The sequence below is a fragment of the Oryzias latipes genome, chromosome 21, assembly GCF_053564925.1.
Source record: "Oryzias latipes strain Hd-rR chromosome 21, Olatipes_Hd-rR_3.1".
Classification (NCBI taxonomy): domain Eukaryota; kingdom Metazoa; phylum Chordata; class Actinopteri; order Beloniformes; family Adrianichthyidae; genus Oryzias; species Oryzias latipes.
Window position 1 is genome coordinate 813,970 of NC_136257.1, and position 231,031 is coordinate 1,045,000.

The window sequence follows — 231,031 nt, forward strand, 5'->3', positions numbered from 1 at the left end:
CCTATGACTCAATGCCACACACATGGATCACTGAATGCTTGGAGCTGTACAACATCAACAGGACTCTAAGAGCCTTCATAGGAAACTCGATGAAGCTGTGGAAAACCACCCTTGAAGCCAATGGCAAGCCACTTGCACAAGTGTCCATCAAATGTGGGATATACCAAGGTGATGCTCTGTCCCCACTGCTGTTCTGCATAGGTCTGAACCCCCTCAGCCAAATAATCAACAAGACTGGCTATGGATACAGACTCAGAAATGGGGCCAACATCAGTCACCTCCTCTACATGGATGACATCAAGCTATATGCTAAGAGCGAGCGTGACATTGACTCCCTGATCCACACCACCAGGATCTACAGTACTGACATTGGGATGTCATTCGGGCTCGAGAAATGCAGCCGGATGGTGACAAAGAGAGGCAAGGTAGTCCACACAGGAGGGGTCTCACTCCCAGAAGGAACAATAGCAGACATCGAGGACAGTTACAAGTACCTTGGAATTCCACAGGCAAATGGCAACCTGGAGCAGGCAACAAGGAAAGCTGCAACAGCTAAATACCTCCAACGAGTAAGGCAAGTCCTGAGAAGCCAGCTCAATGGCAAAAATAAGACCCGGGCAATAAACAGCTACGCACTGCCAGTTATCAGATACCCTGCAGGAATAATAAGATGGCCAAAGGAAGAGATACAGACCACGGATGTTAAAACACGAAAGCTCCTCACCATGCATGGAGGGTTCCATCCCAAATCCAGCACACTGAGACTGTATGCTAGCCGCAAGGAAGGAGGCCGAGGACTAGTGAGTGTAGAAGCCACTATCCAGGATGAAACATCCAAGATGCATGAGTACATCAAGCTCAAGGCCCTAAATGACAGTGTGCTCAGTGAATGTCTCAGGCAATGGAGAGCAGAGGATACAGTGCTGGAGGACAGATCCTCATGGGAGGACAAACCCCTGCATGGGATGTACCACCGGACCATAACTGAAGTGGCTGATATCAAGAAGTCCTACCAATGGCTAGAAAGGGCTGGCCTACAGGACAGTACTGAAGCGCTCATCCTGGCAGCTCAGGAACAAGCCCTGAGCACCAGAGCGATAGAGGCTCAGATCTATCACACCAGACAAGACCCAAGGTGTAGGCTGTGCAAAGAGGCACCTGAAACAATCCAGCACATAACTGCAGGATGTAAGATGCTGGCAGGTAAAGCATACATGGAGCGCCACAATCAAGTGGCTGGAATAATATACAGGAACATGTGTGCAGAATATGAACTGGAAACCCCAAGGTCAAAATGGGAAACACCTCTGAAGGTGGTAGAGAATGAGAGGGTAAAGATCCTGTGGGACTTCCAGATCCAGACTGATAGGATGGTAATGGCGAACCAACCAGACATTGTAGTGGTGGATAAAGAACAGAGGAAAGCCGTTGTGGTGGATGTGGCAGTGCCAAGTGATGGAAACATCAGGAAGAAGGAACATGAGAAACTGGAGAAATACCAGGGACTCAGAGAAGAACTGGAGAAAGCCTGGGAAGTGAAGGTGACAGTGGTGCCTGTGGTAATTGGAGCACTCGGGGCAGTAACCCCCAAGCTGGAGGAGTGGCTACAACAGATACCTGGAAAGACCTCAGACCTCTCAGTCCAGAAAAGCGCAGTGCTAGGAACAGCTAAGATACTGCGCAGGACCCTCAAGCTCCCAGGCCTCTGGTAGAGGACCCGAGCTTGGAGGAGAAACCACCCGCGGAGGGTGAGAGGGGCGTTTTTTTTTTTTTATAGTTATATATATATATATATATTTATATATATATATATATATATATATATATATATATATATATATATATATATATATATATATGGTGCAGGACTGTCATGTAGGAAACCCAGGTTCGATTCCCAGGAATGAACAATTAATGGCAATGGAAATGGGACAATTACCATAACAATGACGGGCAATTAACATCACCCAGTGACGGTCCTTGGGCAAGTCCCTTAACTCCGCCGCCTACCTCACAACATGAGAGACAATGAACCACATGTCATGCCGGCTCAGACGTCGCCCGGCCAAACAAGATCTGCGTCAGCTGCTGGGGGACCAGAGCACCCTGATGGAAAGTGAGCTACTGTAACAAGACGGAAATGGACTAGATGTGACAACAAGGTTCTGTTAGAATGCTACTACTCAAGTAATCCCACCCAGAGGGGTTACATGCAGAGAATGTGGAATGAATAGATGCTTCAAAACCCACAATCAAGGCTTACTGCCAAACAACTGGTAGCCCAGTGCTCTAACATCCACAAACGGCAACTCCTATCACAACTTGAGATTGAAGCGATACAATACAATGCCACGGGAGAGCCAGAACAACAGGTCAGAGAGGAGGTTAAGCCACACTCCCACCCTGAGATTGGGTACACAGCCCCAACAACCACAATTACGCTGAGCGAGGCAGCAAGTGACCTGAAAGACAAGATCATGTCTACAATGAACACTAGGCAACCCCGACACCAGCTACAACGCTTAAGTGATGTTCCGCCTGAAAGTCTACTGGAAACTGTGAATGAAGCATTGAGGGCAATTCCTACCACAACCATCACAGAAACTAATGAACTGGTTTACACTTCAGCACCAGTGATGCTTGAGATGCTTGGCTAGATGGAAGAACCATGAAAGAAAACAGTACCCACCATGGAAGCAACGGTTAGAGGCCAAAATCAAGGCAACTCGGAAGGATGTGAGTAAGCTGACAGAGGCTCAAAGAGGTACAATGAGAAAGCAAGTACCAAAGAGATACAGCCCAGTGGCTGGTCTCTCTGAAAAAAGAACATAGCAACCTCCCTGAACAGAATCCAGTAACCATCACAGTGGCAGACATCCAAGAAAGAGTCTCAGGTATGAAGAACTGGACAGCACCGGGCCCTGACATGATACATGCCTACTGGCTAAAGAAGCTTACCGCACTCCACGAGCGCCTGGCAGCACAAATGAACCAGCTGCTAAGAGATGGGACTCACCCCGAATAGCTAACGGAAGGGCGAACGATCCTGATCCAGAAGGATCCCTCAAAGGGTGCAGTCCCATCCAACTACCGGCCAATAACCTGTCTCTCCACAACATGGAAGCTCATGTCAGGCATCATTGCAACCAAGATAAATAGGCACATGGATCAATTCATGAGTAACACACAGAAGGGCATTGGTAGAGACTCCAGAGGAGCCAATCACCACCTCCTGGTCGACAGAACAGTCGCTCAAGACTGCAAGTCACGACACACCAACCTGTGCACAGCCTGGATTGATTACAAGAAGGCCTATGACTCAATGCCACACACATGGATCACTGAATGTTTGTAGCTGTACAACATCAACAGGACTCTAAGAGCCTTCATAGGAAACTCAATGAAGCTGTGGAAAACCACCCTTGAAGCCAATGGCAAGCCACTTGCACAAGTGTCCATCAAATGTGGGATATACCAAGGTGATGCTCTGTCCCCACTGCTGTTCTGCATAGGTCTCAACCCCCTCAGTCAAATAATCACCAAGACTGGCTATGGATACTGACTCAGAAATGGGGCCAACATCAGTCACCTCCTCTACTTGGATGATATCAAGCTATATGCTAAGAACCAGCATGACATTGACTACCTGATCCACACCACCAGGATCTACAGTACTGACATTGGGATGTCATTCAGGCTCGAGAAATGCAGCCGGATGGTGACAAACAGAGGCAAGGTAGTCCACACAGGAGGGGTCTCACTCCCAGAAGGAACAATAGCAGACATCGAGGACAGTTACAAGTACCTTGGAATTCCACAGGCAAATGGCAACCTGGAGCAGGCAACAAGGAAAGCCGCAACAGCTAAATACCTCCAACGAGTAAGGCAAGTCCTGAGAAGCCAGCTCAATGGCAAAAATAAGACCCGGGCAATAAACAGCTACGCACTGCCAGTTATCAGATACCCTGCAGGAATAATAAGATGGCCAAAGGAAGAGATACAGACCACGGATGTTAAAACACGAAAGCTCCTCACCATGCATGGAGGGTTCCATCCCAAATCCAGCTCCCTGAGACTGTATGCTAGCCGCAAGGAAGGAGGCCGAGGACTAGTGAGCGTAGAAGCCACTATCCAGGATGAAACATCCAAGATGCATGAGTACATCAAGCTCAGGCCCCAACTGACAGTGTGCTCAGTGAAGGTCTCAGACAATGGAGAGCAGAGGATACAGTGCTGGAGGACAGATCCTCATGGGAGGACAAACCCCTGCATGGGATGTACCACCGGACCATAACTGAAGTGGCTGATATCAAGAAGTCCTACCAATGGTTAGAAAGGGCTGGCCTACAGGACAGCACTGAAGCGCTCATCCTGGCAGCCCAGGAACAAGCCCTGAGCACCAGAGCGATAGAGGCTCAGATCTACCACACCAGACAAGACCCAAGGTGTAGATCTACCACACCGGACAAGACCCAAGGTGTAGATCTACCACACCAGACAAGACCCAAGGTGTAGATCTACCACACCAGACAAGACCCAAGGTGTAGATCTACCACGCCAGACAAGACCCAAGGTGTAGGCTTTGTAAAGAGGCGCCTGAAACAATCCAGCACATTACTGCAGGGTGTAAGATCCTGGCAGGTAAAGCATACATGGAGGGCCACAATCAAGTGGCTGGAATAATATACAGGAACATGTGTGCAGAAAAGATCCTGTGGGACTTCCAGATCCAGACTGATAGGATGGTAATGGAGAACCAACCAGACATTGAAGTGGTGGATAAAGAACAGGGAAAGCCGTTGTGGTGGATGTGGCAGTGCCAAGCGATGGGAACATCAGGAAGAAGGAACATGAGAAACTGGAGAAATACCAGGGACTCAGAGAAGAACTGGAGAAAGCCTGGAAAGTGAAGGTGACGGTGGTAATTGGAGCACTGGGGGCAGTAACCCCCAAGCTGGAGGAGTGGCTACAACAGATACCTGGAAAGACCTCAGACCTCTCAGTCCAGAAAAGAACAGGAACAGCTAAGATACTACAAGACCCTCAAGCTCCCAGGCCTCTGATAGAGGACCCGAGCTTGGAGGAGAAACCACCCGCGGAGGGTGAGAGGGCCGATTTTGATTTATATATATGCGGTGCCGATCTAACAGGAGCACCAAAGTTACACCTACTTAATTGAAATTAATGTAAATGAAAGTGAAATAACTGTCTGATAACTACGTGTTATTTTTAAGCTGACTTAACTAAAAAAATTATTTTTACTGAGGCAAATAATTAAGTAAGATCAAAGTATAAAGTTTATCTTTCCAACATCCATATGTGGTCTTATCACCCTCTCATGGTGGAAATAGTATTATCTGAGCTTCTTCATCCACTAAATCATCTTCAAATGGACACGCCATGCTGCTTCACCTCTCTGAAAACAAACTAACCTTCAACTAAACCTGCTCCAGATCAGGTTATGTTCAGAGCATGAGTTGCCATGGCAACTTGACATATCCTGAAACATACCTCCATTTCTGGAACTGAAAGCTGAGGTTATCCACTTCCTTAGCCTCAAACTTACCGTGGTAACTAGCATAATCTGCTTTCTGGAATACCCCCCAGGTGTGCTGTGGAAAAGGACCCATTCACTGATGTAAAAAAGTTTTCCATCTCCAGGATATCAGCTCTGTGTTCATCCAAACAGGCCCTGATAAAACACTGAGTAGTTAGGAACATAGAAGACCATAAAATACTTTTTTCTTTCTGTTTATTTGATTCTATTAAAGACATTTTGATAAGAATGACGGTACCGCGATTTAGCTGCAACTAAAGTCGTTTTCTGAAAAGTCCCGCCCCTTTAACTGTCTCCGCCAATCATTCTTGGAGGCTTAATCACACGTCACCAGTCTGACCAATCAGAAGTGGTTAAAGTCTTCACTTCCTTGTTCTGATTCTGCTCATAAAGTCTCTCAGTTCCAACAGAAATACCAGCTAAAGCTCGTCTTTAGCGGTGCAGCTTTCCACAGAATCCGGTGTCAGACCGTGGAACAAGAGAACAGAACAATGAAGCTCAGAGAAGAGAGTCTGTCTCCCATCACTACATCTCCCATGATGTAGTGATGATGTTGATGATGATGATGTTGTTTTTCAATTTTGGGTTGTTTTTTGTTCCTGAACAGTTGTTTGTTTTTGTTCTTGGTGTGAACTTCGTTGGTTGTTTCTGTGTTTTGAAGAAGTTTGTAATGTTTTTTTGCAGTTTGCATGTTTTGCAGACCGCATGTTTTTTGCACTTTTGCAGCTGTATTTATTTGATATTTATTTCTTTATTTAATGGGAGTCTCATTTTTGATAATAATTTTTCATGATAATTTTAGTAATGTTTTTAATTATCTAATATAAATGTAATTTGTGATGTCCTTTGTTGATGTTATATTATATAGATTGTTTCTGAATGTCGTGTTGCTGCCACAGATAAATGAAATTTCCCCATTGTGGGATTAATAAAGTCATCTATCTATCTATCTATCTATCTATCTATCTATCTATCTATCTATCTATCTATCTATCTATCTATCTATCTATCTATCTATCTATCTATCTATTGGGTTAAAGTGACAGCATCTCTGTGCTACTATGAGTCTTCCCTGTTAAACGTCTTAAACCACAACGAACACACATCCAACAGTTTTTCAATCTTCTTGATGAAATCAGAGGTCAGAGGTCAACAGTTTAGTTCTCCTTCCAGGTTTGTGTTTCTTAACAGCCAAACATCCCAGAGTTTGGTCCAAGTCATCTTTCTACCTGAAACACTTTTCTAATAACGTCTGGATTATTTTACATGTTAAACTTAAGAAGAAGCAATAACAACATTTAAGAAACAGGATGAAGGTGAAACAGACACAATTAAACTAAATTGAAACAATTGAATCATCTAAAAAGAAATAAAACATTTTTGTTAAAGTTTTCAAAGACTTCATCTTCGATTAAGACAAAAGAAAAAACGAATAAAACTTTAACAAAAGGGGGGTTCACATTACACCTGAGCCGGGGGTGTCCGTATCCCTGAGGGGCGGGTTCTGGCCCTTGTCCCTGAGTGCTGGGCCCCGCCAAATTTCCAACTGTGCCCGAGCCTGGTCGGGCACAGCCCTTGTGGGCCCCCTTCCTGGGTGGGGACGGCTGGCCCCTGCCTTGCTCCTTGCTGGACCAACCGTGGGCCGGGTGGGTGGCTGCCTGGAGTGCAGAGCAGGTCTCACTTGGGGGGTCCTGGCTCGTACCTGGGGTTGGGGCGGGGGGATGCCCAGAACTCCTGGGTGGTGATGGGGTGCTCGTCTGGGGCTGTGGGCACCATTCTCAGGTGGGGCCCTGCGTTGGGCTCTCCGGGCGTGGGGGCTGCTCTCCTGGTTGGGCTGGGGCGGCACTCTCTTTCCCCCCATGCCTCCCTGCTCTCTGGCTCTGGGGGCCTCGCGGCAGTCCTGCTGGTCCTGGCCTGGGTGGCGGATGTGATCGCCCGGGTGGTGGTTGTTCTATGCCTGCTGCCGTGTGGCGTTGGGGAGTTCCGGCTGCCGCTGCTGCTGTGGCGGGGGTCTTGGTGTGGAGATGGCTGGGCACTCTCCCTCCTTCTTTTCACGTTCCACCATCCATTTTAGAAGAATATAAACACTCACCTGAGCACAGGTGTTAGCTCACCTTTGCACTAATAGTTTACCTGATTGAATAAAATATTTCACACTAGTTGGTTCAAAGGCATAAGTATGCGTGTGTGAACACTATCTGTTTTGTGTGCATGTTGACATGTGGACATTTTTTTCAGCCAGCAGGTGTGTTGATAACATTTGAGTGCCCCGCCCTTTTTGTACTGCATTTGAACCTTACCGTTATGATAAACATCCAGTAAACTTGTTGCTTTATGCTGCTTCATGGTTTTACCCCCCCCCCCTCCTATTATCCCCCTCTTACCCCCCCCTCTTTAACGTCCCTCTCTCTTCTTCCCTTCTTTCCTTTTCCGTCCGGTCCAACACAAAAGATTTTCAAATATGATTGAAATCAATAAAGTTTGGCCTCAATTCCAAAAGGGGTTTATTCAGACATACCTTTGGTTTGTCTGAAGATTAATAACCCCTCTTGTTAAAGTAAAATATGTCCAACCCAAGAGGCCCTCAGCTCTCATCTGTCTGCCCAGCTGTTGGACAGGACAAGTTAATAAAAATAAAATAAAATAAAATGACATGTTAATAAACTGGAGGGAAAACAACTACCAGGGTAAAATGTCAAATAATTTGGTTGAAAATTATTACTCAAAACTAACTTAACTGTTATTACAACTTTTAGAAAAACATTGCAGAGGGACTGTACATCAATACAGACTATAGAGTTTCTCCTTTTTGATTTTTTGGATGCTGGTATGCTGCAAGATTTTTGTCAAGGATAAAATGTGCCTTTGCTCAACAAAGGTTGAAAAACACTGATCTAGGGCATAGTTTCTGCAGAGCAGCAGGAGTTCATCAGAAATTCACCTGAGTTGTGGGCGGGATCAGTGACATGGAAGTAAGCCAGAGCAGGTAGCCTATTCTCCCTGACACTGTCTCATGCTAGCTTACAGCCCCTTAGATTAGCAGTGAAGACAGACTGATGAACAATATCCATCCATCTAGTTCTGATCCAGATTCCAGCTCAGACCAGGAAAACAAAGATGTTAATGGATTTATTTGTCTTACAGTGGATGATCAGAAAGGGCCGGAGCATGGATGCTTTGGCCCATGCTCCGGCCCATGCTTTGGCCCAAGTTGTGTTTGTGTTGGATTCATCTTCCTGTCTTATTTTGAAGGTTCCTGCCTGTCTTGGTTGGAGTTTGCCTTCCCTTGTGTCTGGTCAGTCCTGTGAGTCTGTGTGTCTAGTCACTGCCTTCCTCTATGCTGGTCCACACCGTCTGCTACCCTGGTCCTCTGTGTAACCCGTCAGTTGGTTTTCTAGTTTCACCTTTTGTTATATTAAAATCCCTCGGTTTTTTTGGAACACCCTGTCTCAAGAGGCGGGATCGCGGTACTCACCGCACAAAGCCGTGGAAGAGGCAGGTTTAAGCGCCGCAGCTGCTGGAGCTCAGCACACCTGACGCTGCTGACACCAGCGGGAGACTGATCCTTGCACCTGTGCAGGTACGCATCAGGGGGGGCGCGGGGATCAGGTGTGCAGCTGCAGGTAAATAATTCACAGCTGACCTCCTGTCCTGTTACTTTACCCAGAGACCACTAGCGTACAAACAGGAAGCTGCGGTTTACGTGCTCAAATGACGTTTATTCTCAAACACGATAAAAAAAGACTTCAGTTCTGAACCAAAAAGAAAAAACTACTTTGTACAAAGAGGAGCTTTAGAGAGAAACCAACAGGGATCAGTCCGCTTTCCTCCTCTGCTTCTTCTGCCTTTTGTCCTTGAACAGTGGAGAATTCAGGAAGGTGCTGTCGGTGAATTTGTCTCCACGCCTGATTTTGCTGCAAAAAGGGAGAAAATCAGAGAGAGGCAGATACCAAACACTCAGCAGCAAGACATGTGCATGCGTGTGAACGTCTGTTCACGCATGTGAGCATCTGTTCACGCGTGTGAGCGTCTGTACACGCGTGTGAGCGTCTGTGCATGTCTGTGAGCGTCTGTTCATGCGTGTGAGCGACGGTCCATGCGTGTGAGCGTCTGTTCGTGCGTGTAAGCGTCTTTGCATCTGTTCATGCCTGTGAGCGTCTCTTCATGCGTGTGAGCGTCTGTCCATGCACGTGAGCGTCTGTTGATTCGTGTGAGCGTTTGTTCATGCGTGTGAGCGTCTGTACACGCGTGTGAGCGTCTGCGCATGCGTGTGAGCGTCTGTTCATGCATGTGAGCGTCTGTCCATCTGTTCATGCGTGTGAGCGACGGTCCATGCGTGTGAGCGTCTGTTCATGCGTGTGAGCGTCTTTGCATCTGTTCATGCCTGTGAGCGTATGTTCATGCGTGTGAGCGTCTGTCCATGCACGTGAGCGTCTGTTCATTCGTGTGAGCGTCTGTTCATGCGTGTGAGCGTCTGTTCATGCGTGTGAGCGTCTGTCCATGCGTGTGAGCATCTGTCCATGCGTGTGAGCGTCTGTCCATGCGTGTGAGCGTCTGTTCACGCGTGTGAGCGTCTGTTCATGCGTGTGAGCGTCTGTACACGCGTGTTGAGCGTCTGTACACGCGTGTGAGCGTCTGTGCATGTCTGTGAGCGTCTGTTCATGCGTGTGAGCGACGGTCCATGCGTGTGAGCGTCTGTTCATGCGTGTGAGCGTCTTTGCATCTGTTCATGCCTGTGAGCGTCTGTTCATGCGTGTGAGCGTCTGTCCATGCACGTGAGCGTCTGTTCATTCGTGTGAGCGTCTGTTCATGCGTGTGAGCGTCTGTTCATGCGTGTGAGCGTCTGTCCATGCGTGTGAGCGTCTGTCCATGCGTGTGAGCGTCTGTTTACGCGTGTGAGCGTCTGTTTATGCGTGTGACCGTCTGTTCATGCGTGTGACCGTCTGTTCACGCGTCTGAGTATGCGTGTGAGCGTTTCTCCATCTGTTCATGCGTGTGAGTGTCTGCGCATGCGTGTAAGCGTCTGTTCATGCGTGTGACCGTCTGTTCACGCGTGTAAGCGTCTGTCCATCTGTTCACGCGTGTGAGCGTCTATTCACGCGTGTGAGCACTGTCCATGCGTGTGACCGTCTGTACATGCGTGTGAGCGTCTGTCCATGCGTGTGACCGTCTGTTCACGCGTGTAAGCGTCTGTTCATGCATGTAAGCGTCTGTCAATCTGTTCACGCGTGTGAGCGTCTGTTCACGCGTGTGAGCACTGTTCATGCGTGTGAGCGTCTGTTCATGCGTGTGACCGTCTGTTCACGCGTGTGAGCGTCTGTTCATGCGTGTGAGCGTCTGTACACGCGTGTTGAGCGTCTGTTCACGCGTGTGAGCGTCTGTGCATGTCTGTGAGCGTCTGTTCATGCGTGTGAGCGACGGTCCATGCGTGTGAGCGTCTGTTCATGCGTGTGAGCGTCTTTGCATCTGTTCATGCCTGTGAGCGTCTGTTCATGCGTGTGAGCGTCTGTCCATGCACGTGAGCGTCTGTTCATTCGTGTGAGCGTCTGTTCATGCGTGTGAGCGTCTGTTCATGCGTGTGAGCGTCTGTCCATGCGTGTGAGCGTCTGTCCATGCGTGTGAGCGTCTGTTCACGCGTGTGAGCGTCTGTTTATGCGTGTGACCGTCTGTTCATGCGTGTGACCGTCTGTTCACGCGTCTGAGTATGCGTGTGAGCGTTTCTCCATCTGTTCATGCGTGTGACCGTCTGTTCACGCGTGTAAGCGTCTGTCCATCTGTTCACGCGTGTGAGCGTCTGTTCACGCGTGTGAGCACTGTCCATGCGTGTGACCGTCTGTACATGCGTGTGAGCGTCTGTCCATGCGTGTGACCGTCTGTTCACGCGTGTAAGCGTCTGTTCATGCATGTAAGCGTCTGTCCATCTGTTCACGCGTGTGAGCGTCTGTTCACGCGTGTGAGCACTGTTCATGCGTGTGAGCGTCTGTTCATGCGTGTGACCGTCTGTTCATGCGTGTAAGCGTCTGTTCATGCATGTAAGCGTCTGTCCATCTGTTCACGCGTGTGAGCGTCTGTTCACGCGTGTGAGCACTGTTCATGCGTGTGAGCGTCTGTGCATGCGTGTGAGTGTCTGTCCATCTGTTCATGCGTGTGAGTGTCTGCACATGCGTGTGAGCATCTGCGCATGGGTGTGAGCGTCTGCGCATGCGTGTGAGCGTCTGTTCATGCATGTGAGCGTCTGTCCATCTGTTCATGCGTGTGAGCGTCTGTTCATTCGTGTAAGCGTCTGTCCATCTGTTCACGCGTGTGAGCGTCTGTTCATACGTGTGAGCATGCGTGTGAGCGTTTGTCCATCTGTTCATGCGTGTGAGTGTCTGTTCACGCGTGTGAGTGTCTGTTCATGCGTGTGACCGTCTGTTCACGCGTGTAAGCGTCTGTTCATGCATGTAAGCGTCTGTCCATCTGTTCACGCGTGTGAGTGTCTGTTCACGCGTGTGAGCACTGCTCATGCGTGTGAGCGTCTGTGCATGCGTGTGAGCGTCTGTCCATCTGTTCATGCGTGTGAGTGTCTGCACATGCGTGTGAGCATCTGCGCAGGGGTGTGAGCGTCTGCGCATGCGTGTGAGCGTCTGTTCATGCATGTAAGCGTCTGTCCATCTGTTCACGCGTGTGAGCGTCTGTCCATGCACGTGAGCGTCTGTTCATGCGTGTGAGCGTCTGTTCATGCGTGTGAGCGTCTGTTCATGCGTGTGAGCGTCTGTTCATGCGTGTGAGCGTCTGTTCATACGTGTGAGCGCCTGTCCATGCACGTGAGCGTCTGTTCATTCGTGTGAGCGTCTGTTCATGCGTGTGAGCGTCTTTGAATCTGTTCATGCCTGTGAGCGTCTGTCCATGCACGTGAGCGTCTGTTCATGCGTGTGAGCGTCTGTTCATGTGTGTGAGCATCTGTTCATGCGTGTGAGCGTCTGTTCATGCGTGTGAGCGTCTGTTCATGCGTATGAGCGTCTGTTCATGCGTGTGAGCGTCTGTTCATACGTGTGAGCGTCTGTCCATGCGTGTAAGCGTCTGTTCATGCGTGTGAGCGTCTGTTCATGCGTGTGAGCGTCTGTTCATGCGTGTGACCGTCTGTTCATGCGTGTGACCGTCTGTTCACGCGTCTGAGCATGCGTGTGAGCATTTGTCCATCTGTTCATGCGTGTGAGTGTTTGCACATGCGTGTGAGCATCTGCGCATGGGTGTGAGCGTCTGCGCATGCGTGTGAGCGTCTGTTCATGCATGTGAGCGTCTGTCCATCTGTTCACGCGTGTGAGCGTCTGTTCACGCGTGTAAACGTCTGTTCATACGTGTAAGCGTCTGTCCATCTGTTCACGCGTGTGAGCGTCTGTTCATACGTGTGAGCATCTGTCCATGCACGTGAGCGTCTGTTCATTCGTGTATGCGTCTGTTCATGCGTGTGAGCGTCTTTGCATTTGTTCATGCCTGTGAGCGTCTGTCCATGCACGTGAGCGTCTGTTCATGCGTGTGAGCGTCTGTTCATGCGTGTGAGCGTCTGTTCATGCGTGTGAGCGTCTGTTCATGTGTGTGAGCGTCTTTGCATCTGTTCATGCGTGTGAGCGCCTGTCCATGCACGTGAGCGTCTGTTCATTCGTGTGAGCGTCTGTCCATGCACGGGAGCGTCTGTTCATTCGTGTGAGCGTCTGTCCATGCACGTGAGCGTCTGTTCATTCGTGTGAGCGTCTGTTCATGCGTGTGAGCGTCTCTGCATCTGTTCATGCGTGTGAGCGCCTGTCCATGCACGTGAGCGTCTGTTCATTCGTGTGAGCGTCTGTCCATGCACGTGAGAGTCTGTTCATTCGTGTGAGCGTCTGTTCATGCGTGTGAGCGTCTTTGCATTTGTTCATGCGTGTGAGCGTCTGTCCATGCACGTGAGCGTCTGTTCATTCGTGTGAGCGTCTGTTCATGCGTGTGAGCGTCTGTCCATGCGTGTGAGCGTCTGTTTATGCGTGTGACCGTCTGTTCATGCGTGTGACCGTCTGTTCACGCGTCTGAGTATGCGTGTGAGCGTTTCTCCATCTGTTCATGCGTGTGAGTGTCTGCGCATGCGTGTAAGCGTCTGTTCATGCGTGTGACCGTTTGTTCACGCGTGTAAGCGTCTGTCCATCTGTTCACGCGTGTGAGCGTTTGTTCACGCGTGTGAGCACTGTCCATGCGTGTGACCGTCTGTACATGCGTGTGAGCATCTCTCCATGCGTGTGACCATCTGTTCACGCGTGTAAGCGTCTGTTCATGCATGTAAGCGTCTGTCCATCTGTTCACGCGTGTGAGCACTGTTCATGCGTGTGAGCGTCTGTTCATGCGTGTGACCGTCTGTTCATGCGTGTAAGCGTCTGTTCATGCATGTAAGCGTCTGTCCATCTGTTCACGCGTGTGAGCGTCTGTTCACGCGTGTGAGCACTGTTCATGCGTGTGAGCGTCTGTGCATGCGTGTGAGTGTCTGTCCATCTGTTCATGCGTGTGAGTGTCTGCACATGCGTGTGAGCATCTGCGCATGGGTGTGAGCGTCTGCGCATGCGTGTGAGCGTCTGTTCATGCATGTGAGCGTCTGTCCATCTGTTCATGCGTGTGAGCGTCTGTCCATCTGTTCACGCGTGTGAGCGTCTGTTCATACGTGTGAGCATGCGTGTGAGCGTTTGTCCATCTGTTCATGCGTGTGAGTGTCTGTTCACGCGTGTGAGTGTCTGTTCATGCGTGTGACCGTCTGTTCACGCGTGTAAGCGTCTGTTCATGCATGTAAGCGTCTGTCCATCTGTTCACGCGTGTGAGTGTCTGTTCACGCGTGTGAGCACTGCTCATGCGTGTGAGCGTCTGTGCATGCGTGTGAGCGTCTGTCCATCTGTTCATGCGTGTGAGTGTCTGCACATGCGTGTGAGCATCTGCGCAGGGGTGTGAGTGTCTGCGCATGCGTGTGAGCGTCTGTTCATGCATGTAAGCGTCTGTCCATCTGTTCACGCGTGTGAGCGTCTGTCCATGCACGTGAGCGTCTGTTCATGCGTGTGAGCGTCTGTTCATGCGTGTGAGCGTCTGTTCATGCGTGTGAGCGTCTGTTCATGCGTGTGAGCGTCTGTTCATACGTGTGAGCGCCTGTCCATGCACGTGAGCGTCTGTTCATTCGTGTGAGCGTCTGTTCATGCGTGTGAGCGTCTTTGAATCTGTTCATGCCTGTTAGCGTCTGTCCATGCACGTGAGCGTCTGTTCATGCGTGTGAGCGTCTGTTCATGTGTGTGAGCATCTGTTCATGCGTGTGAGCGTCTGTTCATGCGTGTGAGCGTCTGTTCATGCGTATGAGCGTCTGTTCATGCGTGTGAGCGTCTGTTCATACGTGTGAGCGTCTGTCCATGCGTGTAAGCGTCTGTTCATGCGTGTGAGCGTCTGTTCATGCGTGTGAGCGTCTGTTCATGCTTGTAACCGTCTGTTCATGCGTGTGACCGTCTGTTCACGCGTCTGAGCATGCGTGTGAGCATTTGTCCATCTGTTCATGCGTGTGAGTGTTTGCACATGCGTGTGAGCATCTGCGCATGGGTGTGAGCGTCTGCGCATGCGTGTGAGCGTCTGTTCATGCATGTGAGCGTCTGTCCATCTGTTCACGCGTGTGAGCGTCTGTTCACGCGTGTAAGCGTCTGTTCATACGTGTAAGCGTCTGTCCATCTGTTCACGCGTGTGAGCGTCTGTTCATACGTGTGAGCATCTGTCCATGCACGTGAGCGTCTGTTCATTCGTGTATGCGTCTGTTCATGCGTGTGAGCGTCTTTGCATTTGTTCATGCCTGTGAGCGTCTGTCCATGCACGTGAGCGTCTGTTCATGCGTGTGAGCGTCTGTTCATGCGTGTGAGCGTCTGTTCATGCGTGTGAGCGTCTGTTCATGTGTGTGAGCGTCTTTGCATCTGTTCATGTGTGTGAGCGCCTGTCCATGCACGTGAGCGTCTGTTCATTCGTGTGAGCGTCTGTCCATGCACGTGAGCGTCTGTTCATTCGTGTGAGCGTCTGTTCATGCGTGTGAGCGTCTCTGCATCTGTTCATGCGTGTGAGCGCCTGTCCATGCACGTGAGCGTCTGTTCATTCGTGTGAGCATCTGTCCATGCACGTGAGAGTCTGTTCATTCGTGTGAGCGTCTGTTCATGCGTGTGAGCGTCTTTGCATCTGTTCATGCGTGTGAGCGCCTGTCCATGCACGTGAGCGTCTGTTCATTCGTGTGAGCGTCTGTTCATACGTGTGACCGTCTGTTCATGCGTGTGAGCGTCTGTTCATGCGTGTGACCGTCTGTTCATGCGTGTGAGCGTCTGTTCATGCGTGTGACCGTCTGTTCATGCGTGTGACCGTCTGTTCATGCACGTGAGCGTCTGTTCATTCGTGTGAGCATCTGTCCATGCACGTGAGCGTCTGTTCATTCGTGTGAGCGTCTGTTCATGCGTGTGAGCGTCTTTGCATCTGTTCTTGCGTGTGAGCGCCTGTCCATGCACGTGAGCGTCTGTTCATTCGTGTGAGCGTCTGTTCATTCGTGTGAGCGTCTGTTCATTCGTGTGAGCGTCTGTTCATGCATGTGAGCGTCTGTTCACGCGTGTAAGCGTCTGTTCATGCATGTGAGCGTCTGTTCATGCGTGTGAGCGTCTGTTCATGCGTGTGACCGTCTGTTCATGCGTGTGACCGTCTGTTCACGCGTCTGAGCATGCGTGTGAGCATTTGTGCATCTGTCCATGCGTGTGACCGTCTGTACATGTGTGTGAGCGTCTGTACACGCGTGTAAGCGTCTGTTCATGCATGTGAGCGTCTGTACACGCGTGTAAGCGTCTGTTCATGCATGTAAGCGTCTGTCCATCTGTTCACGCGTGTGAGCGTCTGTGCATGCGTCTGAGCGTCTGTCCATCTGTTCATGCGTGTGAGCGTCTGTTCATGCGTGTGAGCGTCTGTTCATGCGTGTGAGCGTCTGTTCATGCATGTAAGCGTCTGTCCATCTGTTCACGCGTGTGAGCGTCTGTGCATGCGTCTGAGCGTCTGTCCATCTGTTCATGCGTGTGAGCGTCTGTTCATGCGTGTGAGCGTCTGTTCATGCGTGTGAGCGTCTGTTCATGCATGTAAGCGTCTGTCCATCTGTTCACGCGAGTGAGCGTCTGTGCATGCGTCTGAGCGTCTGTCCATCTGTTCATGCGTGTGAGCGTCTGTTCACGCGTGTAAGCGTCTGTTCATGCGTGTGAGCGTCTGTGCATGCGTGTGAGCGTCTGTTCATGCGTGTGACCGTCTGTTCATGCGTGTGACCGTCTGTTCACGCGTCTGAGCATGCGTGTGAGCATTTGTGCATCTGTCCATGCGTGTGACCGTCTGTACATGTGTGTGAGCGTCTGTACACGCGTGTAAGCGTCTGTTCATGCATGTAAGCGTCTGTCCATCTGTTAACGCGTGTGAGCGTCTGTGCATGCGTCTGAGCGTCTGTCCATCTGTTCATGCGTGTGAGCGTCTGTTCATGCGTGTGAGCGTCTGTTCATGCGTGTGAGCGTCTGTTCATGCATGTAAGCGTCTGTCCATCTGTTCACGCGTGTGAGCGTCTGTGCATGCGTCTGAGCGTCTGTCCATCTGTTCATGCATGTGAGCGTCTGTTCAGGCGTGTAAGCGTCTGTTCATGCATGTAAGCGTCTGTCCATCTGTTCACGCGTGTGAGCGTCTGTGCATGCGTCTGAGCGTCTGTCCATCTGTTCATGCGTGTGAGCGTCTGTTCATACGTGTGAGCATCTGTCCATGCACGTGAGCGTCTGTTCATTCGTGTATGCGTCTGTTCATGCGTGTGAGCGTCTTTGCATTTGTTCATGCCTGTGAGCGTCTGTCCATGCACGTGAGCGTCTGTTCATGCGTGTGAGCGTCTGTTCATGCGTGTGAGCGTCTGTTCATGCGTGTGAGCGTCTGTTCATGTGTGTGAGCGTCTTTGCATCTGTTCATGCGTGTGAGCGCCTGTCCATGCACGTGAGCGTCTGTTCATTCGTGTGAGCGTCTGTCCATGCACGGGAGCGTCTGTTCATTCGTGTGAGCGTCTGTCCATGCACGTGAGCGTCTGTTCATTCGTGTGAGCGTCTGTTCATGCGTGTGAGCGTCTCTGCATCTGTTCATGCGTGTGAGCGCCTGTCCATGCACGTGAGCGTCTGGTCATTCGTGTGAGCGTCTGTCCATGCACGTGAGAGTCTGTTCATTCGTGTGAGCGTCTGTTCATGCGTGTGAGCGTCTTTGCATCTGTTCATGCGTGTGAGCGTCTGTCCATGCACGTGAGCGTCTGTTTATTCGTGTGAGCGTCTGTTCATGCGTGTGAGCGTCTGTCCATGCGTGTGAGCGTCTGTTTATGCGTGTGACCGTCTGTTCATGCGTGTGACCGTCTGTTCACGCGTCTGAGTATGCGTGTGAGCGTTTCTCCATCTGTTCATGCGTGTGAGTGTCTGCGCATGCGTGTAAGCGTCTGTTCATGCGTGTGACCGTTTGTTCACGCGTGTAAGCGTCTGTCCATCTGTTCACGCGTGTGAGCGTTTGTTCAAGCGTGTGAGCACTGTCCATGCGTGTGACCGTCTGTACATGCGTGTGAGCATCTCTCCATGCGTGTGACCGTCTGTTCACGCGTGTAAGCGTCTGTTCATGCATGTAAGCGTCTGTCCATCTGTTCACGCGTGTGAGCACTGTTCATGCGTGTGAGCGTCTGTTCATGCGTGTGACCGTCTGTTCATGCGTGTAAGCGTCTGTTCATGCATGTAAGCGTCTGTCCATCTGTTCACGCGTGTGAGCGTCTGTTCACGCGTGTGAGCACTGTTCATGCGTGTGAGCGTCTGTGCATGCGTGTGAGTCTCTGTCCATCTGTTCATGCGTGTGAGTGTCTGCACATGCGTGTGAGCATCTGCGCATGGGTGTGAGCGTCTGCGCATGCGTGTGAGCGTCTGTTCATGCATGTGAGCGTCTGTCCATCTGTTCATGCGTGTGAGCGTCTGTCCATCTGTTCACGCGTGTGAGCGTCTGTTCATACGTGTGAGCATGCGTGTGAGCGTTTGTCCATCTGTTCATGCGTGTGAGTGTCTGTTCACGCGTGTGAGTGTCTGTTCATGCGTGTGACCGTCTGTTCACGCGTGTAAGCGTCTGTTCATGCATGTAAGCGTCTGTCCATCTGTTCACGCGTGTGAGTGTCTGTTCACGCGTGTGAGCACTGCTCATGCGTGTGAGCGTCTGTGCTTGCGTGTGAGCGTCTGTCCATCTGTTCATGCGTGTGAGTGTCTGCACATGCGTGTGAGCATCTGCGCAGGGGTGTGAGTGTCTGCGCATGCGTGTGAGCGTCTGTTCATGCATGTAAGCGTCTGTCCATCTGTTCACGCGTGTGAGCGTCTGTCCATGCACGTGAGCGTCTGTTCATGCGTGTGAGCGTCTGTTCATGCGTGTGAGCGTCTGTTCATGCGTGTGAGCGTCTGTTCATGCGTGTGAGCGTCTGTTCATACGTGTGAGCGCCTGTCCATGCACGTGATCGTCTGTTCATTCGTGTGAGCGTCTGTTCATGCGTGTGAGCGTCTTTGAATCTGTTCATGCCTGTTAGCGTCTGTCCATGCACGTGAGCGTCTGTTCATGCGTGTGAGCGTCTGTTCATGTGTGTGAGCATCTGTTCATGCGTGTGAGCGTCTGTTCATGCGTGTGAGCGTCTGTTCATGCGTATGAGCGTCTGTTCATGCGTGTGAGCGTCTGTTCATACGTGTGAGCGTCTGTCCATGCGTGTAAGCGTCTGTTCATGCGTGTGAGCGTCTGTTCATGCGTGTGAGCGTCTGTTCATGCGTGTGACCGTCTGTTCATGCGTGTGACCGTCTGTTCATGCGTGTGACCGTCTGTTCATGCGTGTGACCGTCTGTTCACGCGTCTGAGCATGCGTGTGAGCATTTGTCCATCTGTTCATGCGTGTGAGTGTTTGCACATGCGTGTGAGCATCTGCGCATGGGTGTGAGCGTCTGCGCATGCGTGTGAGCGTCTGTTCATGCATGTGAGCGTCTGTCCATCTGTTCACGCGTGTGAGCGTCTGTTCACGCGTGTAAGCGTCTGTTCATACGTGTAAGCGTCTGTCCATCTGTTCACGCGTGTGAGCGTCTGTTCATACGTGTGAGCATCTGTCCATGCACGTGAGCGTCTGTTCATTCGTGTGAGCATCTGTCCATGCACGTGAGAGTCTGTTCATTCGTGTGAGCGTCTGTTCATGCGTGTGAGCGTCTTTGCATCTGTTCATGCGTGTGAGCGCCTGTCCATGCACGTGAGCGTCTGTTCATTCGTGTGAGCGTCTGTTCATACGTGTGACCGTCTGTTCATGCGTGTGAGCGTCTGTTCATGCGTGTGACCGTCTGTTCATGCGTGTGAGCGTCTGTTCATGCGTGTGAGCGTCTGTTCATGCGTGTGACCGTCTGTTCATGCACGTGAGCGTCTGTTCATTCGTGTGAGCGTCTGTCCATGCACGTGAGCGTCTGTTCATTCGTGTGAGCGTCTGTTCATGCGTGTGAGCGTCTTTGCATCTGTTCTTGCGTGTGAGCGCCTGTCCATGCACGTGAGCGTCTGTTCATTCGTGTGAGCGTCTGTTCATTCGTGTGAGCGTCTGTTCATTCGTGTGAGCGTCTGTTCATGCATGTGAGCGTCTGTTCACGCGTGTAAGCGTCTGTTCATGCATGTGAGCGTCTGTTCATGCGTGTGAGCGTCTGTTCATGCGTGTGACCGTCTGTTCATGCGTGTGACCGTCTGTTCACGCGTCTGAGCATGCGTGTGAGCATTTGTGCATCTGTCCATGCGTGTGACCGTCTGTACATGTGTGTGAGCGTCTGTACACGCGTGTAAGCGTCTGTTCATGCATGTGAGCGTCTGTACACGCGTGTAAGCGTCTGTTCATGCATGTAAGCGTCTGTCCATCTGTTCACGCGTGTGAGCGTCTGTGCATGCGTCTGAGCGTCTGTCCATCTGTTCATGCGTGTGAGCGTCTGTTCATGCGTGTGAGCGTCTGTTCATGCGTGTGAGCGTCTGTTCATGCATGTAAGCGTCTGTCCATCTGTTCACGCGTGTGAGCGTCTGTGCATGCGTCTGAGCGTCTGTCCATCTGTTCATGCGTGTGAGCGTCTGTTCATGCGTGTGAGCGTCTGTTCATGCGTGTGAGCGTCTGTTCATGCATGTAAGCGTCTGTCCATCTGTTCACGCGAGTGAGCGTCTGTGCATGCGTCTGAGCGTCTGTCCATCTGTTCATGCGTGTGAGCGTCTGTTCACGCGTGTAAGCGTCTGTTCATGCGTGTGAGCGTCTGTGCATGCGTGTGAGCGTCTGTTCATGCGTGTGACCGTCTGTTCACGCGTCTGAGCATGCGTGTGAGCATTTGTGCATCTGTCCATGCGTGTGACCGTCTGTACATGTGTGTGAGCGTCTGTACACGCGTGTAAGCGTCTGTTCATGCATGTAAGCGTCTGTCCATCTGTTAACGCGTGTGAGCGTCTGTGCATGCGTCTGAGCGTCTGTCCATCTGTTCATGCGTGTGAGCGTCTGTTCATGCGTGTGAGCGTCTGTTCATGCGTGTGAGCGTCTGTTCATGCATGTAAGCGTCTGTCCATCTGTTCACGCGTGTGAGCGTCTGTGCATGCGTCTGAGCGTCTGTCCATCTGTTCATGCATGTGAGCGTCTGTTCAGGCGTGTAAGCGTCTGTTCATGCATGTAAGCGTCTGTCCATCTGTTCACGCGTGTGAGCGTCTGTGCATGCGTCTGAGCGTCTGTCCATCTGTTCATGCGTGTGAGCGTCTGTTCATGCGTGTGAGCGTCTGTTCATGCGTGTGAGCGTCTGTTCATGCGTGTGACTGTCTGTTCACGCGTGTGAGCGTCTTTCATGCGTGTGAGCATCTGTTCATCTGTTCATGCGTGTGAGTGTCTGTGCATGCGTGTGAGCGTCTGCGCATGAGTGTGAGCGTCTGCGCATGGGTGTAAGCGTCTGTTCATGCATGTAAGCGTCTGTTCACGCGTGTGAGCGTCTGTTCATGCATGTGAGCGTCTGTGCATGCGTGTGAGCGTCTGTCCATCTGTTCATGCGTGTGAGCGTCCGGCATGCGTGTGTGCGTCTGTGCATGCGTGTGAGCGTCTGTTCACGCGTGTGAGCGTCTGTTCACGCATGTGAGCGTCTGTGCATGCATGTGAGCGTCTGTGCATGCATGTGAGCGTCTGTCCATCCGTTCACGCGTGTGAGCGTCGGCATGCGTGTGAGCGTCTGTGCATGCGTGTGAGCGTCTGTGCATGCGTGTGAGCGTCTGTGCATGCGTGTGAGCGTCTGCGCATGGGTGTGAGCATCTGCGCATGCGTGTGAGCGTCTGCGCATGCGTGTGAGCGTCTGCGCTTGCGTGTGAGCGTCTGCGCTTGCGTGTGAGCGCCTGCGCATGCGTCTGAGCGTCTGCGCATGCGTGTGAGTGCCTGCGCTTGCGTGTGAGCGTATTTGCATGCGTGTGAGCGTCTGTGCATGCGTGTGAGCATCTGTGCATGCGTGTGAGCGTTTATGCATCTGTTCACACCGTCCGGCCTTCCCGGGAGCACATTCACCTGTTCAGAGCGGGCTCCTTGTAGCTGACCGCACTGCGCCTCCTCCTGCCTCTGCCTGCGGGGGAGCAGGCCGGGCTGCTGGCAGAATTGGTCACTGTCGTCAAGACTCTTCCTGCTGAAACATAAAGAAAAGTCTGTCTGTAAAAAGCACAGTGCTGCGTTTCTCAGAGGTCAGACCCTTTGACAGACAGGTTCCTGCACCTGGGGAAGCGTCCTTCACGCTGACAGCAGACTCCTCTGTCAGGTCCAGTCTGCTCTGCGTCAGGGTGCAGGGCGTGGCGAGCGGCGAAGCAGACTTTAGCTCCACCTCACTGGTATTCAGCAGCCACGGCGGCAGCTCATCCATCAGCAAATCCTCAGCAGTTGGGGCGCCCAACGCTGCAGAGCTGCTGAGGGTGGCGCTCTCTCTTGTGTCCCTCGTTCTCCGCCTGCAGACCACAAACGTCTCCCGCAGATGTCTGGTCTGCGTTTGGGCCTTGGCCTTTGCCGCAGTGAGGTTCACAGCGGCCGAGCCCCCACCACGGGTGCTGCAGGGAGGACATTCATCCAGAGAACCAGTGCATGCTGCATGCTCAGGGCTCCCGCTCTTGTTGCTATGGTGACCGGCCTTCCTCTGCTGGTGGCTCAGAACCCTGGCTTTGGGTCCTTCTGCTTCTTCTCTTTGGGTCTTCTTGCTTTTTTGAGCCTTGGGGCCTGAGGCAGAAGGTTCCACCAGCAAGCGCTTCCCTGAGCTGCAGGGTTGCTTGTAAGCCTTCGGTTCTGACCCGCGAGCTCTGACAGCGTCATCTGGGAATGCCAGCAGCTCCTCAGCCTCACATTGGGGTTCTGCAGGTACCGCCGGACCCAGGTCTGACGCCATAGAAGCGCCTCTCCCAGAAACAGAGATGACATTTGTTCTCCTGCGTCTCGGTTTGTGATGAGTCTTCCTCGACTCCACAAGATTGTGTTCCTGAGACGTTCCCTGCTCCTCGCAGAACTGAAGCTCTGCCGGTTCCTTCTGGACCAGACCTCGTTCTTCCTCCTCAGGTTTCTGTTCCAGCCTGAGGGCCTTGTCTTCCTGGGTTGGTGCAGACGCTGCTTGGTGTCGGGGTGTCCTTGAGAGCACCCTTGGTCTGCTTTTGGACTTCTGGCGGTGAACTTTAGCGCGGGTTTCTGCTTCTTCAGCATCTCCTCTGCCGGACCTCGAGATCCAAACCGTAGGATCGCTGAAGTAATCTTCCACATCCGACGAGGCCGTTTCCCAGGCCTTGGATTTGCTCTTGGAAGCTTTCTTGGGAATGCGAGAAACGGTTGTGTTCCTGCAGAAGGCTGTGGACAGTGGAGGCTCAGGAGCTCTTGGACCTGATGGGTTCTGGTGCTGGTGGGTTTGTGGAACCTCAGGAGGCTTTGAGCCCACAGGGCCCTGTGAGGCAGCACTGGAAGCGCAGACTGGATCCGGCTCTCCCGTGGCTTTCCTCTTCCAGACACGGCTGTTTTTGTTGGGTTTGCTTTCCACGCTGATGATCTCAGCCGTGTCACTTTGTGTCAGTTCCATGGTGCTGTTGAGAAGCAGAGTTTTCTCCTGATGGTGACGCTCAGGTTCCACACCAACACTGTTGGGAGCACTGGCTTCACCAGAGACAGACGGCTTGGGCCCGGCCTGAAGGTTCTGCGGACAGAGCACCGACTGACCGCTCACACACACCGAGCAGCCTGTCTGTGAGAGTATGAGTGACAGACGCTCCACCTTGTCCCTGAGGCTGCTGCAGAGCGGCCCGGCGGCTGCAGGGGGGGCAGCACGAGCATCCTGGCTGGAGAGGCTCTTCCCAGCGACTGCGCTACCTGAGGAAAAGACGGCTGTCACAGAAGCCACTTCCAAGAGGGGCAGTAATGCACAGACATGCAGATCTTACTGCTGCACACATCCGGGTTGGAGCTGCTCACGACGGCGAGGCCATCCATGCTGGTTTGGGGAAGATTCAGGGTTTTGTTGGCATTGGCTGCTGCAGGTCTACCAAGAACATCAAGAACAGGTCGTTACTGCTTGGATCCAAGTCCACATCTGCATCGATGCAGACAATTCTGACCTTCCTGATGTGGGACTCTCCTCAATCTGCTCCTCCCATAATCCCACGGGGTCCTCAGGCTGTGCCGGAGGGTCCTGAGGAGACAGAAGCGGAGCGGCGTCATTCTGTATCTTACAGCTCATGTGAAACACGTTCAGCCGTCTCAACACACGACGTGGGGATCAGCATCAGTTCGTCTTTGGGAGCTGAGGACTCTGCTGTCAAACACTCACAGCAAAGAACTGGAGGCTGAGGCTGCAGGGAAAAATCACGCAGTTCCTATAGCTGCTCACTTGGAGGCGCTATTGTCCACAACCAGCTCTGACCAGGACAGGATAAAGCAGAAGAAGAAAAGAGGCTGATCCCACTTGTCCTCTGACCATCTTCTTTGAAGACGTTCCTGTAGCTCCCCCTTTACCCAGACGACCCAGAAACGTCCTGATGGTTCCTGCCGCTTCACTTCCTACTGGGCTGGTTTATATCATTTCCTCCCTTTTGGTCCATAAAATTCTGTCTGCATTCACACCAGAGTTCATGTGCAACTGAACAGAGACCCGGTTCTCTGGAGGACCAGAGTCTGCCTGTTTAGTCCACATAAAAGTTCTGGTGAGAGAGAAACCAGCAGAGGAAACCAGCTCTAGATCAGCACAGAACCAGGCCTGGATCAGAACAGGACCAGGCCTGGATCAGAACATAACCTGACCTGGATCAGACCAGGACCAGACCTGGATCAGAACAGAACCAGACCTGGATCAGACCAGGACCAGACCTGGATCAGAACAGAACCAGACCTGGATCAGACCAGGACCAGACCTGGATCAGAACAGAACCAGACCTGGATCAGACAAGAAACAGATCTGGATCAGAACAGAACCAGACCTGTATCAGACCAGAACCAGACCTGGATCAGAACAGAACAAGACCTGGATCGAAGGACCTGGATCAGACCAGGACCAGAACTGGATCAGACCAAAACCAGACCTGGATCAGACCAGAACCAGACCTGGATCAGACCAGAACAGGACCTGGATCAAACCAGGACCAGACCTGGATCAGAACAGAACAAGACCTGGATCAGAACAGAACCAAACCTGGATCAGACCAGAACAAAACCTGGATCAGAAGAGAACCAGAACTGGATCAGACCAGGGCATGATCTGGATCAGAACAGAACCAGGCCTGGATCAGAACAGAACCTGACCTGGATCAGAACAGAACAAGACCTGGATCACAACAGAACCAGACCTGGATCAAACTAGAACAAGACCTGGATCAGACCAGAACATGTCCTGGATCAGAACAGAAAAAGACGTGGATCAGAACAGGACCAGACCTGGATCAGGAGAGAACCAGACCTGAATCAGACCTGGATCAGAACAGATCCAGACCAGGATAAGAACAGAACCAGACCTGGATCAGACCAGGACCAGAACCAGACCTGGATCAGACCAAGACCAGACCTGGATCAGAAGAGAACAACACCTGGATCAGCCCAGATCAAGACCTGTATCAGACCAGGACCAGACCAGGACCAGACCTGGATCAGAACAGGACGAGATCAGGATCAGACCAGAACCAGACCTAGATCTGACAAGGACCAGACCTGGATCAGAACAGAACCAGACCTGGATCAGAGCAGAACAAGACCTGGATCAGACCAGGACCAGAACTGGATCAGACCAGAACAGGACCTGGATCAAACCAGGACCAGACCTGGATCAGACCAGAACAAGACCTGGATCAGAACAGAACAAGACCTGTATCAGACCAGAACAAGACCTGGATCTGAACAGAACCAGACCTGGATCAGACCAGGACCAGACCTGGATCAGAACAGAACCAGACCTGGATCAGACCAGGACCAGACCTGGATCAGACCAGAACAGGACCTGGATCAGAAATGAACAAGACCTGGATCAGAAGACCTGGATCAGACCAGGACCAAACCTGGATCAGACCAGAACAAAACCTGGATCAGAAGAGAACCAGAACTGGATCAGACCAGGGCATGATCTGGATCAGAACAGAACCAGGCCTGGATCAGAACAGAACCTGACCTGGATCAGAAATGAACAAGACCTGGATCAGAAGACCTGGATCAGACCAGGACCAAACCTGGATCAGACCAGAACAAAACCTGGATCAGAAGAGAACCAGAACTGGATCAGACCAGGGCATGATCTGGATCAGAACAGAACCAGGCCTGGATCAGAACAGAACCTGACCTGGATCAGAACAGAACAAGACCTGGATCAGACCAGGACCAGACCTGGATCACAACAGAACCAGACCTGGATCAAACTAGAACAAGACCTGGATCAGACCAGAACATGTCCTGGATCAGAACAGAAAAAGACGTGGATCAGACCAGGACCAGACCTGGATCAGAAGAGAACCAGACCTGAATCAGACCTGGATCAGAACAGAACCAGACCTGGATAAGAACAGAACCAGACCTGGATCAGACCAAGACCAGAACCAGACCTGGATCAGACCAAAATCAGACCTGGATCAGCCAAGATCAAGACCTGTATCAGACCAGGACCAGACCTAGATCAGAACAGGACGAGATCAGGATCAGACCAGAACCAGACCTAGATCTGACAAGGACCAGACATGGATCAGAACAGAACAAGACCTGGATCAGACCAGAAACAAATCTGGATCAGACCAGGACCAGACCTGGATCAGAACAGAACCAGACCTGGATCAGAGCAGAACAAGACCTGGATCAGAAGACCTGGATCAGACCAGGACCAGAACTGGATCAGACCAGTACAAGACCTGGATCAGACCAGAACAGGACCTGGATCAAACCAGGACCAGACCTGGATCAGACCAGAACAAGACCTGGATCAGAACAGAACCAGACCTGGATCAGACCAGAAAAAGACCTGGATCTGAACAGAACCAGACCTGGATCAGACCAGAATAAGACCTGGATGAGACCAAGACCCGACCTGGATCAGACCAGGACCAGAACTGGATCAGAACACGACGAGATCAGGATCAGACCAGAACCAGACCTAGATCTGACAAGGACCAGACATGGATCAGATCAGAACAAGACCTAGATCAGACCAGAAACAGATCTGGATCAGACCAGGACCAGACCTGGATCAGAACAGAACCAGACCTGGATCAGACCAGGACCAGACCTGGATTGGAACAGAACAAGACCTGGATCAGAACAAGACCTGGATCAGAAGACCTGGATCAGACCAGGACCAGACCTGGATCAGACCAGAACAAGACCTGGATCAGACCAGAACAGGACCTGGATCAGACCAGGACCAGACCTGGATCAGACCAGAACAAGACCTGGATCATACCAGGACCAGACCTGGATCAGACCAGAACCAGACCTGGATCTGAACAGAACCAGACCTGGATCAGACCAGAATAAGACCTGGATGAGACCAAGACCCGACCTGGATCAGACCAGGACCAGACCTGGATCAGAACAGAACAAGACCTGGATCAGACCAGGACCAGACCTGGATCAAAACAGAACCTGACCTGGATCAGACCAGAACAAGACCTGGATCAGACCAGAAACAGATCTGGATCAGACCAGGACCAGACCTGGATCAGAAAAGAACCAGACCTGTATCAGACCAGAACACTACCTGGATTGGAACAGAACCAGACCTGGATCAGAACAGAACAAGACCTGGATCAGAAGACCTGGATCAGACCAGGACCAGAACTGGATCAGACCAGAACAAGACCTGGATCAAACTAGAACAAGTTTGTGAACGGCAAGCTGTTCCGGGACCCAGAGGTAACACCCTGGCTGTGCTGAAGGCTTTCAGAGGCGCACTGACATCTGCGCTGCCTAGAAGAAACCAGCAAACTTATTTAATTGAATAGGAAATAATCGGATCATCAATAATCCACACCTCTCAGGAAAAGTGTTTTTTCTTTCTCTCACATTCATGTTTCTGTTGTTGTTTCGTTGTTTTTTGTTCTTTCTCTTTCCCTCTCTCTTTTCTCTTGTCCCCCCCCCCCCCCTTCCCATGTCCTCATATGTGAATCAGGTAAAGTCAACGCAACCACGGTGAGTATTTATTTAGGCACGGAACGGGCGCGCGCGCATACTAGCGCGCATAAGAGCATGCACACGCGATCCCGCACACACACGTTGATAAACTGCAAAAACCTCACTTAGGCTCACACAGGACGCACGCAACATGCAGCTCACAGTTAAGACACGTTCACCCACAACGCACAGCGCTTGTCAGTGTAGCAGGTACGCACAGCGGGCACGCGCACACGGACGGGCACACGCACTATTTAGCCTTGCACTCTCCCGGTTAGAACAGCTATGAACAGTCTTAACATCGTTAGCTGGAATGTGCGTGGACTTGGTTCTGGGCCAAAGAGATTGAAAGTGTTAAATCACCTGAATGATCTTAAAGCAGATATAGCTCTACTGCAGGAGACCCATTTATCTTTATCAGCTGGTCATCTCCTGTGCTGTTCCCAGTATCCAGCTATGTATTCTGCCAGTTTCAACTCCAAACAAAGAGGGGTTGCAGTTTTGATTAATAAAAATGTTACATTTACTCATAAGGATACAGTTACTGACCCAGAAGGCAGATTTGTAATCATTAATATATCCATTCAGAATAAGGACTTTTGTATAGCGAGTGTATACGGTCCTAATGTTGACGACTCTTCCTTCTTTCACAGATTCTTCACCTCACTCTCAGTTCACTCTGACTCCACAATCATTATAGGAGGAGACGTCAACCTTGTTTTGGACCCTGAACTTGACAGACTCAGCACAGCAGCAAACCAGCGTACATGGCAGTCTGCAAGTATTCTAAGCAGTACATGAATGATCTGGGTCTCTGCGACGCTTGGCGCTCATGTCATCCAAGCACTAAGGGGTTCACCTTTTTTTCTCCAGTTCACCATTCACAATCTCGTTTAGATTATTTATTAGTCAGTAACTCCCTTTTGAAAGAAATTAAAAGTTCCAACATTCATCCAATTATTATCAGTGACCATGCACCAGTTTCTGTTACTATTTCAAGGGAAGTACCCAGACCCTCGGGTTCAACCTGGAGGTTTAATACATCTCTGTTAAAAGACCAGGAATTTATTGAATTCTTTAAAAAAGAGTGGGCAACCTTCTTAGAATTCAACGATACTTCTGAAATATCACCAAGTATTCTTTGGGAAGCAGCAAAAGCAGTCATGAGAGGGAAAATCATCTCTTATTCAACGCATAAAAAACGCAAGGAGAAAGCAGATTTATTAGAATTAGGAAATAAAATAAAAACTCTGAAGACTGCTTATGCTGCTTCTGCCCAGGAACACATACTGGGGGAGCTGAAAAATTTAAAGCTGCAGTTAAATGACATCATCAATAAACAAACACAATTCCAGATACAAAGGCTTCGACTGGAAAGATATGAAAACTCAAATAAATCTGGCAAATTTCTAGCTAATCAGCTTAAAATGAATAAAGAAAAATCAACAATCACTTCGATTATGGACCAAACAGGGAATGTCACCCATGACCCGGTAAAAATTAATAATGCGTTTAAAGACTTTTATCAAAACTTATACACTCCACAGATCAATCCATCAGAACAAAGCATCAACTCATTTCTCAACAATATAAACCTGCCCAAGTTAAACGAAGATCAAATCACAAATTTAGACTCTCCGCTCTCGTTGTCTGAGCTTCATGAAGCTCTGTTACTTATGCCTAATGGTAAAGCACCAGGGCCTGACGGCTTTCCTGCAGAGTTTTATAAGGAATTCTGGGAACAACTGGCACCAACGTTTTATAAAACGGTAAAATTTATCAATGAAAGCCAATCTCTACCACCTAACATGAACTCTGCCAACATTATCCTTCTTCTAAAACCAGACAAAGACCCCACGAGTCCTTCAAGCTATCGCCCCATTTCTTTAATTAATGCAGATGTAAAAATTATCTGCAAAGCACTAGCACAGAGAATAGAAAAAATCACTCCTCACATAATTGACTTTGATCAAACTGGGTTCATCAAAGGCAGACACTCGGATGACAATGTCCGCAGACTCGTTAACATAATAGACTTTGCCACCATCAAAAAACAGGAAATGACGGTACTATCGCTGGATGCTGAAAAAGCCTTTGATAGAGTAAATTGGAAGTTCCTCATTGCTGCCCTCCATAAGTTTGGGTTTGGATCAATTCATCAATTGGATCAAAATATTATATCACAACCCCAATGCATCAGTTAGAACTAATAAACAGACTTCCAACAGGTTTTTTCTTGGAAGAGGAACCAGACAGGGTTGCCCACTCTCCCCCTCTTTTTGCAATATTTATCGAGCCTCTAGCTGCAGCAATAAGACAGAATGAGAGTATTAAAGGAATTAAAACCAAACACAGCCATCATAAAATTAGTCTCTATGCAGATGACATATTACTGTTTTTAAGGAATATACATTCTGTAAATGAAACGGCAACAATCATTAATGAATTCTCTTCTATATCAGACTATTCCATTAATTGGAATAAATCTGTATTATTACCACTGAACAGTAATGCGGAGTGAGGACTCACAATACCAGTTAAATCAGGCAATATAAAATATCTAGGTATTTATTTTTCCCCCAAAATATCAGAACTGGTGCAGCTAAACTACACCCCATTACTGAAAAACATACAGGACGATCTAACACGCTGGACCAACCTGCCTTTGTCCCTTAAGGGCAAGGTAGCCACGGTTAAAATGAAAATCTTACCCAAAGTTAATTATCTCTTCTCAATGATTCCCACACAACCGCCATTAAAATGGTTCAAAACATTAGACTCATCCATATCAAGCTTTCTATGGAACAATAAACCTGCAAGAATTAGTCTAAAAACTTTAAAATCTGCAAAAAGCTGTGGAGGATTAGAATTACCTAACTTCCACAATTACTTTCTTGCAAATAGATTACAATACATCTTAAAATGGTTAAAAAATAATCCAGAAACCAACTCATGGTTAGACTTGGAACAGGCGTTATGCGGAAAGATCAACCTGTCAGATCTTCCATTTATTAGTCAAATAGTTAAAAAACAGGATTGTTTCAAAAGTATAATATAATATAAATGCCACTTTAACAGCCTGGTGGGAATTTCTCAAAATATCAAAATCATCAATTCAACCGTGCAAAATGACACCCATCTGGAACAACCCAGACATCCTCATAAACAAAAAAATTATCCACTTCCCAGCTTGGCAAGCAGGGGGCATAAAACAACTAGAGCACATAATTATTGATAGAAGATTCATAACTCCCCAGGAACTTCAAGACAAACATGGAATATATAACTTCTTGGAATATCAGCAACTTAAATCAATTATTACTAAAAAGTTTAAATACAGAGACAACGATTTAAAGCTACCAGATGTAGTTACCACTCTGATCAATTTCTCAATGAATAAAACTCTCTCCAAAATATACAAACTTTTATGTAATTTAGATAACAATATTTCACTTCCGACAACAAAATGGGATGCGGATTTGAGCATCAGCACAGATGAAAGTTTTTGGTCAGAACTTTGTCTAAACACCTTTAAAATGACAAAAAGTCCAAATCTGCAGCTAATCCATTTCAAAACTCTTCACAGAATTTACTACACTGGACAGAGGATGTTCAAGATGGGTCTCAGTAACTCAGACATTTGTCAGCACTGTGACGGTAATCTACCCGACAATTACATGCATGCACTATGGTTCTGCACGCCTGTCCAGGCTCTCTGGCAGCAGGTATGTGCCGATTTATCAGTCTGGCTTAAGGTTTCAATCACAGCTTCACCGTCACTTTGTGTGCTTGGTGACATGAGTGCCATCGATGTAGGAGGGGGATTAGGCTCTATCATTTTCATAACTCTTTGCATTGCTAAAAAAACTATTTTAATAAATTGGAAAAGCAAAAAAAATATAAATATAAGTCAACACAGAAATCTGCTGCTTGATCATATCAGCTTGGAAAAAATGTCAGCCCAAAGTTCAAGTGACTTTGAAAGAATTCGGTCTCTCTGGTCTCCCATAGCTGACTCCATGACTTAGGGGGTGGGGGGGGCATGGTCGTCGCTGCTCCTTGCCCTTCAGCCGTGGGCCGGGGTGGGGGTCGGGGCCTCCGGTGCCTGGCCGGGGGTGGTGGGGGCTCCGTTGGTCGGGGGGTCGGGTCCGGCGCCTGGGTGGGGCGGCCTGGGGCGCTGCGTGGTCCTCTGGGCTTGGGTGTGGGGGTGCGTGGTGACCTGGATCAGACCAGAACAAGACCTGGATCAGAACAGGACCAGACCTGGATCAGACCAGAACAAGACCTGGATCAGACCAGAACAAGACCTGGATCAGAACAGAACCAGAAGAAGACCTGGATCAGACCAGAACAAGTCCTGGATCAGAAAAGAAAAAGACCTGGATCAGACCAGGACCAGACCTGGATCAGAACAGGACGAGATCAGGATCAGACCAGAACCAGACCTAGATCTGACAAGGACCAGACATGGATCAGAATAGAACCAGACCTGGATCAGACCAGAACCAGATCTGGATCAGACCAGAACCAGACCTGAATCAGACCAGAACAAGACCTGGATCAGAACAGACCAGATCTGGGTCAGAAGACCTGGATCAGACCAGGACCAGAACTGGATCAGACCAGAACCTGACCTGGATCAGAACAGAACCTGACCTGGATCAGAACAGAACAAGACCTGGATCAGAACAGAACCAGACCTGGATCAGACCAGGACCAGAACAAGACCAGGATCAGAACACAACCAAACCTGGATCAAACCAGAACAAGACCTGGATCAGACCAGGACCAGACCTGGATCAGAACAGGACAAGATCAGGATCAGACCAGAACCAGATCTAGATCAGACCGGGACCAGACCTGGATCAGACCAGAACCAGACCTGGATCAGACCAGAACAAGACCTGGATAAGACCAGGACCAGACCTGGATCAGAACAGAACCAGACCTGGATCAGACCAGAACAAGACCTGGATCTGAACAGAACCAGACCTGGATCAGACCAGAACAAGACCTGGATCAGACCACGACCATACCTGGATCACAACAGAACCAGACCTGGATCAAACTAGAACAAGACCTGGATCAGACCAGGACCAGACCTTGATCAGACCAGAACAAGACCTGGATCAGAACAGAACAAGACCTGGATCAGACCAGAACAAGTCCTGGATCAGAACAGAACAAGACCTGGATCAGACCAAGACCAGACCTGGATCAGAACAAGACGGGATCAGGATCAGACCAGAACCAGACCTAGATCTGACAAGGATGAGACATGGATCATAATAGAACCAGACCTGGATCAGACCAGAACCAGATCTGGATCAGACCAGAACCAGACCTGGATCAGACCAGAACAAGACCTGGATCGGACCAAAACAAGACCTGGATCGGAACAGAACCATACCTGGATCAGAAGACCTGGATCAGACCAGAAGCTGACCTCGATCAGAACAGAACCAGACCTGGATCAGACCAAAACAAGACCTGGATCAGTACAGGACCAGACCTGGACCAGACCAGAATAAGACCTGGATCAGACCAGGACCAGACCTGGTCCAGACTTGGGCCAGACCTGGATCAGAACAGAACAAGACCTGGATCAGACCAGGACCAGACCTGGATCAGACTTGGGCCAGACCAGGATCAGACCAGGACCAGACCTGGATCAGACTTGGGCCAGACCTGGATCAGAACACAACAAGACCTGGATCAGACCAGGACCAAACCTGGTTCAGACTTGGGCCAGACCTGGATCAGAACAGAACAAAACCTGGATCAGACCAGGACCAGACCTGGATCAGACTTGGGCCAGACCTGGATCAGAACACAACAAAACCTGGATCAGACCAGGACCAGACCTGGTTTAGAACAGAATCAGGCCTGGATCAGAACACAACCAAACCTGGATCAAACCAGAACAAGACCTGGATCAGACCAGGACCAGACCTGGATCAGAACAGGACGAGATCAGGATCAGACCAGAACCAGACCTAGATGGGACCGGGACCAGACCTGGATCAGACCAGAACCAGACCTGGATCAGACCAGAACAAGACCTGGATAAGACCAGGACCAGACCTGGATCAGACCAGAACCAGACCTGGATCAGACCAGAACAGGACCTGGATTAAACCAGGACCAGACCTGGATCAGACCAGAACAAGACCTGGATCAGAACAGAACCAGACCTGGATCAGACCAGAACAAGACCTGGATCTGAACAGAACCAGACCTGGATCAGACCAGAAAAAGACATGGATGAGACCAAGACCCGACCTGGATCAGAACAGAACCAGATCAGGATCAGACCAGAACAGAACCTGACCTGGATTAGACCAGAACAAGACCTGAATGAGACCAGGACCAGACCTGGATCAGAACAGAAACAGACCTAGGTGAGACCAGGAACAGACCTGGATCAGAACAGAACCAAACCTGGATCAGACCAGGACCAGACCTAGATCAGACCAGGACAAGACCAGGATCAGAACAGGACGAGACCTGGATCAGACCAGGACCAGACGTGGATCAGAACAGAACCAGATCCGGATCAGACCAGAACAAGACCTGGATCAGACCAGGACCAGACCTGGTCCAAACTTGGGCCAGACCTGGATCAGAACAGAACAAGACCTGGATCAGACCAGGACCAGACCTGGATCAGACTTGTGCCAGACCTGGATCAGAACACAACAAGACCTGGATCAGACCAGGACAAGACCTGGTTCAGACTTGGGCCAGACCTGGATCAGAACAGAACAAGACCTGGATCAGACCAGGACCAGACCTGGATCAGAATTGGGCCAGACCTGGATCAGAACACAACAAGACCTGGATCAGACCAGGACCAGACCTGGATCAGAACAGAATCAGGCCTGGATCAGAACAGAACCAAACCTGGATCAAACCAGAAGAAGACCTGGATCAGACCAGGACCAGACCTGGATCAGAACAGGACGAGATCAGGATCAGACCAGAAGCAGACCTAGATCAGACCAGGACCAGACCTGGATCAGACCAGAACAAGACCTGGATCAGACCAGAACACCTGTATCGGAAGACCTGGATCAGACCAGGACCAAAACTGGATCAGACCAGAACCAGACCTGGATCAGACCAGAACAGGACCTGGATTAAACCAGGACCAGACCTGGATCAGACCAGAACAAGACCTGGATCAGAACAGAACCAGACCTGGATCAGACCAGAACAAGACCTGGATCTGAATAGAACCAGACCACGATCAGACCAGAATAAGACCTGGATCAGACAAGAACAAGACCTGGATCAGAAGAGAACCAGACCTGGATCAGACCAGGGCATGATCTGGATCAGAACAGAACAAGACCTGGATCAGACCAGGACCAAACCTGGATCAGAACAGAACCAGACCTGGATCAGACCAGAACAAGACCTGGATCAGAAGAGAACCAGACCTGGATCAGACCAGGGCATGATCTGGATCAGAACAGAACAAGACCTGGATCACACCAGGACCAGACCTGGATCAGAACAGAACCTGACCTGGATCAGAACAGAACAAGACCTGGATCAGACCACGACCATACCTGGATCACAACAGAACCAGACCTGGATCAAACTAGAACAAGACCTGGATCAGACCAGGACCAGACCTTGATCAGACCAGAACAAGACCTGGATCAGAACAGAAAAAGACGTGGATCAGACCAAGACCAGACCTGGTTCAGAACAGAACCAGATCAGGATCAGACCAGAACCAGACCTAGATCTGACAAGGACCAGACATGGATCATAATAGAACCAGACCTGGATAAGACCAGGACCAGATCTGGATCAGACCAGAACCAGACCTGGATCAGACCAGAACAAGACCTGGATCGGAACAGAACCATACCTGGATCAGAAGACCTGGATCAGACCAGGACCAGAACTGGATCAGACCAGAAGCAGGCCTGGATCAGAACAGAACCTGACCTCGATCAGAACAGAACCTGGCCTGGATCAGACCAGAACAAGACCTGAATGAGACCAGGACCAGACCTGGATCAGAACAGAACCAGACCTAGGTGAGACCAGGACCAGACCTGGATCAGAACAGAACCAAACCTGGATCAGACCAGGACCAGACCTAGATCAGACCAGGACAAGACCAGGATCAGAACAGGACGAGACCTGGATCAGACCAGAACCTGACGTGGATCAGAACAGAACCAGATCTGGATTAGACCAGAACAAGACCTGGATCAGACCAGGACCAGACCTGGTCCAGACTTGGGCCAGACCTGGATCAGACCAGGACCAGACCTGGATCAGAACAGAACCTGACCTGGATCAGAACAGAAAAAGACCTGGATCAGACCACGACCATACCTGGATCACAACAGAACCAGACCTGGATCAAACTAGAACAAGACCTGGATCAGACCAGGACCAGACCTTGATCAGACCAGAACAAGACCTGGATCAGAACAGAACAAGACCTGGATCAGACCAGAACAAGTCCTGGATCAGAACAGAAAAAGACGTGGATCAGACCAAGACCTGACCTGGATCAGAACAGAACCTGACCTGGATCAGAACAGAACAAGACCTAGATCTGACAAGGACCAGACATGGATCATAATAGAACCAGACCTGGATAACACCAGAACCAGATCTGGATCAGACCAGAACCAGACCTGGATCAGACCAGAACAAGACCTGGATCGGACCAGAACAAGACCTGGATCGGAACAGAACCATACCTGGATCAGAAGACCTGGATCAGACCAGGACCATACCTGGATCAGACCATAACCAGGCCTGGATCAGACCATAACCAGGCCTGGATCAGACCAGAACCAGGCCTGGATCAGAACAGAACCTGACCTCGATCAGAACAGAACCTGACCTGGATTAGACCAGGATAAGACCTGAATGAGACCAGGACCAGACCTGGATCAGAACAGAACGAGACCTAGGTGAGACCAGGACCAGACCTGGATCAGAACCGAACCAAACCTGGATCAGACAGGGACCAGACCAAGATCAGACCAGGACAAGACCAGGATCAGAACAGGACGAGACCTGGATCAGACCAGGACCAGACGTGGATCAGAACAGAACCAGATCTGGATCAGACCAGAACAAGACCTGGATCAGACCAGGACCAGACCTGGTCCAGACTTGGGCCAGACCTGGATCAGAACACAACAAGACCTGGATCAGACCAGGACCAGACCTGGATCAGACTTGGGCCAGACCTGGATCAGAACACAACAAGACCTGGATCAGACCAGGACCAGACCTGGATCAGAATTGGGCCAGACCTGGATCAGAACACAACAAGACCTGGATCAGACCAGGACCAGACCTGGATCAGAACAGAATCAGGCCTGGATAAGAACAGAACCAAACCTGGATCAAACCAGAAACAAGACCTGGATCAGACCAGGACCAGACCTGGATCAGAACAGGACGAGATCAGGATCAGACCAGAACCAGACCTAGATCAGACCAGGACCAGACCTGGATCAGACCAAAACAAGACCTGGATCAGACAAGAAACAGATCTGGATCAGACCAGGACCAGACTTGGATCAGAACAAGACCAGACCTGGATCAGACCAGAACAAGACCTGGATCTGAACAGAACCAGACATGGATCAGACCAGAACAACACCTTGATCGGAAGACCTGGATCAGACCAGGACCAGAACTGGATCAGACCAGAACCAGACCTGGATCAGACCAGAACAGGACCTGGATTAAACCAGGACCAGACCTGGATCAGACCAGAACAAGACCTGGATCAGAACAGAACCAGACCTGGATCAGACCAGAACAAGACCTGGATCTGAACAGAACCAGACCTGTATCAGACCAGAATAAGACCTGGATCAGACCAGGACTAGACCTGTATATGAAGAGAACCAGACCTGGATCAGACCAGGGCATGATCTGGATCAGAACAGAACAAGACCTGGATCAGACCAGGACCAAACCTGGATCAGAACCAAACCAGACCTGGATCAGACCAGAACAAGACCTGGATCAGAAGAGAACCAGACCTGGATCAGACCAGGGCATGATCTGGATCAGAACAAAACAAGACCTGGATCACACCAGGACCAGACCTGGAACAGAACAAAACCTGACCTGGATCAGAACAGAACAAGACCTGGATCAGACCACGACCATACCTGGATCACAACAGAACCAGACCTGGATCAAACTAAAACAAGACCTGGATCAGACCAGGACCAGACCTTGATCAGACCAGAACAAGACCTGGATCAGAACAGAACAAGACCTGGATCAGACCAAAACCAGACCTGGATCAGAACAGAACCAGATCAGGATCAGACTAGGGCATGATCTGGATCAGAACAGAACAAGACCTGGATCAGACCAGAACAAGACCTGGATCAGAAGAGAACCAGACCTGGATCAGACCAGGGCATGATCTGGATCAGAACAGAACAAGACCTGGATCACACCAGGACCAGGCCTGGATCAGAACAGAACCTGACCTGGATCAGAACAGAACAAGACCTGGATCAGACCACGACCATACCTGGATCACAACAGAACCAGACCTGGATCAAACTAGAACAAGACCTGGATCAGACCAGGACCAGACCTTGATCAGACCAGAACAATACCTGGATCAGAACAGAACAAGACCTGGATCAGACCAGAACAAGTCCTGGATCAAAACAGAAAAAGACGTGGATCAGACCAAGACCTGACCTGGATCAGAACAGAACCTGACCTGGATCAGAACAGAACAAGACCTAGATCTGACAAGGACCAGACATGGATCATAATAGAACCAGACCTGGATAAGACCAGAACCAGATCTGGATCAGACCAGAACCAGACCTGGATCAGACCAGAACAAGACCTGGATCGGACCAGAACAAGACCTGGATCGGAACAGAACCATACCTGGATCAGAAGACCTGGATCAGACCAGGACCAGAACTGGATCAGACCAGAACCAGGCCTGGATCAGAACAGAACCTGACCTCGATCAGAACAGAACCTGACCTGGATTAGACCAGAACAAGACCTGAATGAGACCAGGACCACCCCTGGATCAGAAAAAAAACAGACCTAGGTGAGACCAGGAACAGACCTGGATCAGAACAGAACCAAACCTGGATCAGACCAGGACCAGACCTAGATCAGACCAGGACAAGACCAGGATCAGAACAGGACGAGACCTGGATCAGACCAGGACCAAACGTGGATCAGAACAGAACCAGATCCGGATCAGACCAGAACAAGACCTGGATCAGACCAGGACCAGACCTGGTCCAGACCAGGACCAGACGTGGATCAGAACAGAACAAGATCCGGATCAGACCAGAACAAGACCTGGATCAGACCAGGACCAGACCTGTTCCAGACTTGGGCCAGACCTGGATCAGAACAGAACAAGACCTGGATCAGATTAGGACCAGACCTGGATCAGACTTGGGCCAGACCTGGATCAGAACAGAACAAGACCTGGATCAGACCAGGACCAGACCTGGATCAGAATTGGGCCAGACCTGGATCAGAACACAACAAGACCTGGATCAGACAAGGACCAGACCTGGATCAGAACAGAACCAAACCTGGATCAAACCAGAACAAGACCTGGATCAGACCAGGACCACACCTGGATCAGAACAGGACGAGATCAGGATCAGACCAGAAGCAGACCTAGATCAGACCAGGACCAGACCTGGATCAGACCAGAACAAGACCTGGATCAGACAAGAAACAGATCTGGATCAGACCAGGACCAAACCTGGATCAGAACAGAACCAGACCTGGATCAGACCAGAACAAGACCTGGATCTGAACAGAACCAGACATGGATAAGACCAGAAAAACACCTGGATCGGAAGACCTGGATCAGACCAGGACCAGAACTGGATCAGACCAGAACCAGACCTGGATCAGACCAGAACAGGACCTGGATTAAACCCGGACCAGACCTGGATCAGACCAGAACAAGACCTGGATCAGAACAGAACCAGACCTGGATCAGACCAGAACAAGACCTGGATCAGAACAGAACCAGACCTGGATCAGACCAGAACAAGACCTGGATCAGAAGAGAACCAGACCTGGATCAGACCAGGGCATGATCTGGATCAGAACAGAACAAGACCTGGATCACACCAGGACCAGACCTGGATCAGAACAGAACCTGACCTGGATCAGAACAGAACAAGACCTGGATCAGAACAGAACCAGACCTAGGTGAGACCAAGACCAGACCTGGATCAGAACAGGACCAGACCTAGATCAGACCAGGACAAGACCAGGAACAGAACAGGACGAGACCTGGATCAGACCAGGACCAGACCTGGTCGAGACTTGGGCCAGACCTGGATAAGACCAGGACCAGACCTGGATCACACCAGGACCAGACCTGGATCAGAACAGAACCTGACCTGGATCAGAACAGAACAAGACCTGGATCAGACCACGACCATACCTGGATCACAACAGAACCAGACCTGGATCAAACTAGAACAAGACCTGGATCAGACCAGGACCAGACCTTGATCAGACCAGAACAAGACGTGGATCAGAACAGAACAAGACCTGGATCAGACCAGAACAAGTCCTGGATCAGAACAGAAAAAGACGTGGATCAGATCAAGACCTGACCTGGATCAGAACAGAACCTGACCTGGATCAGAACAGAACAAGACCTGGATCTGACAAGGACCAGACATGGATCATAATAGAACCAGACCTGGATAAGACCAGAACCAGATCTGGATCAGACCAGAACCAGACCTGGATCAGACTAGAACAAAACCTGGATCGGACCAGAACAAGACCTGGATCGGAACAGAACCATACCTGGATCAGAAGACCTGGATCAGACCAGGACCATACCTGGATCAGACCAGAACCAGGCCTGGATCAGACCAGAACCAGGCCTGGATCAGAACAGAACCTGACCTCGATCAGAACAGAACCTGACCTGGATTAGACCAGAACAAGACCTGGATGATACCAGGACCAGACCTGGATCAGAACTAAACCTGACCTGGATTAGACCAGAACAAGACCTGAATGAGACCAGGACCAGACCTGGATCAGAACAGAACCAGACCTGGGTGAGACCAGGACCAGACCTGGATCAGAACAGAACCAAACCTGGATCAGACCAGGACCAGACCTAGATCAGACCAGGATAGGAACAGGACGAGACCTGGATCAGACCAGGACCAGACGTGGATCAGAACAGAACCAGATCTGGATCAGACCAGAACAAGACCTGGATCAGACCAGGACCAGACCTGGTCCAGACTTGGGCCAGACCTGGATCAGAACAGAACAAGACCTGGATCAGAACAGAACCAGACCTGGATCAGACCAGAACAAGACCTGGATCAGAACAGAACCAGACCTGGATCAGACCAGAACAAGACCTGGATCAGAAGAGAACCAGACCTGGATCAGACCAGGGCATGATCTGGATCAGAACAGAACAAGACCTGGATCACACCAGGACCAGACCTGGATCAGAACAGAACCTGACCTGGATCAGAACAGAACAAGACCTGGATCAGAACAGAACCAGACCTAGGTGAGACCAGGACCAGACCTGGATCAGAACAGGACCAGACCTAGATCAGACCAGGACAAGACCAGGAACAGAACAGGACGAGACCTGGATCAGACCAGGACCAGACCTGGTCCAGACTTGGGCCAGACCTGGATCAGACCAGGACCAGACCTGGATCACACCAGGACCAGACCTGGATCAGAACAGAACCTGACCTGGATCAGAACAGAACAAGACCAGGATCAGACCACGACCATACCTGGATCACAACAGAACCAGACCTGGATCAAACTAGAACAAGACCTGGATCAGACCAGGACCAGACCTTGATCAGACCAGAACAAGACCTGGATCAGAACAGAACAAGACCTGGATCAGACCAGAACAAGTCCTGGATCAGAACAGAAAAAGACGTGGATCAGATCAAGACCTGACCTGGATCAGAACAGAACCTGACCTGGATCAGAACAGAACAAGACCTGGATCTGACAAGGACCAGACATGGATCATAATAGAACCAGACCTGGATAAGACCAGAACCAGATCTGGATCAGACCAGAACCAGACCTGGATCAGACTAGAACAAAACCTGGATCGGACCAGAACAAGACCTGGATCGGAACAGAACCATACCTGGATCAGAAGACCTGGATCAGACCAGGACCATACCTGGATCAGACCAGAACCAGGCCTGGATCAGACCAGAACCAGGCCTGGATCAGAACAGAACCTGACCTCGATCAGAACAGAACCTGACCTGGATTAGACCAGAACAAGACCTGAATGATACCAGGACCAGACCTGGATCAGAACTAAACCTGACCTGGATTAGACCAGAACAAGACCTGAATGAGACCAGGACCAGACCTGGATCAGAACAGAACCAGACCTGGGTGAGACCAGGACCAGACCTGGATCAGAACAGAACCAAACCTGGATCAGACCAGGACCAGACCTAGATCAGACCAGGATAGGAACAGGACGAGACCTGGATCAGACCAGGACCAGACGTGGATCAGAACAGAACCAGATCTGGATCAGACCAGAACAAGACCTGGATCAGACCAGGACCAGACCTGGTCCAGACTTGGGCCAGACCTGGATCAGAACAGAACAAGACCTGGATCAGACCAGGACCAGACCTGGATCAGACTTGGGCCAGACCTGGATCAGAACACAACAAGACCTGGATCAGACCAGGACCAGACCTGGTTCAGACTTGGGCCAGACCTGGATCAGAAAACAACAAGACCTGGATCAGACCAGGACCAGACCTGGTTCAGACTTGGGCCAGACCTTGATCAGAACAGAACAAGACCTGGATCAGACCAGGACCAGACCTGGATCAGAATTGGGCCAGACCTGGATCAGAACACAACAAGACCTGGATCAGACCAGGACCAGACCTGGATCAGAACAGAATCAGGCCTGGATCAGAACAGAACCAAACCTGGATCAAACCAGAACAAGACCTGGATCAGACCAGGACCAGACCTGGATCAGAACAGGACGAGATCAGGATCAGACCAGAACCAGACCTAGATCAGACCAGGACCAGACCTGGATCAGACCAGAACAAGACCTGGATCAGACAAGAAACAGATCTGGATCAGACCAGGACCAGACTTGGATCAGAACAAGACCAGACCAGAACAAGACCTGGATCTGAACAGAACCAGACATGGATCAGACCAGAACAACACCTGGATCGGAAGACCTGGATCAGACCAGGACCAGAACTGGATCAGACCAGAACCAGACCTGGATCAGACCAGAACAGAACCTGGATTAAACCAGGACCAGACCTGGATCAGACCAGAACAAGACCTGGATCAGAACAGAACCAGACCTGGATCAGACCAGAACCAGACCTGGATCAGACCAGAATAAGACCTGGATCAGACCAGAACAAGACCTGGATCAGAAGAGAACCAGACCTGGATCAGACCAGGGCATGATCTGGATCAGAACAGAACAAGACCTGGATCAGACCAGGACCAAACCTGGATCAGAACAGAACCAGACCTGGATCAGACTAGAACAAGACCTGGATCAGAAGAGAACCAGACCTGGATCAGACCAGGGCATGATCTGGATCAGAACAGAACCTGACCTGGATCAGAAAAGAACAAGACCTGGATCAGACCACGACCATACCTGGATCACAACAGAACCAGACCTGGATCAAACTAGAACAAAACCTGGATCAGACCAGGACCAGACCTTGATCAGACCAGGACCAGACCTGGATCAGAACAGAACCTGACCTGGATCAGAACAGAACAAGACCTGGATCAGACCACGACCATACCTGGATCACAACAGAACCAGACCTGGATCAAACTAGAACAAGACCTGGATCAGACCAGGACCAGACCTTGATCAGACCAGAACAAGACCTGGATCAGAACAGAACAAGACCTGGATCAGACCACGACCATACCTGGATCACAACAGAACCAGACCTGGATCAAACTAGAACAAGACCTGGATCAGACCAGGACCAGACCTTGATCAGACCAGAACAAGACCTGGATCAGAACAGAACAAGACCTGGATCAGACCAAGACCAGACCTGGATCAGAACAGAACCAGATCAGGATCAGACCAGAACCAGACCTAGCTCTGACAGGGACCAGACATGGATCATAATAGAACCAGACCTGGATAAGACCAGAACCAGATCTGGATCAAACCAGAACCAGACCAGAACAAGACCTGGATCGGAACAGAACCATACCTGGATCAGAAGACCTGGATCAGACCAGGACCAGAACTGGATCAGACCAGAAGCAGGCCTGGATCAGAACAGAACTTGACCTCGATCAGAACAGAACCTGACCTGGATCAGACCAGAACAAGACCTGAATGAGACCAGGACCAGACCTGGATCAGAACAGAACCAGACCTAGGTGAGACCAGGACCAGACCTGGATCAGAACAGAACCAAACTTGGATCAGACCAGGACCAGACCTAGATCAGACCAGGACAAGACCAGGATCAGAACAGGACGAGACCTGGATCAGACCAGGACCAGACGTGGATCAGAACAGAACCAGATCTGGATTAGACCAGAACAAGACCTGGATCAGACCAGAACCAGACCTGGTCCAGACTTGGGCCAGACCTGGTTTAGAACAGAACAAGACCTGGATCAGACCAGGACCAGACCTGGATCAGACTTGGGCCAGACCTGGATCAGAACACAACAAGACCTGGATCAGACCAGGACCAGACCTGGTTCAGACTTGGGCCAGACCTGGATCGAACAGAACCAGACCTGGATCACACCAGGACCAGACCTGGATCAGACTTGGGCCAGACCTGGATCAGAACACAACAAGACCTGTATCAGACCAGGACCAGACCTGGATCAGAACAGAATCAGGCCTGGATCAGAAGAAAACCAAACCTGGATCAAACCAGAACAAGACCTGGATCAGACCAGGACCAGACCTGGATCAGAACAGGACGAGATCAGGATCAGACCAGGACCAGACCTAGATCAGACCAGAACCAGACCTGGATCAGACCAGAACAAGACCTGGATCAGACAAGAAACAGATCTGGATCAGACCAGGACCAGACTTGGATCAGAACAAGACCAGACCTGGATCAGACCAGAACAAGACCTGGATCTGAACAGAACCAGACATGGATCAGACCAGAACAACACCTGGATCGGAAGACCTGGATCAGACCAGGACCAGAACTGGATCAGACCAGAACCAGACCTGGATCAGACCAGAACAGAACCTGGATTAAACCAGGACCAGACCTGGATCTGACCAGAACAAGACCTGGATCAGAACAGAACCAGACCTGGATCAGACCAGAACAAGACCTGGATCTGAACAGAACCAGACCTGGATCAGACCAGAATAAGACCTGGATCAGACCAGAACAAGACCTGGATCAGAAGAGAACCAGACCTGGATCAGACCAGGGCATGATCTGGATCAGAACAGAACAAGACCTGGATCAGACCAGGACCAAACCTGGATCAGAACAGAACCAGACCTGGATCAGACCAGAACAAGACCTGGATCAGAAGAAAACCAGACCTGGATCAGACCAGGGCATGAACTGGATCAGAACAGAACCTGACCTGGATCAGAACAGAACAAGACCTGGATCAGACCACGACCATACCTGGATCACAACAGAACCAGACCTGGATCAAACTAGAACAAGACCTGGATCAGACCAGGACCAGACCTTGATCAGACCAGGACCAGACCTGGATCAGAACAGAACCTGACCTGGATCAGAACAGAACAAGACCTGGATCAGACCACGACCATACCTGGATCACAACAGAACCAGACCTGGATCAAACTAGAACAAGACCTGGATCAGACCAGGACCAAACCTTGATCAGACCAGAACAAGACCTGGATCAGAACAGAACAAGACCTGGATCAGACCACGACCATACCTGGATCACAACAGAACCAGACCTGGATCAAACTAGAACAAGACCTGGATCAGACCAGGACCAGACCTTGATCAGACCAGAACAAGACCTGGATCAGAACAGAATCAGGCCTGGATCAGAAGACAACCAAACCTGGATCAAACCAGAACAAGACCTGGATCAGACCAGGACCAGACCTGGATCAGAACAGGACGAGATCAGGATCAGACCAGGACCAGACCTAGATCAGACCAGGACCAGACCTGGATCAGACCAGAACAAGACCTGGATCAGACAAGAACAAGACCTGGATCAGACAAGAAACAGATCTGGATCAGACCAGGACCAGACCTGGATCAGAACAGAACCAGACCTGGATCAGACCAGAACAAGACCTGGATCAGACAAGAAACAGATCTGGATCAGACCAGGACCAGACCTGGATCAGAACAGAACCAGACCTGGATCAGACCAGAACAAGACCTGGATCTGAACAGAACCAGACCTGGATCAGACCAGAACAAGACCTGGATCAGACCAGGACCAGACCTGGATCAGACCAGAACCAGACCTGGATCAGATCAGAACAGGACCTGGATTAAACCAGGACCAGACCTGGATCAGACCAGAACAAGACCTGGATCAGAACAGAACCAGACCTAAATCAGACCAGAACAAGACCTGGATCTGAACAGAACCAGACCTGGACCAGACCAGAATAAGACCTGGATCAGACCAGAACAAGACCTGGATCAGAAGAGAACCAGACCTGGATCAGACCAGGGCATGATCTGGATCAGAACAGAACATGACCTGGATCAGACCAGGACCATACCTGGATCACAACAGAACCAGACCTGGATCAAACTAGAACAAGACCTGGATCAGACCAGGACCAGACCTTGATCAGACCAGAACAAGACCTGGATCAGAACAGAAAAAGACGTGGATCAGACCAGGACCAGACCTGGATCAGAAAAAGACGAGATCAGGATCAGACCAGAACCAGACCTAGATCTGACAAGGACCAGACATGGATCAGAATAGAACCAGACCTGGATCAGACCAGAACCAGATCTGGATCAGACCAGAACCAGACCTGGATCAGACCAGAACAAGACCTGTATCGGAACAGAACCTGAAACAGAACCTGACCTGGATCAGAACACAACAAGACCTGTATCAGACCAGGACCAGACCTGGATCAGAACAGAATCAGGCCTGGATCAGAAGACAACCAAACCTGGATCAAACCAGAACAAGACCTGGATCAGACCAGGACCAGACCTGGATCAGAACAGGACGAGATCAGGATCAGACCAGAACCAGACCTAGATCAGACCAGGACCAGACCTGGATCACACCAGGACCAGACCTGGATCAGACTTGGGCCAGACCTGGATCAGTACACAACAAGACCTGTATCAGACCAGGACCAGACCTGGATCAGAACAGAATCAGGCCTGGATCAGAAGACAACCAAACCTGGATCAAACCAGAACAAGACCTGGATCAGACCAGGACCAGACCTGGATCAGAACAGGACGAGATCAGGATCAGACCAGGACCAGACCTAGATCAGACCAGGACCAGACCTGGATCAGACCAGAACAAGACCTGGATCAGACCAGAACAAGACCTGGATCAGACAAGAAACAGATCTGGATCAGACCAGGACCAGACCTGGATCAGAACAGAACCAGACCTGGATCAGACCAGAACAAGACCTGGATCTGAACAGAACCAGACCTGGATCAGACCAAAACAAGACCTGGATCAGGCCAGGACCAGACCTGGATCAGACCAGAACCAGACCTGGATCAGATCAGAACAGGACCTGGATTAAACCAGGACCAGACCTGGATCAGACCAGAACAAGACCTGGATCAGAACAGAACCAGACCTAAATCAGACCAGAACAAGACCTGGATCTGAACAGAACCAGACCTGGACCAGACCAGAATAAGACCTGGATCAGACCAGAACAAGACCTGGATCAGAAGAGAACCAGACCTGGATCAGACCAGGGCATGATCTGGATCAGAACAGAACATGACCTGGATCAGACCAGGACCATACCTGGATCACAACAGAACCAGACCTGGATCAAACTAGAACAAGACCTGGATCAGACCAGGACCAGACCTTGATCAGACCAGAACAATACCTGGATCAGAACAGAAAAAGACGTGGATCAGACCAGGACCAGACCTGGATCAGAACAAGACGAGATCAGGATCAGACCAGAACCAGACCTAGATCTGACAAGGACCAGACATGGATCAGAATAGAACCAGACCTGGATCAGACCAGAACCAGATCTGGATCAGACCAGAACCAGACCTGGATCAGACCAGAACAAGACCTGGATCAGACCAGAACAAGACCTGGATCGGAACAGAACCTGAAACAGAACCTGACCTGGATCAGAACACAACAAGACCTGTATCAGACCAGGACCAGACCTGGATCAGAACAGAATCAGGCCTGGATCAGAAGACAACCAAACCTGGATCAAACCAGAACAAGACCTGGATCAAACCAGGACCAGACTTGGATCAGAACAGGACGAGATCAGGATCAGACCAGAACCAGACCTAGATCAGACCAGGACCAGACCTGGATCAGACCAGAACAAGACCTGGATCAGACCAGGACAAGACCTGGATCAGACAAGAAACAGATCTGGATCAGACCAGGACCAGACCTGGATCAGAACAGAACCAAACCTGGATCAGACCAGAACAAGACCTGGATCTGAACAAAACCAGACCTGGATCAGACCAGAACAAGACCTGGATCAGACCAGGACCAGACCTGGATCAGACCAGAACCAGACCTGGATCAGATCAGAACAGGACCTGGATTAAACCAGGACCAGACCTGGATCAGAACAGAACCAGACCTAAATCAGACCAGAACAAGACCTGGATTTGAACAGAACCAGACCTGGACCAGACCAGAATAAGAGCTGGATCAGACCAGAACAATACCTGGATCAGAAGAGAACCAGACCTGGATCAGACCAGGGCATGATCTGGATCAGAACAGAACATGACCTGGATCAGACCAGGACCATACCTGGATCACAACAGAACCAGACCTGGATCAAACTAGAACAAGACCTGGATCAGACCAGGACCAGACCTTGATCAGACCAGAACAAGACCTGGATCAGAACAGAACAAGACCTGGATCAGACCAGAACAAGTCCTGGATCAGAACAGAAAAAGACGTGGATCAGACCAGGACCAGACCTGGATCAGAACAAGACGAGATCAGGATCAGACCAGAACCAGACCTAGATCTGACAAGGACCAGACATGGATCAGAATAGAACCAGACCTGGATCAGACCAGAACCAGATCTGGATCAGACCAGAACCAGACCTGGATCAGACCAGAACAAGACCTGGATCAGACCAGAACAAGACCTGGATCGGAACAGAACCTGAAACAGAACCTGACCTCGATCAGAACAGAACCTGACCTGGATCAGACCAGAACAAGACCTGAATGAGACCAGGACCAGACCTGGATCAGACAAGAAACAGATCTGGATCAGACCAGGACCAGACCTGGATCAGAACAGAACCAAACCTGGATCAGACCAGAACAAGACCTGGATCTGAACAGAACCAGACCTGGATCAGACCAGAACAAGACCTGGATCAGACCAGGACCAGACCTGGATCAGACCAGAACCAGACCTGGATCAGATCAGAACAGGACCTGGATTAAACCAGGACCAGACCTGGATCAGAACAGAACCAGACCTAAATCAGACCAGAACAAGACCTGGATTTGAACAGAACCAGACCTGGACCAGACCAGAATAAGAGCTGGATCAGACCAGAACAATACCTGGATCAGAAGAGAACCAGACCTGGATCAGACCAGGGCATGATCTGGATCAGATCAGAACATGACCTGGATCAGACCAGGACCATACCTGGATCACAACAGAACCAGACCTGGATCAAACTAGAACAAGACCTGGATCAGACCAGGACCAGACCTTGATCAGACCAGAACAAGACCTGGATCAGAACAGAACAAGACCTGGATCAGACCAGAACAAGTCCTGGATCAGAACAGAAAAAGACGTGGATCAGACCAGGACCAGACCTGGATCAGAACAAGACGAGATCAGGATCAGACCAGAACCAGACCTAGATCTGACAAGGACCAGACATGGATCAGAATAGAACCAGACCTGGATCAGACCAGAACCAGATCTGGATCAGACCAGAACCAGACCTGGATCAGACCAGAACCAGACCTGGATCAGACCAGAACAAGACCTGGATCAGACCAGAACAAGACCTGGATCGGAACAGAACCTGAAACAGAACCTGACCTCGATCAGAACAGAACCTGACCTGGATCAGACCAGAACAAGACCTGAATGAGACCAGGACCAGACCTGGATCAGAACAGAACCAGACCTAGGTGAGACCAGGACCAGACCTGGATCAGAACAGAACCAAACTTGGATCAGACCAGGACCAGACCTAGATCAGACCAGGACAAGACCAGGATCAGAACAGGACGAGACCAGGATCAGACCAGAACCAGACCCGGATCTTTGTATGAATGTAAAACTGCTGATTGGGTTGTTTTGTGCATTTCTCTTGCTTTGATTGCTTGAAAAAAAACTATCAAATCAAATTGACCTCGTTATTGGACTGAATGTACTCTTACTGTTACAATATTCCAAATATGCAATGTTACGACGATTCATACTAAGCAGGAACATGAAGGAGAACCTCCATGAGCCTGGACCACGACTGGGTCAGACATCAGCGTCCTTACGCCGTCAAAGATCAGGTCCTTCGCCATCCCTAGGTGCAGCAGAGTGCTGCTGTGCAGGTTCTGCAGGAGGAGCATCTGAAACGGAACCACACGACCCGATGAGGACCACAGCCAGAACCTCTGGGAGATCTCAAACCAACAACCTGCTCACCAGTTTTCTGTGCTTGTAATTTTTAGTGGCCAGTTCAAAGGTCAGAGCTTCCAGCTGCTTCTGCAGGTACACCACCTGCATCTCCAGCTGCCTGCTCTTCTCCTTCTGAGCCTGCAGAGCCAGAGCCAAAGCCTTGTTGTTGGTCTTCAGAGAGACCTTGAAGAAGGAGGAGTTATCTGGTGGGACAGGGAGTTTCATTAGTTGAGAGCCCGTCTTCTCATCCTTCAGAAAACTCTGGGGAGCACAAAGACAAACTGACTGAGGATCTTGTTCTTGATCTTGGATGCTGCTGCTGAAGTCTGTGTGGATTTCAGCAGCAGCTTGGCCTTCACAGGAAACCTCTCCATCTCCTCCCGTATCTCAGCAGAGCCTGAAAAAGGACCAAACATGTTTTGTGTGAATCCTCATTTTTGGTAGAACCTGCTGAGGTCCTTTATCATAAGATGGTGTGGAGCTAAATGTAGTTAGAGTCCGTGTCAGGACCAGACTGGCTGTGGAGCAGCGTCTGCAGAGGAAGCCTGGCCTGAGATCAGAGGAGCGGCACATAAATGAGAAGTGATTTCAGCACCAATTCTTCCTCTGAGCAAAGCAAACTGAGCTTTCTGGACAGCCGGACCAGCAGAGCGGGTGGACGGTTTCAGGAACCAGACCTCACCGGGTCAGAACAGCTAAGGTGGGAAAGCCCAGCAAAGATCCCTGTGGTGGACCGCCGTTCCAAACCCATGGTGTCAGGTTCTCCCAGAACCACTGGTGCACAGACAGGAAGACCGGATGAAGGACCAGAACACACGAGCCACTCAGAAAGTTCATGCGTGGATTTGCCTTTTGACGTCATTTTATGCATTTTGGGGCCAAAGCTGCATTTTTTATAGTTGTTCATCTAAAGTCCCACTCCCATCATCTTTTCAGCAATCGTCAAAGTGTTTCCGGAGGTCTTTTACTTATAATTAAGCTCTTTTATGTCAAACCCAAAAGCCTGAGTCGTTTTCTAGGACATCGTTTCTGCAGAGCGGCAGGAGTTCATTAGAAACTGAGTTGTGGGCGGTCTGTTGGCATGGCGCTGATATCCCATCATCCCTTTGTTTACCCGCTCTCCCACTAGCATACGGCCCCCTAACCCCCCGACCTAACGTTAGCGGTGCAACAGAAATGGCAGCAACACCAGATCCATCCATCCGTCCAGTTCTGATCCAGAATCCAGCTCAGACCAGGAAAACAAAGACGTTCAGGGATCTATTGGTATGACGGTGGATGATCAGAAAGGGGCGGAGCAGGGAGACTTGGGTCCCGCCCATTTCCGTTTTTACGTCACAACTGAGAGCTTTCTCACGATTTAAATAAATAAATAGTCAGAAAAAGTTGACCAGCACAGGAAACTGGAAACTCATGAAGGCCACATGTCAGACGTGCAGTCAAGATGCACATGCACGTCTTTAAGCTCGTCCACGGCTGAAGGTTGACAGTCCAGTTAACCGTCACGCGCCTCGATGTGTCACGTGTTCTATGATCCATCCCCCGGAGGAGCGGCGCGCTGCAGAAACACCGTTTGGTGCAATGATTAACCGGAACCGGAACTTTCCTCCGGGTCTGAGCGGAAAACCGTTCAGCACTGATCGATATTCAGAAAACAACATTTACATCCTCTGCCACATCACGTGTTCTGTTTACCCTGAAATCTATCCACGTTCAGCTGCAGTGGAGATGATTGAAGGACAGACAGAGTCAGAGAAGATGCGAAACGTTCTGCTGAATGAATGCTGGGAGAACCGGAAGGAACCATCCAGACCTTCATGTGGATCCACCAAACCACAAACCCGGTCAAGCTAGCCACAGCCTCAGTAACATGATCTGAATCATTGACTTTATGCCGCCAATGATCCAAAAACACTCTTTGTAATGGATAACATTGTTAATGATGTCACGACACATGTTTAAATATTCAAAATTCCGAAATGGTTTATTCCACGGCGGTTATTGAACGTTACCTTCCTTTACACACGAAACGCGACTCAGATTGGTTACTAAAGAAAATCACAGACATGTAAACGCGTCAAATAATGGTGAACTTTGACCCCGCCTCCGGAGAGCTGGTCGCATTACCTTCAGTTAGCTGCTTTGATCGTTCGGTCCCGTTCGGTCCTCCCGTGCAGTCAAAACAAACCGAAAACTCCGCGCCGAACTGCCGCGCATGCGCATTGAGCTGCGTCCGAAAGGTTGGGAACAAAAAACCCCAGCGTTTGTCTTCTCAGGCAAAATTTAAGGATCAAACTGAAATTAAAGATGCACTTTCTGGTATTCCAAAGAGATGACAGTGGACTATGAAGTTAAACACTTTAGTTCTGTCTTCGAGGTGGGCAGTTTGTTTACAGATGTGACTTGTTGAAAAGCACATGTCATGTTTTAAACATCACAGTTTTGAATGACATCAATGAGGATAGGGATACCCGACGAGACGAGATGTCCATTAACAGAAGTTAATTGACGATAAGGCGTGAACCATTTGAAGCAGAGGAAGACTGCTTCTGCAAAGTCCATTAATATGTGATGATGCACACCTCACAGGGCATTATCCCGTTTGTCCCATGAACAAACAACTATTTAAAATTAAAGGCAACATTGCCGATGTAATAAAGATCCTGGCATGTCCATCAGAGTCATTTGACAGACAGAGATGTTTTCTACTGTCTTGCTGTTGTGATAAAGAGTGGAATAATGTGTGTCCAACTTCAATCCAAGTTTCTATTTTTTCGATTACCAACCAGTGTTTAGACCAGCGCAATAATGTAGAACATTCGGCTGTATGACCAGACAGTGGCTGGATACCTCAGTTAGATAGGTGTAGGACTGGTAACCCAGGAAACCTGGCTTCAATCCTGTCTATTTGGACCTCCTTGTGCCTCAAAAATACAGGGTTGTTTCAGGACAGGCACCCAGCATAAAACTCTCTGCGAAAAACACCCGTGCGAAGCAGTGAGAGCTGTTTTACTCTGACGACCCCCCAGGATTCTTGTCTAGTTTATATCTTTCCTTTTCCTGTATCTCTGCAGGGGTGTCGTTTATTTTACTGTGAAGTAAGTTTTTTTTATGTGACTTTAAAATAAAAGACTGTAAATGTTAAAATATCTAGCTATCTATCGATCGATCGATCATCTGTTTGTTAGGTCTGGCCTGGTCTCAGTCAATCTGTTGCTAATGCCGTGACGTCACTCTGATCGGACTTCGATTCGTCAGGACTGGCTGTCGCGTCACGTGAGCTCTTCCGTTTTTAGCTCTCCCAGATGTTTTCCAGCTGCCTCCCCTTCCAGAGTGCGCTCAGTCCGCAGAGATGTAGACACCAGAACCCACAGTGACCAGGTACCGCTTCATGTTCCAACCGTTCTAAAGAATGTCATATTTGTGGTTCCGGTCCAATCCAAAGGTTGCTGCGTTACCGGCTTGTTAGCATCTTTAGCTTCCTCCAGGCAAAACAGTCACAACCTAAGTGTCCTCCGCGAATCTTTGGGTTTATCAATCAACGCATAGGAACCCCTGCCGCCCCTCCCGCTGTATCTTTTAAACAAATATTGTGTGACGTGGCGGGACAGGAATCTTTGTGATTCAGCAGTTAGCCCCTGAACCGCTACGACTCGAGTTAGCGGGAGTTGACAGACAGACGCCGAGGGGGAGGGGGGGGGGCTGCTCAAACCGGATTTCTTCCGGCCTGTGTAGGTCACGTGACTTAAACCAAGCGCATGATGTGCAGCTTCTGCTTTCTGCCCCAGACGCTGTCATGGCGGGCATCGCTAACTCCAGCTCCGCGGCCTTCTTTAAAGGGTAAAGGCTGCTCCTGATGTCTCCTCCTGGTGCCTCTCCATTCTCCTCCTGGTGCCTCTCCATTCTCCTCCTGCTGCCTCCTCCTGCTGCCTCTCTATTCTCCTCCTGCTGTCTCCTCCTGGTGCCTCTCCATTCTCCTCCTGGTGCCTCTCCATTCTCCTCCTGGTGCCTCCTCCTGCTGCCTCTCTATTCTCCTCCTGCTGTCTCCTCCTGGTGCCTCTCCATTCTCCTCCTGGTGCCTCTCCATTCTCCTCCTGCTGCCGCTCCATTCTCCTCCTGGTGCCTCTCTATTCTCCTCCTGCTGCCTCCTCCTGCTGCCTCTCTATTCTCCTCCTGCTGTCTCCTCCTGGTGCCTCTCCATTCTCCTCCTGGTGCCTCTCCATTCTCCTCCTGCTGCCTCCTCCTGCTGCCTCTCTATTCTCCTCCTGCTGTCTCCTCCTGGTGCCTCTCCATTCTCCTCCTGGTGCCTCTCCATTCTCCTCCTGCTGCCTCCTCCTGCTGCCTTTCTATTCTCCTCCTGCTGCCTCTCCATTCTCCTCCTGCTGTCTCCTCCTGCTGCCTCTCTATTCTCCTCCTGCTGTCTCCTCCTGCTGTCTCCCCCTATTGCCCCTCTATTCTCCTCTTGCTGTCTCCTCCTGCTGTGTCCTCCTATTGCCTCTCTATTCTCCTCCTGCTGTCTCTTTATTCTCCTCCTGCTGCCCATCTATTCTCCTTCTGCTGTCTCCTCCTATTGCCTCTCTATTCTCCTCTTGCTGTCTCTTTATTCTCCTCCTGCTGTCCCTCTATTCTCCTTCTGCTGTCTCCTCCTGCTGTCTCCTCCTATTGCCTCTCTATTCTCCTCCTGCTGTCTCCTCCTGCTGTCTCCTCCTATTGCCTCTCTATTCTCCTCCTGCTGTCTCCTCCTGCTGCCTCTTTATTCTCCTCCTGCTGTCTCCTCCTGCTGTCTCCTCCTGCTGCCTCCTTCTGCTGTCTCCTCCTGCTGTCTCCTCCTGCTGCCTCTCTATTCTCCTCCTGCTGTCTCCTCCTGCTGCTTCTCTATTCTCCTCCTGCTCTCTCCTCCTGCTGCCCCTCTATTCTCCTCCTGCTGTCTCCTCCTGCCGTCTCCTCCTATTGCCTCTCTATTCTCCTCCTGCTGTCTCCCCCTGCTGCCTCCTTCTGCTGTCTCCTCCTGCTGCCTCTCCATTCTCCTCCTGCTGCCTCTCCATTCTCCTCCTGCTGTCTCCTCCTGCTGCCTCTCTATTCTCCTCCTGCTGTCTCCTCCTGCTGCCTCTCTATTCTCTTCTTGCTGTCTCCTCCTGCTGCCTCTCTATTCTCCTCCTGCTGTCTCTCTATTCTCCTCTTGCTGTCTCCTCCTGCTGTCTCCTCCTATTGCCTCTCTATTCTCCTCCTGCTGTCTCTTTATTCTCCTCCTGCTGCCCATCTATTCTCCTGCTGCCCATCTATTTTCCTTCTGCTGTCTCCTCCTGCTGCCTCTTTATTCTCCTCCTGCTGTCTCCTCCTGCTGCCTCCTTCTGCTGTCTCCTCCTGCTGTCTCCTCCTGCTGCCTCTCTATTCTCCTCCTGCTGTCTCCTCCTGCTGCTTCTCTATTCTCCTCCTGCTTCCTCTCCATTCTCCTCCTGCTGTCTCCTCCTGCTGTCTCTCTATTCTCCTCTTGCTGTCTCCTCCTGCTGTCTCCTCCTATTGCCTCTCGATTCTCCTCCTGCTGTCTCTTTATTCTCCTCCTGCTGCCCATCTGTTCTCCTTCTGCTGTCTCCTCCTGCTGTCTCCTCCTATTGCCTCTCTATTCTCCTCCTGCTGTCTCCTCCTGCTCTCTCTTTATTCTCCTTCTGCTGTCTCCTCCTGCTGTCTCCTCCTGCTGCCTCTCTATTCTCCTCCTGCTGTCTCCTCCTATTGCCTCTCTATTCTCCTCCTGCTGTCTCCTCCTGCTGCCTCTCTATTCTCCTCCTGCTGTCTCCTCCTGCTGCCTCTCTATTCTCTTCTTGCTGTCTCCTCCTGCTGCCTCTCTATTCTCCTCCTGCTGTCTCCTCCTGCTGTCTCTCTATTCTCCTCTTGCTGTCTCCTCCTGCTGTCTCCTCCTATTGTCTCTCTATTCTCCTCTTGCTGTCTCCTACTGCTGTCTCCTCCTATTGCCTCTCTATTCTCCTCCTGCTGTCTCCTCCTGCTGTCTCGTTATTCTCCTCCTGCTGTCTCCTCCTGCTGCCTCCTTCTGCTGCCTCCTTCTGCTGCCTCCTTCTGCTGTCTCCTCCTGCTGTCTCCTCCTATTGCCTCTCTATTCTCCTCCTGCTGTCTCCCCCTTCTGCCTCCTTCTGCTGTCTCATCTTGCTGCCTCTCCATTCTCCTCCTGCTGTCTCCTCCTGCTGCCTCTCTATTCTCTTCTTGCTGTCTCCTCCTGCTGTCTCCTCCTATTGCCTCTTTATTCTCCTCCTGCTGCCCATCTATTCTCCTCCTGCTGTTTCCTCCTGCTGCCTCCTTCTGCTGTCTCCTCCTGCTGTCTCCTCCTGCTGCCTCTCTATTCTCCTCCTGCTGTCTCCTCCTGCTCTCTCTATTCTCCTCCTGCTGTCTCTGTTCTCCTCCTGCTGTCTCCTCCTGCTCTCTCTATTCTCCTCCTGCTTTTTTATTCTTCTCCTGCTGTCTCTTCCTGCTGTCTCTATTCTCCTCCTGCTGTCTCCTCCTGCTCTCTCTTTTATCCTCCTGCTGTCTCTATTCTCCTCCTGCTGTCTCCTCCTGGTGCCTCTCCATTCTCCTCCTGCTGCCTCTCCATTCTCCTCCTGCTGCCCTCCTCATGCTGCCTCTCTATTCTCCTCCTGCTGTTTCTATTCTCCTCCTGCTGCCTCTCCATTCTCCTCCTGCTGCCTCTCTATTATCCTCCTGCTGTCTCCTCCTGCTGCCTTTCTATTCTCCTCCTGCTGTCTCTTTTCTCCTCCTGCTGCCTCTCTATTCTCCTCCTGCTGTCTCCTCCTGCTGTTTATATTCTCCTCCTGCTCTCTCTATTCTCCTCCTGCTGTCTCTATTCTCCTCCTGATGTCTCCTCCTGCTGTCTCTATTTTCCTCCTGCTGTCTCCTCCTGCTGTCTCTATTCTCCTCCTGCTGTCTCCTCCTGCTCTCTCTATTCTCCTCCTGCTGCCTCTCTATTCTCCTCATGCTGTCTCCTCCTGCTGTCTCTATTCTCCTCCTGCTGCCTCTCTATTCTCCTCCTGCTGTCTCCTCCTGCTGTCTCTATTCTCCTCCTGCTGTCTCCTCCTGCTGTCTCTATTTTCCTCCTGCTGTCACCTCCTCCTGTCTCTATTCTCCTCCTGCTGTCTCTTCCTGCTGTCTCTATTCTCCTCCTGCTGTCTCCTCCTGCTGCCTCTATTGTCCTCCTGCTGTCTCTATTCTCCTCCTGTTGTCTCCTCCTGCTGTTTCCTCCTGCTGCCTCTCTATTTTCCTCCTGCTGTTTCTATTCTCCTCCTGCTGTCTCTATTCTCCTCCTGCTGCCTCTCTATTCTCCTCCTGTTGTTTCTATTCTCCTCCTGCTGTCTCTATTCTCCTCCTGCTGTCTCTATTCTCCTCCTGCTGTCTCTATTTTCCTCCTGCTGTCTCTATTTACCTCCTGCTGCCTCTCCATTGTCCTCCTGCTGCCTCTCTATTCTCCTCCTGCTGTCTCCTCCTGCTGCCTCTCTATTCTCCTCCTGCTTTCTCTATTCTCCTCCTGCTTTCTCTATTCTCCTCCTGCTGTCTCCTCCTGCTGTCTCCTCCTGCTGCCTCTCTATTCTCCTCCTGTTGTCTCTATTTTCCTCCTGCTGTCTCTATTTACCTCCTGCTGCCTCTCCATTCTCCTCCTGCTGCCTCTCTATTCTCCTCCTGCTGTCTCCTCCTGCTGCCTCTCTATTTTCCTCCTGCTTTTTCTATTCTCCTCCTGCTGTCTCTATTCTCCTCCTGCTGTCTCTTCCTGCTGTCTCCTCCTGCTGTCTCCTCCTGCTGCCTCTCTATTCTCTTCCTGCTGTCTCTATTCTCCTCCTGCTGTCTCTCTATTCTCCTCCTGCTGCCTCTCCATTCTCCTCCTGCTGCCTCTCCATTCTCCTCCTGCTGCCTCTCCATTCTCCTCCTGCTGCCTCTCCATTCTCCTCCTGCTGCCTCTCTATTCTCCTCCTGCTGTCTCCTCCTGCTGCCTCTCTATTTTCCTCCTGCTGTCTATATTCTCCTCTTCCTGCTCTCTCTATTCTCCTCCTGCTGTCTTTATTCTCCTCCTGCTGTCTCCTCCTGCTGTCTCTATTCTCCTCACGCTGTCTCCTCCTGCTGTCTCTATTCTCCTCACGCTGTCTCCTCCTGCTGTCTCTATTCTCCTCACGCTGTCTCCTCCTGCTGTCTCTATTCTCCTCACGCTGTCTCCTCCTGCTGTCTCTATTCTCCTCATGCTGTCTCCTCCTGCTGTCTCTATTCTCCTCATGCTGTCTCCTCCTGCTGTCTCTATTCTCCTCCTGCTGCCTCTATATTCTCCTCCTGCTGTCTCCTCCTGCTGTCTTTATTCTCCTCCTGCTGTCTCCTCCTGCTGTCTCTATTGTCTTCCTGTTGTCTCTATTCTCCTCCTGCTGTCTCCTCCTGCTGTCTTTATTCTCCTCCTGCAGTCTCCTCCTGCTGTTTTCTATTCTCCTCATGCTGTCTCCTCCTGCTGTCTCTATTCTCCTCACGCTGTCTCCTCCTGCTGCCTTTCTATTCTCCTCCTGCTGTCTCTTTTCTCCTCCTGCTGCCTCTCTATTCTCATCCTGCTGTCTCCTCCTGCTGTCTCTATTCTCCTCCTGCTCTCTCTATTCTCCTCCTGCTGTCTCTATTCTCATCCTGCTGTCTCCTCCTGCTGTCTCTATTTTCCTCCTGCTGTCTCCTCCTGCTGTCTCTATTCTCCTCCTGCTGTCTCCTCCTGCTCTCTCTATTCTCCTCCTGCTGCCTCTCTATTCTCCTCATGCTGTCTCCTCCTGCTGTCTCTATTCTCCTCCTGCTGCCTCTCTATTCTCCTCCTGCTGTCTCCTCCTGCTGTCTCTATTTTCCTCCTGCTGTCACCTCCTCCTGTCTCTATTCTCCTCCTGCTGTCTCTTCCTGCTGTCTCTATTCTCCTCCTGCTGTCTCCTCCTGCTGCCTCTATTGTCCTCCTGCTGTCTCTATTCTCCTCCTGCTGTCTCCTCCTGCTGTCTCCTCCTGCTGCCTCTCTATTTTCCTCCTGCTGTTTCTATTCTCCTCCTGCTGTCTCTATTCTCCTCCTGCTGCCTCTCTATTCTCCTCCTGTTTTTTCTATTCTCCTCCTGCTGTCTCTATTCTCCTCCTGCTGTCTCTATTTTCCTCCTGCTGTCTCTATTTACCTCCTGCTGCCTCTCTATTCTCCTCCTGCTGCCTCTCTATTCTCCTCCTGCTGTCTCCTCCTGCTGCCTCTCTATTCTCCTCCTGCTTTCTCTATTCTCCTCCTGCTGTCTCTATTCTCCTCCTGCTGTCTCCTCCTGCTGTCTCCTCCTGCTGCCTCTCTATTCTCCTCCTGTTGTCTCTATTCTCCTCCTGCTGTCTCTTTTCTCCTCCTGCTGTCTCTATTTACCTCCTGCTGCCTCTCCATTCTCCTCCTGCTGCCTCTCTATTCTCCTCCTGCTGTCTCCTCCTGCTGCCTCTCTATTTTCCTCCTGCTTTTTCTATTCTCCTCTTGCTGTCTCTATTCTCCTCCTGCTGTCTCCTCCTGCTGTCTCCTCCTGCTGTCTCCTCCTGCTGTCTCCTCCTGCTGCCTCTCTATTCTCCTCCTGCTGTCTCTATTCTCCTCCTGCTGTCTCTATTTACCTCCTGCTGCCTCTCCATTCTCCTCCTGCTGCCTCTCTATTCTCCTCCTGCTTTCTCTCAATTCTCCTCCTGCTGCCTCTCCATTCTCCTCCTGCTGCCTCTCCATTCTCCTCCTGCTGCCTCTCTATTCTCCTCCTGCTGTCTCTTCCTACTGTCTCTCTATTTTCCTCCTGCTGTCTATATTCTCCTCTTCCTGCTCTCTCTATTCTCCTCCTGCTGTCTTTATTCTCCTCCTGCTGTCTCCTCCTGCTGTCTCTATTCTCCTCACGCTGTCTCCTCCTGCTGTCTCTATTCTCCTCACGCTGTCTCCTCCTGCTGTCTCTATTCTCCTCACGCTGTCTCCTCCTGCTGTCTCTATTCTCCTCACGCTGTCTCCTCCTGCTGTCTCTATTCTCCTCACGCTGTCTCCTCCTGCTGTCTCTATTCTCCTCACGCTGTCTCCTCCTGCTGTCTCTATTCTCCTCATGCTGTCTCCTCCTGCTGTCTCTATTCTCCTCCTGCTGCCTCTATATTCTCCTCCTGCTGTCTCCTCCTGCTGCCTCTCTATTCTCCTCCTGCTGTCTCTATTTACCTCCTGCTGCCTCTCCATTCTCCTCCTGCTGCCTCTCTATTCTCCTCCTGCTGTCTCCTCCTGCTGCCTCTCTATTTTCCTCCTGCTTTTTCTATTCTCCTCTTGCTGTCTCTATTCTCCTCCTGCTGTCTCCTCCTGCTGTCTCTATTTTCCTCCTGCTGTCTCCTCCTGCTGTCTCTATTCTCCTCCTGCTGTCTCCTCCTGCTCTCTCTATTCTCCTCCTGCTGCCTCTCTATTCTCCTCATGCTGTCTCCTCCTGCTGTCTCTATTCTCCTCCTGCTGCCTCTCTATTCTCCTCCTGCTGTCTCCTCCTGCTGTCTCTATTCTCCTCCTGCTGTCTCTTCCTGCTGTCTCTATTTTCCTCCTGCTGTCACCTCCTCCTGTCTCTATTCTCCTCCTGCTGTCTCTTCCTGCTGTCTCTATTCTCCTCCTGCTGTCTCCTCCTGCTGCCTCTATTGTCCTCCTGCTGTCTCTATTCTCCTCCTGTTGTCTCCTCCTGCTGTTTCCTCCTGCTGCCTCTCTATTTTCCTCCTGCTGTTTCTATTCTCCTCCTGCTGTCTCTATTCTCCTCCTGCTGCCTCTCTATTCTCCTCCTGTTGTTTCTATTCTCCTCCTGCTGTCTCTATTCTCCTCCTGCTGTCTCTATTTTCCTCCTGCTGTCTCTATTTACCTCCTGCTGCCTCTCCATTCTCCTCCTGCTGCCTCTCTATTCTCCTCCTGCTGTCTCCTCCTGCTGCCTCTCTATTCTCCTCCTGCTTTCTCTATTCTCCTCCTGCTTTCTCTATTCTCCTCCTGCTGTCTCCTCCTGCTGTCTCCTCCTGCTGCCTCTCTATTCTCCTCCTGTTGTCTATATTCTCCTCCTGCTGTCTCTATTCTCCTCCTGCTGTCTCTATTTTCCTCCTGCTGTCTCTATTTACCTCCTGCTGCCTCTCCATTCTCCTCCTGCTGCCTCTCTATTCTCCTCCTGCTGTCTCCTCCTGCTGCCTCTCTATTTTCCTCCTGCTTTTTCTATTCTCCTCCTGCTGTCTCTATTCTCCTCCTGCTGTCTCCTCCTGCTGTCTCCTCCTGCTGCCTCTCTATTCTCTTCCTGCTGTCTCTATTCTCCTCTTGCTGTCTCTCTATTCTCCTCCTGCTGCCTCTCCATTCTCCTCCTGCTGCCTCTCCATTCTCCTCCTGCTGCCTCTCCATTCTCCTCCTGCTGCCTCTCTATTCTCCTCCTGCTGTCTCCTCCTGCTGCCTCTCTATTTTCCTCCTGCTGTCTATATTCTCCTCTTCCTGCTCTCTCTATTCTCCTCCTGCTGTCTTTATTCTCCTCCTGCTGTCTCCTCCTGCTGTCTCTATTCTCCTCACGCTGTCTCCTCCTGCTGTCTCTATTCTCCTCACGCTGTCTCCTCCTGCTGTCTCTATTCTCCTCACGCTGTCTCCTCCTGCTGTCTCTATTCTCCTCACGCTGTCTCCTCCTGCTGTCTCTATTCTCCTCATGCTGTCTCCTCCTGCTGTCTCTATTCTCCTCATGCTGTCTCCTCCTGCTGTCTCTATTCTCCTCCTGCTGCCTCTATATTCTCCTCCTGCTGTCTCCTCCTGCTGTCTTTATTCTCCTCCTGCTGTCTCCTCCTGCTGTCTCTATTGTCCTCCTGTTGTCTCTATTCTCCTGCTGTCTCCTCCTGCTGTCTTTATTCTCCTCCTGCAGTCTCCTCCTGCTGTTTTCTATTCTCCTCATGCTGTCTCCTCCTGCTGTCTCTATTCTCCTCACGCTGTCTCCTCCTGCTGCCTTTCTATTCTCCTCCTGCTGTCTCTTTTCTCCTCCTGCTGCCTCTCTATTCTCATCCTGCTGTCTCCTCCTGCTGTCTCTATTCTCCTCCTGCTCTCTCTATTCTCCTCCTGCTGTCTCTATTCTCATCCTGCTGTCTCCTCCTGCTGTCTCTATTTTCCTCCTGCTGTCTCCTCCTGCTGTCTCTATTCTCCTCCTGCTGTCTCCTCCTGCTCTCTCTATTCTCCTCCTGCTGCCTCTCTATTCTCCTCATGCTGTCTCCTCCTGCTGTCTCTATTCTCCTCCTGCTGCCTCTCTATTCTCCTCCTGCTGTCTCCTCCTGCTGTCTCTATTTTCCTCCTGCTGTCACCTCCTCCTGTCTCTATTCTCCTCCTGCTGTCTCTTCCTGCTGTCTCTATTCTCCTCCTGCTGTCTCCTCCTGCTGCCTCTATTGTCCTCCTGCTGTCTCTATTCTCTTCCTGCTGTCTCCTCCTGCTGTCTCCTCCTGCTGCCTCTCTATTTTCCTCCTGCTGTTTCTATTCTCCTCCTGCTGTCTCTATTCTCCTCCTGCTGCCTCTCTATTCTCCTCCTGTTTTTTCTATTCTCCTCCTGCTGTCTCTATTCTCCTCCTGCTGTCTCTATTTTCCTCCTGCTGTCTCTATTTACCTCCTGCTGCCTCTCTATTCTCCTCCTGCTGCCTCTCTATTCTCCTCCTGCTGTCTCCTCCTGCTGCCTCTCTATTCTCCTCCTGCTTTCTTTATTCTCCTCCTGCTGTCTCTATTCTCCTCCTGCTGTCTCCTCCTGCTGTCTCCTCCTGCTGCCTCTCTATTCTCCTCCTGTTGTCTCTATTCTCCTCCTGCTGTCTCTTTTCTCCTCCTGCTGTCTCTATTAACCTCCTGCTGCCTCTCGATTCTCCTCCTGCCTCCTCTCTATTCTCCTCCTGCTGTCTCCTCCTGCTGCCTCTCTATTTTCCTCCTGCTTTTTCTATTCTCCTCTTGCTGTCTCTATTCTCCTCCTGCTGTCTCCTCCTGCTGTCTCCTCCTGCTGTCTCCTCCTGCTGTCTCCTCCTGCTGTCTCCTCCTGCTGCCTCTATATTCTCCTCCTGCTGTCTCTATTCTCCTCCTGCTGTCTCTATTTACCTCCTGCTGCCTCTCCATTCTCCTCCTGCTGCCTCTCTATTCTCCTCCTGCTTTCTCTCAATTCTCCTCCTGCTGCCTCTCCATTCTCCTCCTGCTGCCTCTCCATTCTCCTCCTGCTGCCTCTCCATTCTCCTCCTGCTGCCTCTCTATTCTCCTCCTGCTGTCTCTTCCTACTGTCTCTCTATTTTCCTCCTGCTGTCTATATTCTCCTCTTCCTGCTCTCTCTATTCTCCTCCTGCTGTCTTTATTCTCCTCCTGCTGTCTCCTCATTCTCCTCCTGCTGTCTCTATTCTCCTCACGCTGTCTCCTCCTGCTGTCTCTATTCTCCTCACGCTGTCTCCTCCTGCTGTCTCTATTCTCTTCACGCTGTCTCCTCCTGCTGTCTCTATTCTCCTCACGCTGTCTCCTCCTGCTGTCTCTATTCTCCTCACGCTGTCTCCTCCTGCTGTCTCTATTCTCCTCATGCTGTCTCCTCCTGCTGTCTCTATTCTCTTCCTGCTGCCTCTATATTCTCCTCCTGCTGTCTCCTCCTGCTGCCTCTCTATTCTCCTCCTGTTGTCTCTATTCTCCTCCTGCTGTCTCTTTTCTCCTCCTGCTGTCTCTATTTACCTCCTGCTGCCTCTCCATTCTCCTCCTGCTGCCTCTCTATTCTCCTCCTGCTGTCTCCTCCTGCTGCCTCTCTATTTTCCTCCTGCTTTTTCTATTCTCCTCTTGCTGTCTCTATTCTCCTCCTGCTGTCTCCTCCTGCTGCCTCTCTATTTTCCTCCTGCTTTTTCTATTCTCCTCTTGCTGTCTCTATTCTCCTCCTGCTGTCTCCTCCTGCTGTCTCCTCCTGCTGTCTCCTCCTGCTGTCTCCTCCTGCTGCCTCTCTATTCTCCTCCTGCTGTCTCTATTCTCCTCCTGCTGTCTCTATTTACCTCCTGCTGCCTCTCCATTCTCCTCCTGCTGCCTCTCTATTCTCCTCCTGCTTTCTCTCAATTCTCCTCCTGCTGCCTCTCCATTCTCCTCCTGCTGCCTCTCCATTCTCCTCCTGCTGCCTCTCTATTCTCCTCCTGCTGTCTCTTCCTACTGCCTCTCTATTTTCCTCCTGCTGTCTATATTCTCCTCTTCCTGCTCTCTCTATTCTCCTCCTGCTGTCTTTATTCTCCTCCTGCTGTCTCCTCCTGCTGTCTCTATTCTCCTCACGCTGTCTCCTCCTGCTGTCTCTATTCTCCTCACGCTGTCTCCTCCTGCTGTCTCTATTCTCCTCACGCTGTCTCCTCCTGCTGTCTCTATTCTCCTCATGCTGTCTCCTCCTGCTGTCTCTATTCTCCTCCTGCTGCCTCTATATTCTCCTCCTGCTGTCTCCTCCTGCTGTCTTTATTCTCCTCCTGCTGTCTCCTCCTGCTGCCTCTATTGTCCTCCTGCTGTCTCTATTGTCCTCCTGCTGTCTCTATTCTCCTCCTGCTGTCTCCTCCTGCTGCCTCTATTGTCCTCCTGCTGTCTCTATTCTCCTCCTGCTGTCTCCTCCTGCTGTCTCTAATCTCCTCCTGCTGCCTCCTCCTGCTGTCTCTATTCTCCTCCTGTTGTCTCCTCCTGCTGTCTTTATTCTCCTCCTGCTGTCTCCTCCTGTTGTCTCTATTGTCCTCCTGCTGTCTCTATTCTCCTCCTGCTGTCTCCTCCTGCTGTCTCTATTCTCCTCCTGCTGTCTCTATTCTCCTCCTGCTGTCTCCTCCTGCTGTCTCTATTCTCCTCCTGCTACCTCTCTATTCTCTTCCTGCTGTTTTTATTCTCCTGCTGTCTCTATTCTCCTCCTGCTGTCTCTATTCACCTCCTGCTGCCTCTCCATTCTCCTCCCGCTGCCTCTCTATTCTCCTCCTGCTGTCTCCTCCTGCTGCTTCTCTATTTTCCTCCTGCTGCCTCTCTATTCTCCTCCTGTTGTCTTTATTCTCCTCCTGCTGTCTCCTCCTGCTGTCTCTATTCTCCTCCTGCTGCCTCTCTATTCTCCTCCTGCTGTCTCTATTCTCCTCATGCTGTCTCCTCCTGCTGTCTCTATTCTCCTCCTGCTGCCTCTATATTCTCCTCCTGCTGTCTCCTCCTGCTGTCTATATTGTCCTCCTGCTGTCTCTATTCTCCTCCTGCTGTCTCTATTCTCCTCCTGCTGTCTCCTCCTGCTGTCTCTATTCTCCTCCTGCTGCCTCTCTATTCTCCTCCTGCTGTCTCTATTCTCCTCATGCTGTCTCCTCCTGCTGTCTCTATTCTCCTCCTGCTGCCTCTATATTCTCCTCCTGCTGTCTCCTCCTGCTGCCTCTATTTTCATCCTGCTGTCTCTATTGTCCTCCTGCTGTCTCTATTCTCCTCCTGCTGTCTCATCCTGCTGTCTCTATTCTCCTCCTGCTGTCTCTATTGTCCTCCTGCTGTCTCTATTCTCCTCCTGCTGTCTCCTCCTGCTGCCTCTATTCTCATCCTGCTGTCTCTATTCTCATCCTGCTGTCTCTATTGTCCTCCTGCTGTCTCTATTCTCCTCTTGCTGTCTCATCCTGCTGTCTCTATTCTCCTCCTGCTGTCTCTATTGTCCTCCTGCTGTCTCTATTCTCCTCCTGCTGTCTCCTCCTGCTGCCTCTCTATTCTCCTCCTGGTGTCTCTATTCTCCTCCTGCTGTCTCTATTCTCCTCCTGTTGTCTCTATTCTCCTCCTGCTGTCTCTATTCTCCCCCTGCTGTCTCTATTCTCCTCCTGCTGTCTCTATTCTCCTCCTGCTTTCTCCTCCTTTTGTCTTACCATCTTTTTGACTGATGCAGACCTCAGGATTGTGGGATGAAGGTCTTTCTCCGGTGTTCAGAGCAGAGAACATGCTAAACCTCTTTTATGCTGTGACTTTCTTTTCCAAAGTTACTTTCGGGTCGTCTCACTTCCTTTTTAAGTGGAGAACTCAGAAGGTCTTTAGGCGGTTCCTTCCAGCTGATGGTTCAGATTAGACCGGCTCACAGCAGGAAGGGAACTGGGGCTGCTGGGACTTCAGGAAGTTCTATTGGTTACTCCGTCCCTTGTCTGAAAAGTGTGCAGATCTTCCCGCCTCTTAAGCTTGGCTGATGTTCAAAGGGATGGACCTGAAGGAAGTCTGCATTTCTGCACGTCTCTGCATGAACACCTGGATGCCGTGTTGACTGATTGAGTCCTGATTTCGGTTCCTGGAGGGGATGGATGCTCGCTGACCGGCTCCCCTGCTCTGGTGTTTGTCCTCACAGGCGCCGCAGTGACATGGCTGCTGATGACAAGTCCTCTTCATCGACAGAGTTCAGCACAGAGGCGGCTGTCATCTCACCTGCCAGCCCCTCCCACCTGACCCACTTCAAACCCCTGACTCCGGAGCAGGATGAGCCCCCGCTGCGCTCCGCCTACAGCTCCTTCGTCAACCTGTTTCGCTTCAACAACAGAGGTGAGGGTGTTGGTGGTCTGCTGGTGGATCTCTGCTTTCTGTCGGCCAATGTTGCCGTGGAGACAGAGGAGTTGGTGCTTCCATCGCCTCCTGCTGGGTTTCTGCCTGACAGTGAGACGGCGGGTCTCTGTGTTCTGGTTAAAAACCAGTGTCTTCTGGTTCTGGTAAAGTCTCAGATGAGCTCCGGTCCTTAGCCGCCCACATACTGACGGTACCGACACAGGAGATGGAAGGAAAAAAAACTCTTAGCTGGTAACAAATACGATTATTAAAGGAAAAAGTATTTTTAAGGAATGTCTGTCTGAATTCCTGCCCTGACCCCTAACTACTAAAAAAGTACTGAGTGATTTTTAAAAGCATTTGGGACGCCATGCTCACTGCTTTTTTTCACTTTTTTATTTTTAAACGGCGGTTTCACAAAGTTAGAATCTAATTGAAGCATTTTGTGGCGATTATTTATGATCCACTTTCTTCTAAAGATAAAAACTTGGATGGTTTATCAAAAAAAATACACTTAAATACATTCTCTTTGCAAAAAATTGTCCCGACGCAATGCATTGTGGTCTATATCCGCCAATCTAGTGAGCATGGATGCACACTGGTTTTTGGCAGAGACTCCTGGGAAATTTCTAGGGCTCTGGAGAGCTAGCAGTGAAGGAATTCAGACACAACCTACATGAAGAGACGGATAAGGCATGTGGTCATGTGACCTGTGGGTGCAATTCTAACATTTTGAAAGTTCAGCTGTCAGCCGACAGGCCACGCCCCCAGCCAGATGATGAGTCGTTGTGTCCCAGGCTGAATTTACTGGTGGGGGTGTGTGTGGACAGGCCGTTGCCTGCAGTAATGTTCTAACCTGGATGAAGAGAGCCTCCCATGACCATCTTCTCTGGCACGCCGTTCCGTGCACAGAACGCTGCACGTCTCCAGATGGATTTGTACGGTTCCTGCTCACAGAGACCTCTGAAGACCCCTTCCAGCCTGTCTTTGTTGGGTCCATTTGGCGTTTGCGTGTTCCTGCCGATTCTCCCACGCGTGTTTTTGGATTGTAAAGGTTTTTTTGCCGTTGAAAGTAAAAAGGAAAAGCTTTCTCTAAAAGCGTTGTGGCCCTGACACCAAAGTGTCATCCACAAAGATCCCCATCAGACTCTGAACATATTTCCAACTATTGCTCCATCACTGTTGTTCATTCCAACACGTTGAACTAGCTTAGCATTAACACCAGCACTTTTACCCGATCCTATGGCACTTTTGGCTGCTTATGGAGCAGTTTTTACTTGATTTGTTTTCTGCAAATGTTCCATAAAGTCAGGACCGTGACAGTTTGATGAATTCCCTCTGTTTCTGAAATAGTTTTGATTCTCTTCAACTGGTATCATTCCCAAAGGCTTCCACAGCCAAACTTGGAGAAATGCTGCGTTCAGGTGGGGTTGGAATGATCAGAAAAACGACTGTCCAACTTGGAAAACGCACATGAACGTCACACACAGACAAAATAGAGTTGCACTTATTGACAAAGGTCACTTTCCATGTAGGACGCCATCTATGGGGATCAGATGATGGGATCAGGTGGCGTCAGTGGGAGGGGCTGATCAGATGGCGTCAGTGGGAGGGGCTGATGAGATGGCGTCAGTGGGAGGGGCTGATGAGATGGCGTCAGTGGGAGGGGCTGATCAGGTGGCGTCAGTGGGAGGGGCTGATCAGGTGGCGTCAGTGGGAGGGGCTGATCAGGTGGCGTCAGTGGGAGGGACTGATCAGGTGGCGTCAGTGGGAGGGGCTGATCAGGTGGCGTCAGTGGGAGGGGCTGATCAGGTGGCGTCAGTGGGAGGGGCTGATCAGGTGGCGTCAGTGGGAGGGGCTGATGAGATGGCGTCAGTGGGAGGGGCTGATGAGATGGCGTCAGTGGGAGGGGCTGATCAGGTGGCGTCAGTGGGAGGGGCTGATCAGGTGGCGTCAGTGGGAGGGGCTGATCAGGTGGCGTCAGTGGGAGGGACTGATCAGGTGGCGTCAGTGGGAGGGGCTGATCAGGTGGCGTCAGTGGGAGGGGCTGATCAGGTGGCGTCAGTGGGAGGGGCTGATCAGGTGGCGTCAGTGGGAGGGGCTGATCAGGTGGCGTCAGTGGGAGGGGCTGATCAGGTGGCGTCAGTGGGAGGGGCTGATCAGATGGCGTCAGTGGGAGGGGCTCCCATATTCACAGGAAGCTGCTTTGTCAGGATAGTTGGTAGAAAATATCTTACAGATGGTTTTCTTCAAGCTTGCCTCTTGTATTCTCTGCCCCCCCGTGTCTCACAGCAGTGCAGGGTCATGTGACAGGTATTTGTAACGTGAGGTCCGTGAGCGCCATGAGTCACATGACTGGTGTACTTCTGCAGAATGACCACGAGTTGCTAATCCTACAGTTACAGATGAGTGGAAAGAGCACAAAAGTCTGGTTTAAATGTAAATCAGTTTACTGTGACTTCCTGTAAAAATGCTCGTGTGAGTGCTGACGGCCACACCTGGTTCCTGAGGAAGACACGATGAAGAACGTTTGTCCCTCTGATACTGATGGTGGTTCCTGGCTTGTCCCTCAGAAATGTCCCACAGGTGTCAGATATTTGGATAGTTGGGGTCGCGGGCTGTCAGCAGAGTAAAGAGGTTCAGATGAAAACCTGAGAGCGCCGCTTCCGTCCTCACAGTGACGCCTCCCTCCCTCCCTCCAACCGAACAGCAGCTCCTGCTGCTGACCTTCTCAGGGTGGGGGTTGCTCCATCATTTCTGTCTCTACCAGAGTTTGAGCAAAGCTCATATGCTGCAGTTCTGAGCAGCAGAACAGCAATAATGACTCAGCAATAATGACTCAGCAATAATTCAACACTGAACATTTGATGTTATGGACGGATGTATGTCTGGTGGACGCTCTCTTCAAAAGCCCAACTTTACTCTTACATACATCTAAGGTTAAGAAATGTTATTGATCTATTTGATGATTGATTAATTATTGTAAGTCATTATTATAAAAACTGTTTTCACTTGATTAGAGCTCAGAGGTGAATGTAAAACCTGCAGCCACATCCAGGAGTTAAGGGCAGATCAGCTTTTGTTTTAAAGTGTGTGCGTTTGTGTGCGTGTTTAGATGAGGGCCGTCGTCCCTCTACAGTTTCAGAGAAGTCCGAAGCTCCGCCCCCTTCTAATCAGCCAGAAAGGCGGAGCTCTTCCTCCAGCCCCTCCCTCCCGCTCCATGGCTCCAGAGCACATGGGAAGCAGCAGCGTGAACACCTCCGCCGCTCCTCCACAGCTTCTGGTGAGACGCACACACACACGTTTTCAGGAAGGAGCGACCATATTTGGAAGAGCAGCCAACATGCTCAGAGTAGAATTTTAGGATCTTTGCTGGATTTGATCCAGAAATGTGTCGGCGTTTGAGGTTATCTGCCGTCAGTGGCGTGAAGCAGAGTCTGAGAATGAACTCTGGGCTTTCCTGCCACACTTACATGTTGATTATCTGATGTTGGCTTGAGTGTCTGTCTTCAATGATCTAATCACAGACAGCTGACATGGAGCTGCAAAAGCTCTGCTGCAGCTCCATCCCCTTAGGAAGAGATGTTCTGGACTGAAAGCAGACCTGCAGCTCGTTCTGCACGATCCGATGGTTTCAGAAACATTTGGACGGATCAACGTCAGATCTAAACGACACTGAAACTGAAAAACACAATGTGTTGAAGTCATGCTAGTCCTTGTCTGTTCTGCTGTGTGGGGGGGTCAGACGGCAACAGGAAGCCTGATGCTGCTCTGAGTGGTCACGACCCCCGCACCGCTGTCCAACTGCGCACCGCCCTGAAGAGACTGAAGGAGATCATGGAGGGGAAGAGCCAGGTACGTTCCTCTTTACCAAGTCCTTTGTGGCTTTTTAGTTTGCTGCAAAGATGTTTGTATTGTTTCTATGCTCTTCAGAAGTCTGGTTTACCGGCTTCAGTCCGTAATCCGGTTCTGCTCATCCCGGCATCAAATTAGTCTCTTTCAACTTCTGCTCTCATCTTATCGAGTACAAAAAGTGCTGAGTTTGTGAAAAGGCTGGTTTCCAAACATCCGTCCAGGTTTTTGCTCTTCCACTGATGCTGCAGTGCTTCCACTTGTAGCTCAGGACATCAGATGAAGCAGAGCTTTACTGACCAGCATGAGGACTCTGCTCCTCACAGCCATCCCTGAAGGCCTCTGAACCTCTTTGACATGTGATGAGGCTTCAGCGCCGCTCTCCCCCCCCCTTGGCCTCTGCAGGACAGTGATCTGAAGCAGTACTGGATGCCAGACAGCCAGTGTAAGGAGTGTTATGACTGCAATGAGAAGTTCACCACCTTCCGCCGCAGACACCACTGCAGGCTGTGCGGGCAGATCTTCTGCAGCCGCTGCTGCAACCAGGAGATCCCTGGGAAGTTCATGGGATACACGGGTGGGTATTCCCCTTGACCTCCTCATGATGCCCCTCCCTGACTGTTCCAACGTTTATCGCAGGGGATGCGATCCATAAATGTCCCGTCATGGGGTTCTAGATGTTTCCAGGGTGTACAGCTCCTCACTACACACTTAAAGCTCTTTTCTCAGACAGACGTGAACATTTTCACACTTTTCTCTCGTTTAAACCTTCATAAAAAATAAGTCCAGGATTATAGAATGAAAAACAAAGATCTGATCGTGATGAAGAGCTATGTAACTCTGGCAAGTTGAACGTATCTGTCCAGGAGAAACAGCATGAAAGAGATTGATTGACAAGATCAACAGCCTATCGGAATCAGCCAGGAATACAGTGCGCTGTTTAAAAAAACTAGGATAGATGTGCTGCAGTACAGCCAGGGAACTCTGTCCACTCCAGGTGGAGGTTAGGGTTAGGGTTAGGTATGGAGGTAGATCCATCACCCAGGAAGCTGAAGGGACTGACTTTCTGTGGAGGCTGTGACTCTGTGTTTCTGCTACAGACCTGCTCATCCTCACAGCTTTAAAACAAACCTTTCCTTGTTAGAAATGCTTTTCTGACTGTTTTCTGTTGGTGTGTTGGCCCCTCCCACCTCTCATGTTTAACCCTTGTTCTCGGTATGCAGGAGACCTGCGAGCGTGCACATACTGTCGTAAACTGGCGCTCAGCTACGCTCACTCGGCAGAGTCCGGCGTGATTGGGGAAGACCTGAGCGTCCTGTCGGACTCCGCCTGCTCCGTGTGCGTGCTGGAGCCCGGCGAGCCGCGCACGCCGGTGGGGGGACGCAAGGCAAGCAGGAACATTTTCCTGGAGGAGGACTTGACCTGGCAGAGGTGAACGCACTGAAACAAGAGGCTGGTTTCCTCCAAACAAACATGTCCTCCTCTCCTCCCCCGTCTCATTCATGCTCCTCTGCTGGGCTTTTCTGGCTTCACTTCCTAAAGACGTTTCCTGTGGGAACTGCTTCACCTGCACCTCCTGCTTAGGAGACGGACGGATGGATGGATGGATGGATGGATGGATGGATGGATGGACGTACGGACGGACGGATGGACGTACGGATGGATAGATGGATGGATAGATGGATGGATGGATGGACGTACGGATGGATGGATGGGCGAATGGATGGATGGACGGATAGATGGACGGATGGACGGACGGACGGACGGATGGATGGATGGGCGAATGGATGGATGGACGGATAGATGGACGGATGGGCGGATGGATGGATGGATGGATGGATGGATGGATGGACGGATGGGCGGATGGATGGATGGATGGATGGATGGATGGATGGATGGATTGGCGGATGGATGGATGGTTGGATGGATGGATGGGTTGGCGGATGGATGGATGGATGGATGGATGGATGGATGGGCGGATGGATAGATGGATGGATGGACGGATGGATGGATGGACGGATGGATGGATGGACGGATGGATGGATGGGCGGATGGATGGATTGGCGGATGGATGGACGTACGGATGGATGGATGGATGGATGGATTGGCGGATGGATGGACGTACGGATGGATGGATAGATGGATGGATGGATGGATGGATGGATGGATGGATGGATGGATAGATGGACGGACGGATGGGCGGATGGACGGATGGATGGATGGGCGGATGGATGGATGGATGGATGGATGGATTGGCGGATGGATGGACGTACGGATGGATGGATGGATGGATTGGCGGATGGATGGATGGACGGATGTGCTCATATTGGTAAAGAACATTAAACTTTGAACAACTGCTCTTTCTCACTGAGCAAAATAAAACAAACAGGAAAGATGTTTTTTTAATGGGCCTATCAACTCCATGGAATCCATCCATCCACTCATCCATCCATTATTTGTATAGGTTTCTGAAAGGGAGGAGTCAAATAAGATGATGACATGAAAGGATGTCCTCCACTGACAAACATGTTCTAGCTTTTTCTGGATGTGGTGATCCTCCATGTCCTGTCATGTTTCTTCTGCTGCTGTGTGTCCATCCATCTTCCTCAAGGACATTCTTTTCCTCTCTCCTGCATAGAAAAACTCCTATTGGGATGAGAAAAAAGTGAGTCTTTGTTCCCTTTTTCTGAGCTTTAAAGGCTTTCTATGGAGTTCACTCAGCAGAAATGTGATTGATATGAAGGAAGACTCGGGCTAAGAAAATAATGTTGACTGTTTGTGTTAGCATGATGCACCAGGAGCCTCAGAACGGCGGCCTCACCGCAAGGCTCTCGGCGCTCCCAGAGGACGTGGGGAAGTCTCCTGCAAGAAAGAGGTGGGGTTTTTACAGCTTTCCTGGCGTCAGCTGAGGCGTCTTTGGCTTTTGTAAATATTGTTTGTCGTTCTGTTCGTACAGGGAATCAAAGTGAAATCTATTCTTCAGTTGAAACAGGAATTCATACACCCTTCCAAGAATTATAGTCCTGTTGGACCACAATGTCTCTAAGCCTCCAAGTCCTACATTTATCATACCTTTCTAGAACAACCTCCATACTTTCTGACTTTTGATGATTTGATGAGTTCCAAATTCATTCAGAAAAAGTTCAGACAGCGGTAATGCAGACATGTTTCAAATCTGTGACTAGTTAATGAAAGAGTCATGTGATCCATCAGAGAGTCATGTGATCCATCAGAGGGTCATGTGATCCATCAGAGGGTCATGTGATCCATCAGAGGGTCATGTGATCCATCAGAGGATCATGTGATCCATCAGAGAGTCATGTGATCCATCAGTGGGTCATGTGATCCATCAGAGGGTCGTGTGATCCATCAGAGGGTCGTGTGATCCATCAGAGGGTCGTGTGATCCATCAGAGGGTCATGTGATCCATCAGAGGGTCATGTGATCCATCAGAGGGTCATGTGATCCATCAGAGGGTCATGTGATCCATCAGAGGGTCATGTGATCCATCAGAGAGTCATGTGATCCATCAGAGGGTCATGTGATCCATCAGAAGGTCGTGTGATCCATCAGAGGGTCGTGTGATCCATCAGAGGGTCGTGTGATCCATCAGAGGGTCGTGTGATCCATCAGAGGGCCGTGTGATCCATCAGAGGGTCGTGTGATCCATCAGAGGGTCATGTGATCCATTAAGCTCATTCTGAATCCAGGCAGTGCATGACTAATAAACAACTCAAACTTTCATGGTCATGAGTCCTGCCCTCTAAACCTCTGCTAGTGATGTTTTTCTCTGCGAGGACACGCCTCCTTTAGGATTCTGGACGTCCTGAGGGTCGATCCTAACATTCAGCAGGTTGCATAAGTACGTTCTGCGCTCTGTTCAGCCAACTGTGTGACGGTTGTTCTTCTCCAGGTCTGCCAGTGTGACCAACCTGTCGCTGGACCGCTCTGGCTCTTCTCTGGTTCCGTCCTACGACAGTTCAGTGAGCCCGCCCACGAGCCGAGCCATGTCCGGGACCAAGAGCGGCTCCAAGCTGGACCACAGCGAGGAGGAGAGGAAGATTCTCCTGGTGGCTGCTCCTTTCCTTCACTTGGTTCCAGCGTCAGTGGAGTTTCCTCTGACGCTGGAACCTGGTGTTTGTTACAGGACTCTTCTCAGTTGAAGGATCTGTGGAAGAAGATCTGCCATAACAACACAGGGATGGAGTTTCAGGACCACAGGTACTGGCTGAGGACCTACCCCAACTGCATTGTGGGAAAAGAGCTTGTCAACTGGCTGCTGAGGAGTGGCACCATATCCACCAGGTAAAGAAATGTGTTTGAATCGGAAGGTGGGGGGGAAGACTTCCTCCTGAGACATGAGTGTTGAGCTCTCTTCCTGATTTTAGTTCAAATCAAGCAGATGAATTTTGGATGAGTGCGTGCATGAACTCCGGCATGCAGTGTGTGTGGGGGCCGTGTCCTGGTTTACAGGTGACAGGCTTAGCTATAGGTATCGGCTTTGGAAGATCCTCAGTCTTCTGGAAGGGCTTCCTACACTTCCTGTTTTAAAGAAGAAGCACACGCTAGTTCCAGATTCTGCTTGAGAGCTTGAAGGTTCCTGATGTGTGCACGGCAGGGCCCAAGCGATTGCCATCGGCCAGGCGCTGGTGGATGGCCGCTGGCTGGACTGTGTCACTCATCACGATCAGCTCTTCAGGGACGAGTATGCCCTCTACCGCCCTCTGCAGGCGAGTCCAAAGCTGGGATGTCTTTAGCGTGCTTCACCTTGTTCTGACCATGATGTCTCTCTGTCAAACGCACAGAGCACAGAGTTCTCAGAAACGCCGTCTCCAGACAGCGACAGCGTCAACTCCCTGGAGGGACACTCTGAGCCGTCCTGGTTCAAGGACATCAAGTTTGACGATAGCGACACAGAGCAACTCGCAGATGAGAATGAGTACACCGTCCCAAGTATGTCTAATCTTTGGATGTGGTCACACCTAAAGCCATGGAGTTTCTGTGAAGCAAAGTGTTTTGGATTCCAGACTCTGCCAGCCCCAGCAAAAGAACTTCAGTCAGCAGCTTCCACTCGGCGGTGGACAGCGACTCGGCGGCCTCCATCAATCTGAACATGGAGCAGAACAATGTCAACTTTCACATCAAGAAGCAGTCCAAATATCCTCATGTTCCACCTGCCAGCGAGCACAGAGGTGGGTGTGCTGTCGACTGACGGCAAAGCCTGCAGGTCTGCTGATGGGTCTCATGAAGGAGGTCCGGTTTCCAACTGAAGAGTGTCTTCTGTCTCAATTAAGGGTTCAAGTAGCTGCAGATGACTTTGAAAGATTAGTGGAGTTTTGTGTTTCAGCCCAGCATTTGTTCCGTCTCAGCTCTAGCGTCTGACTGCAGAAGGATGAAGCTCTTCTTTCAGCAGCTGGCTCTTCCTTCATTTGTGTCAAAGAATGGTTTGGGATGAGGGTTCCTGCTGCTGAAGGAAAAACCTGATGTTTCTCTGAAGAACATCCAGGTCTGGTTCTGGTCTGATCCAGAGTCCTCTTGATTTGTTAGGTGTGAACAGATCCGGTTCCAGAGGAGCTTAGCTGGGGGTGGGGATGGGGGGGCAGCCATCACACAGTTCCTTTTTAGTTTTTTAAGTGCATCTATTTAAACTCTCAACAAAACCCGTAAATGAATCTAAAAACATCCAACCATCACTGAGATCTGATCCAAAAGCTCCGCAGCATCACTCTGAATATTCTGACCAGGTTCTGTTCTGGTTCCATGAACGTGAGAAGCTGCGTTTCTGTCCAGACAAATATTGCATTGGATCATTTTCCAGGTGCACTTGCTGGAGTTGAATCTGAGTACTGCTGCTGTGCATCAGCGGACACTCCAGAACGGCAGATGGGTGGAGCTCATCGCCGCGGCGCCTGGCTGCACTTACCTCTCTGATGCTGAAGTCGTTTCAGTGGTTTCATTTCTGCTGGTGTTTTTCCGTCCTCTCTTATTTTTTTGGTAATCCCATTAGGGCTGCAGCTATCGATTCTTTTTGTAATCGATTAATCTAGCACTTTATCGATCGATTAATCGAGTAATCGGATAAAACGATTTGTGTGTTTTTGAACAACCAAAACAAATAATGCATAACAAAAATGATGTGGCTGTAAAATGAACAAGTATTTGGCTTTTATTCAACACGACAAGAGACGCTTCAAATCAGCGAACATCAATAGGCTTAGACTACGTTGACTTACCTTGTTTCAGCGATGCTTGGTGAAACAGCATAGATGTCTTCTGTTCAGATGCTGAATCATGGAAGATGTGCTGTTGTGGTATGCCAGCTCTATTTTGCCGTGACATCTCACGTTTTCTGCCGTTTATTATAGATCTATTCTCCGCCATCGCGCCAACTAAATTCAAAAGGTCCGTGTGAATAAACGGTCCGCGTGACACAATCAAATCCCTGCGCATCATAGGATTTTAACGAGGCTTCGAGGGAGAGTTTTTGCCTCGAGGAATTTTTGTAATCGAGTAACTCGAGGAATCGTTTCAGCCCTAAATCCCACCCTCACCACCAGACCTGGGTGGGAAATCCTTCAGGAACTCTGGTTTGGACCAAGCAGGAGAACTAAGGTCCTTCTGAGAGTAAAGGTCTCACTTGCAGGTGAACCATGGTGCGGTTCACTTCAGTGTGACTGCAGACAGACATTTTACAGACCAAAGGGAGGAAATGCCATAAGGTTAGTGGGATTACACGGAGAATATAAAGAGCATGCTGATTATATTATCATTATGTTTATTGCTGACCCGGATTATAAACGTTATCTTTAATTGTGTGGCTCATTCACTTCCTGTGACGTCCTTCTTAACTGGATCTGGGATCTGACAGTTTTGCTGGAAAATGGCTTTCAGCTTAAAAGTGAGATTTAGGAGCTGGTCCTGCAGAATTCTGGATTTTTTTGCTTCTGCCTGCAGAGTTTCATGTGTCTGAAGATGGAGGTCAGAACATCTTAATCAGTGACGCTTTCATCAAAGGTAAAATGTCGGCTGCTTTTCTGCTCGGGTCCTTCCTGTCGGCTCTTCCTGATGCGGTCCTCTTCCTGCAGAGTCTCTGTTTAACCGGCGCGTGGAGGAGAAGGCCAAAGACATGCTGTTCACGCCGCTGGGCTGGCACCACAGCTCTCTGGACCAGCTCAGGGAGGAGAACGGGGAGAAGAAGGCCATGGAGAGGCTGCTGTGAGTACAGTCACACAGGATCTGCAGGTCCACATTTCACTTCTTAGACTCCCGTTCTGACACACGGAGGAATGCAACACGACCAATCAGAACTCAGGTTGACAGAGCAGAGCAGGTTGTAGAGAGTAGACCCTCTGTAACCCAGTCCATCTACCAGAGCCTTTCTTTTGGTTTGCTAACAGCCACCTTTGGTTGATTTGAGTTGAAGCGATGACACTTGGGGGTTCATCCATCGGCGTGTCTGCATAAACAAGTGAAGAAGCAGCAGCTCCTGGACTGCACAGAAAAAGCAGCCTGTGTCCAAAGAAAAGTCCTTTGGGAATCCAGGAGAATTCCTCTCCAAGATCTCCTCAAGAAGATTTAATGAGAGTGACGGTTGGGAAGCAGACGACAAAACATCAGACTTCATTTAAGTAGGCAGAGTCCTCTGTGCTGCAGAGCTGGACTGACATGCTCCTTTGAGGGCTGAGAGCAAAAGGCTGCCTGCCAGCTGGTTTTCATCTAAACTAACACAAAAGAAGCGTCTCTTGTCGTGTTGAACAGTGAAACATGTCCTGGAACGTTCTCCAGTGAGAAGAAAGCCTCCAAACAACAGATTCAGAGTTCCCAGGTTCAGATCCATCCATCGACACTAAGACAATCTGACAGGGCGCCACATGCTGCCATGTGCTCCGGTCATCATCCTTCTGACAGCCTTTGGGGGCTTGAAGTGCCTCCCTTACACAGAACCATCATAGACGGCTTCTAGTGAAGACGGAAACATCTACAAATGTGTCCTTTTCTGTGTTTGGAGATGTCTGCGTCACACAGAAGAAACCTGTTCTCCCTGCTGGCTCCTCTGCTGTCCTGCAGCTTCTGTGACCTTCAGCATCTTTGTTTCATGATGAGCGCTGCTCACCACTCAACCTTTTTACCGTGGGGACCTTCCCCCAACACACGACGTGCGTCTACTTTCTGTAGCTTCTCCCAGTTGAGAGCTTTTACATCTCCATGTGTGAGGACCCCAGACTGTTGACCCTGATTGGCCCTTACCCAGTCATATGGTAAAGTGGGTGGGACAAGGCTGAAAAAGCCAAGTTTCAAATTGACCTGTCAGATCACTGGAACCAGTCAGAATCCCAAACAATGGCTGCTAAATCCACTTACTAACCGACCCCCACTGTGTGTCTGAACCCATTCTGGCTTAAATCTGTACTTCTTTGTTTAAGAAGGACGTTTTCAAAGCGCTGAAGTCGCCTCCTAACTCCTGTCGTCCACGTCCACAATAGAACTTCTACTGACCCCACAGGGGGGCATTAGAAGGGAAAACCTGTTCCATTGCAGATCTTTCTCCCAATAAACCGCTTCAATCAGTCTCTGAAAACTCATAAGACAGAAAGATGTCCTGTCAGAAACGCTTTTTACTTTACCTACCAGTGAAACCTCAGCAGACAGAAGCAGCAGCTGACATATTCAGGATCAGCAGTTTAGACGTGTCAAAGGGACAGGAGCTGCTCGTTCAGAGGCCACATTAAAGCATGAAACGGTCATAGAAGAGCTGCTCACATGACGTCCTCAACATGTGAAGGAACATCAGCCACAGTGGAAAAGGAGAATTGAGAAGTGTAGAAATGTGGGTTAAAAGAAGGAAATGAATTGAAACGTCAAGCGCCTTTCCTCTCCCAGCTCAGCCAACCACAGCCACATGATGGCGCTGCTGCAGCAGCTGCTCTACAGCGAGTCCTTGTCTCTGTCCTGGAGGGACATCATCGTACCCGTGGTGCGACAGGTGGTGCAGACCGTCCGGCCGGACATCCGGAACTGTGACGACGACATGGACATCCGACAGCTGGTCCACATCAAGAAGGTGGGCGTGTCTTTGTTGGACCTGCAGATGCTACAGAGGCAGCAGATCAGAAATGTCCCTTTCAATCTTTGTCCAGATTCCTGGAGGCAGAAAGTTTGACTCCATGATGGTGAACGGCTTCATTTGTACCAAGAACATCGCCCACAAAAAGGTGGGGTCACACCGTCCCAGTAGAAGGGTCCCCCCCCCGGTTTGAGCATCTAGTCTTTGTTTTTGTAAATGGGGTATATTTAAATGGTGCTTTTCTACCTACAAGGCCAAAGCGCTTTACAGTCACACACACAGTCACACACACACGTTCACGCACACACGTTCACACACACACGTTCACACACACACGTTCACACACACACGTTCACACACACACACACAGTCACACACACACAGTCACACACACACAGTCACACACACAGTCACACACACAGTCACACACACACGTTCACAGTCACACACACAGTCACACACACAGTCACACACACACGTTCACACACACAGTCACACACACACGTTGTCACACACACGTTGTCACACACAGTCACACACACAGTCACACACACACACACGTTCACACACACACACAGTCACACACACACACGTTCACCCACACATGCACGTTCACACACACACACGTTCACCCACACACACCGTCACACACACACCGTCACACACACACAGTCACACACACACAGTCACACACACACAGTCACACACACAGTCACACACACACAGTCACACACACACAGTCACACACACAGTCTCACACACACACACGTTCACACACACACACAGTGACACACACACAGTGACACACACACAGTGACACACACACACAGTCACACACACACAGTCACACACACACAGTCACACACACACAGTCACACACACACACAGTCACACACACACAGTCACACACACACAGTCACACACAGTCACACACACACACACAGTGACACACACACAGTCACACACACACAGTCACACACACACAGTCACACACACACAGTCTCACACACACAGTCACACACTGATGGTGGCTCCGCTGCCAAACACTGGTGCCAACCTCCCACTAGAGGCAAGGTGGGGTTCAGTGTCTGGCCCAAGGACACATCGACTCATGGGCGTGCAAGGCGGGAATCAAACTTGCAGTCTTACGATCATGGGTCGACCGCCCTACCGCTGCACCACAGCCGCCCCTGTGGTGCAGCCTGCTTTCCTGATAAAGTATACGTTTTTCTAAACGTAGACAGAGTGGGGGGGTGGGCCTGCTGTTTCCATATTTTGTTCTTTCTTCATCTTCTAGCGGCTTCAATGCTGTCTGGAGTGTTTCCTCTCAACCCCCCCACCCTACAGTAGCCAGGACAGGCTTCTCTGTAGCCCAACACTACCAGATGATGGATCTAAAATTGTTGATGTTGGATGATATGCATAAGACTCATTTCAGCGGCTGGATGTGTGTCTGGGTCTAGATGAACTCCTACATTAAGAATCCCAAGATCCTGCTGCTGCGCTGCTCCATAGAGTACCTGTACAGGGAGGAGACCAAGTTCACCTGCATCGACCCCATCGTGCTGCAGGTGACGCTGCCTCTCCAGCAGGAACCAGAGCCGCCTTTGGCTGCACTGCTTTTGAAAATGACCGCCTTCTTCCTCCAGGAGCGGGAGTTTCTGAAGAACTACGTCCAGCGCATCGTGGACGTCCGACCAAACCTGGTGCTGGTGGAGAAGACGGTGTCCCGGATCGCTCAGGAGATGCTGATGGAACACGGCATCACCCTGGTCATAAACGTCAAAGAGGTCAGTGCCGCTCAGTGGAAACTACTTCTTGTTGTTGAGAAAACCTTTGCAAAGACGGAATAATCCTGTCAGCCTGACATCGGCTCTACGGCAGCAGATACCAGAGCAAAATCTAATTTCTAGGCCTCTCCGTCCACCACCCTGCCTGTTCTCCAGACCTCCCACCACTTCCTGTTGTTGATGACCTGATCAGGTGTGCTCTGTCCATCAGAACGTGGAAATAGCTGAGTCAGCGCACCAGCAGCAGGAGGGGGAGGAGGGGGGGGTTGATCAGGAGGACCAGCCCTGCTTTGTCATGCCAGTGATTTGGCCTCCCGGGGCTTGTTTACCCCACAGAGGTGGGATCACTGGACTGTCCAAAGTGTCTTGGTCTGCTGAAGCTTTTAGACAGGTACTGTTACCATAGCAACCACCAAACTCTCCCATCAGCTGGCCAAACGGGAGGTTTGGTTCATGACCTGCTGATCCTCCCGACCTTCTCCTCTCTGTGTGAACCCCTCTGACCGCTGACGGTGGAATCTTTAGCCGCGTGGAAACGTCAGGAGTGGGTTGTTGCAGCAGAGCAGCATGATGGCAGAGACACCTGTGGAAGGGACAGAAACACCTGAACTGGTTTACCTGTAGAGATGAGGGGACGGCTCATGCAGGAATCCTGTGTGCTTTCCTCCTGCAGCAAGTCCTGACCCGGGTGGGCCGTATGACCCAGGGGGACCTGGTCATGTCCATGGACCAGCTCCTCACCAAACCCCGCCTGGGAACCTGCCACAAGTTCTACATGCAGCCCTTCACGCTGCCCAACAGTAAGCCTGCGCTGCAGCCGTGGCGGCTGAAGGGTCGGCCGCTCCGTGCTGGTGTCATGTCTGCCTTTGCTTCCAGATGAGCCCAAGACGCTGATGTTCTTCGAGGGCTGCCCCCCCCACCTGGGCTGCTCCGTCAAGCTGCGGGGAGCATCAGAGTACGAGCTGGCGAGGGTGAAGGAGATCATCAAGCTGATGGTGTGTGTGGCTTACCACTCTCAGCTGGAGATTTCCTTCCTCATGGATGAGTTTGCCATGCCCCCCAGCTTGCCCCAGAGCAGCTCCTTCCCCTGCTTGCTCGGCGGGGGGGCCGCCGAGGAGGAGATGGACGGAGACAGCCAGGAGAGCACTGTGCTGAGTGAGGACTCTGCAGCAGAAGGACATCCTGAGAACAAAGCCAGTCCTTCAGAGTCTGAACAAATGGGCATCCTCCAGGATATACGGAGTCAGGATGCAGCTGCCCCCCCTGTCCACGAGGGGGCGCCCAGCGCTGAAGCAAAGACCTCCTCTCCAGTGTCCAGCCCCCCTGCTCTGCCTCCGTTCCTCATGGAGGAAGAGCAGGAAATGGACTCGGACACTCTGATCGGGGTGACGGGGGAGGAGGACAGCCGGCTGAGAGAGGGGTCCCCTGGTTTGGCGGAGACCCCCAAGCTGTTCCGGGACCCACTCCAGGACGACACGGGGATGTTTGTGGCGGAGCAGGTGTCTTCCTCCGATGACCAGCTGAAGTCCATCTCTGCTGCCTTCAAGCAGGAGCTGAAGGACATCATCCTGTGCATCTCCCCCTTCATCACCTTCAGGGAGCCCTTCCTCCTCACCGCCGAGGGCATGCACTGCCCCAGCAGGGACTACTTCCCCGAGCAGGTACCGCTGTGTGGGAGTGACCGTAAACCCCGTCCCGGGAAAGGCTTCACCTTCTCATGTGCTTTCGTCTCCTAGGTGTACCTCTCTCCTCTCCTCAACAAGGACCTGAAAGAGCTGGACGGGCGCCGAAAACGGCAGATGCTCAAGGACTCGGGGCCCTCCAGCCTGGTGGGGGCACAGACGGCTGCCAGCGGGCCCCCAAAACCCATAGAGGTCCTGCCCTGCCACAGTCTCACCCAGACCCGCATCGTGGAGCATCTGGGCAGCAGCAAGGATCTGGCCAGGATGCTGGCAGACTACAGAGCCAGCGGAGGCCGGATCCGGCAGAAGGAAGCCGCAGATCCCTTTGGCTCTGCCGGTCCCAGAGCCGGCGCCGGCTGCCAGGGAAGACTGCCAGGGAAAGCCGACGGCGAGGAGGACAAGCAGAACAAGCAAAGTGACACAAGCTGGACGCCAAAGGTGAGTCCGGCTCCATTCTCCTCCCAGTTCATGAAACGACCAGTTTTCTGTTCCTGACCCAGATGATGGACTAGGCTGGAATCTGGAGGAAGATTAAAGGACAGAACCAACTGCTGCTGCTGCTTCTTAGCTTTAGGATGGTGGAGCTGGAGATCAGCGTAGATATAGATGTATGTAGATAAACAAAAGTCCCTAGAGCTGCTCCCACTTTTAAAAAGACTGTTTATGTCTTTGCTGATCTAGTTTGAGTACATCTGGACAGAAAAATTTGTATTTGTATTCATTTATTTATTTATTTATTTAAGGGACAATGCATACAACCAACAGTGTAGAGTGCTCTAAAAGCAATGAGACACTGTAAATATGCAGGACTGTAGCCTCTGTCCCGTTCTGACCATGGAGATAAAATAGTAAAATATAGTAAAAAAGTACAACAGTAACGTAAAAACGCATTAAATAAATTCATCATTCATTCGTTCATGATGAATGATGAATTAAATAAAATGACATAAAATTAATATAACTCAGATTACCTTTAAAATAGTTTCAAATACATACTTCCCCAATTAAATCGCCAAAATCAGAACAATACTATGACAATGTGACCACTTTTTTCACCCCCCAATGATTTATTTTGACAGTTCTCTGGCATTGTCCCTAAAGGTTGGTTTTCCAGCAGCCATGATCTTCATTGCTTTGAGAACCATGGAGGTGTGGAGAGCTCTCCAATGCTTCCTGGGATTGTGTTCCAGGTTTGAGAGGCTCCAAAGCAGAAAAGAGTCTTTCTAAAGCTGCTTTTTCTGGAAGGAATAATGCAGTCGCCTCTTGAACCTGCTCTGCTGCTTCTGTTTTGTCTTTTTTTGACAAAGTCCTGAAGTGGGGAGGAGCCAGGCCGTGAAGGATTTTATAGACCAGAATGCAATCTGCATGTTGAATCCTATTGTTGAAGCTCAGTAGATTGTGTTTCCAAAGTATTTTACAAAAAATATTATTTGTATTTTGTACATATTCCAAATACAAATATATTAATGGGTATTGCATCCAAAAGTAACTGAAAATCACCTCCATCAAGAAATCGATGGCGTTCAAACCCCGTGTTCTTGTTGTAAATGGGTTTCCGCTGAGACTCATGGGATTTCTCGGTGACCTCACTGATGTTTCCAGAAGTGTGGTCATTGCAGGTGGGGCTGTGCATTTGCACCACGCGGCTCCACACCTGACCTCTGCCCTCCTGCTGTGTTGTCTTCAGCTGGACTGTCTGAACCCCATCAACCACCAGAGGCTGTGCGTGCTGTTCAGCAGCTCATCCGTCCAGTCCAACAACGCGCCCAACCACTGCGTCAGCCCCTGGTGAGCTCCTCACACGCCTCCTCCTGAATGCTCCTCTTTCAGCAGCACTGCTAACCAGTCTGGCTCTTCACAGGATCGTGATGATGGAGTTTTACGGGAAGAACGACTTGTCTCTGGGGGTTTTCCTGGAGCGCTACTGCTTCAGGTGAGAGCTGCCGTTTCACGGGGAAACCCACCGGAGCACTGACTGAGAGTCTGTTGTCCAGGCCGTCGTATCCGTGTCCCAGCCCGTTCTGTGAGACTCCCATGGTGCACCACATCCGCCGCTTCGTGCACGGCAGCGGCTGCGTGCAGATTGTGCTGAAGGAGCTGGACTCTCCTGTGCCCGGATATCAGCACACCATCCTCAACTACTCATGGTGCCGCATCTGCAAGCAGGTCAGCACACACGCACACGCGCACACGCACGTACGCTCACCGTGCACACACGCACACGCGCACACGCACGTACGCTCACCGTGCTCAGACATGCACGCTCACCGTGCACACACAGGCACGCTCACCGTGCACACGCACGTACGCTCACCGTGCACAGGCACGCACGCACGCACGCACGCTCACCGTGCACAGGCACGCACGCTCGCCGTGCGCACGCACGCACGCTCGCCGTGCGCACGCAGGCACGCACGCTCACCGTGCACAGGCACGCACGCACGCTCACCGTGCGCACGCACGCACGCTCACCGTGCACACAAAACTTATTGTCCACCAGAATTTACAAATCATTTCTTTAACAATTAGACTTTGTGATTTTCTGGATTTTTTTCTCGTTTTGTGTGTCATTGTTGAGGTTTACCCGTGATGTAAATGACAAGCCTCTCTCATCTTTGTATGTGGGAGGACTTGCACAATTGCTGGCTGACTGAATACTTTTTTGCCCCCCTGTAAACTGGACAGTGTCAGACCTGCCATCGCAGCAAAAAAAGAAACTGCAAACAAAAAAAGACGCCGCTGCCATTAAAAACCTTGATGTTCATCCAAATGAGCATAGATCATTGTTAGCATGATTATTAACGATAAAAACCACCATAGCAATAAGCTGCTGGACGTGTTTGGCCATCAGGTCTTTCCGTTGGGATGTTTTGAGTCCAGAAAGTTTCTTTGTGTGGGGCAGACGCTGCAGACAGACGTGCATGGACGCTGCATGGATCTGGGTCTTGCTGCATGTTGGAGCAAAGCTTCAGGACTGGATGCTCTTTTCTGCATGCTGGCTTTGTCCGTGTCAGCTGGAGCTAACGATAAACCTCCTTAACCTGGGCTTTACGGCCTTTTCTGGTCTTTTTATCCTCCTGTTGGCTGCAGTCGTGTGGAGCTGCCACACCCACATTCTGCCATGTTCATAGAAGGCTGTTAGCATGAGACTCCATCAGAGCAATGGAAGAACTTCATGGGGCCGACTTTCAGACTGAAGCTCTGCAGGAGGCTCCATCTGTGGGAAAAGAAGCCGCTCAGTCTCTGACAGCAGAAGTGTTTTCACAAACGCTGCATCGCTGAGAGTTTGTACAGTGAGACGGCTGAGTCTCCTGCCTGAATGGTCCTCTGGAAAGTCTTCATGGCTGAGTCCACATGTCCTCCCTGCAGGTGACTCCAGTGGTGCCGCTGTCCAACGACTCGTGGTCCATGTCTTTTGCCAAATACCTGGAGCTCCGCTTCTATGGCCACCAGTACAGCAGACGGGCCAACGCAGAGCCCTGTGGACACTCCATTCATAAAGATTACCACCAGTACTTCTCCTACAACCAGATGGTGGCCTCCTTCAGGTACTGCTCCAGCTGTTCTCCTGCTGCTGAGCCCGAGACCCAACAGAATCAAGAAGCACCTCATCCTGCTGTTCAGCCGTGGTTTGCACATGATCCTTCTGCTCTTCTGGTTTCCTCAGCTACACGCCTGTCAGGCTGCTGGAGATCTGTCTTCCCCGACCCAAGATCTTCATCAGGAACCTGGGGCCGTCCAAAACCAGCTTGCAGCAGGACCTGAAGGACTTCTCTCAGAAGTAAGGGATGCTGCTGCTTCCTCTAAAGGTCGGTGCAGACCTGCTCCTGTCCGACAGGAAGACGGCGGCGGGGCGAGGCGTGGGACAAAAAGGGTTAATGGACTCACAGCGACAGAAAAGCTCCGTCCCTTTGCTCTCCTAGAAGCTGGTTTTGATGTGGGGTAACGTCTCACAGGCTGATGGGAGTCTGTCTGAAAGGGTTAATGCTGGAATCTATCGGTTTTTGCTGCTGCTTCATGGTGGTCAGGGTCCCACTGTGGTTCATGGTTTTGCTGACTCAGCCACCCTGACAGGCTCCACCTTTTCTCCTCAGAGTGTCTCAGGTGTACCTCGCCATCGATGACCGCCTCACCTCCCTGAAGACGGACACTTTCAGTAAGACCCGGGAGGAGAAGATGGAGGACCTGTTTGCTCAGAAGGACGTAAGGGACCTTAGCCTTCCTTCTTCGCATCCTTCTGTTGGCGTCACGTTCTGTTCCTCTGTGTTCAGATGGAGGAGGCGGAGCTTCGCAGCTGGATCGAAAAGCTCCAGGTGCGACTGCAGTCCTGCGGCCTGGACTCTCCTCAGCAGCTGCAGGCGGTCCTGGAGTCTCTGGTGGTGAAGAAGCAGAGTCTGTGTGAGATGCTGCAGTCGTGGAACAGCAGGTCAGAACCAGAACCTGCACGTTGGGCTCTGCGTGGAAGGAGGCCGCTCTGAAGCCTGTGGGGCGGAGCCTTCCTCCGTTCATTCTGGTTCTGTATCTTTCAATGAGCTGAATCCACGGGTCACATGATCACAGCCTGTCATGTGACCCGTGGATTTGTTTGGGGCTCATTTGAACCTGAATAGAATAGAATATCTTTATTTAGATCGCACAAAGGGTTTTACAAAAGGGGCATAAAATCATTTAAAACACAGAGAAGTAATATAATACACTAATAATAATAAAACAAAACACAGTAAAACACAGTAAAGCACGGACTGAAATCAGCTCAAAGCTCTCCTGACCTGAGATTTAAAACAGCGGCGTGGAGGAGCAGCGGCGTGATCTAGAGATCTCTTGTCTTAAAGTGGATTTTGGAACGCTTACAGATTTTAGCTGGAGGACCTTAGAGATCAGCCTGAAGAGGATGGGGTTAAAGGTCAGATGTGTACGTTGAAGCTTCACCATCCAAGGCTCTGAAACGACTTTAAAATCAATTCAAAATGTGACTGTAAGCAATGTAAAGCAGAGGACAGAGGAGGGATGTTTGCTGCCATTTTGGCTGCATTTCGCTCCAGCAGATGGGTGTTTTGCGTTGACGTTGCTTCATTTTGTTGCTCGCCACCTAGTGGTCACACAGTGAATTGCATTGTTGAGTTTCCAACCAGCTTTCAGGAGGTGACGGTGCTTCCCTGAGCGGAGGCTTTGCTGACGTACTTGGAGAAGCTGAAGCTCAGCATAAAGACCTGAAGGTGTCTTAGGATGTTTGTAGTCTCTGATGTTGTGGTTTTCTGTTCTCACAGACTTCAGGACCTGTTCCAGCAGGAGAAAGGCAGGAAGCGGCTGTCCGTCCCACCCAGCCCCGGCAGGCACAGACCGGCCCCCAATGAGGACATGAAGGTCAGAGCCGACCACATCCCCGTGATCTTCCCAGAACCACGCTCCTCTCACGCCCCTGAGGGAAGCGTGATCCTTTCTGACACGGAAGAGCATGAAGCTTCAGTCTCCACGCAGACATCTCTGATGGGAAGATTCCATCCCAGCTTTCTGTTGTTCTTTCCAGAGCGCCCTGGACTCCTCCCCCCGAAACCCGTCTCCTGTGGTTCTGAACGGAGACAAAGGCATGTTTTCCCATGTCTGAGGACCATTCCGTGGTCTTCCTGGGGTATTAACGTTGTTGTCTTCAGCAGAGGACCGCCCCCTGTCAGCTCTGCCCGTCACTGCCTCCCTCCAGCAGCCTGTGGGGGAGTCCAGCGGCGACCCGCCCGCCGCCGGGCCCGCCTCCATGGAGCAGGACTCCCTCAGCATCCCTGAAGGTTCTTCCTGAAGCGCTGTGATCCCGTGCACTGCGTGTTGCCGCTCCTCACCGTCTGCATCTTCTGGCTTTTAGACGTGTTTGACGGACACCTGCTGGGCTCGGCGGACAGCCAGGTGAAGGAGAAGTCCACCATGAAGGCCATCCTGGCCAACTTCCTGCCCGGCAACAGCTTCAGCCCCATCCCGGTTCCCTTGTGAGTTCTGCAGTCCGCTGGCTGTGTGCGTTTGTTTTCAGAGCTCCCGGTGTTGTGGTGAGGAGGTCTTTGCGCCGTGACCTCGGTGAACTCCGGCGCTCTCTGTGTCCAGGTCCTGTGGCTGCAAAAAAAGCCCACACCCCCATCAGCCCCCCAGGGCTGTGGCGAACAGCTGGTATGAGGCGTTTGTGCTGGTTTCCTCGTCATGAGGACGTTTTGGGGGCGTGTTGAGCCGTCGGGTCGTCCCGTTAACAGAGTTGTGGGCTGTCCTGGCATGAACTCTAACACTTGCTAACACAGGCCTGCTGTGACCCTCCTCTGATCGGACTGATGAAGCTGAGCCCACCGTCAGGACCTCTGCAGAGCAGCAGGGCTTCATGTTCTGAGGGTTCTGAAGGGACCAGCTGATCTTCTCAAAGTCCTGACGCCTGTTTCCCCTAACAGCGATCCGGACAAACACTTCCTAATGCACGAGCACGAGCGCGTGCCCATCGCCGTGTGCGAGAGAGAGCCCAGCTCCATCATCGCTTTTGCCCTCAGGTGACCACTCCCACCCTCTGACCGTGTGTGTGTGTGTGCACGTGTGTGTGTGCAAGTGTGTGTGTGTATGTGCACGTGTGTGTGTGCACGTGTGTGTGTGCACGTGTGTGTGTGCAAGTGTGTGTGTCTGTGCACGTGTGTGTGCACGTGTGTGCGTGTGTGTGCACGTGTGTGTGTCTGTGCATGTGTATGTGCACGTGTGTGCATGTGTGTGTGTGTGCACGTGTGTGTGTCTGTGCATGTGTGTGTGCACGTGTGTGTGTGTGTGTGTGCACGTGTGTGTGTCTGTGCATGTGTGTGTGCACGTGTGTGTGTGTGTGTGTGCACGTGTGTGTGTGTGCACGTGTCCATGGACACATGAACCAGCTTAGATAAGTTTGTCTTCCAGCTGCAAAGAGTACAAGACGGCTCTGGATGATCTGTCCAAGACGTCAAAGGCAGCAGGAGAAGAATCTGCAGCAGCTGGAAGGTACTGGACTCCATGCAGCTGTTGGAATCCTGCAGGGGGTCCCCACACAAAGCTGCTGTTTGTTCATTACTGGGAAAACACTAATGACTGTTGGTGTTCAGCGACCTTCAGCTGACCTTCAGCAGCCATCCTCCTGAAGCTTGACGCTCCGCTTGTGTCCTGCAGCGCCGCAGACGCCCGGCTGAGGAGCAGCCCTGCCAGGCCCGGCGAGTCCTCGTCTGCCCCGCAGAACCGCAGCGGCGCCGACGCCGAGCCGCTCAGTGCGTGTCCAAGCCTCACACGCAGAGGGCAGCACGAGCACACACGCCTCACACGTGTCTGTGTTTCAGAGGACGCCGACGCTGCCGACAGACAGAAGAAGCACAGCCTGAACCCACACGTGGAGCTGCGTGAGTGTCCAGCATCCATGTGCGCTGAAGAACCGAGGGTCTTCCTCCAGCTGCAAACATGCAGGGATTCCTTCACTTTCTCAATCACAACCTAATACCTAATCAATTGTATTTGGAGGTGCTGTGAGGCATCAGGGTCACCTTTCAGGTGTAATTAAGACAGAGGTCAAAGGTCAAAGGTGGGTTTCCATGTCACTTGCTGTAAGCAGACCTAGACACGGTGAGCTGTAAGCTGTGGTTGAACTACTGTGTGGAGGTCATGCAGTAGAGTTCTGCTGTCTGACCTGAGAAAGACTTTGGGACAGGATGTGGCTAATGCCTGGACTGGAACGGCTGTGGGGAAAGGTGGAAAAAAGCTTTTCTTTGCGTTTTACCAAAGGGGGGGGTGAATGAGTGTCGATTCTGGAATCACCTGTGAGGGTAACTTCTCTGAGCAGAAGGGGAGGAGAAAGGAGAGCTGGGATTGGTGGCCAGGTAGAGCGGAGTGTCATCGGTGTAGAAGTGCAACTACAATGTAGTTTCTCTGTAATGTTAACGAGTGAAAGTAGCTGGCTGAGAAAAGTAAGAGAGCCAGGACAGAGCCCTGAGGAACACCACGTGTTACCAATAGAGAGTAGACTCCAACCAGACAGGTTTGGACCAAATCATGTGAAGGAAGTCAACCACGAGTCTCTCCACAGAGTTCTCTGACGCCAACGCCAAGTTCTACTGTCGGATCTACTACGCCGAGGACTTCCACAAGATGCGCGAGGAGATCATGGAGAGCAGCGAAGAGGACTTTGTCCGCTCGCTGTCGCACTGCGTGAACTGGCAGGCGCGAGGAGGAAAGTCGGGAGCCGTGTTCTACGCCACAGAAGGTGGGGGCCGCTGCACCACAGCGGCTGAGCTCTGATGTGGCTGCAGCTCTAACATCTCTGTCCTGCTCAGATGACCGCTTCATCCTCAAGCAGATGCCCCGGTTGGAGGTCCAGTCCTTCCTGGACTTTGCTCCGCACTACTTCACCTACATCACAGGAGCGGTGCAGCAGAAGGTACGCAGGTAGAGCGGTCGACCGCTGCCCCACAGCCGCCCCAGATCCACCTGTGGAGGATCAACCAGAATGAAAGTGTCAGTAACACGCATCGGGCTTCTGAAGGCCGTGTCCCACAGCCGCTACGCATGTTCTGCTCATACGTGGAAAAAGTTGGCGTCCTAAAGTGAAATGTTCACGATTGAACCACGCAAAGAACACGCAAACCCACGTAGAACGGGTAACGTGTGCCGTTGATATGTAATTCATTATAAATTATAATTCAGTAGTGATCATCATGCGTCAATGACGTCATTTGAACGGGATCTAAACGTCACACATCAGTGGTTCATGCATGAAAAGTCCGCTAGACATACGAGGGAATATGGAGAAATGCGGCTCATTTACCCAATCATGGCGTACGAACCACGTAAACAACCCCGAACTGCCTCCAAAATGATTGACCCACTACTTGCTCATCCCACAGCGGCCAACGGTGCTCGCCAAGATCCTGGGGGTTTACAGGATCGGCTACAAGAACTCCCAGAACAACAGCGAGAAGAAGCTGGACCTGCTGGTTATGGAGAACCTCTTCTATGGCCGCAAGATGTCCCAGGTGAGCAGGGGGGGAGCGGGCCGCGTGTGACACCCCGCGCCCGCTGACACCCCGCGCCCGCTGGCACGCCGTGCCCGCCGCGCCCGCTGACACCCCGCTCCCGCTGACACCCCGCGCCCGCTGACACACCGCCCCAGCTGGCACGCCGTGCCCGCCGCGCCCGCTGACACCCCGCGCCCGCTGACACGCCGTGCCCGTCCCGGGCCGGTGACACCCCGCGCCTGCTGACACGCCTTGCCCGCAGGTGTTCGACCTGAAGGGCTCGCTCAGGAACCGGAACGTGAAGACGGACTCGGGGAAGGAGAGCTGTGAGGTGGTCCTGCTGGACGAGAACCTGCTGAAGCTGATCCACGACCACCCGCTCTACATCCGCTCCCACTGCAAGGCCATCCTGAGGGCCGCCATCCACAGCGACGCCCACTTCCTGTCCAGCCACCTCATCATCGACTACTCCCTCCTGGTGGGGCGGGACGACGCCACGGACCAGCTGGTGGTGGGGATCATAGGTGAGGGGGGTGAGGGGGGGGACAGTCGGCCTCCTCTTCTTCAGGTCTTCATCTGCGTGTTCTCCTGCAGATTACATCAGGACCTTCACGTGGGACAAGAGGCTGGAGATGGTCGTCAAGTCCACGGGAATCCTGGGGGGTCAAGGTAAAAGCGGGGGTCGGGGTTCAGACGGGTGTGAAGATGCAGCTGCTCTACAAACCAGCAGCAGCTTTAAGATCGGCCCCTCCCCCACTGATGTCTTCAAGGTCACCGCAGGGTCCGCTTTCAAACATGGATAGACCATACGTCCCTGTGGGGGAGGCACGCTCTGGGGTGGGGGGTTCCAGACCCTGACGGGTCAGAGTGTGATGTCATCCATCCAACAGGCTCTACTCCATATGAGTCTGTAAGCAGTGATTGGTCCAAGTCGGTCTGAGGCGACGTTTCTTTGGCAGCCGTGTCCAATCAGGAGTGAGCTTGTTGGAAGGCCACACCCCCACTGCTTGAAAGCGGGCTCCATGAAGATGACTGACAGCTGCTTGTTTCTCTATGGAAGCCAGCAGCTACTTCCTGTTTGGAACACCAGGGGGCGGGGTCACTCAGTCCAGGTCTCAGATAGAGTCCATGGTCTGTGCTAGTGACTGATGATGGCACCGGGGGGGGCGCCGTGTGCAGCCTGGCAGGGCTGCTCAGTCCTGGTCCTGCAGATCCACCACCCTGACTGGTTCCAGACCTCCCAGCCAGAAACCTCCTGGTTGAAGGAGGGGGATCTGCAGGACTGGGACTGAGCCGGCCTGGATCGCATCCTTATTGGTTTACAGTCTGCTGGGTTCTGACATCATCAGTGAAGTTCTGAGGGAGCTGGACCCGTCTGGACTCGGGCTGAGTCTGTGACTAGTTTCAGTTTCTCCTCTAAGCTCTGAGTCTGCAGCAGGTCCAGAGCCTGTTCACCTCCAGAGCCCGTACAGCCTTGTGTTCTTCAGACCTGGTTCATGACGGACCTGGTTCTGTTTCCTGTCTGCAGGGAAGATGCCCACCGTGGTTTCTCCAGAACTGTACCGGGCCCGCTTCTGTGAGGCCATGGACAAATACTTCCTGATGGTTCCGGACCACTGGACCGCACTGGGAACCAACTGCTGACTGCAGAACCCCAACACTGAAGGCCGGGCTGCCGGGCCAGCTTTCTGACCCGGCGGAGGTTCTACTCGGCTCCTGGGCGGCGCCGCCGTCTGTCAAACTAAGCGGCGTTGGATTTTCTTATTGTACAGAAATTGTGTAACTAATAAAGTTTAACATCAAACATTTGTTTGTTCTTCTGAACCGGGGCGAGGAGCTGAGTGGTTCTGCAGACGTTCCACGGTTCTGTCCGTCTCCTGGATGAACAGAACCTTCTGAAGAACCCAGAAGAAAAGCTGCCAGACTTTAAGATGCAAACGCTTTTATTTCAAATCATACAGGCTGTAAAAAACACCGGCCACTGCATCAGGAACTGCTGTGACGTGAGGAGGAACCAGAACCGGAACCACGCCTCGGTTCCGGCTCCAGACGTCCGGAGACTCGTCTTCGCTCAGCTCTTTGGTGTTCTGCACCTTCAGTACAAACATTTGAGAAAATGTCTAAAAACATTTCAGTTCAGACGAGGTCAGAAATATGAGCAGAAAGTCCAAATGTGTCCGCCGGAGCGGGTCCAACGAGCCTGAAGGTTCTGGCATCAAGGCACTGGGGATGAGTACAGCCATGGCACGGCACGGGGGTGGGGGCGGGGCAGTGGCATTTAAGTGCTGGCAGTGATTTGTACCGTCATGGAAACTTCTACAGAATCTGAGCCTTCAGACCGAGAACCAAAGGTTCTATTGAACCCAGAAACAGAACCGCTGTAACCTCCAGAACCCTGCATGTCTAGAAAACATAAAAAACATCCCTGAAACAGGTTCTGCTGAGTCATCACAAGTCTGACCGAAGGTCTTTGCTCTGAAAGAACGCCGTCTGACCGTGAGGGTGACCTCTGACCTGCGAGGAGTCTGAACATCATCTTCCTCAATAGAACCGGGTCGGTTGATGTTTACCAGCAGAATTCCTTCTAATCATAAACTGCAGGCTCCAGTCATCAGAACCTCAGGGTTCTGCTCAGACGTCTTTCTAACAAACAGATAAAATGGCTTTCTGCAGTACCCGACCAGAACCGGCCTGGGTAGAGCTGGTGTGGCGGCAGGCGGCACTGCAGAGCCCCCAGAAGGGGGGGGGGGGTCAGAGGGTCTCCCAGTCCTCTGAGTCATTCTCAGTCTTCCCCCGATCAAAGGTCCCAAAGGGTTCTTGAGGCTGCGGGCCCCTGAAGACCAGGGCCCCTTGCCCTGGGGAGGGGCCTCAGCAGGAAGCCTGGGGAGGGGCCTCAGCAGGAAGCCTGGGGAGGGGCCCCCGGAGCTGCAAGGGGAGCAGAAAGGCATCATGGGAGCCAGAATGAGCCAGACAATCAGCCACCTGTCTGCTAGGAGCACAAGCCAGGGCGGGGGTCAGACCTGGGGGGCACAGAGGAGGCAGAAAGCCGAAGCAGGAGACAGACATGGATCAGAACTCAGCAGGGAGGGGGCCAAAGTTCTGCTGCCCCCCACACCATTGACTGCTTGTGAGAACAGGAGCTAGTGTCCAGCCTCCAACCAAATCAACTATTCAGGCGCCGCCATGTTGGATCCAGACGTCGTCAGTAAGCAGTGATTGGCCACTTGAAAGCGGGCTACCTACACCAAATCTGTCAATCAAAGGTTTTGAATGTTGAAAGTGGCTCCACCTACTTTTATTGAGGCAGGTGATTGGTCAGTTTATAGTTTGAAGAACTACAGAAAGATCCTAAAAAAATGTCAATAAAAGGAATCAGATCCAGAATAACTGAGGAACAGATGTTTGTTTCTCTGTACACATCTGTGGGATTTTGGCTTCTTGGAGCCACTTCCTCTTTGGAACGCCAGAGGGGCGGGGCCACTCAGTCCAGTTCTCATTTACAGTCAGAGACACATCACATTCACTGTCATGAACAGAATGTAAAACCGCTCCCGCCTGAACACTGCCTCCAGTGGACATGGGAGGAACTGCTTGGTACTTCCTGGTCTGAGTTCAATCCAGGAACTGCACTCTCACACACAGACTCTACAACCAGCCGTGAAGCAGAGCGGGGGTGGAGCCATGCAGCTGCACCTTCATCCTACCGTCCTCATCCACCGTCTGCGTGCTGGCTCCTCGGGACAGCAGCTCCTGGACCGCCTTCTTCAGGCCGCGCTGCGCCGCCATGTGGAGAGGACTGACGGAGACAGAAGGTTGGATTACAGACCCGTTCCACTCAAATGGAACCTCCCTTTATCAAGTTCTAGTGGTCCAAACCTACAGAGACTCCGGCTAAACCACAAAACCGCTGCAGCTCACAGAAGCTAAATGAAGCCTTTGGCTGTCAGAGGGGGAGGAGCTTAACCGAGAAACAGAACCACAGCTTTCACACCTGAAACCGTTTCTTTGTTCTGGGTTAGGGTCAGGGTTCTGCTGCTTCTGTTGTTCTGCTGCTGCTGCTGCTGTTCTTAGGGGCTTTCTGAGCTGACCCCCACAGGTTGGTCTCACCCCCCCCTCCCCACCCCCCATCAGTAACACATGAGGCCGCCCCGGTTCGTTGGAGGGTTCAGACTCACGTTTGCATCGCCGCGTTGGTGGCGTTTATGAGCGTGGCGTCCGACAGCCTCTGCAGGATCATCAGCACGCCGTCCTCGGTTCCCTGCAGACCAGAACAGAGACTGAGTTGGGGTCCGAGTTCCTCACATTAACAGCGTTCGCCGGTTTATAAAATCCAACATCCAGAGTCCTGGAAACTTCCCAGAAGTCTCTGAGAAAAACCAGAGTGCATCAATGCTCACTAGATTGGGGAATATTGACCACAATGCATTGCGTTTGAATAATGTTTGTAAACATTATTCAACCACCAACGTTTTTCTCTGCAGAACTCTGGATTCATAAATAGTTGTCATAAAACACTCATATTGATTACATCTGGGGAGGGAATTAGAAAATGCTGCCCCCTGTGGACACCTACGTTACTGCAGGCCACGTGCAGCGGCGTGTTCCCGTCGCGGTCGATCAGACTCAGCCCGGCGCCGGCGTCCAGCAGAGCCTCTGCAAACAGGAAACAAAGGTCAAAGAACTGCCGGCAGCAAACGCGCTCAAAGAGGAAACGCCGCCGTACCCAGAGCGCCAACGCGGCCCTTCGCAGCGGCGGTCATCAGAGGGGTGCGGCCGTGATCGTCTGCAGGGTCCACAGGTGCATCATGGGAAAGGAGGAGCTGAATGCACTCAGTCTGACCCGCAAACGCTGCAGCGTGGAGAGGAGTCCTGCCGAAAAACAGACATCAGAAACACACTTACACCCCCCTCCCCCCCTCCCCCCCTCCCCCCCTCCCCCGAGCGCCTACCTGCCCTTTGCATCCCTGCAGCCCGTGATGTCAGAGCCCATGGCGTCCAGCAGCAGCGCCGCGCACGACTCGTGACCATTCACCCTGCGGGGCAGACAGACACGTCAGGTAGGCCGCCGTGCCCCCACCCCAAGGAGCAGCGGGGGGACCTACACGGCGCAGTGGAGGGGGGTGAAGGGGTTCCCGTCGATGCAGCGGCAGCCCCTCTGCTCCAGCAGAACCTCCACGCAGCCGTCCTGACCTGCAGCAGAGACACGGTCCAGAACCACAGAGCCACAGAGCTGATCGGCCCACCTGACCCCCCACCTGACCCCCCACACGCACACCTAGTCACACAGACCTAATCTGTCTTAGAGACCTGAGAGTGACGTGCACACGTGCACACTGTGAGCCCCCCGGGGGGGTAACTGACCGTAGAAGCACGCCCAGTGCAGGGGGGTGTATCCACTGCCGTCCTTCAGCGGCGGCACACTGCTGGACTCTGAGCAGGCGATGGTCAGCAGCTCGCTCAGCCAGGAGGCGTGGCCTTGGGCTGCAGCCAGGTGGATGGGGGTTCGACCCTGTGAGTCCCCCTGCAGCAGACACGCGTCCTGCTCCAGCAGACACTGGACACACTCGTCCTGAGCGCACAGGAGCTGCACACCAACAGGCGGTCACACACTGCCGCACAGACGTCTGACCTTCACCTGAGCTCAGGTGTCCTCACCGCCAGGTGCAGCGCCATCAGGCCCTTCTTATCTGCCGTGTTCACGTTGGCCTCCCGCTCCAGCAGCAGCGACACGGCGTCCACGTGCCCCCCCACCACTGCCAGCATTAGAGGAGTCCTGCAGACAAGCGTCACACGCCTGAGGAGGTCGACCCGCAACCCGGCCGCCAGAACCAGAGCAGTGCTCACCGTCCCTGAGGGTCCGCCACATCCAGGACCTCGGCGCCGTCTGGCTCGTCCAGCAGGAGCCGCACGCATGTGGTGTGGCCGTTCATGACTGCAGACATGAGGACGTATGAGAAGCAGGAAGCAACAGGAAGTACACCTGAACGCACTCACTCACCTGCCAGGTGCACAGGCGTGCGTCCATACAGCTGGTCGGTGGAGAGCGGAGACGCTCCCTGGCTGAGCAGAGTGTGGACACAGTCGGCGTGGCCCCGGAGGGCGGCCAGGGCCAAAGGGGTCCGCCCCGCCTGGTCCCTCTCGTCCACCTCCCGGCCCCCCCGCAACAGCACCTGTAGGGCCTGAGCGTGGCCGTGATACGCCTGCAGAGAGAGATGTGCATCTGCAGGTCACATGTCTCTCTCTGCAGGACACATGCACACCTGCAGAACACATACACACCTGCAGGACACATACACACCTGCAGAACACGCCCACACCTGCAGGACACATGCACATCTGCAGGACACATGCACATCTGCAGGACACGCCCACACCTGCAGGACACATGCACATCTGCAGGACACATGCACATCTGCACGACACATGCACACCTGCAGGACACATGCACATATGCAAAACACACGGACACATCCAGAACACATGCACATCTGCAGGACACATGCACATCTGCACGACACATGCACACCTGCAGGACACATGCACACATGCAGAACACATACACATCTGCAGGACACATGCACACATGCAGGACACATGCACATATGCAAAACACACGGACACATCCAGAACACATGCACATCTGCAGGACACATGCACATCTGCACGACACATGCACACCTGCAGAACACATGCAAATCTGCAGGACACATGCACATCTGCAGGACACATGCACACCTGCAGCACACATGCACACCTGCACACATGCACACCTGCAGGACACATGCACATCTGCAGGACACATGCACATCTGCAGAACACGCCCACACCTGCAGCACACATGCACACCTGCAGGACACATGCACATCTGCAGGACACATGCACATCTGCAGAACACATGCACACCTGCACAAGACATGCACACCTGCAGAACACATGCACATCTGCAGGACACGCCCACACCTGCAGGACACATGCTTATCTGCAGGACACATGCACATCTGCAGGACACGCCCACACCTGCAGGACACATGCACATCTGCAGGACACATGCACATCTGCCGGACACATGCACATCTGCAGGACACATGCACATCTGCAGGACACGCCCACACCTGCAGGACACATGCACACCTGCAGGACACATGCACATCTGCAGGACACATGCACATCTGCAGAACACATGCACACCTGCAGCACATGCACATCTGCAGAACACATGCACATCTGCAGGACACATGCACATCTGCACGAGACATGCACACCTGCAGAACACATGCACATCTGCAGGACACATGCACATCTGCAGAACACATGCACACCTGCAGAACACGCCCACACTTGTATGCTCATGATCCTGGCAGCATGGGGGAGGGGTCAGGAGAGCGAGTCTTACAGCGAGGTGCAGGGGGCTCTGGGCGTTCCCACAGTCTGCTTCTTCCTGGCGACCGTCATGTGTGTCCAGCAGCTGCAGACCAGAAGACCAAAGTCAGACTTTTTCCCTGATCTGTTTTCCACAGACCTGCTGTGTTCAGGATGAGGTTAGCTTTAGCCGTGAATCGCATCCTCGTCTTCCTCACAAAGGAGTGACTCTAACAGAAAACTGTCCAGACTCTGAATGTCAGTCTGACTTTCACTTTATTTTCCTGTAACTCGGACTCTGATTGCAGATCTGTACGTGTGAACGAACCAGCTCGAGGCAGTGCCGGTGCCCGAAGGCCGCAGCGTAGTGGACCGGACTGTAGCCTTGCTTGTCCTTCAGCGCCGCCGCTGCGCCGCTCTGAAGCAGGAACTCCAGACACCTGCAAACCCAGGAAGAACATCAAGCAGAGCCGCTGGAGGTAACAGAGCTTCGCAGACTTTCAGACATGCTTGACAGGATCTGCACCTAAAAATACTAGATCCGCTCTTGAGATTCATGGATCCATTTGACCTGAAGTCCTTTTTTTCCAGGAAAAACCTCCAGCTCTACAGTTTCAATGCTAATATTTTTGGTCCATTTCCGGTGTTCCCTTCAAATCCCTGATGATTTTTTGATAAAACAGTTTGTATTTAAGTGGACATTTAATCATGGAGAATCTGGGTTTGGGCCCCAAACTCGGATCTCTCTGCTCCATAATCCAGATTGGAGTCAAAACTGTTGAATGTTTGGATGAACAGAAAATTCATGAACATCCAACGCGTTGGGTCCAGTGTCTTTTCACAGAACACTATGACAGGCAGAACAGAGATCAACCCTGTGAACAGAGGTGCACCACTCCACCCCATGATCGCCCCAATCAATTAATCACTGATGCTCTGATGTTTGTGTGCTGTGGACTCACTGTGCTGCCTCCTTCTCTTTCTCAGCCTGAACTCCTTCACTGTCTGGCTCCAGAGCCACACGCCGCCTGGGGGATGGGAAGGGGGCGGGGCAAGAATGTTACAAGTCAATGCTAACCAGTCAATGCTAACCAGTCAATGCTAACCAGTTAATGTTAACAGGTCAATACTAACCAGTTAATGCTAACCAGTTAATGCTAACAAGTAAATGCTAACAAGTCAATGCTAACAAGTCAATACTAACCAGTTAATGCTAACAAGTCAATGCTAACAAGTCAATGCTAACCAGTTAATGCTAACAGGTCAATGCTAACCAGTCAATGCTAACCGGTTAATGCTAACAAGTCAATACTAACCAGTTAATGCTAACCAGTCAATGCTAACAAGTAAGTGCTAACAAGTCAATGCTAACCAGTCAATGCTAACCGGTTAATGCTAACCGGTCAATGCTAACCGGTCAATGCTAACCGGTCAATGCTAACCAGTTAATGCTAACAAGTAAATGCTAACCAGTTAATGCTAACAAGTCAATGCTAACAAGTCAATGCTAACCAGTCCATGCTAACCGGTCAATGCTAACAAGTCAATGCTAACCAGTCAATGCTAACAAGTCAATGCTAACCAGTTAATGCTAACAAGTCAATGCTAACAAGTCAATGCTAACTAGTTAATGCTAACAGGTCAATGCTAACCAGTCAATGCTAACAAGTCAATACTAACCAGTTAATGCTAACCAGTTAATGTTAACAAGTCAATGCTAACAAGTCAATGCTAACCAGTTAATGCTAACAAGTCAATGCTAACAAGTCAATGCTAACCAGTTAATGCTAACAAGTCAATGCTAACAAGTCAATGCTAACCAGTTAATGCTAACAAGTCAATGCTAACAAGTCAATGCTAACAAGTTAGTGCTAACAAGTCAATGCTAACCAGTCAATGCTAACCGGTTAATGCTAACAGGTCAATGCTAACCGGTCAATGCTAACCAGTTAATGCTAACAAGTAAATGCTAACCAGTTAATGCTAACAAGTCAATGCTAACAAGTCAATGCTAACAGTCCATGCTAACCAGTCAATGCTAACAGGTCAATGCTAACCAGTCAATGCTAACAAGTCAATGCTAACCAGTTAATGTTAAGAAGTCAATGCTAACAAGTCAATGCTAACCAGTTAATGCTAACAGGTCAATGCTAACCAGTCAATGCTAACAAGTCAATACTAACCAGTTAATGCTAACAAGTTAATGCTAACAAGTCAATGCTAACAAGTCAATGCTAACAAGTCAATGCTAACCAGTTAATGCTAACAAGTCAATGCTAACAAGTCAATGCTAACCAGTTAATGCTAACAAGTCAACGCTAACAAGTCAATGCTAACCAGTTAATGCTAACAGGTCAATGCTAACCAGTTAATGCTAACAGGTCAATGCTAACCAGTTAATGCTAACAAGTCAATGCTAACAAGTAAATGCTAACCAGTAAATGCTAACAAGTCAATGCTAACAAGTCAATGCTAACCAGTCCATGCTAACCAGTCTTTGCTAACAAGTCAATGCTAACCAGTCAATGCTAACCAGTTAATGCTAACAGGTCAATGCTAACCAGTCAATTCTAACCAGTTAATGCTAACAGGTCAATGCTAACCAGTCAATGCTACCAAGTCAATACTAACCAGTTAATGCTAACCAGTTAATGCTAACAAGTCAATGCTAACAAGTCAATGCTAACCAGTTAATGCTAACAAGTCAATGCTAACAAGTCAATGCTAACCAGTTAATGCTAACAAGTCAATGCTAACAAGTCAATGCTAACCAGTTAATGCTAACAAGTCAACGCTAACAAGTCAATGCTAACCAGTTAATGCTAACAGGTCAATGCTAACCAGTCAATGCTAACAAGTCAATGCAAACAATTCAATGCTAACCAGTTAATGCTAACAAGTCAATGCTAACCAGTCAATGCTAACAAGTCGATGCTAACAAGTCAATACTAACCAGTCAAAGCTAACCAGTTAATGTTAACAGGTCAATGCTAACCAGTCAATGCTAACCAGTTAATGCTAACAAGTCAATGCTAACAAGTCAATGCTAACAAGTCAATGCTAACCAGTCAACGCTAACAAGTCAACGCTAACAAGTCAACGCTAACAAGTCAACGCTAACAAGTCAATGCTAAATAGTTAATGCTAACAAGTTAATGCTAACAAGTCAATGCTAACCAGTTAATGCTAACAGGTCAATGCTAACCAGTCAATGCTAACCAGTCAATGCTAACCGGTTAATGCTAACAGGTCAATGCTAACCGGTCAATGCTAACCAGTTAATGCTAACAAGTCAATGCTAACCAGTCAATGCTAACAAGTCAATACTAACCAGTTAATGCTAACCAATCAATGCTAACAAGTTAGTGCTAACAAGTAAATGCTAACCAGTCAATGCTAACCAGTCAATGCTAACCGATTAATGCTAACAGGTCAATGTTAACCGGTCAATGCTAACCAGTTAATGCTAACCAGTCAATGCTAACAAGTCAATGCTAACCAGTTAATGCTAACAAATCAATGCTAACAAGTCGATGCTATCAAGTCAATGCTAAACAGTTAATGCTAACCAGTCAATGCTAACAAGGTGATGCTATCAAGTCAATGCTAAAAAGTTAATGCTAACCAGTCAATGCTTACAAGTTAATGCTAACAAGTCGATGCTAACATGTCAATGCTAACCAGTTAATGTTAACCAGCCAATGCTAACAAGTCAATGCTATCAAGTTAATGCTAACAAGTCAATGCTAACCAGTTAATGCTAACAAGTCAATGCTAACAAGTCGATGCTATCAAGTCAATGCTAACAGGTCAATGCTAACCAGTCAATGCTAACAAGTCGATGCTATCAGGTCAATGCTAACAAGTCAATGCTAACCAGTTAATGCTAACCAGTCAATGCTAACAAGGTGATGCTATCAAGTCAATGCTAAAAAGTTAATACTAACCAGTTAATGCTAACCAGTCAATGCTAACAGGTCAATGCTATCAAGTCAATGCTAACCACTCAATGCTAACCAGTTAATGCTAACAAATCAATGCTAACAAGTCGATGCTATCAAGTCAATGCTAATCAGTTAATGCTAACCAGTCAATGCTAACAAGGTGATGCTATCAAGTCAATGCTAAAAAGTTAATGCTAACCAGTCAATGCTAACAAGTTAATGCTAACAAGTCGATGCTAACAAGTCAATGCTAACCAGTTAATGTTAACCAGCCAATGCTAACAAGTCAATGCTATCACGTTAATGCTAACAAGTCAATGCTAACCAGTTAATGCTAACAAGTCGATGCTATCAAGTCAATGCTAACAGGTCAATGCTAACCAGTTAATGCTAACCAGTCAATGCTAACAAGTCGATGCTATCAAGTCAATGCTAACAAGTCATGCTAACCAGTTAAAACTAACCAGTCAATGTTAACAAGGTGATGCTATCAAGTCAATGCTAAAAAGTTAATGCTAACCAGTCAATGCTAACAAGTTAATGCTAACAAGTTTATGCTAACAAGTCGATACTAACCAGTTAATGCTAACAAACCAAAGCTAAATTAGTCCAGGAAGTTGCTTTTCCTTCCTGTTTATAAAAATGTAATTTCACGTAACCTCAGAAAAATGACAAATAAATGACATTCTTTCTAAACGATAATTTATTTTAAATATTTATGTTTTTGCAAAAGCAGGTTTTGAACTAGTTTATAATCACAGCATGTTTGATACATTTTAGACAGAAATATGGCGTTTCATCTCTGCCATAAGGTGAAAGGGCCGCTCCGTACATTCTGGAGAAAATGGAAGACTTTTCTGTTCACCTTATGGTTGTGGAAGTACCGTACATAGAAACTATGATGAAAGGCAGTGAGCCGCCTGTCAGCCCCCCCTGCTCTGAAAAATGAAAGTCCCGCCCCCCACTGCCTAACCGGATAAGACATGCAAATTTCAGCCAATAAGATCAACCAGAAAGGTTACCGCCCCCCAAGTGTCAAAAACGCCCCTTTAACACTGAGTGTAAATCCTGGTGAAGGCGCAAAGAGGAACTGACCGCGGAGGATCCTCACTCAGTTAGGCCTGCGGTTGTAAGATGGGGGGGTCGTTCGGTTAGAATGGTGTTCCTGAACGCCGCTGTTGTCTTTACGGCCTTTCACTTAATGGCAGAGATGACACGCCATAGAAGAGACCAACATTATTTTCATGTTTATGAGTTTTATTGTAACTTCACTAACACGCTGAGGTTTGACTCGTTTTTCTTTTGTCTAAAAATGTACCTTGAACAAAAAAGTTTTATTTGTTTTTGGAGATAAATTGTTTCACCTTCATGCTGCTTCTTTATTTTTATTTTTTTCCCATCATCTGTCCGTTCACATCAAATGCAATTTGTCCTCCACTTTGGTTTTAATGCATCAAAGTCGCCGCTGGACGTTTGTCCCAAAGAGTGTTTTAGGAACCTGACACTCTCGCCGCCTGAGGGCGGAGCTAACGCTTTTCTCGCCGTCCTTATAAAGGAGTTCCGGAGTATTTCTACTAAAAGCAAACTACTCCGTGTGAAACCTGAGTGTATTGATGCTCTGGTGAACGGGGGAAACCAGTGAAAGATCTGCAGCTGCCTGTGTGTAGCTTGTGTGTAGTGTGTGTGTAGCTTGTGTGTAGCGTGTGTGTAGCTTGTGTGTAGCGTGTGTGTACCGCGTGTGTAGCATGTGTGTAGCATGTGTGTAGCTTGTGTGTAGCGCGTGTGTAGTGTGTGTGTACCGCGTGTGTAGCATGTGTGTAGCTTGTGTGTAGCATGTGTGTAGCTTGTGTGTAGCGTGTGTGTAGCATGTGTGTAGCGCGTGTGTAGCGCGTGTGTAGCATGTGTGTAGCATGCGTGTAAAGCGTGTGTAGCTTGTGTGTAGCCTCTGTGTAGCTTGTGTGTAGCGTGTGTGTAGCTTGTGTGTAGCTTGTGTGTAGCGCGTGTGTAGCTTGTGTGTAGCTTGTGTGTAGCTTGTTCGTATCTTGTGTGTAGCGTGTGTGTAGCATGTGTGTAACTTGTGTGTAGCTTGTGTGTAGCGTGTGTGTAGCTTGTGTGTAGCTTGTGTGTAGCGCGTGTGTAGCTTGTGTGTAGCCTCTGTGTAGCTTGTGTGTAGCTTGTGTGTAGCGTGTGTGTAGCTTGTGTGTAGCTTGTGTGTAGCTTGTGTGTAGCGTGTGTGTAGCTTGTGTGTAGCTTGTGTGTAGCGCGTGTGTAGCTTGTGTGTAGCCTCTGTGTAGCGTGTGTGTAGCTTGTGTGTAGCGTGTGTGTAGCTTGTGTGTAGCTTGTGTGTAGCTTGTGTGTAGCGTGTGTGTAGCGCGTGTGTAGCTTGTGTGTAGCCTCTGTGTAGCGCGTGTGTAGCTTGTGTGTAGCGTGTGTGTAGCTTGTGTGTAGCGTGTGTGTAGCTTGTTCGTATCTTGTGTGTAGCGTGTGTGTAGCATGTGTGTAGCTTGTGTATAGCGTGTGTGTACCGCGTGTGTAGCGTGTGTGTAGCTTGTGTGTAGCTTGTGTGTAGCGCGTGTGTAGCGCGTGTGTAGCATGTGTGTAGCATGTGTGTAGCGCGTGTGTAGCTTGTGTGTAGCCTGTGTGTAGCTTGTGTGTAGCTTGTGTGTAGCTTGTGTGTAGCGTGTGTAGTTTGTGTGTAGCTTTAGTGTAGAGTGTGTGTAGCGTGTGTATAGCATGTGTGTAGCGCGTGTGTAGCTTGTGTGTAGCGCGTGTGTAGCTTGTGTGTAGCGTGTGTGTAGCATGTGTGTATCTTGTGTGTAGCGTGTGTGTAGCGTGTCTGTAGCGTGTCTGTAGTGTGTGTAGCTTGTGTGTAGCTTGTGTGTAGCGTGTGTGTAGCATGTGTGTAGCTTGTGTGTAGCTTGTGTGTAGCGTGTGTGTAGCTTGTTTGTAGCGCGTGTGTAGCGTGTGTGTAGCGTGTCTGTAGCGTGTCTGTAGCGTGTCTGTAGCGTGTGTGTAGCTTGTGTGTAGCTTGTGTGTAGCGTGTGTGTAGCATGTGTGTAGCTTGTGTGTAGCTTGTGTGTAGCGCGTGTGTAGCTTGTGTGTAGCGTGTGTGTAGCATGTGTGTATCTTGTGTGTAGCGTGTGTGTAGCGTGTCTGTAGCGTGTCTGTAGTGTGTGTAGCTTGTGTGTAGCTTGTGTGTAGCGTGTGTGTAGCATGTGTGTAGCTTGTGTGTAGCTTGTGTGTAGCGTGTGTGTAGCTTGTGTGTAGCGTGTGTAGTTTGTGTGTAGCTTTAGTGTAGAGTGTGTGTAGCGTGTGTATAGCATGTGTGTAGCGCGTGTGTAGCTTGTGTGTAGCGCGTGTGTAGCTTGTGTGTAGCGTGTGTGTAGCATGTGTGTATCTTGTGTGTAGCGTGTGTGTAGCGTGTCTGTAGCGTGTCTGTAGTGTGTGTAGCTTGTGTGTATCTTGTGTGTAGCGTGTGTGTAGCATGTGTGTAGCTTGTGTGTAGCTTGTGTGTAGCGTGTGTGTAGCTTGTTTGTAGCGCGTGTGTAGCGTGTGTGTAGCGTGTGTGTAGCATGTGTGTAGCTTGTGTGTAGCTTGTGTGTAGCGTGTGTGTAGCTTGTTTGTAGCGCGTGTGTAGCGTGTGTGTAGCGTGTCTGTAGCGTGTCTGTAGCGTGTCTGTAGTGTGTGTAGCTTGTGTGTAGCTTGTGTGTAGCGTGTGTGTAGCATGTGTGTAGCTTGTGTGTAGCTTGTGTGTAGCGTGTGTGTAGCTTGTTTGTAGCGCGTGTGTAGCGTGTGTGTAGCGTGTCTGTAGCGTGTCTGTAGCGTGTCTGTAGCGTGTGTGTAGCGTGTGTCTAGGAGAGAGGCGTGTTCATATTTTGTCTTCTATTATTTCCTGATGGAGGCTGTTGGCACATGAACGTGTTTCACAGGCTTTCACATGAAAATGGGACATAAAGACCTTTGACAAAAAGGGCACTTGGGGCTTCTGGGTAAAAGGGGCAGGTGCTCAAGCCCCCTCAGCCCCCCCCCCCCCCCCCCCCCCCCCCCTGCAGGAAGGACTTGCTCACCTCCTGTCCAGGTCTGAGGCAGCAGCATAGTGCAAGGCAGAGCGCCCCCACTGGTCAGTGGCATTAATGTCGGTGCCACACACTACCAACGTCTCCAGACAGTGATAGTGGCGGCTGGCGGCGGCGTAATGCAGCGGAGTCCTGACGGACGGGGGAGAGCGAGGGAGACGTGAATCCATGGAGATCAGAGATTCTTCATATTCTCATAATCTGGTCTCTGACCTGCCACACTTATCTGTCCTGTTGTGTTCTCCTCCACTTTTCAGCAGCAGCTGCACACAATCCACGTTTCTGCAAACACACACACACAAGGAAACAGGTGGGATTTTCATTGGGGGTCCTTTGATTGGTCCTTTCTCATCAGGTTGAATTGTTGTCCAGAGAAACTGGAGTGAGACTCTGCAAACATGTGCAACCAGATAAAAGAGCAAGAAAGCTGTTCATCCTGGAAGTGTTTGGTGTTCAGGGAAAACCAGGGAAACAGAAAGTAGCTGCAGACGTCTGCAGGTGTCTGCAGACGTCTGCAGACGTCTGCAGGTGTCTGCAGACGTCTGCAGACACCTGCAGACTCATGCTCTAGTCGTCATGACAACATGCCTGATCTCATGATCCTAGCGTGGCTCTGCTTTCGTGCACAGATGTCTGACAGTCACAGGCATCTGCGTCTGCCTCAGGTTTGAAACTCACCCCCCCGCTGCAGCCGCGTGCAGACACGTCCTCCCCAGGCTGTCGGGGGTGTCTATCTGGAAGCCTGCGAACAGGACCGAGTCGTTACACAAACTAAACCTCCGACCTGACCGGGACAGCGCGGGGGGGGGGCAGCAGCAGAGAGCGGGGGGGGGGGGGGGGGGGGGTGGCGGGGGACAGACAGACAGACAGCTGTTAGTGACACAAGTATCAGAGAATCAGAGAGGCAGGTCAGTGAAGCTCTGGGTCTGGTTCTGGGTCAGGCTCTAGCTCTGGTTCTGGGTCAGGGTCTAGCTCTGGTTCTGGGTCTGGGTCTGGGTCTGGGTCAGGGTCAGGGTCAGGGTTTGGTTCTGGGTCAGGGTCTGGTTCTGGGTCAGGGTCAGGCTTTAGCTCTGGTTCTAGCTCTAGCTCTGGTTCTGGGTCTGGTTCTGGGTCAGGGTCAGGCTCTAGCTCTGGTTCTGGGTCAGGCTCTAGCTCTGGGTCTGGTTCTGGTTCTGGCTCTGGTTCTGGGTCAGGCTCTAGCTCTGGGTCAGGGTCTAGCTCTGGCTCTAGCTCTGGTTCTGGTTCTGGGTCAGGCTCTAGCTCTGGGTCTGGTTCTGGTTCTGGGTCAGGGTCAGGGTCTAGCTCTGGGTCTGGTTCTGGGTCAGGGTCAGGGTCAGGGTCAGGCTCTAGCTCTGGTTCTGGGTCAGGCTCTAGCTCTGGTTCTGGGTCAGGGTCTAGCTCTGGTTCTGGGTCTGGGTCTGGGTCAGGGTCAGGGTCAGGGTCAGGGTCTAGCTCTGGGTCTGGTTCTGGGTCAGGGTCAGGGTCAGGCTCTAGCTCTGGTTCTGGGTCAGGCTCTTGCTCTGGTTCTGGTTATGGTTCTGGGTCTGGGTCTGGGTCTGGGTCTAGCTCTGGGTCTGGGTTTGGTTCTGGGTCAGGGTCTGGTTCTGGGTCAGGGTCAGGCTCTAGCTCTGGTTCTAGCTCTAGCTCTGGTTCTGGGTCTGGGTCTGGTTCTGGGTCAGGCTCTAGCTCTGGTTCTGGGTCAGGGTCTAGCTCTGGTTCTGGTTCTGGGTCAGGGTCTAGCTCTGGGTCTGGTTCTGGGTCAGGGTCAGGGTCAGGGTCAGGGTCAGGGTCAGGCTCTAGCTCTGGCTCTGGGTCAGGGTCTAGCTCTGGGTCTGGTTCTGGTTCTGGGTCAGGGTCAGGGTCAGGCTCTAGCTCTGGTTCTGGTTCTGGTTCTGGGTCAGGGTCAGGGTCAGGGTCAGGCTCTAGCTCTGGTTCTGGGTCAGGCTCTAGCTCTGGTTCTGGGTCAGGGTCTAGCTCTGGTTCTGGGTCTGGGTCTGGGTCAGGGTCAGGCTCTAGCTCTGGCTCTGGGTCAGGGTCTAGCTCTGGGTCTGGGTTTGGTTCTGGGTCAGGGTCAGGCTCTAGCTCTGGTTCTGGGTCAGGGTCTAGCTCTGGTTCTGGGTCAGGGTCTAGCTCTGGGTCTGGTTCTGGGTCAGGGTCAGGGTCAGGCTCTAGCTCTGGCTCTGGGTCAGGGTCTAGCTCTGGGTCTGGTTCTGGTTCTGGTTCTGGGTCAGGGTCTAGCTCTGTTTCTGGGTTTGGTTCTGGGTCAGGGTCAGGCTATAGCTCTGGTTCTAGCTTTAGCTCTGGTTCTGGGTCTGGTTCTGGTCCTGGGATCCAGCAGGTTCAGAAAATTCTTTATGAATTTAATGTTTCTAGATAAAGTTAAGTGAATTTAGAAAACGGCCCCCCAACAGCAAAGCTGCTCACTATGTAGTGGGCGAGCAGAGAGAGAGGCGTCAAAGCTGGACCCCCCACCCCCCGGGGGTGCAGAAAGCAGCAGCTGACCCGGAGAACTGGGTCTTTGGATCAAACATACATTTAGGTTTGATGGACGCACAGCAGCAGACAGCTGTCTGTCATTCTGGCTTTGTTGATGTCAAATCTCCCCTGGGGGGCTCGGGGGTTACCTGAGGACAGCAGCTTCCTGCAGCAGTCCGAATGAGCGTTCAGGGCGGCCAGGTGGAGAGGGAACATCCCGTGGACCCCCCGCCTGCACACAGAAGGACACTCACGTCACGTCGGGTCACAGTTCAGGCCTTCCGGCGGGGTGGGGGGCACGACCTGGCGCAGTCGGCTCCGCTGGTGATGAGCGTGTTGATGAGGAGCTCGTGTCCGTAGCGTGCAGCAACATGGAGGGGGGTGTTTCCGTCCTTGTCCACGCTGTTGATTTCCCCCCCTGAAAGAAAGCATCTGTGTGAAGGCGGAACCAACACCAGGGCGGGGGGAGGGGCTTACCGTTCTGGATGAGCGTCTGCGAGCGCGTGAAACGTCCGTGAACGGCCGTCATGTGGAGAGGACTCTTCCCATCCCGACTCTGACCCCCCCGGAGGAAAAAAGGTGGACCCGTTAATGTGCTGCAGGTTTGATGTTCTTCAAACACACAATTGCACGCGCACACACACGTGCATATGCACAAACGCATGCACACACACAAACACGTGCTCATGTATATGCACACATACGTGCACATGTACATGCACACACGTGCACAAACACACACAAACATGCACACACACAAAGATGTAAATGCACGTGCACACGCACACACACGTTCATATGCACAAACGTGCACATCACCCACACACAAAGATGTACATGCACACACACACACGTGCACATGCACAAACGCATGCACAAACACAAACACACATGTACATGCACATGCACACACACGCGTGCTCATGTAAATGCACACACACACACACACGTACGTACACATGCACACACATATGCACATGTACATGCACAAACGTGCACATGCACACACACAAACATGCACACACAGTTTTCAGATTTCCCAGAAGTCTTTGGAGCTGCGGGCCTCCAGACCACGGCGGATGACGCTGGTTTTCCTGTGAAGGTCAGAGGTCATACCTGGATGTTGATGTCGGCGCCATTATTCACCAGGAACTCCAGGCAGAGCGCTCCGTGCGTGGACGCGGCAGCAAAGTGCAGTGGCGTGAAGCCCTTGTTGTTGGGCTGGCTGACATTGGCGCCATAATCGATCAGCTCGCTTACGACGGCGTCCTGGCCGTTGAAGCACGCCAAGTGGAGAGCCGTGTTCCCGAAGGCGTTGGGCTCATCTATCTGTGGTCAAAGGGGGGGGGGTCTCAGGACTGTCACATTCACACACGTGAAGCATGGCAGCTGGGTAAAACATGTGAGGATGAGGAGGATGATGGTTCCTTCCTACATTAGGAAGGATGCAGCTACACTGAAGGGCTCCACAACAACAACAATGTACCTGAACTCCCCTTTGGTGGGTGTCTCTGTCTAATAAAGGTTGCATTTTCCTGATTTACATCCGACTTTAAATGCATCGTCATGTTTGCACATAGGACATTAGAATCACTGTGAGGCTAGACACTACTGAGGGCCCAGTTGTAGAAGTCACACATCAGCTTTTAGACCGTGTTGGGGAGCGTGATCTGCTGGACTGTAAATCCTTCTGCTCCCCCATGTGCTGTGTGACAGTTACTCTCCCATATGTGACGTGACACGCGTGACCGTCAGTTACTTTCCCATGAGTGACGTGACACACGTGACCTTTATTTACTCCCCCATGAGTAACGTGACACGCGTGACCGTCAGTTACTCCTCTATGTGTGACGTGACACGTGTGACCGTCAGTTACTCCCCCGTGTGTGACGTGACACGCGTGACCGTCAGTTACTGCCCCATGGATGACGTGACCGTCAGTTACTCCCCCATGTGTGACGTGACACGCGTGACCGTCAGTAACTCCCCCATGTTTGACGTGACACGCGTGACCGTCAGTTACTTTCCCATGAGTGACGTGACACACGTGACCTTTATTTACTCCCCCATGAGTGACGTGACACGCGTGACCGTCAGTTACTCCTCTATGTGTGACGTGACACGTGTGACCGTCAGTTACTCCCCCGTGTGTGACGTGACACGCGTGACCGTCAGTTACTCCCCCATGGATGACGTGACCGTCAGTTACTCCCCCATGTGTGACGTGACACGCGTGACCGTCAGTAACTCCCCCATGTTTGACGTGACACGCGTGACCGTCAGTTACTCCCCCATGTGTGACGTGACACTCGTGACCGTCAGTTACTCCCCCATGAGTGACGTGATACGCGTGACCGTCAGTTACTCTCCCATGAGTGACGTGATACGCGTGACCGCCAGTTACTCGCCCATGAGTAACGTGACACGCGTGACCGTCAGTTACTCGCACATAAGTGACGTGATACGCGTGACCGTCAGCTACTCCCCCATGAGTGACGTGATACGCGTGACCGTCAGTTACTCCCCCATGATTGACGTGATACGCGTGACCGTCAGTTACTCCCCCATGAGTGACGTGATACGCGTGACCGTCAGTTACTCCCCCATGAGTGACGTGATACGCGTGACCGTCAGTTACTCGCCCATGAGTGACGTGACACTCGTGACCGTCAGTTACTCCCCCATGAGTGACGTGACACGTGTGACCGGCAGTTACTCCCCCATCTGTGACGTGATACGCGTGACCGTCAGTTACTCGCCCATGAGTGACGTGACACTCGTGACCGTCAGTTACTCCCCCATGAGTGACGTGATACGCGTGACCGTCAGTTACTCGCCCATGAGTGACGTGACACTCGTGACCGTCAGTTACTCCCCCATCTGTGACGTGATACGCGTGACCGTCAGTTACTCCCCCATGAGTGACGTGATACGCGTGACCGTCAGTTACTCCCCATGTGTGACGTGACACGCGTGACCGGCAGTTACTCCCCCATGAGTGACGTGATACGCGTGACCGTCAGTTACTCGCCCATGAGTGACGTGACACGTGTGACCGTCAGTTACTCTCCCATGAGTGACGTGATACGCGTGACCGCCAGTTACTCGCCCATGAGTGACGTGATACGCGTGACCGTCAGTTACTCGCCCATGAGTGACGTGACACGTGTGACCGTCAGTTACTCTCCCATGAGTGACGTGATACGCGTGACCGCCAGTTACTCGCCCATGAGTGACGTGACACGTGTGACCGTCAGTTACTCTCCCATGAGTGACGTGATACGCGTGACCGCCAGTTACTCCCCCATGAGTGACGTGATACGCGTGACCGTCAGTTACTCGCCCATGAGTGACGTGACACGTGTGACCGTCAGTTACTCTCCCATGATTGACGTGATACGCGTGACCGTCAGTTACTCGCACATAAGTGACGTGATACGCGTGACCGTCAGCTACTCCCCCATGAGTGACGTGATACGCGTGACCGTCAGTTACTCCCCCATGATTGACGTGATACGCGTGACCGTCAGTTACTCCCCCATGAGTGACGTGATACGCGTGACCGTCAGTTACTCCCCCATGAGTGACGTGATACGCGTGACCGTCAGTTACTCGCCCATGAGTGACGTGACACTCGTGACCGTCAGTTACTCCCCCATGAGTGACGTGATACGCGTGACCGTCAGTTACTCCTCTATGTGTGACGTGATACGCATGACCGTCAGTTACTCCCCCGTGTGTGACGTGACACGCGTGACCGTCAGTTACTCCCCCATGTGTGACGTGACACGTGTGACCGTCAGTTACTCCCCCGTGTGTGACGTGAAACACGTGACCGTCAGTTACTCCCCCATGGATGACGTGACCGTCAGTTACTCCCCCATGTGTGACGTGACACGTGTGACCGTCAGTTACTCCCCCATGTTTGACGTGACACGCGTGACCGTCAGTTACTCCCCCATGTGTGACGTGACACGCGTGACCGTCAGTTACTCCCCCATGAGTGACGTGACACGCGTGACCGTCAGTTACTCCCCATGTGTGACGTGACACGCTTGACCGTCAGCTACTCGCCCATGAGTGACGTGACACGTGTGACCGTCAGTTACTCGCCCATGAGTGACGTGACACGCGTGACCGTCAGTTACTCCCCCATGAGTGACGTGATACGTGTGACCGTCAGTTACTCCCCCATGTGTGACGTGACACGCGTGACCGTCAGTTACTCCCCCATGTGTGACGTGACACACGTGACCGTCAGTTACTTGCCCATGAGTGACGTGACACGTGTGACCGTCAGTTACTCCCCCATCTGTGACGTGACACGCGTGACCGTCAGTTACTCGCCCATGTGTGACGTGATATGCGTGACCGTCAGTTACTCGCCCATGAGTGACGTGACACGTGTGACCGTCAGTTACTCGCCCATGAGTGACGTGACACGTGTGACCGTCAGTTACTTTCCCATGAGTGACGTGACACACGTGACCTTTATTTACTCCCCCATGAGTGACGTGACACGCGTGACCGTCAGTTACTCCTCTATGTGTGACGTGACACGTGTGACCGTCAGTTACTCCCCCGTGTGTGACGTGACACGCGTGACCGTCAGTTAATCCCCCATGGATGACGTGACCGTCAGTTACTCCCCCATGTGTGACGTGACACGCGTGACCGTCAGTAACTCCCCCATGTTTGACGTGACACGCGTGACCGTCAGTTACTCCCCCATGTGTGACGTGACACGCGTGACCGTCAGTTACTTTCCCATGAGTGACGTGACACACGTGACCTTTATTTACTCCCCCATGAGTGACGTGACACGCGTTACCGTCAGTTACTCCTCTATGTGTGACGTGACACGTTTGACCGTCAGTTACTCCCCCGTGTGTGACGTGACACGCGTGACCGTCAGTTACTCCCCCATGGATGACGTGACCGTCAGTTACTCCCCCATGTGTGACGTGACACGCGTGACCGTCAGTTACTCCCCCATGTGTGACGTGAAACGCGTGACCGTCAGTTACTCCCCCATGAGTGACGTGACACGCGTGACCGTCAGTTACTCCCCATGTGTGACGTGACACGCTTGACCGTCAGTTACTCGCCCATGAGTGACAAGACACGCGTGACCGTCAGTTACTCCCCCATGAGTGACGTGATACGTGTGACCGTCAGTTACTCCCCCATGTGTGACGTGACACGCGTGACCGTCAGTTACTCCCCCATGAGTGACGTGACACACGTGACCGTCAGTTACTTGCCCATGAGTGATGTGACACGTGTGACCGTCAGTTACTCCCCCATCTGTGACGTGACACGCGTGACCGGCAGTTACTCCCCCATCTGTGACGTGACACGCGTGACCGTCAGTTACTCGCCCATGAGTGACGTGACACTCGTGACCGTCAGTTACTCCCCCATGTGTGACGTGATATGCGTGACCGTCAGTTACTCGCCCATGAGTGACGTGACACGTGTGACCGTCAGTTACTCGCCCATGAGTGACGTGATACGCGTGACCGTCAGCTGCTCCCCCATGAGTGACGTGATACGCGTGACCGTCAGTTACTCCCCCATGATTGACGTGATACGCGTGACCGTCAGTTACTCCCCCATGAGTGACGTGATACGCGTGACCGTCAGTTACTCCCCCATGAGTGACGTGACACGTGTGACCGTCAGTTACTCGCCCATGAGTGACGTGATACGCGTGACCGTCAGCTACTCGCCCATGAGTGACGTGACACGTGTGACCGTCAGTTACTTGCCCATGAGTGACGTGACACGTGTGACCGTCAGTTCCTCCCCCATCTGTGACGTGACACGCGTGACCGGCAGTTAATCCCCCATCTGTGACGTGATACGCGTGACCGTCAGTTACTCCCCATGTGTGACGTGACACGCGTGACCAGCAGTTACTCCCCCATCTGTGACGTGATACGCGTGACCGTCAGTTACTCGCCCATGAGTGACGTGACACGTGTGACCGTCAGTTACTCCCCCATGAGTGACGTGATACGCGTGACCGTCAGTTACTCCCCCATGATTGACGTGATACGCGTGACCGTCAGTTACTCCCCCATGAGTGACGTGATACGCGTGACCGTCAGTTACTCGCCCATGAGTGACGTGACACTCGTGACCGTCAGTTACTCCCCCATGAGTGACGTGATACGCGTGACCGTCAGTTACTCGCCCATGAGTGACGTGACACGTGTGACCGTCAGTTACTCCCCCATGAGTGACGTGATACGCGTGACCGCCAGTTACTCGCCCATGAGTGACGTGATACGCGTGACCGTCAGTTACTCGCCCATAAGTGACATGATACGCGTGACCGTCAGCTACTCCCCCATGAGTGACGTGATACGCGTGACCGTCAGTTACTCCCCCATGATTGACGTGATACGCGTGACCGTCAGTTACTCCCCCATGAGTGACGTGATACGCGTGACCGTCAGTTACTCCCCCATGAGTGACGTGATACGCGTGACCGTCAGTTACTCCTCTATGTGTGACGTGACACGTGTGACCGTCAGTTACTCCCCCGTGTGTGACGTGACACGCGTGACCGTCAGTTACTCCCCCATGGATGACGTGACCGTCAGTTACTCCCCCATGTGTGACGTGACACGTGTGACCGTCAGTTACTCCCCCATGTGTGACGTGACACGCGTGACCGTCAGTAACTCCCCCATGTTTGACGTGACACGCGTGACCGTCAGTTACTCCCCCATGTGTGACGTGACACGCGTGACCGTCAGTTACTCCCCCATGAGTGACGTGACACGCGTGACCGTCAGTTACTCCCCATGTGTGACGTGACACGCTTGACCGTCAGCTACTCGCCCATGAGTGACGTGACACGTGTGACCGTCAGTTACTCGCCCATGAGTGACGTGACACGCGTGACCGTCAGTTACTCCCCCATGAGTGACGTGATACGTGTGACCGTCAGTTACTCCCCCATGTGTGACGTGACACGCGTGATCGTCAGTTACTCCCCCATGTGTGACGTGACACACGTGACCGTCAGTTACTTGCCCATGAGTGACGTGACACGCGTGACCGTCAGTTACTCCCCCATGAGTGACGTGACACGTGTGACCGTCAGTTACTCGCCCATGAGTGACGTGACACGCGTGACCGTCAGTTACTCCCCCATGAGTGACGTGACACGTGTGACCGTCAGTTACTTGCCCATGAGTGACGTGACACGCGTGACCGTCAGTTACTCCCCCATCTGTGACGTGATACGCGTGACCGTCAGTTACTCCCCCATGAGTGACGTGATATGCGTGACCGTCAGTTACTCGCCCATGAGTGACGTGATACGCGTGACCGTCAGTTACTCCCCCATGATTGACGTGATACGCGTGACCGTCAGTTACTCCCCCATGAGTGACGTGATACGCGTGACCGTCAGTTACTCGCCCATGAGTGACGTGACACTCGTGACCGTCAGTTACTCCCCCATGAGTGACGTGATACGCGTGACCGTCAGTTACTCGCCCATGAGTGACGTGACACATGTGACCGTCAGTTACTCCCCCATGAGTGACGTGATACGCGTGACCGCCAGTTACTCGCCCATGAGTGACGTGACAGTCGTGACCGTCAGTTACTCCCCCATGAGTGACGTGATACGCGTGACCGTCAGTTACTCGCCCATAAGTGACGTGATACGCGTGACCGTCAGCTACTCCCCCATGATTGACGTGATACGCGTGACCGTCAGTTACTCCCCCATGAGTGACGTGATACGCGTGACCGTCAGTTACTCCCCCATGAGTGACGTGATACGCGTGACCGTCAGTTACTCGCCCATGAGTGACGTGACACTCGTGACCGTCAGTTACTCCCCCATGAGTGACGTGATACGCATGACCGTCAGTTACTCGCCCATAAGTGACGTGATACGCGTGACCGTCAGCTACTCCCCCGTGAGTGACGTGATACGCGTGACCGTCAGTTACTCCCCCATGATTGACGTAATACGCGTGACCGTCAGTTACTCCCCCATGAGTGACGTGATACGCGTGACCGTCAGTTACTCGCCCATGAGTGACGTGATACGCGTGACCGTCAGTTACTCGCCCATGAGTGACGTGACACGTGTGACCGTCAGTTACTCCCCCATGAGTGACGTGATACGCATGACCGTCAGTTACTCGCCCATAAGTGACGTGATACGCGTGACCGTCAGTTACTCCCCCATGAGTGACGTGATACGCATGACCGTCAGTTACTCTCCCATATGTGACGTGACACGTGTGACCGCCAGTTACTTTCCCATGAGTGACGTGACACGCGTGACCGTCAGTTACTCGCCCATGAGTGACGTGACACATGTGACCGTCAGTTACTCCCCCATGAGTGACGTGATACGCGTGACCGCCAGTTACTCGCCCATGAGTGACGTGACAGTCGTGACCGTCAGTTACTCCCCCATGATTGACGTGATACGCGTGACCGCCAGTTACTCCCCCATGTGTGACGTGACACGCGTGACCGTCAGTTACTCCCCCATGAGTGACGTGATACGCGTGACCGTCAGTTACTCGCCCATAAGTGACGTGATACGCGTGTCCGTCAGCTACTCCCCCATGAGTGACGTGATACGCGTGACCGTCAGTTACTCCCCCATGATTGACGTGATACGTGTGACCGTCAGTTACTCCCCCATGAGTGACGTAATACGCGTGACCGTCAGTTACTCCCCCATGAGTGACGTGATACGCGTGACCGTCAGTTACTCGCCCATGAGTGACGTGACACTCGTGACCGTCAGTTACTCCCCCATGAATGACGTGACAGTCGTGACCGTCAGTTACTCCCCCATGATTGACGTGATACGCGTGACCGCCAGTTAGTCCCCCATGTGTGACTTGACACGCGTGACCGCCAGTTACTCCCCCATGTGTGACGTGACACGCGTGACCGTCAGTTACTCCCCCATGAGTGACGTGATACGCGTGACCGTCAGTTACTCTCCCATGTGTGACGTGACACGTGTGACCGTCAGTTACTCCCCCGTGTGTGACGTGACACGCGTGACCGTCAGTTACTCCCCCATGAGTGACGTGATACGCGTGACCGTCAGTTACTCGCCCATAAGTGACGTGATACGCGTGACCGTCAGCTACTCCCCCATTAGTGACGTGATACGCGTGACCGTCAGTTACTCCCCCATGATTGACGTGATACGCGTGACCGTCAGTCACTCCCCCATGAGTGACGTGATACGCGTGACCGTCAGTTACTCCCCCATGAGTGACGTGATACGCGTGACCGTCAGTTACTCGCCCATGAGTGACGTGACACTCGTGACCGTCAGTTACTCCCCCATGAGTGACGTGATACGCATGACCGTCAGTTACTCGCCCATAAGTGACGTGATATGCGTGACCGTCAGTTACTCGCCCATAAGTGACGTGATACGCGTGACCGTCAGCTACTCCCCCATGAGTGACGTGATACGCGTGACCGTCAGTTACTCCCCCATGATTGACGTGATACGCGTGACCGTCAGTTACTCGCCCATGAGTGACGTGATACGCGTGACCGTCAGTTACTCGCCCATGAGTGACGTGACACGTGTGACCGTCAGTTACTCCCCCATGAGTGACGTGACACGTGTGACCGTCAGTTACTCCCCCATGAGTGACGTGATACGCGTGACCGTCAGTTACTCCCCCATGAGTGACGTGATACGCATGACCGTCAGTTACTCTCCCATATGTGACGTGACACGTGTGACCGCCAGTTACTTTCCCATGAGTGACGTGACACGCGTGACCGTCAGTTACTCGCCCATGAGTGACGTGACACGTGTGACCGTCAGTTACTCCCCCATGAGTGACGTGACATGTGTGACCGGCAGTTATTCCCCCATCTGTGACGTGACACGCGTGACCGCCAGTTACTCCCCCATGAGTGACGTGATACGCATGACCGTCAGTTACTCTCCCATATGTGACGTGACACGTGTGACCGCCAGTTACTTTCCCATGAGTGACATGACACGCGTGACCGTCAGTTACTCTCCCATATGTGACGTGACACTTGTGACCGCCAGTTACTTTCCCATGAGTGACGTGACACGCGTGACCGGCAGTTACTTTCCCATGAGTGACGTGACACGCGTGACCGGCAGTTACTCTCCCATATGTGACGTGACACGCGTGACCGTCAGTTACTCCCCCATGTGTGACGTGACACGCGTGACCGTCAGTTACTCTCCCATGTGTGACGTGACACGTGTGACCGTCAGTTACTCTCCCATGAGTGACGTGACACGTGTGACCGCCAGTTACTTTCCCATGAGTGACGTGACACGCGTGACCGTCAGTTACTCCCCCATGAGTGACGTGACACGTGTGACCGCCAGTTACTTTCCCATGAGTGACATGACACGCGTGACCGTCAGTTACTCTCCCATATGTGACGTGACACGTGTGACCGCCAGTTACTTTCCCATGAGTGACGTGACACGCGTGACCGGCAGTTACTTTCCCATGAGTGACGTGACACGCGTGACCGGCAGTTACTCTCCCATATGTGACGTGACACGCGTGACCGTCAGTTACTCCCCCATGTGTGACGTGACACGCGTGACCGTCAGTTACTCTCCCATGTGTGACGTGACACGTGTGACCGTCAGTTACTCTCCCATGTGTGACGTGACACGTGTGACCGTCAGTTACTCTCCCATGTGCTATGTGACACGCGTGACCGTCAGGGACAGACAGCAGACGGTCAGCATCAGGAGCTACAGCCAAGGGCTGTCGTGTGGTGGAGGATGAGTTTTTTACACATGTTGGGATAAACATTGAATCTTTTTAACACACGGCGCTGCACAGTGTTGATGCCTGCGGTCATGCATGCTGACCTCCACTGACAGGCTGAGCAGGTGTTTGACCACGGCGATCTGTCCGCTGGAGGCCGCTGCGTGGAGCGGCGTGTACCCTCGCTTGTCCTTACAGCTGACCTCAGCGCCATGACTCACCAGCACAGACACGACATCCAGGTGACCTGCAGGGGGCAGAGCAAGTCCACAGAGTTCAAACCAAAAGACTGTTTGTCCGATCGGTGAAGACGGTAAAGTGATGAAGCAGCTGAGCGAGGAGGAAGATGAGGGTTCACACTGATGTGTGTCAGACTGAAAGCACCGACAGGTGGAGCTCAGACTGGAAGAAGCCTTTAGGGATCATCTGATGTTCAGACCCACAGCAGCAGCAGTTCATGACACAAATGAACACGCTTTACACATGTAGGATGAAGAAGAACACACAAGCACAGCTGCAACACTGGATTTGAAGGCGGTTCATCCCAGTCTTACCCATGAAGGCGGCCCAGTGCAGGGCGCGGCCGTCCTTCTTATCAAAGGCGTTGATGTTTGCCCCTTTGGCCAGCAGAAGGTTCACCATCTGCAGGAAGCAGAGGAGAGTCGTGTTTGCAGCAGGAACTCTGCTGGCAGCTGAACGCTGTGGTGGAGTGGCCCTCATGTTGGGCTTTTGGGACTGTGTCTGAGATGACCATGACCTCCGATGACCCGCCGAGGCAGCAGCTCACAGGCTGCTGCCTTCACCCCCGTGTGGATGAGCCGCTGTCACGGACCGTATCTGAGACCTGGACCTAATGACCCCGCCTCCTGGCGTTCTAAACAGGAAGTACCTTCTGGTTCCAAGGAGCCAAAATCCCATAGACTTTTACAGAGAAATAAACAGCTGTTCCTCAGTCATTCTATTGGTCATTCATGAATGAGTGGGCGTGGCCACTGGACCCATCAACATGGAGCTGCATTCATGATTCCTGGACTGATTTGCTGGCTGAACATGGGCTGCAGAGCTAAAAAGTATCATGACCAACACAAGAAGAGGCTTTGAATGCAACACTTGGATTTAAACCCAAAACCCTGTTAACCCTATCAAACCAGAGATGTCACCTTTGACCTTCCGAAGTTTTCAACCGTTTACAAAATGCCCGTAACTCCAGCAGATTCTGACGTGGAGAAAAGCGTCTTTAGGCCAAACGTCAGCTTCCCTCCGCGCCACAATCCGATGCAGTTGCGTTCATTGTGTCAACGTTTGAAGAGCATCAACGCTGGAGCTGCAGCTCCGGTCTTAAAGGGTTAACCCGACTCAGCCGGTTCCGCCCGCCGTACCTCCGTGTGGCCGTTGAGAGCGGCGTGGTGCAAGGCGGTGCGGCCCCCGCGGTCGGACACGTTGACGCTGGTCAGCAGGGGGATGATGACCTCGGCGCAGCGCAGAGCGTTGTTGGCTGCAGCCACATGCAGCGGCGTCTGCCAGTTCTTGTCCCGAGCGTTCACGTCTGCAGAGTGACGGATCAGGACTTGCACAGCATCCTGAGGAAGAAGAGCAGAGGTGCAGTACGTCATGTGACCGCAGGTGAGGGGGGGTTGCGTGTGGAGAGGAAAGTCCTTCTGCACTCAGAGACTGATTAAAACACCTAATCCGCCTGAAGGTGCATTTTTTCTCCTAACCTTCGTGTCTGCACTGAGCCAGACAGACTCAAGGCTGCAGGGATGTTGAAGAAGCCTGAGGGGGCGGGGCTATCTGTCTGACATGATCTAATCCGCAGGTCTGCAACCTGAAGCTGTACTTTACCGGGCTGGGGACCGGCACAGGGGGCCAGACTTAAGCCCCCCTGTGGCTACATTGTTAGGCAGTAGCATGAAGGGTCTTGCCTAAAGGCCCACACTGGATGAAGCAGACTCCTACATGCAGCCAACTGAGCCGTCCAGCCGCTGTACCAGATGATGAGGCAGATTTTCTATTTTTGAACTAATTCAAGGATTTTATGGATGGAAAAACACGGAAGTGATTTTCCCCCGTATTTAACTTTGGTTCCATTTCTGACTGTGACACAAGGTGTCTTTTATTTTGAAAGGATGTCTTGTGAACAAAAGTTATCAACTAGTTCATATTTGGATTTTCTCTTATGCGAAAACCCTTATTTTATTTATGTTTATCATATCATCAACAACAACATCCATACAGGTCAGTGTTTCTCTAAAGGGTGAAGTCCGACTTAGCGGCTCTAGCTGGGTTCTTGTCAGTCAGACGTTGACCCGAACGGCTGACCCCTGACCTCATCTAAAATACTTGGAGTTTTCCCCAGAAGTCGGGGCGTGAGACGCTCCACGCTCCAGCTGCTTCTTTACCCCCCCCCAGGGGCTGATATGAATTCATCCTCTGATGTTTCCTGAACTTCCTGTGTTGGGGAGGACTGCTTGTAGAAACACGTGTTGGCATGTGGAGAAATCTGCAGGGGTTCAGTCGGACCGCCTGAAGCCGCCCAAACCTACTGGATTGCATGCGTGTGCACGTGAGTGTGTGCACACCTGGCTCCGGGATGCCACTGCCCGGTGCAGGGGGGTGAACCACATGTTGTCTTTGGCGTTGACCCGGGCACCTGCAGGCGCAAACGGGACGGTGAGGACATTTACAAAAGATCGGCTTCTGCTTCCACAGCCTGAAAGCTGACCCCCCCCAGTATGAAGCTTTCAGAAAGTCAAACTTCTGCTTTGATCTTCATCACAGGTCTCACCAGAGAGGATGAGGAGTTCAGTGATTTCTGCATCACCCAGGAAGGCGGCGGCGTGCAGGGGGGTGCGCTTCTCTGCATCCTGGGGGGGCCACAAGTACACAACAATACATGAGTTTGCTTACGCTCTCCGTGACCCAAACCCCAGAACACAAACATGCCTGTGGTATGATACATGTCGGGGGTTAAACCCTAGATAGGGGGACGTCATGAGGGGCGGGCCCACTAGGTGGCGCAGTAGCGACAGTTCAGGACTGAATAAAAGGAGTCTACAGCACGTCCCGTCCCGGAGATTTCTTTAAAAAGCAACAACAGGACAATGCCCCCCACCCAAGAAAAGACCTGAGCTCTGTACTGACAGACGGCCGACAGGTGAGGTGGGCGGGGTCAGAGCCAAGGGGAAGCTGAGTTTTTCATAGTTTAGTTAAATAGGAGGAGGTGTTTGGTTGATGGATGTTCGGTTCTGGCTTGACGGTGCTGGATCCTCTGGTCTGGGTCTGGGAGGACCGTCAGCTGCTTGTGCATCTGAAGCAGAGGTTCTCAAAGTTTTCGTAGCAGACGGCCAAATAAGGAACTCTACGTTAGACTGGGGGCCAATTTTGGTGAAGAAATAATGGATAAACAGAAAAGGTTGCTTTTAATTACTTCAAGTGTCATCGGTACAGTTAACCAGAACCTCCAGATGTGTCCAGAGGTTTCTGTCCAGATCTTCTACTGCAGTAATCGTGTCATTTGACAGACTTATGTCTTCAAACTTTCTCTTTCTCTCTGGACAAACAGTGTCAGCTCCTTTCAGCAGACGTTCTTTTACAAACTCCCCATCACTGAAGGTCTTCCTACACCGGGCCGCTTCCAGAACCTTCAGAACCACAGCTTAGGTGTCCAGCTTCACTGGATGGAGTCGTTTCTGTGAACATCTGCTGTGCAGCAGCTTCCTTGTAGCTGTTGGAGCTCATTGTTGTCCTCAACTGTACATTTGTCATAGTTTCTATGATTTGTAACATAGTGATGCTTTATATTGAATTCTTTGAGCATTGAATTTACCTAATTCAGACACAGGACTTTATCCATGAGGTAAAACAAAGTAAACATTTGTCCACTTAGCGCCTTTTCTTCTGCTCCTGCTTTTATTGAGGGCCACAGAAAAAAATCTTCCTGCAGGCCGCCATTGGCCCCCGGGCCGCACTTTGAGAACCCCTGATCTAAACCCACGTGTACGCGCGTCGCTGACCCCTGACCTCCCCTCCCCGGCCCACTTCTCCAAACAGGAAGTGAGAGCTGAACGAGGCAAAGATTCTATCTTTCAGATCTAATTTCTCTGAAAAGACGCTTTGAGTGGAGAGGCAGGACAGCAGATCCCGGCGTGCACGGACACAAGCACTGAAACCCGAAAGGCCTCACACTAAAAGGATCTGTTTTCAGCATTAACCATTGAGGACTTTTAATCTGAAAATACCCATTTTACTGCAGTTTTATTTCCCAGAGACAGACGTGCTAATGTGGAAGTTATCCAAACTTTATTTAGTTTTCCTTTGGCGTCATCTGTCTGTCATGTGTTCAGTCGTGTTTCTGCATGTCCTCATTTTTATTGTACAGTGACAACGTCAGCATGATGTGTGCAGGGGATCAGCAGGGGATCAGCAGGGGATCAGCAGTGGATCATCAGGGGATCAGCAGGGGACCAGCAGGGGATCAGCAGTGGATCATCAGGGGATCATCAGGGGATCATTTGATGATCAGCAGTGGATCATCAGGGGATCATCAGGGGATCATTTGGTGATCAGCAGGGGACCAGCAGGGGATCAGCAGTGGATCATCAGGGGATCATTTGGTGATCAGCAGGGGACCAGCAGGGGATCAGCAGGTGATCAGCAGGGGATCAGCAGGTGATCAGCAGGGGATCAGCAGGGGATCAGCAGGTGATCAGCAGGGGATCAGCAGGTGATCAGCAGGGGATCAGCAGGGGATCAGCAGGTGATCAGCAGGGGATCAGCAGGGGATCAGCAGGGGATCAGCAGGGGATCCTCGCCATCACGCGTCTGAAACTGTGGTGCCAAATAACCCCTCCCTTTTGGAAAATGCAGAACACTCCTGTGAAGACATGCTGGGGGGCGTCTCCTCACCAGAACGTTGATGTCCTCAGATTTGTAGATGAGCATTCGGATCTCCTCAGGATCCCCGCTGAAGATGGCCTGGATCAGAGCCGGCTGGCGGAGGAGAGAACAAGGACAGTCACATGACCCACGTGATGAGCAAGCACCGAGAGTGTGACGGTAAGCACATGCTGACTGCTGCCAAACAGATGCTTCTCACTCTGCTGCAGAGACAAGATCAGAACAGAAAGACAGTGGAGGCGGAGCCTCAGGAGGCGGGGCCTCAGGAGCCTCTATTTTGCTGTTCAGAGCAGACTGAGAGTAAATGTGGGCTGTGGCTGAGATAACGTTCTCCTGACCTCCAGACCTGAGCCTCACGCCTCCATCTATAACGCCTCACACAATGGAGTCATTGACGTGGACGGCGTCCGTCCTAACTAATGAACTTTCTGCTGATCTTTCTTCTCCCATCATGCCTCCTGCTTGGGTCAGCAGCTCCACCAGAGAAGCACGTGCAGACAGGTGGAAGCTGACAGAAGACGGGGAGCGAGCCGCTGCAAACTGCCTGGCTCCTGCAGTGAAGGGTGAAGGTCCAGATCTTCCCCAAACGTCTGCATCAGCTGCTTTATGAACAGAGTCCTACGCATGAGGCATGCAGGACATCAGAGATGTTTCTGATGAAACTACATGAACAGCTTTATGTCCTCTGCCTCTATACCACCACTTGCATCACTTCCTGTTGCACACTTTTCTCAGAAGCAAAGAGGAACAAAGTGCAGCAGAGCATCTCACTTCTGTTTAACACAACCAACAAGCCTCTTCCTGTTTGAGGAGCCGCTGCAGATTCATCCTTCAAAGCCCGTTCACTACAAGTGACATTCAAGAAGCTTTTTACTGAGGCTGACTGAGCAGCGGCAGCAGCTAGGACTCGTGAACGCTCCCCACATATGACGCAGGCGTGTTCTCTTGGGTTCTGTGAGACGGCGGGAACACGGCCTTAAACTCAGAGGAGCATCCGCCGCCATTCTGCATGAGAAACTGAACACGTTTCCATTCAGGCCTGCTGAGGCCCACGGCATGATACTCCTCCCCCCATGCCTTACTGTGATCCTGGTCTGACTCTGATGTGGGGGTCAGAGAAGGATTTCTCTTACAATTATCTGTAGCCCTGGCCTAAGTCGGGGATTTGTGAGGGAACCGACAGCTTAAAGTAGATTTCCACCGCAGTTATTTAACCTGGACTGGATTCAAGAATCCAAAAACGGTTCCAGCTACCTGGACTAAACTTCTCTTCCTTTTCATCTGTGAACCTCCACGGGGGGGTCCGTCTTTGCAGAGGTCCAAAGTTCTGCCCCAGTTCTGCTGGACTCTATGTCTGTCCTCTCAGATGGAGAAGCTTCCGGTTCTGCTGCAAAGCTCGTTCAGACACTCAACTCCAAGACGGAATGGTTAGAACGTCATACATGTAATGCCAGGTGAGGAGCTTGTTTGTCTGTGATGCGTTCAGGGACATGCTGGTCCCTGAACGCATCACAGACCTGACATTTGCAGAAGCATCTGTAACTATCTCTGATTCAGCAGAAGTCGCTTCTTCCTTCCTGGGATTCCAGCACACAGAGCCGCCCGCCGCCAGCAAAGCTTCAGGGCAAATGAACTGAAACAGGAAGTCAGGCGTTTCAGCAGCAACCAAAACCACACGACTGAAAAGACCGTCTTCAAGTTGAGTCGTGGAAACTGGACTTCAAATCTTCTTCTTTGAAACATTTTGCCGTTCGACTTCAAGACAACGTTGTCTGGATGAAGAGAACCTCCTGATTGCAGAACTAAACCCCCAGCAGCACAGACGTCAGCTGCAGGAAGACCCTAACTCTGGTCTTCCCAGCATCTCTGCAGCCACAGGCAGTCCCTGAAACACACATTGCAACATCCCAGGAACGCAGACAACAGCAGATTGTTCTCATTCTGAAACAGGGTCAGCTCCTCCTGAAAAACAGGAACGACTGCAGGGGAAAATGTCAAGAATGTTGTTTGTGTTTGTCCACAGAATCCTTCTTCAGACAGACCTGAAGGCCCAGGTGAGACCGCAGCCCTCCACATCGACACGGTAACTATTAACAGTCTTTTTTCTTCCCAGAGCTTCTGTCACGTTTAAGCAGCTGCTTTCATCCTCTGGCTCGTCTTTCATTTGGTTTGACGGTTTTTTAAATGCAGAGCTTCATTCAGAGCAAAGATGTTTACTTTGATGATTCTAGTTTTTCTCAGCTGTTCCAAGAAAGGACATCAGCAGATGCTGCAGTTTCACAAACATCTGAGTCTTTCTAAGCTGAAATGATCCGACCTCCATTCGGCTTCAGCTCTTAAACCCCTCATTCATCTCCTTCAGGTCCCTCTCAGCTCAAAGCCTTCCCGCCCCGCCCCAGCCCATCGCCCCAGGTGCCCCCAAGGCTCCGTCCTTTACCGTATCTGCCCCAGTTGTCTCTGCAAACATCCACTTGCTCTGTGTCTCTGTTGACAGCACTCTTTGTCTGCAGCTAAACCGGTTGCTTTGACCGCCCCCCCCCCCCCCACACACACACACACCTCCGTGAACTCCAGCAGCTTCTGAAATCTGCATCCAGAATCATCCCAGCAGGTTCTCCTCCCTTCAGGGTTCACACAGACGGATTCTAGAGGCTAAGCCTGCAGCACGGTCTGCATTCACTTGCAGATGAACTCTGGTGCGGTTCTCTTCAGTGTGAATGCAGACAGACTTTCCACAGAGAGGAGGAGAACCAAAGGGAGCAGATGCTGTAAGCGCCGTGTGTTCGTGTGAATCTGAAGCAGCAGGAACCATGAAGTTGGAAATGCATGCTGGGTAAAGGAGCTCCAGGGGGTCCTTTATAGATGATCATCAGAGGACAGCAGGACATGCTGCTGTTCATCTTCCTGCTTTTTTCCCAACTGAGCTACAGAATCTCTGCAGGTGTTTTGGTTTTTCCTCCTAGAGTTTCTGTCAGGATGAGAATCTGAAGGTCCCTGTGATGAGCTCCTGCTAAGAGGTCCCATGAAGCCCCGCCTCCTGCTTTTACGTTTTAACTAGTTACAACCAACACCCTCTCTAGTTGTTCATGGTCAAATCCCGGAGCAGGACTGAAGGAAATGGGGCTGTCATACCCAGACAGGAGCCACAGATAAACATCTCGGCCGTCCTTTTTACCCCCCTCAGCGTCCCACATCAGAGGAACGCTGTTTTCATTCCACAGCAGCTCCGACACGTCTCCACGCCTTCTGGCTTCCACCTGAACGACAGCCGCTATCACAAAAACGGCAGTGGTTATGCAGGAAAAGCCCTCCTGCGTGGTCTCAGGACCAAAGATCCTCAGTTCTGCTCCAACCGCTGAGCAGAACCTCTGAATCACACAAGCGGCTTCAGCTTATGCTTATCTTCATCTTCATCAGAGGGTAACAGGAAGTCCTGCCGTTTCGGGTCTTACACACAAAAAGCTCTTCCTTCCTGATTCAGGGGAAGGTTTCAGGCGGTAAACGACGTGAATTAAACCAACATGAAGTTTCTCCCTTGCAGCCTGCTTCTGACCCGCTCTGCCTTCCACGCACGTTTCTCTAGCCTGGCCGCGTTCAGAGCGGCGCCCTGCAAGAAAGTTCACCTTCCTTCAGTCTGAGTAATTATGAAAACGGTTTTTCAATCTGCAGAAACAGCAGAACTCAGAACATACATGGACCGTGTGTGAAAGTATAACATACATGGACCATGTGTGTTAAAGTACAACATACATGGACCATGTGTGTTAAAGTACAACATACATGGACGATGTGTGTGTAAGTACAACATACATGGACCGTGTGTGAAAGTACAACATACATGGACCATGTGTATGAAAGTACAACATACATGGACCATGTGTGTTAAAGTACAACATACATGGACCGTGTGTGAAAGTACAACATACATGGACCATGTGTATGAAAGTACAACATACATGGACCATGTGTGTTAAAGTACAACATACATGGACCATGTGTGTTAAAGTACAACATACATGGACCATGTGTGTTAAAGTACAACATACATGGACCATGTGTATGAAAGTACAACATACATGGACCATGTGTGTTAAAGTACAACATACATGGACCATGTGTGTTAAAGTACAACATACATGGACCATGTGTGTTAAAGTACAACATACATGGACCATGTGTGTTAAAGTACAACATACATGGACCATGTGTATGAAAGTACAACATACATGGACCATGTGTGTGAAAGTACAACATACATGGACCATGTGTGTTAAAGTACAACATACATGGACCGTGTGTGAAAGTACAACATACATGGACCATGTGTGTTAAAGTACAACATACATGGACCATGTGTATGAAAGTACAACATACATGGACCATGTGTGTTAAAGTACAACATACATGGACCATGTGTGTTAAAGTACAACATACATGGACCATGTGTATGAAAGTACAACATACATGGACCATGTGTGTTAAAGTACAACATACATGGACCGTGTGTGAAAGTACAACATACATAGACCATGTGTGTTAAAGTACAACATACATGGACCATGTGTATGAAAGTACAACATACATGGACCATGTGTGTTAAAGTACAACATACATGGACCGTGTGTGAAAGTACAACATACATGGACCATGTGTATGAAAGTACAACATACATGGACCATGTGTGTTAAAGTACAACATACATGGACCGTGTGTGAAAGTACAACATACATGGACCATGTGTATGAAAGTACAACATACATGGACCATGTGTGTTAAAGTACAACATACATGGACCATGTGTGTTAAAGTACAACATACATGGACCATGTGTGTTAAAGTACAACATACATGGACCATGTGTGTTAAAGTACAACATACATGGACCATGTGTATGAAAGTACAACATACATGGACCATGTGTGTTAAAGTACAACATACATGGAGCGTGTGTGAAAGTACAACATACATGGACCATGTGTGTTAAAGTACAACATACATGGACCGTGTGTGTTAAAGTACAAAATACATGGACCATGTGTGAAAGTCCAAAATACATGGACCGTGTGTGAAAGTACAACATACATGGACCATGTGTATGAAAGTACAACATACATGGACCATGTGTGTTAAAGTACAAAATACATGGACCGTGTGTGAAAGTACAACATACATGGACCGTGTGTAAAACTACAACATACATGGACTGTGTGTGAAAGTACAACATACATGGACCATGTGTATGAAAGTACAAAATACATGGACCGTGTGTGAAAGTACAACATACATGGACCGTGTGTAAAACTACAACATACATGGACCATGTGTGAAAGTACAACATACATGGACCATGTGTATGAAAGTACAACATACGTGGACCATGTGTGTTAAAGTACAACATACATCGACCGTGTGTGAAAGTACAACATACATGGACCACGTGTATGAAAGTACAACATACATGGACCGTGTGTGAAAGTACAACATACATGGACCATGTGTGTTAAAGTACAACATACATGGACCATGTGTGTTAAAGTACAACATACATGGACCATGTGTATGAAAGTACAACATACATGGACCATGTGTGTTAAAGTACAACATACATGGACCATGTGTGAAAGTACAAAATACATGGACCATGTGTGAAAGTACAACATACATGGACCATGTGTGTTAAAGTACAAAATACATGGACCATGTGTGAAAGTACAACATACATGGACCATGTGTATGAAAGTACAACATACATGGACCATGTGTGTTAAAGTACAACATACATGGACCGTGTGTGAAAGTACAACATACATGGACCGTGTGTAAAACTACAACATACATGGACCATGTGTATGAAAGTACAACATACATGGACCGTGTGTGAAAGTACAACATACATGGTACGTGTGTAAAACTACAACATACATGGACCATGTGTGAAAGTACAACATACATGGACCATGTGTATGAAAGTACAACATACGTGGACCATGTGTGTTAAAGTACAACATACATCGACCGTGTGTGAAAGTACAACATACATGGACCACGTGTATGAAAGTACAACATACATGGACCGTGTGTGAAAGTACAACATACATGGACCATGTGTATGAAAGTACAACATACATGGACCGTGTGTGAAAGTACAACATACATGGACCATGTGTGTTAAAGTACAACATACATGGACCGTGTGTGAAAGTACAACATACATGGACCGTGTGTGAAAGTACAACATACATGGACCATGTGTGTTAAAGTACAACATACATGGATCGTGTGTGAAAGTACAACATACATGGACCATGTGTATGAAAGTACAACATACATGGACCGTGTGTGAAAGTACAACATACATGGACCATGTGTGTTAAAGTACAACATACATGGACCGTGTGTGAAAGTACAACATACATGGACCGTGTGTGAAAGTACAACATACATGGACCATGTGTATGAAAGTACAACATACATGGACCGTGTGTGAAAGTACAACATACATGGACCATGTGTGTTAAAGTACAACATACATGGACCATGTGTGTTAAAGTACAACATACATGGACCATGTGTGTTAAAGTACAACATACATGGACCGTGTGTGAAAGTACAACATACATGGACCGTGTGTGAAAGTACAACATACATGGACCATGTGTATGAAAGTACAACATACATGGACCGTGTGTGAAAGTACAACATACATGGACCATGTGTATGAAAGTACAACATACATGGACCGTGTGTGAAAGTACAACATACATGGACCATGTGTGTTAAAGTACAACATACATGGACCGTGTGTGAAAGTACAACATACATGGACCGTGTGTGAAAGTACAACATACATGGACCATGTGTGTTAAAGTACAACATACATGGACCGTGTGTGAAAGTACAACATACATGGACCATGTGAGAAACTGCATAGGAGCCTGGCCGTGTTGGCCCCACTGACAGGGGACACAAATGTAAATCCAATGCAATAAAACAGTAATGAACTTTGAAGGTGGGGGCCCTTGGTGGCATCAGAGAGCTGCACCCTCCTCTCCAAACTCTTGTAGTGTGAGGACCCCCCAGGGAAGACGGTGTGACAGCACACTCTTTGAGGGGCCTACCGGCAGCTGTTCCTGAAGAACTGTGACGTCATCAGGTACCCCAGCAGAGCACCTTCATGTGCCACTGAGCTTTTCTGAGGACAGCTGCCGTCTTTGATCCAACACCTGGATGCAGGTGAGGGGAGGAGCCAGGATGTCACCTGCAGCATTCCTCACATTTCAGACCTGCTGTCAGTAACATCTGCGGTTATCAGTAGTGATGATGACACAAACACTGAAGTGAGACACTGGAGGTTTTCCTCTATTTCTGCTTCTGCCTGTTTCCCCCGCAGTTCTGGTTCTGGTTCTGGTTTAGTTCTAGCCCACAGACCCGTTTTTATCAGATGAATCAATGAAGAAAAGGTTCCGCTTGAAATGAGCGGTGAAAACCTTCCGAGCTGAACTTTTTTCTGCGGAAGTTCTTCTTCTCCGTCTGCGCCGCGGTCCGTCCCCTCAGAGGCGGAACCGAGCTCCGCTTTGACCCGGGCGGGATGCTGAGCGGCGCCTCGGAGGCTAAGCTAACGGTGGCTAGCGCACCCTACCTGATCGGCCAGCTTGAGGACCGCCATCTCTGGGTCAGCCGCTGCGACCTGCACGGAGCGATGCTGCGCGGCAAGCGTCCGCCTGGACCGGGGCTGCAGCGGCGTCTACGAGGCTCGTGGGTAACCGGTGCTTGCTGTTGTGAGGAAGGCCGTGCCGGGCTCCACGGCCATCAGCCCTGCTCCACGGACGCTATCCGCGGCGCCGCTAGAACGCGGCGGCCGCGCAGAGTCAAAGGGAGGCGGGACAGGTCTGAGCCGCCGCCGCAAACAACCCGCATCTACGGCTGCCGCTGGTCGGAGATGCCGCGCGGCTCTGGGAGCTTTACGGAGCACGCGGAAGCCTCCGTCCGCCCTGGGTGCAGTGAAGGGATCTGGGGAGACAGCGGGCTGAAGGCAGAGCGCACAGGAAGTGGCAGCGTCCGCCTGTCAGATTCAGAAGTGGAGCTTCCTCAGCAGCATCACCGGCCGCGCGGGTTGCCGCTCGCTGCCGCCCCTAGCGGCCACGCGCGGGGCGCCGCTCGCTGCTGCCCCTAGCGGCCACGCGCGGGGCGCCGCTCGCGGCTGCCCCTAGCGGCCACGCGTGATGAGCCGCTGAGGGGGCAGTGAGCGTAAACATGAATAAAGTTAAGTTAAAAAATTATATACAATAATAGAGAAAAATACATACTTATAATCATTATTCAACAAGGTGAATAATGATAATTATAATACTTATTATTATTGTTGCTGTTTTTTATAGGCTGTTTGCACAGTGGGTTGAGAGGAAAGAAATTTCATCTGTGCTGTAGATCTTGTAAAATTCAGTACATTTAAAAATAAAGCTGACTTAATATAATAATAATAATAATAATAATAATAATAATAATAATAATAATAATAACGTTTCTCTGTCGTGCTGGCTAAAAGAGGCGGAAGAAGAGGTGACGCACTTCCGGTGTCAGTCTCGAACAACCACCGTCAAGATGGCGAAGATCGCCAAAACACACGAAGGTAAAATATCACGAAAACCTGTGAATACGTTGTGTGTGGCCCTCTCTTCAGCTCTTTTGCTTTTTTAAATAATGTATGCGTTTTGTGGTGTCAAATGTTTTTTGAAGTTGTGCTTTGTGGCCGACAAAAACATAAAAAACGAGGCGGCCTGTGACGACGCAACGCGGACATTTTACATAATGGCGCCGGTTGCTAGCAAGCGAGCTGAAGCCTCACACAGCACCTTTGCTACCGTGAAATAGTTCACGTTACTGCGCTAAGCCGTTGAGTTCTGTGTATATTGGTATTTTATTTGTTAGTTTGTTATCTGCAGTTGTTTGGTTTTCTTTGTCCTGTAGATTAGCATATTTAACGCGAACACGCAGCGTGACCAACTTCGCCGTGCTATTTGCACAAAATGTTTTTGCAGTGCAAATGAACGATTTTGCAGTGCAAAACGGTTTTGTGTGAATCTTTGTGGTTCTTCTGTGGCAAAGAACCGATCATCCTATCGAAACCAGTCTGCGGTGTTTTGGGTGCAAACCTGGCCGTTTAGTTCACGAAGAACCGCGGGATGAATGTCAGCAACGTGCGTTTGTAACAAAAGCCCAATCTTTCGTTTAACGTGTGATCAGCAATGGGCGCGTGCTGGAGCGATCAGGCTCAGCTTTTGGTGTGTAAACAAAAGACCAGGCTGGAGCTGCTGTTCAGGATTGATTCATCATTAAGCGAGAAAACTGTTCAGGAGCGCGCTTGTTGCATGAAATTACATTTACAAATTTAGCCGATTTCAATTAAAAAGTCAATCAAAAAACTCAAAAGTCCCCCCCCCCCGTTTATTATGCGACTTAAGATCATTTTTCTACAGCTTTGCTATTTGTAACTAATGAAGTTGACTAAAAAAAGTGTCATTAATTGTTGACATTGAAGCTTTCCATAACTTGTTGTGGTTTTTTATTTTTACGAAAAACCCACATGGCCACAAATCCAGTTTTAACAATAAAATATTGTTGAAAAATGTAATGTATATTCATTCCCACATGTATTTTTACTTGGGTGCTTAGATATTGAGGCGCAGATCCTGGAGATCCAGGGGATGAAGGCCTCCCTGAAAGAGGATGCAGGTCAGGGAGTGGGCCTGGACTCCACTGGCTTTTACGACCAGGAGATCTATGGAGGCAGCGACGGTCGTTTTGTGGGATATGTCACTTCCATTGCAGCCAATGAGCAGGAAGATGTAAGTAAAGATGTTTTACCTGCAGTTTTCAGTCTGCTCCCACCGTGCTTGTCTTGTGTGAGCTAGGAGAGTCTTGCCGCTTTGGCGAGATTTGACTAGACTCTTGTTTCTCTTTCTGTCTTTAGGATGATGAAGATGACACATCGACAAGTTTGTTGGGACAGAAGAAGCCAGGCTACCATGCACCAGTGGCAATGCTCAACTCCATTCCCCAGTCAGATGAACATGTATGTGTTCCTTAACATGACAGGAGGTGCACCTTCTTTCCAGGACTTTGGATCAGAGCCTCATTTCTGTCTCCATTTTGCAGTACGACCCATTCGCAGAGCATCGCGCGCCGAAAATCGCAGATCGGGAAGATGAATACAAAGCTCGTCGCAGACAGATGATCATTTCGCCTGAGCGCCTTGACCCCTTTGCAGACGGTAAATGTCACCCTTTTTTATCCTGCCTCGATGCCTCAGTTTCACTTCTTTGTTCTGTTTCTGTGTTTTTCGTGGTTCTTATGACTCTTCCAAGAAAGCCAGTGGCTTCATCCAGGTAGATTTTCTGTTCAACCCTTCGACCACAGTGTAGTAGACTGAAACCTTCCTTTGTTAAACCCACTGTCAGTGTAAGAGGGTTTGAACAGGCATGGGTCGAAGGGTTAACAACCCCACAGTGGACAGCATGTGAGGGTAAACGGCGTGCACGGGGGCGCAGTCGACCACCCTCCTGAGTCTGAACCCTCAACGGGGCATTTGCTCAGCAGCACCTTCTTACTTTTGTAAGACGTGCTTTGAGAAAACATTGCTTTAAATTTGCCCCTTTAAAGTCTGACTTGCCCCGTTTCCGGACATCCAGGTGTCCTGTGGTAATTCAGGCGTTCAAGCTGGACAAGCAGAGTCTGTTCTGAACTGCTCCAGCTTTCAGGGTGAGCTTCTGCAGCGCCCGTGAATGCTGCTGTAAGCCGCTCACGGTAACGCCTCGCTGCCGCCGACCGGCCCGGGGCCGTCAGGTGTGCTTAGGCCGCGTCAAACCTGCATGTGAAGGCAGTTCTTTGTTCAAAGTTGTTTTGCAAATATATACTTTTATTTTACAAGTCTGTAAAATAGAAAAATGTGATCAAGAAACGTTGTGTACACCAATACCACAGGCCCATACTAACTGTCCTTAATTTCTCTCCTACAGCAGTACTGCTTTGCCAGTCCTGTACTGCACTCTGTTAAGGGTGCAGCAACTCATCCTGTGTAGGTTATGGGGGACACTGTGCACTTGTCAGTTTGGTCAGGGTCCACGGGCTGCTTGTTTGGGGGGCTGTGAGGGGAATCAGCGCAGCTACAGCAAACCTCCACCCCCAGCAGCCTCTTTGATTTGGTTCTTCAGAGACCAAGCATTTATTTAAAGCCTTTGACTACATGTCTTCATGTTGATGTTGAAAAAGAAGTCAAAGACCTGAGAGTACAGACTGAGCAGTGCTGTAAGGAGTCTGTGTTTAAAGTGGAAAACAAATTTGACTTCATTTTCTGCTACATTGAGTAATGGTGAAGCTGCAAAGTGGAGCCTGGGTTTGTAGTTTGACCTGAAGAAGCTTCTTTGTTCTTTGAGTGTCGTGAATCATTCAACACAGGTGGTATACTGTTGTGTGTGACTTCAAACCCTTTCCAAAGTGTTACTAATGGTAAAGAGAAATTTTCTAGGCTTCTTTTCTGCCGGTTGAAGTCTGACTGCAGAAGGACCCTTGGCACTGAAAGTGTACGTATTCTGAGGAGCGCAGCCCAGGAGCCCTGCATCAGTGATGGCTATACTTCTTAATCCACTTAAAGAAACTACACACCCTCAACTTTCCATGTATCTTCTTGTTTTTCATTAGAATGTAAACAGGAAAAGCATATTTGTATGTAATTCAGTTATTGTTATTCTGTAACAGAGCAGCAACACAAATTAATCTGTTAGTCAGGGTTAGCTGTTTGTGCTGTGTGTGGGTGTCTGCAGTCTAACCTGATGAGTGCCTTTTGTTTTGTTGCTGCTCTTTCGCGCAGGGGGCAAAACGCCAGACCCCAAGCTGCAGGTGAGGTCGTACGTAGACGTCATGTTGGAGCAGAACCTGTCCAAAGAGGAGGTAAGAGTCCTGCTGCACGGCGCTCACCGGTGACTGTATACGAGAACTGGACTGAGTAGTCCCTCAACGAAAGTGGGTGGAGCCTCCTGGCCCCCACGTTCAAGACATTTGACAGATTTCATGTAGTCTGCTTTCTAGTGGTAGGGGTGTGGCCTGATTGGAGAGAGTGGTTGCCAGTGAAATGTTAACCATGTTTACCATGTATGCCAACTGAGTTGACTTCATTTGGTTGGACCTGGAAGAAAACGGGCGGCTGTGGAGCAGTGGTAGGGCGGTCGACCCATGATCGTAAGATTGCAGGTTCGATTCCCGCCTTGCACGCCCATGAGTCGAAGTGTCCTTGGGCAAGACACTGAACCCCACCTTGCCTCTGGTGGTAGGCGGGCGCCTGTGTTTGGCAGCGGAGCCGCCACCAGTGTGTGACTGTGTGTGTGACTGTAAAGCGCTTTGTCCTTGTAGGAAGAAAGGCGCTATATAAGTATACGCCATTACCAGAACCATTTTCTATGGAGGACATCACACTCAGTCAGTCCAGTTTTCATGGACAGTCAGTGGCGTTAAGATCCAGTCGTTTAGCAGTCGCTCAAACCAGACGTTGACACAGAAACGTGAGCTTCAGTGTGTTATTTAACCAAAACGCTGCAGGAGGAGGAGCTGCTGCTAAAATTCCAGATACGACGTTCAAATCAGGAGAATGTCTTTCTGTTCTACCGTCCTTATGCTGCCTTCATTACCAGGTTCCTGTCAAATTTGCTTTGGCGTCCACTATATGGACATGCGGCGAATTCTCTGCTCAACGCTCATCCAAACGTCTGCTCATAAACTAGACCCCCCCCAGACACGTGTGGGAGGAGCTACCAACTCATGATTTTAGCCTGATCGCCACGAGGAGCAGTGTCTGTGTTCATCTTATTCACAATACATGAAAGACACGGATGATGATTTATTTCTTTTGAAGTCATCACGCCTCCATGTTTGGGTCCATGAGATCTTTCAGAGACTCCCGGTACAGAGCTTCACCACTGCTGCCGGAGCTGAATGACGGACGCTTTCTCTGCGGTCTGACTGCTGCCCCCCGAGGAGGGAAAAATACATCTAGGAATAAGATCAGAGGACATTTTACTATTGTCTCGATGAAAATAAGAAAAATCTGAAGTTCAGAGGAACGATTAGATACTTTGTGTTGGTTTTTACTCCACCCGCCAATCGTGTCACTGAACACGCCACATGCCTAAAGCAGGGTTCCTAATAAGTTTACGCGACGCATTATCCTCGCCAAAGTTCAGATTTGACTCTGGACGTGTCATGATGTTCAGATCGCGCTGCTGCCGGACTGACATGCTGTTCCCGACGCTCAAACGCTACCGCAGGACCTCAGATCCTGTCTGTGCATTGGTCTGAGGCTGTGAATCACATTCAGTCTGAAGGCGGCTTTAAAACACGTGATGGATGCAGCAGAGGGACGTGTTTACTTTCCTCCTCAGCTAGAGTTCTTCTGACAGGATTCTGTTCTTCAGGCTAACCAGAGGAATCTTTTCTAAATGAACCTTCGAAGTCCAGCTGAATCCTGTGAGAACAGGCCCTGCATGAATGAGACAGTCCAAAGCTCTGTAGGAGACTTGTCTTTGTGAACTGGTGATGGGCTCTGACTTCCTGTGTGTTGGATTGCAGAGGGAGATCCGTCAGCAGCTGGCAGAGAAGGCAAAGTCGGGGGACCTGAAAGTGGTCAACGGGTCTGCTGCCTCCCAGGCCAGCACAAAGCGAAAGCGCCGCTGGGACCAGACAGCCGACCAGACCCCTTCCAATTCCACACCCAAGAAGGTGTCCAGCTGGGACCAGGCTGATGCCGGTGCTGAGGTGAGCCCCCTCCCCACCCTGAACTCTGATGGTTGTGAAGTACTTTTGCCGTTGACCGATCTTTCTGGTCCTCAAGACTCCAGGACACACTCCTGCTCACACACCGTCAAACAGCCGCTGGGATGAAACTCCTGGTCGTCCTAAAGGCAGCGAGACCCCGGGGGCCACCCCCAGCTCACGGATGTGGGACCCCACCCCTAGCCACACCCCCGCTGGAGCTGCCACCCCTGGTAGGGACACGCCTGGCCACGCCACCCCTGGCCACGGAGGGGCCACTGGGAGCGTTCGGAAGAACCGCTGGGACGAAACCCCCAAGACGGAGAGAGAGACCCCGGGTCACGGGAGCGGCTGGGCGGAAACCCCCCGAACAGACAGAGGAGAAGAGTCTGTGGGGGAGACGCCGACCCCAGGAGCCAGCAAGAGGAAGTCCCGGTGGGATCTAACTCCAGCCAGTCAGATGGGGTCCTCTACTCCTCTCCTGACCCCTGGAAAAACCCCGTTAGGAACGCCAGCCATGAACATGGCAACGCCAACCCCAGGTAAACAATAACCCCCCCATTTCAGCCCCTGGCAGCAGAAGATTGGGCTTTAACAGAGCTGCCTCTGTGTCCCTCAGGACACCTGATGAGCATGACCCCCGAGCAGCTGCAGGCGTGGAGGTGGGAGAGAGAAATCGATGAGAGGAACCGGCCTCTCACAGACGAGGAGCTGGACGCCATGTTTCCCGAGGGCTACAAGGTGTGTGTGGCGTGTCACGCCCCCCAACAGTAATGGGCTAAGCCCTGTTGTGTAATAAGAGTTGGGGGACAGGCTGACAGTGTCTCTGACTGAGCTGAACATGTAAACGTCTGCTCCAGGTCTACAGACAGAAACCAGACATGGACTTTAATCATTTATGGCGGTTAGCGCAGTTCTGTTCCACGCACCGTAACATCATTTCTGTTCGGTGTGGAGTTTAGGCCACGCAGCCTGCATGCTGCATGACCAGATCATTGTTACATGACTTTACAATCTGATGGTGTGAGCGGTCTTACCAACCGTTTCTTTCTGCAGGTGTTGCCCCCCCCAGCAGGGTATGTGCCAATCCGCACTCCGGCTCGGAAGCTGTCGGCCACGCCCACCCCCATCGGCGGGATGACGGGCTTTCACATGCAGGTGGAGGACCGCACCACCAAACAGATGAACGACCAGCCCTCGGGGAACCTGCCCTTCCTCAAACCCGATGACATCCAATACTTTGACAAACTCCTGGTGAGTCTGGCAGGACGGGGGGGCTGCGGTGGGTGGGGGTCTTTTCTGTGGAGGTAACGGTCTGTGTCGATGTTAGGTGGAGGTGGACGAGTCGACGCTGAGCCCCGAAGAGCAGAAGGAAAGGAAGATCATGAAGCTGCTGCTGAAGATCAAAAACGGAACTCCGCCCATGAGAAAGGTTGGTGTTTGTGTTTGGGGGGGGCGGTGACGAGAGGAACCTTCTGCTGCAGACCTGCAGCCTCCATCCTGACTGTCACTTCAGTTCAGCTGAGGAGTTTTCAGGGTAAAAAGGCTGGCAGGTCCGATCCTGGGCTGCTTTCCTCTGACGAGCTGGTTTTGTGTAAAATGATCACATGCAGTTTTGGTAGAATGATGGACGTTTGTCCTCTAACTATTTCCTCTGCTGGGTTTCTCTGGCACCGCAGAGGAACCTCTGATCCTCATCTGCTGTCTTGATAGAGGTTGAACCTCCAGCTTCTCGTTGGCTCTTTCAGGCGGCTCTGCGTCAGATCACAGACAAAGCTCGGGAATTTGGAGCAGGGCCACTCTTTAACCAGATTCTGCCGCTGCTCATGTCCCCCACACTGGAGGACCAGGAGCGCCACCTGCTGGTCAAAGTCATCGATCGCATCCTGTACAAGCTGGACGACCTGGTGCGGCCGTACGTTCATAAGGTGGGTCCGGTTGAAGGTTTGTCTGCCGCGTCTTCAGCAGTGAACTGAAAGTCTTCTGTCCACTCAGATCCTGGTGGTGATCGAGCCCCTGCTCATCGATGAAGATTACTACGCCAGAGTGGAAGGGCGAGAGATCATCTCCAACCTGGCAAAGGTAAGGCCCTTCCTGTCAGTGCTCTGATGGCGAACTTTTCTCGCCTGTTTGACCGGTCCGTGGTCAGGACAGGGCTAGGCGTTCGCCAGAGTGACACCAGCATGAGAGCGTGCAGGCAGGGCGTGGATGCCCCGCCTGTTCTCACCCTGCACCCGCTGGTCACACCCACCTCTGTGTTTACATGCATGAGCTTCAACTTCTCTGATGCCTTTAGGCTGCAGGTTTGGCCACAATGATCTCCACCATGAGACCTGACATCGACAACATGGACGAGTACGTGAGAAACACCACGGCCCGAGCCTTCGCCGTGGTGGCCTCAGCACTGGGGATCCCCTCCCTCCTGCCCTTCCTCAAAGCTGTCTGCAAAAGCAAGAAGTCCTGGCAGGCCCGGCACACCGGCATCAAGATCGTGCAGCAGATCGCCATTCTCATGGGCTGCGCCATCCTGCCTCACCTGCGCAGCCTGGTGGAGATCATCGAGCACGGTCAGTCCTGCACGGCAGCTGTCAACACCCCAATGTAGCTGCCTTAAATCCAACTCAAGCCCCGCCCCCTTTGCAGGGACACGGTGCCTCTTTTTCTCTCTGGAACAGAAGCTTTTGGTGGAAAAATTGTTCATCTGTTTCAACAGGAGCTTTAACCAAAGCTGCACGTTTTCAGGGTGGAAGCATTTCTGCTAAAAACCTTTCTAGCGTCGGTCTCAGCATCTGGGTGGAGTCCACTTCACATGCTTCCAGGTTTTGCTGTGAAATGGTGAAACTTTCCTCAGCTGTGCTGGTAAATGATGAAAGTCCACCCTCCCTGCTGTTCCACGGCTACATTTTGGTGACGCTGCAGCTGCTGCTGTGTTCAGAACACAGACTGCTGGTTCCCTTTGGTGAACATCTCTACGGTTCCACTTTTAGAAGGCTGGGCAAAAGTTACAGTCAGTCCCACTTCAGCAAACAGAACAGTTTGGTCTGAAGAAGTGGAAGAGAAGTGGGATTCCCCCTTCAGAAGAGGAGTGTTCTGATACCGCGCAGACCTTCAGAGGGGCCTCCCCTGTTCTGGCAGATGCAGAGCGTGTCTGATAGGAAGGCAGCGTGGAGCCTCCACTCACCCGCCTGTGACCCGTTTCTGCTGCAGGTCTGGTGGACGAGCAGCAGAAGGTGAGGACCATCAGTGCCCTGGCTATTGCTGCCCTCGCTGAAGCCGCCACCCCCTATGGGATTGAGTCCTTCGACTCGGTGCTGAAGCCGCTGTGGAAGGGCATCAGGCAGCACAGAGGAAAGGTGAGCGCTTCTGCGTGGAGAGGGAACATCCTGTCGGCAAGATCACACCCAGCACTGGGCCTGAGCGTGGCCGCAGTGTGAATGTTTGCTTGCTATAGTGACTCTGAAGGAGCTTCTGCTGCCAGCTGAGGTCCACTGCAGGGCCAGTGTCTGCTGGAAGCAGAGGACAGAAGCACCGCCTCCAGACGCGTTCTAACTCTCCTCGCTCCACAGGGTCTGGCCGCGTTCCTCAAAGCCATCGGGTATCTGATCCCGCTGATGGATGCGGAGTATGCCAACTACTACACCAGAGAGGTGATGCTGATCCTCATCAGGGAGTTCCAGTCCCCCGATGAGGAAATGAAGAAGATCGTACTGAAGGTAGGTGGGGGTGCAGCGCTGGGTGCTTTCATCACGCTCTGATGGCGAACAGAACCTGAGCAGGCTCTTGTTTCCCGCCTCTTAGGTGGTGAAGCAGTGCTGTGGCACGGACGGCGTGGAAGCAAATTACATCAAGACCGAGATTTTGCCGCCGTTCTTCAAGCACTTCTGGCAGCACAGGATGGCTCTGGACAGACGCAACTACAGACAGGTGAGCAGACGGCGAGCAGCTGGGTGCCATGCAGACAAAGGTCATGATGCATGGAGACGCTCAGCATGAAGGGTCCTCATGACACGGCAACATGTTTCTGAAGAAACTGATTCCTGTATTTTTGTTCAAAACTAGTAACAGTTCCAGCTGCAGCCAGTAGGGGGCACTAACTGTTCTGTTGTCTCTGGTTCCAGCTGGTGGACACCACCGTGGAGCTGGCCAACAAAGTGGGGGCGGCAGAGATCATCTCGCGCATCGTGGATGATCTGAAGGACGAGGCGGAGCAGTACAGGAAGATGGTGATGGAGACCATCGAGAAGATCATGGGGAACCTGGGGGCAGCTGACATCGACCACAAGCTGGAGGAGCAGCTGATCGATGGCATCCTGTACGCCTTCCAGGAGCAGACCACAGAGGTAGGGGGCGGGCAGGCATGGATTCCTGCTTTATGGGGGGCTTTGGTTAACCTTCTGTCCGTGTGCAGGACTCTGTGATGCTGAACGGTTTTGGCACGGTGGTGAACGCGCTGGGCAAACGCGTGAAACCGTACCTGCCTCAGATCTGCGGTACAGTGCTGTGGCGCCTCAACAACAAGTCCGCCAAAGTGCGTCAGCAGGCGGCGGACCTGATCTCACGCACAGCGGTGGTCATGAAGACCTGTCAGGAGGTAGGTGACCCCGCCCCCGTAAACCTGCAGCTCAGGCCTGAGGCCTCACCCGCTCTGCTGTCCCTCTGCAGGAGAAGCTGATGGGCCATCTGGGGGTGGTGCTGTACGAGTACCTGGGAGAGGAGTACCCCGAGGTTCTGGGCAGTATCCTGGGCGCACTCAAGGCCATCGTAAACGTCATTGGTGCGCCGCCTCCCCTCATGCACGACCTGCCCAAGATTTGGTATTACAGAGAAAATCCTGACTGGTTCTTGTTGCAGGAATGCACAAGATGACCCCTCCTATCAAAGACCTGCTTCCTCGCTTGACCCCCATCCTGAAGAACCGGCATGAGAAGGTCCAGGAGAACTGCATCGACCTGGTGGGCCGGATCGCTGACAGGTCTGTTGGTTCTGGAGGTTTTGCTGCCGTTTCAGCAGCTGTCCTTTAAACCATGTTTCCTTTTCTTGTCAGGGGGGCCGAGTACGTGTCTGCCAGGGAGTGGATGAGGATCTGCTTTGAGCTGCTGGAGCTCCTCAAGGCTCACAAAAAGGCCATCCGCAGAGCCACAGTCAACACCTTCGGTTACATCGCCAAAGCCATCGGGTGAGTGCTCATCCACCACCACCCGCCGTCCGCAGGCGGACCTGCTCTCAAATGTTCCGGTTCTGTCTCGCAGCCCTCACGACGTTCTGGCCACACTGCTCAACAACCTGAAGGTCCAGGAGCGGCAGAACCGGGTCTGCACCACCGTGGCCATTGCCATCGTGGCAGAGACGTGTTCGCCTTTCACCGTGCTGCCGGCGCTCATGAACGAGTACCGAGTCCCCGAGCTGAACGTGCAGAACGGCGTCCTCAAATCTCTCTCCTTCCTGTTTGAGTACATCGGAGAGATGGGCAAAGACTACATCTACGCCGTCACGCCGCTGCTGGAGGACGCGCTGATGGACAGGTGGGGCCGTTTGTTATTCTCCCCCCGTTCAGCAGCATGGATGTGCTTTAGGATCTCCTCTTTGCCGTGGGAAAAATGTTTGTGAGGATGGCGACACCCAGTTGTCTTATTGGATAGCAATTTAACTTTTAATGCTCATATCAACTCAGTGGTGAAATCCAGTTTTTTTCACCTGAGACAACTGGCCGAGGTTAAACCTCTCCTCTCTCACCATGACTTTGAGATTTTAATCCATGCTTTTATTTCAACACGTTTGGACTACTGTAATGCTGCTGCCCGTCTTCTAACTGGTACACGGAAACAAGAACATATCACTCCCATTTTAGCATCTCTTCATTGGCTCCCAGTTCGCTTACGCATTGATTTTAAAATTCTCCTATTTGTTTTTAAATGTCTCCGTGGACTCGCTCCAAAATATCTGTCTGACCTGATTCAGGTGTACACTCCCCCCCGCTCCCTTAGGTCAACCAATCAGACACAGCTGGTCGTCTCGAAGACCAGGAGAAAACGGAGAGGTGACCGAGCCTTCTCGGCCTTCGGACCAAAAATCTGGAAGGAATTGCCCCTGTACCTCAGACAGATAGACTCACTTAGTATTTTTAAATCTGCTCTTAAAACATATTTTTTCACTTTGGCTTTTAACTGAGTTGGAGTCCGGACCTATTTTATGTGTTTTATGCTTTATATTTTCATGTGCTTTTATTAATTTTTGTGTTGTTCAGCACTTTGGTGAACCTTGTTCTGTTTAAAGTGCTTTATAAATAAAGTTGAGTTGAGTTGTCTTATTGCCCCAATTTGAGTCACTATGGGTCGTTCCTGCACAAAATGCAGTTCTTAAACTTGAGGGGTACCTACAGAATACTATATATATTATAAATTGTGGATCTTCTAGTGGCTTAAAGGCTTTTCTGAAAGAGCGGATTCTATGGTACATCCATGCCAGATCTGGTGCTGCCTCCTCTACATGGAGCAAGAACCACTTTAACCACAAACGGATCTGCTGCTCAGAACGCATTGGCTCTCTGTGGTTCTGACCCGTTTGCTGTGCTTCACAGGGACCTGGTCCACAGACAGACGGCCAGCGCGGTGGTGCAGCACATGTCTCTGGGCGTGTACGGCTTTGGCTGCGAGGACTCCCTCAACCACCTGCTGAATTATGTGTGGCCCAACGTCTTTGAGACCTCGCCACATGTCATCCAGGCGGTGATGGGGGCCCTGGAGGGTCTCCGGGTGGCCCTCGGCCCCTGTCGCATGCTGCAGTACTGCTTACAGGTGAGGCCCAGCCTCTAACCTCGACCACACTGGTGCTCCTGGTTGTGGTGTTTTGCTAAAGTCCGGTTCTCGTCTCTACAGGGTCTGTTCCATCCAGCTAGAAAGGTTCGAGATGTCTACTGGAAGATCTACAACTCCATCTACATCGGCTCCCAGGACGCCCTGATCGCGCAGTACCCGCAGGTCTACAACGACGACAAGAACGTGTATGTGCGCTACGAGCTAGAGTACGTCCTGTAAATATAGCTGCCCCCCTCCCTTAGGGTCTGCCATGACTCTAGGCCCGTTTTTATTTTTAGTGTCAGCCTCTCTGTTCAGGCCAGAAATCCCAGACGGAGCAGAAGGTAGTCTGTAAGGTTTTGTTTTTTTACTTTGGTCTTTTTGAAGTGTTTGCTGTAAGAAGGGGGGTCAGTAGGGGTGGACTCCTCTTTAAGTGTCTGCTTTCTCTGTCCTTGTTGATTATTCAAACACCTCCCTCATTTTTCAAACCACCTCTGTTCTTAGATCAAGGATTTATTTAATCAAATAAAACATTTGTGTATAAAAACTGTGTTCTGTGTTTCTGCCTCCACCATCACAGACTAGACGGGGTACCGTGCTGGTGGACTCCACCGTCACAGACTAGACGGGGTACAGTGCTGGTGGACTCCACCGTCACAGACTAAACGGGGTACCGTGCTGGTGGACTCCACCGTCACAGACTAGACGGGGTACAGTGCTGGTGGACTCCACCGTCACAGACTAGACGGGGTACCGTGCTGGTGGACTCCACCGTCACAGACTAGACAGGGTACAGTGCTGGTGGACTCCAGCATCACAGACTAGACGGGGTACCGTGCTGGTGGACTCCACCGTCACAGACTAAACGGGGTACCGTGCTGGTGGACTCCACCGTCACAGACTAAAAGGGGTACAGTGCTGGTGGACTCCAGCATCACAGACTAGACGGGGTACCGTGCTGGTGGACTCCACCGTCACAGACTAAACGGGGTACCGTGCTGGTGGACTCCAGCATCACAGACTAGACGGGGTACCGTGCTGGTGGACTCCACCGTCACAGACTAAACGGGGTACAGTGCTGGTGGACTCCAGCATCACAGACTAGACGGGGTACCGTGCTGGTGGACTCCACCGTCACAGACTAGACAGGGTACAGTGCTGGTGGACTCCAGCATCACAGACTAGACGGGGTACCGTGCTGGTGGACTCCACCGTCACAGACTAGACAGGGTACAGTGCTGGTGGACTCCACCGTCACAGACTAGACAGGGGACCGTGCTGGTGGACTCCGTCACAGACTAGACGGAATACCGTGCCGGTGGACTCACCCGTCACAGACTAAAAGGGGTACAGTGCTGGTGGACTCCACCGTCACAGACTAAACGGGGTACCGTGCTGGTGGACTCCACCGTCACAGACTAGACGGGGTACAGTGCTGGTGGACTCCACCGTCACAGACTAGACGGGGTACCGTGCTGGTGGACTCCACCGTCACAGACTAGACAGGGTACAGTGCTGGTGGACTCCAGCATCACAGACTAGACGGGGTACCGTGCTGGTGGACTCCACCGTCACAGACTAAACGGGGTACCGTGCTGGTGGACTCCACCGTCACAGACTAAAAGGGGTACAGTGCTGGTGGACTCCAGCATCACAGACTAGACGGGGTACCGTGCTGGTGGACTCCACCGTCACAGACTAAACGGGGTACCGTGCTGGTGGACTCCAGCATCACAGACTAGACGGGGTACCGTGCTGGTGGACTCCACCGTCACAGACTAAACGGGGTACAGTGCTGGTGGACTCCAGCATCACAGACTAGACGGGGTACCGTGCTGGTGGACTCCACCGTCACAGACTAGACAGGGTACAGTGCTGGTGGACTCCAGCATCACAGACTAGACGGGGTACCGTGCTGGTGGACTCCACCGTCACAGACTAGACAGGGTACAGTGCTGGTGGACTCCACCGTCACAGACTAGACAGGGGACCGTGCTGGTGGACTCCGTCACAGACTAGACGGAATACCGTGCCGGTGGACTCACCCGTCACAGACTAAAAGGGGTACAGTGCTGGTGGACTCCGTCACAGACTAGACAGGGTACCGTGCCGGTGGACTCACCCGTCACAGACTAAAAGGGGTACAGTGCTGGTGGACTCCGTCACAGACTAGACGGAATACCGTGCCGGTGGACTCACCCGTCACAGACTAAAAGGGGTACAGTGCTGGTGGACTCCGTCACAGACTAGACGGGGTACCGTGCCGGTGGACTCCGTCACAGACTAGACGGGGTACCGTGCCGGTGGACTCCGTCACAGACTAAAAGGGGTACAGTGCTGGTGGACTCTACCATCACAGACTAGACAGGGTACCGTGTTGGTGGACTCCACCATCAGACTGTAGACGAGGTACCGTGCCGGTGGACTCACCTGTCACAGACTAAAAGGGGTACAGTGCTGGTGGACTCCAGCATCACAGACTAAAAGGGGTACAGTGCTGGTGGACTCTACCATCACAGACTAGACAGGGTACCGTGTTGGTGGACTCCACCATCAGACTGTAGACGAGGTACCGTGCTTATGGAACCCACATCCCCGGGTCTAAAGCTTTGGTCTGGCAGCGCTCTAACAGTTGACACATGAACAACGGTTAGTGCTTGGGTTTTGTCCATCAGAAGTTCTGGGCCAGCTGATCACAGGAGTTGGACCGTCAGAGCTGCTTCATCCAAGACCAGAGGTGTGAAGAAAACATCTGCTGAACTTTTGAGTTGGGGGTCTTTAGAAGACTGGTGTCTGAGGCTGCAGAACTTCAGCAGGACTCTGGACCTGCTGCTCTCAGGTCTCACCTGAGATCTTGGACAAGTTATCCCCGGACACCTAAAGGGGTATTGACCCCTAAATATCTGAGGGCAATAGTTTGTCAATGTCTGAACAGTCTCTGCTTCTTAAAGAAAACTGCAATTCCAGAAATTCTGCCAAGATCTCCATTAAAACTGGATCAGAAATGACATGGAATGTCAAAACCCATAGAGAACCGAACCAACAGGACAAACTACTCTGCTGGTTGGAACTAGAATGGTTGGAAGCTCTGCCGAACCAGAACCGGATCTCTGAAGGGGACTGTGTGGAGGAAGACTCGGATGTTGCTTCAGGATGAAGAAAACCTTTGTGGTTATCTTGATTTAAAGATGCTAAAGTTGTGCGCATGTCCTGCAATGTGGCGTTCACGTGACACTCGGTACTTACTGAGGCTGGGGGCTTGAGGCACGTGACAGCAGAGGAAACACCTTTACGTTACGAGTTACCAAATTCAGCGTACGCGCGTCCGCGATACGCGCGCTCTGTGTACCTGCTCGCGCAGTCGCGTAATCCGAACCGGCATCTCGTGACTCTCCGCGCGTGTACGTGCGCATACACGAAGTCTCGCTACAGAGCAACCAAACCGACCAATGAGCGCGTTGCTTGTAAACGAGTTGACCAATGGTGAGTGAGGTGGGCGGGGCCCGGCATACGTCATCGCCATGAACTTGTAGCCCCCAGACGAAAGCGACATTGGAAGATGGCGAGGGGAGGCCGCGGTCTACGGAGGGTGGCGGAGTTCTTCAGGCAGCTGCCGTCACCGGCCAGCCGGAGAGAACGGAGCGGGAGCGGCGCCCGGTAACTAACCGCTTTCCACATTCTGCTGTAGAGCTGACGGGCGGTGGCTCGCGGCCGGTGCCCCGCGCGGCGGAACCTTTCCGAGGAAAACCGAACTTACTTCGGTAACTGACGAACTGCTCTCTGGTTCCTCGGAGCGCCGGAGCTGGGTCCCAGACCGGGTCAGAGACCGGGTCTGGGTTCCTCTGACCGTCCGTTCAACTCCACAAACAATCCGTGTCAGAAGTAAAAAGTAAGAGCAGGGCCGTACCGGGACAGAATGCTGCCGGGGGGGGGGGGTCATTTGAATCCAATGTAAACTCAGTACCCGGGTTTTCAAAGCGGTCTAAATAGCCTTTACTGTGACGTCATTGATGGTGTCAGTGAGGCAGTGACGCACCTGCAGCTGCTGGCGGGTCATCTAGGAACCAGTAGGATGTACATCTGTGTTCTGTACAGTTCAGAGGAGTCATGGATCCTCTGATGGAGAGTCTGTAGCGCCCCCAGTGGTCACACAGAGGCAGGAGCAGTCTACCCTGCTGCTGTCTAGGTGCAAACACTGCAGGTGCGCCTCTCTGAGCCCAGTCGCCTCTCTGGGTCCAGTCAGCTGGAGGGGAAACTGGATCTCGGGTGACTTGGAGGGAAATGGCGTTTAGCCTCAGCAGGAAGAGTCACAGAGCAGGAAGTCTGGCGGCGTGTGTCGTTACCACTTCCTGTGGAGCATGGAGACAGAACTGTGCAGATGTGCATGAGCTGCAGCATTTGTCTGAACGGCCTTAGCTGGTGGTGGTAGGAGGGTTCATGGAGGCGGTTCTCCAGAACTTCTGGAAGGAGCTTTCAGTCCAGTTCCCTCCCCAGTGATACCTGCTCATCAGTCATGTTGCACACCTGCACCAGTTTCAGAGTGAGTTGGGTCCAAGTGACCCGGCTCCTGAACTAGTCTGATCCCGCGTTCAGCCGAGAATCCTAGCCTCACAGGATTGTGGGTCATTGATTAAAGAGTTGTGTGTTGTGAGTCTGCTTTCTGCAGGCTTCATGCACTGACTGTATCTGTCAACTGGACTGAGTGACCCCCCCCCCCCACACACACACACACACACACACACACACACAGGAAGTGGCTTCAGGAACCCAAATCCTATAGACTTCTATAGAGAAGTAAACAGCGGTGACTGTCATTGTATTGGTTCTGGACCGTTCTGGACCTGATACCCTCTGGTAACATGTTCTGAATAAACTGACCAATTGGATGCCTCAATAAAAGTAGGAGGAGCCTGCTGGCCCCCACTCCAATGTTCGTGACAGATTTCATGAGGCCGCTTTCATGGCGTAGGGGGTGTGGCCTTCAAGCAAGCCCACTCCTTAACGGTGGGAGGGGTTGCCATAGAAACGTTTACATGTGAATTTTAAGAGATTGGTAAACATCTATGCATTTGACTCTGACCAGTCACTGCTTACCGCCGTCTGGCTCCAAATGGCGGCGGAATGGAGTTTCTGTGGTTGGAACAGAAGTAAACCCTGATGTGGCTCAGTCAGTCCAGTTCTCAGGGTTTCATAGCGTCTGCTTCCTTTCTGTCGTCTCTGGCGCCACATGAACCTGATCAGGGACAGAAACCCCCTCTCTAAGCCCCTGTGGGGCTGTTGGTGGGGGTGTCGCTGCCACTGTCCTGAGCTTTTTAGGACGTTTGACTTGTTAGTGAATGAGCTTCTGCTGAAACTGCTCCAGAGGACTTTCTGGATCCTCTGAGACCGGTAAGGACGGGGAGTCCTATTCAGTCCAATGTTCGTGGTGTTTCCACCACGGAGTCACTCAGAAAACTTCAAAAAGTACTTTTTAGAGTGTAGAACGCAGCACTTTCACTGTAAAAACGTTTGTGGTTAAAAAGAAGGGATTTAATAGGGTGTAACAATGAATCAGTTCATTGATTTCTATTCCTAGGATCGGATCGACCTGCAGAATCAAATCGACCTAAACCGTTATAAAACATTTCTCTAATTAGATAAATTAATAATCAAATAAAAACTGGGAAAGACCATCTGGACTGAGGTACAGCAGGTTTATGTTACTATAAGGTCAAACCGACCAATCACAGCGGACAACACACATGTGATGTCATCAACAGTCCAATGTGTGGACAGACTGTGAATAAAGTCATGTGACCATCCAGTGTCTAGAATGTTCTAAGAATGTTCCCTTTGGATTCTCTGGATGTGGAAAAACAACAGTGGTGAACTTTAGGAAACTAACATGTGAATGGATTTGACATTCATTCTAGTTTACTTGTTGGTTTGGACACAGATTTCATTAACTTGATGATCTGGAAGAAATCCAAGAATCTGGAAAACTGTTCAGTAGCAGGAATGTCTGTCTGGAAGTTTGGATGAAGAGGATCTGGATCCACTTTAGGTCAGAGGATCTGGATCCACTTTAGGTCAGAGGATCTGGATCCACTTCAGGACAGAGGATCTGGATCCACTTCAGGACAGAGGATCCGGATCCACTTTAGGTCAGAGGATCCGGATCCACTTTAGGTCAGAAGATCTGTATCCACTTTAGGTCAGAGGATCTGGATCCACTTTAGGACAGAGGATCTGGATCCACTTTAGGTCAGAGGATCTGGATCCACTTTAGGTTCAGAGGATCCGGATCCACTTTAGGTCAGAGGATCTGGATCCACTTTAGGTTCAGAGGATCCAGATCCACTTTAGGTTCAGAGGATCCGGATCCACTTTAGGTTCAGAGGATCCGGATCCACTTTAGGACAGAGGATCTGGATCCACTTTAGGACAGAGGATCCGGATCCATTTTAGGTCAGAGGATCTGGATCCACTTTAGGACAGAGGATCTGGATCCACTTTAGGTCAGAGGATCTGGATCCACTTTAGGTTCAGAGGATCCGGATCCACTTTAGGTTCAGAGGATCCAGATCCACTTTAGGTTCAGAGGATCCAGATCCACTTTAGGTTCAGAGGATCCGGATCCACTTTAGGTTCAGAGGATCCGGATCCACTTTAGGTTCAGAGGATCTGGATCCACTTTAGGTCAGAGGATTTGGATCCACTTTAGGTTCAGAGGATCCGGATCCACTTTAGGTCAGAGGATCCGGATCCACTTTAGGTTCAGAGGATCCGGATCCACTTTAGGTTCAGAGGATCCGGATCCACTTTAGGTTCAGAGGATCCGGATCCACTTTAGGTTCAGAGGATCCGGATCCACTTTAGGACAGAGGATCTGGATCCACTTTAGGACAGAGGATCCGGATCCATTTTAGGTCAGAGGATCTGGATCCACTTTAGGACAGAGGATCTGGATCCACTTTAGGTCAGAGGATCTGGATCCACTTTAGGTTCAGAGGATCCGGATCCACTTTAGGTTCAGAGGATGATCTGGATCCACTTTAGGTTCAGAGGATCCAGATCCACTTTAGGTTCAGAGGATCCGGATCCACTTTAGGTTCAGAGGATCTGGATCCACTTTAGGTCAGAGGATCTGGATCCACTTTAGGTTCAGAGGATGTTTGTTTTCAAATATTGTAGGAAACTTGTACAATTAAGTTTTCATTCTGAACTTTAAACGGAGGCCGTCTTCATTTTGTGATGATGAGCTGGCAGCTGAATGTGACTTTCTAATGTTCTCTAGCAGGAAAACCCAGAAGCCTTCTGGCATCAATATGGTTAAACCTGTTGACTTGTTTTCAGTCCAGCAGGAACAGAGAGCCGTGGTCAGATGACGGTTTCTTGGCGTCTCCGTCATCCAAACGAGGTTAGAGTCCAGAGGAGGACTACAGTCCACCATGTTTGTAGTTCTCTGCAGAAAAACAAACAGATCAGCTTAACTTTGATGGGATCATCTGCTTTGAAGGTGATCCGGTGTCAGAGATCACTTCCTCATGAGGTGAATCTGGTGACCCATGGTGGGAACGTGCACGAAACGTGCACACTCTGGGTCAACATGCCGACTTGTGTGTGAGTCCAGGACTAACAGACGATGCAGATCTTTCAGTCTGCAGGTTCTTTCAACCACACGGCGTCCTCTGACTCTGCAGAGACTCCTCCATCCACAGATACCTTCTGGAACAGAACCTAAGCACAGATCCGGTTCTTGAAGAACCTCTGGACTCCTGTCTCCTTGATCTTCTGTGTCTTAATCCCAGACCATCATTCACTGCCCCCCAGCCTGGAGCCGGTTCAGGCAGGTTTTCATGGCTGTTTGTTCTGTGATCAGATACCTGACGTCCTGTGGGATCCTGATGACCCGCACCCCCCCCCTGCTGGGTGTAGCTGTGCCGGGTCGGGCCACGGTTCTGCCGACACGCAGCTTCTTCAACCTGACGGACTCCTTTTCCAAGAGGAGGGAGTACTCTGAGAGACGCATCATTGGGTAGGAGCCCCACGTTTCAGGGGGGGGTAGTTCCCTCGCTTATCCTCTGCGTCAAATATCCGCAGGTATTCCATGCAGGAGATTTATGAGGTGGTGGCCGGCGTGGAAAACTACCGCCTCTTTGTCCCCTGGTGCACAAAGTCCGAGGTGGTGTTCAGTCGCTCCGGGTTCTGCAAGGCCAAACTGACGGTGGGCTTCCCCCCCGTGGTGGAGAACTACACCTCCCTTGTCACGACTGTGCGCCCCCACCTGGTGAAGGTAGGTGCCAGCATGTATTCTGGGCCTCTAGAGTTCTATGTGTGTGTCTGTGTGAACACCTACAGGGCGGTGTGTGTCTGTGTGAAATCACGTGTGCGTTTCTGCTCAGGCTTCCTGTTCGGAGGGGAAGCTCTTCAACCACTTGGAGACGGTTTGGCGCTTTAGCCCGGGCCTTCCTGGTTACCCCAGAACCTGCACGGTGGATTTCTCAGTGAGTACACCAGGCGGCGCCGCCCCGCTCTGCTCCTGTGCGGCGTTGTATCTATGCTAACGTTGGAACTCCTCCCACAGATCTCCTTCGAGTTTCGTTCGCTCCTGCATTCCCAGCTGGCGCACGTTTTCTTCGATGAGGTGGTGAAGCAGATGGTTTCTGCGTTCGAGCGCCGCGCCTCCAAGATCCACGGCGCCGAGACGGCCATCCCGCGAGAACTCATGTTCCACGAGGTCCACCACACGTAGCAACCACCTGCGGGCCCCCAAACGCTGCGCCAAAGAGCGGGCTCCTCCCATATCGCAGTGCCTTCCCCCCCTGAGAGCAGCAGGTCCTCTATGCTGAACCCAGCACCGGTTCTGGGCCCCTGGTTCTGGAAACATGGCCCCCCACAGATGCAGCTGTGTGGCTGGAAGCAGCAGATGTTTGACAATCAGCAACCATCTTCTGCTTCCAGCTCGTCTGACTGGGGGGTCCAGACACTGTGTCATGGTTCAGGGACAATCAGTTCTTTAGAGAGGCTGCAGTGCATTGTGGGAAACGAGGAGGGTATTTTTCATGTCATCAAATACTTCCCAATAAGTGTAGAACCCTCACCCTGCCCCCCCACATGGAAACACATGTTCTAGATGCTGACGACCCAGAGATGCATCCCATGGGAGGGAGGGAGACGGCAGCTGCTCAGACACCCCTGATGTTTGGTCAGTGGGGGCGGGGATAATCCTGAGCCAAGTCATAATAAGCATCCAGAACCACAAACCCAATCAGAACCGGCCTTCCCGGCACTTAGTGTCCAAACGAGGAGCGCCGGTTCCTGAGGACCTTCTTCTGAGCCCAAAGTGCCTCCAGGCCTCCTGGCAGCGTATTTATGTCGTTTTACAGAAACACGGCGTCTGTATTTATTGAGTCTACACCCCCACCCCACCCCACCCCCAGCACTAGTTTCTCTGTTTGTGGCAGCATGAAGGTCCAGAGGCTGAAGAAGCTGCAGACGCTTCACTGTAGGCTGCTGTGTGTGTGTGTGTGTCTGTGTGTTTTTGTGTGTGTGTGAGATGTGGAAGATGTCTGCAGTAACACATGTACTGACTGCATCATGTATAAAAGTATTTTTTTTTCTAAGAAATGTGGTTCTTTGGTCTGTTCAGGAGCAGGTGAAGGGCAGGTGAAGGGCAGGTAAGGAGCAGGTGAAGGGCAGGTGAAGGGCAGGTGAGGGGCAGGTGAAGAGCAGGTGAAGGGCAGGTGAAGGGCAGGTAAGGAGCAGGTAAGGAGCAGGTGAAGAGCAGGTGAAGAGCAGGTGAAGGGCAGGTGAAGGGCAGGTGAGGGGCAGGTGAAGTGCAGGTGAGGAACAGGTGAGGGGCAGGTGAAGGGCAGGTGAAGGGCAGGTGAGGGGCAGGTGAAGTGCAGGTGAGGAACAGGTGAGGGGCAGGTGAAGGGCAGGTGAGGGGCAGGCGAGGGGCAGGTGAAGAGCAGGTGAGGGGCAGGTGAAGAGCAGGTGAAGGGCAGGTGAGGGGCAGGTGAAGTGCAGGCGAGGGGCAGGTGAAGAGCAGGTGAGGGGCAGGTGAAGGGCAGGCGAGGGGCAGGTGAGGGGCATGTGAAGAGCAGGTGAAGAGCAGGTGAAGGGCAGGTGAGGGGCAGGCGAGGGGCAGGTGAGGGGCATGTGAAGAGCAGGTGAAGGGCAGGTGAGGGGCAGGCGAGGGGCAGGTGAAGTGCAGGCGAGGGGCAGGTGAAGAGCAGGTTAGGAACAGGTGAGGGGCAGGTGAAGGGCAGGTAAGGAGCAGGTGAAGAGCAGGTGAAGGGCAGGTGAGGGGCAGGTGAGGGGCAGGTGAAGGGCAGGTGAAGGGCAGGCGATGGGCAGGTGAAGAGCAGGTGAGGGGCAGGTGAGGGGCAGGTGAAGAGCAGGTGAGGGGCAGGTGAAGTGCAGGTGAGGAACAGGTGAAGAGCAGGTTAGGAACAGGTGAGGGGCAGGTGAAGGGCAGGTGAGGGGCAGGTGAAGTGCAGGTGAGGAACAGGTGAAGAGCAGGTTAGGAACAGGTGAGGGGCAGGTGAAGGGCAGGTGAGGAGCAGGTGAAGAGCAGGTGAGGGGCAGGTGAGGGGCAGGTGAAGAGCAGGTTAGGAACAGGTGAAGGGCAGGTAAGGAGCAGGTGAAGAGCAGGTGAAGGGCAGGTGAGGGGCAGGTGAAGAGCAGGTGAGGGGCAGGTGAAGGGCAGGTGAGGGGCAGGTGAGGGGCAGGCGAGGGGCAGGTGAAGTGCAGGTGAGGAACAGGTGAAGAGCAGGTTAGGAACAGGTGAGGGGCAGGTTAGGAACAGGTGAGGGGCAGGTGAAGAGCAGCCATCTTCCAGACAGACAGCAGTGTTTAACCCCACAAACCAGTAGTTTAGATGATGATGATGCTCTGACACCTGGAAAGGTTTCAATAAGTTTGATGGACAGCTGCAAGAGTCCAGCCTCCTCTTTTTGACACCTTCATGATCGACAAAGAAAACAAATTAATGAAACAAATTCTTGACTAAACACAAAGTCCAAAGTGAGAATGAAGAAAAAACATCTGAAGTTATTTGGAGACGTCTTCCTCTGAGGACAAAGAAACCCCAGAGTCTGAGATTCTGCTTTTGGAAAAGAGTTTTGGTTTGAGACGGTTTCTTAGCACATTCTAGGGTTTATAAAAAAACATCTACGGTACATAAAATCTAAATCTTCTCTGGGGTGTGGAGTTCCCCCCCAGTGGACCAGAAGGTCGCGTTACCTTTGACCTTAGGGTGGAGGACAGGTCTAATGGATTTGGCCTCCTGGACGAGCAGCAGTGTGGAGAACCCGGCCTTCTTGGCGTCTCTTTAACCCTTGTGCTACCCTATGACCCCCCCTTCCATTGAGGTGTTCCCCCTACCGTGACAAAGGTGGATAAAGGTGGAAAGATTTCATGTAATCCATGGACACCAGTGAAGATCACAAATCATTGAAGAAAAAAGGTTCAGAGCACTGTCTAGTGGGTCTAGATGACCCAACTCCCAAGTGTCTAGGATAGAACATGGGTTACTGGGCAAGTGCCCCAAAATGGGACTTCAATGTCCACGTGGGCAACAGCAATTAGTAGGAATGGCCCCCCTGATCTGAACCTGGGCCTCGTCTTGTTGATGGACTTCTGTGCTCATCATAGTTTGTCCAGAACCAACACCAGGTTCTAGCACAAGGCTGTCCATCAATACACGTGGAACCAGGACACCCCAGGCAGGAGATTCAGGCGACCTTTGGCCTTGGACACTCGGGTAAAGAGAGAACCAGAGCTGTCCGCCGATCACTACCTGGTGGTGAGTTGGATTTGCTGGCGGTGAAGGAGTCTGACAGACTTGGGAGACCCAAGTCTTCTTTAGGAATTGCAGATTCATGCAACTCTAGAAAATGGCCCCATAGGTGTCCTTTATGGAGAAGGAATTCAAACTACAAAGGAAAGAATGAGCTAGGAACAACAGCGCCACCTGCTGGCTGCTCGCTTTATTAGTACATATACTGATGAGTATTCAAACATTCAAGCTTCTGCTGAACATCACAGATCAGAAATGACAGGAAATGCTTGGTAAAAAAAAGCTTTACTTAAATCATTAAAGACGGAAACCTACAACAAACACCCCCCCACCCCCCACCCCCGGCTCCAAGGATCATCCCAGACTCAGGATCACATCCCAAGGACCCCGACTTCCCAAATCCCCCCTTCACATATGCTGGGGGGACATCTGTCCACTTACCCCCCTCCCCCGAGACAAACCTGTATCTTGAGACTACCCCGTTTGGGTCCATCCTTTCTGTGGGGGTGGGGGGTGGGGTGTCAGTTCTCGGTCCTCTGAGACTGATGAGTTTGTTGGAAGAGGACCCCCCCCCAGCGATTCAGTCTGTACAAACTCAGGAGGGCGGCCTCAGAAACCCATGCCTCCCCCCATGCCCCCCATGCCTCCCATTCCCCCCATGCCTCCTGGCATCTCCTTCTCCTCCTTGGGGAGCTCTGTGACCACGGCCTCGGCGGTGGACAGTAGAGACGCCACCCCCGCCGCGTCCATGAGGGCGGTCCTCACCACCTGCAGATGGGACAGGAAACCCTTTCAGTCTGCACCTTCTGCCCACTGTGGTTTCCATGACAACCGTCGCTGGGGGAAATGTCATAACCCTGGTTTTGAAGATGGTACTAAAACAGGGGTGTGGCCTTTTTGATTGACATTTAACAGCTGAGTAATCAGCTGACAGGTATGCGGCCCCACCCACTTGCAGGTTTCAAACAGATGAATCCGGATCTGCCTCTGGCCCCGCCCCCCAACCCCCCAGCTGAACAGACTTGGGTACCTTGGTGGGGTCGATGATGCCCTTCTCCACCATGTTCACGTACTCCCCCTGCATGGCATCGTAGCCCAACTCCGCGCCCCCCTGCAGGATTCTCTCCACCACCAGGGACCCGTCCACGCCGGCGTTCTTGGCGATGGTCATGGCGGGAATCCGGAGGGACCGCCTGATGATGTCCACGCCTGCGCCAGACCAGAGGTTAGCTCCAGACATGGCGGCGGTGCGGCGTGGGGGAGGGCAGCTGTCACTCACCGATCTTCTGGTCGCTGTTGGCCGCTTTGAGAGTGTCCAGGAAGGGGATGCAGCGCAGCAGGGCACAGCCCCCCCCAGGGACGATCCCTTCCTCCACTGCTGCCCGGGTGGCGTTGAGAGCGTCCGTCACCCGGTCCTTTTTCTCGTTCACTTCTACATCTGATGTTCCTCCCACCTGACAAAAGGCCAAAGTGTCAGAAGTCGGCCCCCCACAGGAGAGGACGACCCACCGCGGCGCAGAGCCCCACCTTCAGCACGGCCACGCCGTCCGACAGCTTGGCCAGCCTCTCGTTCAGCTTTTCCTTCTCGTAGTCGCTGGTGGTGCTCTCCAGCTGCTCGGCGATCTCCGCCGCCCGCTTCTCCACATCAGCCGGGTTGCCCCCGCCCCTCAGCAGCAGGGTGTCGTCTTTGGTGATCTGGACTTCCCCCACCTTCCCAAAGTCATGAGCCTGGATGTCCTCCAGGGCTAGACCCAGGGCCTCGTCCCCAAACACCTGCGGGCGGGAGGACAGACGTGTGGAGAAGCTCCCGCTGTTTGACTGACCCCCGCCCCCACTCGGTTAGAGGTGACCTACAGTGCCCCCGGTGGCCACAGCCATGTCCTTCAGCTGGTTTTTCCTGTTGTCCCCGAAGCCTGGAGCTTTGACCGCAACCACCTGAAGCCCCACCTTTAGCCTGCGGACCACAGAACGTTTAGGATCCTCAGAACCGGACCGAGCCTTCCCGATCCGGACCAACCCTACCTGTTTAGGACCAGGGTGCTCAGCGCCTCCCCGTCCACGTCCTCCGCCACGATCACCAGCGGCTTACGGTGCTGGTTGGCGATTTCCAGAGCGGGAACGATGCTCTGCACGCTGGAGATCTTCTTCTCGCTCAGCAGCAGGTAGGCGTCCTGGAACTCACACTTCTGACCTGGTGGCAGTGGGGAGACCGGGGTCAGCGGGGAGCTGCTTCCAGGTGAGGCTGGGGGGAGGAGCCTTACCTTTGGCGGTGTTGATGAAGTAGGGAGAGATGTAACCGCGGTCAAACTTCATGCCCTCGATGATCTCCAGCTCGTCCTGCAGCGTTTTCCCGTCCTGCGGCAGAAGGAATGAATGTTAACCAGAAAGCTTCTAGACGCCGTCAAAGGTTGGACAATGAGGACACAGGAAGTCCTCTCAGAGGCTTTGGTCCAACCCCCCATGTATGGACGCAGAACGTGCTGCCATCATTTGCCACATAACGGTCATCCAGAACCGGAGGATGTTCTCCACTCCGGTGGGTGGACTCCTCGCAGCCCCTCCCCCTCACCTTCACGGTGATGACTCCTTTGCGGCCCACTTTCTTCATTGCGTTGGAGATGATGTTTCCGATCTCCGTGTCTCCATTGGCTGAGATGGTTGCGACCTGAAACGACACGCGTGATGAGTGAGGGTGACCGTGTGGAGACGGCGTCAGGACAACCGGATGCCCTTCCCAGACCTGTGCGATCTCCTCTGGGGTGGTGACGGGCTTGGAGAGTCTCTGCAGCTCGCCGATGACCGCCTCCACCGCCATCATGACGCCGCGGCGGATCTCCACAGGGTTTGCACCTTTGCTGATGTTGTCGAAGCCCTCCTTGGCGATGGCTCTGGCCAGCACCGTGGCGGTGGTGGTGCCATCGCCAGCCTCCTCGTTGGTGTTGTTTGCCACATCCTGCACCAGCCTGGCACCGATGTTCTTGTACTTGTCCTTCAGATCGATGCTCTTGGCCACCGTCACGCCGTCCTTGGTGACCTTGGGGCTGCCCCAGCTCTGCTCGATGATGACAGTGCGTCCCTGGACCGGGAAGACGATGCTTAAAACATTCGACTGGAGCACTTTCACACCTTTCCTGTTCTGTTTCCAAACCTAATCCACCCGTCAGCGGGTTTGTTACCTTTGGGCCCATGGTGACGGCCACAGCATCCGCCAACAGGTCCACCCCCTGCAGCATGAGCGCCCGAGCGTCCGCCCCGAACTTCACGTCCTTGGCGTAGGCCCGTGTGAGATGAGGGGCCAGCGCCCGGCTCACGGGCCTCACCTGCCTCATGACTGTCGCTAAACGAAACATCTCTGTGGAGAAAAGCAGTGAAGCCATTGAGGATCCTACAGGACCAGCAGTACCGCCCGGTGGTCACCAGTGGAATTACAGTGAGCGGGAACTTAAGCAAACCCACGTGACACGCAGCATCTAAGCATCCTTAAGATGCAGACTGAGCACAAGCAAGCAGTTAATTTTTACCAGAAACATCATCTGAAACTGGGAATTTGTGACCAAGTTCAGAACATCCTGCTTAAATTGTGGGGGGAGAGGAAAGTAACTTCATCTGTGCTGCATGTCTGTCTTGTGTCTGCAGCATATTTGACAACAAAGCTGACTTTGACTTGTTTCTCCTCAGTCGGCCTGATCTTGGTTCAGCAGCATTTCAAACTGTAACAAGCGGGTCACACTCATTTTCACTGAGGGCCACATCAGCATAGTGTCTGTCCTCAAAGGGCCAGATGTAACTTATACATGTAACTAAATGTAATGAAAATAAATGCAACTACTCCTTAATGATAAATAACTCATTATTTATTTATTATAACTTTTTAAATTGACAATTCCAGCTGCATAGAAAACATATGTTTGCTTGTTATTCTAACACAAATCCTTTTACATTTGATTCTGTCAGGTTAGGTTATGTGGACAGTGTTTAAGTCCTGATGTATAGATGACCAATCCAACATTTAAATCCAATTCCCCCCAGATATGAATAAATACACACCAATGTTTATTTTTTATTCCAAGAAATTAAACACCTTTATGTTCTCGTGGGCCACATAAAATGACACGGAGGGCCACATTTGGCCCCCGGGCCTTGAGGTTGACACATGCTGTAGACGGTCAGGTTAAAGCCAGAAACGCTCCACCATCATCAGCTCCAATGGAGCATCCAGAACCCAGCCCGACATTCCCGCAGCTTCCATGCGTCCAGACGGGAGGAGGTAAGGGGGCGGAGTCAAGGACACGGCCTCGGGCCCGAACTTCTGATTGGTGGAGTATAACTGATGGGACCCTCCAAGCTGCCTCTCATTCATTCCTACGGTGACAGATCTGCTACCATTTCCTCAAACACGCCTTTTAAAATGACCGAAATACCAAAAGATAAACTTTAGTTTCCAGAACAACAGCGGCTGTTACAGTTTTCGGAATAATAATTGCAGCTTATTTCATTCAAATGAAGCTTTTCATGAATAAAGGATTCTTAACCCCTCCTGGGGGCACTAGAACCTGGTCCTACCGGGTAACGCCTGGTGAGAACCAGTCTGAGGGGTTATTAAAGCCCCACATGCCCCGCAGTCTGCTCACAGCCCCCGGTTCCCCACGTGAGCTCCTCCGGTCGTACGTCACAAGGTCAAACGTTAGAGCTCGTGCCGGCTCCCTGGACGGATTCCCTCAGCCGCTCCAGAGTAACGGGATTACACGGGGGTAACTGAGTATTTGACACGTCCCTGCCGCGGTCCCGGAATCATCAGGACGAACCGGTCCGCATACGCCAGAACCGGCTGTTCAGACAAACCCGAGCTCGGTTCTGTTCGGTTCTCCACGCACCGACAGGACAAAGTGCCGCGCGCGCAGAGACGGATCCCTGCTGCGGGTTCGGACGGTCGGTTCTTACCTGACAGGGAACCGCTGCGATCTGCCGCACGCGCTGCACGAGTGATCTAACGGAGAATACCGCACGTGGGGAATCACATCCGGGTTATGTACGGCCCCGCCCAGAACTCTGTATGACGCATAACTACTTCAATAAAACTTCTCTTTTACGTTCAAGTTGTTATCCCCGTCTTTAATCTTCATGGAGACGTTTATTCATACCTGCGCAGAATGTTCTGATCATTTATTCTCACATGAACTTTGTTACAACTAACAGAGAAACGCAGCAACGCACACTTATGCTGGTTCCTGGGCTACGATTCCAGAATTTTCCGTACCCCATTGGAGGAAAAAAAAGAGGTCAAAGGTCACATTGTGCAACATTGCGCGAGCCCGTAGAGAGTGACTTTGAAACGAAATCACCGTTTCAATGACAAATGCGGCCTAGATAGACCGGAACTGTAGGTACGGGTCTGCCTGCAGCCCCGCTGTTCTGGAGCTTTCTGTCAGCGCCTCGTTACTGCGCATGCGCGATCTGGAGGCTTCCCTCACGTGGAGACAAAGTGCAGACGGTCCGAAGCTCTCTCAGTGAAGACGTGCAGCTCTGCGCAAGCGCTCAAAAATGGTGAGGAGAGAGAAAATGATGGGATTTCTGGTTGTTTACAGCATTTAACGTCTGTCTCTGTTAGCGCGCGGGGGGGGGGGGGGGGGGGTAGTGATTGGGCTAACGATGATGACCACCACGCGCAAGGTCACGCGTCCGGTGTGCTATCCGCCGGTTCCGTTAAACCAGCTCCGTGCACTGCGCCCCATTCAGCTTATGGGACGGCGTTCGGCGCGGCGTGCCTTGCTCAAGGACACTTCCATAAGACACCGACCAGCTGCTGAACCGCGTCATCGGGTTAGCCTGGAGTGGATCGGGTTAGAAGCGAGTCAAAGACCACAGCAGCCCACGTGCTTCTTTTTTCAGACTGCGGGATCAACACCGTGAATATCTTAAGGACAGTAGTGCGTGTACACGGATGTGCGTGCACGTGTCCTGCTGGTCACCTGGTCAGGTGTGTTTAGCCAATAAGGAGCTTGAGCGGCAGGTTGGTTAGAACATGTAGGACACCGGCCCTCCAGGCCTGGATTTGGGGCCCCTGCTCTGGAGGGTCCTCGGCCTGTGGGACCTCTTCCTGGGGTCCAGGTGCTGCTCCAGGGCGCCACCTGCTGTCGGGTTTGGATGCCGTGGATGCCTGCTGTGGTTTTTGGGTGGTTCGGCCCGGTTCTCCTCTCGGTTCGGGTCAGTTTTAGTCTGGTCGGGGGGTGTCTTAAAGTCGGACCTCTTCTCTCTGAGTTTCCCTCTGACGTAGGTCGGATTCAGACTCGGGTTTGAAGGTTTCATTGCGTCTTCATGCAGTTCTGCTGTGGGGGCGGGACGGTTGATGAGCCGGCTCCTCCGTGTTTGGGTCGGGCAGCATGGGTGGAGCCTGTGGAGACTGGAATGAGCCGGAGAGGCTGTTTGCTCAGGATCTGGGGGGGGGGGTGTCCTCGGCCTGCCTGCTCTCAGGGTAAACGGGCTCATCCAACGGCAGCATCCGGCTGAAGGACGGCGTTTCCACTGACCTGGACCCCTTCAGCTGTTCTAGACCTTAAGCTGTTCTCCACAGAACAGCTGATGCTGCAGGCGACCTTCTGTGGTGTCATCAGTAAGGGGGCGGGGACTGTGGCAGCTGCCTGCTGATGGCTTCACGCCGTGCAGAAGGCCAAAGCAGAACTTTGTCTGTGATGCTCTGTGGGTCTCAGCCGACCCGCTGTTCTGGCAGAGTCTGACCTCTCTTCAGAGCCGGTCTTCCGTTTGAACTCTGTGACCCCGTCTGAGCGTGCACGTCTGTCTGTCTCACCTGCAGGCCTTCAGGAAGTTCCTCCCTCTGTTCGACCGCGTGCTGGTGGAGCGTCTCATGGCGGAAACCGTCACCAAGGGGGGCATCATGCTGCCGGAGAAGTCTCAGGGGAAGGTGCTGCAGGCCACCGTGGTGGCGGTCGGGCCCGGCTCCATGAACCAGGTAACGTGCTGGACCACGGCGCACGCCCCACGCCACAAGAGAACATGTGAAGCTGCTCCCTGAAGGAAAGAGCAGATAGAAGCTAGAAGAGCTACCCCCCCCCCCCCCCCATCCTCACTCATGAACCAACATTCAGCTGAAAGTTCAGTCTGACTTCATGAACTCTGACTTGGTTTCGCTTTAACACAGATTCTTCTGCTACTTTTAGACAAACGCAGCTTTTCTTTCATCACAGACTCAGGTTGTGTCTGAATTCCTTTACTAATCACTCTAACGGGGCGGTTTCCATGTTCTAGTTTGTCTGAATCTACAATCCAGAATCATAGAAATCCATGCTCACTAGATTGGTGAATATAGACCACAATGCATTGCATCAGAGCAATTTTTGCCAAATAAATGTAATTTAATGTATGTTTTGGATAAGCCATCAACGTTTTTATCTTCAGATGACAGTGGACTCATCAATGATCATCCATAAACGCTCATCAATGATCCGCCGTTTAAAACTAAAAGTCAGCTTGGCGTCTGAATTACTAGATAGTTTTTTAGTAGTTAGGGCAGGGATTCGGACACAGCTTCTGTCATTTTATCAGCAATAGTTCCCCCCTGTTAGGGGTGGTCTGACGGTTGCCATGGATACCGCTGAGCATCGACTGCAGCTCTGCAGTGTAAAAAAACTGCGTCTCGTAGCCGCCCCAGATCAGACACGCTCAGCCCCGCAGCCATGTTTTTGCTGCTTATCCTAAAAACCCGTCCCCCCCTACTGTTACTGGTGCCTCAATGAGCAGAACTCCCCAGAGGTCCGGTCCAAAACCCATTTCCACACGACTGGAACACTGCTTCCTCTGTTTGGTCTTCCAGAAAGGTGAGGTTCAGCCGATGAGCGTGAAGGTTGGAGAGAAGGTGCTGCTTCCAGAATATGGAGGAACTAAAGTGGTTCTGGAGGACAAGGTGAGCTCCGCTTTGGACCAGAACCTCATTCCCTGACCGTCTTCCTGCTTTAATGTCCATTCTCTCCTCAGGACTACTTCCTGTTCCGTGACGCAGACATCCTGGGAAAATACGTGGACTGAATCTGATGGTCTTTCAGAGGAGAAATGATCTTCATCCATGTCTGTTTCCTTTTTTATGTTGAATTGTAAATAATTCCAGTCCTGTTTTTGACATTAAAGAAGTAAAACCCTCAGAAATGCATCTGTTCCATGTTTGACGCGTCCTTCTTTGTCAGATCTCTGTGGTTTTCTCTGTATGAATCCTGGAAGAGCTCCAGAAATATGACTTCTGACAATATCAAATAAAATGCAGCCAAAAACCATTTATTTCAGCTTCACAGATCGTGAGGTTTTTCCCCAAAAGCAAAGCAAAGTCAACTTTTTCAGTTTTTTAAATCGCACTTTAATTCAGTCAAATGTTATGAAGTTAAACACAAACGTTTTTATCCAGTGACACACTGAACCTTTTCTTTTTCTGAACCCGCGGTGTTGCGCCGAAACGAGCAGCTGCTCATTTCCGGTTCTCGCAGTCAACGTCACCGCTGACGTATTTCCGGTTATTCTGTCGAGATGGTCATGGCGGAGGGCGCTGCAGTTCTTAGGAGGAATCGGCCTGGAACCAAGGCTAAGGTCGGTGCCCCCTCCGCGTAGGAAGCGTCTCGTGTCCCCGCAGGGGGCTTTCGCTCGTGGGCGGTCGTGTTTGCGTGGAGCTCGTGTTTGTGCCGCTGAGCAGCTGCTAACACCGCGGCGACGTTAGCTAGCCGCCGCTCCGTCTAGTTGCTGGAGGAGACCGACGCCTTCCACCCTCCTCGGACACCGACATGACGGGTAGATTTTCAGCACCGATCGTTCTGAACCGTTTGGGATCGAAACGTAACGTCCCGCCGTGACTCGGCGTCTTTCTATAGTGTTGCAGGAAGTAGCCGTATCCTCGCTGCTTTAGCCTGACGTGCCTCCAGGAGGAGAACTACGTCAGACAGACAGAAGTCTGACGTAGAAGACCATGTCGAAGAACGGGAGTCGGTGTCCGCGCGGTGTTCGGCGGAGGAATCTCCGTGGTTTAGCGCAGACGTCCGTCAGCTCGAGCGGCGGAACCGGTTAGCGCGGCTCTGATTCCGGGTTCTGCTTCACTTTCAGGATTTCTACAACTGGCCGGATGAGTCCTTCGAGGAGATGGACAGCACCCTGGCCGTTCAGCAGGTGAGCTCACCTGGTGGTCTGATGCCCCCCCTCGCGACGACAGGCGGGGTCCAGCAGCAGGACGGAGTTCTGGTTCCTGGACCCCCAGAACTTTGCGTGATGTTTTCCTCGCTGACTGTATAACGACCCCCCCCGCGCCTTCAAACAGGAAGTACCTGTTGACCCGTTGACTTCTGTTCTTCTGCTCTCATTCTATGGGTCAGAACCGGTCTGGATCTGATACCCTTTCCTTTATGGCAGGTTACTCAAGTTCTAAACTGACCAATCAGATTCCTCAATGGAAGTAGTTGGAGCCTGCTGCCCCCCATGCTTAGCAGTGGTAGGGGTGTGGCCTTTCAATAAGCTCACTCCTGATTGGTGAGAGTGGTTGCCATAGTAACGATGATTCAGAGAGACTCAAGCCAATCACTGCTTACTGACGTCGTCGGGCTCCAACATGGGGGCATCTGTAATGCAAAAAAATGACTGAATTGGCTTCATTTGGTTGGAAACCGTTTCTATGGATGATGTCACAGTCGCTCAGTCCAGTTCTCACCTACAGACATGTGACCACAGTCCAGTTCTGACTTACAGACATGATGTGACCACAGCTGCTCAGAAACTGTTGTTTGTCCACCAGTACATTCAGCAGAACATTCGGTCAGACTGCTCCAACATCGACAAGATCCTGGAACCTCCAGAGGGACAGGACGAGGGGGTGTGGAAGTACGAGCACCTCAGGTACACACAAACACACACACACACACAAGCAAGCTCTGAATAATGTTGTAATTCAGACATGAATCTACATCCAGCTAAAACCAACCAGGAGAAAACACCCAGACCGTCTTTGTATGGGTAGCATCTCTGCTCTTGGACTGTTGTTGACTGACAGCCCCCCTTACCCCTTAAAGAGGAGGGGGCGCACAGGGTTTCTAGAAGCCCTTGACGCTTCTTGCATCCTCATTTATCCTAAGACAGAGGTTAGTCCTGCTGCTCTCAGTCTCCATGTCTGATGTTTCTGCAGACAGTTCTGCCTGGAGCTCAACGGTCTGGCCGTCAAGCTGCAGGTGAGTGACGCCGATGTCCCAAAGCCGGATGGCCGTCTGCGGTTCGTCACCACATCGCCGCCGCCATGTCTGCGTCTGCCGTGCAGCCTTACGCCACGGCGCCAGCTTTATGCAGGACTCCTAATGAAGTCTGTTGACACGCCAAGGTAGCAAAAAGCTAGAGAACAGGAAACAGGTCGGGGTTTCAAAATAAAATCTTCCATTGCACTTCCAAAATAAAACTATCAGATTTTATTTTATATTGAAGGTGATTATACCCTATAGGTGTGTATTTCTACCACGGACAACCAAAGTTTAATTAGAAAAAGTTCAAAACCACAGAACATGGGGGGGGGGGGGGGGGGGGGGGGGGTTGCTAGCATTTTGGATGAATTACTCGACACCGGCTGGGAGACAAACCGCGATGGAGACGCTGTGATCTGACGGCCGTGAGACGGCCTCCCCACAATACCTGAGGCATCAACCCTGAAAGATCTTTGGAGGGTTTGTGGTTGATGGGGGTGTTGATGGCTGTGCCCCCACAGAGCGAGTGCCACCCTGACACCTGCACCCAGATGACTGCCACGGAGCAGTGGATCTTCCTGTGCGCCGCCCACAAGACGCCCAAAGAGGTGAGCAGGGGGTGTGGCCTCAGTGTGGGCGTGTGACATTGAGTGACGGTTCATGTGTGGCTGCTGCAGTGTCCTGCCATCGATTACACCAGACACACGCTGGACGGAGCGGCCTGCTTACTGAACAGCAACAAGTACTTCCCCAGCAGGTGAGCGTTTCCCCCAAAAGGCCAGCAGGGGGCAGGTCTGCTGCTTCCGTGCTGCCTTCAGGGGCCCACAGACATCTGGACACCCTCTCTCTCTCTGCACAGGGTGAGCATCAAGGAGTCGTCGGTGGCCAAGCTGGGCTCGGTGTGTCGCCGCATCTACAGGATATTCTCTCACGCGTACTTCCATCACCGGCAGATCTTTGACAAGTATGAGGTGAGTCTGGAGGGAAACACCAAAACAAATGAAAAGGTGAGCTGCTGAACCCCCTCCCTCTGTGTGGAGGGGGTGCATCCCAGCATCAACCATCCCACTTCCTGGCCGTTTTCATCTGAAGGTCTGACCCTGGCTTGCCATACTCTACGCCGCAGCTGCGTGTGGGAGGAGCTACGGCCAAATGTTAGTCTGTGTGGATTTTATTCACTGTAGATGGAAAACATGGAGGATGTTTAGAGCGATGACGGGTGGGGGGCATCAGGCAGATTTACAAAGATTTTTGTACCCCCTATCATATGATGGGGGGTACAAATCATCATAACCGCTGCTAGCATAACCGCTGCTATCCATGAAAATGGAGAAGAAAACCAGAAAAGTTTACGTTTCATGAGTTTGAAAGTCCAAAAAAAAAAAAACCAAGGATAACAGTGGAGGCTGCTCACACACATGCACCCCCCCCCCCCCCACACACACACACACCCCTCTAACCTTTACCCGTCCATTCAGTCCATTCGTCTCTCCCAGATAAAAATGGGACGTTAACCTAAAAACTCCTCCTGTTCTCCTGGTTGTAGAATTAAATGTTGTTCATCCATTAATCATGACTTCCTGTGTCTCTGATGTTTCTGTTTGTTCTGTTTATAGATTTGAGTAGCTTTGCCAAATCTTGCAGTTGCTATAGCAACCCCTAGCCCCCCCTGGAGCTGCAAGTGTTTCAGCACAAAGCTGCGTTCCTCCATAAACGGTTGAAGCCCCTCCCACAAAGAGCTTTGCACTGTAACGTGAATTAGACATGTGACAGGCTCCATTCTGCCCCCTCTAGCTAAATCTAGCCGATGGCTTCACCTCCCTGGTGGGCGGGGCTTCTTGCTGAGTCATGGTGTGTTTGACCCCCCCCCCCCCTCCTGTGGTGTCTGTGCAGAACGAGACGTTCCTGTGTCACCGCTTCACGCGCTTCGTCATGAAGTACAACCTGATGTCCAAGGACAACCTGATCGTCCCCATCCTGGAGGAGGAGGTCCAGAACGCCGCCCCCGCAGGCGAGAGCGAGGCCTAACGGGCTCTCATGTACAGACACCCCCCCCCCCCCCCATTCTGCTTCTATACAAATATATATACATGTATATTTACACACACTACAGTACATTGTGACTCTGCCCCCCCCGTGTGTCCAGCACTGTCTGCAGGACAGGACTGTGCTTCAGGTGTTCTGGTCCGGGGCGGGCTCAATCGACTGGGGGCGCTCAACCCCCCCTGCATTATTGTCGTGGGGTACTGGGCTTTGGCCCCCACTGCGGGAACGTGGCAGACCTGTAGGCTCCGTGTAACATGTGGCGTGTGTCCCCCCCCCGTACTGTCCATGCAGCCGCTGCTTCAGCTGCACGGAGCAGCAGAGCACAACACCCCCCTCCCTCAATAAGTCACCGTGTGGGAGTAGCTAGCCCCCCCATTTTGTTTTCTAAATGGACTAAATGATTTTGTTACTGTCAACATTTTCATGTCTGTTAATAAAAATGTTATTTAGAAGATGATTCAGCGATTTCTTTGATACAGACCCCCCCACTCTGATCTACACAGGGAAAACTGGGTTTTGTCATTTACAGGTGGCACTGAATGCATCCTGAAGCCTGTCCATCACCTGTGTTGCCATGACAACACCAGACTGAAGGGTCCATTGATACATTTCTGAACAAATGGATCCACAGACGCCTGAGAGCAGCAGCTTTTATTCTGAAGGAGTGGAACCTTTACAAACTAGCGTGAGTCCAGGAATTAACGTCTATTAAGCGGTGCAGAGGGTTTCATGAAGGACCATGATGCATCCTGGGAGGAGGAGGCGGTCCAGGACGCTTCCAAGTGTGACTCTTAGGAAGCCGTTAGCTTAACAGGAAGTGGGGGTTCATGGTGCTCTGCTGCCACATCCAGGCCCGAATAGAGAAGCTCCGCCCCCCTGCTCACATGCACGTGACCTCCACCTTCCCTTCCTCTTGATCGAAGCCCCCCTCCTCCATCTGGGGCATGGAGCTGGGATAGCCCCCCCCAAACGCCGGGAAACCCCCACTGCCTCCTGCAGGCGGCGACAGGCTGACTGTGGGGGAGGAGCCTGCGGCCGCGGCGCTCATCACGTCAGCGTGCACGACCTGCAGATGAGAGTTTGAAGCACTTTTCTGTCATCGGGACCTTCTCTCATATCAGCAGCGCTGACAGCCGGGCCTCCTGCAGGAGGAGCAGCAAATACTGCTCCTGCAACCACAACTTCAGGATTCTTAGGGAGAAGCAGGAGCCCCAAGACCTTTGACCTTTGCTACCATGAGGAGCCGGCTGCTGCTGGGATCTACCACAGGCGCCTATCAGTGGTTTAACCCACATTGTAGACCAAACGGCTCCACCAATAGAACAGCAGCTCCTCAAAGCTCCGACAGACACAATGGTCGTTGATGGGTCACATGACCACATCCTGTGGATTTACAGTGAAAGGAGTCCCATAACTGAGCCGTGTGGAGGAGCACATGTATGACAGGGATTGGTCAACAAGCCAGGAAGTAAGCCGTTCCTGTCAGTTTAGACCAGGGGTCGGGAACCTATGGCTCGCGAGCCATATATGGCTCTTTTGATGGTCACATGTGGCTCGCAGACAAATCTTTAATTATACTTTTTTTTTTCATTAGACCAGTCCTTCTCGGGCGCGATGCGATGCCAGAGGCGCGCAGTAGTAGCGGTGCTTGGAGAGAAAATCTGCGCCAGCGCTATCAGTTTACCAGCCTGAAACCTGTGAATTGCCGTGCCTAAAACTACGCGCTCCCGTCTCTGAGAAAGAGCGCGCAGTTGCGGGGACGGGATGTGTGAGGAAGAAAGAAGAGGGTGGGGGTGAGGGGTTGTGGGGACAGGCAGCAGGTGAATCGCGCAGGGATTGTAAAAACGTAAAACCCGCTGCCCGTCACTCACTGCAGTGTGAGTGTGTGTTTGGCTCCATGTCTGCATGTGAGCAATCTTTGTCACATCTAAAGAACATTCAGACCTACGATCACGTTTAAAGTCTCAACGCCTGCATGAAGCAGAAACTCACCACGTATCAACCAGACTAGACCATCAGCAAAACTACCACGAGAAATAATCATCATTTATTAGCAACAGCATAGCAATGTTATTCAAAAGAATCCACAGACTTATTGTACTTCAAAAGTGTTGAAATTACATCAAATGCACACAATCACTTGTATATTTAGTGATACACATATTGTCGCGGACTGAGTTTAACTTGGCTGTTGGGCCGCGTTGAAAGTTCTGGAGTTCAATGAACGCATCATGCAGCGATCTGATTGGCTCTCAGTTCTGTCGCTCAGCCTGTTGTTAGGTAATTTGGACCAATGGGGTTCAGCTATTGGCCGAATAAGGGAAATGGGAGGGCTGGAGCGGGAACAGGGGAATATAAAGTTGGGAGAAGCGCCGTTGTCTCGGCGGGAGAGATTCAGAAGTGGCTGAATTAATTGTATGGTGTTCGTTGTGGTCTGCAATAACAAGAACAAAGAACCTTAAATGAGGTTAAGTCTCCGTGCCTCAGTGTGGGAAAGGGACACCACATTATTGTATGGCTCTTTCGAAACTACATTTAAAAATATGTGGCGTTTATGGCTCTCTTGGCAAAAAAGGTTCCCGACCCCTGGTTTAGACTCATTGAAGCGTTGAGCGACGACCCCCCCCCCCCCAGTCCTAAATTGTCATGACCCCCCTCCCTCCTAACCTGTCGTGACCCCCCTCCCCCCTTACCTGTCGTGACCCCCCTCCCTCCTAACCTGTCGTGACCCCCCTCCCTCCGTCCTAACCTGTCGTGACCCCCTCCCTCCTAACCTGTCATGACCCCCCTCCGTCCTAACCTGTCGTGACCCCCTCCCTCCTAACCTGTCATGACCCCCCTCCCCCCTTACCTGTCGTGACCCCCCTCCCTCCTAACCTGTCGTGACCCCCCTCCCTCCGTCCTAACCTGTCGTGACCCCCTCCCTCCTAACCTGTCATGACCCCCCTCCGTCCTAACCTGTCGTGACCCCCTCCCTCCTAACCTGTCATGACCCCCCTCCCTCCTAACCTGTCGTGACCCCTCTTCTTCCTAACCTGTCGTGACCCCCCTCCCTCCGTCCTAACCTGTCATGACCCCCCTCCCTCTTAACTTGTCGTGACCCCCCTCCCTCCTAACCTGTCGTGACCCCCCTCCCTCCGTCCTAACCTGTCGTGACCCCCTCCCTCCTAACCTGTCATGACCCCCCTCCGTCCTAACCTGTCGTGACCCCCTCCCTCCTAACCTGTCATGACCCCCCTCCCTCCTAACCTGTCGTGACCCCTCTTCTTCCTAACCTGTCGTGACCCCCCTCCCTCCGTCCTAACCTGTCGTGACCCCCTACCTCCTAACCTGTCATGGCCCCCCTCCCCCCTTACCTGTCATGACCCCCCTCCCTCTTAACTTGTCGTGACCCCTCCCTCCTAACCTGTCGTGACCCCCGTCCCTCCGTCCTAACCTGTCATGACCCCCCTCCCTCCTAACCTGTCATGACCCCCCTCCCCCTTACCTGTCATGACCCCCCTCCCTCTTAACTTGTCGTGACCCCTCTCCCTCCTAACCTGTCGTGACCCCCCTCCCTCCGTCCTAACCTGTCGTGACCCCCTCCCTCCTTACCTGTCATGACCCCATTCCCCCCTTACCTGTCATGACCCCTCTCCCTCCTAACCTGCCATAACCCCCCTCCCTCCTAACCTGTCGTGACCCCCCTCCCTCTGTCCTAAATTGTCATGACCCCCCTCCATCCTAACCTGTCATGACCCCTCTCCCTCCTAACCTGTCATGACCCCCCTCCCTCCTAACCTGTCGTTACCCCCCTCCCTCTGTCCTAAATTGTCATGACCCCCCTCCATCCTAACCTGTCGTGACCCCCCTCCCTCTGTCCTAAATTGTCATGACCCCCCTCCCTCCGAACTTGTCATGACCCCCCTCCCCCCTTACCTGTCGTGACCCCTCTCCCTTTTAACTTGTGGTGACCCCCCCTCCCTCCTAACCTGTCGTGACCCCCCTCCCTCCCTCCTAACCTGTCATGACCCCCCTCCCCCCTTACCTGTCATGACCCCCCTCCCTCTTAACTTGTCGTGACCCCTCCCTCCTAACCTGTCATGACCCCCCTCCCTCCTAACCTGTCGTGACCCCCGTCCCTCCGTCCTAACCTGTCATGACCCCCCTCCCTCCTAACCTGTCGTGACCCCCCTCCCCCCTTACCTGTCATGACCCCCCTCCCTCTTAACTTGTCGTGACCCCTCTCCCTCCTAACCTGTCATGACCCCCCTCCCTCCGTCCTAACCTGTCGTGACCCCCTCCCTCTTAACCTGTCATGACCCCCCTCCCCCCTTACCTGTCATGACCCCCCTCCCTCTTAACTTGTCGTGACCCCTCTCCCTCCTAACCTGTCGCGACCCCCCTCCCTCTGTCCTAAATTGTCATGACCCCCCTCCCTCCTAACCTGTCGTGACCCCCCTCCCTCTGTCCTAAATTGTCATGACCCCCCTCCATCCTAACCTGTCATGACCCCTCTCCCTCCTAACCTGCCATAACCCCCCTCCCTCCTAACCTGTCGTGACCCCCCTCCCTCCTAACCTGTCGTGACCCCCCTCCCTCTGTCCTAAATTGTCATGACCCCCCTCCCTCCTAACCTGTCGTGACCCCCCTCCCTCTGTCCTAAATTGTCATGACCCCCCTCCATCCTAACCTGTCGTGACCCCCCTCCCTCTGTCCTAAATTGTCATGACCCCTCTCCCTCCTAACCTGTCGTGACCCCCCTCCCTCTGTCCTAAATTGTACTGACCCCCCTCCCTCCTAACCTGTCGTGACCCCCCTCCCTCCGAACTTGTCATGACCCCCCTCCCTCTTAACTTGTCGTGACCCCTCTCCCTCCTAACCTGTCGTGACCCCCTCCCTCCTAACCTGTCATGACCCCCCCTCCCTCCTAACCTGTCGTGACCCCTCTCCCTCCTAACCTGTCGTGACCCCCCCCCTCCCTCCTAACCTGTCGTGCCCCCTCTCCCTCCTAACCTGTCGTGACCCCCCTCCCTCCGTCCTAACCTGTCGTGACCCCCTCCCTCCTAACCTGTCATGACCCCCCTCCCCCCTTACCTGTCATGACCCCCCTCCCTCTTAACTTGTCGTGACCCCTCTCCCTCCTAACCTGTCGTGACCCCCTCCCTCCTAACCTGTCATGACCCCCCTCCCCCCTTACCTGTCGTGACCCCCCCCCCCCCTCACCTGCTTCCTGGGGGGAGCAGCTGCTGGCTTTCTGGTGGGCCGCTGCAGGAACACCACCTGCTTGGTGGCCAGGTTCCCCTCACTGCAAACAGCAGCAGCCGCCTCAGAAGGACGTTGGGAGGCGGCAGAGAAGCACCTGGGGGTGGGATTACCTGTCATGGCGGACGAGGGGCGTGGGCAGCACACAGGTGAGCAGCCAGCCAAACTCTGCCAGGGTGTGCAGGAGGGGGCCGTAATCTGTCTTCACGCTGGAGCCCTGGGGGGGTTCAGAAGAGCAGCTGATGTGAGTCATCAGCTGAGCTCTTCCCTGAAGATCAGCAGTGGTCTCAGGACGTCCCACTCTGTGTGGAGCGCCCCCTGTAGGCCACAGACCTGCAGTGTCATCACTCAGTGCGATGGCTAGCATTAGCAGCTAGCGCTCCTTTCCTCTCTCCTCCCACATCCCAGCAGTGTTCTGATCAGACAGTGTTGGCGTTTTTGGACTTTGATGGAGGGGGAGAACGTCTTACCGTCCGGGTCATCGAGACGTCCAGTTCTGCTCCAAGTGTGGTTTGGAAGCTAGAAATGGACCAAAGAACCTAAAAAAGGTCCAGACTAGGCCTGCACAATATACCGCAAATTTATCGTTATCGCGACATCAAGCTGTGCAATATGCATACCGCAAAAGATGGCGATAATCGCAATAAACGGTTACCTTAAATGTGCTAAAATCATCTCATGGCAGCTTGAAATATTGAACAAATGAAATTAATCCCTTTATGCATTTAACCAATCGGAATGACCAATAATCACCAATATGGCATATCGCGGGTTTTCCTCATATCGTGCAGCTCTAGTCCAGACCTGCTCTAAAAGTCCAAAAGTGATGAACTGAACACTAACCGGATCTCTACTTTAGAACCTTTTTTATTCTGCTGTATTTCCTGTTTATTGACAGTCCTGTTGTCCCCCAATTGGGGGCCTTATGTGGAGGAGTCGGAAAGCCCCGCCCCCTCAGCCCTTGTTGGTAAATACTGGTGGTCCAGACGCTTCCCTACCTCAATGACCGTCCACTGCTCCACCACGACGGCGTCCTTGGCAGAGGCAGACGAGCTCCTCTCCTCGTACACAAACAGACCCTCCAGAGACCGGGGGACCGGCTCACCTGGGACAGAAAGGGGACAAACGCTCTTCAGCCTTCAAACGCGCTCATCATCTTCATCCACCGCTAGATGAGCACGTCTAAGCCAACGTCTCCAAACGCTGATCAATAAAGTTCTGTTCCCCAAAAACCTGCAGGACCAGAACCAGCAGGAGGCGGAGCTTCTGTTACTAACCTAATGACTCAAATTGGCGCCCCGGGAAATCGCCCATACGGCCCGAGTTAAAATCACTACTGGTCATTACGACAAGAACGCGGCCCTATTCCTCCTCGCCGCCCGCCATCTTCTCTCACACAAGATGAACTGCTTGCATGTACAAAGTACCAAAGGTCAAGCAGGAAAAGCAGCTCCTGGACGACCTCCCCTGCTCCTGATGGCGTGACATTCACCGCGGCGGTACACCCCCAGTGGACACGCCCTCCTGAATTGTCTGGACCGTTCTAAACCGGATGTTACCAGACCAGACCGCTCAGTGGAAACCAGGCTGTTAAGTCTGCGCCTGGACTCAGCTGCTTTTCAGTTTAGCTTCTTCGCCTTGTCGGAGTGAACCTGCCAGAGGTGACGCTCCTGGGGGGTCAAACATGCAGTCGCACCTTTCAGCGTGTCCCAGTACACGAAGGAGTCCACCAGCGACCAGCCTCTGCCGTAGTAGATGGCCGTCAGCTCCAGCCAGTCCGCCTCCAGGCCGCTGACCACGTGGCCCTTCTTGGAAACGCGCATGGACAGCGCCCCCTGGTGGTACTGGCAGCACACAGAGTCCAGAGAGGCACAGCCTGGATCCCAGGAGTGGAAGAAGACCAGCAGCTTCAGGTCTGCAGGGCGACGGGGAGAAGCGGGTCGGCGTCCTCTCAGCTAAACTCCAGCAACCACAAAAGAGCAGCGAGCCTCACCTGGACGGAAGGTGTCCTCCAGCTCTCTGTCTGAGGGGGGGGTCTGCGGGGGCGAGCGGTGGCCCTGTTTCTGGCTGATCCCACTGACCTGCTGGAGGACAGAGCCAACAAAGCGAACGCCGCCGCGGGCGCTGCTGTTGACCTGCAGAGGAGGCGGAGAAGACTGATGAGGTCAGAGGTTTAGGGAGGGGCTCAGAGGAAGAACGTGACCCTTCTGACCCTGTCGATGAGCGCTCGCACGGTGTCCCCCGTCAGCGAGTCTCCAGGCAGGGGCCACTCCTCCGCCCGCAGCGTTGGCACGCTGTGAGACACGGGCGCCACCTCTTTTCTGAAAACAGGAAGGAGTGAGCGTGAAGCGGATCGAGCAGCAGAGACGGCGTTCACAGCGACATCAAGGAACAGGGAGACAGAAAACAGCGGGAGGAATCTCTGTGTGTCGGGGATCCACAGTCCTGGAGGAGTCAGAAGAGACCGTCTGCAGTCCAGGAGCCTGCTTTAAAAACGCTCCTACTAACGTGTAGAGCCTAAATGAGTACCCCCCCCCCCCCCTCGTTCACCCGTGTTACTACGGTCATGCAAACATGCAGGAGCAGCTTGGATCTGGTTGGAGCCGCTCCAGGCGCTCAGCTTCAGGCTGGGAGGTTCTGCTCAGGATCCTCCACCCCCACCCCCCCACTCTGGCCTCCAGCACCGTGAAGGAGCAGGTGTAGGTCGGGTCAAGGGTCATGGCTGCACTACCTGGTTCTGGGGCGGACCAGGATGGTGCGGTACAGCAGGCTGAAGGGCAGCGAGCGCGTCCGGCCCACCGACAGGATGATGGGGTGCAGGGCGGCCAGCACGAAGCCCTGGGTGTAGTAGGGCTGCAGCGCCTGGGGGAGCTCCAACAGCGAGGACACCCACTGGACTGTAGGACGGCTTCCTGCAGGGACAGAACCTTCATGATCAGCAGAACCCCTCCTCTTCATCATCCTCATCCCTGTACAGGTTTAAGCCATCAAACCACCTCAAATGGAAGATTTATCTGGATTCATGTCGTTCCAGATCATTTCAAAGAGTTGTAATCCACTTTAATCCATTCATTCATCTTCTAAACCCGTTTGGTCGGGGTCACGGGACTGCCGGAGCCGCGTGGGCGAAGGCGGGGGGCAGATTATCTGAGAGGGCAGATTATCTTGACCCTATTTTGTTATAAATCAACAATAAAATAACAGGAAGACCTTTGCTGTCATCTTCACACTCGTCTTCTTCAGACAGGGAGGAGCAGAACCACACTGAGCATGCTCACAATAATCTGCAGAACCACACTGAGCATGCTCACAATAATCTGCAGAACCACACTGAGCATGCTCACAATAATCTGCAGAACCACACTGAGCATGCTCACAATAATCTGATTAAGACACGCTCATATGACAAACAGCCATCAGAAAATCTGCTTCTGTGTGGTAAACCACCTGATTGCTTTCATACGTCGTGGAAGAGTTTGAACAGTCAATTGTAATGTAACCTGCAGCATCAGTGGGCGGAGCTACTGAGACGCATCAACGCACTGCTCGGACATTCAGTACCTGAATCACTGAGGCGGTTTTGGATAAATTTGTACTGCAAACATTAAAAATGTTAAATATGTTTATGAATGTCACAACATTTTGTATCATTTCTTTAGAAACATTCATCTGAAAAAAACTTCCATGACGATACTTTAAATTCCTCTAATCTTCCTTCAGGGTCAAAGGGTCATTCTGTAGTTATTGTTGTAGATTTTAACTAACATACTTCATGGGAACAAAAATAAGACACGATCATGATGCATCCTGGGAGAAGGAGGCAGTCCAGGACGGTTCCAAGTGTGCCAAAAATAAGGCCAGCTCCACCGTGGGCCCCCCGCTCCGCCATGAGACCCCCGCTACACCGTGGGCCTCATGCTCCACCGTGGGCCTCATGCTCCGCCGTGGGCCTCATGCTCCACCGTGGGCCTCATGCTCCACCGTGGGCCTCATGCTCCGCCGTGGGCCTCATGCTCCACCGTGGGCCTCATGCTCCGCCGTGGGCATCATGGTGCACCATCACCAACACTGACACGAGTCAGGAAGCAACACTCAGACACACACACCAAAAATGCTCTACACAACCACACAAGCCCAGACAGAAATGCGTTCAAAGCCCTCCTCCTGAGCTGCTGCCATGCCTGCTGACACTAACGCCTCTGTGTGGATGGAGGAGGAGTGAGGCAGACTAAGAGGAGATGAGAGGAAGAGGAGTGAAGGTGCAGATGAAGATGACAAATCTACCCGGCAACAAGAAAGAACCCTTCAGTGTTTCTGAGGTTCAAACTTTAAAGACCTCACTCTACAAGAGGAGCATGGAGTGATGGTGATGCGTTCTCCCACAGCATCACCATCATGTTAGAATCATTCAAAGATTCTTTTTTATCACAAAATGTTGACGTAGATTTGAGAAAAGAGAAGGAATAATATGACAAACAGGGCGGCCGTGGTGCAGCGGTAGGGCGGTCGACCTATGACCGTAAGGTTGCAGGTTCGATTCCCGCCTTGCACGCCCATGAGTCGAAGTGGGCAAGACACTGGACCCCACCTTGCCTCTGGTGGTAGGCGGGCGTGTTTGACAGTGGAGCGGCCACGTGTGAGCCTGTGTGTGTGACTGTGTGTGTGTGACTGTGTGTGTGAGCCTGTGTGTGTGTGAGCCTGTGTGTGTGTGACTGTAAAAACACTTTGTCCTTGTAGGTAGTAAAGCGCTATCCAAGTATACGCCATTCACCATTTTTCCCAGAAGCTGCAGTAAAGTCAGGCATTTGAGGCCACAATAACAAAGTAGAAGTATAAAGAGTACAGTGAGAGCAGGAGGGGGTGTCCGGAGGGCCGTCCCACCGCCCAGAGTGGATGATGATAATCTGAGTTAATCCACTTCAACTGCTCAGATTACAGAGGTGGAAATCCTGAACAACAGATTTTCTGAAAGTAGATGAAAACTCACTTCAACAACCCCCCCCCACCCCCCACCCCACCCCCCCCGCACACACAAACCTGGACCAACAAAGTTCTGCTGCAGGGGGGGTTCAGAGCAGAACCTGGTGTGTGTGACTGCAGCCCCACAACCCTCAGGCCGAAATGAGGCCTGGCCCCCTGACACAGGGAGAGACATGGGGGGGGCGGGGCTGGTGACAATGTGTGTCCCAGAAATGCCTGATCCATTAAGGACACCCCCCCCACCAGAATGACAGAAATATCACCAAATCCAGCTCCGAGCGACAAATGGATTCAAACACGACGGACCAGGAGGAGAAGAATTGAACATCTCAGTTCTGGAGTCCAAAGACCAGAAATGTGTGTGTGTGTGTGTGTGTGGGGGGGGGGGGGGGGGGGGGGGTGTCCTCTAGTGAACCTCTGAGTTTGGAACCAGCAGCAGGAAACCATTTGGACCGTCAGCAGCTGATATCCAGAGAGCTGCATGAGAACCTCACTTAGTATTTCAGTTAAAGGTTCATGAAAGTCTGACAGACCAAACCCAGATGACCAGCGGAACCAGTTCTGGACCAGACCACGACCAGACCAGAACCTTTAACTGGACCTGAAAACATGCAGCAGGCCTGTGGATCTGAAGTGGATCTACGAGGTTGTTTCAGGAACACAGAGGACTGACCATCTCTCACTTTCTGCTTGGTTTCTGGAAGGGGCAATTTGAGTTGGCTCCGCCCACTTCAACCTATCCAAGGGCAGCAACTGAGGAGGAGAAAGTAGAGCTGTGACCAATGGACGACCGGATCATGAACGCATGAAAGTTTGAGTGTCGATCACAACAGGTGATCAAAACACACAAACACCCCCCCAAAATGTTATTGAGCAGTAAAGCTGGACTTTGGAGCACGGTCCTCCTGTAACCCCCAGTGACCTGCCCTCCATGATCAGTGGAAGCGGGAACCTTTGCTTTTCCCTGTTTGCCTCGCGCTCCTCCGGAGGAGGACGGCGGCTGGTCAGGAGGAGGCTTTGAACGGCGGCTGAAGGTCCTCCAGAACCTCCTGCTGTTCGTGATCAGTCCTGCGGGGCGGCAGCAGACCGGAACACCTCGCTGCGCCTGACTAACTGCTGCCCACGTTCACCTCCGAACCGCACTAAAAACCGCCTTTTCCCTGAGTTTGGTCTGCCAGGCCCAGGAGCATTCAGTCATCCTGGATGTGATGAGGAGAAAATCTGAAACTTCCTCACGAACAGAAACTGATGGTCAGGATGGAAACGATGCACTCAAACACGTGTATATGTGACGTCATAACTTGTGAATGCGATGATCCGACTTTCAAGAACTTCTAGGGTTCCGCTGCGAGCAGAGAGCAGCGTCCGTCACCTTCCAGGCTGAAGTCCAGCAGGACGTAGTCGTAGGCGCTCTCCGTGCGGGTCTCCACCAGCGGCCTCCTCAGGGTGGAGTAGATCTTCCCGGGGCTGCTGTCCTCCGGCTCCTCCAGTTTCCGCAAGCCGCAGCCCATGGCCTCCGAGGCGGGGATGGAGCAGCTCTCAGGTCCTAACGGCGCGGCTCCATCGCGCCTCCGTCCCGTTGCTCCTCCCGATCAGACCCGCGCGCGCGCGCGCGGCGCGTAAAAAAGACTAGAGGACCGGGAAACTGCGGGTGCACGAGAGAACAGTGGCGCACGCGTGCGTGCTAAATGTGGGAAAACTCTGTAAATTGCGCACGTGAAGCGGAATGCGCGCCCGTGTCCGGCACTGAAGTTTCTTTCACAAGTGAAGGACCGACCTGAACCAGGAGACTTCCGCTCTGGATTTCAAAATAAAACGGACAAAACGATGAAACGTTTTGCAAATGAAGCTAACATTCAAAGTATTGGTGTTCGGATTCCTCTGTAGGTTTACAGCGTGAATTCCCACCTTCACCCCTCCCCCACCCCCCAAACACACAGTGAAAAAAGATGAACTTTATCACTGAACGAGTGAACGTGAAATCTAACCTGAACTTTTTCTGTGATGCTCACATTTTCAGTTAACACAGTTGATTCCACTTCTCCACACACACACACACACACACACGTATGAACATGTTTGTTTTTACAGCGTTGCTGTCTTATTTTGAAGTCTGTTTCCGGTCTGGTTTTGAATGAAAGTGTTGACTTGGATCAGACAGAAGTTCTGCTGTTTTCATTCCAAGGGTGGAGGTGGGAAGATGGAGGGGAGACAAACTGCTCCATTCAGGGCTTTAGATTGAACTTTTTCACTTTAGCAACAGTTTTGTCACAATTATTGTTAAAATGTCTAAATCCTCACACAACATTAAAAAGACAGAGGTCTGCTAGGAATATGGATTGTGTTGTATTTTTCTTGCTGGCGTTGCTGTCAGGCCGCACCTCTGTGGTTCTTGTGGCTGTTCTTTGTCTCATTGCAGGAGCTTAAGCAGATGTTCCACGATGATAAGAAAGACATCATGACTCCAAATGTTTGAAGAAGATGACAGTCTGTCAGCTGTGGAGTCAGTCCATGTCTCCATGTGACGCTCGTGGTTTTATTGAAGTGATGTGCAGTCATGCAAAACATAGCATAAAATATTGAAGTATTAAATAAGATGGATTTACTTTTTATTATTAAAAATAAAAATCAAACATTAAATTTTAGACATGACTACTGTCAACAGTCAGAGCTCTGCCCCCCCCCCCTGGGAGCAGTCTCCAGAGTACTGAATGCACTTCATCTCCCAGCAACCCCACTTCCTGGATGCTGCACACCTGACTCTCATTCACTCATCAACCACAGCAGACTTCAGCTCTCAGAGCGTTGGACCTGGACCTGATCTGTCTCCTGACCCTGTTTCTGACTGTTTGCCTGCTGCCTGCCCAGACCCTCGCCTGGATCCTGACTACTAGGGATGGGAATCGAAGCCCCATGAAGCTCTCATGGGGCTTCGTGTAAATGTGCCAGAAAAATGAATGAAGCATTTGGGGCTTCGAAACCACACAGAACAGCGGCATCTGGTGGCAGACAGGACATATATCATCTACTCCACTAAGTTCCTTGCCCTTGTAACACTTCAGTGTGGAAATAAAACAAAGACAATGTTTGAAGATTTGTGAGAAGTGCTTGTGTTACATTGTGAATGCCATGTATAAAGTGAGAATGAGTGCTTGTGAACCAGGGTCTAACATGACTGGGTGGGATACATGTTATAGATTTTTATTTAAAAACAGAATTTTCTCCACTGTGCTGGGCTTCAGCCTGTTTCATCTTTGGCTGACGATTTCGCCAGCCTTGGAGAAGATCCTCTCACAAGGCACAGATGAAGCTGGTGTGCATAAAAACTTCCTTGCCAGCTTGTAGAGATGTGGGTATAAAACCTTGTGGGTAACCCAGTATCTCAGTGGGTCCTGAGTCCTTGGGATGTGAGGTTCCTTTAAGTACCTAGAAGGACATTAATAGCCTATTGTCATGCACCAGTCTAAAATGAGCAGAAGTTATGATGAGGATTCTAATCTTTACTGTACCTCTGAACCTCCACTGTTGCACTGGCAGTTGTGCTGGTCACCTGCTGTTGAACCCCCACATGCCTGTCCAGCAGGGCCCAGAGACCACCATCTTCCTGCTGACTTGAAGGACCTTCTCTAGGTGGCGACTGTGGCTGTGCCTCTGGAAGTAGCGCCTGCATTGTTGCAGCACACTCTTTAGTGAGTCGCTCTATGGCCGTGTGGGCAGAGCCTTGGCTGCAGAACCCCAGCTCTTTAAACCTTGGGTCCAACAAGGTTGCCATTGACAGAGCAGTGACCTTCTCCAGAGCTGAAAACCTCTCATGGAGATTGTTCTTCAAGTTAGTGGCCAGTTTTTCACCAAGTGGGTGTGTGATCTGACCACACCTGCTTGAGATGTAATGTTTCAGCATTTTGACCATGGGAATGACTTTGGATGCTGACACTTGTTTTTCTGTCGAAAGCTCAACTGTGGCCTCTTGAAACGGTGAAAGAACGCTCAAGCAGTGGTGTATGGCCTGGTAGTCCTCTGAGGTGAGTGGAGGAAGGTCTGTATGGAGGGTGGCCAGAGCTGCCCCCAGTGGCTCTCTCTCCTTAAACAACCTTTCCAACATATTAAATGTGCTGTTCCATCTTGTTTCCACCTAAGATAAGACAGCAAGCACATTTTAAAGGAGAGAAGAAAGTAACACAATAAACAACTGCAAAAACATGTAAAATCTTAGATTTAAAAAAAAAATGTTTCACCTCTTGTATTAATTTGTGCTCTGGCCTGGCCAGCTGTCGCTGCATCTCTGACAGCTTCTCCTTCGCTGTGGTGCTGGATTTAAAAAGACCGACAATCCTACGCCCCTTACTTCGGATATCCTCTAGTTCAGGGGTTTGGGCAAGGGACTTTTTCACCACCAAATTAAGCATATGTGCAAAACACATTATGTGCCGAAGCAGTAATATATTAGCACATGCAACCATGTTGGGAGCACAGTCTGTAACCAGGCCTGTCACCTGGAAGAAAGATTACATGTTCAAAAATCATGTATATTAGGTAGTGGGAGGCCATATTGATGAATGATTTTGTACTTTATTGATCTGGCTCGCACCTTCCCTTTAATTCCCCATTCTTCCATGAGAAGATTTTTGGCCTCAGCCAAGTGAGCTGCAGTGTGGGTTTGGGGAAACTTCAGAACCCCCAAGACCACAGAGGCCAGCTCCACCTAGAATGAACAAAGTCAAACTGAGATACATAAACCAAAGCATTGCACAAAGCAGGGGATACCTACCTCCTCGGTGATAAAATGGCATGTTACAGCCAAGTAAGCGTCCATGTTAATGGATGTCCACATGTCTGCTGTAAGGCTGACAGCAGAGGCCCTGCTGACCACATCTAAAGCCTTCTCCTTTTTGGCTTTGTACTTCTCCTCCACCATTGTCTTCAAGGCCTTCCTATTAGGAATTATGTAGGATGGGTTGACAAAAGCCTAATAGTGACAAATAAAATACAACTTATTATGTACACAAAAACATAAATAATGTAAATGCTATATAATATTAGCCACCTTACCTTGAAGCCTTTGTCTTCAAAAATTGAAAATGGTTGTGCATCCATTACAATCATATCCACCAATGCAGAATCAAGTTCTTGCTTTCTTGACACTGCAAAATATACATATGAAGAAAAAAAAAAATATTTATTGTAGAAGCTGAGCCTCAAACCCGGAACCTCAGCATTCACATGTCACTGCTTTTTCCACTGAGCTATCTATTTCAGTTCTTAGTGTGCCATTAGTTGGATATATTCTTATTACCAATACAAGGTGGATTGAAGGCTTGATTTGCCGACTGCGGAGTTTCAATATGATGAACGGAGCGGAGATGTCGCATCATGGAGGATGTACTATCATTAAATGCAAATTCATGTTTGCAAATCAAACATTGCACCAAAAAAAAAAAAATGGAAAGAATAAAAATGATTCCTTTCAACTGACAGACATACCTATAAAACTGACATAATCAGCAATGGCTACTAATAAAATAACGTTAATAGTGTATAATTACCTTATTTGGAGAAATCAAGTTGAAATGATCCCAAGCCACAGAACGTTTTTTACCGGGTGCCATGACGTTGATTCTTACGATACACGGGAAACAACAGAACTGGTCGGGAAACGTTGTTTGGGATTCATCTGTATTTATAGACAACAGCGCGCCCTTCTGATCAAACACACCTGAGATCTGAAACCTGGTTCAGGTGAGTGATGCATTTGGCGCGTCATACGTCATCAATCACGTGATCTGCGCTGGTTGACACACGCTTTGAAACATTGTGCCGAAACACTCTGTTTCATGAAGGTGAACCGCGCGCCGAAGCCCCGTGTCAAACGGGCCATCCCTACTGACTACCCCGTCTCTCCTCTGATGCTCTCACGCCTGTTATTTACCTGTTTAAATACACCATAAAGCAGCAGGTAAGGCACTGGCAGCTCGTGCCTCACCTGCACACACTGACAGGAAGTGCAGCTGACGCATGCACTGTACTGGCTTTCCATCATCATAAAAGACTCTTTATTACAGTCTGATTGGTGCCAGTTTGTGACCCATTTCATCTCATTTTTTATCTGGTAAAAATGTGCATTAGAAACATAATAGGTGAGGCCTGCAGTACGCATGCCTCGAGGCAGAGGGCGCTGGTGATCCCAGAGAATGAGACATCACAGCTGAAGAATCCTAGAATTTAGAGTTTAGACCCATGATGATTCGGCCCATGATCCTCTTCTCCTGGTTTGGAATGCTCTGTGGATGCTCAGCACACAGAGGAGGGGAGAGCTGCCGTTTGGGCTGCTGGGACTGACAACAGAAGCTGAAGGTCATCCAGCAAACAGAGGAGACCCCCCCCCCCCCCCCCCCCCCATCTGTTCTGAGTTCTTTCAGGGGGAGATGCAGATTAAACAAAGACACGATGCATCACAACAGCATCACTGTGTCACAAGTGAGTTGATGTGGTAGAAGGCTGTTTTGGTCACTTTTAGGTCAAGTTTTCTGTTTTTGTATTTTGCTCGGTCATTGTTTAGACTGAAAGAATGACAGGAAGGAAGCCAAGGATGGATGAGAGGCAGCAGAGGGGGAAAATCCTGCCCGTGTTCATCACAACCACCTGTGAGTCATTTTGGTGACAAACGTCAGCTCCGTTCATCCTCACAAACTGGACCGGTTCATTTCAACCAATCGGTGATGAAGGGTTGGAGTCCAACATAGGATAGGATAGGATAGACAACTTTATTTCTCCCTTTGGGAGGTTCCCGCATGGAAATTGACATCTCCATCGCATACAGGACTATTAGACATACATGTAGGAAAAAGCAGTTCAGTAATCAGAAAAGTAAAAACAGAAAAAACAGTTTACAGTTCTGCAAAAATGTAAAAAAACAAAAAGTCATTCAGGCCCTTTCTCTTCTGCCCCCCTCCCCCCTCCTAAGTGGTGGTTAAAGAGTTTGATGGCCCGGGGGACAAAGGAGTTCCTCAGTCTATTAGTGCTGCACCTTGGGAGGAGCAGCCTCTTGCTGAAGGTGCTTCTCTGGCTGCTGATGGTCGTGTGACGAGGGTGGGTGGTATTGTCCAGGATACCCGTTAGTTTTTTGAGTGTCCTTCTCTCTGCCACAGTAGCCAGAGGGTCCAGCCTTGTGCCAACCACAGAGCCAGCCCGCCTGATCAGCTTCTCCAGCCTGGAGAAGTCTGTCTTTGAGGTGCCCCCCCCAGTACACCACAGCGTACGTTAGAGCGCTGGCGACCACAGACTGGTAGAAGATCCCCAGGAGCTTCTTGCAGATGTTGAAGGATCTTAACCTCCTCAAGAAGTACATCCTGCTCTGGGCCTTCTTGTACAGCTGCCCCGTGTTGCTCGTCCAGTCCAGCTTGTTGTCCAGCCACAGCCCAAGATATTTATAGGTCTGCACGACCTCCACATCCTCCACTCCTATCAGAACTGGTCTGGGGTTGGGTCTGTCCCTCCCAAAGTCGACGACCAGTTCCTTAGTCTTGGAGGTGTTGAGCTGTAAGTTGTTTTTGTGGCTCCAGACAACAAAATCATCCACCAGGCTCCTGTACTCCTCCTCCTCGTCGCCACTGATACACCCCACGATGGCTGTGTCATCTGCGAACTTCTGGATGTGACACGTGTCCGAGTTGTAGCACAAGTCCGCGGTGTACAGGGTGAAGAGGAAAGGGGGAAGTACAGTCCCCTGTGGAGCTCCCATGTTGCTGACCACAGTGTCAGACGTGATGTCCTTCAGCCTGACGTACTGTGGTCTGTCGGTGAGGTAACTGGAAATCCAAGCAACCAGGCACGGGTCCACTCGCATACTGGAGAGTTTTTCCTGGAGTACAAGTAGCTGGATAGTGTTGAAGGCACTGGAAAAGTCCAGGGGCCTCATTTATAAAACTTTGCGTAGGATTTGCGTCAGAAGTGGCGTACGGATGAAACATAGGATGTGCGTACGCACAGAAATATTCGGAGTTATAAAACCGTGCGCACGCACATCCTACGCATCTTTCTCTTAATAAATCACAACCAATTCTAAATGCTGCGCAGCTTTTGCGGCCTCATGACACACCTATAGTTGCCCATAAATAGTCCGTGAAACGCCCACAAATGAATATTCATAGATTGCGAAACCATGGCAACACAGAGAGGAAATGAAAAAAACGTAACTTCACTCAATGTGAAGTAGAAGTTATCGTTGGCGAGGTGGAAAAGAGGAGAAAAGTGTTGTTTGGAGGGCACAGTGTGGGCATTACTAATGCCAAAAAGGCACGTGAGTGGCAGACGGCGGCAGACGCTGTAAATGCTGCAGCCTCACAACCTCGGACCGTGGCCGAAAGAAAAAAGAAAAGGTCGGACATCAAAGTCGAGGCAAAAAAACGTCTAGCGCTGACCCCCCACCCCCCCACCCCCCCACACACACACCCGTGTCTGCCACGGGTGTGTGTGTGTGGGGGGGGGGGGGGGGGGGGGGGGGGACACCGGAGCTGACCCCTCCTGATGAGAGACTGGCAGCAATAATTGAGAAATCCCTTAAGTGGAGTGGTGACTGAGGCGCAGGGGGAGCACCGACGCGCCAGATGCACCGGGTGACACCCCCCCAAAAGCCCGCAGAGGAAGTCGGAACCGGCTCATAAGCCACTCGTCCTCGTTTGCCAGCAAGTCTTCTTGCTGTCTAAAGATGCGTTCACTCCGAATTCTTCCATTTGCCACATCTTCTAAGAGCGCAAGATCAGCCATTGTGCGTCATTACGCATTGTGATGGGGCATTTTATTTCCCTCCATTTAATTACATCTGACAAGCTGCAGATGTCGGTAATAATCCACGTGGAAATGGGAAATTGATCAGCAAATGTAATTTCTTGTTGCTTTCTGAATGGTCGAGACATACGCCATACATTGTTTCATCAAAAATAAAACAAACTAAAGGCATATGCATGAATACCATAATTCTGTAGCTTATGAAGAAATGTTTTAATATGAAAACAACTTTCCCCAGTGGACAATTAATGCATCTCTCTCTATCTATCTATCTATCTATCTATCTATCTATCTATCTATCTATCTATCTATCTATCTATCTATCTATCTATCTATCTATCTATCTATCTATCTATCTATCTATCTATCTATCTATCTATCTATCTATCTATCTATCTATCTATCTATCTATCTATCTATCTATCTATCTATCTATCTATCTATCTATCTATCTATCTATCTATCTATCTATCTATCTATCTGTCTGTCTGTCTGTCCGTCCGTCCGTCCGAACGCCCGCACCTATATCTGCTCCGCCAGACGGACACATTAACGAGAATATCAGTTTTGTACATTATTTCGTTCTGTTAACTATATTATTTATGAGGATGAATTGCACAACATGCCAATATTGTAGAACATATTTCACTTTTCTTTCTGCAAATAAGTGTTCATTTGAATTTCTGTTGTAATTTTCGTTTGATTTTTTTTGTTTGTTTCACTGCTGATCGATCAAACGGGTGTTGGTGTAGCTGTTAATTTTCAGACTTGCTTTGTGAAGTCTTCATGTTATTTCTGAGAGGCAGGATTGTCATTTTCACTTTCACGTGTTTCTTCCATCTGCCGACGGTGTCGCCGTTTCTCATTTCACCCGTTTTTGTGCGTACGCCTGGGTCAGAGCTTGAATGAAGGACCGCACATTTTCCCGTCAAGTTTGCTTTTTATAAATCTCAACTATTGCGTAGAGAGTGGCGTACGCCTTCTTTTGTGCGTACGCAACCTTTATAAATGAGGCCCCAGGAAAGTAATCCTCACAGTGCCCTTTCCCTTGTCCAGATGCGAGTGGGCTCTGTGCAGGAGGTAGAGGATGGCATCCTCTACTCCAACCTCTGCCTGGTAGGCGAACTGTAGGGGGTCCTCAGCGTGCAGCACCTGGGGTCTGAGGAGCTTGAGGAAGAGCCGCTCCAACGTGCACCGGGAACAGGTCAGACTTGATGCCGGCTGTGAACCAAGCTCTTGTTCCGCTCATACAGAGACCGGACAGCCTTCAGTAAGGCTCCCTGGACCCCACACTACCAGAGCGCCCTCTACAGGACAACACGGGGGATGTGGTCGAAAGCCCGCACTAAACCACCAAACACATGGACTGGATGAATGACCTTGACCTGTGTGTGCTTTTCTGTCTGTCGGACCTTATTTGGTTGAACTGAAACCAGTGTCCATATTGGGGGAGTTTCTCCTCTGAGGGATCAGTTCTGTTCTGTTCAATGATGTGATCTGGCTTTGGTTCTGGCATGGACATTCCCAACCCTCCGGATGTATCCACACTTGGTACTGGCACATGGAAATACAGTAGAATGCCTCTACATGGTTGCAGTAACTCACAGTATCTGGTGGTCCCACCAAAGACCGTCTGGGCCCCCCCTGCTTGGTTTCTAGACTCTACAGCAAAGGGGGTGTTCAGGCCGGCTCGGTCGTGTCACAGTTTAATGGAGAGAAATTATACAAACTTGAAAAGTCTGAGCTTTCCTCATCACATCATCAACACAAGTTCTTGTAGTTATAGCCCCCCCCCCCCCCCCCCACACACACATTTTACAGCCACACTTGGAAACACTGTAACACTGTCAGTCTGGAGGCTGCAGCAGGAACTGGACCTGCTGGAAGCTGGAAACAGAGTTGAAAGAAGAGTCCAAACATCAACAGGAAACCACTGCAGATGCTAACCCCCCCCCCCCCCCAGGACGCAGCGGAAGCCCCTCACTCAAAAAGCTGCAGAGCGGGACGGAGGACGCCGGCTCCTCCAACAGTTCCTCCACCCCACGTCTTCCGGCTTCGGTTCTGGTGCAGTGACTTCCCTCTGATCCACATGCAGGACACGGGCCAAACACAGAACCTCCATTGAAGTAAACCCTCAGGGAAGAACCAAAATCAAACTTTGGGAGCCGAGGTTCACCAAAATGTGAGAACCGTAGGGATGCAGACGGCAAAGGGTTGAATCTGAAAATCCAGAATTCTGCAGCCGTGTGTTCTCACACATATATGTGATGTTTTCCTGCCACGCCCTGAAGGTCAAGTTCATGAAAATGAAAACATGAATTTGGAGGGAAAAGCATAGATTCTTTATCACCCCCCCACAAAAGAGACATCAAGCTGTTGGAGGTTATGTGGCTCATCTGAAGCCAACCATGTCATCTGGGACTCACATCCTTTTGGCAAGAAATCCATAAATGTTTGGAAACTGAAAACATTTGTAAGAAGCTGTGAACAGCCAATCAGAGATCAAGAGGAGTCGGCTGATGGTTGTGTGCTGAGAGGCCGGAGCCCAGCTGAAGTGTGTGTTTGTGTTTTAGGAAAGACTTTTGTCTGGATTTGCTCCAAACTCGGACGATGCTGGTCCCTCAGAAAAAAGCCGCCATGCTCTGGGTTGGTTGTTTTCACGGACACACAGTGGTGTTCGTTTGGCGCCCGTCACGGCGGGGGGACTGCTGCCAACAGCCCGGGTGCTGAGCATCAGTGTCAGAGCTGAAATGCTGTGAGGTTGTGTCCATTTTTGTGTTTTGACTTCAGTCATTTCCAGTTCTGAATGTCGATTTCCACCTGGTTCCTTAGAAGTGGAGAAACGTTGGCGTGTCCTCATGAACGCCGCTTCCCTCTGACATCACTCTCAGATCCTGGATTCAGAAGCACAGCTTAGTGCAGAATCCAGGCACTGCTAGCCACCACTGTAGCAAAGTCCCTGCTATTCTATGTGGCTACATTACCCAGCATTCCTTGTGGGTCACGTGACTTGAGTGAAATCATTCCAAACATGGTTTTTCTGGGTTGTTGAGGCTGCTGTGCGTCACATGGATGGAACTTGTTTCTCCTGTTGTTTTCATTGAAAGACACTGTTGTTACTTTAGCGCTTTAGTTTAAGTTTTTGGAGAGTCCCATGTTCTGTAAACATGCCTGTTTTTAGCGTGTTGTTTCCTTGGCTGAGTGTTATTTTTATGAAAGTTTTTGATGATGGTGAGATGAAGCATTCTTCAATTTGCAATAAGCCAGAAAGTCACAAAAGACGAGTTTAGCTTCAGAGCGCCATCTAGTGGCGCTTTGATGAAGCCTGTTATTTTCATTGAAATGACTTTCAGGTTTTTGTCTTCATAGTTTGACACATTTGTGGAACATGTACTGGTTTCATTTGATGGTTTTCGCCCCCCCCCCCCCCCCCCCCCACTACAATCCCTGTAAACCCGCCACAGCAAACTCCACCACATACATGACTAGAAAGGATCCTTGCCCCCCCCCCCCCCCCCCCCCGGCATTCATGAGCTTTTTGTTGTTCAGAGCAACAGAACCAGAAACAACAGGAGGCCTCAGACAGAACCGGATGTTTAAAAACATCAACGTTTCTAACGTGAGTCAAACCGGTGACCTCTGTGCTTCAACCGGAAGGTTCAGTTCTGCCGCCATCTAGTGGCGGGGCAGCAGCACAGCTCCTGAACCCTGACATGACAAAGACGGAAAGTTCTGGATCAAAAACTCCAACGAAGGGATGTGAGGATGCCCCCCCCCCCCCCCCCCCCCACCTCCTGGAGGAGGTAATCCGTAATCTTGAATGTACCGGAATATCCTCTTCTGCTCGGCCAGAAGCTGCTCATCAGGCAGGACTGAACTGGATGTTCAGAGGTGAATGACACGGTCACGCCACGCGCCCAGCTGTTCCGTGAAAAAAACACGCAACTTCCACGAAAGTGTCCTTCCTGTGTCTGCAGATGGAACACTGATCCAATAAGAATATTGATCAGAATGAACATCTGAGCATTAAGTTTGGGTCCGTGTGCACGCGCCCGGTGCTGGTGGCGCTTGTCCGTGTGCACGCGCCCGGTGCTGGTGGCGCTTGTCCGTGTGCACGCGCCCGGTGCTGGTGGCGCTTGTCCGTGTGCACGCGCCCGGTGCTGGTGGCGGTTGGAGTGAATGAAAACTGTTAAAATTTTTTCTTTAAAATAAACTTTATGATGCCATTTTGCATAAATTCACATTCAGGTTTGCAACAAGAACGCAATTGCAAATATAAAACACACATATGTGAAAAAAGCAAGAATTAAAATAGAAAAAAGTCAAGGTTTTAGGACAAAGTATTGAATATTTCACATACAGACAGAGATTTGATCACTTTTTGCTTCTCAGAATTACAAATACTATTAATATAAAAACTGAAACAAGGTTTTGGTCCAGAAAATGTTGTGGATATGAAAATTGTCCAAAATGAGCCAGAGATTTAAAGTAACCCAGAGTCCTTCAGTAAATTCTTTGATAGAAGACCCAACAAAACATCTTCCAGAATAAAACAAAACAAGCATCAATTTGGTCATGAATGAAATCACAAATCTTCCGCCAAAACACTTTAATATGAGGACAATACCAGAAAAGATGGATGACTGTTTCCGGGGAATAGCAGCAAAAACTAGAGAGTATCAATGTTTCATCTCAATCTATTTTGAATCAACATTTTAGCTGGTAAATAATCCTAAAATAAATGTCTTTTACTTTATTGATCAAGAACTTCCATGCAGCATCTTCTACAAACATGTCCAATAAGACATGCTGGGAGGAAGTGGAACAATGTTCATTAGAAATGATGCATTTACTGTTTTCCTGGAATAACTGGACAGAATTCCCCACAGGAGCATTAATGGGAGAGAGCAGACGAGGCTCAGACATCAACTCTGTTGACATTTAAACAGGAACGTTTTCATATCCATTATCAATAATGTCCAATAAACAACTTGAAACATAAAGTAACTTAGAATCTGCTGGTGTTTCTAAAAGGCTGAGGTTAGCCAAAAGCTCAAAGTGGATGAACAGGTTCAGACCTTTGGTTCATCACAGAATCTCTGCTCAGCACCAGAAAGGTGTAAAAATGACTCTACACTGTGAGGTGGAGGTGTGATGGTATGGGCTGCAGTCAGGGTCAGTGTGAGTCACTCTGAGCAAACAGCTTTCACAGCACATTCTGTTCTGCTCTATTATCTATTCTATTCTATTCTATTCTATTCTATTCTATTCTATTCTATTCTATTCTGTTCTATTCTATTCTATTCTATGCCAGGCCATGCCACCTCCAGTGGTTTTTTTTTTTTGTGTTTTATTTTGGAGAGAAACAACTTTTGCATAAAAAGCTGAACCAAACGTTTGACCAACATGTGTTTCGCCATCAGGAAGGAGGCGGAGCTTCTGTTCACCTGTTGCAGGACACCCAGGGTTCTGTCTTCGACCCCCACCATAGGAGTTGGATCAGGATGGTCCATCAGGATGATCACTTTGGATGGATGCTCGCTCGCTCTGGGCCCGGATACCTTCATTTTTCTGATCCAACACTGGCAGGAACGACATCATCCACCTGAGGAGGTGCTGGTTCAAAACCCTCCCTTCATCTACAGTCAGCTGCAGATGCTCCAACGTCTTTATTTTGCTTGTTTTCCCCTGGAGCCATGTGACCACCTTTAGTTTCTCTAAAGCTTAGTTTTATTCCAGGTGTTGTCATGAATATCAAATGGAAGGTTTCAGATCTAACGGCTCTAACGAACTCAACACAGAAAATGTTTGGATGACCAACAACTGACACATCCGGTTCACTCAAACTTTGGAGTCTGAATCCCCTGGAGCAGGTTCTGGTGTGGTTCCTGTCCTCACATTTACTGGCGTCAGAGCTGTGATTGAAGCAGATCTGCTGCTTCGAGTCTTGTGGGGGGATTTACCTTGAAGAAGACGGGACCCTCTGTCCGTCCCGCTCAGAGGCTCCTGCCTGCCTGGCTTCCCAAAAGGCTTTAGCGACACAGACGGCCAAGGCCGTGGTTATGCTAGTGAGACGAGGCTGGAACCGTGACCTTCATCCAGCTGCTTTCAGGGGTCACACAGAGAATCAATGCAGACAACCAGGACTGAAGAAAAAGACAGAGAAGCACATGTGCTGCAAACGGTCCACATGTGCTGCAAACGGTCCACATGTGCTGCAAACGGTCCACATGTGCTGCAAACGGTCCACATGTGCAGCAAACGGTCCACATGTGCAGCAAACGGTCCACATGTGCTGCAAACGGTCTACATGTGCAGCAAACGGTCCACATGTGCAGCAAACGGTCCACATGTGCAGCAAACGGTCCACATGTGCAGCAAACGGTCCACATGTGCAGCAAACGGTCCACATGTGCAGCAAACGGTCCACATGTGCTGCAAACGGTCCACATGTGCAGCAAACGGTCCACATGTGCTGCAAACGGTCCACATGTGCAGCAAACGGTCCACATGTGCAGCAAACGGTCCACATGTGCAGCAAACGGTCCACATGTGCAGCAAACGGTCCACATGTGCAGCAAACGGTCCACATGTGCAGCAAACGGTCCACATGTGCTGCAAACGGTCCACATGTGCAGCAAACGGTCCACATGTGCTGCAAACGGTCCACATGTGCAGCAAACGGTCCACATGTGCAGCAAACGGTCCACATGTGCAGCAAACGGTCCACATGTGCTGCAAACGGTCCACATGTGCTGCAAACGGTCCACATGTGCTGCAAACGGTCCACATGTGCAGCAAACGGTCCACATGTGCTGCAAACGGTCCACATGTGCAGCAAACGGTCTACATGTGCAGCAAACGGTCCACATGTGCTGCAAACGGTCCACATGTGCTGCAAACGGTCCACATGTGCTGCAAACGGTCCACATGTGCAGCAAACGGTCTACATGTGCAGCAAACGGTCCACATGTGCTGCAAACGGTCCACATGTGCTGCAAACGGTCCACATGTGCTGCAAACGGTCCACATGTGCTGCAAACGGTCCACATGTGCTGCAAACGGTCCACATGTGCAGCAAACGGTCCACATGTGCTGCAAACGGTCCACATGTGCAGCAAACGGTCTACATGTGCAGCAAACGGTCCACATGTGCTGCAAACGGTCCACATGTGCAGCAAACGGTCCACATGTGCTGCAAACGGTCCACATGTGCAGCAAACGGTCTACATGTGCAGCAAACGGTCCACATGTGCTGCAAACGGTCCACATGTGCTGCAAACGGTCCACATGTGCTGCAAACGGTCCACATGTGCTGCAAACGGTCCACATGTGCAGCAAACGGTCCACATGTGCTGCAAACGGTCTACATGTGCAGCAAACGGTCCACATGTGCAGCAAACGGTCCACATGTGCAGCAAACGGTCCACATGTGCTGCAAACGGTCTACATGTGCAGCAAACGGTCCACATGTGCAGCAAACGGTCCACATGTGCTGCAAACGGTCCACATGTGCAGCAAACGGTCCACATGTGCAGCAAACGGTCCACATGTGCTGCAAACGGTCCACATGTGCAGCAAACGGTCCACATGTGCTGCAAACGGTCCACATGTGCAGCAAACGGTCCACATGTGCAGCAAACGGTCCACATGTGCTGCAAACGGTCCACATGTGCTGCAAACGGTCTACATGTGCAGCAAACGGTCCACATGTGCAGCAAACGGTCCACATGTGCAGCAAACGGTCCACATGTGCAGCAAACGGTCCACATGTGCTGCAAACGGTCCACATGTGCAGCAAACGGTCCACATGTGCAGCAAACGGTCCACATGTGCAGCAAACGGTCCACATGTGCTGCAAACGGTCCACATGTGCAGCAAACGGTCCACATGTGCTGCAAACGGTCCACATGTGCAGCAAACGGTCCACATGTGCAGCAAACGGTCCACATGTGCAGCAAACGGTCCACATGTGCTGCAAACGGTCCACATGTGCAGCAAACGGTCCACATGTGCAGCAAACGGTCCACATGTGCAGCAAACGGTCCACATGTGCAGCAAACGGTCCACATGTGCTGCATCATTTCAGCCGATCATGGGTGCTGCAGAAACCCAAAGGATAACTGTTTGGCATCATGAGAGGAATTCAACCTTCCAGGTGTTTTCACTAGACGTCGTTGCTTCACAGTGATTGTACATGAGATGCAGACTGTTGCAGCTCCTCCTGCAGCGTCTGCGTCTGCGTCTGCACAGGGGGATGGATCAGCTCCCTCACCTTGTCTCTCCATCTCTACCTTCCTGTACCTCCATCAGTTGGTCTGCAGCCTGCAGCTCCCCCCTCAGGGTAGTTTCCCTGAAGCTGCTCCTCCTTCACTCATCCATCTTCTAAACCCGTTTGTCCCTTTAGGGTCACAGGGCTGCTGGAGCCTATCCAGCCCCTCGCAGGCGTAGGCGGGGGACATCCTGGACAGATTGCCAGTCTCCACTGATCACACACCCATGCATGCTCACATTCACACCCAGGGACTTTTAGAGGAACCAGTGAACCTGTGAAGCATGTTTTTGGACGCTTCCAGGCCAACAGGTGTTCTTCCTGTCATCTTCAAGGTGAACGTCGAGCAATCAGTCGATGATTCAGAAGTTCCTTTTCTCAGTTTTAGTCATTCCACTCAGACTGCTTGCTGTGGAACGTCTGACATTAAATATGACACAGGAAAAACTCCAGAGGCAGTTTTACTCTACTCTCTATGACCTTTGACCCTGTCAATCTCTCAGCACTTGGGGGTGTAACGATGAATCCAAAAGCCTTTTGGATTAATCATTTCAGCGTTACGGTTGTTTTTCCTTGATGCATTTTGCCTGTAAACCTGCTGGAACCAGTTTAAGTGAAGGAGCTCTAGGAGGAGGAGAGCTGTAATCTGATGATTAACGCTGATGATCATTCTTCCTGTTCTAGACACTTCATCTCATTCTGACAAACTAGCAAGAAGCCTTCAGAAAAATTCAGAAGTTACACTTCAGCTCTTTAATGCAGACAGCATGAGGCGTTGAGCCAGTGACGGGCCTTCAGCCGTTTGGGTTTGGTGTCGGCATAAGCAGTCCAGAGGGAGCCAATGAGGCAGAAGCATTCATTCCATGACCTCATGACCTCACGCCGGATTCTGACGGTCACATCGAGGCCTGAAGCCGGACAGCTAGAGTTACCGACGCTCTGCAAACGGCGTGGATGTCTCTGAGAAAAACAGGCTCCTCCTTCCTCTACTGCGACCTGCGTCTGTAGTTTCTACCAGAAAGGCTTCTCTAAATGTTCCTGGATGGAGCTGACATCAAGAACCACATTCAGTCCAGTGGGATTCTGTGGTTCTATGTTCTGTTCAGCTGCTTTCCTCGGATCTGTTAGGAAAAGTTCACCTGAACTCTGCTTTGGACCGAACAGAACACCAGGACAAAAGTGGGACCTGGACTTTGGTTCAGCTCGGTGTGACGATGACTTTAGCTCCACGCCGTCCCACCTGGCCACAGCGGGAATGAAGACGGGGGTTTTGGGAATCCTGCAGGTCAAAGGTCAGCATGGTGAAGATGAAGTAGCATTACCTTCCTGGTCTGAGCTCGTTCTGATGGTACCCCCGCCCCAAAACAACGGTGCTCTGCCTGTCATGAAGGATATGAAAAGAACAGAAGGAGGGGGGCATTTCCCTCCAACAGAGCTGTCCCAGAGGGAGGGGGGCATGGATCACAGCTGAATGCAACGTGTGGTGATTAATTTAAAGCTCCTTCAGGTCTGTTAGCGGGGGGAGACCGTTGGATGACACCGTCCTCAGTCCTTTTCTGGGATTTTCTGTTCTGGGGGGTCCAAAAACATGAAGATGGGGAATTTCTTGCCTGTAAAGCAGAAGCCTGGCCCCTCCCACTCCCATGGAGGTGCGAGCTACAAGTGTCATGTGCTAATAGGCTCACCAGCCGCTGACATTCCACACGTCCCGGATCCAAGGTCCAAACTGCCCCCCTCCCCACTTCAAAGCAAACTAGAGTTTTCCACTCACAGCTGGAATCTGGATCCTGCAGTTTTCTGTGTGTTTATTGATCCAGTGATTCATTAGTTTCATTTACTTCATTCCTTCTCCATGTGGTTCTCACTCCATGATTTCCTCATGAAGATCCTCCACACCAGTGGGGACGTTCTCAGTAAACAGGGTCTTTGCGGTGGGGGGGTCTGGCTCTTTGCAGCAGTATGGGGAGGGGGTGCAGTATGGACCAGTGTGGACGGTTCCCCAAAACAACCTTTTCCTGCTTCATTATCAAGCCAGAGTTTCACTTTACATCTTTTTAAATGAATCATTTTATGTTTTATTACAACTTGTGTGTGTTTGTGTCTGTTTGTGTGTGTGTGTGTGTGTGTGTGTGTGTGAAGGTTTTTGTTTTGCTCTCGGTTTTTTAAATTGGGAAATGTTTGTCCTTTGCACAGCGCTTTGTGTGATTTACCAACACAGTTTGATTGGATTTGATTTACAGCAGACACCCCCCCTGCTGTGCTCCAGTGTCCAGCCCCAAACCCATGAACCTTCTGCCCCCCCACAGCTCTGCAGGTTTGCATCAACAGCAGTCATTCACATCAGGTCTGATTGTGTTTTTCAGCTGCAGGTTTAACACAAAACCAACACATTAGTGTGAAGGACGACAAAAACAAACATCACAAAGAAACATGATTTAATGAAACGGTCATTAAAGAGCAGAAGAGAGTAAAGTTACAGGTTAGAGGGAATCTGAGGTTTTTGGTTCTGACCCGGTTCAGATCTCATGCTGCTGGGTCCTCTGGGGCCTCTTAATGTGGGGATGAACAGCCCCCATGCAAATGAGAGTCACTGACCGTTGGAGTAAATATGAAATATTATTGAACAAACTAAAACCCTTCAGATCTACTGTTCCACATGAATGACTGACATCTTCAGAGTTCAGCTCCATCTGAACAGCAGCTCTGATTTCTGAGCAGCTTCACATTTTTCATCCTTTGAACTCCGGACTTTTTGGAGTTTCTGCTTGAATTTCTCTGCAGGATGTCAGAACAGCCCCCAGAGCTGATTGGATGGGACCTGCCCCCCACCCTCATAGATTTTTGGATTGAGGATTCTCCACAGGTTCTCACAAGGGTTGAGGTCAGGAAGGATGGGGGCCACACCATCAGGAAGGATGGGGGCCACACCGTCAGGGAGGATGGGGGCCACACCGTCAGGAAGGATGGGGGCCACACCGTCAGGGAGGATGGGGGCCACACCATCGGGAGGGGAGAGGCCACACCGTCAGGGAGGATGGGGGCCACACCATCAGGAAGGATGGGGGCCACACCATCGGGAGGGTAGAGGCCACACCATCAGGGAGGATGGGGGCCACACCATCGGGAGGGTAGAGGCCACACCATCAGGGAGGATGGGGGCCACACCATCGGGAGGGTAGAGGCCACACCATCAGGGAGGATGGGGGCCACACCGTCAGGGAGGATGGGGGCCACACCATCGGGAGGGTAGAGGCCACACCGTCAGGGAGGATGGGGGCCACACCGTCAGGGAGGATGGGGGCCACACCATCGGGAGGGTAGAGGCCACACCGTCAGGGAGGATGGGGGCCACACCATCAGGAAGGATGGGGGCCACACCGTCAGGGAGGATGGGGGCCACACCATCGGGAGGGTAGAGGCCACACCGTCAGGGAGGATGGGGGCCACACCATCAGGAAGGATGGGGGCCACACCATCGGGAGGGTAGAGGCCACACCATCAGGAAGGATGGGGGCCACACCGTCAGGGAGGATGGGGGCCACACCATCGGGAGGGGAGAGGCCACACCATCAGGGAGGATGGGGGCCACACCATCGGGAGGGTAGAGGCCACACCATCAGGGAGGATGGGGGCCACACCATCAGGAAGGATGGGGGCCACACCGTCAGGGAGGATGGGGGCCACACCATCGGGAGGGTAGAGGCCACACCGTCAGGGAGGATGGGGGCCACACCATCAGGAAGGATGGGGGCCACATCGTCAGGGAGGATGGGGGCCACACCATCGGGAGGGTAGAGGCCACACCGTCAGGGAGGATGGGGGCCACACCATCAGGAAGGATGGGGGCCACATCGTCAGGGAGGATGGGGCCACACCATCAGGAAGGATGGGGGCCGCATCGTCAGGGAGGATGGGGGCCACACCATCAGGAGGGTAGGGGCCACATCGTCAGGGAGGATGGGGGCCACACCGTCAGGGAGGATGGGGGCCACACTATCAGGGAGGATGGGGGCCACACCGTCAAGGAGGATGGGGGCCACACTGTCAGGGAGGATGGGGGCCACACCGTCAAGGAGGATGGGGGCCACACCGTCAGGGAAGATGGGGGCCACACCATCGGGAGGGTAGAGGCCACACCGTCAGGGAGGATGGGGGCCACACCATCAGGAAGGATGGGGGCCACATCGTCAGGGAGGATGGGGCCACACCATCAGGAAGGATGGGGGGCCACACCGTCAGGGAGGATGGGGGCCACACCATCAGGAGGGTAGGGGCCACATCGTCAGGGAGGATGGGGGCCACACCGTCAGGGAGGATGGGGGCCACACTATCAGGGAGGATGGGGGCCACACCGTCAAGGAGGATGGGGGCCACACTGTCAGGGAGGATGGGGGCCACACCATCAGGAGGGTAGGGGCCACACCGTCAGGGAAGATGGGGGCCACACCGTCAGGGAGGATGGGGGCCACACCATCAGGGAGGATGGGGGCCAAACTATCAGGGAGGATGGGGGCCACACCATCAGGGAGGATGGGGGCCACACCGTCAGGGAGGATGGGGGCCACACCGTCAGGAAGGATGGGGGCCACACCGTCAGGGAGGATGGGGGCCACATCGTCAGGAAGGATGGGGGCCACACCGTCAGGGAGGATGGGGGCCACACCATCAGGAAGGATGGGGGGCCACACCGTCAGGGAGGATGGGGGCCACACCATCAGGGAGGATGGGGGCCACACTATTAGGAAGGATGGGGGCCATATCGTCAGGGAGGATGGGGGCCACACCATCAGGGAGGATGGGGGCCACACCATCAGGGAGGATGGGGGGCCACACCGTCAGGGAGGATGGGGGCCACACTATCATGGAGGATGGGGGCCACACCATCAGGAGGGTAGAGGCAACACCGTCAGGGAGGATGGGGGCCACATCGTCAGGGAGGATGGGGCCACACCATCAGGAAGGATGGGGGCCACATCGTCAGGGAGGATGGGGGCCACACCGTCAGGGAGGATGGGGGCCACACCGTCAGGGAGGATGGGGGCCACACCATCAGGAGGGTAGGGGCCACATCGTCAGGGAGGATGGGGGCCACACCGTCAGGAGGGTAGGGGCCACATCGTCAGGGAGGATGGGGCCCACACCGTCAGGGAGGATGGGGGCCAAACTATCAGGGAGGATGGGGGCCACACCATCAGGGAGGATGGGGGCCACACCATCAGGGAGGATGGGGGCCACACCATCAGGAAGGATGGGGGGCCACACCGTCAGGGAGGATGGGGGCCACACCATCAGGGAGGATGGGGGCCACACTATTAGGAAGGATGGGGGCCACATCGTCAGGGAGGATGGGGGCCACATCGTCAGGGAGGATGGGGGTCACACCATCAGGGAGGATTGGGGCTACATCGTCAGGGAGGATGGGGGCCACACAACATCAGGGAGGATGGGGCCACGCCATCAGAGAGGATGGGGGTCACATCGTCAGGGAAGATGGGGGCCACACCATCGGGAGGGTAGAGGCCACACCGTCAGGGAGGATGGGGGCCACACCATCAGGAAGGATGGGGGCCACATCGTCAGGGAGGATGGGGCCACACTATCAGGAAGGATGGGGGCCGCATCGTCAGGGAGGATGGGGGCCACACCTTCAGGAGGGTAGGGGCCACATCGTCAGGGAGGATGGGGGCCACACCGTCAGGGAGGATGGGGGCCACACCGTCAGGGAGGATGGGGGCCACACCATCAGGAGGGTAGGGGCCACATCGTCAGGGAGGATGGGGGCCACACCGTCAGGGAGGATGGGGGCCACACCATCAGGAGGGTAGGGGCCACATCGTCAGGGAGGATGGGGGCCACACCGTCAGGGAGGATGGGGGCCACACCGTCAGGGAGGATGGGGGCCAAACTATCAGGGAGGATGGGGGCCACACCATCAGGGAGGATGGGGGCCACACCATCAGGAAGGATGGGGGGCCACACCTTCAGGGAGGATGGGGGCCACACTATCAGGGAGGATGGGGGCCACACCATCAGGGAGGATGGGGGCCACACTATTAGGAAGGATGGGGGCCACATCGTCAGGGAGGATGGGGGCCACACCATCAGGGAGGATGGGGGCTACATCGTCAGGGAGGATGGGGGCCACACAACATCAGGGAGGATGGGGCCATGCCATCAGAGAAGATGGGGCCACACTATCAGGAAGGATGGGGGCCACATCGTCAGGGAGGATGGGGCCAACCCGTGTGTTTCTGGATCACAAATCCCTTCCTAGTCTATGATCATGATCATGTTTGGGTGAAAGATCCACGGTTTTCATTCCTCGTCTAAGTATTTCCGGCTTTGCAGCAGCAGAGACGTCTGTTCTTCTTTTCTTCCATGTTGCTCTGCTTCATCATGTGGAACGTCCTGCTTTCGTTTTTCCTTTACTTGAACTCACCTGCAAACTTCTTTTCACAGGTGTCTGGGATGGATGGCATTGATCCAAAGAGCAGAGACGCAACATCTCCACAAGTTTCATTGAAAAACTAAGACTTTGAACTTTTTGCATCTTAAATAGAATTTTCAGAATAATTTGGAACCAACCACTTTGAACCAGTTCTACAGGGACGGTAGCCTGGAAAGACTTGACAACAGGAGGGACGTGGTCCGTGTTTTCTTACCCCCCTAGTCATGAACCAGGCCTCCAAAGAACCCCCCCACATCATAGTCCAGGCAACTACCCCCTGCCTCGTGGGGGTCCAGGAGAGAGCGAGACAGGGGTAAATCCAGGAGAGTCTGGCTGAGGGGGATCATTGGTGGATGGGCAGCCCCCATCTAGCACCGGGTCTGTACCCCCCACTGCTGGGGGCTGCCTCCACCCACAGAGGATGGGGTAGGGGGCAGAAGGTCAGTGTGTGTGGGTCATTCTCCTTTGACCTCTCCCCGTGAAGGTGTCGGTTTTTCTTCCCTGAGCAGCGCGCGGGCTTCTCTCGGGGTCTACGGGGTGGGGGGCTCTTTTCCCAATTCCTTCACGGAGGAATACCGGGACGTCTGCGGTTTGCTGCGACCCTCCAGCTTCTGAGGTTCCCATCGCCTTCACGTGTTCGCGCGCATTGGCTGCAGCGCGCTCTTTCGTAAAAGTGGGAGGAGCTAGAGCGGATAAAAGGAGGCGACGCGGCTGTCAGCTGTGCCTCCGCGCGCGTCTGGAGTGGACTGTCGTCGGGTCGGAACCCGCTCTCTGCTGGCGCTGCCTGCGCGGGCTCGTGTGGGCACGCACGCACGCACGCAAACACGCACGCACGCGGCTGTCAGAGGCGCATCGTCTGATTCAGACGTTTGTTTGCAGGCGCGCGTCTCGGCGCACCGACGCTCCGCGCGCGTCTGGATGTCTTAACGTGCTGGAGAACCGCTCAGACTTGTTGCGCGTCCCCGGAGCGCACAGTCCACTTCCTGTCCCCGAAGCAGCAGACTCGGGTCCGGAGGTCGGAGACCCGCAGCCACATCGGATCCAAAGTCTGCCTCTCATCGGTGACACCGACGGCTCGATTCTTCCCGCTTCGGACCTAATGGCGGCTGAACTTTATCCGGGTCAGACCCGACCTCTTCAGTAACATCTCCCCCCGCCCGTTCCAAAGCCGCCGTTCCAGTTCATCCCGACATGTGTGAGCGCGAGGAGAGCGCGGGCGACGCGGCGCCGGACTCCGTCCCGCCGAGAGCGTCCCGCGGCCGCAGGAGCGGCGTGATCGGACCGGACCCCGACGCCGTCCTGCTGGAGGCGGTGAAGGCGGCCCCCCGCCGGAGCAGCATCATCAAGGTAAGTCGGCTTTCTTCCGGTGTAGCCCCCCACCCCCACCCACAAGCGAGTCTTCCGGTCAGGGAGGCGCAGACTCCCTAACCTTCATGACGCGCAGGTTCTGGTCCAGGAACTTCCATCACTCCTGAAGTCCAGAGTCCGGACCTGAGTCTGAGCTCAACCTCAGACCAGGATCAACCAAACGGGTCACTTTGTCCTTTTATGGCGCTTAGAGTCTAAGATGGTTCCGAAGAGGACTCGGACTAGAAGTTGAGCCGAGCCGAGCCGTGCTTGCTTCTGTCTGACCCGCTGACCCACATCCTGCAGCCTCTCAGGTTGCAGATCCAGGAGGAGGATTGTGTTTGGAGACCTTTGACCTTTCTGTCAACAGACCAGCTTCACCACAGGTGTCTGGATCTCAGGTGAAGCTGAACAAAGAAGCAGATTTCTTCATCCTTCACACACCAACTCCTCTGATTCCAGACAGGCTGCAGGTTTTGGGCGGAGCCTAAATGCCGTAAGGTTGCAGTCTGGTCTGTCTTTGTTCCTAGTGTCTGTTCTGAAGGTTCTGTTCAGCAGGAACTGATGCATTTAGTGTCTTTTCTCCGTCCTGTGATGAGTGAACAAAGGACGGATGTTTCTCATGAAGCTTTGAAGTCAAACTACAGTTTTGACATTTATTCTGACAGTCTGGTGCTTTAGTTTGCCGGGTTTTCTTTAGAAAAGGCATAAGAGGCCGGCACAGGTTGAGATGTCCCAGTTCATACCAGCTTCTGTCTTCCTCCATCACTTTTGTTGCCCCCTCTCCTGACCATCGGCCCCCAACCAGCTGGAAAACTCCTAAAAATGTTCTTACAATAAAAAGGCAAACAGGATTTTCTCCAAAGCACTTTGCTGCAAAGCTTGTGTGTTAAAGTGCAGCTGATAGTTTCTCAGACAGGCAGAGGCTCCCCATCTATCAAATGTTTGAAGAGCTACGTTTCTCAGAGTGAAACTGCTGGATCTGACCTGAAACAGCCGGAGAAACTGGAGGAATCTCTGTGCGTCAGGGACAGGGCTGGAGGCCTTTAGAGGGCGCTCTGTGAGGGCCTTTAGATGATCCAGGAACTCCCAGAAACCTAAATACCATCCTCTCTAAGCCGCACGCCGCTGCTCATGATGTCACGTGTAACAGCCGTGTTCACGCATGTTTGCTGTGTGAGCTCCTCTCAGGGGTGAGATGAACCACATTTACAATCTAAGAGTTTATATTCATTTATGCTCTTCTGGTCACCCGTGGGGGTGGGGGTGTAACACTGTTCTTGTAAGGTCTCCCCCTGACCCAGATGGAAACCAGCTGGTTTGATGGGGGGGGGGCATTTGCAGGGTCCCGTTGAGCACAGAGCCCAAGTTCTGGGGATGGACGGATGGACCAGAACCACCATCAGAACATTAACCAACCTCCACCCCCCCCTCACTTTGAGGTTCATGGTTAAGGCAAAGGCCAACTTCACCCGAGACCTCCGGTTAACTTTGGGGACGGGGTCTTACTTTGGACAGTTGGTCCCCTCCCCTGAGCCTCAGAGGTGAAGACGGCGACCCCAGAGCCCAGCCTGTGAGCAGAAGAGTGTGGCTTGACGTGTGAATGAGGCTCCTCTGCTGGCTGTCATTAGCAGGGGGGGGGGGCTGACAGGCTGCTGGTGGGCGGGATCAGTTTGGACGCAGACTTCATGAATCTGGCAGGTTTTCTAAGTGTTTGCAGAAATGATTGATTCAGTCCCAGCTATTAATCAAGCAATTCTCCTTTCTCTGAATCCACTGCAAGCACAAGGCCGTGCACGTGTGCACACTCCCACGCACGGTGCAGTGCACGTGTGCCCACTCCCATGCACTCATGCATTACCGTCATGGAGTTATAGTCATGGCTCCAGGTGTCACGCTGACTTCAGATTTGAGGCAGATGAAAACTCTGGTTCCTCCTGACGGCTCCACAGTGGGCTTTCTCATGGTGTTTGGCTTCTCCCGGTCCTTTCTCCCGGTCCTTTCTCCCGGTCCTTTCTCCCGGTCCTTTCTCCCGGTGCCTTCTCCCGGTCCTTTCTCCCGGTGCCTTCTCCCGGTCCTTTCTCCCGGTGCCTCCGCTCTCCTTTTTTGGTTTGTTAGTTCAGCGATAATGAGGGGATCAGGAGAGGATCCAGAGAGATAGAAACACTGGAGAACCTGAATGATTCCCAGAACGTCTGTCTGCTGAGGGAAGCAGGACCTGAGGTGGAGTGTGGAGCAGTGTTCCTGCAGGACTCTGCCGGGACCTGGTCCTCATGTTCATGTTTTGTTCTCAGGTTCAGCAGGGAGGCCTTTGAGTCCGTCCAGCTCTGAGAACGGCTCCAGCAGCCGTTCACCTCCTGACCTCTGGTGCCAGAAATAACTTCCTTCCTGAGTAGTTTCTGCTGTGCTGCTGCTTCAGGATGCAGGAATGAGGAGACAGACAAACACAGACGCCGACACCGCCTCCATGTCAGCACCAACATCGGCTCATGTTCCCCAGTCGACCGTCTGCAGTTAGCCTGCAGAGTCTCAAGGTAGCAGCAGACATGAGGCTGAGACGCACGGATCAACCAGGAGCTCCTGGTGGTCCAGGATGAGGCTTTTACTGACCGATGCAGAGCTGGAACTCTGCAGCTGCAGAACCTCCATCTAAGTCTGTAGTTTACTGAAGGCTGAGACCTCCGTGATTTAGAAAAGTGACCGTTGTTGTGTCAGAGATCTCAGAGGAGAAGGAGCAGAAAACCCAGAGAGGAGGAGGATGGAGACTCATTTACTTTATCCAACAAGAACACGGGGTTTGAACGCCATCGCTTTCTTTAAGGATTTTTCTGTCCAGATGTACTCTAACTAGATCAGCAAAGACATAAACAGTCTTTTTAAAAGTGAGAGCAGCTCTAGGGACATTTGGCTTTTGTTTATCTACATACATCTATATCTACGCTGATCTCCAGCTCCACCATCCTAAAGCTAAGAAGCAGCAGCAGCAGTTGGTTCTGTCCTTTAATCTTCCTCCAGATTCCAGCCTAGTCCATCATCTGGGTCAGGAACAGGAACGACTCTGTGTACTGTCATGTTCTGGGTGGTTTGGGGAAAGAAGTCCAGCTGTGGAAGAGTTCTGCAGAAGCTGGACATGGATCAAAGAACTCTAGATGTGTTTCTTTTCATTGTTTGACGTTCTTGATAAAGGAAGCTGATGTTCTGCTGCCGTCTTGGGCTGCTTTCACCGGGTCACATGACTGACAGGAAAACCCAACAGATGGAAATGGACCACAGAGGGTCCTTCTTGATGAGTTCTGGCTAGACGGTTTTCCCTCAGGTGCTTCCCAGTTCCTGCTGGGATGGAGCGACCAATAGCCGTGAAACTGGATCAAACTGCAGTGGGCCGGTCATCCCAGAAAGTACTGGAATTTCCAGAGAAGGCTGCAGTGGGAACCGTGTTTATGTTTGATAGGAGTTTATTTTTGGCCTCCTTAGAGCTCCATGTGGACAGTTGTCCGACCTAGCCTTCTTTCCCATCTGAAGTCCTCCAATCTGGGCTGTTGGTCTCGCTCGGTTCCATCTCCACGCCGTCCGCGCCGGCGGTGAGCGCAGCGTGTTTGTGCCCGTCAGGCGGGTCAGACGGAGGAACAATGCGTCCCTTGTGGCGCTGCGTTTGTCTCAGAGGAGCCCGTGTCTCCCGGCGGCGCTCGGCTCCTGGTGCCTCATCTCGGTGGGGAAGGGATGGCAGCTGCTGGTCAGGAGGCTCCACGCTGCACACACTTGTCATTGTTCACACCTCTCCGTGAGAGTCCGTCTCACAGCCTCACTGAGCGCAAAAATAGAAACGTGGAGAAAAAGACACCTCCTCACCTCCCAGCAGCAAAGCTGCTTACATAACAGTCAGGCGTCACGTTTCAGCAGCGGGTCTCTGTGAGACACAAACACTCCTAATCTCTGCTTCCATTTGGAGACATTCTTCATGATCCTCTAATTCTTCTGGGGGAGAACTTCCCAGATCTCTGAGGACCCAGCAGGGTCAGGACAGACAGGTGGACCTGGAGGTCAGAATGAGGACAGAAAAACATGTGGAGCTCGAGAACGCCGTCATCACGGTTCCTACGATAACATCAGGTTTAGGGGACGGATGAGAGGAAAAACGGCGGCAGGAATGCCTGAGATGGTAATCAGAGGACCTGTCTGTACCTGTGGGAGGAAGAGGAGTGCCATCCAACCGTCCCAGTCAGCCATCCGTCCATCCATCCAACCGTCCGTCCATCCATCCATCCATCCATCCAACCGTCCCAGTCAGCCATCCATCCATCCATCCATCCATCCAACCGTCCCAGTCAGCCATCCATCCGTCCATCCATCCATCCATCCATCCATCCATCCATCCATCCATCCATCCATCCATCCATCCATCCATCCATCCATCCAACCGTCCCAGTCAGCCATCCGTCCATCCATCCATCCATCCATCCATCCATCTGTCCGTCTATCCAACCGGAGCCTTTGCGTTTTTATTTGACCCCCACCCTCCACACACACACACACAGTTATCATTAAAAAGTCTGCTCATAAGGGCTTAAAAATATCATCCAATTTCTTAAATCTTTCTCTTGTGACGTCAGACCAGAAGGAGGATCTTTCCTTGGGTGCTGCTCCTCTTCCTGGCTCACAGAAGACTCAAAGTGGTTGAAACTGTAACGTTCATTCTTCCGTTTCGCTCCTCTCCTCCGCTGTGTTGAGCTCAAATCTGAAGGAGTCTTTGAAAATGTTTTGATTGCACTTCTTTTATTTGAGAAGAAGGATTTTTCTTCCATCTCCTCCATAACTTTCTGCTGCAGCCCAGCAGGTTCTACAGATTTTTTTCTGAAGAATGTGTCTGCACGTGCCTGAAGGAATGCACGTGACAGCGCTCGTGTCTGAGTTATGATGAAGGACGAGGGGACTCGCTCTGACCTTCACTCTGGTGCCTCAAGGTCTGCAGAGAAGATTTACCGTTTGAACGATGGATTCAAAGACCAGTGGCTGCCGTGTTTCTAACGGTTTTTCCTGAATGTTTGTGCAGATAACAGGCCGGCTTCCTCTCCTTGATTGACAGCACACATAGAGGGGACTCAAACTGCTTTGCAGTGAAAGCGGTGTGCCGGTAGCATCACCCATCAGTTCTGCTTCTGTTTGGAGCCGCCTTTCGGAACCACAGCAGGTCTGAGTGAGGCGTGTTGGAGCTCAGCTGAGGCTCACCTGTGGACTCTGAAGCAGGTGTTTTGTGTTTGTCAGTCAGGTTTCCTGGTCAGTGGCGTTCAGTCGGTCGGTTAGAAAGGACCGCCATCGTGTTACCGAGCAGCACACGCCTCTTACCAAACACTCCAACCTTTTCCTCCATGGCGGGGAGACTGGTTAGACCAGGGCTGTACAGACTTCTGCCAAAGAGGGTCAAGTTAGGCGTCAGTATAGGAAGGTCGTCTTTTGAGCCAGACATTGTCAATAAACATACAGCCCCTCTTATTTAATAAAGTTATTACAAATCATTTCAATGTTTTACCAACTACATCAATCTAAACCAGATGAAACGACTTCTTTCATATTTGAAGGCCATGTTAAAGAAAAAAGCTTTTAGAGAAGAAAAGAGTTCCTGGCTTTTTATTTTGAAACAGAAAAGCTGTGGTTTCAAACTGAAGACAAAGTCACAGGAACATTTCTAGCTTGGTGTCCACCAGCAGGAGCAGCAGAAGCTCGTCTGCAGGCTTCAACAGGACATCTGTGCTTTGGCTTTACTCTCGTTGTTCAAACCATTGACTGTAGATGAGAACTGGACGGAGTGACCCCTCCCCTCTGGCGTTCCAAAGTGCTGAAGTGGCTTAATTTGGTTGGAATAGGAAGTAAACCGTTTTCACTCACTTAGTCCAGTTCTGACATCCAGTCGATGGTTCAACCAGAAGACGATTGTTGTGTATTGGGGGGCAGTCTTTGGTGTGTGCTCCCCCCACTTTACTCTGTTCTGCTCATCAGCATGTGTCTCCTCATTGGTAGGTCCCACATATTGTGGTGATTTTTATTTTTTGTACCTTGGCTATAACGATTATCAATTCATAAATCGGTTTATAATCCAATGATCCAAACAGATCGGTTTGTCTGAAGGAGGTTGTTCACCAAATCGATCCATATCATTATCATTATCATTATCATTCTAAATGAACAAATATCAACTTTGAATCGGATCAACAACCACAAATGATATGAATCAAGGATTTGGTGAACTGAATCATTGCTCCTGTTCTTTTTACAGCGTCACTTCTTTATCAGGGTGGGATAGTGGTCAGCACTCTTGGCTCAGTGAGAAGGTGGTGGTTCAAATCCCAGCTGGGTTCTCTGAGTGGAGGTTGCATGTCCTCCTCAGGCCTGCGTGGGTTTGATGCTCCAGCTTCCTCACACAGAACAAAGCTGCAGCACAGGCAGTGGGATGTTTACCTCTGGCCGAGGATGTTTGTGGGCGGAGTCAATTCCCAGGTTGATCATTGCTCTCATGGATAAGCTTCTTTTAAATGGGGGTTCGGGTCCGCAGCAGAACCGCGGCCGTCATTCCTGTCGTCTGTTGGACTGGTCCGCCTTCAGAGGGCGGGAATCCTGCGCAGCTGCCAGCGTCGGCTGCTTCAGCGGGACCGGTGAAGATCCCTGGAACGGCGCTCGCTGGCTGCCATGGCAACCCCAATCTCCTGGCTAATCCCAACACCCCTGAACCCCCCCCCCCCCCCCAACTACTCGTGTAGTGGGGAGTAAATCTGTTTAAAAGTAGCTCACTGTGAGCACACTGTTTTCTTTTTTTTTTTTTTTTTTCTCCTTTTTAACTTGTTCTGTCCAACAGCTGAGCAAACAGATCAGAGCTGAAGGCTTTTTGTGTTGGACAGGTTTTACTATCACAAAAAGAGGTTATATAGCTTCAAGAAACTAGAGTGTAGATTTGTATAAACCCCTTTTTGTCGTATTATTTTTTATTTATTTGTTACATTTAGTGTGTGTGGGGAGGGAGAGGGGGAAGAATGTGAGGGGAGGGTGGAAGAGAGTAAAAGGAAGAAAGGTGAAAAGGTGGGGGATACAAGCACTGATTTGAATAAGTTATTAATTTAAGCTGTAACAATTATACCAGATCTGCTGGAAAGACGAATGTTACATAAAAGGTGAAAATCTGACACTAAGATGAGCGAGAAAAAATCTGTCCATCAATACACTGTGGGTAAGGAGGAGGGATGAAGCAGACAGGGAGTGTGGCAGTGTGCACGTGCACGTGCACGTGGGGGTGGAGATACATGCATGCTGCCGACGTGAACCGTGTGTTCATAAAGGGAGCCAGATCCTACCCAGCCAGACCAGCCAGACCAGGAGAGGGGAGGAGAGCCCCCCAGGCCAGAAGCCCCCCCAGCATCCGGACCCAGGCAGCCCGGGAGGGGAGGAGGAGGGGACCGCCCACCCCACCAGCCAGGCACAGAGAGGGCCCCCCTACAGGGGCCCCCCCAATGCCCAGAGGCACAAGCGAACCCAGCACACTGTTTTCTGTTTGGAGCCCAGCGGAGGATTTGAGATTAGGATTAGTTGAGTAGAGTCCTGCACTCAGGGATGGTTCAGCCTGTTGATGGTTATGAGGAAAAGCCCAAACAAAGACACAGACTAACTCCTGGAGAGGTTACAGGATGGAACTGCTGAGGGCTCAAACACAGGAAGTGGGCGGACGGATGGCGTTCGGCGCTGATCTGGGACCATTTCAACCTCGGGGGATAACAGTCTGCTGCTTGTTTCAACGTTTAAAATGTATTTGATTTGATTGAAGCAGGGTGGCATAGTGGTATAGTGTTTAGCACTTCCTGGTTCAAATCCCGTTCTGGGTAGTTTGTATGTTCTCCTGCTTCATGTGTGGGTTTTCTTCCTCTCTCAGTCCAAACACAGGCTTCCTGGGTTCATTGCTGTTTCTACATTGTTCCATAGGGGTGAATGGGGGAGTGGCTGTGTCTGTGTGATGCAGGTGAACCCCCCCCTTCACCGTTCAAAGGCCGGGCAGGCTCCAGATGGGTTTGAATGAGGGGATAAAAACCCAAGGGCTGCAGTCCTGGACTACAGTCCTCAGCAGCATCAGAGGACAGTCGCTTCAGAAGGTTCTCTTTAGGGTTGTGCCGATGGGTGAGTGACATCCCGATGGAGAGACACCATCGTGATGCCACGCCCCCGCCACGCTGCGAGTCGACACCATAAGCCGTGGTTACATGTAAAAAATACTTTGATGGGATCAATGGTGGGATTAGAATCCAACCGTGTAGATGGGCACAGAAAAATGTTTTCAGAATATAACAAACGTTCACTAAGGTCACACTTTCGGTCGGAATAAATCATTCGCACATGCGCAGTAGGGTTTGAAAACCGGAAGGATATAAATTCCGCCGAGCGGCTATTTTTTTCTCAAACTTTATTGAATGTAACAATTCAATACAAAACAATGTTAAACAGTGCCGAGCGGCTATATACATTTATATGTCAGCTCGGTAAAATACAAGACGATCTTCTAAACGTGCTTTTAATAATGTTACGATTATTATGAAACGCCTGTTTGCTCATCGTTTTATTTTTAATCCGTGTGGTCAGTGCTTTTTCTGTTGAAGAACGGAGCCGGAAAGAAGCCAGGATTAGCAGTATGCTAACACGGGCTAACAACATTAGCATGAACATAAAATCCATGCGTGAAACGCTACAATCTGCATCTTGGCTGGATGTAAACATGTGGGAATAACATCAGCCTTTATTTAGTCGGGACACGACTGGAAACACAAATCCATGTGATTTTTCAAACGGTTTCTAAGGACTGAGCCACATTTCTGCTTTGAAGCTCACACACCGCCCCAAAGCCGCTGTGTGTGTGCTGACGGTCCGAGCTCTGCTCAGACACACACTTTTAGACCCGGTTCTGAGTTCGGTAGCTCGTTCCCCTAGAGCTGCGGAACGGATCACAGTCTTAAATCTCCCACACATAGCGCTCATGTAACAAAGCACCCCCCCTTCCCCTCAAACACAAAGCTGTAAGTCTGCGCTCCGCCGGTCCACTTGACTAGTCAAGTGCGGGAGCGGACACCTCTTTTCTAGTTTGTTTGTTACTTTTTTTGTTAAAGTCACTTCCCTCAGTTTATACTGGATCATCGCAGATGAGTCATTAGTTGGGAAATAAAATAAATAAAGTAAAACAACGAATAGTAATTATATAAGACCGAAATATTAAAAATACCCCCCCCCCCCTCCACGACGATGTCATCGTCCATCCCGATGGTTGACAGAAAACATCGTCAACGGCCAATTTAAGGGACATCGCCCAACCCTAGTTCTCTTCCTCTGAAACTTCAGCGCTTGTGGATCTTCCTCTGAAGTGAAGCTGTTGGGATGTTTTATGGAACATGTGATCCCCACCATACATCAGGGCTGTGTTTCTAACTGGCAGAGGAGTGATCCAGCAGATCTTCATGCTGGATCACATTGTTGCCGCTTTCAGCATCTTAGAGGCGCACGGCGTCAACGGCTCATCAGACTTTGTCTTTTCCATTCAGCCTCGTTTGGGTGACATCACAGACGGTTGGTCCAGTTTCTATATCTGTGCTTTCACCTCTCGACTCTAATGCAGTGAAACAGCAGCTCCGTCGCGCCTCAGGAGTGGACCAATCAGAACAGTGTGGTGGAGGCGGGGCTTGTTTCAGATGTTTCTACCTGAGAGGCTGCTTCAGACGGAAGCTTTGCTGTCCTGGACGGCTTAACAACACTGACTATGAAACTGCTCACATCAGATATGCTATAATAAATTTAATAATTGGAAACACAAAAACTTTGAAAAAATTATATTTATAAAAAATAAAGTTTTTTCTTGTGAAGGAGGTGTTTGTTTTTTTAGATCATCCAAGTGGACACATTTCCCAAAACTGCAATGGAAGCACTTCTTTCAAATGAAATGAGTCATGGGACCAACAACCGGATGGCGATGAGCTTCTTAGCAGGAAGTGGCGGCCCACAGCGGCGCCACCAGAGGTCCCACGGCGTCCCACAGCTCATCCACAGCTGAGCGTGTCATGAGGAACTGATCCAGAGCTCCTCTGGAAAACCACCAACCATTTCCAGAAATGGCTTCATCAGTAGCCCCCCCCCACGTGTAAGGAGCTTAAAGGAAGGGATTTTGCTGCTGTCAATCATCGTTCACATCGATTGCCATATTTTTGAATGACTTATTGCAAGAGTTGTTTTGTTTTTATTCATATGATTATGATTTGATGGAAACGGTGTGATTGTGAAATTGTTTTTTTCAACATTCCTAGAAATTGGACAAAGTTTTGTGCATATGTGTGATGGAAACGCAGCTGCTGTTGGTGATGACAACAATCTCATGTGGTGACTGACGACATTCACGCATGACCCCAAACTGGAAGGTGTCAACAGTGACGAGTTTTTTCCATTTAAACGCCACAGATCACAACGAACAGAAGAGACCGCAGACTGTTTCAAATCAAAGTTTAACATGTGAACTGCTTATGTCGGCTAATTTGACTGTAAATGTGGTGGTTTGGGGAGGAACGCTGCTGCCTGGGAGCATCTGAAGGCGCAGTGACGGTACATGTTGAGCCCCGCCCCCTTCTGTCTGAGCGCTCCTCATGGTGACACACTGTGGGAGCTGAAGTGTTCAGACTTTCATAACATCTCACTACATGAGTTTGCCATTTCTGCCTGATGCTGCATGTTTTATCATTTCTATATCGACGTCCTTATGAAAGAAAGACCTCGGGGTCGCTGCCTCGTTCTCCATCTTCCTGCTTATGGAGAAAAACCAGAACCACCGCTGAAAACTGCAGCTTTCTGCTGTAATGATGCAGATTTGTTTCTGCTCTCTGACATCCATTTAAAGGCTGTTAATACTTTAATTCATTTGTGTTTGTTTTAAAAGCTTACGGTTTAATGTGCTTCATATTGTATGTGCACATTACTAAAACATGCATGTAATTTACACGTGTTTATCAGCAGAATCTTGGCTCTGCATGTTGGGTCGACGTGTTCAAGCTTTTGCCCAGCAGGGTGGGGATCGGCTCTGGCAACCTCATGAGCGTGGAGGGAGGGGGCGGGTTTGATGTTTGGGTCAGACCTTTGTCATTTTTATGGGGGGAGCAGCAGAGCAATGTTTTGTATTTCGAGGTTTTGGATCCATAAATCCTGGAGGTTTTGTCAAACGCTGCACATCTTCTCCTTCCTTCACCACATGCCAAATGGTGTCCTCGTGGACACGTGGCAGGAACTGAACCTGTGACTCTCTGATCAGAGGCTGACCGCTCTACCTCTGCACCATGGCCACATAATGTAATGCATTAAAAAAGATCAAAGGCGATTCATCTGTATAGGACTTTTCCCATAAAAGGCACTCATCCACATAACGACACCCCCCCCCCCCCCTCTGAGGGCGGAGCCATGCCGAGGGTCTGAGCTCCATACGGTCCCACTGATTGATGCAGGTACGGATTCCTCGGCTGGCTGTGGTCAGAAGGCGTAACCTGGTCAGAGCGCTGCAGTCATCACCGGCCCTGCAGACGAGGAAGAGTGTTTTCTGAGCTGGCTGAATGAGTGACGGCTCACATGAGCTCCACCAAAGCACCCCCCCCCCCCCTTGTTGCAGTTTCCTGGACGTCACCCGTGACCTATGACCCTCAGTTCAGACGTCTGTGCTCTGTTTCCTAGGCTACCGAGAGGAGAGGAAGCAGTGGATCTCTGGTGTTTTGACATACACGGCAGAGGTTTGGTGGTCTCAGCCAAAGTGTCGTCTGCGCTGGACTCCCTCACTCTGCATTAAGATTACAGGAACATCTGGGAATCTCCAGTTTTCAGAGCAGTTTTGTGGCTCCAGTTGCACATGGAGCCGTCAAAGCACGTGATGTCTGGAGATTTGAGAAGATGTTTGGTTTGTTGCAGCATGAGTGAGGCTTGTCAAGCCATCAGACTTTGAACTCTTCTTCTATCTTTTAGAGATTTGCTCATCAGTGACAGACATGCATAGTTTGACCTTTTAGTTCTGTTTAAACGCAAACACCTTAGATTTCCTGTGCAGCTGCGTTTCTTTATTGAATTCCACGACAAACATGACGTTTCTTGACAGATCTGGTTCCATCACTGAAACTCCGCCTGTGGTGCCGAGACGCAGCTGCTCCAGATGTTACTTTGTGAAGCTCAGTTGCCACATTCGGTTGGAGCTGATGAACCTGCATCCTGATTATTCAGCTTGTTGCCATTGCTTGTTCTTTGTTTGTGGATCACATGTAACGGTGAGGACGCTGATCCACAGCATGCAGCACGGCCCCTCTGTTAGCAGGGCAATAAAATGGACAAACTTGTGACAGCAAAAGCAGTTAGTTGGTTCATATTTTGATAAATTACTGAACATCTACAACACAAATGTTGAGATTTTCAGGAATAAAATGAGAAGCGTTTCAACGTATCTTCCTCTTCTCAGCATCACTTCCTAACGGTGCCTCATGGTGGCGCTCTGATGAGTTGAAGTGCTGACAGTCGCCAGCAAAAACAGAAGTTCCTTCTTAAACACATTTTGGTTTCTGCACGTCTAAAGTTCGCTTCTTGAATGTTGTAATGGATTATTGGACTGAGTTGGCTTTGTGGACTAAAGTCCTGGTTTCATAAGAGACCCAAAGAACAGACTGTAAACAATCGGTTCATTCATCCAGGGGTCCAAGTCCTGGATAAAGTCTCTCCAGCGTGTCCTGGGTCTCCTCCAACATTAACTATGGCTCCTCGTGAAGAATCGAACCTCTGCAGCCGCTCCTCTCCATGAAGAGTCATAACAGATAAAAGCACAAGAAAATAACTGAATGTCAAACTATGAGGCACACAGAACTAGGAGGAGCATTGAGGGAAACAAAAGTGTCATGAGGTGGTATTGTGACTACACATCCCACAATGCCTAGAAGGGCCATGAGACAGTTGATTGGTCAGAGGGGTAAATGGGAAGTTTTCTACAGACTGCGTTGTTCTTCACGTGCTTCTGTTTTATCTTCTATCCTTGTCCTTCCAGTGAGGGAGGGGCTGGCCCACACCTCATGCTTCCTCCACCAAACGCCATGACGCCATCCCTGCTGCAGGCAGCTCCGATGTGTTTCTTCTCAGTTTGGTCCTAACACTTCCCATAGACAGAGTCCCAGTGCTGCAGTGATGAAACAGCAGCACAGACCGGTCTGTGGGTGAAGGACAGACATAGCAGGCAGTTCTAAAGGTTTGTGTGGAAAAACCTGCGCTCAAAAACAAGCTGCATGTCATTTACTGACCAGGCTGTTTTTTACATTTTCTACGGTCAGCGAGGAGCCAGCCTGAGCGTTTCAGGACGAACGCACAAAAAAGCAGGAGCACGTGCAAAGAGATGAATTCCGCTCATGCAACATGATTTATTGAACGGAGAGCAGAGGTGCTGCTGCATTTTGTAGCCCGTCTGAGAAGCAGATTTTAACTGACAGATGTCTGTGGTCATTGAACATACCACAGCACAAAGAGAGTTGAAAAACCGGCTTGTGTTGTTCTAGCAGCAGCTTGTTTGACCCTCATTCTCTGCATTGCACTGATTCCAGGTGTGCAGTCTGTGCTCACACAACACCCTCGTTTAAATACTGTTATTTATATGTGTTATTCATCGCACATCATATTAAATGACAGCCGCATGCAGTGCTGCCCTCTAACTGCCTGATGGAGTTTGTTCTGCGCAGACAGTCGACTGCAGACGCCGACATGGCGAGGGGACGAGCGTCCTCTTTGCATCCCACATACGATGGAGCTTGGGCTTCTGGTTGGAGATGACAGTAGGGCTCACTCTGAAATCTGCTTATATTTGCAGAACCCCAGCCTGATGGTTTGTCCCGCTAGTGTCATCCAGTCTGGCTGCCGTAGCAGAGCTCCGGCTCACATCTGCCTGGCATCAGCTGGCGCTACCAGAAGCTAGAAGGGCGTTTTTTAGTACTCAGATCTGCTTCTCCTCCCTCAAATGTACATTCCTTACAAAAGTGATGGGATTTGTAAGAAAAAAGCAGACTACTTTCACTTTTATTGTCAAGAATCCCTGTTAAAAAATGAAGACATTTCCCAGTTATTTCTGCTGTTTGTTGTGATGGGTCTCTCATGGTTCTGGTGGTGAACATGCCGGTTCTGCTCCATGTTTGACCTTAGATTACAGGCTGAGACGGATGAAACAGCAGGTCACATTCACACTAAAACAGAGCTGCCTGTTTGTGGTGCAAAGCTCAGCTTAAGGCCTCTATTCAGATATTTCAGAATAGGCTAATTAAAACAATTACTGCTCTTGTTGCATAAAGAGATGCTCTCTCTGCCAGCTTTCCCTCATGCATGTTTGTATTGCTGCATCATTGGGAGCCTGTTTGTTGTTTTTTGGCCTGAAACAGCCTCTGGTCTCTGGAAGCAAAGTCTTGTTTTCTTTTCTCTGCAGCTCATCTGTCAGTTTTCCTTTTTTTAGGTCAAAATTGCAGACATGGCTGTTGGCCATTTCTGCTGGTTTCACAAATGTTCTGTTCTCTACTGAAGCTGCAGGTCTTTACATCCTGACATCTACACAGGGATTTCACCAAGCTGGTCTTTCATTCTTTATCCTCATCAGCTGCAGACTGTGGTAGAGACCATGGACAACAATAGACACTTTGATTTTCCCTAAACTCTACATCTTTGGCTACAAGGCTCGTCTTTTGCGTTCTGTCTGACTCCTGCAGAAGAGAATCATCGTGTTGTGCTAAATGAGAGGTAAACGCTCCTAACCTTCTGAAAATTAGTGATGAGATGTTCTGGAGGTGATGGTGGAGGTGGGACTGACCCAAGGATCAGCTTTGAGCTCCTTCATGTTTGCTGCTGTGATGGTCAGACTGACAGAGGAGGTTAGACAGGGATCTCTGTGGATCATCCTCTTTGCAGATGACACTGTGGTCTGTAGTGAGAGCAGGAAGCAGTCATTATATCAGACAGTTGTTCAGTTCTCTCAGCGTCTGGAGCTCAGACAGTTTCTCCTGTTCTTCTGGGGATTAAAGCGGCCATCAGTGGTTCAACAGCAGGAGGCCTCTGGTATGAACAAACTCTGTCCTTATGGTGTTTTAAAAAAGACAGCTTATGTCAAATAACAGACAACTTCCATCCATCTGTGGTTTTCTGCATAGCTGGAGCAGCAGTCTGAGCAGAAATGCCTGTGACTTCCAGTTCCACTAAGGGAGCCCCGAGGCGTCCTCACGCCATCGTCCCTCCAAAGGTGTTGTGGGTATTCCTGTTCCTCTACTGATGGAAAATGCTGAATCCCTCTCCTGAAAGACATCCAGGAGGCACCCAAAGGAGCAGACTGAGCCACTCAGCTGGTCTATCTCAGTGTGCAGGAGCTGCAGTTGTACTCTCTTTGGTGGAGCGTCCAGCCGCCTGGTCTGATGCAGCATCACTGCAGCTGGTGTACTGACCCGCATGTCATTCCATCCTTCATAACTACAACAATGAGAGAAACTTTCTGCTTCACAAACGGCAGGTTTTCTGTCTGTTGACGTCTGTCTCAGCACTGATGCATTCAGGGTCAGTCTGATCAAAACAGAACTGATGCTGATACTCTGAAATCTGGACTCCTGCTCTTTTTCTCTGAAGTCCTTGGCGTGATGGCAGCTCGGCTCGTTTCTGAGAAGATAAAGAAAATCCTTCAGTTGTTTGTTCCTCCAGCCGTTCGTCTGGTTCTGAAATCAGGACGATGAGAGTGGAGAGCATCCTTGAAGTCGGTGAAGGTGCTTCGTTCAGCACTTGCTGCATTTGCTCAGGTGGATATGATTGCAAATGCAAAACAGCCCATAATTGTTCTGATTCAGTCTTTGCCTCTGAGGCTCAGCTGGAGTTCAGCAGCAGTCTGCTGGCTGATTCCTCACCATTTCCAGCAGAACCAGTAATTCTAATCAAAGCGAGGTTTTCTCTCAGCGAGTGGATGGATCAGGAGGTGAGCGACCTGCAGCGTCATAGAGGGGGTGCTCCCCCACAGCAGCCTAAGGGTTGGCTGCACCCAGCACGGGTTTGAACCCCACTACACTGAGGCATGAGATGCTAATTGGGATACATGTAAACATTGATGATGCACACAGCTAAGGTCTCTAAACATAGATGTAGCTTGGCTCTTGGGGACATTCTGTCACCCGTCTGGAGTTATTACCCCGTTTCCTGCGGATGAAAAGTCCTGTTTAGTCCCTGGGTGAAGCAAAGATGAGGTCTGAAGGAGATGAATGAAAACGTCTAGCGTCACTGAGCTGCCCAGACGATGGGAACAGTTTCAGCTCAGCAGGCGTGGACTGGAGGAAGACAGCTGACCTTGGCTGTAAACGGACCCCAGACCAACATCCCAACAAGGAACAGGAAACAGGATGTTTGGATTAACTGATAATGCAATGTTCTGCAGTGATGTGAAGACACGTTATCATAGGAAGGATTTTCCCTGACTACAGTTTGGTGGTACGTCTAACCCTGGGCTGTACCACTGCTGTGTCTTTAATCAGATGTTAACAGTTTCAGACGGTTCTATTGGCACCAGACGAACAACAGAGGCTGAGCAACTGTCATAAATAATTCCTCTCCAAGCCACGTGACATGGAGAAAACTGACATGAACTGTTGTGAATTATGCCAAAAACCATTAAACAATGATCAGGGATGATTCCTTTGATGTCCCCCCCTGATCTGCTTTCAGTGGTCTTTTCATGATGTGATGCTTTCAGCCAAAATCCAAAAACCTGTCGTTTTCTAGGACATAGTTTCTGTTTACACTCTCCCACTAGCTTACAGCCCCCCACACCCCAACCTAACATTAGCGGTGCATCAAAAACAGCAGCAGCATCAGGTCCATCCATCCATCTAGTTCTGATCCAGATTCCAGCTCAGACCAGGAAAACAAAGTCCTTCATGGATCTGTTGGTCTGACGGTGAATGATCAGAAAGGGGCGGAGCTTGGAGCTCATGGCCAACCAGTTGTAGCACCCACGCTACAAAAGGCAGTTTTCCCCCTGCTCCTAATTCACAACCATTTCGATGAAGAACTACTCAGAAATGCAATTTGAATCCTAATTTTCTGTATATCTGTTCTCCATCATGAGAAAAATGCTACAGAAACCTGTTGAAACCCCCAAAAACCCCATTTTCATTGGAGTGGGTCTTTAACAACGTTGATAGGAACAGGAAAACGAGATGAAACTCTCATAATGGCTTTAGCTGCTCTCACTGTGGAGGATGTTATAAGAATGAAAAGCCTACCTGTGAGGAAACGTGGCATATTTTCCTTTTCTGACCTAAACTGTTTTGGTTGCTTTGTATTTTGCTTGCTCCTGAAAACAGACCATAATTCGAACACACAGTGGATAAAGAACCACACGCTAAGCCTGTAAAGGACTTAAAGGACAGTCAAACTAAAGCAGAAGGCCTCGGTTCTGTTTCACGTACATTTCCTTTATTCATGGCGGTGGAAATGGCGTGCAGACGCCACAGCTTGGTACTTTGTGTAGCTTCTGGCTTCTCTTCGGGCATCGTCACCCTGCAGTCACGTATTTGCAGCAGCGGCTGATTTATTTAGCACAAAGCTGTTCTCCTCATGCGTCCCGCTTGCCTCTGCTGACGGCTGCATGTGCCTTTCAGCAGCTCCAGCCCCCCCTCCTCCCTCTTCACCTCCTTTGTGTCCCACCTCCCAGTTTTAGCCCCGACTTTATCTTATCAGCAGCTTCTGTCCTTCTTGAACTCCCCAGCTGCATGATCGTGCCGCCCACCCCCACCTTCTTCCTGGACTTGGAGCCTCTTCAGGGCGTCTGGGGTTCAAACAGAAAACTGATGCCGTTTCCAAAACATCACCAGTCCTAATTCTCCAGCTTTGAGACGCCGGACGTCAAACATCTTCCATAAACGGGATATTTTGCTAACGTGATTTAAGTTAAACATCTTCTTAATTCAGTACACGGGGGGGGGCAGTGGTTGGCACTCTTGTGTCACAGCAAGAAGGCCCCTGGTTCAAGTCCTGGCTGGGGGGCTTGAAGCAGAACATCAATGGGGGGCCTCTCTCAGTGGAGGTGGCATGTTCACCCCGTAAATGCGTGGGTTATCTCTGGCTTCCTCCCACCGTCCCCCCTCCTTCGCCCACAAGTGGGCCAGGATAGGCTCCAGCAGCCCGTGACCCCAAAAGGGATAAAATGGATTAGAAGATGAATGAATGAATTGAAATGAATAAAAATGTGTCACTGAGAAACCGAGTTAGACTGATGTCAAACAGTGAGACAGACAGTGGCCCGGTTCAGCCCGGTTCAGCCCGGTTCAGCCTGGTTCTTCCAGCAAGACCTCGTTGTCTGAGCTGATCTAGTAGTTGACGTTCTAGTAGTTGACGTCAGTGAACTTCCTGTCCTCCTGAACGGATATCTGTGGAGACGAAGGAAAACCTTCCCTAGAAAATGATCATGTTTTATCTGTTAGAACTAGAAGAATGTTTTCTAGCTGAGAGGGAATAAATGTGGTCTGTTGGTGTCTGTCATGAGTCTGGATAGGTTAAAATGAAGGACGTGTTCCTTTTTTGGAACCTTGATGTATTGAGTGTGGTTCCTGCAGCACAGCAGGTAACTCCACCTGTTCACAGCCTCATCATTCATTTTAGTGCCTTTCATTCCTGCACAGCCCTATCAGTCATTCATGAATGCAGACGGCCTCTCAGCTCACCTGAGCGTGTGCACGTGTGCCTGTGCACGCTCACAGGCTGGGCAGCGTGAGCAGCTAGTCTCCCATCCTCACCGCCGTCGTCGTCTGCTCCTTTTGCTCCTGGGTGTTCTCAGGAAACGCCGATTCTCCGCTGAAGCTCCTCTGCAGTCAGAAGCACTTATGTAGGTCAACATGGCTGACCTGCTTTGAGCGCCGTGGAGAACAGAACCGTAAAAACAGCTGCAGTCTCATGCTTGTATTCATGATGGATGGGATTGTCATTGGAGTGAATCCAGCAGGAAGATGCTGCGTCATCAGACCAATAGCTTTGTCTTTGTTTCCTTTTACATCTTAGATTTTCCTTAAACCAACATTCCAGTTGTGACGTCGATGAAAAAGATGGAAAATTGACAAAGACCAGAAGCAAAGCGAGTGTTGAAACGTTCAAGCTAACCGCGGAGTTTGGACATTAAAAAGTAAAGTTTAAGCATAAAGCAGGTGGACTGGTGATAAATTATTTGTTTTTGAAACTTGTGTTGGTTGTGAAAAAGTTTAATTTGACAGAAAAAGGTTAATAAAAATACCAACTCTTAGAAAACTCAGCTTCTAAGCAGTTCTAAATCCTGACAGCGTTTTCACATGTTGACGTTTTTTCTTCCTGGGATGTGATTTTCAGTTTCATTTCGCTGTCACTGTTTCTGCACAGGGACGTGAGGGCGTGGCTAAAGGGCGGGGCTTTGCCATGATTTGCATTCAATTTGCATATTGCTGTGACCTTCTTTTCCTACAGGTGTTACATTCCCAAAAGAGGCTTTCCATGATTCTATGGCAGCTGCATGTAGATAAAAACCGACTCACCTGCGGGACAGGTGTTCCACTGGAACCAGCAGCCTCTGTGGAATGGTGGTTCTCAGGAAGGCGGGGCTAACTGCAGCCAGTTGGCCCCGCCTTCATGAGAACCAGCCACAGGGCAAAAACGGTGGCAGCACATGGAAACAGGTAATCAAAGGGAAATTAAGTGTAAATAAAAGTGAAGCATAAAAAATGATGTCAGCATGTGAAAACATGTCAACATGGGTACGTAATTGTTTTAATGTAAATAGATATTTTCTCAATTATTTAATTTCAGTTATTTTGCTCAAATAAAACTTTTTCAATTCAAGTTTGCTAGAAACCAAATATTATTTGCAGTTTCTTCGGAAAACATGTTTGATTTAAAATAATAAAAACAAGTTTATTGCATAAAGAGCTTATGTCAGATGTGTCAACCTCAAGGCCCGGGGGCCAAATGTGGCCCTCCATGTCATTTTATGTGGCCCACGAGAACATAAAGGTTTTTAATTTCTTAGAGTAAAAAATAAACATTGGTGTGTATTTATTCATATCTGGGGGGAATCAGACTTTAAATGTTGGATTGGTCATCTATACATCAGGACTTAAACACTGTCCACATAACCTAACCTGACAGAATCAAATGTAAAAGGATTTATGCTAAAGTAACAAGCAAACATATGTTTTCTATGCAGCTGGAATTGTCAATTTAAAAAGTTATAATGAGTTATTTAACATTAAGGAGTAGTTGCATTTATTTTCATTACATTTAGTTACATGTATAAGTTACATCTGGTCCTTTGAGGACAGACACTATGCTGATGTGGCCCCCAGTGAAAATGAGTTGGACCCCCCTGACTGATATTGATTTAGAATAAACCATGAAACTAAATCAGTTCTGAGGGACTTCGGCTATAATTGTCATGTTTGGAGGCGGGGTGACTTTTGAGTAAACAGGAAGTGATGTGGTGCCGCCGTCCGGCTCAAACAGGAAGAGGAGAAGTCATCATAGAGCTCAGGCCTAAAACCACAGCGTGACCTGACAGAAGGAGTCGGTCCTGATGCAGCAGTTCTGTGATGGAACAGACGCCAGCGGAAGGGGGGCCGGGATGATGCTTTTATTTAACCCTTGATCTATCCTAGGCACTTTAACGTTGGGAGTTGGGTCATCTAGACCCACTAGACAGTGCTCTGAACCTTTTTTCTTCAATGATTTGTGATCTTCACTGGTTTCCATGGATTACATTGAAATCTTTCCACCTTTATCCACCTTTGTCATGGTAGGGAGAACACCTCAATGGAAGGGGGGGGGGGGGGGTCGTAGGATAGCACAAGGGTTACAGACTTTAACATGTTTCCTGTTTGCTCATCTGCTGGACTTAACGCATGAATCCACTGTTTCTGTCTCAAGCCCTCCTTCTATTTACATTTCTCTATCGTCTACATCAATATTTAGGATAATGACAGCCAGTGGAGGAAGTGAGCTGCTGATGAGCAGGAAGTGTCTGCAGAAACGGCCGGCCTCCGAAGGCTAGAGGCCTCATGAGGAGCAGAGCACAAACTTCAGGACGTCGTTTTTCATTCAGGATGACAGGAGAAGACCGCACTGCAAAACCCCATCACTAGTCCAGATGATCATTACAGGTCGTCCTCCCAGCTGGGAGTCCATGTTGATCCGTACTAGACATGAATGGTTCTGTTGGTCCAACCGTCCAGCCTCACATCCAGTAGGTGGCAGTAGACCTTCTGTGGTTTAGTTTCTTATCCTCCTATGAGGAAGAAAAGCTTGTGGGTCTGCTGTCTGTCCCGTTAGAGCGCCATGTTGTTTGCAGTTTGGCTAACTTTACGTTCTGTCTGAGTAACTAAAGTGTCAGGAGAATCTGCACCGTTAGGGATCTGAACCACATCACAGTTCTCTAAACCGTCTCTGGAAGCTGACCTCGGCCCGATTCACTTACTTCAAACCTAAAATACCCGATCTGTCCACCCAATGCAAACTCCCATGAACCCTCTGGCACTATGGAGAGGAACGCTTCTGGGAAGGCTGTCCTCACGGTTGAGGAGTGTTTGTAGGACATTTGGACCATTCTACCAGAAGGTCATTGGTGAGGTCACACTGATGTTGGTGGAGAAGGCCTGGATCTCTGCCTCAGTCAGGTTGGGATCATGGAACTGTCCAGAATGTTTTGGTATCCTGAAGCATTCAGAGTTCCTTTCACTGGAACTGAGGGGCAAAGCCAAAGTCCTGACAAGCAAGCCCACACCATGATTCCTCCTCCACACTCACAACAATGCAGTCCCAAATGTACCGTTGTCCTGGAAACCTCCAAACCCAGACTCCTCCATCAGATTTCCAGATGGAAAAGTGTGATTCCCCCCACCAGAGAAGGCGTGTCACTGCTCTAGAGTCCAGTGGCGGCGTGCTTTCCACCGCTGCATCGACGCTTTGCATTCACTTGGTGATGTGTGTTTGGATGCAGCTGCTCGCCATGGAAACCATTCCATGAAGCTCTGTGCGTGCTGGACCTGGACTGACCTGAAGGTCGCATGACGTCTGGAGGTCTGCAGCAACTGACTGCAGAAAGTCAGAGACCTCTTTGACCTTCAGCATCCGTGACCCCTCTCCATCAGTTTAGGGGTCGACCACATGGAGGCTGAGCTGCTGTTGTTCCCAAACTCTGATGGAGCTGACAGCTGACTGTGGAGGATTTAGGACAGTTCACCTCTGGATTTGATGCACAGGGGGGGTCCTGACAGTTCCACGCTGGAATTCACTGAGAGCGGAACATTCTGTCACAAATGTTTGTAGAAACAGTCTGCATGACTGACTGATGATTTTATTCACCTGTGGCAGGTAAAGTGATTAGAACACCTGATTCTGATCATTTGCTTGGTCCTGAAGGGTGAGCCAATACTTTTGGTAATGTAGTGTACTTCTCCAAGAACAAAAGTCTGCTGAAGAAAGAAAGCAGATTTCTGGGAGGAAACCCAAAAAAGTGCACCTAAACCCCCTACCTGCTGTGCTTCAGGAAGGTGTGCTCCACCAGACAGGTGGAGTGACGGCACAATAGCGTCACTATGACTTCTTTCAATGTCAATCCTGTCCTGGCAACCAATGAGCTGAAGGCCCCGCCCCTGTGCGTAAACTTAGGCTTAGCAGTGAAGTGGAAAGGTTTGAATTGAAACTGTTAACTGAGAGTGATGAGGGTGGAAAACAAAAACCAAAAGTGGAAAATCCTAAACAGCAGCTCTTACAAATAAACAGGATTTTTTATTTGGTAACAGTTTTAGGTTAAATTCTTTTTTTTAGAAATGTTTCCTTCAAGTTTACAGTTGTTACTTTTGAGTCTTTCTGTTGTTGTTCTTTAAAGATTTTTCTAATTTACACCCCCCCCCCCCCCCACACACACACACACACAGAGACCTCACCCTCCCTACAAAGACTTTCAGATTCTTTACCCTCAAAATGATCCAACGTTTCTTTGTCTGGAAGAAATTCCTGCTTTTGCTCCTCAGACTTAGCAGCTTCATTCCCGCTGCTTTCATGGCCACACCTGAATCCAAATTCAACCGTTTGACAGCGTTTAACGCTGACATTTCCCCTCTGCACTAAGGGAACGTCTCCTTTTCCTCTCAAGTTAGAGCCATTCTTGGAGGCGTATTGATTTTTCTTCGTCTCCTAAGGAGGCGCTGGCTCCTGCAGAGCTGCTGCTGGGAGTCCCCTCATTCTTGAGGAGCGGATGGATCTGAGCTGAGGTGTGTGACTCCACGCTGGCACTCGTCTCCATGGTTACGGGGATCCAGGATGGCCTATGAAAGCACGCCTCCCGCAGACATCTTCTTGCGCCCTCATTATCGCCCTGTGGGAGGCCTTTCCAGCTGAGACAGAGGAGGAGTGCTGTGCGTGGGGGTGGGGGGGAGTCTGAGGAGAAAATATGCACTTATGTGATAAAGTGGAGCAGAGAAAAGGTCTGAGACCTCCAGGAAGGAGAGACTCTTCCACCATGAGGACACCGACGCAGCTGCCACACACTCAGACAGCAGCAACGGCAGCGTTTCTGAAGGCTCAACGCTTGGCATCATTTGGGGGCACAGACAGGCCCCCCCGCCGGCTCTGTAAGTGCCAGTAGTTTACAACACTAATGACGGCTGTGATAACATCCATTCATCCTCCCTGAGGAGCCAAGGAAAGTCAGAGCAGATTTATGGCATTTACTTACGCAAAAATTGTCATCTTGCTTCTTTCTCTGGATTTTCTTTATGTATGTTGTTCCACCTGATGCCTTCAGACTGGACGTGTACACACTCCCCCTGCCAGGTTAAAGGTCAAAGAGCCTTAATGAATGATCCAAATGTGTGGTGTAAAAGTTCAGAACAAGTTTCATCCTTCTGGATAAAGCCAGATACTCTGCAAACAGGAGCAAAAACACCAAACTTCACACAGTCGGATTGATCAGTCAGAGCACGGAGAGCCTAGCATGATCACTGCTTCATAAAAAGGAAAGGAAAACCTTTTGCACTGAAAACGGCTGCAGTTATAGGACATTTGGAATAAGTCCAGTTTTTGCAGGAGTCCCAGATGCTTTCAGAGTCTCTGGTCAGACCCTAAGATTGCCACTACAGTTTTAGGAATACCCATGAGCCTCCTCCACTCCTAGGCTCCACCTTTTTTTTTTTTATGTGCCCCTGTTGGCGCGTGGATCCAAAGATGCAATGGTCCTTATTCTAAAATCACCAACAGATATGCAAAGATCTGTGTTCTGCTTTTTCCGGTTCTGGGGATTTGCTTAAGGCTGATTTCAATCCTTTTCATTTGGTTTGGTTGAGACTGCAGCTTTGACCCGCCTCACCTTCATGTGTTCACGTCTGCTGTCCTTCATCACAGCAGAGACGAGGTCCACAGCACAACCCTCCACTGAGAAGGGGCATTTTCTGAAATCACACTTTGATCTTGTAATGCTTCTGAAAAAATGGGCTTCACAAACTTTTTACAGAAAGGTTTTTTTTTCTTTCGAACAGGATTTGACATTAGCTCCTCATGTTGTGACTCTGACAGGCTGACTTGGAGCCATGTCTGTTGTTGTGCACTAACCCTTTCCGTTGTGTTTGTGATGCTCTGACGAGCCCAGCAGGTAAACAAGGTGAGTGTGCACATCTAATAGAGGTTTGTGAAAACCTAGAAGGAGTTTGTAAAACAAC

At 51.1% G+C, this 231,031-nt stretch overlaps 11 protein-coding genes and 2 long non-coding RNA genes across 30 annotated transcripts in view; 8 read left to right on the forward strand and 5 right to left on the reverse strand.

Annotated features, from left to right (window-relative positions):
- Positions 1–9,255: 9,255 nt before the first annotated feature.
- sgo2 (shugoshin 2) lies at positions 9,256–53,405 on the reverse strand. Its single transcript, XM_023951022.2, has 10 exons — positions 53,277–53,405; positions 51,436–51,546; positions 51,177–51,352; positions 51,026–51,100; positions 24,224–24,297; positions 24,050–24,147; positions 23,884–23,978; positions 22,359–23,805; positions 22,158–22,272; positions 9,256–9,471 (listed from the first exon to the last, which is right to left on the reverse strand). The coding sequence occupies exons 2-10, from the start codon at positions 51,521–51,523 to the stop codon at positions 9,372–9,374; spliced, it is 2,268 nt and encodes a 755-aa protein (XP_023806790.1). The 5' UTR covers positions 51,524–51,546; positions 53,277–53,405; the 3' UTR covers positions 9,256–9,371.
- A 958-nt stretch (positions 53,406–54,363) lies between these two features.
- On the forward strand, positions 54,364–94,829 carry pikfyve (phosphoinositide kinase, FYVE finger containing). 13 transcript variants are annotated; one of them, XM_023951004.2, is made up of 45 exons: positions 54,391–54,530; positions 54,938–54,989; positions 67,466–67,656; positions 70,772–70,939; positions 71,402–71,511; positions 71,914–72,085; positions 72,732–72,939; positions 74,147–74,173; positions 74,294–74,383; positions 75,422–75,578; positions 75,656–75,813; positions 76,127–76,238; positions 76,314–76,461; positions 76,536–76,700; positions 78,463–78,522; positions 78,594–78,723; positions 80,389–80,569; positions 80,646–80,720; positions 82,036–82,143; positions 82,222–82,362; positions 83,036–83,162; positions 83,239–84,023; positions 84,099–84,482; positions 85,732–85,832; positions 85,906–85,977; positions 86,039–86,210; positions 87,414–87,592; positions 87,712–87,825; positions 88,139–88,247; positions 88,316–88,470; positions 89,312–89,408; positions 89,572–89,629; positions 89,696–89,824; positions 89,899–90,019; positions 90,132–90,194; positions 90,464–90,559; positions 90,948–91,028; positions 91,194–91,288; positions 91,358–91,417; positions 92,098–92,274; positions 92,345–92,448; positions 92,915–93,043; positions 93,288–93,549; positions 93,620–93,694; positions 94,554–94,829. In XM_023951004.2, exons 2-45 carry the CDS (start codon positions 54,946–54,948, stop codon positions 94,667–94,669), a joined length of 6,306 nt encoding a protein of 2,101 aa, XP_023806772.1. In that variant the 5' UTR covers positions 54,391–54,530; positions 54,938–54,945; the 3' UTR covers positions 94,670–94,829. The 13 variants fall into 13 exon arrangements, with proteins under 13 accessions (XP_023806775.1, XP_078795145.1, XP_078795148.1 ...); XM_023951005.2 differs by having other exon boundaries at positions 89,699–89,824; XM_023951007.2 differs by lacking the exon at positions 54,938–54,989 and having other exon boundaries at positions 54,364–54,530.
- A 121-nt stretch (positions 94,830–94,950) lies between these two features.
- ankrd44 (ankyrin repeat domain 44) lies at positions 94,951–134,645 on the reverse strand. Its single transcript, XM_023951016.2, is given in 29 exon segments — positions 94,951–95,992; positions 95,994–96,045; positions 96,730–96,821; positions 97,201–97,283; positions 97,599–97,678; positions 97,749–97,894; positions 97,975–98,058; positions 98,128–98,215; positions 98,387–98,609; positions 98,681–98,798; positions 98,870–98,957; positions 99,024–99,225; positions 100,419–100,490; positions 100,713–100,824; positions 101,347–101,412; positions 108,396–108,536; positions 108,618–108,686; positions 109,083–109,146; positions 111,029–111,111; positions 111,183–111,297; positions 111,357–111,435; positions 111,996–112,208; positions 121,774–121,916; positions 122,224–122,311; positions 123,049–123,249; positions 124,249–124,319; positions 124,455–124,533; positions 126,575–126,658; positions 134,205–134,645. Coding segments are annotated over 29 exon segments (3,342 nt in total). The 5' UTR covers positions 134,232–134,645; the 3' UTR covers positions 94,951–95,613.
- A 378-nt stretch (positions 134,646–135,023) lies between these two features.
- sf3b1 (splicing factor 3b, subunit 1) lies at positions 135,024–147,706 on the forward strand. 2 transcript variants are annotated; one of them, XM_004085368.4, is made up of 24 exons: positions 135,024–135,194; positions 136,238–136,410; positions 136,536–136,637; positions 136,721–136,835; positions 138,432–138,511; positions 140,183–140,368; positions 140,445–140,907; positions 140,985–141,106; positions 141,422–141,619; positions 141,696–141,797; positions 142,114–142,293; positions 142,361–142,447; positions 142,662–142,932; positions 143,573–143,718; positions 143,932–144,078; positions 144,164–144,289; positions 144,484–144,705; positions 144,774–144,956; positions 145,028–145,139; positions 145,217–145,337; positions 145,410–145,541; positions 145,615–145,887; positions 146,943–147,159; positions 147,241–147,706. In XM_004085368.4, exons 1-24 carry the CDS (start codon positions 135,167–135,169, stop codon positions 147,397–147,399), a joined length of 3,945 nt encoding a protein of 1,314 aa, XP_004085416.1. In that variant the 5' UTR covers positions 135,024–135,166; the 3' UTR covers positions 147,400–147,706. The 2 variants fall into 2 exon arrangements, with proteins under 2 accessions (XP_004085416.1, XP_020556448.1); XM_020700789.3 differs by lacking the exons at positions 135,024–135,194; positions 136,238–136,410; positions 136,536–136,637 and adding an exon at positions 138,090–138,144 and having other exon boundaries at positions 136,761–136,835.
- A 2,938-nt stretch (positions 147,707–150,644) lies between these two features.
- coq10b (coenzyme Q10B) lies at positions 150,645–156,768 on the forward strand. Of its 2 annotated transcripts, none has more exons than XM_023950906.2 (5): positions 150,645–150,816; positions 155,021–155,176; positions 155,242–155,434; positions 155,544–155,645; positions 155,726–156,768. In XM_023950906.2, exons 1-5 carry the CDS (start codon positions 150,719–150,721, stop codon positions 155,891–155,893), a joined length of 717 nt encoding a protein of 238 aa, XP_023806674.1. In that variant the 5' UTR covers positions 150,645–150,718; the 3' UTR covers positions 155,894–156,768. The 2 variants fall into 2 exon arrangements, with proteins under 2 accessions (XP_023806674.1, XP_023806675.1); XM_023950907.2 differs by having other exon boundaries at positions 150,668–151,048.
- Positions 156,769–157,528: 760 nt separating this feature from the next.
- LOC144988560 (uncharacterized) lies at positions 157,529–158,137 on the forward strand. Its single transcript, XR_013652491.1, has 3 exons — positions 157,529–157,610; positions 157,699–157,720; positions 157,952–158,137. It is a non-coding gene; the product is annotated as an uncharacterized LOC144988560 (long non-coding RNA).
- A 963-nt stretch (positions 158,138–159,100) lies between these two features.
- Positions 159,101–164,021, reverse strand: hspd1 (heat shock 60 protein 1). The gene is made up of 11 exons (XM_004086882.5): positions 163,886–164,021; positions 162,121–162,296; positions 161,685–162,020; positions 161,514–161,609; positions 161,206–161,299; positions 160,967–161,135; positions 160,799–160,898; positions 160,472–160,717; positions 160,224–160,398; positions 159,975–160,153; positions 159,101–159,712 (listed from the first exon to the last, which is right to left on the reverse strand). Exons 2-11 carry the CDS (start codon positions 162,292–162,294, stop codon positions 159,554–159,556), a joined length of 1,728 nt encoding a protein of 575 aa, XP_004086930.1. The 5' UTR covers positions 162,295–162,296; positions 163,886–164,021; the 3' UTR covers positions 159,101–159,553.
- A 444-nt stretch (positions 164,022–164,465) lies between these two features.
- On the forward strand, positions 164,466–167,096 carry hspe1 (heat shock 10 protein 1; the record flags this gene model as incomplete). Its single annotated transcript, NM_001104762.1, is given in 4 exon segments — positions 164,466–164,488; positions 165,756–165,911; positions 166,773–166,862; positions 166,934–167,096. Coding segments are annotated over 4 exon segments (300 nt in total). The 5' UTR covers positions 164,466–164,485.
- Positions 167,097–167,380: 284 nt separating this feature from the next.
- mob4 (MOB family member 4, phocein) lies at positions 167,381–171,653 on the forward strand. The gene is made up of 8 exons (XM_023951196.2): positions 167,381–167,533; positions 168,041–168,103; positions 168,723–168,823; positions 169,110–169,152; positions 169,677–169,763; positions 169,833–169,912; positions 170,015–170,126; positions 171,049–171,653. The coding sequence occupies exons 1-8, from the start codon at positions 167,474–167,476 to the stop codon at positions 171,181–171,183; spliced, it is 681 nt and encodes a 226-aa protein (XP_023806964.1). The 5' UTR covers positions 167,381–167,473; the 3' UTR covers positions 171,184–171,653.
- A 182-nt stretch (positions 171,654–171,835) lies between these two features.
- On the reverse strand, positions 171,836–183,233 carry rftn2 (raftlin family member 2). Of its 3 annotated transcripts, none has more exons than XM_023951195.2 (9): positions 182,798–183,233; positions 179,177–179,357; positions 178,658–178,766; positions 178,439–178,580; positions 178,142–178,360; positions 177,444–177,550; positions 176,559–176,662; positions 176,407–176,488; positions 171,836–172,267 (listed from the first exon to the last, which is right to left on the reverse strand). In XM_023951195.2, exons 1-9 carry the CDS (start codon positions 182,934–182,936, stop codon positions 172,082–172,084), a joined length of 1,269 nt encoding a protein of 422 aa, XP_023806963.1. In that variant the 5' UTR covers positions 182,937–183,233; the 3' UTR covers positions 171,836–172,081. The 3 variants fall into 3 exon arrangements, with proteins under 3 accessions (XP_023806963.1, XP_011471911.3, XP_078795151.1); XM_078939025.1 differs by lacking the exon at positions 171,836–172,267 and adding an exon at positions 173,227–173,635; XM_011473609.4 differs by lacking the exon at positions 176,407–176,488 and having other exon boundaries at positions 182,798–183,232.
- A 1,379-nt stretch (positions 183,234–184,612) lies between these two features.
- LOC111946807 (E3 SUMO-protein ligase ZBED1-like) lies at positions 184,613–186,452 on the reverse strand. Its single transcript, XM_023951194.2, has 5 exons — positions 186,194–186,452; positions 186,014–186,127; positions 185,661–185,918; positions 184,935–185,557; positions 184,613–184,851 (listed from the first exon to the last, which is right to left on the reverse strand). The coding sequence occupies exons 1-5, from the start codon at positions 186,338–186,340 to the stop codon at positions 184,674–184,676; spliced, it is 1,320 nt and encodes a 439-aa protein (XP_023806962.2). The 5' UTR covers positions 186,341–186,452; the 3' UTR covers positions 184,613–184,673.
- A 19,185-nt stretch (positions 186,453–205,637) lies between these two features.
- The window catches only part of plcl1 (phospholipase C like 1), a 78,879-nt gene continuing 53,485 nt past the window's right edge, over positions 205,638–231,031 (forward strand). Inside the window, exon 1 of one of the 2 annotated variants that reach the window (XM_023950517.2) lies at positions 205,638–206,276. In XM_023950517.2, coding sequence (XP_023806285.1) covers positions 206,121–206,276 — 156 coding nt within the window. In that variant the 5' untranslated portion in view covers positions 205,638–206,120. Of the gene's footprint in view, positions 206,277–210,408; positions 210,436–231,031 lie in introns of those variants that run through there. The other variant, XM_078939026.1, reaches the window with a different exon arrangement.
- The window catches only part of LOC144988562 (uncharacterized), a 21,575-nt gene continuing 986 nt past the window's right edge, over positions 210,443–231,031 (forward strand). Inside the window, exons 1-2 of the long non-coding RNA XR_013652492.1 lie at positions 210,443–211,237; positions 211,327–231,031. The exon at positions 211,327–231,031 is cut by the window's right edge and continues 986 nt beyond it. This is a non-coding gene — a long non-coding RNA (uncharacterized LOC144988562). The remainder of the gene's footprint in view (positions 211,238–211,326) is intronic.

Excerpts from the sequence above, each read along its gene's own strand:
- rftn2 (XM_078939025.1), bottom strand. The coding sequence starts at position 182,936 with ATGGGCTGCGGCTTGCGGAAACTGGAGGAGCCGGAGGACAGCAGCCCC. Across the intron at positions 176,663-177,443 it reads AGCAGTGGACGGTCATTGAG|GGCTCCAGCGTGAAGACAGA; the intron begins GTAGGGAAGCGT and ends GAACCCCCCCAG. Across the intron at positions 176,489-176,558 it reads CCCCTCGTCCGCCATGACAG|TGAGGGGAACCTGGCCACCA; the intron begins GTAATCCCACCC and ends TGCTGTTTGCAG.
- mob4 (XM_023951196.2), top strand. The coding sequence starts at position 167,474 with ATGGTCATGGCGGAGGGCGCTGCAGTTCTTAGGAGGAATCGGCCTGGA. Across the intron at positions 167,534-168,040 it reads GGCCTGGAACCAAGGCTAAG|GATTTCTACAACTGGCCGGA; the intron begins GTCGGTGCCCCC and ends CTTCACTTTCAG. Across the intron at positions 169,764-169,832 it reads CCCACAAGACGCCCAAAGAG|TGTCCTGCCATCGATTACAC; the intron begins GTGAGCAGGGGG and ends TGGCTGCTGCAG.
- LOC111946807 (XM_023951194.2), bottom strand. The coding sequence starts at position 186,340 with ATGGTGGAGGAGAAGTACAAAGCCAAAAAGGAGAAGGCTTTAGATGTG. Across the intron at positions 185,558-185,660 it reads AGCACAAATTAATACAAGAG|GTGGAAACAAGATGGAACAG; the intron begins GTGAAACATTTT and ends GTCTTATCTTAG. Across the intron at positions 184,852-184,934 it reads GCAACAGTGGAGGTTCAGAG|GTACTTAAAGGAACCTCACA; the intron begins GTACAGTAAAGA and ends ATGTCCTTCTAG.
- coq10b (XM_023950906.2), top strand. The coding sequence starts at position 150,719 with ATGGCGAGGGGAGGCCGCGGTCTACGGAGGGTGGCGGAGTTCTTCAGG. Across the intron at positions 155,177-155,241 it reads TCTGAGAGACGCATCATTGG|GTATTCCATGCAGGAGATTT; the intron begins GTAGGAGCCCCA and ends AAATATCCGCAG. Across the intron at positions 155,646-155,725 it reads CCTGCACGGTGGATTTCTCA|ATCTCCTTCGAGTTTCGTTC; the intron begins GTGAGTACACCA and ends CTCCTCCCACAG.
- sgo2 (XM_023951022.2), bottom strand. The coding sequence starts at position 51,523 with ATGGAGAGGTTTCCTGTGAAGGCCAAGCTGCTGCTGAAATCCACACAG. Across the intron at positions 24,148-24,223 it reads GAGAGTCCCACATCAGGAAG|ACCTGCAGCAGCCAATGCCA; the intron begins GTCAGAATTGTC and ends TGTTCTTGGTAG. Across the intron at positions 23,979-24,049 it reads CAACCCGGATGTGTGCAGCA|GTAGCGCAGTCGCTGGGAAG; the intron begins GTAAGATCTGCA and ends TCTTTTCCTCAG.
- sf3b1 (XM_004085368.4), top strand. The coding sequence starts at position 135,167 with ATGGCGAAGATCGCCAAAACACACGAAG. Across the intron at positions 144,079-144,163 it reads TGAAGAAGATCGTACTGAAG|GTGGTGAAGCAGTGCTGTGG; the intron begins GTAGGTGGGGGT and ends CCCGCCTCTTAG. Across the intron at positions 145,338-145,409 it reads GTGGGCCGGATCGCTGACAG|GGGGGCCGAGTACGTGTCTG; the intron begins GTCTGTTGGTTC and ends TTTTCTTGTCAG.
- hspd1 (XM_004086882.5), bottom strand. The coding sequence starts at position 162,294 with ATGTTTCGTTTAGCGACAGTCATGAGGCAGGTGAGGCCCGTGAGCCGG. Across the intron at positions 160,899-160,966 it reads AGCACCCTGGTCCTAAACAG|GCTAAAGGTGGGGCTTCAGG; the intron begins GTAGGGTTGGTC and ends TGTGGTCCGCAG. Across the intron at positions 160,154-160,223 it reads CAACAGCGACCAGAAGATCG|GCGTGGACATCATCAGGCGG; the intron begins GTGAGTGACAGC and ends GGTCTGGCGCAG.
- pikfyve (XM_023951004.2), top strand. The coding sequence starts at position 54,946 with ATGGCGGGCATCGCTAACTCCAGCTCCGCGGCCTTCTTTAAAGG. Across the intron at positions 80,570-80,645 it reads AGCTGGTCCACATCAAGAAG|ATTCCTGGAGGCAGAAAGTT; the intron begins GTGGGCGTGTCT and ends ATCTTTGTCCAG. Across the intron at positions 89,409-89,571 it reads CCCCCAATGAGGACATGAAG|AGCGCCCTGGACTCCTCCCC; the intron begins GTCAGAGCCGAC and ends TGTTCTTTCCAG.